This window comes from Adiantum capillus-veneris, chromosome 2, assembly GCF_014529385.1.
Source record: "Adiantum capillus-veneris isolate H3 chromosome 2, ASM1452938v2, whole genome shotgun sequence".
Taxonomy (NCBI): domain Eukaryota; kingdom Viridiplantae; phylum Streptophyta; class Polypodiopsida; order Polypodiales; family Pteridaceae; genus Adiantum; species Adiantum capillus-veneris.
The window spans coordinates 36,981,952-37,270,309 of NC_140932.1; the positions used below are offsets into that span (position 1 = coordinate 36,981,952).

The window sequence follows — 288,358 nt, forward strand, 5'->3', positions numbered from 1 at the left end:
TTAATTTCTTGAATTTTCAACTTTCGACGACCATATATTGCGGTTGCGGGCATAATTAGCTCAGCTAACTACCGACATCTACGGTGCATACTACGACTACAAGTTTGTTTTTGAAATCAAGTTTTCATGTGGGCGCCCTAATCTTGGGTACCCCCAGCTAAGGAGGGCAACCCATGGCTTTCGATGACAAGCACGGTTTTTGACAAGCATCAGTTTCAAACTGCAGCAGACACAAATTTTGCAAGTATGCAGATTGCATGCTGAGAGAGCTCTTTGACGTAGAGGTGTTCTTGAGTGGGACTAGAATCCAAGGCGTCCTGGTATAATCATGGCCAACCTTGTAAGGACAATCCCATTTTCACAGATGCAGAAAGTGATTCATATATAAGTGTGCAAGATGAACAAAGCTCCATGCCACGCAAGGGTTCATCGACACTGAGTCGGCATCAGTCAGTAATGAGGTATGCATTTGTTTTTAAAGTTGTTCGGCCAATTTTTTTGCACATGATGAGTGATTCTTGTCCCGGTGAGGCTGTTGTACAAGTGATCAATCTCCATACATTTCCATAAATTTGCTAGCATGAAGGATCATCACTTGCACATGCAACTGCATTATTGCTACCATGTGCATGCTGCATTGTTACTTTGAAATTTACATAATATTTTCGACAAGCAAGGCTTGCATTGCCTTCTAGCAAGAGTCGCATGCAATAGAGAGGAGTGCACTTTAGGCAATCCCAACACAAGCATTGCTTCGGTTGGCATCGAACCAATGCTTCTCCTACCAACATGACTCAAGCATGGCTTGAGTACATGCAGTCCTGATCTGCTGGCCGGATCAATAGCAGTTCAATTTTGATACCCATGGAATCTCAAGGCGATCGATACACCTTATGGCTTGCCTTTATGAAGGGTGCACAGAGCTCGGTATGGCCTACTTCTCGTCACTGCTTTCAGTAGCATCAAGGCAAAGATACTTGCCACACGGCACTAGCCAATTTCAATTGAAATTGCTTGGCAAGGCCAATTCTCGTTTGCCATTATCTTTGTACGTCAATACCAACATCTGTTCACTACAATTTGGGCATCTTGCCTTGAAGATGCCTGCAGTTGGACTATCCTATGAGCATACAACCTGGGTGGGTGGATTGGCAATATGACTACAGGTTATTTCATTACATACTAGATGGGCGTATATGATATATAAGGGTGTATATGATACACACAATAATTCTCTCTCTCCCACAACGGATAGGGCTATGAGCTGCAACTAAGCGATTTTTCCTTGACATCTGAAGACAACTGGTTACAGGAGGACAGCTAGGTTAGCCAAATTTATGTTTTGTTTTTTTTTTCATGAAAACATATTTACATTGTTGGTTATGCATAGCAATGTGTTTTGCTAGTTTCCCATGAAGCAAGGCTTTTAGATCATGCTATGCTACGGCCCATTGATTTGGCATCAAGAGCATTGGCATGCAAGTTTGGGGAGCTGGTACGATAAAAAATTTGTTCCCATTTAGGACGTAGTGAAATCACGTAATGATGTATCACTACCACTGCCGAATGTGCAAGGCACTTATGGTTTTGGCTCTTGCGTTTGCGACCGTCACAACAACCAACGGCTTACAAAACTTACATGCAAGGCATGCTAGCCACGTGGAATGACCTCCACCACTTTATGCATTATGCTTCCGCTATCACACTTGCACCTCTGTCAAGGACAGACTAAGGATAGATTATTACTATGATTGTTGGTTACTATCAACACACAAGAACACTAAAAATAACATAATATGTCGACTTATTTCACAGGCAAAGTTCCATTTTACGTCATTTTTCTAAAGTCACGATCCATACATGGTAAGAGGGTCAAGCTGTGTTTTTGTTGCCTCTCTCGATGAGAGTGGTATATAGGTAGATTGTTGCATGCTTATAGGATAAGCTGCAAGTCCGGCATAAGATGTGTCAGAGGACACAGATTGGGCACTACATATACAAACTCTTCACTTAAGGAAAGTTCCTCAACCCAGCATGCTAGTCTTCTCTCTCTTTTTCTTATTTCTCTCAAGAATAATGAAACCTTCCTAAGAAGCTTTTCATACATGCTTTATTTGGAAGTTAGCATGAGCCAAGGTGCTCTAACTCTTAGCTAGAAATTGGACAAAACGTCCTCTACATTAGTCTTCATGGTTTTGTCGATTGAACACTAATTGCGATAAGGGCTATGAGCCACACACGACTGGCTAAGAGTCATTGTCAGATCTGGGGTACGACCCAACTGTTGGCATTCCTTGGATGATTGTTCTTAAGATCGAACAAATCTACCCAATGGAGTACACAACGACGTTAATGAACAAGCAAGAATCTTGTCATTATGGATGTTGTGGGTGTCATTTTTGCACGACATGTTTTTAGTGAAACAACTGAGTTGTTTTTTTGATAATCATAAACTCAACTCAGGTGATCTCTAACACGGATTTTAGACGGGTGCTTACTAAATCAACCCAGAGGCATTAAGGATCACAATCTGATCTATTCCAGTTATGCTTTCAAGGAAAGAATTCAGCAATCTACCACACGGTCACAGAAAAATTCAACTTTTCAAGTTGATTCTCATCATTCTGTAAACGGTTAACTATGTTGGTTACCATTACCTACTAGCTGAGCGGTTTCTACAAAGGGTCTTACCAAGGGGTTTGACTATGTAGATTTTACCCAACGGGTTTGGATTGTGAAGGAAACACCCAGGGTTTCCAGTGCACTGTTTCTTGGTTTTTTCATAGGTGGGAGACGAGCTCCTGTGCATTTGAATACGGGTAACTAAAATTTCAGATCAATTTCCAGGGCCATGCCAAGGGCATGTTGGAACAAGTATTTTGGGCCGTAGTGTCCAATGTACATTATGTTGTTATGAATCCACTTGTAGGATTTGATTTGGCCCATGTTGTCGCATGGGATACAACATGGTCTAGGGACTCAAGGAGTTCGGTTTAGCCAGTGTGGAGCAATGAATGAGGGTCGCTCTCACTCTTGTCGTAGAGTATTTAGAGTTACCTCCACACACAAGTACATCATGTACTTGAAGGATGTTCTTTTTAACACATCCTTACATGAGACATATTCCACATGTGGAGAATATGAGTCTCTGGACTGACACTAGCACCATTATTTCAATTATGTGTCACAACAAAGTCCAACTAGGTGCTGGTCAAATCTATTTTCTAGACCATTTTCAGCACGACGTATCAGGAGCACTTTTGTGGCCAGAAATTGTCGGATACTTAGAATGACTTGTTTAGGTACAAGTATTGCTAAAAAAAAATTACAGATGGTTGTTTATACATATAGCAAGGCTATAAGTTGTTGACGAAAAAGTTTCATTGTTTGTACCTAGAAGTGATAACTGTGTCACCTTCTATTATGGTTCAGACGTTTCAACAAAGCTTGCAAAAGATTGCAACTGCAAGTATTTAGTTTCTTTTCAGAAAAACTTACATTCCTTTAAATGTGTACTAGGCGCATCACATTTGCCATACGTATTGGCAAGAGTTACCACGGATATGTAGGTTCGGATCTGTTTTTTGCTAAATGCATGCACACTAGGTGTTATGGGCCCTAGTGTGTTTAGAAAACACTGATTTGGAATGGCATGCACATTCCTCAAGTTGTTGCTTATGAAGAATTTTGCACTCTATGTGCAATATCTCTAGGAGATTACTTTTGGGTCTACTAATCACCAATAGAGGTCATGGCTCGGTTTGAGTGTTTGTGGATTTTTCAAGTTAACCACAATGGTTATTCTGGACATTGTTGATTCCTCAACAATGTTACACGATATTGTGATTCCCATTTACCAGTCATCTGGGATGACTGTCTGTAAACCGTGAGGAAAATGTGTAATCTTGGGTTAAAGGATATGCAAAGTGCATACATTAGCACCAAGCATATCCAATTAATAAGCATTTATTGCTCTATTTGGAGTTTACTTACTATCAGTTAAAGCATGTTTGCGACTAAGTTTAGTCTCTTCATGTACAAGTCAGGTTCTCAAATTTGAACATCAGTTATGGTTGTTTATTGATGGAATTTGAGAACAAGTCAAGGAATTAAACTTGGCCGATGAGTTACGTCAGCAAGTCACTATCAAGGAAACTGAAAAAAGTTACGCACTTTTAGACTGGAACATGTGTTTTCTGTTATGATCTAATGTGTTACCTAAGTAAATGAATGCTATCAACCTATGTTGATTCATGCATTCTTGTATTCTACAGGCTAGGATTTAAAAGGTTTGTTATTGCATGCGCACTAGGTGTTATGGGCCCTAGTGTTTAACACTCTTTTGCCTGAGGCGGCATGAGACTACATCTCCAGTTGTTTCAAGGATGAAACCTCTCTTTCGAATGAAAGGATTAAATCATCAATCATTCCTGTAACTAAAGTTATGAGCATGTTATAAACAAAGGTTTATATTCCGCAACATAAGAAAGGACAATAGACATGCTAAGAGCATAAACTTGCTACGAGCATAAAATATAGGTGGGTACACCATTTAGAGGTGCTAAGAGCATACATTTAGGATATGCTAAATAGCATATGCACATTCCAACTCTTGATATAATTCTTATGGTACGGTTTTAAGATGATTTGACTAGTCTACAGTCAAGTCTATTGCTTTACAAGTTTTGTGAATCCTTATTCTTTTAACTCTAATTTTTGAGGATGAAAACTCTTCTTTAAGGGGGGAGTAATGTCAGGACAAGGGTCCTATGGGGCAAGGCCCAACCTAGGGGGTCAGGGACCTAGGCCAAGGGCCTGGACTGGACCAGTGTGTACTGGGGATCCGCTTAGGGCAAGAGCTAGGAGCTAGGCCTATATAAAGGGCGGTAGGGAGGAGGATCCTACGTCTCAGTCTCCTAGGTCTTACATGAATCAAGGGAGTTCTTTTTGAGATTAGGAATCAAGATTTGCCTTACTACAACTTACAACCCTAAAGGAAATGGAAGGAGTGAATAAGGGAATCCTCCTATCATCAAAGCTTTGGCCAAGGCTCGTGAAGGAAGAGTTGGTGAGTGGCCAAAATTGTTTTCATATGCTTTATGGACTAATTGTACATCACATATCTCAGTAACTAGCTATATTTCCATGGAGCTGATGTATGGTCAAAAGCTAGTGATTTTAATTGAAGCTACAATTCCCACGTGGAATGTAATACCTTGGAAAGTGGGGCTTAGCAACAAGAGCTCCTTGCAATGCGTATAAGGCAACTAGAGAGAAGACCCAAAGGCATTGAGGCTACAAAAGAGCACTAAAAAATGTGAGGTTGAAAAACAAGGACTACTTTGATAAGTGACATCGTCTCAAGAGCAAAGCAATTGACAAAGGTGACAGGGTTTTAATGTAAGATAGTATCCTTGATAACCAACACACAGTAATGCGTAAGTTCTCAAAAATATGGTTAGACCATATCTTGTAAAGCATGTGTAGGAAAATGCTACATATAGCTTGACTAAACTAGATGGCACGTTTCCATTGCAGGGAAAAGGATCAAATTGTTTAAGAGAAGAGAAGACAATGTTCCAAAAGATGTTGAGGAAGAGGAAGAGAAAAACACAGGTGAATATCAAAGTGAAGACGAAGCTTTGGAATCTATCCATGAAGATGAAAGCATGGAAGATCTACAAGAGGATTGAACCTAAAAAAAATCAAATGTGGCACATACTAGAGGATGTGCATGTTTAGAGGGAGTGGATGTTGTGATGTGGCATGTACATATTGGGAACAAATGCTAGGATATTTATTTTGTGACTTTTTAGATACATGATTATATTTACCATAATGTACATATGCATGTACCTCAAAGCCTAGTGGGACACTAGCTTGTATAATTTTCAAAGATGCATCTATTTTAATCCATTATTGTAAGGATGCTTACAAAAACTTGTCAAGGAGAAATTTCATGCTTGCATATTACATGAGTTGTCCATTGGAATCAAATGGAAGTCTAGGCTAAGGGGAACACAAGTAGAAAGGCTATATAAAATAGAGGTTGTAGCGCATGTTGTTTTTTTTCTGTTTTTTTTTTCATCTCTAGCCCAACCTATATCTCTTATTCCAAATCTATTCCCAAACCTAGTAATTATCACTTCTAATTCTACACCCACCTTGACCTCTATATCTACTTTGATTTCTATCTCTATCCCTACCTCCATCTCTCTTGTGTCCTAATTGTTTTTATTGAAGGCATTCAAACAACGACACTCCACCAAAGCAACAAGCAATCTTCTTGGGAAGCTATGCTAGTGCACAAGGTCCATATCTTTGCATACAAACACTCTCACACATCTCTCTCATTCTTAGAAGTTCATTCTCTCTACAAACTCTAGGTTCTCCTTGCTATAGGTACATCTGTCTTTGTACTATCCTTATTGTCTACGAGCAAGAATAGGGCTTGGGAGGGAAATTTCTCTTCTTTTCACCTCTATCACATCTACCTTTTTCACATTCTAGAAATATCCTAAAGACCATATTAGTATTTTGGTAAAAATCCCGCATTATGGGAATCTCCAAATTGACCAAGTTCATGTAATTTGGGAATTTCAAACTTAAAGTGGAAAAAAAGGAGACAAACTTGTTGATTAGATAGAGTGAAAATCTTATTGGATTGTGGTGTTGATAAACACCAAAAGTCAAGAGGATGAACAAAGCATAAGTTTGAAGAGACACTCTTAATTAAATAAAAGAAAGAAAGGTTGATACAGCTAGAGCTCTTGTTTACAAAAGTGACTCTTATAGTCACAATAGAAGCTCCGCATAATCTACTCCAAATTTGATGCCATATCCAAATTTTGATCCAAGCATGGTTGATGTGCATGAGCAAGATTTGCTTTAGCTTTTAGAGCATGCCTTTCTAGAATCTTAATTCTAGAAAACGGTCCTTCTTTGTTGGGTCTCCATGACCAAACAATTGCATCTACCGTTTCCCACACTTGTGGGTCCTTGCAGTTGATAGCCCAAAAACCCTTCCAGCAATTAGTGTAAGCTTGAGTATCCATCATCCCACTTTTTCTTGCACAAAATGCCCAATATTGAATAGATTTTTTTTTTTGTAGTTTGGTGATGTAGGCTCGTTATCAATGTCTAATAAAGTCATTGCGAGCCAAACTGGATAAATTTCCATGTCACTTGGAACTAGCATAACAAAGTCACCTTGGTGCACATCAAACATAGGGTCAAACTCTTCCCTTGGTCTATCTCGTTGAGGACCACAAAAATGATTATTCAACTCTTCATGCCTAGGAACGGATCTGCACAGATAACTGGTGTTGCCTAAATCGGCGAATCTACACCAAGGTGAGCATTTACACACTGCCTAAATTGGCGGATCTGTGCGCATGTGACCAATGTATTAGACAAGACATAAGCATTACAAAAAATTTATCTGGTACCAAATTCTAATAGGTTGGACACGCTGTAGTGTATACCAAATGTTGACGATCGTCCCAAATCAGCTGAGCTCATGTAAGTAGTTGTATAATTTCATGACAAATCCTATGAGTAGAAGCTACAATCGATGTAGGTACAAGTTATGATGTTAGAGATAATTGATTTTATAGCTTATATCACAATGTAAAGAAGGAAAAGGGCTTTGTTTACAACAAATTGGCGATAGTATTCTTGCTTGTTGCAAAATTACGTGAGTATAGCCTCTAGAAGTATCTAGGGATTGTTTGATGTGGGGGAATTGTACTTGGTTTAATCTCCAAAAATGTTCTTCAAAGACAAAACACTAAAAAAAATATAAAAAATCTTGTTAGATTTAAGAATAATTTGACTATACAATAATACATTAATATTTTAAAAGTCGTAAATGATAAAAGTGATGCGAAGGTGGTGTTGTAAATAGGCAGACATGAGCACAAACAAGCAGATAATGGTAATATATTTTGCATCACACATTACAAATATGAAGTAAAACAATAAGTGAATGTTACCAATCATGCATGAGTTAACAACGTTGCCATGATAATACTACCACCGATGTTGGATTTACAAAAAAACAAAAGCCAAAAGTTTGACCTAGCATTGAACTCTCAACCATTTTCACTTTAAACCTCAATCTTTGGCAAAAATTGGACATTTAAATTGCCTATCATCCACTCCAATTGTTCAATATCATGATGCGCATGCCAGTGAGACATTTTAAAAATAAGCAATAATCAAGATGATCATAAAGTAGGTTACCCAAGTGAAGATGATGAGGATTACAACAAGCCCATTATTTTCTCATATGCTTGATAGAGGTAGCATGATTGCACCAAGCTTGACATTAGCAATGACCCATTAACATTGCTCTCATCCATTAGGATCTCATTGAAAGCAATGCAACGGGTGCTAAAATATAACCTAAAGAATTGTCACGGCAACCCTCAAGCCTTGAGCAGACACTCAATCTGTACAATAGTCAATGCATAATTGCAAGAACCATAACCCGGATCTTCTGTGGTGAAATTGGTAGCCCCACCAAAAACACGTAATCGTTAAAAGCATGAGAAATGGTATCTTATAGATTGTTGCATTTGATGCCCAAGGAGATGTTAGTTGCATTATTTATTTATTTCTTTTATTTTATTTTTTTCCACTCAAAGAAAGGATAAACATCTATGAAATTGAAGAAGGATCTTGTATCATCCAAGAATTTTAACATGGGCTTCAATAGAGGCACTATTAAATCAGTGTGAAAAGAAGCTCTCGAGGAAGGAAACAGAGACCCTTTGAATAAATCCCTTGACAGAGGGGTGCTCACCTTTACCTTTCTGATATTGTGCTTTCGAAGAGTGTTGGTGATGACAAAGTTATGAGCTAGTGTCAACTTGTTCATGCCAACATGAATTATCGGGTCGTTTGGTAACATCAAAGAAACCTTGATGTCAGTGTTCACGAGGTCTTCAAGAATTGCACGATTGGCATCATATATCTTCACCTTTCCCACCTTCATACCTTAGAGCAGGAATATAACTGCCTCATGAGGGGAGAGCAGATTGCCGCCAAGTTGGCCATAGTTCACCCCAATGGTATATCGAGCATCAAATTTAGAGGCAAATCTCAAAATTTGTAGGTCGGATTACACGAGCAGGAAAGTCAGTCTTTGCCATTGGAAAGGAAAAATAAAAATAATAACTGTGTTTAGCTGAGGTCGGTCAAGCTTGGGAGACCAGCCAAGAATAACGACACGGCTAAGAAAAATAGATGGCAAACTATACTGGTGCTTGCATGGCAGCCAGAGCACGGGAATGCAAAGCCATCTGGGGCTCGATCAACCGTCTGGCAAAGCATGAGCATCAACGAGGCACTTAGAAAAGGGTTAAATTTGAGTGTTAGTCGGACTGTAGAGAGACGACTGCATGCTAGTGCTTTGCGGGCTCCAAGTTTGGATGGCTGTTGTGGTTGAACGCTACATGCTTCAGTTGATGCGTAGTCATTGATTGATGCCTGTGAATAGCTGATTGAGACGCAACTGGGCAAAAAACTAAAACAATTGCATTGCTTGCGCTGACGTATGTAGACCACTCCCCGCGTTGTGTTGGGGGGGGGGGGGGGGGGTGTTGAGATGTAGAGAGAAAGAGAGAGAGACGAGACAAGAGACACACCATATACGCTCCCAAAGACTGATTCATATTGAGGACAAGATACAAATATATAGGTGAGACCAAGTTCAGTAGAGTGAGCCATATATAGCTCCAACACCCCCACTCAAACAAAGGTCTCTAGCTTTGGATGAAAAAACCCTTGGGGAGTTCAAGGGAAAAACCCAAGCCCCTATAAAATGTGAAAATATGAACCAGCGGTGATGATGTGAAAGTGAATTGTGCATCTATGTAAAAATATTCAAGTGACTTAGATATCACAATGTGCGAATGTGGAGTGTGCATAGTGCATGGTATCTAAAAGATTACAATGTCATATGTACAAAGCTATTACAATAGCAAAGAAGCTAATCTAGAAAGAGTGAGGCCGAAGCAGCTCCGAGCGCAAGAGGATGAAACGTGACTCATTGAGGCCTTTGGTCAAAATGTCTGCAGTCATCTGGTCACTTGGACAGTGTTCAACCATAATGGTTCCTTTGCGTACTTCATACCTGACATAATGATAATGGACAACAATGTGCTTTGACTTATTATGTTGAACATAGTCTTTTGCAAGACTAATAGCACTTTGGTTGTCACACCGCAAGGGTGTGCTAGAAAGAGGAGAGTGACCAATATCAACCAGCATTTGTCAAAGCCAAATCAACTCACGAGATGCAAGTGATGCCGCAACATATTCTGACTCAGTTGTAGAAACTACAACACAACGTTGTTTCTTGCTGGTCCAAGAAACAAGACAACCATTTATAAAGAAGCAATTTCCACTAGTAGATCGCATAGATAAATGTGAGCTTGCCCAGTCTGCATCTGTGTAACCCAAAAGAGAAAGAGATTGCATAGAATCCGATGTAAGTTGTCATCGATAGACTAAACCAAAATCTGTAGTTCCTTTCAAGTATTTCAATACACGCTTTGCAGCAGACCAATGCTTAAGAGAAGGACATGCAAGATGTTTTCCAAGATAATTAGCAGTAAACAAAATATCAGGACGAGTGTTCATGCCAACAAACTGAAGACATCCAATCAAGTTAGCATAAGGTTGATTTGTGACAAGTTGACCGCCATTGTCAGAAGTGTTCTTCGTGGAGCTTGCAAGACAAGGTGTGTTGGCTGAATGTGCAGATTCCATACCAAATTTTTGAATAGTATCTGCAATAAACTTTGACTGTCGAAGGAATAAAATACCTTTTGTACGGTTCCGTTGGATTTGAATGCCAAGACAAGAGTGAATCTCTCCAAGATCCACCATATCAAATGCAGAAGAAAATAACTTTTTCACTTGCTGAAGAAATCCCAAATCATTGGAAACAAGGATGGTATCATCCACATAAAGAGCAAGAATCGCAAAACTGCTACCTTGGCATTTTATGTATAAGTTGGGGTCTGACGAGCAAGAGATGAATCCTTTAGAGGTGAGAAAAAGATCAAATTTTGTATACCAGGCTCGCGAAGCTTGTTTGAGACCATATAGTGCCTTATGGAGTTGAGCAACAAGGTCTTCTTTACCTGGAATAACAAACCCTTCTGGTTGTTCCATATAAATTTCTTCTTCCAAGTCACCATTAAGAAAAGCAGTTCGCACATCCATTTGATGAGCTTCTAAATCAAATTGAACAAAAAATGCCAATAAAACTCAAACACTTGTAATGAGAACAACTGGTGAAAAAGTCTCTTGATAATCAACACCAGCTACTTGGGAGTAACCTTTTTCAACTAAACGCGCCTTGAACTTGTCAAAAGATCCATCTGCTTTTACTTTTGTCCTATACACCCACTTACATTTAAAAGGTGTACGACCAGGAAGTAATTCAGTTAGTATCCATGTACCTTTAGAGATAAGAGAATCGTACTCTGCTTCCATAGCCTCTTGCCATTGATCCTTTTGTGGTGAAGAGATAGCTTCATCATAAGTAACGGGATCTTCAAAAGTAGAAAAAGCATTATCAGCAATATCGTCATCATAAACATGACATGAGCCATGTTCAAAATCAATAGGCAGATCAACAAAAATATCAATATCATCATTGGCAACATTTGGAATGGATGGTTGTGAAGAGGAAAGTTGCTCTATAGGAAGAGTTTCATCTTCTGAAAGAAATGGAAAAGCGTGAAGTAATGATTTAGTATCATCAGAATCATCCATGGACCATGAGCCTCCCATAAGCTGTTCGTTAAAAGTACCATCACGATTCACAATTACTTTCTTGGACGAAGGGTCATAGAATTTGTAGCCTTTGGAAGTGTTAGAATATCCAATAAAAATAACTTTAAGACCAGGAGCATCAAGCTTTGTTCGTGTTTCTTTGGGAACATGAATATAAGCAATACATCCAAAGGTTCGAAAATGAGATACAGAAGGAATGTCACTTGTCCATGTTGTGATGGGTATCTTACCAGAGGGTGCAGTAGTAGGAAGATGATTCTGAATAAATGCTGATGTCAAAGTAGCTTCAGCCCAGAAAACACGAGATAAGCCAGAATGAATCAACATACATCTTACAGCATTGAGAATAGTGCGATTCTTTCATTCAGCAACACCGTTTTGTTGAGGGGAATATGGAATAGTGTGTTCATGATGAATTCCACTGTCAGCACAGTAACTCACAAACTCTCGAGAAACATATTCGCCTCCATTGTCACTACGAAGCTTCTTAAGGCGACGACCAGTTTGAAGTTCCGCAGCCTTGTGGAATTGTTTGAAAACAGATAAGGCTTCAGATTTTTGTCTAAGTAGAAATACAGTCGTATACCTTGAGAAATCATCAATGAAAGTAATGAAGTAGCGATATTGTGATCTCGAAGAAGGTAGAGGTCCACATATATCAGTATGAACAAGATCCAATATGTCATGAGAATGAGTTGTATTTGAAAGAGGAAAGGGTTTACGATTGTGTTTCCCAAGAGCACAAAATTCACAAATTCCCATATGGGGATGGGCTTTAAGATCCATGCCATGAACAAGATCACGACGTTGAAGATCAAGGAGTTTTGAGAAATTAGCATGAACAAAACGGTGATGCCATACTTTGCAATCATGATCACCTCGAGCATTGACGATATTTGCTATAGCATCATTGAGAGAGAGTTCAAACAAATTACCGTTTCAAGGAGCAGTGGCTATAGTCTGTCCATCTTTCTCAATTCGGCATTTGGTATGATCAAATCCAACAAACAGACCAAGATCAACAAGTCTAGCAACTGAAAGAAGATTACGTTGAAGATCTGGTACATGTAATACTCCTCGCATAATTCGAGTGGAAGAAGATAAGGTACCAAGATATAAGTCTCCAATACCCTTTACTTGACAAGTAGTATCATCAGCAAGATAAACAACACGTTGAACTGGAAGTGGATGATAGTTATGGGCCACTTAGACTGATATGTCATATTTCCTGTAGCACCAGAATCGACAATAAAAAGTGATCCATCACGTACATGAAGTATTCTGTCTGGAGAAATTGAACATAGGACGCAGCTTGTTTCTGGTACAATTGTGTTTCTAGATAAACGTGGTTGTTTTGTGGATAAACGTGGTTGTTTTGTGGTAACATTGTGTTCTTCATCATATTGACGTGCCCAACAATCATCTTCAGTATGGCCATTTCTGTTGCAGTAAGAACATTGCTTATTAGGAAATTTGAGACGAGAGAAAATATTAGTGCGACGGCCACCTCTGCGGTCTCCTCGTTGAAATGGACGCCTTCGAGCATAAAAAGCACATTCCATCTATTGTGACTCAGTCTCCTCTTGTGAAATCATAGCTATATCATGACTAGCATTCCGACGTTCTTGACGTTGAGAGTATTCAATTAAAGACATGCAGGCTTGGTTGAAATCAAGACCATCTTTATTAGAGAGAATAGTAACAATGTTATCATAAGAAGAGTCCTTCACCGTATCAAGGAGAAGTGTAATCAATTGCTTTTGTGGATCAGGATCACCGACAGCAGCAAGTTGATTAATAATAGATTTGAAAGATTCAATATGTCCCGTCATGGCAATACCAACTTCATATTGTAACTTGTTAAGCAACCCTCTCAAATAAAGTATTTCTATAACAGATTTCTTCTGAAAGTTTGCAATAAGGTACTTCCATACATCGTGGGAAGTATGCAGTTCATACATATCAAGCAAAAGGGAATCAGTAAGAGTAGAAAGAATATACCGACAAGCTGCTTTATCACGTCGTTGCCTATCTGTATAGGCAACATTCCAATCTTCAAATATAGGTCCTTCAGTGATAATCACGTTATCATTATCCGTATCAACAGGCTGAGGCGGACAAACACGATTTCCAAGAACAACATCGGAGAGTTCATCGCCTTCAAGAATTAAAAACATCTTTGCTTTCCAGCCTGGAAATCCTTGACCTTGGAAAGGAGGAACAGAACGCTGGCCAGAAGGAAAGCCGTTGACGAGAATATTCATAGCCATATCTTGTTGCGAGAAGACGTATAAGATAAGATCGCAGAATCTGCACACCATATATGGTGAAGGCCGCAATTGAGAATGAGAGAGATATGAGTACTGCGTTCTGTCAACGATAAATGCAAGAAGGATGCTCAAGGAACGTCCAAAGATGTGAGAGACGTCACCCAAAAAGGCAGGGTAAAGGAGACGTTAATAATAAATGAGTCCTCAAAATAGAGTGGCGTGAGATGCAAGATTGACGGCCACAATACGAATAGCAAAAAGCTAAATCTTCTCGAAAAAGTTAACTCCAAAATAAGAAAAACAATCGCGGACTCTTCACGAAGAAGTAGGACGAAGAAAGCTGCGTCAAGCTCAATTGCAGTAAAAACAACATAACTTTCTGCTGCGAACACCGATTGACGCAAACCTAGAACTTAAATCGAAGAGCTCGAGGAGACGAATAAGTTTTGGATGAAAAGCGCCATCATGCTATGCTCCATTGCGCTTTTCCTGTTTCTCCAAATTTTGAGCAGAACAGTAAGAAAAATTGAGATGAAGTTCAAGGTGTCATCAACAAGAAAACGTAATCAACGATTACATTGATTAGAAATAAACGCCACATAAAACACTAATCATATTCTTCTTAACACAAAACAACCACAGTTAACAAGAATCAACTCTCAAAAATAAAATTTGTAGCAGTTTTGAATCTTACATGCGAATCGCATACACATACTGTTGTGTCAACATGAATTGAATCGACGCGTGATCGTTACCGCTCTAATACCATGTTGAGATGTAGAGAGAAAGAGAGAGAGAGAGAGACGAGACAAGAGAAACACCATATACGCTCCCAAAGACTGATTCATATTGAGGACAAGATACAAATATATAGGTGAGACCAAGTTCAGTAGAGTGAACCATATATAGCTCCAACAGGGGGGGGGGGGGGGGGGGTTCGACCCACAGAGAGGAGAATCGGATGCATGAAGGAGGGTGGCGGGTCCACTACCAGCTGAAGAGACCAAGCAAGGTTGTTGAGAAGAGCTGGAGAGGACGTACACCATCTGGAGGGGTTTGAAGGGTGGAGGTGATGCATGAGGATAGCCACTTGGAGGATCGCGTGAGCAAAGGTTGGAAGGTAGCGCTCGAGAGAACAAAGCCACCATATCAGGAGGAGGGGCCACCAACTGCAAAGAAGGAAGATGGGTGTGCGAAGTCATAGTGAGCTGGAGAGAGAGATTGTGGGAGCCACGAGGTGGATCGGTTGCACCTCAGAACTACGGGCGCCACTGATTGTTGGCTGGGTGGACGCCATGCAGGCCCAAAGGTTGGTGGCTACTATGAGAGAGAGAGAGAGAGAGAGAGAGAGAGAGAGAGAGAGAGAGAGAGAGAGAGAGAGAGAGAGAGAGAGAGAGAGAGAGAGAAGATTTCAAGGTGATGTCGTTCAAGGGCTGCATAAGTGCATGGGAGTCTACCAAACGTGCGGTAGAGAGAGAGAGAGTTGGTGGACTGCAGAGGGGAACGATTGACGGCCTCTTTTGGGCGGGAGGTGTGTGAGTGAGAGAGAGGAAAAAATGGTGGCTGAAAAGTCTAGTGTGGCTGCTAACGAGGGAGAGAGAGAAAAAAGCTGATTGTCACGGCGTTCTACATGGTGTGGTGGATGTGTGAGGGACTGCCGTAGTTATTTTTCTTTGAATTGGTTGCTGGATGAGACAGAGAGAGAAAAGAAAAGAAAAAAAACAATGAGTGGTTGCCAGCGCAACGGCTGCATGCAGAGGAGAGAGAGAGAGAGAGAGAGAGAGAGAGAGAGAGAGAGAGAGAGAGAGAGAGAGAGAGAGAGAGAGAGAGAGAGAGAGAGAGAGAGAGAGAGAGAGAGAGATGGTCGGGTGAATGGTGGTGGGCGTTGGGCAACTACTGCATGTCGGAGGGAATTGTAGGCGCTACGTTAGTTAGTTCAAGTGAGTGTGGGTGACACTCGTGCATGAAAAATAGCTGCATGGTGTTGACCTTGTTGAATGGAAAACCCTGTTTTTGCTGGTGTGGTCTGTAGGATTGTCGTACAACCCCACCGTTTGTCACATAACACCATAGGTTGCACCACTTAAGTCATGCACCTCAAGCTCATATCCAAAGCAACCTCCCACCCAAGTCATCCAGCCTACCATGCATGTGCTACAGTGCCACAAAAGAGAGCTCCTCTTCAACTACCCTCTCATGTCCGGCATGGCTCTATCTACTCTAGTATGCCCCTACAACTCATTTACTTGTCGTCCTCACCACCTATGCCAAGGTGCACAACTCCTACGGATTAACTTTCCTCATCCTTCCTGGAGTGTTGTCCTTCAACATCGATACCACCTCTATGAACCCGCGCTAACGATCCCCTATTATTTGTTTGTTTTTTTATATATATTATTATTATATCTACGTCTTAAACCTTTGCGATCGATTTGGGGTTTTCGGCACCTTGCTCCTAATTTAAAATTCCCTACTTCTTTTTCTTCTACTCACATATTCGATCTAAGTTAGTGTATGTATGCTACTATTATGTTAACTAGTTTTATTGATATATTTATTTGATGTGCTTATCAAATAAAATATTGTCACTTCTGCTATCTAATCGGATCTCTAATATTAATCACAAATCAATGAAAGATTAATGTTAAAGTCTTCAAAGATTTTGCCAGAATCAAAGAGAGATCAAACAACAAAATTTAATAGAGTAGAAAGAATTTTAAAAAAAATTATCTCTAGTGCAAAATTCACAAGAATCTATGTTCCTGGGAAGCAAATCATCGAACTTTGCTCGGATATCCAGTTGTGGATTCATTTGATTTGTGTGTTACCCAGAGCGTGGCCTTGTGCTCTGATACCACTGCTATAAACGGAAGACGTGGCTACCCTGAATAATACCCAAAATAGCACACTGCAAACCATAAAATAGACTAATCGACATACCTGACAGATCTTGTAGCAGAGAATTGAGGCCATAAGAGAACAGAGAGAGAGAGAGAGAGCAAGAGCAAGACAACGCACATGCAGGCGCACCTCCTAGAGTGGAGTGCTACGCTAGCACGGTGTGAGAGAAGAGGGGAGAGGTGAGAAGAATAACGTAGACACTGGGTGCAATCTCCCCCCTTGCAAGAGTGACCATTTCCCTCTTGCACGTATTTGATTTATAGATTTTTTGAATGGTCAAATTGAGTACAAACTGGCCGGCCGGTCATAAATGGCCAAAGCTCATAAAAGAGTACTTGAATAAATATTCATAAAATGTAAAATCATTTTGCAATAGCCTAGCTTGGTCAAGCCTTTTCCACCTATTAGCTGCAATAAATAGTAAAATATCAATTCCATAACACCTTCTATGTCTATTTTTTCAAAGGCAAATACTCCCACTCCACCTTGATACACCTACATGTGCCTTATACTGCATCGTTGGTGTCTCATTTTCATAAAAAACGTAAATTGAAGTGGTTTGAAACCAACAAGTATGTTTTTTCCATCACAAAGATAACCATCACAATATTGCTTGAAATTAGGGACCTTTTCAAGCAAAAATGGGGTTGGAGATGAAGACGAGCTATTTCGTAACGTATCCATCAAGTGTGGCAAAGTTCATGTATGTGTAACTCTCAATTTTTCTGAAAACTTACTGAACATGGCATTCATGTCCTCATGTGTATGCCCAACCATCAAAAATCCTATTTGGATGGTTTTGAAAACATCCCTTGCAACAAGCATTGACAAATAGCCAAATAAGTATCAATTTTTGTTTTTCCCTCCACAATTATCCAATTGTAGTAACAAATTCTCTGGAAACTTACAAAATGTTGACCCTGATTCTGCTTCTGTAGTTCCGATGGTTGCACGATGGGCTCTTTTCCATCACTCAAGTTGTGGTGGTCTAAAGCATCCCTTGAGTTCAAAATATGTAGTAGACAGATACAACTCCTTCGTAGTCCATTTGTGCTAGATCACCAAGAGGATGGTTATCTATCCTCCCTAAGTTATGTAAACAATTAGCAATTGAGCCAATCGTAAGATTTGGATTAGCTGGCCACAAACCATTCAAGGCAAAGTGACCATAATGACCTTCTCCATGGCCATGAGTGATCATACCTATCAAAGACACCTGCAAATTGTATCTTGAATCCACACCCTTAGGAACAATGCGTAATCTAGGAATGAGAGTCTTATTTTGATGAATGTGTAATCTAGAAATGAGAGTTGCCAAACACCAAATTTCACTCTATTTACCAATCTTAGGGCACACACTATTTGGATGAATGTATGGTCTTCCTTAGTGCCCAACAGCAAAAGGAAAATGGAATCCACACGCAGGACCTTTCGTCTTAGCTTCACCACCCTCTTGTTATGAGGGAGACGCTTTACTACCTGCTCCTGCAACTCAATCGGTAATAGAGCTAGATCTCTAAGGATTGAATTTTCACTGCACACACACTCCTTGTTAGAACAAATGATCGTTTTTTTTTTGTTTTTGTAACAAATGTGGACAAAAAAAAAGCCAACATACACACTATTTTTTTTGGCTGCACTTCATTTTAAAATAAAATGAACACATGTACATCAAAAGAAGTGTGGTAGTTGATGAGAGGTAGAATGACAGGTTGTGGAGATGCAAGAATTTCCCCTGTTCTTTCAGCCCCAAACATAAACACCATACGCTGCTGAAAATGTATCTTTCTACTAAGTGCAATATTTATCCTAATATGTGGTGTGAAGTAAAAAGGGAAAATTTCTGGGCCATTATCCATGCTCTATATATAACCTAATGCCTAAAATAGAACAAAGATATATACATCGAAACTAAGATCGTACCTAATGAGAGGCAAAATAAAAGGATTTACGGAAGCGTTTATTTCGGCTAACCTAAGAGAACCTAAAATTCTACGAATTACTCGTTGAAATTGCAACTTAGTACTAACAATTATGTGTATCTTTTGCCTTGCAATCGGAATGAAAGGATCATACAAATTCTTGTGATTCATGCAAGCTACTTGATTATGCTAAAGGTTGAGCCTTCACAAAACATACATAAGCCGTCCTCAGTGGGGGCCCCAATTTGAGGCGGTCCGGGGCAAGCAACAAGAAGAGTGGCCTCTAAGCACCCTTCTAGGCTCCCGTGCTGCTCAATTGGGTTGGGGTTGAAAAAAACAACAAACACACACACAAACCCGCAACCTAACCCTACACAAATTTGGGGCACCACCTAGTTTTGGATGCGAACTAGGATGCGTAAAGAGAGAGAGAGAGAGAGAGAGAGAGAGAGAGAGAGAGAGAGAGAGAGAGAGAGAGAGAGAGAGCTCGGGCTGCTTTGAAATGTATCGCCAGTGATCAAGCAAACACAATTATATATGTAAGAAAGAGAGAGAAGGGGGAGGGGGTGCTTGTTGCATTAATACCTTCCTACAAATCTGTCATGACCAATCAAAGTGAGATTAGTATTTTTTCAACATAGCTTGAGTAAAATACACCACAACACATCACAAGAAAAGCCACCCCAATCACTGTCTTAAGGCCAGGGGAGTCCTCTCCACCTTGTCGCCCTCTTACAGTATGTGGGATTTATGGCTAAATTGATGACAACATCCAGAGACAAGCTATAAAGAACTTAAGAAAACACCAAGACACTTACACATCATTGTTGTCCATTACTTCACGTTGGAAGAGATACAAAGTATCAAGCTTAGTCCAAATCCACCCTCCTTGATTCAGCAAATGTTGGGCTTACACTAGTAGGAGGGAGAAATGATAGATTTCCTACTCTCAATTTTATGATCACTCTCTCTTACAATGGCATAGAGTTCCCTTGCTAATCACCCCTAATACAACACATGCATATGCATAAGACAATGAGGTTCCACTCAAGAGATCCTTCTAGAGAGGTTGAGCTTGGCTTCTCAAGCTATAGCATAGTGCTCTTGCTTATGGCTCTCCCTTTGTGCTAGCTACACCCTCCTTTTATAGCAATTTTGAAGGCTAGGGTTACTTCTGTAACCATGGTTGGGTTAGATTTTCAGCACTTATCTAATTTCTTTTGCTTGGAATTATCAAGAATTTGGTGTGGATAGATGAAGAAGAGAGAGAGGAGAGAAGTGGAGGTGATAGGACTTTTCATAGTAGGTTAGTGTTAGTAAATTAGTAGAGTTAGTTATTTTATTGATTTACAAATGGAATTGGATATTTACAATGGGAGTATCCAAGTAGGATACAAATGAGGAAGAAAAAACTCTTAATAGGTAAGAAAACATGGATTTCTTACAATGTTGATGCTCCAAGTGTCTTGAGCAGGGTCAATTTTGATGCTTGTTGACGGTCCACTAGCTTTGACGGTACGTTTTTTTCACTCTTGACCTTCCTTTGGGAGCCAAGGTAATTGAATATGAGTAATCAATCACCATGATGCTGTCTTTCAAGAGAAGAGGCTGAATTTTATGGTTTTTTGATAGATATGGGTAATATGGATGAGGAAAAATGAGACTAGGTGGTCAATTTTGGAATGGAAGTGTGTGTAGGAAACATGAGTTCACCATGGTTTCTCTTATTCTTCAAGGTTTAGAAGAAGGTGAGTAAGGTGCAGAGAGGAGTGGTGAGAGAGGTGGGGATGATGAGTGGAGAGGTGTGTGTGAAAGAGGAAAATGATAAAGTCAAAGAGAGAGTGTGGCTGCATAGCATGGGCAAACCGAGGTCCACAAATAAAATCCTAGCTCACAGCTCGTACCTCAAAAAATTATGAAAATATTTGAGGTAAAAGTTCAGCTCACGAGCTACAACGTTTTTTTGTATCACCTTTTCAAATTGGGGGAGCATGTGATCTTTAAAAATTCAGCAAAACCGACTGTTTTTTCCACTGCACAAGGTCCTTGTGAGGTCCTTCTTTGCATGATTCTTTTGAATACCTCCAAGAGTGAGCTCCCCATGGTGCATGCATGCATTCCACATACCCTTGACCTTATTTGGTAGGTCTATAATTGAAGATATTGTTGAGATCATGATATAAGTGAATAATATAACTAAGAAAATCAAATATTGAGGGGTCTAAAACAATATGTTAATGTCATATATAAATAATATAGGTGGAAAAAATATAAAGGGGTCAAAATAAATCTCTCTCATTATAAGTCTACCAGAAAAAGATGAATATTTTTGGTGTTCTAATTTATGAGAGTAAAAGAGAATAGATGTAGGAAGGAAAAATCACAATAGTGAAAAAATATACACATAAATAAAACTAGTTTTTTTGGATTTTTGTTGGGATGGAGTTACACCAAAAATAAGAGAAGCTTGCATGAAACTATTTTTTATATGGAATAAAGAGTATGCAAAATGGTGAGAAAAAATATGGTAATGGTGAGTCAATGTACATAGCATAAATAACACACCATAGGTAGAAATATTTAAATAAATACCAAAATAATTATGAAAAATCCTTTTATTTAGGCCCTATATACAATGAAATATTTTTACACAAATGGGCCATAATATACTTATATTTTTTATATATTTTTATTTTTTTGGCTCAACTAGCCTAGTGACTAGCTAGCGGAGGGTTTTTAAGAAGATATGGGAAAAGTCTCCTAACTCACACACACCTATATACAATGAAATGGTAGGGATAGCCACAGTGTTTGGATGATTTTGGTAGGGTGGGTTAACTCACTATGGCAATTATGAAGAGCCGAAAAACGGCTATCATTAGCCCTCCCCCAGGATGATGGTATATTCATGTACCATCATAGAGCATCTTTTCCAAAGAGAGTGCTTCAGAGTCCTTGACGAGGTCTTCATTGTTTGGCCCCTCAGAATTTTGGTTTGAGTTACACTCATGCTTCACGGAACAATACCTACATGAGATAACTACCTTTTGACAGATCTTTAGTAGATCCTTTGGTAGAAGGCGACTCAAATAAGGCTTCAAGCGATACCCGTTTACCTTCCTGGAGTGCTCTTTCCCATTCAAGTCCATAAGTTGATAGTAACTTGAATTGAAGGCCTTCTTAACTATGTATGGCCCTTGCCATCTATTTCAAATTTGGCATCAAAATGATTGTCGATTCGATTGTCATACCTTAGCACAAGATCTCCTTCATTGATGCCTTTTTCCTTTAGTTTCTTGTCAAGCTTCTCCTTCGCCTGCGTAGCTTTCCTCTTGTAGCACTCGTATGCTGCTTCTCTTTTCCACTCAAGCTCAGCTAAGGTAAGAAGTCGATCCATCCATGCTTCTTGATCATCTTGTGCTACTTTGCCATGAAGTCGCATTGTTGGAATGTTGAGCTCAATTGGTTGTAAAGCCTCTTGACCATAGACCAAGTGAAATGGTGTGAACTCCGTGGCTTCCCTATATGTGGTTCGATACGCCCACAAGGCACCATCCAAGAAGTCATCCCACAACTTTGTCTTGTTTTTCACCATCTTTCTAATGATGCCTGCAATGACACCATTAGCTTTTTCTACCAAACCATATGATTGGGGATAGTAGGGTGTACTATGACGATGTAGAATGTGAAGTTCTTCACAGACTTCTGTGAGGAAGCCCTTTCTAAACCCTGAAACAATCTCCAAAGGTGTGCCAAATCTACAACAAATGTAAGTGTAGACAAATTTGCTCAATGTCCTCTCATTTACCTTTGCCACACTTTGTGCTTCTACCCATCTCGTCATGTAGTCTATGTCCACCAAGATATACAATTTCCCATTTTTAGTCCTAGGCAATGGACCCATAGCATCAATGCCCCATTTTTCAAATGGACCATTTGCAAGGACTAACTGACGTGGACCATGTAACAGACGCTTGTTTCCATTAATCTGACAGTTGTGACAGCTTTTACACCAATGTTGAACATCAATGTGCAAGCTTGGCCAAACATATCCGCAAGCAAAATCTTTTTTGAAGTGAGTTCCTGTGCAAAATGACCACCACATGCTTCCTCATGCAAACCTTTTAGAATGGCTGGAATTTCCTCAATAGTTGGTACTCTTCTGCACACTTGATCCTTCCCTCTTTCATAAAGGGATCCTTCTAGAAAGAGATACGCGCTTGCCTTTTTCATGAGTCTCCTCTTCTGAGCCTTCGTGAAGTCTTGTGGAAACTCACCCTCCAAAATGTAGCTAATAATGGGAGTCAATGACTCCAATCCCTGGTATCTCGGTTGCTTGACAGTTGCTACCACCATGATGACGTGCACTTCTTTCTCAACACATGTAATTGCTTGTTGTGCAAGTAAATCGGCATCTTCATTTTGTTTCCTAGGAATATGATATAGTTGCACGCCTTCAAACTAATGAAACATCCTACGAATGGCATGAACTTTTGTCCTTAGGCTTTCATTCTTGCATGCCCAAATGCCTAAAATTTGCTTCACAATGAGAAATGCATCCCCTTTTACCATGAGACGTTGTATACCTTGGCCAATGCATATCTTTAACACTAGAATGGTAACCTAACAAGACATAAAAGTGTCCTTTCAGGGTTTTGGGAAAAAAATCAAAAACCATAGTAGATCCACTCATTTTGAAAAATCCTTTAATGAGCTTATAGTTCAATAACTACTACAAATGGATAAAATGAGAAACTTGTAATTTTTCTCATCCCTTGGTCACTACAAGCCTCCAAAGTTGATGGGCCAATGCATTTTGCCCAAAACAACAATTTCTTACGGTTGATTGCATATAAATAAGAGTGGGGATTTTTGTAGGACATGAGATAAAATGCCCCGTTAACTTCAATGGGTTGGTGACCAAAACATATGGTTGCTTTTACCTCACTAATTGTTTTTTGGGCAAAAAAATAGGTACAAAAAAGTTGCATTTTTGCCATTCTGCGGACCTATCATCAAAGTTTCTATAGTCACGCTCAATACAAATACTATATACATGTTTTCTTAGTTCCCCTTGGGCCTTTGGATTCAAAAGGATCCATGGAGCATGTCAAAAGGATAATGGATCTCTTACAATTGGAACCTTGCGGGCAATAATAAAGTGCTAAATACAGTAAACATGAAAAAATTGGGTTTAGCATTATGACCTCTAGAAACACATAGAAACTACTCAATATCTAGCCAAGTTTGTAGTCTATGATTAGATATGGTTACTACCTACAAAATACACACAATTGGCCTAAGAAACTAGCAATGTTGAGAAAGTTATACTTGCTACTCTAAAATGTATCGTATTCTTCAGCAATCAAAAAACTCAACCATCATCATATACTATGCTATATAGCATATTAGGTCCCCCAAAACTCAAGGAAGATTAGCTTTATGTTATACATTACACTTACATAATCAAAATTGAATTTGGATATCAAGAAAGCCACCAAAAAAATCATAAAAGTGCTAATTTTCGCCAAAAAACAGGATTATGCAATTATTGTAAATTGGTCATAACTTTCAATTTTAACACTTAGCTCTCCCTACAAGCATCAAAACATGTTGAGAAATATGAAGGCCTAACCTCTAGCCATCTAAACCTCACAAACATGAAGTTTAGAGTGGTATAGTTGCCAAAAATTGAAAAAAAGCCAATAACAGGACCCGTTTTTTCACACAATTTATGTTCAAAAATGTTGTGCAAGAGTAAGGTTAATGGTGAGATCAATACTCCAAAAAAAAATGTTAAGTTTTTTTCAGCTCATAAGGCAACTTTGTGGATATATAGCACCTAGAAATTCATTTTCATACTCTTCAAATAATTCAAGCAAACTGGTCACTTAACAGGACACAAAAGTGTCCTGTTACCATTCTAGTGTTAAACCATGAAGTAGTGTGTCGTATTCTGCTTCATTGTTGCTAGTTGAACCTGGTAGATTGACCTTCTCTTTCATGACCACCTCTCCATTGGGTCGAGCAATACTAGCCCTCCCCCTGCTTTTCCTGTGACTCGTCAAAAAGCTCCATCAAAGAACAAGGTAAAATCATTAGGAATACTTTTAGGTGGTGGCAATGGTAGGGTCTTTACTTCAGGCACCTTAATCTCCTTCTCATGTACCCTATAAGTAAGGATCCCTGCCAATTGTGCACGCACACTATCTTCTACCTTGAAAGAGTATTGGAACTCTTGCAATTCCATAATCCACTTTGAGATCCTAGTGCTAAGATTCATTTGAGATGACACCCAAGGAAACAAATTTTCTGCAGTGAGAATTACAAAAGGTTTTGGTAGCAAGTAGGATCTAAACTTTCTCACCGCAAACATGAGAGAAATCATCATGAGTTCTGCCTCCATGTAGCCTCTCTCCAAAGCATTCATGACCCTACTAGCAAAGTAGATGGGTCGCATCCGGGTACTATGGGGATCTTGTTGTAGCAAAACCTCTCCAATTGTTTCTTTCCCAACACTAGAGCTAACAAAGAATGTGTACTCCCAACAAGGAGGTATGAGTGTTCGTAGCTCTGACAAAATGACTTTAATGTTACAAAAGTGCTATTCAAGCTCATAAGACCATGCAAATTCTACTTGTTGTGTCAACTTTTGCAAAGGATGAAGCAACTCCGAAGCTAAGTGAATAAAGCGTGACATATACTTCACATTTTGAATGAATGAGATGACCTCTTTGAGATTCTTGGGTGATGGGAGCTCAATAAGAGCCTTTGCCTTTGAAGGATCCACCTCAATGCCTTTATAGGAAACCTTGTGACCAAGCAAGATCACTTCATCCTCACCTATGTGGCACTTGTCGGGGTTGAGTTGACCTCCTATGTCATAGAGCTTCTTTAAACCTTCTTCTACCCTTTGTAGATGCAATGATTTTGAGCTATAAATGCAGAAATCATCAATGAACACCCTAATTGACTTTCCAAAGAATGCTTGAAACACCATGTTCATGAAACGTTGGAATGTTGCAGGAGCATTTGTCAGACCAAATGGCATGACTCTAAAAGCATAACAACCCCAAGGAGTGATGAAGGTTGTTTTCAATTGATCTTCCAATGCGATACCTATTTGAAAGTAACCCGAGTAGCCATCACACACAGTGTACTTCTCATGACCAACTACCTCATTTAGTATCTCATCCTGAAATGGGAGTGGAAAGTGATCTCTTTTTGTTGCCTCATTAAGTGGACGGTAATCCACACACACCCTCCACTTGCCGTTTTCCTTAGAAGTGACAACAACGGGAGAGACCCACTCTGAATTCTCCACTGGATAAATGAAACCTGCTGCTAGAAGCTTTCTTACCTCCTTGAGTAAAGCCTGCTCCTTGATGACTCCTAGCCTTCGTAGCTTTTGAGCCTTAGGTGTGGCCTCTGGCTTCAACTCAATTTTGTGTTGAACATCATCTACTCTATGCACATCGGTGTAGTCTTTAGCAAAAAGCCTCAGAAATTTCCCTAGCACACATTTGAACTCCTCTCTTTCGTCCTTTGTAAGTGTTGTAGACAACATACCTTCAAACATTCCTTCATCTTGCACATTTTGGTTCTCTTGAGTACCTACCTCTTCCAAACCTCGAGAAGAGGTCTCCTAGTTGTTTGGCTTAAACCTTACCCCCATGAATTCAATGGAAGACTCCTCTTCAGTAATGCTGCCGCTACTTTCTCCTTCTGAAGTGCTATCGGTCCAGCCTTCCTCCGTCTCACTTTGAGATGATTCTTCGTGGAGCTCCTATTGGCGTTGCTCCTTCATGTCAAAGACAATATTCTTATGATTGTCATTCCTGCAAATTAGCTTTCCAGTCTCCCAATCCTGCAAAGCTCGCATTTTCATTAGCCATGATCTCCCTAGGATAAATGGGTAACCATTTCCTTTGGTAGACATAACATAAAAATCCACCGCCTTCTTAATGCCAAAGGCCTCTACAAAAACATTTTTACAAATGCCTACACACCTAGCTTTACTATTGTTTGCCATCTTGACTTTAATTTCAGGTGTCTCATGGATGTGCATGCCTAGTTTTTGCATGAGTCTCTCTGTCATGATGCAAATTTGTGCACCCCCATCCAGTAGACCTTTCCTAACCAATCTTCCTTTGATGTAACAATCTATCACAGGTGTAATATCCTCATTCATTTCAGCATGTGCAATTTTTACAAAAGGCACACTCTCTTTTACCTTTCTCCTAGTGCTAACTGTCTTTGTTAAATCCCTCCTAACTTGTGGGCATAATGCAAGAAACTGAGGCCATGTGATATCAGGACCCTTATCTCTCATGTCTTCCAACAAGTTGTATGGAGCCATACCATGTCCAAGAGGGAAGTCTTGGAGATTGATACGACGTTGAGTCCTCTTAGCTTCCTTGGTCTCCTTTGCCTTCTTACCTCGTCCATGGTCACTCTGTGATGTGACACCTTCTTTCTCCTTCCCTTTTCCACGGCCACGCTTAATGCCATTTGCTTCCATGTCAACCTCTTTTGAATTTGTTACCTCTACCACATGCACATTTGGGTCTGGAAAAGGTGGAACTCCTTCCACTCCTTGTGGAGGTGGTCTAGCTCCATTTGGCCTTTGTAGAAGCCGTGGTTGCTGACTAGTTTCTTCACCTGCATTCATCACTAGGTAATTCAAGTTAGGTCTCCCTGGCTCCCCACGGGGCCAAGGACAATTATACATCCCATGTCTAGACTCTCCGCAATTCCAACATTGTAAGACTCTCCTAGGTCGTGGATCTCGCTCTTCAGACTTCCTTGCTTGTCCTTTTGGACCAACAGCTTGTGCAAGGTGAATTGACAAGCTGCTTAAAGATTCATTTAACTTCTCAATCACTTCCGCCGTTACCTCAGGAAGCTCCCTAGATGTTGATTCTTGTGACTTACCTTTGGGTCTAAGACCTTCTATTGGAACCTCTCCCCTTAGGCACTTGAGTTTCCTATACTTCTTGGAAGCTCTAATTTCAGCTGCATCATCGGTGGCAGGTGCATCCGCCTCCACCTTTACCTTAAGATCAGGAAAGAGTCCAGCTATGAATCTCTCCTTCTTTAGAAATTTTGCACCATCACCAGGGTTAGCAACATTTCGTATCCATAGAGCCCAAAGATGTAGAAACTCTTGCTTGTACAAGTAGTAGTCATCTAAATCTTTTTGCTTATGAGAAACAATGTCTTGCCATAGTTTTGAGTGTTTTGGGGATCAAAGAAGTATCTCTTGAAATGATTCACAACTTTCGTGTAATTCCCTTTAACTTCCTTAGGCAAAGAGTCAAACCAAGTGCTAGCATCTTTCCTAAGGACCACCTCAAACATCTCTACACGTTCTTGATCAGTTACTATCCTCTTGATAGGACAAGACATCTTGAAATTTGCTAAAAATAATTCTACATCCTCTCCAGGCTCTCCAAAGAAAAGAGGGTATCCGGATATTTGGTGTTGGCTTTCCATTATTATGAAAGATTACAACACGAGTTGTAACAAGGGATACAATAGAAATTTAGAACCACTCGCCTGCAAATGAATTAGTAAGAAAGTACCACTCTAGGTTTTCTTCTTTAGCTATCCAAGCTTCAATGAGGTCTCGATTTGTTTGATCAAAACAAAAGGGTAGACTATTTATGAGCTCTAAGAAGGGTTGAAATTCTTCAAAGCTAAGACGATATACAAAAATATCTAAAACTTCATTTTCTGGATCTAGAAGAGCAACCATGTCCCAAGCAATGAACTGCACTTGCTCTACAATTCCCAATGCACAAGCGGTTTGTATAAAAACTAGATCTTCGTGATCGTCGAAGGCTGTGAGAAAGTAGCAATTGACTTGGAGCTCCTTTCCTTCGAGTTCCACATAGTCGGAATGAGGCAACCTTCTCACAATTTCATAAAGAACATCCTCCTCAAGTCCAGTCAAGCTTGCAAGATTTAAAGGCTCCACTTGTGCTACAAAACTCCTGGACAAAAACTCCTTAGGATTATGGTTAAATCATTCATAAGAATCAAGAGATTTACAATGTCTCTATGAACAAAGTGTCATAGAAAGTAGAGAAGGATGAGAATTTATAAAAATTTTCAATCTTCTCGATGCTCTCTTTATTAAGACAAGCCCTAAATAGCTCCCTATCTCCTTTGTTGAAAGTGAAATGAAGACTATTAATAAGACGCAAATGAGGAAAAAATTCACCAAATGTGAGTCTATGAAGCATGAACTCTGGCCGCAAGTTTCCTGAAGAGTCTTCCTCAATGGTGAAATGCACTCGCCAAACACCAAATTTCACTCTATTTACCAATCTTAGGGCACACACTATTTGGATGAATTTACGGTCTTCCTTAGTGCCCAACAGCAAAAGGAAAATGGAATCCACACGCAGGACCTTTCGTCTTAGCTTCACCACCCTCTTGTTATGAGGGAGACGCTGTACTACCTGCTCCTGCAACTCAATCGGTAATAGAGCTAGATCTCTAAGGATTGAATTTTCACTGCACACACACTCCTTGTTAGAAAAAATGATCGTTTTTTTTTGTTTTTGTAACAAACGTGGACAAACAAAAATCCAACATACACACTATTTTGTTTGGCTTCACTTCATTTTAAAATAAAATGAACACATGTACATCAAAAGAAGTGTGGTAGTTGATGAGAGGTAGAATGACAGGTTGTGGAGATGCAAGAATTTCCCATGTTCTTTCAGCCCCAAACATAAACACCATACGTTGCTGAAAATGTATCTTTCTACTAAGTGCAACATTTATCCTAATATGTGGTGTGGAGTAAAAAGGGAAAATTTCTGGGCCATTATCCATGCTCTATACATAACCTAATGCCTAAAATAGAACAAAGATATATACATTGAAACTAATATCGTACCTAATGAGAGGCAAATTAAAAGGATTTATCGAAGCGTTTATTTTGGCTAACCTAAGAGAACCTAAAATTCTACGAATTACTCGTTGAAATTGCAACTTAGTACTAACAATTATGTGTACCTTTTGCCTTGCAATCGAAATGAAAGGATCATAAAAATTCTCGTGATTCATGCAAGCTTCTTGATTATGCTAAAGGTTGAGCCTTCACAAAACATACACAAGCCGTCCTCAGTGGGGGACCCAATTTCAGGCGGTCCGGGGCGGGCAACAAGAAGAGTGGCCTCTAAGCACCCTTCTAGGATCCCGTGCTGCTTAATTGGGTTGGGGTTGGAAAAAACAACAAACACACACACAAACACGCAACCTAACCCTACACAAATTTGGGGCACCACCTAGTTTTGGATGCGAACTAGGACGCGTAAAGAGAGAGAGAGAGAGAGAGAGAGAGAGAGAGAGAGAGAGAGAGAGAGAGAGAGAGAGAGCTCGGGCTGCTTTGAAATGTATCGCCAGTGATCAAGAAAACACAATTATATATGTAAGAAAGAGAGAGAAGGGGGAGGGGGTACTTGTTGCATTAATACCTTCCTACAAATCTGTCATGACCAATCAAAGTGAGATTAGTATTTTTTCAACATAGCTTGAGTAAAATACACCACAACACATCACAAGAAAAGCCACCCCAATCACTGTCTTAAGGCCAGGGGAGTCCTCTCCACCTTGTCGCCCTCTTACAGTATGTGGGATTTATGGCTAAATTGATGACAACATCCAGAGACAAGCTATAAAGAACTTAAGAAAACACCAAGACACTTACACATCATTGTTGTCCATTACTTCACGTTGGAAGAGAGACAAAGTATCAAGCTTAGTCCAAATCCACCCTCCTTGATTCAGCAAATGTTGGGCTTACACTAGTAGGAGGGAGAAATGATAGATTTCCTACTCTCAATTTTATGATCACTCTCTCTTACAATGGCATAGAGTTCCCTTGCTAATCACCCCTAATACAACACATGCATATGCATAAGACAATGAGCTTCCACTCAAGAGATCCTTCTAGAGAGGTTGAGTTTGGCTTCTCAGGCTATAGCATAGTGCTCTTGCTTATGGCTCTCCCTTTGTGCTAGCTACACCCTCCTTTTATAGCAATTTTGAAGGCTAGGGTTACTTCTGTAACCATGGTTGGGTTAGATTTTCAGCACTTATCTAATTTCTTTTGCTTGGAATTATCAAGAATTTGGTGTGGATAGATGAAGAAGAGAGAGAGGAGAGAAGTGGAGGTGATAGGACTTTTCATAGTAGGTTAGTGTTAGTAAATTAGTAGAGTTAGTTATTTTATTGATTTACAAATGGAATTGGATATTTACAATGGGAGTATCCAAGTAGGATACAAATGAGGAAGAAAAAACTCTTAATAGGTAAGAAAACATGGATTTCTTACAATGTTGATGCTCCAAGTGTCTTGAGCAGGGTCAATTTTGATGCTTGTTGACGGTCCACTAGCTTTGACGGTACGTTTTTTGCACTCTTGACCTTCCTTTGGGAGCCAAGGTAATTGAATATGAGTAATCAATCACCATGATGCTGTCTTTCAAGAGAAGAGGCTGAATTTTATGGTTTTTTGATAGATATGGGTAATATGGATGAGGAAAAATGAGACTAGGTGGTCAATTTTGGAATGGAAGTGTGTGTAGGAAACATGAGTTCACCATGGTTTCTCTTATTCTTCAAGGTTTAGAAGAAGGTGAGTAAGGTGCAGAGAGGAGTGGTGAGAGAGGTGGGGATGATGAGTGGAGAGGTGTGTGTGAAAGAGGAAAATGATAAAGTCGAAGAGAGAGTGTGGCTGCATAGCATGGGCAAACCGGGGTCCACAAATAAAATCCTAGCTCACAGCTCGTAGCTCAAAAAAATATGAAAATATTTGAGGTAAAAGTTCAGCTCACGAGCTACAACGTTTTTTTGTATCACCTTTTCAAATTGGGGGAGCATGCGATCTTTAAAAATTCAGCAAAACCGACTGTTTTTTCCACTGCACAAGGTCCTTGTGAGGTCCTTCTTTGGATGATTCTTTTGAATACCTCCAAGAGTGAGCTTCCTATGGTGTATGCATACATTGCACATACCCTTGACCTTATTTGGTAGGTCTATAATTGAAGATATTGTTGAGATCATGATATAAGTGAATAGTACAACTAAGAAAATCAAATATTGAGGGGTCTAAAAAAATATGTACAAGTCAAATATAAATAATATAGGTGGAAAAAATATAAAGGGGTCAAAATAAATCTCTCTCATTATAAGTCTACCAGAAAAAGATGAATATTTTTGGTGTTCTAATTTATGAGAGTAAAAGAGAATAGATGTAGGAAGGAAAAATCACAATAGTCAAAAAATATACACATAAATAAAACTAGTTTTTTTGGATTTTTGTTGGGATGGAATTACAACAAAAATAAGAGAAGCTTGCATGAAATTATTTTTATTTGGAATAAAGAGTATGCAAAATGGTAAGAAAAAATATGGTAATGGTGAGTCAATGTACGTAGCATATATAACACACCATAGGTAGAAATATTTAAATAAATACCAAAATAATTATGAAAAATCCTTTTATTTAGGCCCTATATACAATGAAATATTTTTACACAAATGGGTCATAATATACTTATATTTTTTATATTTTTTTATTTTTTTGGCTCAACTAGCCCAGTGACTAGCTAGTTGAGGGTTTTTAAGAAGATATGGGAAAAGTCCCCTAACTCACGCACAACTATATACAGTGAAATGGTAGGGATAGCCACAGTGTTTGGATGATTTTGGTAGGGTGGGTTAACTCACTATGGCAATTACGGAGAGCCGAAAAAGGTCTATCAATAGGTCTAGCTCCTAGCTCTTGCCCTAAGCGGATCCCCAGTCCACACTAGTCAGTCGAGGCCCTTGGTCTAGGTCCCTGACCCCCTAGGTTGGGCCTTGCCCCGTAGGACCCTTGTCCTGACAAACATCATATACATAATTTGTGCGTACTTTTGGAGACTCTCCCCAAAATTCTTTCCGTAACCTTGTCACAAATCACAATATGCAAACTGACAACATTTTTCTCCACAACAATCAATGCATGAAACCCTTTGAATTGACTGAGTTGAAAGATAAAAAGTAGAAGTTGGTGTTGCTTGCACTTTTTGAGTCGTGCTGATGAAACTGTATCCTCTCTTCCTTAGCAAAGGGGCATCAACACTACCATCAAGTTTTTTTCTAGCATTGTCATCATTGGATACATCCTCATGTCTAGTATGCATCCCATCAATAGAAACAAAACATTGTAGCGGGCTCCCATCCAACATGGTTGTCTGTTGGATGGGCCACTTTAGCAAAGTGATGCTTCCCACTTTAGGCATATTCTCACTGATTGCATTCTCCCTTTCAATACTTACGCCCACAAAGTCATCACCAAGTACCTAAAAATTGACATAATCATGTGGAGATACATACAAGATGGTCCCTTCATTCACAATGTGCATCATTGTGTCATCCTTTAAAGGATCCTTTGATTTCTCCAAGATTGTTGTATTGACATTTCAAACTCTGGGCTTGTAATAGGTATTGCATCTGTAACCAGAGGATCAAGATGATCCCCTTGTTCATCACCAATGTAGATTTCATTTGTATCAATTATGTTGTCATTCATTATGGAAGATTATGTATCAAATATGTTGTCATTCATTTGTATCAATTATGTTGTCATTCATTATGGAAGATTGCAGAAGAAGCTTAGGCCATCGAACAACACTCCATAATGAGATTTGGAGAGATGTAGTATCCATTGTAGAAAAAGGGAGGATCACATCCTTCAAACATTCCTCCACTAGTATAGATACATTTCCTTGCCCTATCTTTGTACACCACAAGTGGAATTGGGATCTATTCTACACACACAGCCAATACCAACAATTTCATTATCAAGTACCATATGCACTTTCTCCGCAGATTCAAAGTCCATCCTGTAAGTTGAAAAGAAACGCCTTGTTAAGTTCATATTTATAGATAAATTCTCTTTGAATAAAAATGTATAAGCTACATTACACATTACACGAGGGTTATGAATACTATAACTCTATAACCCTTGCTATATTAGAGCATAGCTTAGACAAGTGGTGGACCTAGGTTCTAATGGCTAGTGTCCAAGGTGCTATTTTAAGAACTTTCTTCTCAATGTCCAAGTATCTCTTGCTTCTTCCAATGGAAGTAAGGTTGGACGAGGGGGGGTCTTGAAACCAAAAGCCCCTTTCTATATGAGGTAAAGCTTGGAGAACTGGTGGACATAGTTCTAATGGCTATTGTTCAAGGTGCTATTGTAGGAACTTGCTTCCCAATGTCCAAGTATACCTTGATTCTTTCAATGGAAGTAAGGACAAGTGGTGGATATTGAAACCAAAAGTCCCTTTTTATACATGAGAGTAAAGCTTGGACAAGTGATGGACCTAGTTTTAATGTCTAGTGCCCAAGGTGGTATTGTAGGAACTTGATTCCCAATGTTCAAGTATCTCTTGCTTCTTTCAATGGAAGTAAGGTTGGACAAGCGATGGATCTCAAAACCAAAAGTACCTTTCTATATGAGATTAAAGGTTGGACAAGTGGTGGACCTAGTTAGTGTACTAGGTGAATTATTTTAGGGCCGTTGTTCTCAATGTCCAAGTATCCCTTGATTCTTTTAAGGGAAGTAAGGTTGGACAAGTGGTGGATCTTGAAACCAAAAGGCCCTTTTATATATGAGAGTAAAGCTTGGACAAGTGGTGGACCTAGTTTTAATGGATAGTGTCCAAGGTGGTGTAGGAACTTGGTTCCCAATGTTCAAGTATCTCTTTCTTCTTTCAATGCAAGTAAGGTTGGACAAGTGATGGATCTTGAAACCAAAAGTCCCTTTCTAAATGAGAGTAAAGGTTGGACAAGTGGTGAACCTAGTTTTAATGACCAATGTCCAAGGTGAACTATTGTAGGGCATTGCTTCTCAATGTCTAAGTAGCCCTTGTTTATTTTAATGGAAAAAAAATTGGAGCAATGGTGAATCTTGAAACAAAAACTCCCCTGGTATATTTGAGGGTATCTTGGACAAGTGTGGTGGACCTAGTTTTAATGGCCAATGTTCAAGGTGAACTACAAGCAGATAAATCCAAAGGTTGGAGAAGTGGTGAATATTGGACCAAGACCTACTATAATAGAGTATAGCTTGGACAAGTGGTGGACCTATAAGTTTTAATGGAAAATATAGGACAATTGCAAGGCCTTGCTTCCCAATGTCCAAGTAGTCCTTTGTTGTTTCAATGGAAGCAAGGTTGATAGTAAGTCCTTTCTTCTCAATGTCCAAGCAGCCCTTGCTTTCTTTGATGGAATCTTGGAGAAGTGGTGGACGAAGTTATCAATCTTGAAACCAAAACCTCCTTGCTATATTAGGGCATAGTTTGGACAAGTGGTGGACATAGTTTTAATGGCCAATGCTCAGGGGCACTACTAAATGATCAAGTAGCTTCCTAAAGTCAAATAAGTACTTGATTCAACAAGGACAAGTGGTGAATCTTGAAACCAAAACCCCCTCCCTATGTAAGAGTTTAGCTTTGACAAGTGGTGGACATAGCTTTGATGGGAAATGGAAAAGGTGTACTACAAGAAAACAACATTGCTTTTTAATGTCAAAGTTGAATGAAAATAGGGTTGGAGTAGTGGTGGACCGAGTGGTGGATTTTCAAATAGAAGACACCTTGCTATATTAGAGCATGGCTTGGAAATGTGGTGGACTCAAGATTTGGGGCAAGGTCCAAGGTGAATTATTGCACAACCTAGCACTTTCTTCTCTTGATAAACAAGATTTGACAAGTGGTGAAATTTGAAACAAAAACCCTCAAGCTTGCTATGATGAGAATAGATTTGAGCATACCTTGAGCATGTGGCAGATATGGTCAATGTTCAAGGAAACTTTTGAGTTATGATCTCCAAAATAGAGTCATTTTCCACCACTTATTTATGTTGATTGTCCTTGGTGAGTTGTGAAGCAAGGAAAGAAACTCGGTTTTATATACATAGATTATCTAAAGCTAGATCACAATTGAGATAGTGGAATAGGGTGGTGAAACAAGAGGTAAGAGCATGGTTTGGAGTAGCACCCCAAGAGGGGTCTAGGAACGGCAGCCACCGTGGGGTTTGGGGCAACACCCCGAGAAGGGTCGAGGGGCGGTACCCCCCGCGGGGTTTGGGGCAATGCCCCAAGCGGGGTCAAGGGGTGACAACCACGATTATCGGGTGGGGTCAAGGGGCAGTGTCCCGTGCCTTTAAAAAAAAAAAAAGTTTCTAATGTAGAAAATCATATTGTTTTATCTCTTCCCAACAAAATTTCTTTGCTTTTTGGAGCGAGATCAATACTAATATAAAAGGGGATAATACAACTTACATGGCATTTTAGTAAGCACCCTATCAAACACAAAAAGAAACAAACACACATAGAGTTATGAACACAGAGGTCAAAAAACACAGACAATCCACACACAGAGCACACGCAAGAGACACACATGTATGCGCAGAGAAGTTGCCATCATACTCAACACTGTAGGAGACCATCGGCGCGTACGTGATACAAGGTTTCTGTAGCATAGATGCTACAAGCGACCATCACCATGGCAAAACAGAGGCAAGCTTGTTTGCCTGACAGAGACAAGATTGTTTGATTCGCAAAGGCAAGCTTGAGAACATCATCATGCTCAACAGAGGAGAGCTTTTGAAAGGACCAACCCTCTCTCCCTCTCTCTGTGTCTCTCTTTGTTTTGTTGTTTTCATGTGCAGCTACTGACCCTCTGTCATTCACTTCTGGTTCAAATTTTGATTCAATTTCAGATAATAATTCAGATTTTGACTTAGTTCTTGATACTGGTTAAGGTGCTGATTTGTGCACAAAAATACAAGGTTTAAGGTTTTCAATATTGAATATTGTTTTTGTTTCCCATCTGACTCAATTCCCACTCAATACACATGAACTCTAAGTGTTGTTTCCCTCTCTCTCTTGCACATGCAAAAGAACACTCAGATTTTTCATTCTTGCTCTTTGTCTTTCTTGAAAATCAAAAGAGAACACAATCATGTCCTCTCACTCTTGCTCACTTTGTCCTCTTCCCTTTTGCACAAATTATCAAAATATCACATAAAGAGATTTCATTTTCATGCATAACATAGATAAACAATAACATCACTAATACAACAAACACGCACATAGCATGCATACACATATTCCTAAGTATCAAAGATAGTTAAAACATTAGAGTACTTGTAAACCAAAATGTATGGAGGATTATAACTTTTTCTTCTCAACAAAAGTAATATAGTCTTATGAGATGCCTTATTCACATGAATGGTTATGATAAGTAGACAAAAATATGTGGGCTAGACATATGCTAGATGTTTAATGTTGGCACTTCTCTAAGGGTAAATGATTGGGCAAGTGGGTGACCTTGAGGCTTGGGGAGTGTAAGGACGTGCAAACTCAATACCTTCTTGGTGTGCTTGGTTGGACATGTGGTGGACCTTGCTTAGATTCAGGTGCAAAAATATGATTTGATATGATCCACTTTAAGTTTAGGCGGGAAATCTCATCAAATATGGTTTAGATTTTGTTAACATAACCTGCTAAATACCGAAGACGTTCGAATGCACATCAAAGGTCAACATAAAGAAGCGGTAAAGATTGGAGTTACTCATTTTTCAAGTTTTCCCAAAATGGTCACATATTGTAAGTTCCTGATTTATTTTAGGGCATTGTAATATTTCTAATGTGTTACGGGCTCAATGGGAGTTCCAAGCTGTAAAGAATAGGTCCGTTAGTGTGCCTAGGTTGCAGATTCAGTAAGTGGTGGAGCCCTAAAGGCCTTGGGTGCCCAAACATTGCATATTTTTACCCTAGGTATATAAGGCAGTGCGTAAAACAAATTAGGGTTCTCAAGCTCATTTGTGGAGAGCACTCTTTGGTCAGATCTCTTGAGATGTGTGGCTATGGAGTCCTTGAGCTTCTCCTTGCTCATGTGACTTGGTTAACACTAATCAATGATTAATTCTCTTTCAATATGTCTCTCTCATGATTCTTATAATTGCCTATGATGCTTTGATTAGCTAGATCTTAACTAATTAGTGGTTAATCCCGCTCTAATCTTGTGTGATTACCCTCTTTTGCTTGTGTGTGCATGTAGGTTTGATTGGAGTGTGGTGCTCGATAGATCTATGTGTGTGTGCTTCTGAGTAGCATGTTGCATGATAGGAATAGTGTTGTGTGCGTCTTGCAATCGTTAGTGTGTGTGATTGGGTTGATTGGAGGTGAAGGGAAGTGGATGTGAAGATGGCCAACCATTGTGCCTTAGCTCCTCCATAGGCCGAGAAGCTCACTTCATAGAGTCAACCATTCTTGTTGCCATGATTAGCTCACTAATCGTGTGAGTGTTTCCATGCCCTAGCTGGGTAGCTCATCCCTCTGGATAATTTTGTTGGTCATTGATGCTATAAAATGATGGAAACCCCCAACATTTGGTGCCGTTGCTGGGGACAATGGCCTACGCTAGTGTAATTGTGGCATAATTAGATGTGTTTCCTCACTAATATCAGTACTAATTTCACTTGTGTGTTTATGCAATGTGTTCATTATTCCTTAATTTGTCACTGTATCTTGCCAATTGTGTGTTTAGACACTCCAATTTCACACTAACCCCTTGCTAATTTCACTAATTCTTGCTAAGTTACTAATTTGCTACGAAGGATTGGAGCATTCAACCGTTAATCAATCTTCATTAAAAAGGTAATCAAGGTGGTATTCTCAACCTCCCTAGAATCTAAACATGTGTAGAATTGTGTAGAGATTCCACCATGATGCGCGATGCCAATGCAATGTTGATGCTATGATGCTATGAAATTTTTTGGATTGTTCGTTTTCATGCCGTCGTAATGCCGAAATTTTCCAAATTTGGTGGCGCATGAAATTGACAAGTTTCAATTGTTAATTGGTGAATGTGCATTGCTAATTGTGTACCTAATTGATCTAATTGCATGTTTGAATGGTCAATTGCAAGTGTGTGTGCATTAAAATCAAGTGTGTGTGCATTTTAATTGTGTGTGTGTATGCCTAATTTTAGGTGTGTGTACACTATTTTGCCCTTGATTGTGCATGTATAAATCAATGTGTGCTTAATGATTTTTCAATTGTGATTATTGATTTGTGTTGTGGTCGTACGAGCCCAACTAGAAATTTGTGAAATCACATTGCAATTTCGACAAGATTAACCCTTTTGTGTGCGCACCTAAATATTGGTAAAAACTGCCAATTATTAGTGTGTGTGTGTCTAAAAAGTGCTTAATGTGCATGATTAATTTCATTTTTGATTGCATGTTTGGTGTGTGATGGTTAATTGCTGCGTTTTTGAGCTCAAAACAGGGATTTACACACTCCAAATGCGTAAAATTTTGACCTAATTTTGCTGATTTAATTGCCTAGTTTGGATCTTATTGATGAAATTATTTGGTAATTGAATTGATGTGCTTTTTATGATTTTATTTGGTTGAACTAATCCCCTATGTGTGGAAAGTTGCTTTTTTTAAAAGAGTATTTTTCGGATAATTTTTTGCATTAATTTTTGCTTAATTTCATTAAAAATTGATATCGTGTGATCTTTATGAGCTGTTTTGAATGTGTGTTTACGGCTTGATTTCAAACGCATTTGGGCTTATGTTCATCAAATTTTGAGCGTTTTACTATTTTCAAGGATCGAGTTGATGATTTTGTTGAATTTGGCATTTTTGGTAAAAACTGCTATTTTTGGTGTACTTATGCGTGTCAAAAGTGTTTGATTGTGATTGCCGATGATTTTCTAAGATTTCTAGACTTTTCCATGAATTTTTTGGATTTTTTGGCTAATTTTTGGGATTTTTTGATGATTTTTTGTGTTCTCAGATAATTTTCAGCCAAATTTTGGCATTTTTGGACGTTTGAAAATAAAATAATTTTAAAAAACCGTTTTCGAGCTTTGATGCCCTTGCCTTTCAGTGCATGAATATTTCTTGTTGGCTAGTTCTTTACGGTCTTTTGGGATAGTTTCCTACGACGTTAAAATAATTTTCTTCTTCTTTTTCCTCTACCAGCCGCTCTCTTTGTCTTGCTCTGCGTGAACACAACCCACACACACTCCCACCTTGTCTCTCTTCTCTAACTCTCTCTCAAAAAACTAACGCTTATCAACTCTCTCTCTCTCTAACTTTCTCTCTCCTCCCTCCTCCTAACGCTTATTTACATTCTCTCTCTAACTTTCCCTCTCTCTCCCCCTCTCCCAAACTAATGATTATTAACACTCTCTCACTCCTCCTCCTCCTCCTCCTCCTCCTCCTCTCCTCCCTCTCTCTCTCTCTCTCTCTCTCTCTCTCTCTCTCTCTCTCTCTCTCTCTCTCTCCAACGCGTGCTCTCTATGTCTCTCTTCTCTCAGTCCTCTGCCTTGTCAAGCGCCATCAACGAGCGTACCTACTCTCTCTTTCTCTTCCACGCCTACTCACTCTCTCGTACAGCGTGTCAGCGTGCCATAGGCCCGCCGCGCCAGGCCCGCCATCAAACACTCTCCCATCTTCACTCACGTTGCAGCCCCATACTTCATGCTGTTGTCCAGCTGGTCAGCGCATGCCAGCCCCGCCACAGCAGCTGAGCCTTAGTTTAGATTAGTTTAGCTTTAATGTTAGTTTTATTAAGTTAAAGAAAACACACACACACACACACAAAAATTTAAAAAAATCCCAAAGTCAATAAAAGAAAAATGGTTTTAAAAAAATACAAAAAATAGAGAAACTCATTAAAAATTTAAAGAAAAGCAAAAACCTTACAAAAAAATCATAAAAAACCAGAATTTTTCCAAAAAAATCATAAAAATACAGAAAAAATAAAAATTTCAAAATTTCACAAAAAATAAAAAAAATTTAAAAAAATTTCACACACCACAAGCCGAGCAAACCACAAAAAAGCCAGAACTACAGAAGAATAGCCAAAAAAAGCGAAAAAACTGTAAACTTAAAGCCGTGTGCGGTACAAAAATTTCTTAATTTGTTAAAATCGACAATTCAGGGTGGATTGCAGTTTAGGCTATTTAGAGCCCAGATTTTCATTGTTTCAAAAGATTAATCATAATCGAGCAAGAAAAATTTTGCTAATCAATACCAAAATATGCTAGGAGACAGTTTCTGTAGATTGAGCCAACATGGACTCAAATCGAGCCGAGTTCAAGTACAACAAAGCAAGCTAGTAGCTATAACAACACAGGTACAGGTGTAACATAGCATATTTTACAGCTATATGGCTACAATTGAGATAAAGTCTTATTTGCAGATTTAGAAGGCCATGAATACTTGAATTAAACACTATAGAAAGAAGAAAGTAGCCACTTACATCCCATTCTGCACGAGATGCATGTCCCTCTGCAACTCCAATTGCTGCACTTGGTGGTCGGTTTGAAGAGTCCATTGACTTCACAAATGTCTCAATATCTGACTGTAAGGTTGCTTAATATATAGTGCTTTAGCCTCGTCTTTTGCAATAGCAAATATAGTAGTTGAAACAATTGGAGGATCATTCACAACAATGCATGGATCGATACACATCAATTAATCTTTGAAATACTTCTTTGTTTTTTTGTTGATTATGGAGAAAAACTTTTGCAGCATAGATAGGATGTTTCCCATCAATAATCCAATAGTTGTAATCTTGTAGTTTGTCTTCTTTCACCTCTTCTAGTGTCATAGGATTACTCCCATTTGTCTTTGCATCCCGAACAGGCATCAGATATGCACATGCTACAAGCTTAGTTGTACTCCGCAAAAATCCAAACACCATGCTTTTAGCATGTTTTTTATCCATAATACGTGCATTATAGTGATCAGGAGCAAGCCAGCAATTTTGAATAGGGATATCAAATTCTCTATGTTGAAAAGGAAAATAACTTATATACTTATTCATTCCACCTGTATCTTTTTCTTGTCCTTTCATGGCCTTAGCCTCTAAAACTTTTGGATTTACAATTCTCATCTTTGATGTTGAGCCTTGTGTTGAGGATGCCAAAACTGCATTGTCTACATCCAAAATGGAACCAGTTTTTCTAAGAGCTACTTTTTGCACTTTGGCTTGCTTGTTTGTAAGTGGTCCTAAAGCTTGCACCTTCTTCCCTTTTAGTATGGCAATGATGTAGGTTTGAAGCTCATCAACTATGACACCTTCAGTTGATTCTTTAGTCTTTCATCCTCGAGAAAACATTGTCTCTTCTGTGCTTCTAGACATGCATCCAAATGCATATGCTCTTGGAGATAGTTGAAACTCTTGATTCATTGGAACAAGAATATCAATGCATTCCACCTCTGGATGACCATCAACTGCAGAGATGGATGCTTCCACTACTTGTCTAGCATCTTCAAACATATCTCCATTCTCCTTTTTTGCAATAAATAAATGCACCTTATGGAATTGTGCACCCTCTAAACCATGTTTGTCCAAATACCAACTCCTTAGATCATTGCAAGTATAATCAATTGAGACGGCAACCCTTGTAACATTTTTTTTTGAGCCATCTATTCCTTAAAAAAACAAAGATCAATTGTTACTATAACATAAAGTCCAAAACTTGTTCAAGATAAATAGAAGCAAGTGTAGTGAGTGTTCAAACTAATTAACTATGAGAAGGAAGAACCAAGGTTCATCACTTGTCCAAGATCAGCTATAGAAAACATAGATAGCTAGGAGGTCCAATAGTAGTCTAGCATAAGCATGTGGAAATCATTGAAGTTTGGCCACTCCTCTCACCTATCTTATCCTGTAAAACAAAAGGTTTGGCTTTACAATGAGCCACATTTTCAAAATATATAGAGAGTTTTGTTTCAAGGTCCACCACTTGTCCAATCTAAGCTTATCAAAACATGGAGAGAAGCAAAACTCTATCACTTTTTGAAGCTAGGCTTACCAAAACATGGAGAAAAGCAAAGATCTACCACTTGTCCAAGCTAAGATACATAGATAGTAGGTGGTTTAGTATAAAGCTCCACCAATTTTCCAATCTTTAGTAGCATGATTCACCCTAGAATGCTATATCTTGAATATTTTTTTCCCCTACCTAGATAACCCATGATATATTCTCCCCATAAGGAATCTTTCTTGAAGGTTGACCACTTGTCCAAGCTAGCTCCATTGGAGCATGGATAAAAGAAAAAGTCCACCAACTGTTTCATCTATGTTTCTTTAAAGAATGGCAAGATATTGATAGTTGTTTTTTGGTTCTTCGTAATTGCCATAGTGAGCTACCTCACCCTACCAAAATCACCCAAACATTGTGGCTATCCCTACCTTTTCATTGTACATAAGCGTGTGTGAGTTAGGGGTCTTTTCCCAAGTCTCCTTAAAACCCTCAGTTAGCTAGTCATTGGGCTAATTGAGCCAAAATAAATAAATAAAATCAAATAAATAAAATATATTATGGACCATTTGTGTGTAAATATTTCATTATATATAGGGCCTAAATATAAGGATTTTTCATAATTATTTTGGTATTTATTTAAATATTTCTACCTACGCGTGCTAATTTTGTGTATATATGCTATGTACATTGACTCACCATTATCACAATTTTTCTTACCATTTTGCACACTCTTTATTCCATATAGATATATTTTCATGCAAGATTCTCTTATTTTTGGTGTGAATCCACTCCAAGGAAAAACCTCAAAAATACCTTTCATCATCAAGCATTGCCATTCACTAGATTTCTATTTCCTACAGGTATTTTTTCTTATCTCTTGTAAATAAATATACATCAATAAAAACAAATGAGGGCCCTCTGCATTTGATCCCCTGTATTTCATATATTTCTTATATATATATAGCTCAAACTATTCTAGATTCCATGAATTGTTTATATATACTAGCCTGTTTTTTTTATCATATCCATATATTATATTTATGCATAATCCACAACCATGCATATTTTCAAACCCCTAAGAATCAATTAGGTCATGCTCTAATGCAAGGAGTGAGTACAATTAGTTCATGATCTAATGCAAGGAGGGGCTCACCTTTGGAGTTTTATGCAAATTCAACAAGAAGGGGGCCACTGAAGACTTTTTTTTTTGGTGAGAATTTTTATATCCATCTCCACTCTGAATTTAAAGTGGTGGTTAGAAGACAAAATGTGGACCACAAACTGAATAATCACCTTAATAATTTTAATAATTTTTGGAGCTACCAACGGTGAGGTATGATTTTTTGATTGGACCCGAGTCTGCCCACTTTTCTCACAAGTAGCCCATAGTCTTCTCTCACTTCTTTCCTACTTCCACACACACACACACACACACACACACACACATTTCTCTCCATCCCTCACTCAAACCTGCAACTTTCATGGCGTCTTTCATGTTCTTCACCATTCCCATCTCTCCCTTACTCCATAGCTCAAAATTATCATCTCTACACATATATATACTTCAATCTCTCTCTCTAGAATCAAACTCATAGTACCATAACCTCTTCATTCTTTCACAAAAAGAGAAAAAATAAACAAATAACCAAGCTGAAGCTCTACAAAAAGAGGATTTTGATCATGGAAAATTCAACTTTTCCATGGTCACAAGAACTACACCGACGGATTTCTACAATCGCTTATTCGCTAGAGGAGATAGGTGGAAAATTCCCTTTCCATCTTGTGGTTTCCAGCAAATTGTGTATATTATAATCCTTCTCTTACTTTTTATCATTGTATAAATCATATAATGCACATTGAGTGCATATGCCATGTAGTTTTATCCCATCCTACTAACTACAAACTACTAACACTAACCACTAACATACTAACAAAAAATAGCCATTGATCTAACCATAAAAGACACCTCACCTCAAGCCTACATGTACATAATAACTCTCTCTCCTTACTTCTTTAAAACTCTACTTTCACCTTACCTACCATCCATAATGCTCTCTTTTGAGCCCACATCCATGACTCAAGCAGACAAAGAAGGCCTGCAATGTTTTGATATTAAAAAAAAATCATAATCCTGATTTGTTAGCTTGTAAAGTAGGATTTCTAATAATCTTAATGAGAGATCTCCAACCTATAAATAGGCCCCTCTCGTTCTTGTAAATAATCCCCAATATCTCACATAGCACCCCAACACTCTATGCGTGAGGAGAGACTTAGGTGTACCAACCACTTTGTGAGCTTTACTTTTGGTGTGAGAGAAGCTTTCAAGTTACACATTACAAGTGCGAGAGCGTGAGTTCAAAATCTCAAAACCACTATTGTATTTGTTTCTCCATCATCACCATAAATTGAGGTTTAGTGTATCAAATGTATGAATCGACGTTCAAATCTTCGTTCTTCCACTTGTGCAATACGGTTTGGTGAATTCAAGGCGACTTGTGTATTTTAAGTTTCTATCATACATTTTAGAAAGTGTTTTAGTCTGTTTTCATTGCCAATTTTGTGTCCATTGTAAGAGGGTATTTTGGTGAGAGATCTCCCACACCCTAAGACAGTGTGTGTGTGTTTGGCGGACAAAGCGACAACCGGCCGTTTCCAGAGAAGGGTCATATTTTTATAAGAAACCTTTGTAAAAGTATTTTGTAAGGGAGCATCTCTAAGCCGAGAACTTGTCAAAGGATTTATGATTATTCTTTTGGGAGCAATTGTATATTAGAGAGCCAGTTAGAAGTTTAGGAGCTTTTGGCCAGATAAGCCATTTTTAAAGACCTAAACTATAAAGGTTATTTTTTGTAAGTTTGAACATTATCTTTTTGATGGAACTTAACTGAGAAGACAGCGTACGTTTGAGAGCTCCTTCTCGCTCCAACTTGTAATCTTCGCCATTGTGGCTACGGTAATCCAAATTCATATTTGTTTATTGCATTGTGTTCCTCTTACCTTGCTCTTTCATTCAAGTGTAATCATTCAAAATTCGGTGTAGGTTTTCAACTACGAGTTTGAGACCTTAAATCGTTGTTTTGAGTGTCTATATGCGTGTTTTATGTTGTTTTGACCCTAGGAGGGACTTTAGGGACCCTAAAACGACCCATTAGGATCACCTGTTTGCTGTTTTTGCTGACTTTGGGACGAACAATCGCGATCTTTGTACCTTTCCAGGATGCTGTGATAGTAATAGGATACAATCCTGATAGTCCCGTGTACCTTCCCTTCAAGTTTCGTGCGATTCCGAATAGGCTTGCATGGTAAACGGGAGTGATGACTGTAGAGCTGTGTAGAAGGACATAGTCAGATTACTTGGTGGTAATGCGTTTGATTTACTTGTAGAGTGAGTAGATGCAGCTCATCGAGTTCACTTCATTAGGAGTGACACCCTAGTGAGTTTCCATGCCTCATCCTAGTCGCTTCCCTTGTATTGATAAATATGTTGATGCTTGAGAGCTATGCTATGGACGTCCATCGCGGCGACCCGCAAACATTGGCGCCGCTGTCGGGGATGCACCTTAGGTGATGAGTGACCGAGTGCACAGCTAGATTCTTTACAAAGAAGATCAATACACAAATCCATTTTATACCTCAGTTAGGTTGCTAGACAAGGGTTTAGAGCTTAGTGGAGTCTAGAGCTAGTGGACCGGCTAGATCCTCTCTTCGGAGATTTAGGGAGCTCTGAGTGAGAGTGTTCAAAGCATTTTTGCTCTTCAATTTCTCTAATTCGATTGAGTACTGAAATCTCACCCGAAATCCATCGAGTTTGTTTTGTTTGATTCATTTCCTTATGTTTTTTCATTTCTGTACTTAGGAGTAGGATAAGCAAATCACATTCCAATCACATTTGGGGAAAAAGTTAGAGTCGAGAAACCAGAAAATCATAACTTTGGCAAAAAGGCCAGAAGACTCTGAAATTTTGAAACTCTGACCAAACAGAGCTGAAATTGATTCAAATCACAAAGTGGTAGCACCAAACACTGGGAAATACTTGTCAAAGAGAGCATACCAAATTTCATCAGATTTGGCCCAGGTACTACGATCACGATCAGTGTACCTGTATGCCAGAATTGGACAAGATTTGTTGTGTGCCTTCCTGATAGGATTCTAAACAAGTTTGTCTAAAGCAACCACACCCAAAAACATCAAAAATCAGGGAAATCAATCCACTTGGGTAAAACTATCCTGACAGACCCAGAAAGTGAAAAATCTTGGCTTTTAATGATCCAAATGCAAAAAGACTTGGGGGATAGCTCTGAAACATCAGTGTCTACAAGCATGTCAAATATGGTCTAATTTGGGCTCAGAAGTACGATCGCGATCGGTGTACCTAAGTGCCATATTTTGACCAGATTTCATATGTGGGATCCTCAGTTGTATACAAACATAAAAGTCTAAAGGACCTAGAGCCAGAAGCCTCAAAATACCTCTCAAACCATCTGAATACAGATCCAAGTCAAAAACTACTAAACTAGCATAGAAATTGACTTTCAGAAGACCAAAACACATCAAAACTGGGAAGAGACCATACAAAGGGGTAGCGTGTACACAGGACAACCCCAGATAGTTTCCAAATCCCTAATCAAGCACTAAAATCAGATCAAACTGACAGATTCTGGGAAACAGACACTTCCAACCAAGAACTGGTAAAAGGTTGACTTTTTAGAGTCTGATTGCAAAAGTATCAGAGAGGTAGCCTTAAAATAGCCTAGTGAACAAGCTGAGTAAGTTTGGTCAAATTTAGGCTCAGAAGTACGATCGCGATCGGTGTACCTCTGGCCCAGATCTGACTCATTTTTTACCTGTTCATAGACCTAGACTATTTAAGATATCAGGAGTTGTCAAAACTCAAATTGGACATATTGTCAATAATCTGCAAGCAAAATTGTGTTGAAGTCATTGTGAAAGTGTTGAATCTGCTGACAGTTGGAATGATACAGTGATCTCATAGCCATCAAGTGTATTCATTTGCAGAGACCGATCAAGTAACAATCCATGCAGTCGTAGGAGTTGGAAGATCACTCCATCTCCATGTAAGAGGTTTGGATTCAGTCAGTAAATCCCACTTTCTTCATGTTTTTGAGATCGGAAAAACAAATCAACATCCGACACTGAAATTTAGCGGATCAATCAAGTGTTGTATCAACGGAGGAGAGTGTAAACCAAGGGGTAGTACGACCGTTAGAGCCGATCCTTGAAGAAGGCATCTCAGATACTTATTCAGAGAGATCTTACTAGTATTTCATAGAACACTTGGGACAATCAAAACTAAACGGAAGAGAAAACATGGCAGCAGGACCATCAGACCCCTCGGCCACAATGAAGATATTGTTCATCAAGTATCAATATGACAACAAGCAAGGTGCCAAGATATACAAAGATGGTATGGACTGCTACTGTGTGCAAATAGAAGATAGACCAAGTGAGTTCAGGGACTTAGTGCCTGTGAGCTATAGCGGAGATAGGTACCTAGATGACGAAGGTATCATGTACTTGGTAGTTCTGAATCCTAACATTGTAGACAAGTGGGGATTGATGTGCACGAAAGCCAAAATAGATGAGGAACATGAGGAGAAGGAACCAACAATGAGCTTACCTAATGCGAGGTTAAGACGAGAAAACGAAACGTTGAGAGTCAACACGGATAATGTCTACTTGGGGCTATACAAGTATAATAATGGAGAGCAAGATATCTATTATAGATGCGAGGAACCCTACGGTGGAGAGATGACTAAGCGGAAAAGACTTTATGTCTTCACCTACACAGAGGGAGCAGAAAGAAAATCGCCGCATATGACAAGTATGGAAGACGATACGCAACAATCGATAAAAAGGAGTTGCAAGGATATACGTACTTTGGGGCACCACTTCACCAGTATTATGTCACTCCAAGCCCACTAAGACCAGCACCTACAACTGTAGTGCCAGACCCGATGACAACAGGTGGAGAGAGGACTCATGTAGATGATTCTTTCAGTCGACCTCACTATTCGATGCCAAGCCCCATGGGAACGTTACATTCCAAAGAATCAATGGCTATGAATCGAGGTAGTGAGGTTCCTATCTCTACACATATAGCAGTAGGTCCAACATTTGCAGCCACACCATCACGTTTGCCTTCTAGTAGTAGATTCGGGGTAGGGGAGCCAACGAGAGCAACCCACGACATCCATGATGCCCGAGAACGATTAAGTCAAGACACGGGAGCAATGAGACTGGTCACAAACCATAGACGGATTAGGCCATCCCAAGTAGCGAAGTGAATGCCCAAGAAGTATAGCGGATCAGGGGATCCATATGCCCATGTATCGCTCTTCAAGCAAGTCTTAAGAGCAGAGTAGATCACTCATTTCCATACTCAATATGAGGGATTCGGGCTGACCTTGGAAGGGACAGCCTTAACATGGTTTCAACCTTTGAACCCTGAAACTTGTCCGAATATTGAACATGTATTGCACGAGTTCACGGAAGAATTCTCAAAACGGGGTATAAAGCATAATACTGTATCACAGATATATGCTTTTAAACAAAGGGAGAATGAAAAAGTGAAGGAAGCAACCTTGAGATTCAAGCAATACATTGAGAGGTGCCCGAGGAGGGAATTACCGCAGGATGAGAGATAGTTTGTGCTCTTCGTTGAAGGACTTAGGAACGAAACCTTGAAAAAAGACCTTCACTTGAAGGCTTGTAGCACGTGTCAACAGGTTACAAGGGAATCGTTATATCTTGTTGATAACTGCAAAGCATATGGAGAAGTGTCAGAGGATAGTGATTCAATAACCAATCGCTCTTCATCTATTAAGTGCGAACCCTCTACCAAGAAAGATGCTCAGGCGTCCTTGATATCGACACTGTGACCAAATGATAAAGGAGGTAACAAAGAGAATGCAGCAACATATGAGATCAAATCCGGTGATGAGACGGTCTCAGACAAGGAAATGTCACATATGTGGGGGGGATCACCCAACGCCGTGGTGCACACAACAGCCGAAAGCACCTGTTGTGAATGGACGAGTACTGAAATGGTGCGCCATAGAGAAAAAATGGACAAACATGGCACGGAAGAGTGTTTTTACAACAAAAACTATATGAGGGAAATAACGTATGGACCTCCAGCAGGACCACCCAAGCCACCTCCTCCAAGATATCAAGTTGGACCAAATATGAATATGGTAGCAGAAGCAGACAGACCTCAACCTGTGTTCGATCAACAACCTCCATTATCACATGAAAATAGAGCCATGATTAGGTATGCTCAACCTTGTGAAGCATCACCAGGAACAAATAGTACACTTCAAGTTTCTTATTATGAGGAACCCAATGAGCCTTACGTAACAGAACCTGAATCAAAAATGTACGCAGACGAAGCCTATCAACCGTGGGGAAATAGCGAGGGTATGGCACCACCAACGTATGTAGCACAACCTTCGAGAGATCAACATTTGGTGGACGAAAGAACGCTAATGTTCATTGCGAACCAGGACTACAAACCAAGAGGATATCCTAATAGGGCAGGACAACCTATGGGACCACCTCCTCAAAATCAACCACCAATTGGACAGTGCTATAACTGTGGAAGTACGGATCATTGGGAGCATAGCTACCCTTTCAAAGGTGAAAGAGTGAAAAATTTTGGGTTTTGTGACGGATGTGGTGTGAATCACATATTGCCGGATTGCCCAAGGAATCCGGACAACAAGGGAAAAGCAACTATAAATATTGTGGGGGTGTTACCAAGTGTGAGCAGCGGATCAGAAACCAATCCCATGATCCAAATCAATGCGATAACCAGAGCCCAAGCCAAGGACTTAGAGAAAAACAAGCCATTGGAGGAAAAGGTCGAGTTGCCAATACGCACAAAAAATGAGAGTTTATCTGTGAGAACCCAGCGAAAATCCTGGAAGGCAAAACGAGACAGGATGAAAACAAGAAGGTTGAAAACCCGAAATGCCATGCAAAATGAATTACATGAAACGAAGGAGCAACTGAAACAAGAGAGAGATAGTAAAACTGCTGAGGATAACAACAAGCCGATGAAAGCGTCCTCAGGAGGATCAGTCTTGGTTGAGGAAGTGCTAGAGCCTTTAGATGCTCTATTACAAGCGTACAAAGCAAGGCTAAAAACAAACCAAACCTTAGAGCAGAGATGGTTAACTTATCCTCAACCAGAAGTGGAAACGAAGCGTTTGGAAATGTGTAAACACCTTATTGAAACAGCCCAAGCATTGATGGAACCTAAGGTGGTTAGAACCCTAGAACAAGAAGTGTTGATTCACAAAGAGCAAGAAAAACTAAAAATTGATGAACTAGAACAAGTAAACGGACCCAGGCCTAAAACGATATTGTCATTGGATCACCGAGTGGTGCCGAACACCACTGATGACGCTAAGTCAATGACTATAATGCCAATTCAAGAAGTTGAAGAACAATGGCCACAACACTTATGGAAAACCATTAGAAATAGAAAGAACGGAAGCGCGATGTTACAGTCTACTCCAATTCCTGAGATTAACTTGGACAACGGATTTTATCCAGGAGATATACAATCGCTGTATGGGGATGCTGGAACGGAGGTTTCGATGGAAAGCAAAGCTTGATCCTTGAAAACCCTACCTTCGTTTATAGGTGAACACGAGGCACAATTAGAGATAAGGTTAGTTACATCCCAGATGAGAACTATTCCACAAATGATTGACTCAAAAAGTCTTCAAGAGATGCTGTCCTCACCTATAACATGCATAATCACACTGTCAGAACTCTTGAGAGTCAGACCACACTTATGGGAAGACATGGGGAAACATTTGGAGAACAAAGGAGTAAAGATTCCTCTTCAGACAAACCCTACGGGAGAAGAAAACAAACGGGAAGCTCAACCCAAAGCCTAACCAGTGCCCATAAACAAGGTCAGAGATTACTGTGAAGGCGAGGAAGGTAATACAACCTTACCTGTTGAATATCAGGATATAAAAATGATAGCTATCCTAGACAGTGGAGCGGGAGTGGCGATTGCTACAAAGCAAATCTGGGAGAAATGGAGCCGTCCAGCTCTCAGAAAGACGAGAATGAAACTGCAACTCGCAGATGGGTATGTAGAGAGACCATTGGGGATCCTGGACCAAATAGTTGTAACTTCGTGTGAAATTAACTATGAGCACACCTTTGTTGTGGTGGATTTTGAGAAAACGAACAACTTAGACATTATTTTGGGGCGACCTTTTATGCGTCAAATCAAAATGATACAAGATTGGAGGTACAACCAAATTTACCTAAGGCACGAAGAGCTAATAACGAAAATCAACATGAAGGATCACAGCTATAGAGACGTTGCGAAAACACCAGTGTAAGAATTTAATTCAACCACAGTAAATGAAAAATAAATACCTACATGGATGCAAACGAAAGCACATGTATGGATGTGTGGAGCATCTGATTGTGGAGACATAATCAAAGAGGAATGCGTATTGGAAAGATCCGTAGAAGACGAGGCTTATCTCCGAGAACCTTTCCCTGAACATTTATTTGATCCATTTGGGTGGACTCAAATATTGTCAACCTTGGACGTATGTGTTAACGAATGCATGCCTACAAAATTTTGTGACGATGAAGGATACGACCTAGTAACGTTGCAAATGGCTAGCGTCATCCTTGAGTCAGGATTGGAGAGCAAGGAACACGAAGAGACACCACGTGAGACTGAGTGTAAAAGAATAATTGATGAGATACTTGTAGTAAACGATAGGAATCGAATAGAGGAGGAATTCATGGATTCAATAAGAGATGACCTTCCATCACTGGATGATGAAATCCAAATGATAGAGGCTGATGATGAAAGATCAAGTGGATCAGAGACGAATAGGAAATACAGGTCGACCCAAGACAAGTTTTACGAGTTTTCTAACCAAAAACCTAGTCGACAAGAGCGGTATAAATCCAAGAGAACAAGAAAATCAGGAGCGAATAATCAGTGATAGAACGGGATATCTAAAGCTTGTCAAAGCTGATGATTGTGTCAAAGACGAGGTCCCTGACCGGTTTATCAAAACTAAACCATGGAAAAACAACAAGAAGAATAGGCACTAAAAGCGAACGACTAAGTCGCATAAAGGGGGGGAAACAGGGTCTGGAATGACCAAAACAGAGAGGAAAATGGAGTACAATAAGCTCAAGCGAACCCTCAGAGACATATGGACAACTGAATTGGAAACAAATGAGAACATGAATTTTGACAAGATGGATGCACCATCCCATTATAAGAAGTATACCATACAAGATAGGAAAATCATAGTGCAACAACAGATGAGGGAATTTAAGGAACCTGGTACATCGTACGACGGTCCTGAGAAATCCAAACGAATAGATCTAGTGGAACTGGGAGAAGATCCAAAACCTACATATATTGTCACGGATCTTACTGAAGACGAGGAAAAGCTTTTGGTAGCTACTCTTAAACAGTATAGAGATGTGTTTGCATGGTCACCCAAAGATCTTAAGGGGGTGGATCCAAGTATCTGTCAATACACAATACCCCTTAAGAATGACACCAAACCCAACAGACAACATCCCTATACTTACAATGAGATGTTTGCAAAAAAGATCAAGGAGGAGATAGATAAACTTAAAGAGGTAGAGTTTATTTACGAAATTGAGCACACCGATTGGGTTTCACCGATTGTGGTGGTCCTGAAGAAAAATAAAAAGTTAAGAGTGTGCGTCAATCTCAAGAAAGTAAACGCTTCTACAATTCGGGACAACTATCCCCTCCCCACTACTGATCATGTAATAGAAAGAGTGGAAGGTAAAAAGGCATATAGTTTCTTAGATGGCTTTTCGGGTTACAACCAACTCGCAATAAAGCCAGAGGATCAACACAAAACGGCTTTTGCAACTGAATGGGGTATTTTTGCATTCCGGGTAATGGCTTTTGGCTTAACAAATGCACCAGCCACATTTCAGAGGTTGATGGGTCATGCTTTTAAAGAATATCTAAGACAGTTCCTAGAAATTTACATGGATGACTTGTGCATTCACTCTCTTGTAAGATTGGAGCACATAGAGCATTTGACCAAAGTGTTCGAAAAATGCAGACTGTATCGGATTTGCCTGAATCCAGAGAAATGTGTCTTCATGGTAAGACAGGGAAAAATATTGGGACATATAGTTTCCAAAAACGGTATTTCAACAGACATGGAGAAGATCAGTGTCATTGTTGATCTACCACGACCAGTAAAGATAAAGGAGGTACAGGCATTTATGGGCCATTGTGGATATTATCGTAGTTTTATCTACTCATATGCTATAATTGCAAAACCACTTTATGCACTGATAACTAAATTTGAGTGGACAGATGAGTGCGAGAAATCTTTTCAAACTTTGAAGCAAAGGTTGGTTTCCGTTCCAATTTTGAAGGCTCCGGATTGGGAAAAGATATTCCACATCCACGTAGATGCATCAGCATATGCTATAGGATGCATACTTGCACAACCTAGAGAGAACAACATGGGCTTTGGGTCGCTAAAGAATTAGAATTGACGGGCCATGAATTATCCAATCAAGTAGATGTCCTGGAAAAACTGGATGAAACTAGATTGAGAGCCGTTGCATCAATCTACACGCAAAAACGAAATAGGAAATCATTCTTTGATCAACATGTTATCAACAAGAAATTTTCTACGGGGGATTACGTCTTAATGTATACCCTGAAACAACGTTCCTGGAAACTCAAAAAGTGAGGCAATGGACCCTATGTGATTCATGACATATCATCTAGCGGTGCCATTAAACTTCGACCTTAGAAGGAGAGGAAATGCCTAACTGGATTGCAGACTAAAGAAGTACGACCTACCACTAACCTTAGAAATGCTTGCCAACATACACGCTGCGAAGGAGCGCAAGAACAAAGCAAATGAGACAAAAGCTCAAGCGCAGGAGGAGGCCAAAATCAGGATTTTAAAACAAAAACAAAACTTACAACAACAAAGACTTCCTCAACCAACAGATATGGCTCAGATTCCTCTTTCTATAATTCACACTGATGAGCAATGGGAAACAGGAATCGATGTTCGCATCAATGTCAGACTTCCACATGGCAGATATCAACAAGCATTGATTGACACAGGAGCAAGAGTCAATGTGGTCAACTTCTCAACTTACAAGATGCTTACAGATGAACCCCTAGTGCAATCCACACGTGATTTACAAGCCGCAAACGGAGCAACAATGCCAACATTGGGGATAGTAAACTTACTAATCAATATTGATGGAAATAGTTGTCCTCATCAATTTTTCGTAAGAAAAACGGAGAAATTAGAGAATCACTATGTTTGGGAGTTCCATGGATGAGAACGTACAATGCATCACTAAATGGTCAGAACATGCGTTGATATACACACATGAATCTAACACGTACATGACTCCATTCGCCAAAATAGATCACTCGTGGCCGAGTATCCCCATCGACAAAAAGCAACCAGCTCTTCAGCCAAAAACACCAAAAAAGGCTATTCGAAAACTGTGGACAAAGAAATAATTATGCCGAACAAACCGAGCAAAATATGGCTACCCAAGGACAAACTCTAGACGAACGCAGCACGATATCAAAGACCTTCAAGAGTTACTCCAGAGTGGAAATGGCAACCAATATTGGACAAAAATAAAGATTCGGCGACAAAGCTCGAAAGGAAACCCAAAACTCAAAACAGGAAGCCTGAACCTCCAAAATGGCACTGGAAGCCTATGAAAATTCAGGAAACTCAAGTCGAATCTATAAAGATGCAAAAAACCGCATACAAATGGGTTCCAAAAATAGTTGCCATCACAACACCGACAATCAGGGAAAGAGCAATTCCACTGCAAGCTCTTCTGTTCCATACACAGCTACCCTCGCCATCGAAAGCCACTGAAAACTACATTTAGTCCCCACATCTCGCACAGCACCTTGTTACCCGACGCATTGTCTCAAACATGAGTTTAGGGCCACATTACAAGGCCATGCAGATTTCAAAACCCATGCACATGCACCCAACCTTCGTCCGGGACGACTCAGTCAAGGAAGGGGGGAGTAATTGATGAATCTAGCAGCAATTAGGACCATTAAGGGGTCCAATGTGTATATGTGTACATAATGTGTGTGTTTTTTCATTATTTTAGAGTTCAATTTCGAACATATTTGATCAAAATGTTCATTTTTAGCGCTTTTATCATTCGACCAGCATAATAATGAGCTGTAAGGACAAAATCCGGAGCATTGGGATGCTTCTAGTGAAATTATAAGCTTAGGGGTGAGTATAATTTATTTTGTTTAATTTTCGTTAATAAAACATCAAAAATTAAAAAAATATCGCTCACAAGTGTCGAAATCAAGTTCTGGAAGCAAACGCCGAAGTATCATGATAAGATTATCAAGCATGAAGATATGAAGCTAATCTGAAGATGTCGAATTTCAGCCTTAATGATCATGACTACATTTCGCCAAAATCGCATCAAATGGTCATACGACGCCGGAATGACAAGCAGTTCAACCCATAGGTGGTATGCAGATTATATCGGGATCAAAGGTAAGGAAAATCAGGCCTATGTCATGAAAACCTCGGGAAGATATAGGTCAAGTAGGCCAAATTCTAGCTCATTGTTCATTTTCACATTTTGAGAGAGAAGAAGAGAGCTTCTTGACCTAGAGCGAGTTGCCACATTTCTACCCCATACGGACGGTCGGAGCCAGCAATTCATACCAGATTTCATAGGTATGTTTCTTATCAAGTAAAGATCAAGTCTATTACGCATGCAAGCGCGAATCATTGCACAAACGGGCGAAGGGATCAAATCAAAGTCGGATCGGGTCAAATAGGTCAAGGGCCCTTAGAGGCATCCAAACAAAACTTTTTTCAGGCACAGAACACATCAATGTGCTCCCCACAAGGTCAAGAACAAAGCCATATGATCAAATCTCAGTTTGGTGGTGGTACACCGATCGCGATCGGTGTACCTCACTGACAAAACTTGGGACAGAATCTGCAAAAAACCTCCCCTCAGCCTCTCCTACAATCTGCAGGTTTTAAAATTCATTTTGGCCTCAGAGGTACGATCGTGATCGGTGCCCCTAGATGCAGGTTTTGCAACTTTTGATTTGGCCTAGGCTTGGAACTCAATTAAAGATACACTCTCTTGAATTTTCAAGGAAAATGCACAAATTTTGCTCATGGAATGGGCCTAATTTGTCAAACACAACCGAAACGGGAAAATTTGACCTACAACTACCAAAATCTAGTTAAAAATAATGATGGATAGTTTGAAGGGCATACTTGTCTGACTAAGAGTCAGTACAGTTGTAGAAAACCTTGAATGGATCTCAGAATCTCCTACAAGTACACATATAATCATTTCACTCTCGAATGATCAAACAAAGGAGGAATTGGGGCCGAACCAATGCCAAAGACCAAAAGGTGACTTAGGGATGCTCAAATATCACATGGGTATCCAAGGAATGCCTTAAAAATGCAGAAGTCTGGAAAATCTCCTAAGACGGGGTATAAAGTGCCTGATCAAGTCAAAATCAGACATTGGAGTAGGCTGATGGTAGCAGTACATCATGGAAGCAGTGAAAGCTCTAAAACGAACTTCAACTAACTTCAGTCTCCAACCAAATTTCATTAGGAAAACCCAATACGGTTAGACTTAGTAAAATAAGGTCAAACAGTGAAAAATTGCTCTAATTTGTTCATTTTAAGTCCAAACTTGGAAATAAATCATCAGTGGGCTAGGCAGGCATAGGGGTCCATGACCATCTAGTTTTCACCCAAAAAAGCTCAAGTACTACGATCGCGATCGGTGTACCTCAGCATCAGATTTTGACCAAAACCTAACAGATCCCTTGTATACATCTTGTTCAAGTCACCAACCAAGTCTCAAGTCATTTGGACATCAAAAACTCATGAAAAGTCAAAGTCTAGTCCAAAACTCCCTTGTAACCCAAAATTGGGGCCTATAAACTCAAAAGTGGTTCAAATGAAACACCGACTGGACCAAAATGACCCTCCAACTATCAGCAAACCACTCATGTGATCAAATCTAATTTTGGCATATGTACTACGATCGTGATCGGTGTACCTCAGGCCCATAATTGGTTCAAATTTTAATCAGTCATAGCTCTAGTCTTCCTAGTCCCACTGGTGAAATATGGACAAGAATGGATGAAATTTGTTCAAGTTATGATCAGTTTTAACTTTTGAATTGTTTTTTACTAAAAGTCTAAATGCGATTGATTGCAAAAGGAAAATCCTGACAGCTTGTGATTGTACTGACACAGAATGCCACGCCAAAAGAAAGAAAGGCAGTGGACAGCAACACCATATGAAGTGGAAGAGCTCGCTACAAATGAAAAGGCTCACATCGCATGAAATACTAGCTCAGATCTCTGCTCACATATTCATCTCGAAGTTTAAGGATGCTGATAGTGACATGGTAAAGACAACTATCATGCCACGGGAGATATGGAATCTCCACCAAAGGCCGGAGGTAATAGAGGCAGTGCGAGCCGTGCATTTGGAGCAATTTTTTAGATTACAGCCATGGGGAACAGATTACATGAGGGCCCATGAGCTCATGAGCTCGATACAATATGATGGGTAGGAAATGCTCACGGACAAGGATGGATCGAAGGTGAAAGTAAAGATCACGAAAGAAATCATCAACGAAGCTTTGCATTTCCTTCCAGGGCAACACGACTTGCTAGCGAAGACAAAGTCACTGGATAATGAGAAGGCATTCGTCAAAGCAAAAGGAAACAAATAAAAATATAGTGACATGATATACGGAGAGCTCGAATTGCCGATGAGATTCATCTCTCAGCATTTCAGAGTACAAAAGCCTCCTCGCTACACCAAGCCAATCCTGCACATTTTCGTGGTCATGGCTCTAGTGACAGCCGAAAATAGAACCATTCGCTACGACTATGGTTCTTACATTTTGGAAAACTTGGTCGAAGCAAATTTGAAAATCTCGGCAAAAAACAAAAGCTATATGAACGCAGGGCCAATGCTAACAAGAATAGCATACCAAGCTTTGGGAATGATTGAAGATCTGCCAGCTGCCAGTTCCCAAACGGCCCTGATTAAGAAAGCAAAGCTGGTTGCTCATTCAGTAAGGATGACCCCTGGCGCGACATCATTGCACTCAGCAAAGGCCTCCAACAAAAGCTCGAGTGATGAAGAAAAGACGGACACTGATGAAGAAGGAAAATCTCAAGGGTTGAAAGACAAAGGGCCATTGGAGTTTGAAGAAAGCGAGGAGGAAGACTCCACAAAGCCGCTCGAGAGGAAAAGGAGGGAAAGAAGTGCAGTACCGCAGTCGGACCTTCAAAAAAGCATATGTAGAAGCCCAACAAAGAGTCGAGGAAAGAAGAAACAACTTACGGGCTAACAGACAGGCAAGAGCTGCTGCAACACAACAAACACAAAAGAGAAGATTCGAGAAGGAAAGGCAAGAAAGAATTGAAAATGCAACTCGCATACGGGCTGAAGAGCAAAGGTTAGAAGCAGAACAAAAGACTGCCGAAGTGGACATTTCTTCGCAGTCCACTGAAGGAACGAAGGAAAAGATGCAATTGATGATACAAACCAAGCAGAGCAGCTAAAGAAGATTCAAAGAGAGAGGAATGTGGAAGCGCGACGGGCGGCGGATCTGACCCGCCAAAGAATCATCAAGATTTTAAAGAAAAGAAAAGCGGAAGCATCTGCTTCGCAATGAGGGGAAGATGCTTCCAAAAAGAGGCATGTACATGAAAAAGCAAGCTCGCCTCCTCCCTCGCCTAAATCATCGCCTCCTCCCTCGCGGAAATCACCACCTCCTCCCTCGCCAAAATCTTCTCCTCCTCCTCCTTATCCATCAAACAAAAAACCGCCACCTCCTCCTCCTTCAACCTCGCAAAAGGAGTTTATACCTCCTACTAAATCAATCAGATACCACGAAGCCTGCCTGGCTGTTGCTGATTTTGATTACATGTAAACTTTAAAGGAACTAGAAAGACAGTTCCAGTGCTAGCATGTGGTGCTGAGTGAAAACGAAAAGCAGGTAAAGGAGGCCCAACAAAAGCAAGCATCTTGGCAAGAGGAGTTAGAGAGCCTGAGGGCGCGACTAGAACTCACAACGGAGGAAAGAGACCTTGAGCAAAAGCAGGCTCAGTCTCTGATCAGAGATTTGGTGGACGTCAAGACAGATTTGACCGCCAAAGAAAAAGAATGCCAAGAATTGACAGCAAGTACAGAAAGCAACGGAGTAGCTTGCTTACGAGAGCGCAAGATTTCAGAGAATTAACAGTTCATACAACACTGTCAAAAGCACTCTGACAACCTTGATGGAAAACCAGGAACCTACTGGAGCATTGGTCTCCACATCGGACAATGCCACAGCAGTGAACACTATAGCGGCACTGAAATCGGAGCTAGAGAAAGAAAAGCTTCAAAGACAGCTGCTCTTATCAGGAATGATGGCCCAGACGGCGGCAAATGAGCAAAAGATAAAAGAATTAGAGCAGCAACTAGCACAAGCAAGCGCAAAATTAGAGACTCAGAAGCAGATCAATGACACTCTGCTGAAGGAAAAGGAAGATTTGATTTTTCAACAACAAATCACAGCAGACCAAGCACAGAGTCAACCGCAACTGCTGCCCAAACAACAAGGGCCAGATTTGCTTGGAACATCACACTAAGGGGAACAAGAGCAGGAATTTGCAGAGCCAGATCTGGATATTAGAGATGAGCTCACTGAGAGCATTAAGGACATGCCAGAGGGACCAGCAAAGGAGTACATGCTCTATGAAAAGAAGACAATGGAGTCAGTGGCCCTGGCCTACTTATAGGTAGAAGAGCCGGTGGAAGGGTTTGGCCATCAGTATCTACCATTTCCTCTGTTATGCCATGAAGCAATTCTGTGGAAGGAAAAGATGTGGCCAGCTATGCCACGAAACAAAGATGGGGGTTACGAAGGCATTGCACTGACAGAGGAAGAAGCCCAGATGCTTGTTGATGACCACCCAAAGTGGAGGCAGAAGTGGTTGGACAAATGGCCACAGGATCTAACTAACTACCACAAGGCTCCTCAACATATACAAATAAATCCTACTTTCTGCCTAGTCCCTAGAAAACGCACGTGGAAGGATTTTGCCACATGGAAAGGCTCAAGGCCGCCAAAACTGAACTACCCAGTCTTGACAGCGCAGCAGCCTCCTACAGTAGCCTACATGGTCAACACACTGAATTCGACAGTCACCTTGTTGCGGGATGTCCCCAACGTGGCTTGTCAAATGCTAGTAAAGATAGCCCGGATGATCATCACCTGCATCCAGGTGTTTAAAGACACTGAAGGCGACGATCATCCGTGGAATCTGTTCTTGGAAGGGCGCAGAGGGGTCTGCTGGAATCTCCAGGATTCACCGCCACGACACATTTTGATGGAACTATATTCCAAGCTAATGTACCTGCCTTCACACTACTTGTAGACATTCGAAGAGGCCTTCTTCACAGGATTATTCGAAATTGACTCAAGGATTTTCCATCCTATGGCGAAGGACCTCAAGGCACGGTACGTAGCATACCAACACACGTTAAGTGAAAATCCATTCAGACAGCATCAAGAAGCCCTGGAATCCGTCCTTCAAACAAGAAGCTTTTCAGCAACACTTGCTTCATGATCATTGGAGCCACATCAACGGCCAAAGAAATGAACATGCACAAGGGCGTGCAAGGATAAAGAAGGGGGGAGTGTTTGGCGGACGAAGCGACAAGCGGCCGTTTCCAGAGAAGGGTCATATTTTTATAAGAAACATTTGTAAAATTCTTTTGTATGGGAGCATCTCTAAGCCGAGAACTTGTCAAAGGATTTATGATTATTCTTCTGGGAGCAATTGTATATTAGAGAGCCAGTTATTAGAAGTTTAGGAGCTTTTGGCCGAACAAGCCATTTGTAAAGACCTAAACTATAAAGGTCATTTTTTGTAAGTTTGAACATTATCTTTTTGATGGAAAATTGAGAAGACAGCGTATGTTTGAGAGCTCCTTCTCGCTCCAACTTGTAATCTTCGCCATTGTGGCTACGGTAATCCAAATTCATATTTGTTTATTGCATTGTGTTCCTCTTACCTTGCTCTTCCATTCAAGTGTAATCATTCAAAATTCAGTGTATATTTTCAACTACGAGTTTGAGACCTTAAGTCGTTGTTTTGAGTGTCTATATGTGTGTTTTATGTTGTTTTGACCCTAGAAGGAGCTTTAGGGACCGTAAAATGACCCATTAGGATCACTTGTTCGCTGTTTTTGCTGACTTTGGGACGAATGATCGCGATCTTTGTACCTTTCCAGAATGTTGTGACAGTGATAGGATACAATCCTGATAGTCCCTTGTAGGTTCCCTTCAAGTTTTGTGCGATTCCAAATAGGTTTTCATGGTAAACGGGTGTGACGCCTGTAGAGCTGTGTAGAAGGACATAGTCAGATTACTTGGAAGTAATGCGTTTGATTTGCTTGTAGAGTGAGTGGATACACCTCATCGAGTTCACTTCATTAGGAGTGACACCCTAGTGAGTTTCCATGCCTCATCCTGGTTGCTTCCCTTGTATTGATAAATATGTTGATGCTTGACAGCTATGCTATGGACGTCCGTCGCGGCGACCCGCAAACAGTGTGTGTTGGCAATGTTTAGCATTCAAGCATTGAGTTAGCTTTGTACAAGCTCTACAATATCATCATAACGAACCATCTCCATTTGCACGTCACAAACAAGGTATTACACAAGTTTCAATCCTCTCTCTCTCTCTCTTCCCTTTGCTCTAACTCTCTTTGCTCCATTTGGTGTATGTCTTAGTGTGAGATTTCTTGTGTGTGTTTTGTGGCGCATCTTCTTGGGTGTGACAAAATCTCTCTTCTTGAATCCTAGTTCACATACCATAACTAGGTGGTGCCCCTTCACTTGTTTGGTTGTGTGTTTGTGGTTGCCCCAGTCCCAATTGAACAGCACACGAGCCTTGAGGGGTGTTTAGAGGTTGCCTCTTTTGTTGCCCGCCCAGGATCGCCTCAATTTTGGTGCCCCCGTGGAGGACGGATTGTGTATGTTTTTGTGTACGTTCAACCTCTAGCATAGTCAAGTAGTTTGCATGAATCATGAGAATTTGTATGATCCTTTAATTCCCATTGCAAGGCAAAAGGTACACATAATTGTTAGTACTAAGTTTCAATTTCAATGTGTAATTTGTAGAATATTATGTCCTCTTAGGTTGGCTGAGATAAATGCTTTGGTGAATCCTTTTATTCTACCTCTCATTAGGTACGACCTTAGTTTGGACTTCTATATTTTTGTTTTGCTTTAAGCATTATCTCATGCATAAAACATAGATAATGGCCCATGAGTAGAGGTTTTTCCCTTCCATTTTCCTCCACACATTAGAATAAACATTGTAATTAATAGAAAGATCCATTTTCAACAACGTATGGTGTTCATGTTTGGTGCCCAAAGAGTAGGAGAAATTCTCACATCACCAAACCGTATCATCTTGCCTCTTGTTCACTATCATAGATCATTTGATGTGCATATTTTTACTTTGTTGTAGAATTGATTGCAATTTAGAAAACATTATTGTGTAAATTTTAAAAAAAAGAAAAAACCGTGTTGTCACTTTGAAATCAATTTAATGGAGGACCAATGCCAAATGTCAAGATATCCTCTCTTTCTTGGAGAGCTTGGTGAGGATTCCGAGCCATTTCTAGCAAATTTCAAAATGGCTTGCCGCATAAAGAGAGTGATATGAGACGAGGAACGCTTAGAAATATTTGAGGTAGTTCTGAGCAAGGATGCTAGCACTTGGTTTGACTCTCTATCTCAAGAGGCTAAGGGAAACTATAACGAAGTTGTTGATCATTTCAAGAGATATTTCTTTGACCCCAAAACACTCAAAAACAATGGCAAGGCATCGTTTATCACAAGAAAAAGACTTAGATGACTACTACATGTATAACCAAGAGTTTCCACATCTTTGGGCTGTATGGGTGAGAAATATTGCTAACCCTAGTGATAATGCAGAGTTCCTAAAAAAAGAGAGGTTCATAGCCGGCCTCTTTTCCACACTCAAGATAAACGTTGAGGCGGGTGCACCTGCTACCTTTGATGTAGCTAAAACTAGAGCTATTGAGAAGTATAGGAAAGTCAAGTTTCTAAGAGGAGAGGTTCCAATAGAAGGTCCTAGACCTAAGGGAAAATTGCAAGCATCGATATCTAGGGAGATTCGTGAGGTAGCATTGGAGGTAATTGAAAAGGTACATGAATCTTTAAGCAATTTGTCACCTTGCAAAAATTTCAGGTCCCAAGGGACAAACAAAGAAAGCAAAGGAGCGAGAGCCATGACCTAGACAACTTTTGCAATGTTCAAATTGCGGAGAGTCTAGACATGGGATGTATAATTTTCCTTGGCCCCATGGGGAGCCAGGGAGACCTAACTTGAATTACCCAGTGATGAATGCAGGTGAAGGCACTAGTCAACAACCACGGCTTCCTACAAAGGACAAATGGAGCAAGAGCACCTCCACAAGGAGTGGAAGGAGTTTCACCTTTTTCAGATCCAAATGTGCATGTGGTAGAGGTGATAAATTCCAATGAGGTGGACATGGAAGAAAATGGCATTAAGCATGACCGTGGAAAAGGTAAAGAAAAAGAAGGAGTCATTTTACAAAGTGATCATGGACGAGACAAGAAGGCAAAGGAGACCAATGAAACCAAGAGGACTCGACGTCGTATCAACCTCCAAGATTTCCCTCTTGGACATGGTATGGCTCCATACAACTTGTTAGAAGACATGAGAGGTAAGGGTTCTGATATCTCATGTCCTCGGTTTCTTGCAATATATCCACAAGTTAGGAGGGATTTAACAAAGGCATCTAGCACTAGGAGAAAGGTAAGAGAGAATGTGCCTGTTGTAAAAATTTCACAACCTGAATTGAATGAGGATATTACACTTGTGATATATTTTTACATCAAAGGAAGATCGGTTAGGAAGGTTCTAGTGGATGGGGGTACACAAATTTTCATCATTACAGAGGGACTCATGCAAAGATTAGGCATGCACATCCATGAGACACCTGAAATCAAAGTCAAGATGGCAAACAATATGAATGCTAGTTGTTTAGGCATTTGTAAAAATGTTTTTGTGGAGGCCTTTGGCATTAAGAAGGTAGTAGATTTTTATGTTGTGTCAACCAAGGGAAGTGGATATCCATTTATCTTAGGAAGACCATGGCTAATGAAAATGCAAGCTTTGCAGGATTGGGAAAGTGGAAAGTTGATATGCAGGAATGATAAAAATAAGAAGGTTGTCTTCAACATGAAGGAGCAACATCAAGAGGAGCTCCATGAAGAATCGTCTTAAATTGAGACAGAGGAAGACTAGACTGATAGCACTTTAGAAGAAGAAAGTAGCGGAAGCACTACGGAAGAGGATTCTTCCATTGAAGTCATGGGGGTAAGGTTTAAGCCAACCAACCAAGAGACCTCTTGTCAAGGGTTGGAGGAGGTAGGTTCCCAAGAGAACCAAAATGTGGAAGATGAAGGAATGTTAGAAGGTATGTCGTCTAAAACACTTACAAAGGATGAAAGAGAGGAGTTCAAAGGTGTGTTAAGGAAACTTCCTAGGCTTTTTGCTAAAGATTACACCGGCGTGAGTGGGGTAGATGTTGTTTAACACAAGATTGAGTTAAAGCCTGAGGCGACACCTAAGGCTCAAAAGCTACAAAGGCTAGGAGTCATCAAGGGCAGGAATTACTCAAGGAGGTAAGAAAGTTTCTAGTAGCAAGTTTCATTTATCCAGTGGAGAATTCAGAGTGGTTCTCTCCCGTTGTTGTCACCCCCAAGAAGAATGGCAAGTGGAGGGTGTGTGTGGATTACCTTCCACTAAATGTGGTAACAAAAAGAGATCACTTTCCCCTCCCATTTTAGGAAGAGATACTAAATGAAGTAGCTGGTCACAAGAAGTAAACCGTGTGTGATGGATACTCAGGTTACTTTCAAATAGGGATTGCATTCGAGGATCAATTAAAAACAACCTTCATCACTACTTGGGGTTGTTATGCTTTTAGAGTCATCCCTTTTGGCCTGCCAAATGCTCCTGCAACTTTCCAACGTTTCATGAACATGGTGTTTCAAGTATTCTCTGGAAAGTCAATTAGGTATTCAGTGATGATTTCTGCATTGATAGCTCAAAATCATTACATCTACAAAGGGTAGAAGAAGGTTTGAAGAAACTTTATGACATGGGAGGTCAACTCAACCCTGACAAATGCCACATAGGTGAGGATGAAGTGATCTTGCTTAATCACAAGGTTTCCTATAAATCTATTGAGGTGGATCCTTCAAATGCAAAGTCTCTTATTGAGTTACCATCACCCAAGAGTCTTAAAAAGGTCATCTCATTCATTCAAAAGGTGAAGTATATGTCATGCTTCATTCACTTAGCCTCGGAGTTACTTCACCCCTTGCAAACATTGACACAACAAGTTGAGTTTGTTTGGTTTGAGGAGGTTGAAGAATATTTTTGTACATTCTATCAGAACTACCAACACTTATGCCTCCTTGTTGGGAGTAGACATTCTTTGTTAGCTCTAGTGTTGGGAAAGAAACAATTGGTGATGTTTTGCTACAACAAGATCCCCACACTACTAGGATTCCACCCATCTACTTTGCTAGTAGGGTCATGAATGCTTTGGAGAGAACCTACACGGAGGTAGAACTCATGATTCTTTCTCTCATGTTTGCGGTGAGAAAGTTTAGATCCTACTTGCTACCAAAACCTTTTGTAATTGGCAGGGATTCTCACTTATAGGGTGCATGAAAAGGAGATTAAAGTGCCTGAAGTAAAGACCCTACCATTTCCACCACCAAAAAGTATTCCTAATTATTTTACCTTGTTCTTTGATGGATCTTTTTCACAAGCCACAAGAAAAGCAGGGGGAGGGCTAGTGTTGCTCAACGCAAGTGGTGAGATGATCATGATAGAGAAGGTCAATCTACTAGGTTCAACTAGCAATAATGAAGCAAAATACGACACACTACTCAATGGTTTGAAGATGTGTATCAGCCAGGGTATACAACATCTCATGGTACAAGGGGATGCACTTCTCATTGTGAAGCATATTTTAGGTATTTGGGCATGCAAGAATGAAAGCCTAAGGACAAAAGTTCATGTCATTTGTAGGTTGTTTAATAAGTTTGAAGAAGTGTAACTATATCAAAATTAGTCCTAGGAAACAAAATGAAGATGCCAATTTACTTGCACAACAAGCAGTTACATGTGTTGAGAAAGAAGTGCAGGCCATCATGGTGGAAGCAGCTATCAAGCAACCAAGATACCAGGGATTGGAGTCATTGGCTCCCATTATTGGCTACATTTTGGAGGGCTAGTTTCCACAAGACTTCACAAAAGCTCAAAAGAGGAGACTCATGAAGAAGGTAAGTTTCTATCTCTTCCTAAAGGCTCCCTCTATCAAAGAGGGAAGGATCAAGTGCGCAGAAAAGTACCAACTATCAAGGAATTTCTAGCCATTCTAAAAGGTTTGCATGAAGAGCCATGTGGTGGTCATTTTGCCCAAGAATTAACCGTGAAGAATATTTTTCTTTTAGGGTATGTTTGGCCAAGCTTGCATGTGGATATCCAACATTGGTGTAAAAGTTGTCGCAACTGCTAGGTAAACAAAAATAGAAGGTTGGTGCATAGCTCGAGGAAAATAGTGCTTGCAAATGGAACCTTTGCAAAATGGGGCATTGATGCTATGGGTCCTCTTCCTAAAACAAAAAATGGTAAACTATACATTCTAGTGGCTGTACATTACATGACTAGGTGGGTAGAGGCTCAAAGTGTGACAAGGGTAAATGGAAAAATAATGAGCAGGTTTGTCTACACTAATATTTGTTGTAGATTTGGCACATCTCTGGAGATTTTTTCTGATAATGGTCTAGGTTTCAAGAGGGGTTTACTCATGAAAGTTTGTGAAGAGCTTCACATTCTACATTCTCATAGCACACCCTACTATACATAGTTAAATGTTTTGCTAGAGAAGGCTAATGGTGTCATTGCAGGCATCATTAGAAAGATGGTGCAAAACAAGACAAAGTCTTATGCAAATTCAACAGGAAGGGGGGCACTGAAGACTTTTTTTGTGAAGAAAAATAGGCTTTTTGGTGGGCTTTTTATATCTATTAATCTTAATGAGAGGTCTCTAACCTATAAATAGGCCCCTCTCCTTCTTGTAAATAATCCCCAATATCTCATATAGCACCCCAACACTCTATGCATGAGGAGAGACTTAGGTGTAGCAACCACTTTTTGAGCTTCACTTTTGGTGTCAGAGAAGCTTTCAAGTTGCACATTACAAGTCAGAGAGCGTGAGTTCAAAATCTCAAAACCACTATTGTATTTGTTCCTCCATCATCACAATAAATGGAGGTTTGGTGTATCAAAGGCATGAATCGACGTTCAAATCTTCATCCTTCCACTTTTGCAATACGATTTGGTGTATCAAAGACGTGAATCGACGTTCAAATCTTCGTCCTTCCACTTGTGCAATACGGTTTGGTGAATTCAAGGTGACTTGTGTATTCAAAGTTTCTATCATTTGATCTTGTTCGAGAAAGTGTTTTAGTGTGTTTTCATTCCCAATTTTGTGTCCATTGTAAGAGGATATTGTGGTGAGAGATCTCCCACACCCTAAGAGAGTGTGTGTGTGTTGGAAATGTTTAGCATTCACTAAGGGTTGAGCTAGCTTTGTACAAGCTCTACGATAGCATCATAACAAATCATCTCAATTTGCAAAGTCACAAACAAGTTAATACACAAGTTCCATTCCTCTCTCTCTCTCTTCCCTTTGCTCTAGCTCTCTTTGCTCCATTTGGTGTGTGTCTTGGTGTGAGATTTCTTTTGTGTGTGTTTTGGCACATCTTCTTGGGTGTGACAAAATGTATCTTCTTGCATCCTAGTTTGCATACCATAACTAAGTGGTGCCCCTTCACTTGTTTGGATGTGGGTTTGCTGTTGTTGTTTCTTGCTTGTGTCGCCCCAGTCCCAATTGAACAGCACACGAGCCTTGAGGGGTGTTTAGATGTCGCCTCTCTTGTTGCCACCCCGGACCGCTTCAATTTTGGTGCCCCCATGGAGGACGGCTTGTGTATGTTTTTGTGTAGGTTCAACCTCTAGCATAGTCAAGTACTTTGCATGAATCACGAGAATTTGTATGATCCTTTCATTCCCATTGCAAGGCAAAAGATACACATATTGTTAGTACTAAGTTGCATTTTAACGTGTAATTCGTAGAATATTAGGTCCTCTTTGGTTGGCTGAGATAAACGCTTTGGTAAATCCTTTTATTCTGCCTCTCATTAGGTACGATCTTAGTTTGGACATCTATATTTTTTTTTAAAAAAAACATTAGATCATGCATAAACTATGGATAATGGCATATGAATAGAGTTTTTTCCCTTCCATTCACTCCACACATTAGAATAAACGTTGCAATTAGTAGAAAGATCCATTTTTAACAACGTATGGTGTTCATGTTTGGTGCCCAAAGAGTAGGAAAAATTCTCACATCACCAAACCTTGTCATCTTGCCTCTTGTTGACTATCATAGCTCGTTTGATGTGCATTTTTTTATTTTGTTGTAGAATTGATTGCAATTTAGAAAACATTATTGTGTAAATTTTCTAAGATAGAAAAAAATGTGTTGTCACTTTGAAATCGATTTAATGGAGGCACACCACCAAATGTCAGGATATCCTCTCTTTTTTGGAGAGCCTGGTGAGGGTACCGAGCTATTTCAAACAAATTTCAAAATGGCTTGCCGCATAAAAAGAGTGATAGGAGATGAGGAACACTTAGAAATGTTTGAGGGAGGAAGGATGCTAGCACTTTGTTTGACTCTCTATCGAAGGAGGTTAAGGGAAACTATAACAAATTTGTTGATCATTTCAAGAGATATTTCTTTGATCCCCAAAAAACTCAACAACTATGGCAATACATCGTTTCTCACAAGCATCAAGACTTAGATGACTATTACATGTATAAACAAGAGTTTCTACATCTTTGCACCGCATGGGTGAGAAATGTTGCTACCCTGGTGATGGAGCAGAGTGCCTAAAGAAGGAGAGGTTCATAGCCAGCCTCTTTCCCACACTCAAGATAAAGGTTGAGGTGGGTACACCTGCTACCTTTGATGCAGCTAAAAATAGTGTTGTTGAGAAGTATAGGAAACTCAAGTGTCCAAGAGGAGAGGTTCCAATAGAGGGTCCTAGACCTAAGGGAAAATTGCAAGCATCAATATCTAGAGAGATTTGTGAGGTAGCATCGGAGGTAACTGAAAAGGTAAATGAATATTTAAGCAACTTGTCAATCCACCTTGCATAGATTTTAGGTCACAAGGGACAAACAAAGAAAGTAAAGGAGCGAGAGCCACGACCTAGACGACTTTTTGAATGTTCGAATTGCGGAGAGTCTGGACATGGGATGTATAATTTTCCTTGGCCCCGTGTGGAGCCAAGGAGACCTAACTTGAATTACCCAGTGATGAATGCAGGTGAAAGCACTAGTCAACAACCACGGCTTCTACAAAGGCCAAATGGAGAAAGGCCACCTCCACCAGGAGTGGAAGGAGTTCCATCTTTTTGAGATCAAAATGTGCATGTGGTAGAGGTGACAAATTCCAATGAGGTGGAAATGGAAGAAAATGGCATTAAGCATGACCGTGGAAAAGGTAAAGAAAAAGAAGAAGTCACGTCACAAAGTGATCATGGACGAGAAAAGAAGGCAAAGGAGACCAACGAAACCAAGAGGACTCGACATCGTATCAACCTCCAAGATTTCCCTCTTGGACATGGTATGGCTCCATACAACTTGTTGGAAGACATGAGAGGTAAGGGTCCTGATGTCTCATGTCCTCAGTTTCTTGCAATATGTCCACAAGTTAGGAGGGATTTAACAAAGGCAGTTAACACTAAGAGAAAGGTAAAAAAGAATGTGCCTATTGTAAAAATTGCACAAGCTGAAATGAATGAGGAGATTACACCTTTGTTAGATTGTTATATCAAAGTAAGATTGGTTAGGAATGGTCTTGTGGATGGGGGTGCACAAATTTGCATCATGACATAGGGACTCATGCAAAGACTATGCATGCACATCCATGACACAATTGAAATCAAAGTCAAGATGGCAAATAATAGCAAGGCTAGGTGTTTAAGAATTTGTAAAAATAATTATGTGGAGGCCTTTGACATTAAGAAGGCATTAGATTTTTTATGTTATGTCAACCAAGGGAAGTGGATATCCATTTATCCTAGGAAGACCATGGCTAATCAAAATACGAGATTTGCAGGATTGGGAACGTGGAAATTTGATCTGCCGGAATGAAAATGATAAGAAGGTTGTCTTTGACATGAAGGAGCAATGTCAAGAGGAGCCTGATGAAGAATCATCTCAAAGTGAGACGGAGGAAGACTCGACTGATAGCACTTCAGAAGAAGACAGTAGTGGAAGCACTACGGAAGAGGAGCCTTCCATTGAAGCCATGGGTGTAAGGTTTAAGCCAACCAACCAAGAGACATCTTGTCAAGGTTTAGAGGGAGGTTCCCAAGAGAACCAAAATGTGGAATATGAAGGAATATTAGAAGGTATGTCGTCTAAAACACTTACAAAGGATGAAAGAGAGGAGTTTAAAGGTGTGTTAAGGAAACTTCCTAGGCTTTTTGCTAAAGATTACACCGACGTGCATGGGGTAGATGTTGTTTAACACAAGATTGAGTGAAAGACTGAGGCGACACCTAAGGCTCAAAAGCTACAAAGGCTAGGAGCCATCAAGGATCAGGCTTTACTCAAAGAGGTAAGAAAGCTTCTAGAAGCAGGCTTCATTTATCCAATGGAGAATTCAGAGTGGGTCTCTCCCGTTGTTGTCACCCCAAGAAGAATGGAAAGTGGAGGGTGTGTGTGGATTATCGTCCACTAAATGAGGCAACAAAATTAGATCACTTTCTCCTCCCATTTCAGGATGAGACTCTTAATTAAGTAGATGGTCACAAGAAGTACACCGTGTGTGATGGCTACTCAGGTTACATTCAAATAGGGATTTCATTGGAGGATCAATGGAAAACAACCTTCAGCACTCCTTGGGGTTGTTATGCTTTTAGAGGCAATCCTTTTGGCCTCATAAATGCTCCTGCAAGTTTCCAAAATTTCATGAACATGGTGTTTCAAGCATTCTTTCGAATGTCAATTAGGGCGTTCACTGACAATTTTTGCATTTATAGAACAAAATCATTACATCTACAAAGCATAGAAGAATGTTTGAAGAAACTCTATGACATGGGAGGTCAACTCAACCCTGACAAATGCCACATAGGTGAGGATGAAGTGATCTTGCTTGGTCACAAGGATTCCTGTAAAGGTATTTAGGTGGATCCTTCAAAGGCAAAGGCTCTTATTGAGTTACCATCACCCATGAGTCTTAAAAAGGTCATCTCATTCATTCAAAAGGTGAAGTATGTGTCACACTTCATTCACTTAGCCTCGGAGTTAATTCACCCCTTGCAGAAATTGACACAACAAGTGGAGTTTGTTTGGTGTAATGAGCTTGAAGAATATTTTTGTAACATCCAAAATCATTCTCTCAGAACTACCAACATTATGCCTCCTTGTTGGGAGTACACATTCTTTGTTAGCTCTAGTGTTGGGAAAGAAACAATTGGTGATGTTTTGCTATAATAAGATCCTTACAGTATCAGGATGTGACCCATCTACTTTGCTAGTAGGGTCATGAATGCTTTGGAGAGAGCCTACACAGATGTAGAACTCATGATGCTTTCTCTCATGTTTGCGGTGAGAAAGTTTAGATCCTACTTGCCACCAAAACCTTTTGTAATTCTCATTGCAAAAAATTTGTACCCTTGGGTGTCATCTCAAGTGAATCTTAGTACTAGCATCTCAAAGTGGGTTATGTAGTTGCAAGAGTTTCAATACTTTTTCAAGGTAGAAGATAGTGTGCATGCACAATTGGCAGGGATTCTCACTTATAGGGTGCATGAAAAAGAGAATAAGGTGCCTAAATTAAAGACCCTACCATTGCCACCACCAAAAAGTATTCCTAATTCATTTACCTTGTTCTTTGATGGAGCTTTTTGACGAGCCACAAGAAAAGTAGGGGGGGCCGGGGGGGGGGGGGGGGGGGGGGTGGGTTTAGTGTTGATCAACGCAAGTGGAGAGGTGGTCATGAAAGAGAAGGTCAATCTACCAGGTTCAACTAGCAACAATGAAGCAGAATACGAAACACTACTCAATGGTTTGAAGACGTGCATCAGCCAAGGTATACAATGTCCCATGATAAAAGGGGATGCACTTCTCATTGTGAAGCAGATTGTAGGTATTTGGGCATGCAATAATTAATGCCTAAGGACAAAAGTTCATGTCATTCGTAGGTTGTTTAATCAGTATGAAGAAGTGCAACTATATCAAAATTAGTCCTAGGAAACAAAATGAAGATGCTAATTTACTTGCACAACAAGCAGTTACATGTGTTGAGAAAGAAGTGCAGGTCATCATGGTGGAAGCAGCTATCAAGCAACCAAGATACCAGGGATTGGAGTCACTGGTTTTGGAGGGCTAGTTTCCACAAGACTTCACAAAAGCTCAAAAGAGGAGACTTATGAAGAAGGCAAGTTTCTATCTCTTCCTAGAAGGCTCCCTCTATCAAAGAGGGAAGGATCAAGTGTGCAAAAGAGTACCAATTATCGATGAAATTCAAGCCATTCTAAAAGTTTTGCATGAAGAGGCATGTGGTGGTCATTTTGCCCAAGAATTAATTGTGAAGATTTTTCTTGCAGGGTATGTTTGGCCAAGCTTGCATGTGGATATCCAACATTGGTGTAAAAGATGTCACAACTATCAGGTAATCGGAAATAGAAGGTTGGTGCATGGCCCAAAGAAAATAGTGCTTGCAAATGGACCCTTTGAAAAATGGGGCATTGATGCTATGGGTCCTCTTCCTAGAACAAAAGATGGTAAACTATACATTCTAGTAGTTGTAGATTACATGACTAGGTGGGTAGAGGCTCAAAGTGTAACAAGGGTAAATGGAAAAACAGTGAGCAAGTTTGTCTATACTAATATTTTTTGTAGATTTGGCACATCTCTCGAGATTGTTTATGATAATAGTGTAGGGTTCAAGAAGGTTTTACTCACGGAACTTTGTGAAGAGCTTCACATTCTACATCATCATAGCACACCCTACTATCCACAGTCAAATGGTTTGGTGGAGAAGGCTAATGGTGTCATTGCAGGCATCATAGAAAGATGGTGAAAAACAAGACAAAGTCATGGGATGACTTTTTGGATGGTGCCTTGTAGTCATATCAAACCACATATAGGGAGGCAACAGAGTTCACTCCATTTCATTTGGCGTATGGTCAAGAGGCTTTGCAACCTGTCAAGCTCAACATTCCAACAATGCGACTTTATGGCAAAGCAGCACATGATAATCAAGAAGCATGGATGGATTGACTTCTTTCCTTAGTAGAGCTTAAGTGGAAAAGAGAAGCATCTTACGAGTGCTACAAGAGGAAAGCTATACAAACAAAAGAAAAGCTCGACAAGAAACTAAAGGACAAAGGCATCAAGGAAGGAGATCTTGTGTTAAGGTATGACAATCGACTTGATAATCATTTGATGCCAAGTTTAAAACTAGATGGCAGGGGCCATACATAGTCAAGAAGGCTTTCAATTCAAGTTATTATCAGATTATGGACTTGAATGGTAGAGAGCACTCCAGGAAGGTAAACGTGTATCACCTAAAGCCCTATTTGAGTCGCCTTCTACCAAAGGATGTACCAAAGATCTGTGAAAAGGTAACTATGTCATGTAACTTTTGTTGCATGAAACATGAGTGTAACTTGAGCCAAAATACCAAGGGGCCAAACAATGAAAATATTGTCAAGGACTCAGAAGCACTCTCTTTGGAAAAGATGCGTAATGATGGTACATGAATATACCATCATCCTGGGGGAGGGTTAATGATAGCTGTTTTTTTATTCTCTGTAATTTCCATAGTGAGCTACCTCACCCTATCAAAATCACCCAAACACTGTTGCTATCCCTACCTTTTCATTGTGCATAGGCGTGTGTGAGTTAGGGGACTTTTTCCAAATCTCCTAAAAATCCTCAGCTAGCTAGTCATTGGGTTAGTTGAGCCAAAAAATAAATAAAATAAAAAATATTATGGCCCATTTGCGTGTAAATATTTCATTATATATAAAGCCTAAATATATATAAAAATTTCATAATTATTTTGGTATTTATTTAAATATTTCTACCTAGGTCTACGTTATTGGCCTATGTATGCTATGTATATTGGCTCACCATTATCACAATTTTCTTACCATTTTGCACACTCTTTATTTCATATAGATATATTTTCATGCAAGCTTCTCTTATTTTTGGTGTGAACCCACTCTAGGGAAAAACCTCAAAAAAATACCTTTTATCATCGATCATTGCCTTTCACTAGATATCTATTTCCTATAGTTATTTTTTGTTATCTCTTGTAAATAAGCACATCAAAACAAATGAGAGCCCTCCTCATTTGATTCCCTATACTTTCATATAGTTATTGTTTACATATATAGCTCACACTATTCTAGATTTCATGAATGGTTTATATATACTAGCTTATTTTTTCATCATATCCATATATTATATTTATGCATAATCCACAACCATGCTTAGTTTCAAACCCATAAGAATAAATTAGGTCATTATCTAGTGCAAGGAGGGGCTCACCTTTGGAGTCTTATGCAAATTCAACAAGAAGGGGGCCACTGAAGACTTTTTTTTGTGAAGAAAAATAGGCTTTTTGGTGGGATGTTTGTAGACGGCTGGATAGTTTCACTATGTGCGAACATTCTCTTATGAGACGGGCAACGAATTACTTAGTAGTTACTATGGTAATTACTACACTAAACCTGAAGTGTATAAATAGGGCCCATTACATTGTAATCGGGTTGTCAATTGTTATCATTTGGGTTAGCACTTTGGCTACATTTGTACTTGAGAATCATTGGCAGTTGTTGTCGGCTATACTCTCTCTGTAAATCATATCATATTCATTGTAATCTTTTATCTGTAATCCCAATCATGGCAGATATTCCAGTTACACTTACTTCTTGTCCAGTACTCTGAATCTGAATCTGAACATTATTTCCAGTACATAAGTCTGATTCTTATTCCAATATCCAAATTCCAGTCTAGTTTTTTATTTCTGTCCAGTCTACTGTTTGAAATCTTCTCACACTAGTAGCTGAAATCTTCTAACACTGGAATTAGCTGCCTCAAGAGATCAGCTCCAATTCCATTTTGGCGATCACGGTGGCTCAAGTTGAAGCTCGTTGACTGAAAGACTCTTCTCCCAGTTGGAAGCTTTCAGCAATGGCACCTAAATCCATTTGTGGCCGGAAATCCACCATTCGTGTTGACCCTATTCCTGAGGAGTCAAGAAGAGAGTCTGACCCCAAGCAAGAGAAGATGACTGACATTGAGGCTCAGAAGGAGCATAGTCAGGCTGATAAGGCGTAGGACTCAAAACAGTCGAGTCATTCTCAACGTCGACGGGCAAAACGGGAAGCACGGAAAGCAAAGAGTTCCAAGAGTTCTCAATCCCGGCAGGGGGATGAGGGTACAAAGGGAAGTAAAGGTAGTCACCCTACTTCTAGCAGACAGGTCAAAGAAGACACTGACACTGAGACAGAGACAGAGATTGATTGGGATGCTGACACTTACAATTGCAAGAAGACTTCCAAGCACCATTCTGAATCCAAAAAGAGCGATTACACAGCTTCCCTGAAAATTTCTTTTCCAATATTCAAGGGAGGTAAGAAGGATGATCCAGACGTTCACATACACGCTTTTGAGCAATATGCTGAACTGAAAAATATTGATGAAGATGATTGGGAGGAATATTTTCCGCAAACCTTGAAGGAGGCAGCGAGGAAATGGTATTACCATTACCCCTCCTACCATCTCAGATCATACAACAAATTGCTTAAAGCCTTCAGGTTGGAATATTCCGACAACAGAGGGGATGAAGACATCCTCTGTGAACTAGATAAGATCAAATAGCGGAATCTATCAATCCTAAGTTATGTGGAAAAGATCAAGGAGCTAACCAAGCAGTTACAAGAACCGCCATCTGAGAAGAGATTGAGGGTATGGTTTTTGAATGGTTTCAGAAGCAAAAAGCTTAGGGAGCACGAGATACGAGCTCCTACCAAGAAATTCAATGATCTGGTCCAAAGGGCACTGAAGCTAGAACAGCAGGCCAAGAAGGAAAAGAGTCACAAAAAGAGAAGGTCCAGTAGCAGTAGTTCTGCTACTGAAAGTTCTGATTCCAGTGAGGTGTCCAGTAGCTCCGAAAGCAGCTCTAATGAACGATCCAAGGAGAAGTCAAAGAAGGAATCTTGGGACCAAGAAAATTGAAGAAATGGCTAGCCAGATTGCCGAAATTAGCCACACAAGACAGCCAGTTTGGAAGATGGAGACTTGGTGTTCGAAATGCAAATCCAAGGACCATATCTCCAATGAATGTCCACAATGTACCTACTGTAAGTCTTTTGGTCATCTATGGAACAATTGTGGCATTAGGATTCATCACTTTAAGAAGGGCAAAGACTTGTCAGTGGTTGCCTATACTGAATCAGTGAAGGTAGAACCCGTCAAAGTAGCTCAAGAGGAGAGATCGGGTACCAGTGGTACTGGTCAGGGACGTGGCCGATTCCAAACGGGTATGGACCGAGGTAGAGGAAGTGGCAACTTCCAGAACAGGAGTATGAATTGCTACACTTGTGGGAAGTATGGCCATTTTGCGGCCCAATGCCCAGATGCACCTGCAACTACTACTACTGAGGCTAAGGCACCAGAGCCAGTCCCAGTAAGGGTAGTCACAAGAAGCAAGGGTGTAGTTATTGAAGAAATTCCAGATACTTCAAAAACACCAGTCAATACTACCAGCAGCAAGTGGGCTCACCAAAGAGAAATTTGGAAGGCCAAAGGTAAAGAGAAGGTGGTAGATGAATGGAAAGAGCAGAGGGAACTAGCGGCTAAAATCACGGAGGATTTGTTTTGGCCAAGAAGCTGCCAGAGCAGCCATAAAGTTCTGAAGCTAGAGCCATTCATAGGATACCAGCCCAATCAACTGATAAGGATCAGTCAGTAACAGCCATACCTGAGACCATGTTGGCTGCGGTACAAGGACTAGCTGATGAACTGAGAGTTGATGGAAGGAGTGGAAGCGCTGCAAAAGAGGAATGGCAGTGTGAAGATACCAGTTCTTCGAGCTCTGACAATCAGTCTGACCAAGAGAGAGAAGAAATGCATGTGAAAATTTGTGATAGAATTCAGAAGTTGACTGTAGAGCTGGAGGATATCAGACTAACCTTGCCTGAAGTGGCAAACTTTATCAGACATCGCAGGAAAGCTGAGGCGGAGGCTAGAAAAGTGGACCTGACAGCCGTGCGAGATGATGAAGTTCCACTTATTCTGGTGGACTACAAGGTTAGGAAGTAGTGGAAACCTCTCTCAAGTGTTATCTTGGATGGAGGAGCAGGAGTCAACATAATGGGAGTTCATCTCCAGTAGAGAATGGGTATCACGAATCTGAAGTCAGCGCCATTTAAAGTGCGAATGGCAGATCACAGAGTGGTACAAGCGACGGGTATGATTGAAAATATGCAGATAAGAGTTGGGAGGGAAAAATTTAAAACCAGTTTCTTAGTTCTAGATGTGCAAGGGGCATATGGGATGCTGCTAGGGCGCTCATGGTTGAGAACGGCACATGTTGTTCATGAATATGCAAACCAAACATTAACCATAGAAGGGGCCAATGGAAAAATTCAAATCCAGACAAACAATACTAGGAGCTGAAGAAAAAAACTGAGGCCGAATGAGTTATGTCAGAAGTACAGAGCCAAGAAGATCGAGCGAATGTTAGCGGCCATGAACATATTCCCTTTAGCAAAGATTGACTTGAATATAGTCTTGTTGAATAAAGAGCAGGCTGAAAAGCAGAAAAGGCAATTCCCCGATCAGTTTATTGAAATCAACACAGGGGAAAGAACAGTTCAGCTAGCTGGAAGGGTGGTGGAATCATCTGATACTGGTATGGTAGAGGAACCAGTACGTTCTGAAGAGAACCCGGTGGATCAGAATGCTAATTCAGAAATGAATGGACCATCCTGGGATTATGTTGAAGAGTCGACCAAACGAAAAGGATGCGGGCCTAATTGGTTGCTTCCAGACGACCAAGAAGTGGAAGAGTGGAACCTAGGATCGGAGGATAGTCCTAGGATGATCAAGGTCAACAAGCATCTCGACCCGGCAATGAAGGAGAAGGCATGCAGCATGTTCCAGAACTATAAAGACTTGTTTGCTTGGGAACATACAGACCTGAAGGGAGTGGATTCTGAAGTATGTCAACACCGAATACCACGGAAGCCAGATGCTAGGCCAGTACGACTGCAAAGATACCGGATGAACCCCAACTATGCAAAGAAGGTCAAAGAGGAGATTGATAATCTTCTCAAGGCTGGGTTCATCACAGAGGTGGCCAGTAGCGATTGGCTATTTCCCATAGTGGTCGTTCCCAAGAAGAATGGGAAATTGAGAGTTTGTGTCGACTATAGGAAACTCAACACCCAAACTATCAAAGATCCATTTCCATTTCCTTTTACTGACATGTTGCTTGATGAGATCGCAGGATATGAAATGTATAGCTGCATGGATGGTTACAATGGCTATAACCAGTTACATATCGCTCTTGAAGATAGAGCAAAGACCACTTTCATCACCGAGAGGGGAGCTTTCATGTATCTGGCGATGCCTTTTGGCCTGTGCAATGCATCACCTACCTTTCAGCGGTGTATGATGGAGATGTTTAATGAACTCCTTCATCGATTCCTCGCCGTTTTTATGGATGACTTTACTATCTATTCAGATGAGGAACAACACCTACTATTCCTAGAGATGGTTTTCAAACGCTGTCAGGAGAAGCGGATTTGTTTGAATCCATTCAAATCTGTTTTCCTAGTCTGGAAGGGACAGCTACTGGGACATGTGGTTTCTTGAAATGGAATAGAGATGGCCAACGACAAAATTCAGTGTGTTCAGCAAGCTAAAGCACGCAGAAATGCTTTGGAGTTGAGCTCTTTCTTGGGTTATGTGAATTTCTATAGAAGATTTGTACATAAGTTTGCTTCTCAAGCAGTACCACTATATGAGCTTACAAAGAATACCAGTAAGTTCAATTGGACTGTTGAATGTGAGGAGAGCTTCCAGAATCTGAAAAAGGCCATTATCAGTAAACCAGTCCTTAGGCAGCCAAACTGGGATATTATTTTCTACGTACATGTAGATGCTTTGGGATTGGCAATGGGGGCAATATTAGCTCAGCCAGACGGAAGGACTGATTATCCGGTTTATTTTTCCAGTCTCGCAGATTCAGTCAGGCTGAACAAGGCTATACAACTACTGAGAGAGAAGCCCTTGGAATGGTTTTCAATGCTAGAATGTTCAAGCATTACCTGTTGGGAAAGTTGTTCCATTTTTATGTGGACCATCAAGCTCTTCTATGTTTTATTAATAAATTCATTATTCAAGGCAGGCTGATAAGATGAATGATGTTCCTAATGGAGTTTGAATTCAGAATTTTCCATAAGCCTGGCAAGAATCATTGTGGAGCTGATTTTCTCTCAAGAAGTACGGAAGGTTATTCAGAATCACCCTTGAGAGATGAACCAGTGGACGCTGACTTATTTCAGTTAGAGGCATGAGAATCAGTTGATCCTGAATGGTATGATGTTTATCAATTTCTTTCCCAAGGTGCTTTTCGAGAGGACTGGAAGCAGAACCAGAAGAAAGATCTGATCATAAAAAGCCTGAAATTTACTATCATCGGAGGATTACTCTATCGACTGGGTGTGGATAGTATACTTCTACGTTGTGTCCCTATGGAAGGAAGAATGAAAGTGATTTTAGAAGCACATAATGGTGAGTCTGGTGGACACGTTTCCAACGAAATAACCTACAAGAAGATTTTGCAAGCTGGTCTGTGGTGAAAAACACTGATAGCTGATGTCAGAAGTTTTTGTAAAACTTGTGACATATGCCAAAGAATGGGTCGACCAACAGCTGTAGATATGACTCCTTTGACGCCAGTACAACCACAGGGAGTGTTCATGAAATGAGGACTAGATTTTATGCGACCTTTTAAGAAGGTTACCCCCAGGAAGAACAAGTACATAGTAATGGCTACTTGTTATGTAACTAAGTGGGTTGAAGCTAAGGCTCTTCCTACCAACACAACCAAGTCAACTGCAAGGTTTCTATTTGAGAATATTTTCTGCTGATATGGATGTCTAGTAGAGATTGTGTCAGATCAAGGAACACATTTTATCAATGACACTATGGAAATTCTATTGGATATGCTTTCAGTCAAGCATCGAAAATCTACTCCTTACTATCCCAGATGCAATGGACAGGCTAAAAGTAGCAACAAGACAATCAAGACTATTCTCACTAAGGTGGTGCAAAAGAAACCAGACCAGTGGGATTTGAAACTCCAGACGGCTCTATGGGCGTATAGGACAGCTTATAAGGTCACTACTGGAATGACACCATTCAGAATGGTGTATGGCACTGAAGCTGTGGTTCCTATGGAGTTTGTGATCCCAAGTCTGAGAATGGATGTGAAGTATGGCTTAGACTTCAACCACAATCTGAAAAAGCGCATAGATGAACTGATGCAGTTAGATGAACTCAGGCAACGGGCTATGTTGGAACAAGAAATTGTTCAACAACGAAGGAAGCACTAGCATGATCGCCGAATTAAGGTTCGGGAATTTCAGAAAGGAAATTTGGTGCTTCTCTATCAGTTGAGACTAGGTCCAAAGAAGCCAAACCTGAAGATTGCCTGGGCAAGACCATTTGAGATAAATTGGGTCTTTTCCAATGGTACAGTCAGACTGAAAGATTTATCTGGATTATTGTTGCCAGGAGTATATAATGGTGCAAAGATCAAGATTTATTATTCAGAGGCTAGAGAGAATGGGCAAGAACAAGGTACTAAGGAACTTGGAACTACTGAGCAAGAGATACCAGAATCATATATTTTTGGGCTTTTTCATGTGCAACCAGTTTCAATTTCAGAACCAGTACCAGTAGAACCAAACCATACTGATCTTAGAATCAGTACCAATATGATCAAGCCAGACTGGAAACCAGTCCAGTATTAGTGGGAGCACACTTTTCAATTTTTAAGCGCCCAACGGTTAGATGGCACGCCAGTAGTAATCATTTCAAGGATGGGTCGCAATCTTGTCCAATGCATGTCTGCCATGACAGCAGCGATGCACACAAGTCTAGGAGCGGTGAGTGGTGGAGCTTTTATGGCGCGAACACGTATAGCAGTCAGCAGAGTTGGCATTTTTCCTCACAAATCCCCTGCGCGACGCTTTCCTCCTGTTATTCATTCGCCATCACCGAGCTCTGAGGTTTCTTCGCTACAACCGCAGACCTCAACCTTTGAAGAGACAGTTGACTGTTAGCTAGCCTTGCTAGTGACACCAGGGTATGACTTTGACACTGACGGGAGCAAAGCGAACCCCGAACCCCGACGGCCTCTAGAACACCGGGGACCGAATGGCACGCCTCGAGCCTGTCATGGTAAAGCAAACAGGGGCACCACCTAGCTTCAGCGGCTAGGACGCAAACAGCACACCACCATAACAAAGTTTTCATCCAAGAGAGATGGATGCTTGGGAGTAATGATGAAGACGAAAGGGAATGAGATCAAGTGAGAGAGAGAGAGAAAGAGAGAGAGAGAGAGAGAGAGAGAGAGAGAGAGAGAGAGAGAGTGAGGGAGGGGGTATAGCGCCTTAGTACTTAGGCACCAAAAAAGGATGGCGAATCCGCACATCCTTCACACATACACAACCTCACTCCAAAACACAAGACTAGGTGGCGATTCCGCACACCTCACATGGGCAAAACATTGCAAGAAAACATACTCACAAAACCTCAAGCTTTATTTAGAGAATAAGGTGATGAAATGGGGAGCATAGGGTAGGGGAATGAGAAGGGAGAGAGTGGTAGAGCACATGGCGGATAGGTGGGAGTTGATGGCGAAGACTCACACGAGGGTTATGGCCATCATCCTTCATTTAGTTGCCCTTCATCTTCCATAGCCAAGGGTGTAGAGGTCATGCTCAAGTCAAGCATGGTGATTGCGGTGATGGTGATGGTGTGGGTGTGTGTGTGTGTGCACTGGGCACACACAGTGCATAGTGTGTTCTTTGGTAATGTTGTGTGTGTATTTAGTGTGATGGTGACCCCTCTTTATATAGGGGAGGAGGGGGAGGAATTCTAGAATTTAGAACTGAAGAAATCATTATCTACATAGGCCATGTGACTGTGGGCCCCACTTGTCTGGCTGTGTGTATATGTGCCAGAACAGCAGTCTCATGAGAGAGAGACTAAGAGAGAGAGATGGGTTGATGAAAAAAAGTGAGAGGTGACATGGAGAATAAAGTAATTACAAGAGGGGAGAGAGGGGAGTGTGTTCAGAGGTGAATCTGTTTGCAGATGTGTGTGAACAGAAGAAAAATCAGGTAACCACTGGGTGGGGATGGGTCTGTGGGCACACTTTTCAGTGAAACTAAGTGTGTGTGAGTGTGGGGAAGGTTATTTAGCTACAAGACAAGAGATATGGCGCCCTTTAGAGAGAGAGGGGGGTATTTGGGTCATGGGATATGATAGGAGAGAGAAAGAAGGGGTGGGGTATACTATTTTGGAAGATAGGGTAAGTTGCATCTGAGTTAGGATGCATTATTGGTGAGTTATAATGCATTATTGGTGAGAGGTGGGGTAGCTTGAGGGGAGAGAGAAAGGAGAAAGGACAATGGGAAGAGAGAGGGGGTTGACCTTTTGAGTGGACGAGAGGAAAAGGGACACACGGCGGGGCAACAGTGGAGAAAAAGGAGGCAAGGTGGGGATGGGCTACCCCGCAGGCATGAGGTGGCCTATTTTACCTTTCTTATATATTTACATAATCATACTTTATTTTTTTCTTACTTTTTCCAATGCCTTTTATCACTCCCTCCCTAAGAGGGGGTTTTCATGGGGTGGGGACGAGAGAAGAGGGGTATGGGAGCTTGGTTTGTGAAAAGCCCCCATCATTAGCCCTCCCCTTTTGGCTAGAGGCATTCATGTCTCTAGCTCATTTGTTTGATCATTATCGTCGGAGGTGGCGGCTGATGGTGTGTCCTCATCTGGAATGTCAATTGGTGAAGCCTGGTCAAATCGAAGAAAATAAGGTTTAAGTCGCCAACCATTTACCCTGGTTTTATAAATTTTTCCATCAGCCTCCATAAGCTGGTAGCTTCCATTGGCATACTTTTTCTTGACGATGAAAGGACCTTCCCATCGGAGTAGGAGTTTCTTATCCTTGCACGTGTCGAAGCGATTGTCGTAGCGGAGCACCAACATTCCTTTCTTCAATTCTTTTTTCCGGAGATGCTCGTTAAAGCTAAGCCGTCTATGCTATGCTTGTGCTGCATAATAATTTATTGCTTCTTCTCTGTCCAGCTTTAGTCTTTCCGAGTTGATGATGTGATCTCTCAAATGCATGTTGGGCTGTTGAAGCTGGCTTGCCATTACTCTGAGACTTTGTAGTTGCACTTCAATTGGCAAGATTGCTTCCTTACCAAATACTAGATGATACGGTGTGAATCCCAAGGATGTACGAAATCAAGTTCTGTAGGCCCATAAAGCTGGTAGTAGATACTTATCCCAGTCTCCAAAATGATTGTTTACCTGCTTGGTAATAATTTTAGAAACCATTCCATTTACCTTTTCAACTAGGCCATTACATTGAGGGTAATATGGTGAAGAGTGCCTCCTTGTAATGCCCAGTTTCTGCATTAATTCTCCTACCAAGTCTGCTTTGAAACCTGGCCCTCTATCAGAGATGATCTCTAAAGGTGTGCCAAACCTACAGCATATGTGCTCGTAGATAAATTTAGCTACCTCTACCACTGTGATTCTAGTAGTGGCTGTAGCCTCTGCCCATCTAGTCATGTAGTCGACCCCCATGATAATGTAGAATTTTTCTGAGTTGGCCCTAGGTAATGGCCCAATGGCATCGATACCCCATTTCTCAAATGGGCCATATGAGAGAATAGGTGTCTGCGGTTCAGGCATAAGTGACCTAGTGCCGGCCTTTTGACACAACTTACAGGTTTTGCATCAGTGGTGTACATCACGGTTGAGGCTAGGCCATATGAAGCCTGCCTGCAAGATTTTCCTACTTGTTATGTCTAGGGTAAAGTGACCACCACAAACCCCGTCGTGACAACTAGAAATTACTCCCGTGATTTCCTGAGAGAGAGGGACCTTCCTGAGTATTTGGTCCTTACCCTTACAGTACAAACCGTCATTCATGAGTCGATACCTTGTGGCCTTCCGCGTCAGCCATTGCTTCTGTCCCTTTGTTAAATCTGATGGGCATTCCCCTAGTTCCAAAAAATGCATGATGTCAGGCAAGGCATCACTTCCTTGAAATAGAGGGAGCTTTAGTTTTATTGCTCCAACCACCACTTCCTGTAGTCTTTCACTTGCTAGCGCATTTGCTTCTTGGTTTTGAGCCCTTGGGATATGGTGTATTTGAACTTCTTCAAACTTACCCAACAAGGTTTTTACACCACTTAAGTGAGTCCTTAAACTAGGATTCTTGCATGTCCATGCTCCATTTACTTGCCTTACCAGAAGTAGAGCATCCCCAAATACATTAAGGCGTTGTACACCTTGTGAGATGCACCATTGTAGACCCTTGGTTAGTGCTGCATATTCAGCTTCATTGTTAGAATGTGAATCTAACAATTGGCCCAACGAAAATACCTTTGTCCCTTTGTCATCAAAGACCACTATGCCTGCAGCTGCTTTGTCGGACGCTCGCTTGTAGGCTCCATCAAATTAGAGACAGTATGCTCCTTCTATCATCGGTGGTACTGGAGGTAATCGGACTTCTCCTTCCTTAGATTGCTTCTCCTTCCCTTCAAAGACTTGGTAGGTCATGAGTCCCCCCAAACTTGCCCTTGTCGTGATTTCTACATGTACCGTGTAGTCAAACTCTTGCAGACGAACTAGCCATTTAGTAATTCTAGCAGACACATCTATGTGTTTTACAACATAGGGAAATATTTCATCCGTGGTTAGAATCACAAATTGCTTAGGCAGCAAATATGACCTAAACTTTGTAGTTGCAAATATAAGAGCTAGGACTAAGTGTTCCACATGGGGGAAACCTTTCTCTCCTGCTGTCATCATTCGACTAGAGAAGTAGATTGGCCTCATGAAAGATGTCGTCGTATCCTTTTGAAGTAGCACATCCCCCAATGAGTCACCACCAACACTTGAGGTGACATAGAATTTTTCATCCCACTTAGGTGGTGAGATAGTTGGCAGAGTGGCTAAGACCTCCTTTACCTTGTTGTAGTGATGTTCGCTTTCCTCGTCCCAAGTGAAAGTTGATCTTTGAGTGAGTTGTTGCAGTGGTAGAACAAGTTGTGATAGTAGATGTATGAATCTACTTAAGTACCTCACCTTCTGTAGAAAAGAGACCAGTTGACGTGCGGTCGTTGGTGAAGGTAGGTCTAGGAGTGCAGACACCTTACTTGGGTCGGCGTTGATACCTCTTGCTGAAATTTCATGGCCTAGTAGAATGACTTTACTCTCCCCAATGTGACATTTATCCACATTTAATTGCCCACCTAGGATGTGCAACCTAGCCAAACCTTGAGTTACCTTTTCTAAATGTGAAATACGAGAGCTATATATACAAAAATCATCAATGAACACTCTTATGGATGTTCCAAAGAACGGTTAAAAACATATGTGACATATCTTTGGAATGTGGCAAGTGCATTTGTGAGACCAAATGGCATAACCCTGTATGCAAAACAACCCCATGGTGTGATAAAAGTGGTTTTTAGTTGATCTTCCAAGACTATACGTATTTGAAAGTATCCTGAATAACAATCACAGACGGTATAGCATTCAAAACCCGCTACTTCATTCAGAATTTCATCCAAGAAAGGGAGAGGAAAGTGGTCTCTCTTTGTAGCTGCATTTAGTGGTTTGTAGTCAACACAGACCCTCCACTTACCATTCTTTTTAGGCGTCACCACTACGGGTGACACCCATTCTGAGTTTTCTACAGGATAGATGAATCCCGCCTCCAACAGTTTCCTTACCTCGGCCAAGAGTGCCTTTTCTTGTATGACCCCCAGTCGTCGTAGCTTTTGCACAACTGGTTTTACCCCATCCTTCAGCTTAATATGATGTTCCACCCCTATAATGCCTGTGATTCTTTCATAGTTGTCAATGAACAAGTTAGGAAATCCCATCAACATTTGCAAAAAACTATCTTTCTCCTCAAGTGTTAATTCCGTAGACAACATACCCTTCAACCTACTTCCTCCTAGGCCAGGTGATTTTCTCTCCTCTTCATTGGGTTTCCCTTTTTGTGATGGATCACCAGTTGTGCTTAGCCTTTGTGGATCCTTCATAATGATACCCATCACATCAATGGAACTGTCACTTTCGTTGGTGGATGTGGTCTCCTCCTCAAAACTGGAAGATTCGCTAGTGGTTTCATCTGCCGATGTTTCCAGATTCATTTGCTTCTGCTTGCCAATCCTCATGTCGTAGTAGATTGTCTCCCCTTTCTTACCGGTCATGCGTAGAAGGCCAGTACCCTAGTCTTGTTTTGCCTTCATGGCCTTCCCAAAATTAGTGGATAGCCCTCCCCCTTAGTAGGCATTACAAAAACATCTACCTCTATCACAGTAATGAAAGCTTTTATTTTCACGGCACTTACCACAACCACACACTTTACTTTTGTATTGTTTGCCATCTTTGCCTTGCATGGAGAAGGCATGTCAACCTCGAGCCCTAATCGAAGCATCATAGCTTTCCTCATTACACAGAATTGTGCACCCTCATCAATGTAGGTGTTTCCAACCCTCTTTCCTTTTATGTTTACATCGACAATTGGAAGGATGTCATCCATCTTGCATCCCGAAATTGCTCTGGCTACCTTTGTTTTGGAGCGTCTTGTACTTACCATTTTAGACCATTATCGCCTTACTTTTGGTGCAAGATGTAGCAGTTGTGGCCATGTAATCTTCGGTCCTTGCTCTGCCACATCCACTGTTAGATCATAGCGCTTAGAACTTTCCCCTAGCTGGAAGTCGATGATGCCCAAATTCCGTCGTGGCCTGGATCGCCTCTTGCTAGTTTCTCCTCTCATGCTTCTCTCATCATCTGATTGTGTAGCTTTCTCCCATCTAGCTCTTTTCACAGTCATGGCTTCAAGTGGTTCTAAAAAGGTTACCTTATCCTTACCCTTGTCCCTCTTCTTTGCTCTCAGTGGATCCACTACTAAGGCTTTTCCTTTCATTTCTAGCCTTATAATGTTTACAGGGCGATCAGGTGGTGGGGCTGGTGGAAGAGATGGGATGGATGATTGTAGTGACGTCTAGGGTGGCCATAGAATTTGTGTTGGTGGGGGTGGTGCTCGGGGTGGGGGTGTTCTTTCTCTAGGGGGTGACAATTGGTTCCTCCTACCTCCTCTATTATAGTTTTGTCGTGGTTTGGGACAGTAGTACATACCGTGACCGTCTTCTCCGCAGTTGTAGCAATGATACTCCCTGTTTTGTCGTCGTGCTCTTCCAGGGTCTTGATATCTTTCTTGACTCCTCCCTTGCTGTATTAAGTGGACAGACAAATTCTGCAGTTGGTCAATAATATGGGCCAACATATCTTGCTGGTCATCTCTTACCCCAAGAGCCGGTGGTGGTGGTATGGTGGTTGTCGTAGTTGCTGGTTAACGTGATGTTCCTGCTTCTGTTGACTCGATTTCTTTGGCTTTCATTCGCAGCTTATTGTCCTTAAGGCGAGCAATCTCAATGGCTAACTCGTACGTAGCTAGGAATCTACCTTTCACCTTCTGCTTGAGAAGCAGCCATAAGCCATGCGTGAACCGATCTTTTTTTAGGAAATCGGGTGCGGCTTCCCCCCTTGCCAGTGACTCAACCCACCGTTCCCACAAATCCACAAATTTAGACTCATAGGTGGCATATTCTAAAAGACCCTCCTGCTTCAAGTCTCTCAACTTGTCCCACAATTTTTCTGAAGTGGTACCTCCCCCAAACGCCTCTTAAAAGCGGTTTTTAAGGGTTCCCAGTCATCCTTGGTTCCTTGTGGAAGTGCATTGTACCATTATCTAGCTTCTAGCTTCATGAGATGCTTAAAGATTCTAACCCGGGATTCATCCGTATCTTTGTTGCGCACTACACATGCTACTTCAAAGTCATCTAGGAAGTCTGTTACCAAATCCTCCCCCTTCTTTCCTTTAAATGTTGGAAATGCTACACTTGCCATGATTACTGAGAGAGAGCTAGAAAGACACACTGCTTAACTTGCAAAAGTTTTTTCTTCTTTACAAGGAGACGTGTATACCCTCTTATACTAGGACATAGATTAAAACTTCAAACGGTACATTGCCTTGTACCAAAGGTAAGACAAATGGTTCATCTGATTCCACAACCTCAAAAAATCGCTCCCCACCCAGCATGGTGTCAATGACGTGCTGGTAGTGAGCCTTCAAATCCAGTATTACCTCGATTGAGCGTACACGTGTTGGTATGTGTGATCTGTCTTAAGGTAGGTTGTACTGATTCATGTGAAGCTTAGAGGTGCTTAGTCACTGTCCAAGCTTGTGGGAGAGGGTGGTGTTCTTTCCTGAAATAAACTCAGTCGATCTCTAGTTTCTCTAGTGAGAGTGTGAGCCAATGATTCCGTTATCTGTGCTGCAGCATCAGGTGCGACTTGAAAACTGACTTTGATAATTACCTCGGTGACTTGAGCTACCCGATTCTCAAAGTAGAATAGTGTTGATTCTCTATTGTGTAGAGCTCCTTCCATTTTGTTGTTGTGGGTTGGTTGTAGGTTGCGGACATGGTTTCGACCTTCTCCTTCTTCTTCTTGGCACTTGGCCTATGTATATCCACTGGGTTTGGCGTGTTGGTTGACTCTCCCACTGCAAATCGATTACCGTCATGCCTGGCAGTCGAGCTTCGATGGAGATGCGGAGTTCGTCTAGTTGTGCTTGGAGCTCTTCTTCTTCTGTCGTCCAATTAGCAAATCCTGCTAGCCATTCATCCATTCACAATAGTTTAGGGGTTTCAGTCTTGTAAACTGAAGGGTTTCATAAAAAGATCCTCAGTGGGGGCACCAAATGACAGGAGCAAAGCAAACCCCGAACCCCGACGGCCTCTAAAACACCGGGGACCGAATGGCACACCTCAAGCCTGTCATGGTAAACCAAGCAGGGGCACCACCTAGCTTCAACGGCTAAGACGCAAACAACAAACCACCATAACAAAGTTTTCATCCAAGAGAGATGGATGCTTGGGAGTAATGATGAAGAGGAAAGGGAATGAGATCAAGTGAGAGAGAGAGAGAGAGAGAGAGAGAGAGAGAGAGAGAGAGAGAGAGAGGGGGTATAGCGCCTTAGTACTTAGGCACCACAAAAGGATGGCGAATCCGCACACCCTTCACACATACACAAGCTCACTCCAAAACACAAGACTAGGTGGCAATTCCGCACACCTCACATGGGAAAAACATTGCAAGAAAACATACTCACAAAACCTCAAGCTTTATTTAGAGAATAAGGCGATGAAATGGGGAGCATAGGGTAGGGGAATGAGAAGGGAGAGAGTGGTAGAGCACATGGCGGATATGTGGGAGTTGATGGCGAAGACTCGCACGAGGGTTATGGCATCATCCTTCATTTAGTTGCCCTTCATCTTCCATAGCCAAGGGTGTAGAGGTCATGCTCAAGACAAGCATGGTGATTGCGGTGATGGTGATGGTGATGGTGATGGTGTGGGTGTGTGTGTGTGCACTAGGCACACACAGTGCATAGTGTGTTCTTTGGTGATGTTGTGTGTGTATTTAGTGTGATGGTGACCCCTCTTTATATAGGGGAGGAGGGGGAGGAATTCTAGAATTTAGAAATGAAGAAATCATTATCTACATAGGCCATGTGATTGTGGGCCCCACTTGTCTGGCTGTGTGTATATAGGCCAGAATAGCAGTCTCATGAGAGAGAGACTAAGAGAGAGAGATGGGTTGATGAAAAAAAGTGAGAGGTGACATGGAGAATAAAGTAATTACAAGAGGGTAGAGAGGGGAGTGTGTTCAGAGGTGAATCTGTGTGCAGATGTGTGTGAACACAAGAAAAATCAGGTAACCACTGGGTGGGGATGGGTCTGTGGGCACATTTTTCAGTGAAACTGAGTGTGTGTGAGTGTGGAGAAGATTATTTAGCTACAAGAAAAGAGATATGGCGCCCTTTAGAGAGAGAGGGGGGTATTTCGGTCATGGGATATGATAGGAGAGAGAAAGAGGGGGTGGGGTATACTATTTTGGAAGATAGGGTAAGTTAAATGTGAGTTAGGATGCATTATTGGTGAATTATAATGCATTATTGGTGAGAGGTGGGGTAGCTTGAGGGGAGAGAGAAAGGAGAAAGGACAAGGGGAAGAGAGAGGGGGTTGACCTTTTGAGTGGACGAGAGGAAAAGGGACACACGGCGGGGCAACAGTGAAGAAAAACGATGGGATACCCCGCAGGCATGAGGTGGCCTATTTTACCTTTCTTATATATTTACATAATCATACTTTATTTTTTTCTTACTTTTTCCAATGCCTTTTATCACTCCCTCCCTAAGAGGGGGTTTTCATGGGGTGGGGACGAGAGAAGAGGGGTATGGGAGCTTGGCTTGTGAAAAGCCCCCATCATTAGCCCTCCCCTTTTGGCTAGAGGCATTCATGTCTCTAGCTCATTTGTTTGATCATTATCGTCGGAGGTGGCGGCTAATGGTGTATTCTCATCTGGAATGTCAATTGGTGAAGCCTGGTCAAATCGAAGAAAATAAGGTTTAAGTCGCCAACCATTTACCCTGGTTTTATAAATTTTTCCATCAGCCTCCATAAGCTGGTAGCTTCCATTGGCATACTTTTTCTTGACGATGAAAGGACCTTCCCATCGGAGTAGGAGTTTCTTATCCTTGCACGTGTCGAAGCGATTGTCGTAGCGGAGCACCAACATTCCTTTCTTCAATTCTTTTTTCCGGAGATGCTCGTTAAAGCTAAGCCGTCTATGTTATGCTTGTGCTGCATAATAATTTATTGCTTCTTCTCTGTCCAGCTTTAGTCTTTCCGAGTTGATGATGTGATCTCTCAAATGCATGTTGGGCTGTTGAAGCTGGCTTGCCATTACTCTGAGACTTTGTAGTTGCACTTCAATTGGCAAGATTGCTTCCTTACCAAATACTAGATGATACGGTGTGAATCCCAAGGATGTACGAAATGAAGTTCTGTAGGCCCATAAAGCTGGTAGTAGATACTTATCCCAGTCTCCAGAATGATTGTTTACCTGCTTGGTAATAATTTTAGAAACCATTCCATTTACCTTTTCAACTAGGCCATTACATTGAGGGTAATATGGTGAAGAGTGCCTCCTTGTAATGCCCAGTTTCTGCATTAATTCTCCTACCAAGTCTGCTTTGAAACCTGGCCCTCTATCAGAGATGATCTCTAAACGTGTGCCAAACCTACAGCATATGTGCTCGTAGATAAATTTAGCTACCTCTACCACTGTGATTCTAGTAGTGGCTGTAGCCTCTGCCCATCTAGTCATGTAGTCGACCCCCATGATAATGTAGAATTTTTCTGCCCAATGGCATCGATACCCCATTTTTCAAATGGGCCATATGAGAGAATAGGTGTCTGTGGTTCAGGCATAAGTGACCTAGTGCCGGCCTTTTGACACAACTTACAGGTTTTGCATCAGTGGTGTACATCACGGTTGAGGCTAGGCCATATGAAGCCTGCCTGCAAGATTTTCCTACTTGTTATGTCTAGGGTAAAGTGACCACCACAAACCCCGTCGTGACAACTAGAAATTACTCCCGTGATTTCCTGAGAGAGAGGGACCTTCCTGAGTATTTGGTCCTTACCCTTACAGTACAAACCGTCATTCATGAGTCGATACCTTGTGGCCTTCCGCGTCAGCCATTGCTTCTGTCCCTTTGTTAAATCTGATGGGCATTCCCCTAGTTCCAAAAAATGCATGATGTCAGGCAAGGCATCACTTCCTTGAAATAGAGGGAGCTTTAGTTTTATTGCTCCAACCACCACTTCCTGTAGTCTTTCACTTGCTAGCGCATTTGCTTCTTGGTTTTGAGCCCTTGGGATATGGTGTATTTGAACTTCTTCAAACTTACCCAACAAGGTTTTTACACCACTTAAGTGAGTCCTTAAACTAGGATTCTTGCATGTCCATGCTCCATTTACTTGCCTTACCAGAAGTAGAGCATCCCCAAATACATTAAGGCATTGTACACCTTGTGAGACGCACCATTGTAGACCCTTGGTTAGTGCTGCATACTCAGCTTCATTGTTAGAATGCGAATCTAACAATTGGCCCAACGAAAATACCTTTGTCCCTTTGTCATCAAAGACCACTATGCCTGCAGCTGCTTTGTCGGACGCTTGCTTGTAGGCTCCATCAAATTAGAGAGAGTATGCTCCTTCTACCATCGGTGGTACTGGAGGTAATCGGACTTCTCCTTCCTTAGATTGCTTCTCCTTCCCTTCAAAGACTTGGTAGGTCATGAGTCCCCCCAAACTTGCCCTTGTCGTGCTTTCTACCTATACCGTGTAGTCAAACTCTTGCAGACGAACTAGCCATTTAGTAATTCTAGCAGACACATCTATGTGTTTTACAACATAGGGAAATATTTCATCCGTGGTTAGAATCACAAATTGCTTAGGCAGCAAATATGACCTAAACTTTGTAGTTGCAAATCTAAGAGCTAGGACTAAGTGTTCCACATGGGTGAAACCTTTCTCTCCTGCTGTCATCATTCGACTAGAGAAGTAGATTGGCCTCATGAAAGATGTCGTCGTATCCTTTTGAAGTAGCACATCCCCCAATGAGTCACCACCAACACTTGAGGTGACATAGAATTTTTCATCCCACTTAGGTGGTGAGATAGTTGGCAGAGTGGCTAAGACCTCCTTTACCTTGTTGTAGTGATGTTCGCTTTCCTCGTCCCAAGTGAAAGTTGATCTTTGAGTGAGTTGTTGCAGTGGTAGAACAAGTTGTGATAGTAGATGTATGAATCTACTTAAGTACCTCACCTTCTGTAGAAAAGAGACCAGTTGACGTGCGGTCATTGGTGAAGGTAGGGCTATGAGTGCGGACACCTTACTTGGGTCGGCGTTGATACCTCTTGCTGAAATTTCATGGCCTAGTAGAATGACTTTACTCTCCCCAATGTGACATTTATCCACATTTAATTGCCCACCTAGGCTCTGCAACCTGGCCAAACCTTCAGTGTCCTTTTCTAAATGTGAAATACGGGAGCTATATATACTCTTATGGATGTTCCAAAGAACGGTTGAAAAACATATGTGACATATCTTTGGAATGTGGCAAGTGCATTTGTGAGACAAAATGGCATAACCCTGTATGCAAAACAACCCCATGGTGTGATAAAAGTGGTTTTTAGCTGATCTTCTAAGGCTATGCGTATTTGAAAGTATCCTGAATAACCATCACAGACGGTATAGCATTCAAAACCCGCTACTTCATTCAGAATTTCATCCAAGAAAAGGAGAGGAAAGTGGTCTCTCTTTGTAGCTGCATTTAGTGGTTTGTAGTCAACACAGACCCTCCACTTACCATTCTTTTTAGGCGTCACCACTACGGGTGACACCCATTTTGAGTTTTCTACAGGATAGATGAATCCCGCCTCCAGCAGTTTCCTTACCTCGACCAAGAGTGCCTTTTCTTGTATGACCCCCAATCGTCGTAGCTTTTGCACAACTGGTTTTACCCCTTCCTTCAGCTTAATATGATGTTTCACCACTGTAATGCTTGTGATTCTTTCATAGTTGTCAATGATTAGGTTAGGAAATCCCATCAACATTTGCAAAAAACTATCTTTCTCCTCAAGTGTTAATTCCGTAGACAACATACCCTTCAACCTACTTCCTCCTAGGCCAGGTGATTTTCTCTCCTCTTCATTGGGTCTCGCTTTTGGTGATGGATCACCAGTTGTGCTTACCCTTTGTGGATCCTTCATAATGATACCCATCACATCAATGGAATTGTCACTTTCGTCGGTGGATGTGGTCTCCTCCTCAGAACTGGAAGATTCTCTAGTGGTTTCATCTACCGATGTTTCCAGATTCATTTGCTTCTGCTTGCCAGTCCTCATGTCGTAGTAGATTGTCTCCCCTTTCTTACCGGTCATGCGTAGAAGGCCAGTACCCCAGTCGTGTTTTGCCTTCATGGCCATCAACCATGGCCTTCCCAAAATTAGTGGATAGCCCTCCCCCTTAGTAGGCATTACAAAAACATCTACCTCTACCTCAGTGTTGAAAGCCTTTATTTTCACGGCACTTACCACACCCAGACACTTTACTTTTGTGTTGTTTGCCATCTTTGCCTTGCATGGAGAAGGCCTGTCAACCTCGAGCCCTAATCGAAGCATCATAGCTTCGCTCATTACACAGATTTTTGCACCTCCATCAATGTAGGTGTTTCCAACCCTCTTTCCTTTTATGTTTACGTCGACAATTGGAAGGATGTCATCCATGTTGCATCCCGAAATTGCTCCGGCTACCTTTGTTTTGGAGCATCTCGTACTTACCATTTTAGACCATTGTCGCTTTACTTTTGGTGCAAGATGTAGCAGTTGTGGCCATGTAATCTTCGGTCCTTGCTCTGCCACATCCAATGTTAGATCATAGGGCTTAGAACTTTCCCCTAGCTGGAAGTCGGTGATGCCCAATTTCCGTCGTGGCCTGGATGGCCTCTTGCTAGTTTCTCCTCTCATGCTTCTCTCATCATTTGTTTGTGTAGCTTTCTCCCTCTTAGATCTTTTCACAGTCATGGCTTCAAGTGGTTCTAAAAAGGTTACCTTCTCCTTACCCTTGTCCCTCTTCTTTGCTCTGGGTGGATCCACTACTACGGCTTTTGTTAGGAAATAAGACATAGCTAAATAGATAATTGAGTAGATTACTTAATGGAAAGAGACAGATTTATATACACGAGATTATAGAGTAGAGAGAGAGAGAGAGAGAGAGAGTACACACAATATACGTGGTTCACCCAATGTGGGCTACGTCCACGGGAAAGCAGCCACCCAATGGCTTTAGTACTTCAAAACAAGAAATAGTTTACAAAGGGATTATACCCTTAATGGAGATCCCGACTTGCTTCACTCTCAACACCTCACACTCACCTTGTTGCATCAACTTCACACTATGAAATGTGTGTAGAAATGGCCTCCTTTTATAGGTCAAAAGGGCTGCCCTCTCTTATGAGAGACAGCCATGTGTAGCCGCCCTTGTGCGAATAAGTCCAAATTGGACCCTCCAATCCGCGAATGTGTGGCCGCCCTTGAGACGACAAGTCCGCTTTTGAATTCGGTCACCGGCCATTGACTTTCGACCACCGGCCATCAGCCATTGACTACCGGCCACAGGCCAACCGACCAGTTGTTTTCCGACCACTTTCCAGCCGCCGTCCGGCCTTTAAAGTTGCCCCTGATTCTTGTCCGTGAAAATTTTGGTTTCCGGTGAGTGATTTTCCTTCACGCACGATGGCTTCTCCTGATAATGGGGGCCTTACAAATGTGCGCTTTTACCACAGAAAATTACAAGGGTAAATCAGGCTCCATACTTAACATCTTTTCCTTTCTCTTCTAGCCTTATGATGTTTACAGGAGGGCGATCAGGTGGTGGGGCTGGTGGAAGAGGTGGGATGGATGCTTGTAGTGATGTCTGAGTGGACGTAGAATTTGTGTTGGTGGGGGTGGTGCTCGGGGTGGGGGTGTTCTTTCTCTAGGGGGTGACAATTGGTTCCTCCTACCTCCTCTATTATAGTTTTGTCGTGGTTTGGGACAGTAGTACATACCGTGACCGTCTTCTCCGCAGTTGTAGCAATGATACTCCATGTTTTGTCGTCGTGCTCTTCCAGGGTCTTGATCTCTTTCTTGACTCCTCCCTTGTTGTATTAAGTGGACAGAAAAATTCTGCAGTTGGTCAGTAATATGGGCCAACATATCTTGTTGGTCATCTCTTACCCCAAGAGCCGGTGGTGGTGGTATGGTGGTTGTCGTAGTTGCTGGTCGACGCGATGTCCCTGCTTCTGTTGACTCCGTTTCTTTGGCTTTCATTCGCAGCTTCTTGTCTTTAAGGCGAGCAATCTCAACGGCTAACTCGTACGTAGCCGAGAATCTACCTTTCACCTTCTCCTTGAGAAGCGGCCATAAGCCATGCGTGAACCGATCTTTTTTTAGGAAATCGGGTGCAGCTTCCCCCTTGCCAGTGACTCAACCCACCGTTCCCACAAATCCACAAATTTGGACTCATAGATGGCATATTCTAAAAGACCCTCCTGCTTCAAGTCTCTCAACTTGTCCCACAACTTTTCTGAAGTGGTACCTCCCCCAAAGCACCTCTTAAAAGCGGTTTTTAAGGGTTCCCAATCATCCTTGGTTGCTTGTGGAAGTGCATTGTACCATGATCTAGCTTCTAGCTTCATGAGATGCTTAAAGATTCTAACCCGGGATTCATCCGTATCTTTGTTGCTCACTACACATGCTACTTCAAAGTCATCTAGGAAGTCTGTTACCAAATCCTCCCCCTTCTTTCCTTTAAATGTTGGAAATGCTACACTTGCCATGATTACTGAGAGAGAGCTAAAAAGACACACTGCTTAACTTGCAAAAGTTTTTTCTTCTTTACAAGGAGGCGTGTATACCCTCTTATACTAGGACATAGATTAAAACTTCAAACGGTACATTGCCTTGTACCAAAGGTAAGACAAATGGTTCATCTGATTCCATAACCTCAAAAAATCGCTCCCCACCCAGCATGGTGTTAATGACATGCTGGTAGTGAACCTTCAAATCCAGTATTACCTTGATTGAGCGTACACGTGTTGGTATGTGTGATCTGTCTTAAGGTAGGTTGTACTGATTCATGTGAAGATTAGAGGTGCTTAGTCATTGTCCAAGCTTGTGGGAGAAGGTGGTGTTCTTTCCTAAAACAAACTCAATAGATCTCTAGTTTCTCTAGTGAGAGTGTGAGCCAATGATTCCGTTATCTGTGCTGCAGCATCAGGTGCGACTTGAAAACTGACTGTGATAATTACCTCGGTGACTTGAGTTACCCGATTCTCAAAGTAGAATAGTGTTGATTCTCTATTGTGTAGAGCTCCTTCCATTTTGTTGTTGTGGGTTGGTTGTAGGTTGCGGACATGGTTTTGACCTTCTCCTTCTTCTTCTTGGCACTTGGCCTATGTATATCCACTGGGTTTGGCGTGTTGGTTGACTCTCCCACTGCAAATCGATTACCGTTACGCCTGGAACTCGAGCTTCGATGGAGATGCGGAGTTCGTCTAGTTGTGCTTGGAGCTCTTCTTCTTCTGTCTTCCAATTAGAAAATCCTGCTAGCCATTCATCCATTCACAATAGTTTAGGGGTTTCAGTCTTGTAAACTGAAGGGTTTCATGAAAAGATCCTCAGTTGGGGCACCAAATGATGGGAGCAAAGCGAACCCCGAATCTCGACAGCCTCTAAAACACCGCGGACCGAATGGCACGCCTCGAGCCTATCATGGTAAAGCAAACAGGGGCACCACCTAGCTTCAGCGGCTAAGACGCAAACAACAAACCACCATAACAAAGTTTTCATCCAAGAGAGATGGATGCTTGGGAGTAATGATGAAGAGGAAATGGAATGAGATCAAGTGAGAGAGAGAGAGAGAGAGTGAGGGAGGGGGTATAGCGCCTTAGTACTTAGGCACCACAAAAGGATGGCGAATCCGCACACCCTTCACACATACACAAGCTCACTCCAAAACACAAGACTAGGTGGCGATTCCGCACACCTCACATGGGCAAAACATTTCAAGAAAACATACTCACGAAACCTCAAGCTTTATTTAGAGAATAAGGCGATGAAATGGGGAGCATAGGGTAGGGGAATAAGAAGGGAGAGAGTGGTAGAGCACATGGCGGATATGTGGGAGTTGATGGCGAAGACTCGCACGAGGGTTATGGCCATCATCCTTCAATTAGTTGCCCTTCATCTTCCATACCCAAGGGTGTAGAGGTCATGCTCAAGACAAGCATGGTGATTGCGGTGATGGTGATGGTGTGGGTGTGTGTGTGTGCACTAGTCACACACAGTGCATAGTGTGTTCTTTGGTAATGTTGTGTGTGTATTTAGTGTGATGGTGACCCCTCTTTATATAGGGGAGGAGGGAGAGGAGTTCTAGAATTTAGAAATGAAGAAATCATTATCTACATAGGCCATGTGACTGTGGGCCCCACTTGTCTGGCTGTGTGTATATGTGCCAGAACAGCAGTCTCATGAGAGAGAGAGATGGGTTGATGAAAAAAAGTGAGAGGTGACATGGAGAATAAAGTAATTACAAGAGGGGAGAGAGGGGAGTGTGTTCAGAGGTGAATCTGTGTGCAGATGTGTGTGAACACAAGAAAAATCAGGTAACGATTGGGTGGGGATGGGTCTGTCGGCACATTTTTCAGTGAAACTGAGTGTGTGTGAGTGTGGGGAAGGTTATTTAGCTACAAGACAAGAGATATGGCGCCCTTTAGAGAGAGAGGAGAGTATTTGGGTCATGGGATATGATAGGAAAGAGAAAGAGGGGGTGGGGTATACTATTTTGGAAGATAGGGTAAGTTGCATGTGAGTTAGGATGCATTATTGGTGAGTTATAATGCATTATTGGTGAGAGGTGGGGTAGCTTGAGGGGAGAGAGAAAGGAGAAAGGACAAGGGGAAGAGAGAGGGGGTTGACCTTTTGAGTGGACGAGAGGAAAAGGGACACACGGCGGGGCAACAGTGAAGAAAAACGATGGGATACCCCGCAGGCATGAGGTGGCCTTTTTTACCTTTCTTATATATTTACATAATCATACATTTTTTTTCTTACTTTTTCCAATGCCTTTTATCACTCCCTCCCTAAGAGGGGGTTTTCATGGGGTGGGGACGAGAGAAGAGGGGTATGGGAGCTTGGCTTGTGAAAAGCCCCCATCAGCAGGTTCTTGATTCTTTCGACGCTAAAGATGGTAGTGGCATGGTGAATGGTACAAAGGTGTTGGTTACATCAGAGGCCATAGCTTTTGCATTGCGGATGCCCAATGAGCCCAAACCATCTGTGGCAACTCCACAGCATATAAGTATAGCCCTCAAAGAGGATGAAGCGCCTAAGCGTAAGCGCAAGGCAAGTGGTCAAGGTGTTCTAGTAGGCAGGACTGGAAGCTTCCACTACTTACAAGTTTGTGGCTGAAGCAGTAAGCCTTAAGAACAATCCAATGTATGTATCTAAGAAACTCTTTGCTATGCTGTTGGCCAAGACATTGGATCCAAATGTTTCTATTAACCTTTGTCAAATCCTGTCACACAATGTTCTCCAAAAAACTGCTAAGTTAAAATCCCAGAATGTTTTTAAAGTTTGGTATGTTTGGCAATTTTTGTATTGGGCCACTACTGTAGATGCTCATGAGCAGGTAAAAAAGGCTTGGAGTGAGAAGCCTATTTCTAAGCCCAAGAACATTGAGCTGTCCTCAGAAGACAAAGCAATGAACAGTCAGACTACTTCAACAGATCTGAAAAGGAAAGCCATTGAGGAATAGGCTAGCAGTTCGAAGAAGCCAAAGACTACACTGACGAAGAGCAGTGCGTTTTTGAGGTAGATAGAAAGACAAGTCAAGACTGTGAATACTGAAAAAGCTATAGTCAGCCAAACTGAGAAGCAACCTGCTCCAAATACTGTGCCTAGCCAGTCAGTAGGACAAAGTGCAGTCGCTATTGGTTCTGGAAAAGATCAGGCAAAGGCAGCAACTTCTGAGAAGGTACCAGACCAGTCGGTGGGCAAAGGCAAGGGCCAAGTGGACAAAGGCAAAGGACCAGCTTCTTCAACTTTTCCAAGTGGAGTCTCTATTCCAAATATTTAACAAATTTTGCACCTGGTAAAACAGGACAAGTTGCAGCAAATGCATACCCATCCACTGAAAGGGCATCTTTTGCTACGAAAAGCTGATTATGCAACTTTACCTTACATGGCTCGAGTAACAATATATGAGCCTACTAATTCTGATCCAGCTACAGTAAAGGACAAATGTTCAGTCCTCATACAGTCTTCTTGGAATATTATTGTCAATTGTATGGGACAAATGTTAGAGGCTGCTGGGTCAAAAGATGAAGTGAAAAAGCTTAAAGATGACTTGAAGGACAAATGTTCAGTCCTCATACAGTCTTCTTGGAATACTATTGTCAATTGTATGGGACAAATGTTAGAGGCTTCTGGGTCAAAAGATGAAGTGAAAAAGCTTAAAGATGACTTGAAGGAAGCTGAAGATCAGATTCAGAAGCTCCAGAAAGCACGAGATGAGCAGAACATACAACACAAGGTACTTGAAGCTCGTTCAAAGAGGGTTATTGAGCTATTAAACAAGAAGCTAGCTGAGGCTACATCTGAGATAATGATCATCAAGAATCAAAGGAATGAAGCACTGAGAGCTACAGAACGGGCTGAAACAATTCTCAAAATGAAGTGGGTTGAATTCAACTCCTTGATCATTCGCCATACAGCTCTGAAGGCTTCTCTTACTGACAAATACATTTATAACAACTTGGCTGAAATTCTAAATCCAGCAGGCAATGTTGTTTTTTATTTAGAAAATTTGAAGTCTTTGATGGAAAGTATGCAGAGTGATTTGCAGGACAAAGTGACTGAGTATAATAATGCTCTGATGAATCTAGCAATATTGGATTATATTGAGCAGCAGACTTCCCCAGATGAAGAAGAAGAAGACAAGGATGACGGAGCTAATAAGGAGGAGGATGACCCAAGAAGAAGGGCATACAAATGATGATGATGATGCCCCACCGCCATCTCCATCTTAGACAAGTGGTATACATTGTTTTCCTAAGGCTACACACATTGTGGAATACTATACTAAATTATCAACTATTTATTAAGTGTATAGCTTGGATGCGTGGTGGACCTTCAGACCAAAAACTCAATGTTGTCCATGTTTTAATAGAGCCCACTTTGGGCAGATGGTAAAGCTTTATTTGTCTTAGTCTCAATGGATTGAAGCTTGGCCAAGTGGTGAGGCTTGCTTCTCTCCATGTTTTGAAGAAGCATAGATGGAGTACATGGTGGAGTTTATCTTCTATGATAGCTCGAATAGAGCTAGCTTGGACAAGTGGTAAACCTTCAAACAAAACCCCTTATTGACAACATATCATACGATATCCAAATGGTGAAAAAAACCATTCAAGCTAAAGCCTTAGAAAATGGGTGTGGACGTTGCACCTAGGATGGACAAGTGGTGAACTTGTTACTATTTCTCCAAGTTCATCTTAGAGAAGTGGTATACATTGTATTTCTAAGGATAGGCACATTGTGGAATACTAGATTAAATTGTCTACTATCTCAGTTAAGTGTAGCTTGGACAAGTGCTAGACCTTCATACCAAAAACTCAATGTACAGCATAACATGGGTTCCATATGTTCTAATGAAGCCAAGTCTAGACATATGGTAAAGATTTCATTTATCCTAGATTCAATGGATCTTAGCTTGGCCAAGTGGTGGAGCTTGTATCTCTCCACGCTTGAAAAAAGCATAGCTGAGATAGGTGGTGGAGCTTTTATTCTATCCATGCTTCAATGGAGCTAGCTTGGCCAAGTGGTCGACCTTCAAGAATTACAAGGTGGACCATGCTATTAAATGTTGGACAACTGGTGGAGCTTTATATTAAACCATCTGCTATCTATGTATATAAGCTTAGACAAGTGGTAGAGCTTTGATTCTCTCCATGTTTTGATCAGTCTACCTTGGACAAGTTGTAGATCATTTCTTCTCTCTATGTTTTGATGAGCTTAGATTGGACAAGTGGTGGTCCTTGAAATAAAAACCTCTATATAGGTTGAGAAAGAAAAACATTCAAGATTTAGCTTTAGAAGATAGAAAAGTGGTGGACCGTGCGCTTAGATCCTAAGAATGAATAAGCCATGCACCTTCTATCATTTCTCCATGCCCATCTTAGACAAGCGGTATACCTTGTATTTCAAAGGCTAAGCATGTTGACAATGTGGACTACTAGAGTAAGTTGTCTACTATCTATGAAGTGTATTTTGGACAAGTGTTGGACCTTCAAGCAAAAAACTCAATGTACATCATAGCTTAGATTCTCCGTGTTTTAATGGAGCCCAATTTGGACATATGGTAAAGCGCACTTTTTTCCTCAATTGGTTTGAGCTTGGCCAAGTGGTGGATCTTGCTTCTTTTCATGTTTCAAAGAAGCATAGATAGAATAGGTGATAGAGTTTTTCTTCTATGCTAGGTCCAATAGAGCTAGCTTGGACAAGTGGTAAAGCTTTGCTTCTATTCATGTTCCAATAGAGCTAGCTTGGAAAAGTGGTGGACCTTCAAACAAATCCCCTTATTGACAACATATCATGGGTTATCCAAATGGTGAGAAAACAACATTCAAGATATAGCCTTAGAGGTTGGATGTGGAACTGGCACCTAGGATGGACAAGTAGTGGACCTATTACCATTTCCCCACGCCCATCTTAGACAAGTGGTATACATTGTTTTCCTAAGGCTACGCACATTGTGGACTACTAGACTAAATTGTCTACTATTTATTAAGTGTATAAATTAGATGAATTGTGGACCTTCATACCAAAAACTCAATGTTCTCCATGTTTTAATAGAGCCCACTTTATCTTAGACTCAATGGATTTAAGCTTGGCCAAGTGGTGAAGCTTGCTTCTATCCATGTTTCAAAGAAGCATAGATGGAGTTTATCTTCTATGCTAGCTTTAATAGAGCTAGGTTGGACAAGTGGTAGATCTTTCCTTCTATTCATTTTTCAATAGATATAGCTTGGACAAGTGGTGAACCTTTAGAGAAACCCCTCATTGACAACATATCATAGGCTATCCAAATGGTGAAAAAAAACCTTTCAAGATAAAGCCTTAGAAAATGGGTGTGGACGTTGCACCTAGGATGGATAAATTGTGAACCTATTACTATTTCTCCAAGTTCATCTTAGACAAGCGATATACCTTGTATTTTTAAGGATAGGCACATTGTGGACAACTACGCTAAACCATCTACTATCTATGAAGTGTAACTTGGACAAGTGGTGGACCTTCAGACAAAAAACTCAATGTATAGCATAGCATGGGTTCCATATGTTCTAATGGAGCCGAGTTTGAACATATGGTAAATCTTGCAATTGTCCTAGATTCAATGGATCCTAGTTTGGCCAAGTGGTGGAGCTTGTATCTCTTCATGCTTCAAAGAAGCATAGCTTAGATAGGTGGTAGAGCTTTTTTTCTATCCATTGATTCAATGGAGCTAGCTTGGACAAGTGGTGGACCTTCAAGAATTACAAGGTGGACCATGCTACTAAAGGTTGGATAACTCGTGGAGCTTTATAATAAACCATCTACTATCTTCATATCTAAGCTTAGACAAGTGGTAGAGCTTTGCTTCTCTCCATGTTTTGATCAGTCTAGCTTGGACAAGTGGTAGAGATCTGCTTCTCTCCATGTTCTCATGAGCTTAGATTGGAAAATTGGTGGACCTTGAAATAAAAGCCTCTGTATCGGTTGAGAAAGAAAAACCATTCAAAATTTAGCTTTACAAGATAGAAAATTTGTGGATTGTGCGCTTAGATCCTAAGAATGAATTAGTCATGCACCTTTTATCATTTGCCCATGCCAATCCTAGACAAGTGTTACACCTTGTATTTTAATGGCTAAGCATGTTGACATCGTGGACTACTAGAGTTAATTTTCTACTATCTCTATGAAGTGTAGCTTGGACAAGTGGTGGACCTTCAGGAAAAAAACTCAATGTAGAGTATATATTAGATTCTCCATGTTTTAATGGAGCCCAATTTGGACATATGGTAAAGATTACTTTTGTCCCAATCTCAATTGATTTGAGCTTGAACAAGTGGTGGAGCTTGCTTCTTTCCATGTTTCAAAAGAGCACAAAAAGAATAGATGACGGAGCTTTTCTTCTATGCTAGGTCCATTAGAGCTAGCTAGGATGGGTGGTGGATCTTTTCTGTTCTAATAGAGCTAGCTTGAACAAGTGGTAAACCTTCAGACAAAACCCCTTATTGACAACATATCATGGGTTATCCAATTGGTGAGAAAACACCATTCAAGATATATCCTTAGAGGTTGGGTGTGGACCTGGCACCTAGGATGGGCAGATGGTGGACCTATTATCATTTCCCCATGCCCATCTTAGAAAAGTGGTATACATTGTTTTTTTAAGGCTACACACATTGTGGACTACTTGACTAAATTGTCTATTATTTATTAAGTGTATAGCTTGGACAAGTGGTGGACCTTCAGACCAAAAACTCAATGTTCTCCATGTTTTAATATATCCCACTTTGGGCAAATGGTAAATCTTTCTTTTGTCTTAGTCTCAATTGATTGAAGCTTGGCCAAGTGGTGAATCTTGCTTCTCTCCATGTTTCAATGAAGCATAGATGGAGTACATGGTGGAGTTTATCTTCTATGCTAGCTCCAATAGAGCTAGCTTGGACAAGTGGTGGAGTGTTGCTTCTTCTATTCATGTTCCAATAGTGCTAGCTTGGACAAGTGGTGAACCCCCAAGCAAAATCCCTCATTGACAACATATCATAGGCTATCCAAATCGTTAAAAAAAAACCATTCAAGATAAACCCTTAGAAAATGGGCGTGGATGTTGCACCTTGGATGCACAAGTGGTGAACCTCTTTCTATTTCTCCAATTTCATCTTAGACAAGTGGTATACCTTATATTTCTAAGGATAGCAACATTGTGGACTACTAGGCTAAACCGTCTATTAGCTATGAAGTGTAGCTTGGACAAGTGGTGGACCTTCAAACAAAAAACTCAATGTACAACATAGCATGGGTTCCACATGTTCCAATGGAGCCAAGTTGTCCTAGTTTGAATGGAACCTAGCTTGGCCAAGTGGCGGAGCTTGTTTTGAGGCAGTCTTGGGCGGGCAACAAGAGGGACGATCTCTAAACACCCCTCAAGGCTCCCGTGCTGCTCAATTGGGGCTTGGGCAAACACAAGTAAGAAACAACAACAACAAACATACAACCAGAAAAGTGAAGGGGCACCACCTAGTTATGGTATGCAAACTTGGATGCAAGAAGATATATTTTGTCACACGCAAGAAGATGCGCCACAAAAAACACACAAGCAATCTCACACCAAGACGACACACACCAAATGGAGCACACCCAAAAGTGAAAATAGGTCCACTAGTTGTCCATCCTAAGTACCAGGTCCACACCCAACCTCCAAGGCTATATCTTGAATGGTGTTTTCTCACCAATTGGATAACCCATGATATGTTGTCAATAAGGGGTTTTGTTTGAAGGTCCACCAGTCATCCAAGATATCTCTATTGGACCTAGCATAGAAGAAAAGCTCCATCACCTATTCTATTTGTGCTTCTTTGAAACATGGAAAGAAGCAAGCTCCATCACTAATTGTCCAAGCTCAAATCAATTGATATTGGGACAAAAGTACGATTTACTGTATGTCTAAATTGGCCTCCATTAAAACATGGAGAATCTAAGATATGCTCTACATTGAGTTTTTTGGCTGAAGGTCCACCACTTGTCCAAGCTACACTTTATAGATAGTAGACGGTTTACTCTAGTAGTCCTCAATTTCAACATGCTTAGCCTTAGAAATACAAGGTATACCACTTGTCTAAGATGGGCATGGAGAAATGATAAAAGGTGCATGACTTATTCATTCTTAGGATCTAAGCGCACGGTCCACCACTTATCTATCTTGTAAAGCTAAATCTTGAGTGGTTTTTATTTCTCAACCTATGCAGAGGGTTTTATTTCAAGGTCCACCACTTGTCCAATCTAAGCTCATCAGAACATGGAGAGAAGAAAATATCTACAACTTATCCAAGCTAGACTAATCAAAACATGGAGAGAAACAAAGCTCTAACACTTGTTTAAGCTTAGAAGCATAGATAATATATGGTTTAGTATAAAGCTCCACCAGTTGTTCAACCTTTAGTAGCATGGTCCCATCTTGTAATTCTTGAAGGTCCACCACTTGTCCAAGCTAGCTCCATTGAAGCAATGGATAGAAGAAAATCTCTACCACCTATCTAAGATATGCTTCTTTAAAGCATGGAGAGATACAAGATCCACCACTTGGCCAAGCTAGGATCCATTGAATCTAGGAAAAATGCAAGATTTGCCATATGTCCACACTTGGGTCCATTAGAGCATATGGAACCCATGCTATGTTGTACATTGAGTTTTTTGTCTGAAGGTCCACCACTTGTCCAAGCTACACTTCATAGAGATGATAGTAGACGGTTTAGTCTAGTAGTCCACAATGTTCCTATCCTTATAAATACAAGGTGTACCACTTGTTCAAGATGAACTTGGAGAAATAGTAATAGGTTCACCACTTGTCCATCCTAAGTGCAACATCCACACCCATTTTCTAAGGCTTTATCTTAAATGGTTTTTTTTCACCATTTGGATAGCCTATGATATGTTGTCGATGAGGGATTTTTTTTGAAGTTTCACCAGTTGTCCAAGCTTGCTCTATTGGAACATGAATAGAAGCAAAGCTCCACCACTTGTCCAATCTAGCTCTATTGGACCTAGAATAGAAGAAAATATCCATCACCTATTCTATTTGTGCTTCTTTGAAATATGGAAAGAAGCAAGCTTCACCACTTGGCAAAGATAAGATCCATTGAGATTGGGACAAAAGTAAGATTTATCATATGTCCAAAGTAGGATCCATTAAAACATGAAGAACCCAAGCTATGCTATACTTTGAGTTTTTTGTGTGAAGTTCCACCACATGTCCAAGCTAAAATTCTTAGGATAGTAGACGGTGTAGTCTAATAGTCCACAATACTAGCATAGCCTAAGATGGGCATGGAGAAATGATAAAAGGTGCATGACTTTCTCATCCTAGTATCTAGGTACAAGGTCCACCACTTGTCTAGTCTGTAAAGCTAAATCTTGAATGGTTTTTCTTTCTCAACCTATATAGAGGGTGTTTTGTTTCAAGGTCCACAACTCGTCAAATCTAGGCTCATCAAAACATGGCGAGAAGCAAAGCTCTATCACTTGTCCAAGCTAGGCTCATCAAAACATGGAGAGAAGCAAATATCTACCACTTGTCAAAGCTAAGATACACAGATAATAGGTGGTTTAGTATATAGCTCCACCATTTGTCCAACCTTTAGTAGCATGGTCCACCTTGTAATGCTATATCTTACCTTGTTTTTTTTCACTATGTGGATAACCCATGACATGTTGACCCCATAAGTAAATTTTCTTCAAGGTCTACCACTTGTGCAAGATAGCTCCATTGGAGCATGGATAGAAGTAAAGCTCCATCACCTATCCATCTTGTATGATTCTTTGAAGCATGGAGAGATACAAGGTCCACCACTTGGCCAAGCTAGAATCCATTGAAACTAGGACAAAAGCAAGCTTTACCATATGCCCAAACTAGGCTTCATTAGAACATGGAGAACCCATGCTATAATGTACATTAAGTTTTTTGTATGAAGGTCCACCACTTGTCCGAGCTACTCTTCATAGATAGTAGATGGTTTAGTCTAGTAGTCCACAATGTGCCTATCCTTTGAAATACAAGTTTTGTCACTTGTCTAAGATGGACGTGGAGAAATAATAATAGGTCCACCACCTATCCATCCTAGGTACAAGGTCCACACCCAGCCTCTAAGGCTATAGCTTGAATGGTGTTTTCCATGATTTAGATAACCCTTGATATGTTTTCAAACAATGAGGGGTTTTGTTTGAAGGTTCACCACTTGTCTAAGCTAACTCTATTGGAACATGAATAGAAGCAAAGCTCCACCACTTGTCTAAGCCAACTCTGTTGGAGCTAGCATAGAAGAAAAGCTCCACCTCCATGTTTTTGTGAAACATGGCAAGAAGCAAGCTACACCACTTGGAGAAGCTAGGATCCATTGAGACTAGCAAAAAAGTAAGATTTACCATATATCCAAATTAGGCTCCATTAAAACATGGAGAACCCAAGCTATGTTATACATTGAGTTTTTTTTCTGAAGGTCCACCACATGTCCAAGATGCACTTCATAGATAGTAGACGGTTTGGTCTAGTAGTGCACAACATGACTAGACATAGAAATATAAGGTATGTTGCTTGTCTAAGATGGGCGTGGAGAAATGATAAAAGGTATATGACTTATTCATCCTAGTATCTAGGTGCAAGGTCCACCTAGCCTATAATATGAGTCTACACCCAACCGCTAAGGCTATAACTTGAATGGTTTTTCTTCACTGTCTAGATAACCCATGATATGTTGTCCATGAGAGGTGTTTTATGAAGGTCCACCAACTGGCCAAGGTAGCTTTATTGGAGCATCTCAAGACTGCAAAGCTCTAGCACTTGTCCAAGCTAAGATCCATTGAAACATAAACAGAAGCAAAGCTCCACCACTTGTCCAAGCTAAGTTCATTGAAACATAGAGAGAAAAAGATCCACCACTTGTCCAAGGTAAGCTCCATGAGAACATGAAGAGAAGAAATCTCCACCATTTGTCCAAGCTAAGGTCCATTGAAACATGTAGAGAAATAATCTCTATCATCAAGCTGCATGTTTCAATGGAGCATAGCTACTATGTTTGGTATCATGGATGGTTTGGCTTAGAGATCCACCACTTGTCCAACCTACACTCCATTGTATTATGGAGATTTTAGTTCAAGATTCAAAATTTGTCCGCCTAAATTTTAATTATCTCATCCAAATTCAAATTTAAAGTCAAGTTTATTATCCCGCCTAGATTCAAATTTTCCCACCCAAATTCAAATTCAAATTAAAATTTACCAAAAATGATGTGAGAGAACCACCTAAATTTGAAATATCCCACCTAAATCTGTTGGGGGCTTCCATTGTTGCATAGCTCCAATCACCAACAAAATTATCAATCCGGAGGGATGAGCTACTCGGCTAGGGCATGGAAACACTCACACAATTAGTGAGCTAATCATGGCAACACGAATGGTTGACTCTACAAGGTGAGATTCTTGGCCTATGGAGGAGCTAAGCCACAATGGTTGGCCATCTCCACATCTACTTCCCTTCACCTCCAATAAACCCAATCACACACACTAATGATTGCAAGACGCACACAACACTAATCCTATTATGCAATACACCACAATCCAATCAAACCTACATGCACACACAAGCAAAAGAGGGCAATCACACAAGGTTAGAGCGGGATTAACCACTAATTAGTTAAGATCTAGCTAATCAAAGCATCATAGGCAATCATAAGAAGCATGAGAGAGGCATAGTGAAAGAGAATCAAGCATTGATTAGTGTTAACCAAGTCACATGAGGAAGGAGAAGCTCAAGGAATCCATAGCCACACACCTCAAGAGCTCTCACCAAAGAGTGCTCTCCACAAATGAGTTTGAGCCCTAATTTCTTTTACACACTTCCTTATACACCTAGGGTAAAAATATGCAATGTTTGAGCGCCCAAGGCCTTTAGGGCTCTACCACTTACTAAATCTGCAACCTAGACACACTAACTGACCTATTCTTTACAGCTTGGAACTCCCATTGAGCCCGTAACACATTAGAAATATTACAATGGTCTGAAATAAATTGAGACTTTACAATATGTGACCATTTTGGGAAAACATGAAAAATGTGTAACTCCAATTTTTACTGCTTGTTTCTGTTGATGTTTGATGTGCATTTGTATGTCTTCAGTCTTTAGTAGGTTCTATTAACTGGCGTTGACTCAGTTACAATTCCCCCCTTCCGATTATAGTGCCCGTCCTCGGGCACTATTGAAAAGTGTCCGTGGAGGCAAGGAATGTTTTTGATTGATTTTTCATGGGCTGATTGTCTTTATTTGCCGTTGAATTTTTTGATGAGGTTCAATTTGTTGCAGCAGTTTCATTGGTCCGAATATGTCTGATGTGAGAGATGATGTTGCATTTACCCATTGTAATAGCATAATGATGAGGCTGCTATTTATTTATGAAAAGTATGTACAAAGGAAGTAGAATGATGAGGTTTTAAATTAGGGTCTAATACCTGGATGACCAAAGAAAAAAAAACCAAGTGGGGAAAAAGTGCCTTTGTGATACATGCATTATTGGGGTACTTATTGGCATGGGAAATATTAATAAAGTACTCAAGAAATTATTTATTGATAGATATAGAATTAAAGAATGTGATACCCGTGGAAGTTTATTGGGCTGACACCAATTTTCCAAGGTCAGCACCAAGCAATGGGGAGTGTTGGGCAATCACCAAAACTCCTATTCGCTTGGTGCAGACTCCACTATCGCATGGAATGATTTTAACCCCAAGGTCAACACCAAGCGATGGGGGGTGTTGTGCAGTCCCTAAGATTCCTATTCGCCCAGTATTGACTCAACTGCATTTTTGTAATCAGATCACCATGGTCTCCATCATCGGTTACACCAAGGTCAACACCAAGTGATAGGGAGTGTTGGGAAATCATATTTGCCCTATTCGCCCAGTATTGACTCAACTGCATATTTGTAATCACATCACCATGGTCTCCATCATTGGTTACACCAAGGTCAACACCAAGCGATAGGGAGCGTTGGGCAATCCCCAAGATTCCTATTCTCTCCGTATTGACTTCACTGTATGACATGTCTTGTTGTTGTCGATTATCATGCTCCAAGGTCTTTGTTGTTGCTTGTAACAACTTTAAAACCAAGGTCAACACCAAGCGATAGGGATCATTGGGCAGTCACCAAGATTCCTATTTGCCCAGTATTGGCTCCACTGCATGACTTGTCTGTTAGCATGACATTGGTTTGCTTGTTGTAGTCTACTCAAGGTGAATAGGTAATAGCAAAAAGAGTGTCTAATGCATATGTCCAATAATGGGACATCCTATTTAGCATACGCATAAATGCATGGAAAACAATATGATGTGCAAAAAGGATTTGGAGGGGTTCTTTAGAAAGATGGTGTAGCTATAAAAGCATATGACATGGCTTTGCAAGCTGGCACCCCTTTAAGAGTGGTTTTCATTGATGAGGATAAGTGCTCTCATCTTACTGTGCATTGTGCATGAGTGTTGGACTCTACGACACTCCACCAATTGTAAGTTAATAGACTTTGACTCTTATGCTCATTTCATCCAGCATGAGCGTCATAACTTAGATATGCTCAACTCTTCCAGCTTGAGCATAAGCCTAATAACTATGACTCTTAGCACAAAGTTTATTAAGACTTGAAGCTTTGGGACTAATGATTTGCTCATTTTATGGCCCAATAGCCCAACTCTGACTATGCCAAAGATTGTTTTTTGCACCCTGGCGACTTGAGGTGAAAGTAAGCTTGAATTTTTAAAAGAGTATTAGTGAAGGACCAAGTTGGCATTGAAGGTTTCTTTTGTCATACTTGTTTTATCATCTTTGAATCTGCATTCATGTTGGTTGGGTGGTCCTTCTTTGACTGTGAAAACTCATTATTTGTTTGATTCTCCAATTGGGCCTGTTGATAGGAATCTTTGATGTTGTTGTGGGCCTCTTTTTATTGTCGACATCTGGCTTTTGACTCGGTTTATTGGAATACTTAGTAGTCCAAATCTTTTAGGGACCTTTGTAAGTCCTTTGTTGACTTTGCCTTGCTCTAGGTCTTGTTGAGTTTTTTAGATCGTCATGCAGGTCTGGTGTAGTTGTAGTTGGCTTATGGTTGACTGGTAGCCAAATCTTTGTATACCCTGTGTAAAATCCTTGTCCAAGAGGAAGATTCTTTGAGATCTATCTTTGTTTTGTATCCACTTGAGAGTTATGGTAGAATTTAGCATCTTTCAATGTTGCTCTATTGTATACCTGCTTCTTCTGTATCGTGGGATATTGTTGAGGTTGATACCTTGTGGGTCTTGTTTCTTGGGAGGGACTTGATTTCACTTCATATGCTCTAACATCCGGGTTTGATACCCAAATTTGTCTGTTAGATCCATAGTACTCATGTTCCTTTAAGCTCCACTGTGATGTTATCCATCCCATGTGTTTGTCTTTCTGTGTTGATTTCCTGTCTTTAATCCAAACCGGATCATTGACTTTGACTAAACTACTCGGAACAAACACTTGCTTGACTTTCCTTTGCTTTCTTAAGTACTTTGGTTGATATACCTTTGATTTTTTGGGTGGCTCCTTAGAGGTTTTAGTTGAGTCATCCATTGACTTGAAATTTTGAAAGCCTCACTTACTTGAAGAAGCTGATCCATGAGGGTTCTTTGATGTAAAGGAATATGATGTCACATCTTCTTTGCTAGTCGATGAAATGTCCACTTTGGCTTTACCTTTGTTTGCAAGATTTTTCTTTGATTCTTGTGACTTCTGCAACTCTGAATCTAGCATTAACGATACCTGTAAATGATGTTGGCTACCTCTTGGAAAAGAGAGTATCATCATTGTATCTTCTTTGTAGGCCATGTGTTTTTCTAACCACTGATGTCCAAGGATGACATCTGCATGCATGTCTTTTGAAGGCTTCACCTGAAACTTTAATTGCTCTTCATGATTTTGGATGCTAATGGTAGCAACCATTTCTTTTTGTCTTGTAGCCTTACCCATGTATTCTCTATTATCTAGCTTGCCCTAAGTAATTTCTAGAATGCTCTAGATGTTTTTTGCAACCATATTGCACTTTGCTTCTTTATCTAGTAGAGCATTGCATCTGACACTTGCTCCTTTTGTACTGCTGAGAACTATAGCTATTCTCATTGTTGGTTCTATTGGAGATCTTTGTCCAGCTTTTTCCATAGCCTCATCTTGATCTAACTATGTCTCTATGGAGGGTGGCTTGAGACTTTGTTTTCCAATCCGACTTTCATCAGCTGATTTAGCTGGTAATGTCTGGATATTTGGACTTCCTATTTTTTACAACCTCATTTTTCTTTACTTCTGGCTTTGGTAGCATTCTTTGCTCACTAGCTTTTGTGGTTGTTCTTTGTTCTGTTTGCTATACACTTGCTATTATCTAATTTGATTTAAGCTCTTCTGTAGTTCTGTTCAATGGAGATGAATCATCTTCAATAAGATATGTTTTAATATTAGTCTCCATTTTAACTGTGCTTGAGGACTTTGTGCTGTCGTCCAGGAGTGACCAGTCTTGATTTCCATTCCTTGTTGTCTCTGAAAACTGCATCTTGTTTGCATTATGTATCTCTAAAGTCTTCTGGGCCATTGGAATTCCCATTATGATGTCGTTTGGCATATCTTTTGCTGTGATCACGTGGAATTGAGTTATGATGATCTGTGAACTTACTTCAATGGTGGTGGAGATGATTCCCCAGCATTTTGCTCATTTGTCCCCTGATATGCTCACAAATTCAGGAGCATCTTCTAGGTGTGGTTGGCCAAATCTTTCCAAGTGCAAAAGGACATGAGGTTCTTATCTAGCTGAAAATCTAGCTTTACTTTGCTTTTGACTGTTTTTCTTTGTTTTCACTAACAATGTTGCACTTGATCGTCTTAGGATTCATGTCTGATTTGACTAATTTTGTTTTGGTAGTGTCCTTTGGTTCAGCTTTATTTGCATTTTCTTTGCTTTGACCACCTGCTTCAATTGATGTTGACTCCATTAGATGTAATATTACACTCTTTGTCTGCAATTGATGAGCATTGTTTGCTTGCATTTAACCTTTGACCTTAAAAAATCCATTGTACTTTCTGGCAAAATCTGTCTCTTTGGAAGAGATTTTGGTAGTGACCTTGGTGTAGCTTTCTGGACTTTAACTTTCATTGACTTTGACTTTTTTGTCACCTGTGCTAGCAGCTTGACGTTTTGCATCATCTTCAGATAGTCCTTGACTTCAGTTGGGCCATTTGTAGGGGTTTGTACAAGGTCTTGATCTTGCTGATATTCGTTACCTTGTGCATCTTCATATGCATATGTGAGCTTGGTCACATGTAACTATTGGAGCACTATTGGATTTGTCGGTTTTTTACTTTGACTTGTGAAGATCAGCTGAAAATTTTGTCCTTGATAATCTTCATATAAGCATTTGTCTGTAGATTTTGAGGAAATCAGGATCACTTGGAAACTTCCAACCACCATATGATCTTTCAATGGTTTTTGCTTTGAAGGGGTCTGTTGGCTAGAGACTCTAGGGCTTCTAACTGGTGTAGTATTTCCTAGTACATAAGCTGAGCTTGATGGATTTATAGCTCCCCCCTTCCTAGGGTGATCACTATAGCCAACTTCATTGTAAGAGTTCAAAATTTCTTGGTTCTGGTTTAGTCTCACCTTTTGGGACTGTGAAGGCACACTTTGGATAGCACTGTTGATGTTTGGCATCTGTACACCTTCTGCATAGTTTCCTATGTATCTCCATGAAACATGACAAATTATTCCCCAAGTCAAGGTGTAGATAGCATTATCTTTGCCCTAATATTGTCTATCCCATGGGTCTCCTATGATATGAGCTTCTGTAGTTTTAGGACCCAAGGCATCATAAATGCTAGACTCTTGTCTATATCTACAACTGTTTTCGTCAAAGTATATGCTCCTTGGGTTACAACATCAAAGCTTGATTTTGAATGGAGGAGAGTTTGACTCTGGACAAATTTATGGGTTCACTCGGGTAATATCCTTTAGCTCTAGAGAGGATGGGCTATAATAGATTCTTTCCTCTGAAGTGAACCATCATTTTTTATCTATCACTGGACGCACTTCTATGAGATGGTATGTGGGCCGTTCAAACACTAGTTGATCCTTTTTGTACAGTTTCCCTTTTTGGTCTACATAGTGTGCATATGAATTATGTGTACCATACAAAGCAAATATCATTCTGTTTGATGTGTCCCTTAGACTCGTGAATGATTGCACACTTGTGGCAGTGGATGCAAAATCATTTGCAAACTTAACACTAGGTTGGTAACCTAACAGGACATAAAAGTGTCCTTTCAGGGTTTTGAAAAAAACCTCCAAAACCATAGTAGATCCACTCATTTTGTAAAATCCTTTCATGAGGTTATAGGTCAAGGCCTACTACACATGGAAAAAATAAGAAACTTGTAAAATTTCTCATATTTTGGTCACACCAAGCCTCCAAAGTTGATGGACCTGTGCATTTTCATCAAAACAGTAATTTCTTACGTTTTGTTGCATAAAAATAAGATTAGGGGATTTTGTAGGACTTGAGATAAATTCCCTAGTTAACTTCAATGGGTTGGTGATCAGAACATATGATTTCTTCTCACTCACTATTTTTTGTTTTTCCAAAATAAATAGGTACAAACAAGTTGAATTTTTACCATTCTGCAAACCTATCATCAAAGTTTCTATAGCCACGCTCAATACAAATAATATATGCATGTTTTCTTAGTTCCCTATTGTCCTTTATGTTCATAAGGAGCCATGGAGCATGTCAAAAGAATAATACATCTCTTACCAAGGGGAATCTTGGGGACAAAGATGAAGTGCTAAATACAGCAAACATGAAAAAACTGGGTTCAACATTATGAGTTGTAGAATCCCATAGAAACTATTCAATATCTAGCGAAATTTGATCCTTATGACTAGATATGGTTACTACCTACAAAATGCATGTAGTTGTCACAAGAAACTAACAATATTGAAAAAGCTATACTTGATATACTAGAATGTTTAGTTTTCTTCTATAATTGAAAAAATCAACCATCGTTGTATACTATGCAAAATAGGGTATTAGGTGCCCCAAAACTCAAGGAATATTAGCTTTATGTTACAATATGCGACATAGAAAATAAAAAATGCATTTGGATATCATGAAATCCACCAAAAAAATCATAGAAGGGCTAAAATTGGCTAAAAAATAGGATTTGACAATTTTTGTAATTTGGTCATAACTTACAACTTTAATATTTATTTCTCCCTAGAAGCATCAGTACATGTTGAGGACTACTAAAGATAGTTCTCTAGCATTATAGACCTCACAAAAATGAATTCTATAGTGGTATAGTTGCAAAAAGTTGAAAAAAGCCAAAAACAGGACCCATTTTTTCACACAGTTTAGGTTGTGAAATGTTGTGCAAGGACAAGGTTAAAGATGGAATTGATATTCCAAAAAAATGTCGAGTTTTTTTCAGCTCATGAGACAAATTTCTAGATAGATAGCACCTCCAAATCCATTTTGAAACTCTTGACATAATTCAAGGAAAATGGTCACTTAACAGGACATAAAAGTGTCCCATGACATAAAAGTGTCCCATTACCAAGCTAGTGTTAAGGGTTTTTTCAACATTCGGTGATATCTGGACACCTTGACCATATTCATGCAAGAATTTGTTGTTCAGAGAATTTTTTTAAAGCTTTTTACGTGTCTATGCATCTTTAAGCTGATTTTGAACTTGCATTGTTTTTATCGATGCTTCTGAAGGTATGCAAAATCATCCGATTGCATTAAAAGTGATGAGTTAGATTCACTTACATCAAGATTCGCATACAATTAGTATTCAATCTTCTTATTATTGCTATATTTCTTTTCAAGCTTTTCTTTGATTGGCCAAAATGAGGACATGAGCAAGCTAGATTTCTAAACAAACACACATGGTGACATATTTCGATCCAATATATGACTGCTAGTTAGAAATCATTGAAAGGCTAGAAGAGGAGGATAAGAAACCCCCAACAACTATGTTTAGACTCCTTTGTGGTCTTAAGGAATTAGAGGTACAAGTTATTCAAGAGGAAATAGAAAGTGAGAAGATGTTATTGTCAAAGACTACAAAAGACGGTGATGTAATTGACATGTATGATCGAATCAAGCAACTCAAGAAAGACAAATTGATTCAAGATGCACTTCTTGAGGGCTTCAATGAGTTGAATGAGTCATCACCATGTAGAGATTGGAAAGAAGTAGTCAACGTGTATAGCATCAATGATGCAATCTATAAAACAATTCTAACGCTATGCGAGCAATGGATAAAATCTAGTTTGAAGCGTGGAACAAAGAAAATGGCTTTTCCCAATGAAGCAATGAAATATATGCTATGGGTAATTCATCTTGAAAAGGAGAAAGAAGAGTCTTCAGATTTTCCATGGTCCATCTATGTGGTGAGCCTACAATGGAAGGAAATCTCTACTTGAAGCACCACTTTGACAACAAAATTCCTATAGGCTTATATGTTTTAGATTTGGGAATACATCATAGAGGCAGTTTGGAGTGGAGTGAGGAGACATTCAACAATGCTTTGGATGGGATGTTGGCTATTGCTGGAGGATCAATAGATCCTAGATTTGTCTTTCTTGAATTTGTAGATTTCTCTAAACTCACAAAATTGCAATGTGCATTTCAAAGTATGGGAGATAATGTGAGCTATTATTTTTGTGGTGTCTTGGATCACTTTCCATTAGCACCTTGTAAATGAGCAATTCGGTTCCTTGTAGTTATTGCCTTCTTGGGACAAGGATGCAGTTGAAGACCTTAGAAGAAGATGAGAGGAACATCCCATGCCAATTGATTGCTCTTTGCTTCAAGTAGCAAATGAAAACATGTTAGATTTGCAATATTTGGAAGCCAAAACTGAGAGTTTTGGTCAAGCACTACATTGATACATATTGTTTTGTAGACTGCAAGCTTGTTGATCTCTTTGGTGGTGGATCTTTAATTGCATAAGAAGGACTACAAAAAAAAGGAGTTTATGTGCTTAGTTGAAAGTGTGCAGGAGCAAAGAACCTTAGCAATGAGGCTTCTAGATTTTGCTAAGTCCGTTACTCCAGCACCACCTTGGAGTCCTTAAGAAAAAATTTTATCATGCTTCACGTATTTTGATTCCAAAAAGTCTTTGCCCAAGTGTTTTCTATGGCTAGTCAAAACATCTCCCTTCAAAGAAAAATCTCTAAAAAGTAGTCTAAAGCTATGAAAATACCTTTAATAAGAGGATGAAAAAAATTGAGTCCCTTCAAAAGCGATACCGAAACTTTGGATAAGACATGATAGTTTTATCTTCAAATAGCATCATATATCAATATTTTCTACCCCATGGAAAGCATTGCTTAACTTTAGTACACACTTATATATCAAACTTGTCAACCCACAAACTAATATGAAGCAAAAATACTAAGCTTGGAGTCTACAAAAATAGATTTTTGAGCCTCACCATATCTAGAAACACAAGTATTTCAACTTTTAGATAAGACATGTTCATATGGTATTATAGATGTCTACACAATTGAAAAGCTCTTGAAGTATATGACCATGAAGCAAAACAATCTAAATAGTTAGAGTTTTTAATCCATGAAACTTAGTTTAAGCCATATGGTTATCCAAATCATATGTCAAGATACTTTCAAGATTTTGATCAAACTAAAGATGAAATATAACAACGAAAGACACACTCTATAAAGATTTAGAGTCTATGGGGTTCAAACCTAAGATTCATGCATGGTCTTGCAATATGCAATATGGATACAAATTTCTGAGTTAAGCTATCCAAATAGCTCAAAAAATAACTAGGCAAAGGGTTGAATCTTGAGTTCCATTAGAGACTATTAAGGAATATTGTTTCTAGTAAAAAAGAGTTCTATTTGAGTCTTTGGCTCATGAGTGTTAACCCTCACGGCTCACGGACACCCATCACCTACGATGGACGCGTATTATGTATTTGGTAGAGTCAGGTACCGGGCTTGTCGGACCAATAGGAAAAGGGTAAGAGTGATCGTCGATGAGAGGCGCACTCTAACTGGGACATTCAAGGGATTAGTTGGCTAAGCATGGGCGCCCAAGTGTGAATGGGGTGAGCTCCTATAAAAGCCAACTAAACCTAATTTTTACTCATTCTCTCATTTGTGCAATAGAAGAGTGCTCTTGCTCCATCTCCATCTTCTTCTTCACCTCCTCGTGTGTGTGTGTGTGTGTGTGTGTGTGAGAGAGAGAGAGAGAGAGAGAGAGAGAGAGAGGGAGAGTGTGTGTGCGATCGAGCATTACGAAGGCACGACGGCGGCGAGGCGGTTGAGCGCGGCACGACTGCAGCTTCTTCTTCATCGCGGCGAGGAATCCACCACGAAGGCGAGCGTAGATCGGTGAGTGACACACCCTTTGTTTTCTTGAGCTTGCTAGTTTAGGCTTGTTGTGTGCTTGGAGCCGTTTGTGGCTCGTACACGGTGTATTGGCAAGTCTCTTGCTTCGACAGTGCGGCAAGGAGCGCACATTTTTGGCGCCGCTGCCAGGGATATGCCCTACACTAAGCTCGGTTAGCACTTTACGCTTTCTTGTGGTGCAATTTCTATCATAAGAAAGGCAGGGAATGAGTGTGTGTAGTTGTGTGGAGATTTCTGTTTTTTGCGTTTTCTACGTTTTCTGGTTTGCACTGCACAGTTAGCATTTCTTGCGTTTTTACATTTTCTGGTTCTGTCAAGTTTCAATTTCTGCAGTTTTTGCGTTTAATTTTCTGTCAAGTTCCAATTTTCTGCAATTTCTTGCGTTTTTTCAATTTCTGTAATTCTTGCGTTTTTCTGTGCTTTTTCAAATTTCTGCAATTCTTGCGTTTTTTCAATTTCTGCGTTTTCTGCAGTTCTGCATTTAAAAAAAACTACATTTCTGCATTATAAAAAAAAATATTTTTTTTGAAAAAAAAAATTTTGAAAAAAAAATATTATTAAAAAAAATAATAATTAAAAAAAACGGAAAATAAAAACGCGAGCGAGCGGGCGGTTAAATTTTTCGAAAATAAAAAACGTGACTCTTAAAACGGACGGACGGGTTGGTTTGTATAAAATTTCGAAAATAAAAAACGTGACTCTTAAAACGGACAGACGGGTTGGTTTGTATAAAAGATAGATCGGGATCAGGATCATTTCCCCAAGCCCAAGCCCAAGCCCAAGCCCAAGCCTCAGTCCTATGATATATACTAGACTCACTCTTATATATATACCCTACTCCCTCAAGAGAGAATGAGAGCATGTGGGACAAGTCCTCCACTCTCCTCCTTTCTCTTCCCACTTGCACCCTTAGACTTTCTGGTTTGGGCCTAGTTCCCTACTAGAAATTGACAGTTTTAGGGATTCCGAGGGCATAGAGTGACCAAACGGAGGACTGTAAAGCACGACACGACCCTCTGACCGATACGCTCGTTTTGAGCTATCACACGGCCCATTCCACGACACGCTCTAAAAAATCTAGCAAAAAAACAAACAAAAAACACGCTAAAAACTAGTCACAAGGCCTCCTAGAGCAGCTTTTTGACACCTTAGGGTATCAAAAGCACATGCACTTACGCTCTGGGCGGGTGCTAGAACACGAGCATATTGAGGGTGCCTCTGTTCAAACGGACACCCATTACCCATCCACGATAAGCTCTAGACCCTCAGCGGGGACACAAGGTAGCACCACCCAAGACCCTAAAATAGCCGCTAGTGATTCCTCCTCCGAATCAGAAATCATGGAAGCATACCCTACCCAAAACACTGAGAGAGAAGGCCATGCACCTCCCGAAGCTCCACAGCCTAGTACTAGTATGTTTAGCCGTTTCATGGAAACATTAGGTAGAGCTACTCGCTCGGAACCTGATGCAAATGAAGCACACGAAGGGGGTGGGGAAGTGGACTCTCCTTTCACATCGTACGTGGACCCCACACCCCCAAAGAGTGTCCATGTGGATATCCTACCAACTTCTTACCAAGAAGGCCCTGTTGAGCTGCCTCCTTCAGAAGTTCCCTCTAGAGTACCGTTGGTGACAAGTAAAACCACGGGGAGCAACATTGCTTCTACCTCACAAGAAACCGTTAACACGTCGACTCTAGAAGGATTGTTCATTAATGATCATTGGACATACGACCTCCACACTGAGGTGTTGACGGATCTACACTCTGGCCACGCCTACCATGTAGGATGGATAGAGATTGTACAATCCACCTCTAGTGCCACGAGCATCGAAGATCAACAGAAAATGATCTGTAATGTTATCCATGGCATTATTCAATCAGAAAGGCAAAACCGAGGGGTAAATATACTCTCAACTGGCCCCATGAGATTTCTGGATACGAGCAAGGCTCAACAGCCTACTCTATCACAAATGGAGACTCCTCTAATGAGCCCCATGGACCCATCTTACGTCATTTCACCTGGGGTCTCTATGCAATCTGAGCTTCCGAGCGAAAACTTTAGCTTCCCTAACTTGGCTCAACCCTCTATCAAGGAAAACACAGTGCTCACTCCAGGGATAAGCCTGATAGAGAATGTACCGATGACATCTACGGTTAGCGCACTGCCACTACCTAGTGTCGTAGTACCTAATATGGGGCCTCGACCATATGTGCCTCTAGCCCCTTATGCACACATGGCCCCCACACCTCCAATTGTACCACTTGCTTATGCTCCTCAAGTGCCGCTCCCTAGCTCTTATCCGAGTGCCGCTCCCTAGCTCTTATCCGAGTGGACCTATGCCCGGTTATGTTCCATATCCTGCATCATCCACACATATGCCAAGACCGGCACCCATCCCTCTCCCACATATGATTCCAAGAGTACCTCCACCGGCCCTGCCTCCTCACATAGGTGACTTGGCAGCGTTTGCTCAAACCATAGGTCGATCTATCGCGGAAAATATGCGTCACGCATCTGATAGAGAGCCTAGAAGTAAGGCAGTACAAATTGCCAAACTCACGCAAAAATTCAATGGGGACGAAGATGCTAGAAAACACATTGAAGTGTTTGAACAAGTATGTGATTCCTTAGGGGAACGCAACGAACTACATAAGTGCAATGCCTTAAGCTTGACATTAAGTGGGAAGGCTGGAGATTGGTATAGGACCCTAAGGGTGGACGAGAAAACAATCTACCCTACCCTTCGAAGGTTGTTTCTAAAGGAGTACATACGAGAAGGTGTGCTTTGGGGTGTAGCATCTCAGCTACAGAAGGCCGAACGTAAGGAAGGAGAGTCAGTAAGGGACTTCATTAGTCGTCTAAAGCACTTAAACTCTCGTTGCCCTGTAAATGAGCGCTTCAATAATAACCAATTGCTTGATCGATTCATTCGAGGGTTGAGGAATGAAGGAATCTATAATGGACTAGTGATTAGAGGTATCACAACCTGGGAAGATGTCACTGCCAATGCAATCCAATTAGAGGACAACTTGATGATAGCAGGCATGAGGGTGTCTACCGACACGAGATCCACTAGCTCACAAGCCATTGAGTATGAACCCATGACTGCAAAGCCCATTGCCAATGAGCCAAAGGTATTTGAGACATTCTTGACAGACCTCACCAAGGCAATCCAAGAGTCTCTTAAGGATAATCGACCCCCTCAAAATAGTCACATGTATCCAAGAAGGGAGCAACAATGGTGTTCCATTTGCTTAGGTCCACATAGCACTAGTGAGTGCCCTACCTTTAGAGTAAAATTTAATGGAACTTGCAACGCATGTGGTAGGTATGGTCACCAAGCTAAGGATTGTTTAATGATCAAACGTATGATGGCAAATAGACCACCTGTAGCCTGGACGGATGCACCTCGAGCTCCTGTATTGATGCCTACTCCACCTGTTGAGCAACTACCGCAACACATGGTCCCTAGATCTCAAAATGTTGTACAAGCTACACCGCTACCACCTCCTGTGCTAGGACCGCAGCCCCCGCATCCAAGAGTCGCCCCTATGAACCAAGTGGGTTGCGAGCCATCTAATGCTTATGCAGATGGCTGTGAGGAGGAAATAGACACTAGTATTGCCTACGGACTTGATACATTGGAAGAGTGTCCTATATACTACATGGAAGATTGTTGGGGGCAAGTCAAGCCGGTTTATCAAGCTGCTGCTCTCGCATCCAGAGGTCAAAATATCAACACCCAGGCTAGGAGGCCACCTCTTCAATGCTACGAGTGTGGTGGACCACATCGAGCAGCGCAGTGCCCTATTAGGCTGCAAAAGAATGCTGCACAGATGCAAATGAATCAAGGGAGCACGTCTGCAATGCCAATACTCACATGTAATCGTTGTGGCATAGATCACTTGATTGCCCAATGCCCCTATAACCCAAATGCGCCTAAAATCACACCCCTAAATTTGGTCGAAATTGCTAGTGTGACATCGCCAATACCACCCGTCGCACCCGCTTATGCGATTACACGGTCCATGCTTCAAGGGCCAGGCCATATCCTCGAAGAGAGAGATACCGCGTCAGTTATCCAAGCAAAGAAAAAGAAGACACGAAGGAAGAAGTCGCAGAATACGGAAAATTCAAAGCCAAGTTCCAAAACAAACATAGGAACAGGAGATGACCCCGTGTATATGAATGACCTCGAGGATGATTCAGATTCAGTCGAGACAATGGAGACTAGAACCAATACCACAAAGAGAAAGACCGACAAAGAAAACCGTAACATGGAACCAAATGAAAACCGAATAAGAGAAAATCATAAAGAGCCTCTGAAAACACCACAAGTGTTTCCAAATCCAATCCAAGACCCCAAGATAAACCGCAGGGGCAAAAAGGGAAGAATCGTAAAAAGAAGATTGGGACGTACCCAAACCCAGTAGACGAGATTGAGCAGGTGAAACATCTAAGAGGTTTAGTGGAGGAGACTCAAAGGAAACTAGAACCAGAACCCATGCAGGTCAAAATTCATGACACAGTGTTTCCCACGCAAGTTCATCCACCCCACATGAACCATAGACCGTTAGCCATATCTAGTATCATCCAAGAAGGGAGTGAGGACGGGACATCAGAAAGTGAGCATACACCCTTCTTGTTGGAAAGGATGTTTAACGAAGGAATACCTGATCCCATTGAGGAATATGAGATTCCATCCTCACCAGTTCCTAGTCAAGGACCTACACCCTGCAAAACGCCAATGAATGTTGCCAAACTAGTGGACTTCATGTCTTCTGAGGTCCGAACCACGATCATAGCAAAGCTGTATGGAGATCCTGAGTTATTCCTTGCACTTCGAGCATTCCTTAACGGAGAGCTACGAACGGGATTACCGCAGTTTGCGCAACCAAATAGGCCTGACTCGATTATGATTGATGAGGAAAATCATGTGCAATCACTTGACTTAGATGGACACGAGTCTGTGATCGAGGTACCCATTAACGAATTAGGGCAGTATTTTGAAGGCGACGAGTCTAATGCGACCCTACCCATCACTACCAAGGGATTAACTATAAAGGGAATTCTTGATGGTGGTGCGGGAGTTAGCATCGTTACAAAAGATTGTTGGGAATCCATGGGAAAACCCGCCTCAGTGTTACTAACATTGTGGTAAAGATGGCAAATGGTACCATAGCCAAACCTATGGGGATGCTCAAGGATCTTAAGATCAAAGTTCTAGGACACAAGGTACGACATACGTTCATTGTAATGGATTTCTCTAAACACCTTATGTCATATGAAATGATTTTAGGACGACCATTCATGAGGGAAGCACAAATGGTTCATGATTGGTCTAAAAATCATGTCTATTTGCAATTCCAAGACTCTGTCCTTAGAGTGGATTTGGTGACTGGTAAGGTACACCCCTTAGGGAGTAAAACCATTATTGATCATCGCTCTGACACCACAGTTCACTCGGCCCCACTACAATATTGTTACACTTGTAAGAAGGATACAGACATTGGCCAAGATTCTCCTTATATGGATATCCTACCTGGGATGACTGAGTCGGACAATGTGGATTGGGTCCACCTAGCATCAACCATAGACACTTGGGGAAATAGGGGGACGACCTGGGTAACACCTGAGGGGGATGAAATTCCTGTACCCTTAAATATGCTACAAGCAATGCATATCGCTTCCGACAAGACTCATCCTAATGTAACGAAGAAAACATACAAGTGGGTCCCTAAAGCTTCTTTAGTGACCATGTCTAGTGCTAAAAAACAGAAGCCTTGTAAAAAACGTACCACTCGCTCCAAGAAAAGTAAGAAAATGTTGCGATGGATCCCTAAACGACTATTGGAAGCCCAAGGCTACTATCAAGGGAATGATCAAATCTGGGTGCCAAAACGTAGATTGTGCTCTTACCTATCACCTGACCCAAGTGAGCCCAATCCCGTAGCTCCAAAACGAATCAATGATCGTGGAAAGAAAAAAATCACAGAATTCTACACACCCGCTCCCGAGCTAGTTTGGGTACCAAAGAAAGAACGATTTGTTCCACCTAGCTCAGGAAGGGGGGAGTCCCATGAAGCTTCTAGCTCCTCATGTAATACATCCATAGAGGTAAAATCTTCTACACAGCCTCCATCTATAGTAGTGGACCTCCATGAAGCTACAAAAGAATCCACACCTCCCAGTGTTCAAGAATCACCTGATGAACCACTTCAAGTTCGATCCTGGGAGAGTACCTTACCACCCTTGCAACTTGACGAGGCACCTAGGGTAATAGAAAACTACTGGCAAAAATCCTCACCTATTATCAACTGGAACAATTGGTTTCAAAGGGTGACAAGCTCATTTCAAACGGTATGATCTACCCAAGGAAGGGGGGAGTGTTTGTGGACATCCATCATTCATTTGTTTCCCTCTCAACCTTTCTCCCTGACCTCTTAATCTCCGATCTTAGGGAATGTATATATAAAGCTTTATACTCACAAAAAATAAAAATAAAAATAAAGAGCAAGAGCAAGAGCAATTAGCAAACGAGTATGCACATTAAAAGTCAAAACATTGACTCAGACCTACACATGTCACATCTGGTACAGTGAAACAGAAACCTATGCCATAAAACACCTTTGATCCTCATCACTTGAGTGATGGAGAGTAGGTAAGATTAGTACGATAGGAGTGTTTCTGTAGAGTTGAGAGATTAGCGAAGTTCTCTTTTCCCACTAATGTGCCTCCTGGAGGTAGTCCTTTTGTTTTCTAGTGTGTACAGGAGCGTGTTGCTATTGATAGGATTTGGACCTTCATGGAACCTTTCTCTCGTTCACCCTTCAAATCAAGCGCGACCATCAACACAAACATGTGTTTCTTGTCCATTAGCATTGCCCTTATCTTTTTGCATCCATGTTTGTCTGCTTTGATTGTTATTGGTAGCATAATATTCAGCGCATTGGCTTAGTATCAAACATTTAATTCAATGTAATGTTTTGTCATAATCACTTGTCTAGGTTTAAAAATCAAGTAGTCCGACTAAGCTAGTTTGACCAAGCTAGGTATTATAAATCTTCTCTTAATACCATGGGGAATGCCTTCCTAATAAGCAATGGTTACTTAGGTTCTTAATCCGATTTAGGCAGCATTGTATGAAATGTACTAGGGCTTTCTAGTGGGCTTAACCCTATTGACCTTTAGCTTAAGTATTATAAAGGGAGTTTACTAATGTGATGAGCCTGGGGAGGGTAACAGTGTTATATGACCCCCCAAAGTTACCAAATTTAAATGCTGAAAATGAACAAACAAAAAATCAAAGTGCCACACTATAAAATCTTAAGTTGGAAGAGAAATCTCAGCTTGATTTGGTACTTCACTCACATGTATTGCCTATGGTACTAGAGCCCTAGAGGTTCCCAGTGTGGGCGCTTTTCCTTGAAAAGCAAAAAACCCAAGGCATACAAAATAAGCACCCACTTCAAAATTGAATCAGTGTGAAAAGACTTTGGGGGGTCAAAGAAAAAGTAATCAGTCAGGCGATGATTTCATGAGAAATTCCTTTTATGGTAGCTTAACTACAAAGTCTTCTAGATATAGCCTCTAGTCAGCCCTCGACCGTCAAATTAGCGACCCCAGACTTGTTTAATTTTTTGCCTTTACATCTGTTTATGCATTTGATTACATTGCAATTTAATGTTCATTGCTAACAAATTGTTTGAAATTCTTTTACCAATCAATTTTTCTACCTAAAACTGCATATGCTTTTTAAGAGAATGCAATTACTGTGCCAATGTTGTTTGATTTTGCAGTGACTGAAGAAGGCTAAGGACATTCATCTCAAATGCTCTTCCACCTCGACGAACCAGCTTCAACTCAATAGCTTCCGAGGACGGAATGTACATCAAGAAGGGGGGCATGTTAACCCTCACGGCTCACGGACACCCATAACCTACGATGGACGCGTATTATGTATTTGGTAGAGTCAGGTACCGGTCTTGTCGGACCAATAGGAAAAGGGTAAGAGTGATCGTCGATGAGAGGCACACTCTAACTGGGACATTCAAGGGATTAGTTGGCTAAGCATGGGCGCCCAAGTGTGAATGGGGTGAGCTCCTATAAAATCCAACTAAACCTAATTTTTACTCATTCTCTCATTTGTGCAATAGAAGAGTGCTCTTGCTCCATCTCCATCTTCTTCTTCTTCACCTCCTCGTGTGTGTGTGTGTGTGTGTGTGTGTGTGTGTGTGTGTGTGTGTGTGTGTGTGTGTGTGTGAGAGAGAGAGAGAGAGAGAGAGAGAGAGGGAGAGTGTGTGAGCGATCGAGCATTACGAAGGCACGACGGCGGCGAGGCGGTTGAGCGTGGCACGACTGCAACTTCTTCTTCATCGCGGCGAGGAATCCACCACGAAGGCGAGCGTAGAGCGGTGAGTGACACACCCTTTGTTTTCTTGAGCTTGCTAGTTTAGGCTTGTTGTGTGCTTGGAGCCGTTTGTGGCTCGTACACGGTGTATTGGCAAGTCCCTTGCTTCGACAGTGCGGCAAGGAGCGCACAATGAGCTAGAAAATTTGTGTGTCTACATGACGAGGATTGAGCTAAGTTTGATTGTAATGAATTAGAGCCTCGTGTAGAATGATTTAATTCAGCCACATGAGCTATAGAATCTTGGAAAACACTGTCTAGTTTATCAGTCTTCATGAGTCTCTAGCTCATGAGGCTCAACTCATGGGTCTCTAGGTTATAAGGCTCACATAAATTCAAACCTTGTTAGATAGAGTTTTTTAAAAATGGGTTTTGGCTAGAAAGAGTCCTATCAAATTGCTCATGAGGCTTGAAAACTAAGTTTGCAATTCACAAGGCTAAAACGTGTCCTACTAGAATGATCATGAGGCTTCAATATTGAGTCTACAGATCATGAGGCTCAAGATCCTCCAAATAGTTAAAAAAATAACAAGGCAAAGGGTTGAATCTTGGGTTACATTACAAACTATTTGGGATGGTTATGCAAAGGGTTGAATCGTGGGTTGTTGGAACTAGGATTGCAAGAAAACACACAGAGCTTGGAGAAGACAAAGGAAGCTTCAAGGCACACAATAGAGAGTGTATTACTTAGAGTGAAATGAAAAGATAGATAGCCCTAGAGTGATGGACATGTATACAATGCACGGGGGGAAAAACCTCCTAAAGAGGGAAAAAATGCCCCACCAGTCCTAGTGTGTTCACACACATCACTACCACATGTATATGGTAACAAATCCCCCCTAGAGTGATGCGGTGAACGAGATCTGGCACATGAGTAAAGAGAAGTTCCATGCCCTGAGGACATGATTAGTCTACAAAGGGGAGTAAGCCTAAAGCTTTGCAGAAAGCTTCAAGCTTCTCACGAGACAATGCCTTTGTGAAAAGACTTGCAAGGTTGTCCTTTATTGGCACATAAGCCAAGCGGATCTCTCCTGCTGAGAGCCTCTCCCTGACATAGTGGTAGTGCACCTCAATGTGCTTTGAGTGTCCTATTCAACACCCAAATCAGCCATAAGGCGTCTAAGCCATACACACTCAATCGTAGCTGTGAAGACTGCCTTGTACTCAGCCTCACAACTAGTAGTGGCCACAGTAGGTTTCTTCTTACTCAACCATGATATACATGAACTACCAAGCATGAAAAAAAAACCACTTGTGGACACTCTCGTGTCAAAACAACCAGCCCAATTTGAGTCCAAAAACGCATGTAAGTCTAGCAACAATGATCCCCCCTTGGGATATTAAAACAAGCCAAGATGTAAAGCACCACTAAGGTAGTGGAAAATCCTCTTAACAGCCTGCCAATGCTTAGACCCTGGGCTATGCATAAATCTGCTGACCTGTGAGACTGCAAAGTGAATATCTGGCCTCATGTTGCATACATAAATGAGGCATCCAGCATCAGTTTGGTAAAGTGTGACATTTGCACGATCACCAGCATCGTAAAGACTCAATTTCAAACTTGTTCCATGGGGATGGCAATAGGTTTGCAATCCTCAAGTCCAAACTTACATAGTAATGTCTCTATGTAACTTTTTTGACACAAGGCAATACCACCATCACACTGCTTAATCTGTATACCCAAGTAATGATGCAACATCCCCAAATCTTTCATCTTGAAAGTAGCATTCAAATCAGCCTTAAATTCAGCAATATGTCTCTCATTTGGTCTAGTGATCAGCAAATCATCTACATAAAGAACCACAATGAGAAGTACATCACCCTCACGCTTTACATACAATGTGCTTTCTATTGGACTGTTACAAAAGCCTTGTTTGACCAAATGAGTGTCAGCTTTCTCATACCTAGCACGAGGAGATTGCTTCAACCCATACTAAGCCTTCTTACATCTGCATACTTTGTCCTCTTGTCCTTTCTTGACAAAACCGTGAGGCTGCATTACATAAACCACCTCAAATATGTTACCATTCAAGAAAGCAGTAACAATGTCTGATTGATGTACATCCCAACCAAAATGAGCTGCCAATGCACATAGAAAATGCACAGTAGTCATACGACAAGTGGGAGCAAAATTCTCTACATAATCTATGCTTTTTTGTTGTGCATAACCCTTTGCAACAATTCAAGCCTTATGGCGATCGATCTCACCATCTGGCTTGCATTTCAACTTGTAAACCCACTTTGTACCAATGGCCTTTTTGCTACGAGGCAAATCACAAAAAGTCCATGTGTCATTTTCTATAAGTGCATCATATTGATTGCATGGAAACCATCCAATTTTTTGAATTTTGTGCTTCATCAAAAGACAGAGGTTCCTCAACATCATATAAGCTAGACACAATCTAATGCATAAGATGCATGGCAAGAGCCTAAATGAGTACGACTAGACAAAGGTGCATCCAATTTACTATCATGCAATGTATGGCACCATCCATTTTGGCATACCTCTAGCATGCTCATTTTCAGCCCTTTCCTCATCAAGTACATCATATACATTTGCATCAATATTAGGTTGATCTGTCACATTTTTGGAAACCCCCATAGGCTATACATTTTCCTCATTGGAACTTACATTCGAACTTACACCACTAAAAAGAGGCAACAAAGTGTCATAAATGCCTTGTGAGCTTACATTACTGTCTCTAGTACATGACACCAAGGGTTGAACAAAATATTCCATAAACACTACATCTCGTGAAACCAGAATACAATTTTTTTGCGGATGATACAACCTGTAACCTTTGGTTTCAGCACTATAACCAGCAAAAATATATTTGACAGCCTTATCATCCAATTTTTTGCATTGTGTTTGTGGCACCAAAGCATATGCCAGACACCCCAAAACATGCATGTGCTCAATAGAAGGCTTTCTATCATGCCATGATTCATATGGAGTACTAGACTGCAAATAGATTGTAGGACACCGGTTTACTACATAAGTGGCACATATGATGGACTCAAGCCAAAAAGAATGCGGCAAAGCTTGACTTTTGACCATACATTGTGCCATTTCCGTAAGTGACCTATTTTTCCTCTCAGCAACACCATTTTGTTGAGGTGTATAAGGCACTGTACATTGGTGTTTTATCCCACGACTAGCCAAAAATGCATTAAATTCATGAGACATATACTCCCCCCCATGATCGGAACGGTGGGTGCCCATAGTATATTTCGAGACATTTTTAGCCATAGCCAAAAAAAATTTGAAGCACATAAAAACTTTGGACGTTTCTTTAAGAGAAAATACCCATACATGCCTGGAGTAATCATCAATGAAAGTCACGAAGTAGGTAATTGCCCAAGGACGAGGTTTGCATGGGCCCACAAACATCACTATGCACAAGCTGCAACCTGCATGTGGCCCTAACTGACCCATCCTTTGGAAACTTAGAACGCTGCATTTTACCCAAAATAGAGCCTTCACAAACATGTTTGACAGGTGCTTCAAGAGGCGGCAAAGAAGCAACCATATCAATTTTTTGCAAATGCAGCAAACTAGCAAAATTCAGATGGCCAAAATAGGCATGCCAAAGTTTTGCATCTGAAATAGCCCTTGAATCTGCAACTGCATTTGCAAGATTTTGTCCACATTTTTCATACAAAGTGAGCTTATACAACCCACGGTACAAAAGGCCAAATGCAACAATTTCATCACCAAAACTGAGATCATGAACTTTACATCTGTCATCCACAAATTTGACCACAAGTCCAAGTCTAGCAAGTGCAGATACAGATATAAGATTCTTCTTGATCCTATGTACATAAATTGCATCAACAAGTGTGAAAGAACTACCATTTGCAGCAGTAAGCACAATCTTTACTACTCCCTGAACCAGATAAGAGGCATTGTTGGCACAAGTGACTGATTTCCCATGAGGGACACACTCGAGAGATGTGAACAATTCACGATGTGAGGTAATGTGCTTTTTAGCACCATAGTCAAAGTACCACACATGTGAATCTATAGCAATTGACATGCATGCATCATGGACAACAGGATTGTAAGTGCACTCTGCATTAAAAGCCCATTCTACATCAACATCAACATCCCAGTCTCCTTTCACATAAGACTCAACAATGGCTGCATTTGTAGTGGAACCAGCATTTGCAGTGGAACCAGCATTTGCAGTGGAACCATCCTCTTTCTTCTTAGCCTCTTTGGCCTTGAACTTAGGACACTACTTGATCAAGTGATCATCAGCTTTACAATAATGGCAACGCATCTTCTTTTTGCCCTTCTCACCAAAATTTTCAAAAGAATTGCTGCCAGCAGAAGCATTAGGAACAGGTGGTTTTCCACTCACAGAAGAACCATAAGAAGTGGCTGCATTGCCGTTACCACCCTTGCTTTGAGAAGTAATAAAAGCATGTTCAATTGCATGCTACCTAGTCTTGTAATAGAAATGTGCATAATGCATCAAACTTGACAACTTCAGGATTTCCTTGGGTCATAAGTCTCCAAGTACTAGTAAAAGTCTGGTAAGAATCTGGTAAGGCATCAAGAACAGTCTGCACAAGGGAACTGTCTGAAATGACTTCACCTGCAGAAATAAGTTGCTCATTGATATCCTTGACACCAACAAGGAAAGTGTTCATATCATATTCCTCAACTTCGATTCCAGATCTTTACGCAGCAATGCAATTTTTGTCTCATTGCGGCTTGCATAACGACTAGCTAGAATATCCCAAGCCTATTTTGCAGATTTCACTGAACAAATGTGAGGTGTAATGGTGTGCTTCATAGCTTCCGACACAATCAATGCATGAGCTACGCATCCTTTACATCCCAACGAGCTTGTTCTATTGTAGGCAAAACAAATTTAATAGCAGCAATCCTTGTAGCAAGACCTGCCACATCCTTAACATTGCCTACATCCTTAGAACTAGGATGTACATCAATGCCCTGCACAATATTCCAGACGCCATTTCACACAAGAAAAAAGTTTTAGCCTCATGATATAGACGTTTGGAGTAGATATTGTCGCTTATGAGGCTTCAAGTTTATGAGTTTTTCAAGAGGCTCTCAATATTAAGCTTGAGCCTCATGAGCTAGAGACATTTGCACATTGTTTCTAGGTAGAAAGGATCTTGCTACAATTTTTAGCTCATGAGGATTGAAATTTGAGCCTCTAGGTCATGAGGCTTGAACATAAGCTCGATCCACATAAACTAGAGACTCTAGGAGCAGAGGTTCTAGGTAATGAGGCTTCAAGCCTCTCATGAGCTAGAGACACATGCATGCACACACACACACACACACACACACAAAGAGATCTTAAAGTGATATGAAGAGTCCTTATTATGGAGGGATCATGCAACAAGATGGTCACATAAAACTTAGCAGCAACTTAGTTTGTGCTCACCCCGAACCTTCAGCTAACCATGATATACAATTGGGAATTGGACTAGCATACCTTGAAATTTGAGTCTCTAGATCATGAGGCTCAAACTTAAGTTCAAGCCTCATATGCTAGAGACTCTAGGAGTAGAGATTCTAGCTAATGAGGCTTCAAGCCTCTCATGAGCTAGAGACAAATGCAAAGAGCAACTTTCTTTCAACTTTGATGGAAATAGTTAATGAATAATTTGAATGTTTGGTGAAGGCAATTCCTGTAGGCTCTAGATGGATCCCCAAGGCTTGAACTAGAGCTTGAGCTTTGTAGGCTCTAGGTGATTCCTCAAGGCTCAAACCTCATTTCCTGTGAGAACTTGTTGCAACTTGTTGCTTGGGAGAATTGATAAAATAAACTTTTAGCTCAACATGAATTCAAAAAAAAATTATTTCTAGTTGTAAAAGAATTCTCAAGTCCTAGTTATGTATCACTAGATGGTTTATGCTAATTCTCATCGTACATCCTAGACTATGATGTAAAAAAACCTCATGAGGTTCAATGAATGGGGCACCCAAATACCTAAGTAGGTGTTGTTGGGGTTGGGGATCTCCGTGTTAATAGGAGAGGGCATGTGGCCCCTTGCCCTACACTTGCACATGATATAGTGCCTCCCAAGTGGAAGCTCATGAGTCACATTTTCTTACATCAAGATGTCTAAAATTTCTTGCAAGTTTCTTCTTGTTTTCAGCTCTAATTTTATCGCTTTTGTAGTTTGCTATTTCAAATGTTAAAGCTAAAAGTCAAGTATTAAGTGGAATCTTTCAATTGTGAGTGGTTCTTGAAGCCTCAATCTCTAGTATGAGAATTTACAAGTTTCTAGTACACTTTCGCAAGATGTTCTAACAATGTCATCCCATGCAAACCATCAAACTAAGAGATTATATCTAGATAATTGCGTTGTGCACTTGCTGGCTATCAAAATCAGAAGTGGAGTAGAATAGATTTCACAATATGATATACCAAAACACCACAATGTTATCCAATGGAGGCACTACATATCTTGCTAAGTACTATTGGCCCTTGCCTTTCAACTGTACATGGCTAGATAAGTGGAAGAGCAAAATCTCTTGATGGTATGCCATATATGCAAAATGGTGAGAAAGAATCCACTGAGATCCTACATTTCCCGTAAATTTATACACAAATTTTCATTTTGGGGTTTTTGATTGTTTGATTTCATTATCTTATATACCAATATTTAATTTAAAACCCCAAGTTCTAGTGTGGATTTTATATGGTGGGTGTCTCCTTGAGCATCAAACTAGACTAGACACAACTTGTCTTCACAAAAAGTCACATAAATATTATTTTTGCACATCATCAACTAAGATTCATTCCTTTTTAATGCGTGAGAGTTTGAAAGTTTCTAGTGGAGCTAGTAGTATTTTTTTAACAAATTTCTATATTACTTCCTGCTTTGTGACATACCTCAACATCGAGGAATCCCAAACTCCGAGCAAGTGTTTCCGAGCTAATACAAAATCGAGCGACATCTAGCAAAGCACCTTGAACATATCCATGTTGTAAAATTGATGCAACTTAGGATCAAGCAAGAAAGCATATTCAAAAGTACATTTTTACAATTTTTAACTTCACATATGAATATTCTCCATCATCTATGTTACGGCCTCCAAACATCACTTGTGCTTCCAAAATGTCAATGGACGGAAATATACCCATAGGCCATCTATGGTCAACTTTCCAAAAACCAAAAGTCACGTAATGGTTTTGAAGAGTCAACTATCCAAAAACCAGATAACTCTTTTGGTGTGTCAATTGATTAATATCCATCTCTCTCTCTCTCTCTCTCTCTCTCTCTCTCTCTCTCTCTCTCTCTCTCTCTCTCTCTCCTCGCCCCCCCCCATAGTCAAAGACTCAAATGTCATTTGCATTGATGATAGACACATGCGAGTATGAATGTAAAATCCCTACAAAATTCAAGCCCTAAAAAATATCTCTTAGTTCTTGGATATTTTTGTGGTCTTGCTAAACGCGACTATAACTAGAACAGCTTCAACACCAATAGCTCTTCCCTTCTTGCACCCTTCCTCTAACAAATAGCCTTTCCTTGGACTCTTTGATATTAAAATTGATTTGAAAATGTATTCTTGTGTGCCTTTTTAGCCTTTGACGTGTGGATACTCTCCACAAAGAAGTCAACGTAGAACACGCATGCATCTCAACCACAAGACCTTGGATGGAACCACACTTCATCCTTGGCTTATAGTAAATATTGGCTAGATTCCAAATTACAAAACCATCTTTGATGATCTTGGTGATGTCCTGCCATACTGAAAGTGAATTGGCCAAGGAAATCTCATTGACCTCATTGGGATTGGGCCATTACACATTTGAGAATGCTGGCTACCAGGTACTTCTGCAGCTGGAGAGAAACCATGGACTTCATGTGAGGTGACACTCACTATTCGCCTCTCTCTCTCTCTCTCTCTCTCTCTCTCTCTCTCTCTCTCTCTCTCTCTCTCTCTCTCTCTCTCTCTCTCTCTCTCTCTCTCTCTCTCTCTCTCTCTCTCTCTCTAAATGGACACATACTTAGGCCCTGGCCCTAATTCTATCGATAGAGAGTACGTGGAATGCAGCTTGACAATGGGGACCACTAGAATGGTATAACCTCTCTATCACACAAGTGTGGTAGATTCGTTATGCCATTTACCTCTTGAATAACAGGTCTTGAGTTCAACTCTCCTCGTCAGATAGATCTTTAAGGTCACTCGGGATAGTTTCCTACGACGTTAAAATTCTTGTGTGTGTGGGTGTGCTAATAAAGAGGAAAATGGTATAATCTTTTTATCACCAAAGTGTGGTAGATTGGTTATGCCATTTCCCTCTTGAATAAGAGGTCTTGAGTTCAACTCTCCTCGCCGGATAGATCTTTAAGGTCTCTTGGGATAGTTTCCTACAAAGTTAAAATTCTCTCCTTCTTCTTCTTCTTCTTCTTCTTCTCCCACTCTGTGTGTGTGTGTGTGTGTGTGTGTGTGTGTGTGTGTGTGTGTGTGTGTGTGTGTGTGTGTGTGTGTGTGTGTGTGTGTGTGTGTGTGTGTGTGTGTGTGTGTGTGTGTGTGTGTGTGAGAGAGAGAGAGAGAGAGAGAGAGAGAGAGAAAATACTATACCGACTATAGTATCTTTTGAATGAGCAAGGAGAGGATCCCCGCTACAGGTTGCAAGCCTGCAGGCAAGCTGCATAAGCTCTTGCTCACCTACTGGCTCTCTCTTTAAATAAATACCGCTAATACTTTAAAGATGTCAGACTCCTCATGCAGGTTGCACCATCCTCCTCAGCCTTCGCATGCACCTCTTGCTCCTTCTCCTTACCATCCTCCTCAGCCTTGTAAGCAGGCTACACCTCCCCCAAGCCCAAGGGCTTCCTCCTCATCGCGACGCACACAGAGAGCCGTAAAACATCTTGCAAAATATTGGCTAGGCAAGTGATGAATGAGTTTGGCAATTTCCTCAGGAATCACATAACTTGGAAGAAACACCCCAGCTCAAGTTTCGCCATTCTCGTTGTCCTGATTGTCATCATCCAAACCTAAAAAGTTGATGGGATCCCTATAAGAGAGCAGCTGCTCCGCATGAACCTTCATTGTGTGCAGCTATGCTAGATTTTGCAACTTCTTCATCACGAGGAAAAAATAGAGAGAGAGAGAGAGAGAGAGAGAGAGAGAGAGAGAGAAAGAGAGAGAGATCAATTAGCATGCAAGCGGATGAGTAGCTGAGAGAAAGAGAGAGAGAGATTCTCTTTAAACCTCATCCACTCACTGCTGGAGACACGGGGAAACGTCTCTTTGTGTTATTTGAGTGCAGAGGCTTCCACTCTGCATCCATCGCTACAATATAGGCTTGATCCAAAGCTCGCAGAAAGAGCTAATCTGATGAGTCAACCGAAAGTGTTGAAGTGCACGCTATCGCTTGATAATGGCCACGGCTCCATATGCTCTAACCTCTCACATTATGCACGGGAGAGAGACAGAGAGAGAGAGGAGAAGAAGAAGGAAGAGAGAGAGAGCTGAGAGAGAGATAGATAGATAGATAGATAGATTGAATTATCATCCACGGAGGTCAGATATGACCCATGGGACCGAAAACAAAACATTACAACTACTTTTCCTAAGTGAGGGCGATCGATACATATCAGTTAGGGACTGAGGGTCCATCAAAAGAAAAAGTAAAACCTAAGGGGGGTCTTGTGTGGCAGGGGCCGGTTTAGGAGTTCGAAACTCCTGGATGATGGCCTTCCCTCCGCGGTAAACTTCCCACTTACCTTTGGCTCATGCTTCACGCACTTTCTTCAGCTCTTCACCTTTGTGACTTGTGTAGGAGTGAGTTCTTAGGCTATCCAAAATCCGATGTCTCTAAGGAGATGTGATTGCTGGAGTAGTCGAAGCCATTCCTCTTTGTCTTTGAACTCAAGAATGGCATGTCCACTAGGTGTGCGCTTGATGTTGAATTTGTTGACGATACATTCTACCGCATCATAGTCGACATGGACCGGTTTAAGAGTTTCGTTGAGGAGGTCGATTAGTTTGCAGAAGTCTTGTTTGCACTCATTCCATTCTTGGGGCAACCCTCCAATGCGAAGCTTAAGGGCATTCTCTTCTTGAAGCTGACGTTCCTGCAGTTCTGTTTTCACATAGGTTTCCACTTTGGCGAGTGCGATCGTGTGAGCTTGAGTGACTTTTTCTTCGACTTCCTTCACCTTGTCTGTTGTGAGGCCCGCCATGGAGGCAAATCGTGCCTCGAGCATGCTAAGGCGTGCTTTGAGGTGGCGGTTTTCTTCCATGACCATGTCGAGGGCAGCTTGCAATTGTCCAATACGATCGGTTTTGCTCGGAGCTACTCGGGGACCGCGGCAAAGCTGGCCCGTGCTCTCCCCGGTGTTTTTGGGTTGTTAGTCGCCATCTTTTCACTCGTTGGAGGGGGCTTTGGTGAGAACATTAGTTTACTTACTGTCGGAAACCAGAGAAAAAATGCTCACTGACGCAAAACAGAGCAATCAATGCGCGAATCGGGGCTCTATTTGCTTGCTTAATATTGCTCAATATTGCACAGAATCAACCTTCTTACTGTTGTTTGTGAGGTCGACAAACCAGAACAATTTGCTTACTGTTGTTTTCAATCAATGTGGGAACAAAGGCTATTGCTCACAAAATCAAGCTGCTTACTGTCGTGTGTGAGGTCGCAAACCAGAACTCAGCGCGGCAGGAAACCAAGTTCTGCTTGACTTCCTTTTTGTGGTCTACAGAGCACTCGGAGAGCGTTTCTTGAGGGGCAGCAGAAAACTCAAAAATTGTTGGGTCGGCTTGGTTGTCGCAGCAGGTCAAACCAGTAAAACGAGTCTTAACTCACCAGCTGTGAATCGATAAGAGGAGTAGGGCGAAGCTTGGCTACCCCCCCCCCCCCCACACACACACACACACACACACACAGGGCTGCCCCTCACCCAGGGGGGACTGTGGAAAACACGAGAGAGAAGGGTAAAACTAGGGCATGAGCTTTGAGAGAGAGAGAGAGAGACAGAGAGAGAGAGAGAGAGAGAGAGAGAGAGAAGCAGCCTTTCATCTTTGCGTTGTAGCATGGATTTGTAGCATGGCAGAAAAAGTAGTGACGTGAAACTACCTGTAGCCATCCACGCTGGCGTGGATGGCTACAGGCAGTTCATTTTTGGGATAACTACCAAAATACCCCTTTAGTTTGTGGAAATTCCTAATACATAGCTACTATTATTTGCTCGTCTTTTAAAAAATTCAATAGATAGGTATATTCCGCGTTTTACTCCCCCTCGCCCCGTCCCCCTCCTCTGCTCGATCTGAGCCCGCCTCCCTTCTTCCTCCGCTTTCTCCCTCCTCTCCTCTTGGTGCACAATTTCTTCCCCACTCTGCTTCCCAAACTTCTTGCCTATAGAGAGTGCTTTCTCTATGCACACACATACAGAATTGAGAGAGAGAGAGTACGGCCTTCACTACCACGACAGTGTTGAGGGAAGGAAAGAGAGAATGGCCTTCGCAGGCTTCTGTGCATGCGACAAAGAGGGAAAAATGCGGTTTGCAAAAACTGTGTTGCGCATGCGACAAAGAGAGAAAGAGAGAATTCACACCACACATGTCTGCAACGAGTCGCCTCCCGAAATAGAAAGAGAGAGAGAGAGAGAGAGAGAGAGTAGCTACTAACGGGAGCAAAGCGAACCCCGAACCCCGACGGCCTCTAAAACACCGGGGACCGAATGGCGCGCCTCGAGCCTATCATGGTAAAGCAAACAGGGGCACCACCTAGCTTCAGCGGCTAGGACACAAACAACACACCACCATAAAAAAGTTTTCATCCAAGACAGATGGATGCTTGCGAGTAATGATGAAGAGGAAAGGGAATGAGATCAAGTGAGAGAGAGAGAGAGAGAGAGAGAGAGAGAGAGAGAGGGGGGGTATAGCGGCTTAGTACTTAGGCACCACAAAAGGATGGCAAATCCGCACACCCTTCATACATACACAAGCTCACTCCAAAACACAAGACTAGGTGGCGATTCCGCACACCTCACATGGGCAAAACATTGCAAGAAAACATACTCACAAAACCTCAAGCTTTATTTAGAGAATAAGGCGATGAAATGGGGAGCATAGGGTAGGGGAATGAGAAGGGAGAGAGTGGTAGAGCACATGGCGGATAGGTGGGAGTTGATGGCGAAGACTCGCACGAGGGTTATGGCCATCATCCTTCATTTAGTTGCCCTTCATCTTCCATAGCCAAGGGTGTAGAGGTCATGCTCAAGACAAGCATGGTGATTGCGGTGATGGTGATGGTGTGGGTGTGTGTGTGTGCACTAGGCACACACAGTGCATAGTGTGTTCTTTGGTGATGTTGTGTGTGTCTTTAGTGTGATGGTGACCCCTCTTTATATAGGGGAGGAGGGGGAGGAATTCTAGAATTTAGAAATGAAGAAATCATTATCTACATAGGCCATGTGACTGTGGGCCCCACTTGTCTTGCTGTGTGTATATGTGCCAGAACAGCAGTCTCATGAGAGAGAGACTAAGAGAGAGAGATGGGTTGATGGAAAAAAGTGAGAGGTGACATGGAGAATAAAGTAATTACAAGAGGGGAGAGAGGGGAGTGTGTTCAGAGGTGAATCTGTGTGCAGATGTGTGTGAACACAAGAAAAATCAGGTAACCACTGGGTGGGGATGGGTCTGTGGGTACATTTTTCAAAAAAACCTGAGTGTGTGTGAGTGTGGGGAAGGTTATTTAGCTACAATACAAGAGATATGGTGCCCTTTAGAGAGAGAGGGGGGTATTTGGGTCATGGGATATGATAGGAGAGAGAAAGAGGGGGTGGGGTATAGTATTTTGGAAGATAGGGTAAGTTGCATGTGAGTTAGGATGCATTATTGGTGAGTTATAATGCATTATTGGTGAGAGGTGGGGTAGCTTGAGGGGAGAGAGAAAGGAGAAAGGAAAAGGGGAAGAGAGAGGGGGTTGACCTTTTGAGTGGACGAGAGGAAAAGGGACACACGGCGGGGCAACAGTGAAGAAAAAAGAGGCAAGGTGGGGATGGGCTACCCCGCAGGCATGAGGTGGCCTATTTTACCTTTGTTATATATTTAAATATTCATACTTTATTTTTCTTACTTTTTCCAATGCCTTTTATCACTCCCTCCCTAAGAGGGGGTTTTCATGGGGTGGGGACGAGAGAAGAGGGGTATGGGAGCTTGGCCTGTGAAAAGCCCCCATCATTAGCCCTCCCCTTTTGGCTAGAGGCATTCATGTCTCTAGCTCATCTGTTTGATCATTATGGTCGGAGGTGGCGGTTGATGGTGTGTCCTCATCTGGAATGTCAATTGGTGAAGCCTGGTCAAATCGAAGAAAATAAGGTTTAAGTCACCAACCATTTACCCTGGTTTTATGAAGTTTTCCATCAGCCTCCATAAGCTGGTAGCTTCCATTGGCATACTTTTTCCTGACGATGAAAGGACCTTCCCATCGGAGTAGGAGTTTCTTATCCTTGCGCGTGTCAAAGCGATTGTCGTAGCGGAGCACCAACATTCCTTTCTTCAATTATTTTTTCCGGACATGCTCGTTAAAGCTAAGCCGTCTATGCTATGCTTGTGCTGCATAATAATTTATTGCTTCTTCTCTGTCCAGTTGTAGTCTTTCCAAGTTGATGATGTGATCTCTCAAATGCATGTTGGGCTGTTGAAGCTGGCTTGCCATTACTCTAAGACTTTGTAGTTGCACTTCAATGGGCAAGATTGCTTCCTTACCAAATACTAGATGATACGGTGTGAATCCCAAGGATGTACGAAATGAAGTTCTGTAGGCCCATAAAGCTGGTAGTAGATACTTATCCTAGTCTCCAGGATGATTGTTTACCTGCTTGGTAATAATTTTAGAAACCATTCCATTTACCTTTTCAACTAGGCCATTACATTGAGGGTAATATGGTGAAGAGTGCCTCCTTGTAATTCCCAGTTTCTGCATTAATTCTCCTACCAAGTCTGCTCTGAAACCTGGCCCTCTATCAGAGATGATCTCTAAAGGTGTGCCAAACCTACAACATATATGTTCTTTGGTGATGTTGTGTGTGTTTTTAGTGTGATGGTGACCCCTCTTTATATAGGGGAGGAGAGGGAGGAATTCTAGAATTTGGAAATGAAGAAATCATTATCTACATAGGCCATGTGACTGTGGGCCCCACTTGTCTGGCTGTGTGTATATGTTCCAGAACAGCAGTCTCGTGAGAGAGAGACTAAGAGAGAGAGATGGGTTGATGAAAAAAAGTGAGAGGTGACATGGAGAATAAAGTAATTACAAGAGGGGAGAGAGGGGAGTGTGTTCAGAGGTGAATCTGTGTGCAAATGTGTGTGAACACAAGAAAAATCAGGTAACCACTGGGTGGGGATGGGTCTGTGGGTACATTTTTCAAAAAAACCTGAGTGTGTGTGAGTGTGGGGAAGGTTATTTAGCTACAATACAAGAGATATGGTGCCCTTTAGAGAGAGAGGGGGGTATTTGGGTCATGGGATATGATAGGAGAGAGAAAGAGGGGGTGGGGTATACTATTTTGGAAGATAGGGTAAGTTGCATGTGAGTTAGGATGCATTACTGGTGAGTTATAATGCATTATTGGTGAGAGGTGGGGTAGCTTTAGGGGAGAGAGAAAGGAGAAAGGACAAGGGGAAGAGAGAGGGGGTTGACCTTTTGAGTGGACGAGAGGAAAAGGGACACACGGCGGGGCAACAGTGAAGAAAAAGGAGGCAAGGTGGGGATGGGCTACCCCGCATGCATGATGTGGCCTATTTTACCTTTCTTATATATTTACATAATGATACTTTATTTTTTTCTTACTTTTTCCAATGCCTTTTATCACTCTCTCCCTAAGAGGGGGTTTTCATGGGGTGGGGACGAGAGAAGAGGGGTATGGGAGCTTGGCTTGTGAAAAGCCCCCATCATTAGCCCTCCCCTTTTGGCTAAAGGCATTCATGTGTCTAGCTCATCTATTTGATCATTATTGTCGGAGGTGGCGGCTGATGGTGTGTCCTCATCTGGAATGTCAATTGGTGAAGACTAGTCAAATCGAAGAAAATAAGGTTTAAGTCGCCAACCATTTACCCTTGTTTTATGAAGTTTTCCATCAGCCTCCATAAGCTGGTAGCTTCCATTGGCATACTTTTTCCTGACGATGAAAGGACCTTCCCATCGAAGTAGGAGTTTCTTATCCTTGCGCGTGTCAAAGCGATTGTCGTAGATGAGCACCAACATTCCTTTCTTCAATTCTTTTTTTCGGAGATGCTCGTTAAAGCTAAGCCATCTATGCTATGCTTGTGCTGCATAATAATTTATTGTCTCTTCTCTGTCCAGCTGTAGTCTTTCCAAGTTGATGATGTGATCTCTCAAATGCATGTTGGGATGTTGAAGCTGGCTTGCCATTACTCTCAGACTTTGTAGTTGCACTTCAATGGGCAAGATTGCTTCCTTACCAAATACTAGATGATACGGTGTGAATCCCAAGGATGTACGAAATGAAGTTCTGTAGGCCCATAAAGCTGGTATTAGATACTTATCCCAGTCTCCAGGATGATTGTTTACCTGCTTGGTAATAATTTTAGAAACCATTCCATTTACCTTTTCAACTAGGCCATTACATTGAGGGTAATATGGTGAAGAGTGCCTCCTTGTAATACCCAGTTTCTGCATTAATTCTCCTACCAAGTCTGCTCTGAAACCTGGCCCTCTATCAGAGATGATCTCTAAAGGTGTGCGAAACCTACAGCATATGTGCTCGTAGGTGGGAGTTGATGGCGAAGACTCGCACGAGGGTTATGGCCATCATCCTTCATTTAGTTGCCCTTCATCTTCCATAGCCAAGGGTATAGAGGTCATGCTCAAGACAAGCATGGTGATTGCGGTGATGGTGATGGTGATGGTGTGGGTGTGTGTGTGTGCACTAGGCACACACAGTGCATAGTGTGTTCTTTGGTGATGTTGTGTGTGTATTTAGTGTGATGGTGACCCCTCTTTATATAGGGAAGGAGGGGGAGGAATTCTAGAATTTAGAAATGAACAAATCATTATCTACATAGGCCATGTGACTGTGGGCCCCACTTGTCTGGCTGTGTGTATATGTGCCAGAACAGCAGTCTCATGAGAGAGAAACTAAGAGAGAGAGATGGTTGATGAAAAAAAGTGATAGGTGACATGGAGAATAAAGAAATTACAAGAGGGGAGAGAGGGGAGTGTGTTCAGAGGTGAATCTGTGCAGATGTGTGTGAACACAAGAAAAATCAGGTAACCACTGGGTGGGGATGGGTCTGTGGGCACATTTTTCAGTGAAACTGAGTGTGTGTGAGTGTGGGGAAGGTTATTTAGCTACAAGACAAGAGATATGGCGCCCTTTAGAGAGAGGGGGGGGTATTTGGGTCCTGGGATATGATAGGAGAGAGAAAGAGGGGGTGGGGTATACTATTTTGGAAGATAGGGTAAGTTGCATGTGAGTTAGGATGCATTATTGGTGAGTTATAATGCATTATTGGTGAGAGGTGGGGTAGCTTGAGGGGGGAGAGAAAGGAGAAAGGACAAGGGGAAGAGAGAGGGGGTTGACCTTTTGAGTGGACGAGAGGAAAAGGGACACACGGCGGGGCAACAGTGAAGAAAAAGGAGGCAAGGTGGGGATGGGCTACCCCACAGGCATGAGGTGGCCTATTTTACCTTTCTTATATATTTACATAATGATACTTTATTTTTTTCTTACTTTTTCCAATGCCTTTTATCACTCCCTCCCTAAGAGGGGGTTTTCATGGGGTGGGGACGAGAGAAGAGGGGTATGGGAGCTTGGCTTGTGAAAAGCCCCCATCATTAGCCCTCCCCTTTTGGCTACAGGCATTCATGTCTCTAGCTCATCTGTTTGATCATTATGGTTGGAGGTGGCGGTTGATGGTGTGTCCTCATCTGGAATGTCAATTGGTGGAGCCTGGTCACTACGACTACAAAGAGGAAATCTGTAAAAGATTATGCATATTTTTTTTTTTTTAAATGAACCACCTACTACCTTTCAAATTAAAAAAACTCCCAATGCCACAATGGTACATAGTGGCTCCGCTGATATTATATTCATCGGATACTCATCAAATTCCATTTCTGAGTTGAGATCTCTCTTAAGAGATTAAAAGGCGGATGACGAATTCGAACGCGCGACATAATTATGGTACGACCTCACAATGTTCTCGTAGCCAACATAGCATGCAATAGGTGTGGCGATGTTGAGCACAATTCCCTGCATATAAAAAATAGCTTGAACCTCCTACGCTCCCATAGCTGCCAGTTCCCTGCGCAACAGAATGCAAAGCAGCTGCAGCATGTGGCTGGAGCATGAGCAGTCAAATTCGCCTCGCATCTCCCCCCTCGCTCAGACATTTGTCTGCAAACTTCGACACCTCTCATTCAGCTTCAAAATGGATCTCACGTGATTCTATCGTTTTTCCGATTTTCCCCAGCTGGGTATCCCCTACTTTGTGATAAATTCCCAAAATGCCTTTCAAATTTTCCAAAATTCCCAAAATACCCCTAGTTGTGAGAGTAAATTTTTCCGAAGATTAAAAAATTTGTAGCTTTTCATAAGAAGATTGATTGTCTATCAATACAAGATACTTAAACTAGAATTTGAGCTAGTTATGTAGGTTTTGGAGATGAATTGCTTCATTATTTTTAGACATAAGTGTCTTTTTTTGGGAGGTAATTTGTGACAAATTACATGCTAAGCACTAAAAACGGATCTCCATTGTCAAAAAAGAATAAAGATTAGGAAAACATCAATATAAATAGTTACTGATCGCTATATTCTTTTTAAAAAACCATCAAAGTTTAATGCGACATATCAACTCAAAAGTTCATGCATTGCAAAACAAAAGAATTGCAATTTTGGGCACTTTTTTGGGTCAATTATAATGATAGAAATCACCCAAATATAGCGTTATCGTCGCAAATAGGCCTGTTTTCCTTTTGGGTCAATTATAATGATAGAAATCACCCAAATATATTCTATGTTTTCTGATCGCTTTTTCCACTCATCCAACTAGAGGCATCTCTCTCTCTCTCTCTCTCTCTCTCTCTCTCTCTCTCTCTCTCTCTCTCTCTCTCTCACACACACACACACACACACACATTGCTCGCTCGATTTTCTCCTTGCTTGAAAATATTCGCTCGCCATACGGTAGGACTCCTCAACATCATGATCTTTTGTGTAGGGACACCACATACCTAGCTAGGTGCTATTCAAATGTGTTGGTGTAATCTTCACAAAAAGTACTATAAAAGCATTTTTAGCTTAACATCAACTTTGATTATGCCATTTATATTTGTGAGAGTATTTTCTATAGTCGTAGTGATGTTCATGAAAAGTTTTTAACACAGTCTTATATTATTTAGATACCATTGTAGCATACCACAACATCATGAGCTTTTGTGTGGAAAGAGCCACATAACTAAGTAGGTGCTATTGGGGTAAGTAACCTTGTAGTGGATGGGGGGTTAATAGTCAATATGTGGCCTCTCCTAAGAAACTTGTGATCTTGAGCACTATATGGAAAAGGGTAAGAGAGAGTACTCTCTTTCGTACATACAAGTGTCTATAATCTCTTGCCAATTTGTACGTGGAACCTTCCTTTGGCTCTTGGGTTGTTTGTTGTTGTAGTGAGGATTCTAGCTGACTAAAATTCAAAATTTTAGCTTGAGTAAAATCAAGTTTTGGCATTTGCGCTTGTATAAAAATTGTTCAAAATAGAATAGAAATGCTTTCTCTATCACAAAATAGCACATTACAAAATTGATTTTTGTAGGAAAACTAACCCAAGATTCTAGATAAACATACAAGGCCCTCAAAGTTTCTTCAAGATTTACACTTCTAGAGAAAGGAAAAGCTACTTTCACTTTATAATTTAGACATCATATTTGTGTCCCAATCTCCTTGTATACTTTTGATCCCAATTTAAACATCAATGTTTACAAAAGTTCTCTATACACTCTTCATTTTTGTTCACTTTACAATTTAGACATCATGGTTGAGTCCCGATCTCTTTGTACACTTTTGATCCCAAATTTAAACATTAATGTTTACAAAAGTTCTCTATACACTCTTCATTTCTACCGCAATGCAATTATGTGAGTCGTAGTAGAACTTAACATCCAATCATTGATAACAATACAACATTTACTCTAGAAGTTGACTCCAATGTTTGACAATAATGAAACCCAACACAATGCAAACTGAACTCTACAACTGGACACCAATATGTTGATAACATTGCAACCTAATACACTATAACCATCACTCAAGAGCTTGGTCAACAAATAGTTGTCTCAAAATTGTGCATTTTTTGCAAATTTCCTAAATATGAGTTTACCCCTTGTGTTTTCACAGCATCACCTTCAGCTTGTGGGCGAATAGCCTCACCAAGTGTTTGCCTCTTTCTCTTGATGATGTTGATAATTTGTTCATGGAATTCACGCTTGGCTGTGCCAAGTACCTCTCCCAAAGTAAACTCAACTTTGCTATTCAAAATTCTCTCCTCTAGCACTTTCTTCAAGTCTGTAGCAAGCTCAATATCAAATCGTGGTTTGTAAGAAAAGCCTAATTAATTGGTCTATCAGTGCAATAAATTGGGAGAAAATATCTTTGTTCATCTCTTGCTGTAGTCCATTTTTTGCAAGCTTAAGGATCTTTGCAGCAGTCGAGCACCTCTATAATAACATTGGCTGATATGAAGGCTCTTATGCTGCAAACTTTTACTGCATCTTCAAGGTGCTTAGCTCTAAAGCATGAAGCTTTACAATATTTGGATTGCCTATCAAAGGCCCTCATGGACTTTTTAGAATTCTCAAAAAAGTTTTTAAACACATAATCAGCCACACAATCATGCTGTTAACATTTCAACATTTCCATTTTCAAGAGCATCTACCCACGCTTGTAGCTCTTTTGGGTGAAGTGATATGCCCTCCTCAACCTAGGGAGAAAGGCACCGTAGAACACTGGTGAACCAGTGAAACCTAGGCATGATCTGTAATGCTATGTAGCAAATAAGCATTGGCATTGGCAGATGTAAGTATGAATTAGTTTGGGCACATTTACTCGGGCATGTTTTATATGTAAACAATTGCCAATGGTAGCCAACTCATCCATAGTAATTGAAAACCCATCATTAGTTGTCATAAAATCTAATGTTGAACTAACCCAAATGATTTTTTCATATTGAAGGTGATGATTTAATGTCAAAAAATAAACGGGAACAAGAGTTAGAATATAGACATGTGTTACCATATACATGTGGTAGTGATGTGTGTGAACACACTAGGACCGCCGGGGCATTTTTTCCCTCTTTAGGAGGTTTTTTCCCCCGTGCATTGTATATACGCCCATCACTCTAGGGCTATCTATCTTTCCATTGCACACTAAGTAACACACTCTCTATTGTGTGCCTTGAGCTTCCTTCGTCTTCTCCAAGCTGTGTGTGTTTCTCTGCAACCCTAATTCCAACAATTGGTATCAGAGCAGGTCACGTCCTCCCGGGCTTAGTCGCCAGCTGCTCCAGCACTCGGTCTGCTCAGAATTTTGATTTGGGCTCATTTCGGCCTCCGTTTCCACTACGGGCAGTACTGCACAGGTTATTTCGTCATTTTGTGCAGATTTTCTGTCAGTGCCGTTTTCTGCATAACAGGTGCCTTATAGTCTTCTACGGTTTGTGCTATATAGCACAAGTTGTTCCCGCTCCATTTCTCCTATTTTCGGGCAGTTTTCACATCAGGTGCAACATTTACCATGGCTGACAACAACAACACAGATGTGTTCAAGATGTTTGCTGCTGAGGACAGGTTGGATGGGGACAACTACCCTATGTGGGCTTATATGATGCAACACGTTCTTGTGTCAAAAGGTGTCTGGAACATTGTGCAGGGCATTGATGTACGTCCTGGTTCTGAAGATGTAGGCAATATTGAGGATGTTGCAGGTCTTGCTGCAAGGATTGCAGCTGTTAGAGTTGTTTTGCCTACAGCAGAACAAGCTCGTTGGGATGTTAAGGATGCGCAGGCTCATGCATTGATTGCGTTGTCTGTGAAGCGCACCATTATTCCTCACATCCGTTCAGCAAAATCTGCAAAACAGGCTTGGGATATTCTAGCAGGTCTTTATGCAAGCCGCAATGAGGCTAAAATTGCTTTGCTGCGTAAAGAGCTAGAGTCGAAGATTATGCATGAGGAAGATGATATGGACACTTTCCTTGCTAGTGTCAAGGATATCAATGAGCAACTCATTTCTGCAGGTGAAGTCATTTCTGACAGTTCCCTTGTGCAGACTGTTCTTGATGCCTTACCAGATTCCTACCAGACTTTTGCTAGTACTTGGAGACTGATGACCCAAGGAAATCCTGAAGTTGTCAAGTTTGATGCATTATGCACATTGCTGTTGCAAGAGTCACTTTCTAGAAAAAACAGGACTAGGCAGCGTGCAGTTGAACAGGCTTTTATTGCTTCTCAAAGAAAGGGTGGTAACAGTAATGCAGCCACTTCTTATGGTTCTGCTGCGAGTGGCAAAAATTCTGTTCCTAATGCTTCTGCTGGCAGCACTTCGTCTGGCAATTCTGGTGATAAGGGCAAAAAGAAGATGCGTTGCCATTATTGTAAAGCCAATGATCACTTGATCAAGTCGTGTCCTAAGTTGAAGGCCAAAGAGGCTAAGAAGAAAGAGGGTGGTTCCACTGCAAATGCTGGTTCCACTACAAATGCAGCCATTGTTGAGTCTTCTGTGAAAGGAGATTGTGATGCTGATGTTGATGCAGAATGGGCTTTTAGCGCAGAGTGCACTTTGTCCATGATGCATGCTTGTCAGTTGCTGCAGATTCACATGTGTGGTATTTCGACAGTGGTGCTACAAAGCACATTACCTCACATCGTGAATTGTTTACCTCTCTCGAGTCTGTCCCTCATGGGAATTCAGTCACTTGTGCCAACAACGCCTCTTATCCAGTTCAGGGAGTTGGAAAGATTGTGCTCACTGCTGCTAATGGCAGTTCCTTCACACTTGTTGATGCACTTTATGTACCTGGGATCAAGAAGAATCTATTGTCTGTATCCGCACTTGCTAGACTTGGACTTGTAGTCAAATTTGTGGATGACAGATGTACAGTTCATGATCTCAGTTTTGGTGATGAAATTGTTGCATCTGGGCTTTTGTGCCGTGGGCTGTATAAGCTCACTTTGTATGACAAGTGTGGACAAAATTTTGCAAATGCTGTTGCAGATTCAAGGGCTATTTCAGATGCAAAACTTTGGCATGCACGTTTTGGTCATCTGAATTTTACCAGTTTGCTGCGTTTGCAGAAATCTGATATGGTTGCTTCTTTGCCGCCTCTTGAAGCACCTATCAAACATGTTTGTGAAGGCTGTATTCTGGGTAAAATGCAGCGTTCTAAGTTTCCAAAGGATGGTTCAGTTAGGGCCACATGCAGGTTGCAGCTTGTGCATAGTGATGTTTGTGGGCCCATGCAAACTCCGTCCTTGGGCAATTACCTGTACTTCGTGACTTTCATTGATGATTACTCCAGGCATGCATGGGTATTTCCGCTTAAAGCAAAGTCCGAAGTTTTTATGTGCTTCAAACAATTTTTGGCTATGGCTGAAAATGTCTCAAAATGTACTATGGGCACCCTCCGTTCCGATCGAGGGGGGGAGTATATGTCTCATGAATTTAATGCATTTCTGGCTAGTCGTGGGATAAAACACCAATGTACACTGCCTTATACACCTCAGCAAAATGGTGTTGCTGAGAGGAAAAACAGGTCACTAACGGAAATGGCACGATGTATGGTCAAAAGTCAAGCTTTGCCGCATTCTTTTTGGCTTGAGGCCATCATGTGTGCCACTTATGTACTTAACAGGTGTCCTACAAAAGCTTTGCAGTCTATTACTCCATATGAAGCATGGCATGATAGAAAACCTTCTATTGAGCACATGCGTGTTTTTGGCTGTTTGGCATATGCTTTGGTGCCACAAGTGCAGCGCAGAAAATTGGATGATAAGGCTGTCAAATGTATTTTTGTTGGTTATAGTGCTGAAAGCAAAGGTTACAGGTTGTATCATCCGCAAACAAAACGTATTTTGGTTTCACGGGATGTAGTGTTTGTGGAAGATTCTGTTCAACCCTTGCTGTCATGTACTAGAGACAGTAATGTAAGCTCACAGGACATTTATGACACTTTGTTGCCTCTTTTCAGTGGTGGAAATACGAATGTAAGTTCCAATGAGGCAAATGTACAGCCTATGGGGGTTTCTGAAAATGTTTTAGAACAGCCTATTACTGATGCAGATGTACATGATATACTTGATGAGGAAAGGGCTGAAAATGAGCAGGCTAGAGGTATGCCAAAATGGCTGGTGCACACTTTGCGTGACAGTAAATTGGATGCACCTTTATCTAGTCGTACTCGTTCAGGCTCTCGCCATGCATCTTATGCATCAGATTGTTATGCTTTGGCTGTGTCTAGTTTACATGATGTTGAGGAGCCTCTGTCTTTTGATGAAGCACAGAATTCAGAAAATTGGATTGCTGCCATGAAATCAGAATATGATGCACTTATAGAGAATGACACATGGACTTTATGTGATTTGCCTCGTAGCAAAAAGGCCATTGGTACGAAGTGGGTTTACAAGTTGAAACGCAAGCCGGATGGTGAGATCGATCGCCATAAGGCTCGACTTGTTGCAAAGGGTTATGCACAACAAAAAGGCATAGATTATGAAGAGACTTTTGCTCCCACTTGTCGTATGACTACTGTGCGTTTTCTATGTGCATTGGCAGCTCATTTTGGTTGGGATGTACATCAATCAGACATTGTTACTGCTTTCTTGAATGGTGACATATTTGAGGAAGTTTATGTAACGCAGCCTCGCGGTTTTGTCATAAAAGGACAAGAGGACAAAGTGTGCAAATGTAAGAAGGCTTTGTATGGGTTGAAGCAATCTCCTCGTGCTTGGTATGAGAAAGCTGACACTCATTTGGTTAAACGAGGCTTTCGTAACAGTCCAACAGAAAGCACATTGTATGTAAAGCGTGAGGATGATGTATTTCTCATTGTGGTTCTTTATGTTGATGATTTGCTGATCACTGGACCAAATGAGAGACATATTGCTGAATTTAAGGCTGATTTGAATGCTACTTTCAAGATGAAAGATTTGGGGCTGTTGCATCATTACTTGGGTATACAGTTTAAGCAGTGTGATGGTGGTATTGCCTTGTGTTAGAAAAGTTACATAGAGACATTGCTATGTAAGTTTGGACTTGAGGATTGCAAACCTATTGCCACTCCCATGGAAACAGGTTTGAAGTTGAGTCTACATGATGCTGGCGATCCTGCTGATGTCACTCTTTACCAAACTGCTGTTGGCTGCCTCATTTATGTATGCAACACGAGGCCAGATATTCAGTTTGCAGTCTCGCAGGTCAGCAGATTTATGCATAGCCCAGGGTCTAAGCATTGGCAGGCTGTCAAGAGGATTTTCCGCTACCTTAGTGGCACTTTACATCTTGGCTTGTTTTATCCCAAGGGGGGATCATTGCCGCCAGACTTACATGCTTTTTCGGACTCAGATTGGGCTGGTTGTTTTGACACGCGAGTGTCCACAGGTGGTTTTTGTTTCATGCTTGACAGTTCATGTATATCATGGTTGAGCAAGAAGCAACCTACTGTGGCCACTTCGAGTTGTGAGGCTGAGTACAGGGCAGTCTTCACAGCTACGGTTGAGTGTGTATGGCTCAGACGCCTTATGGCTGACTTGGGTGTTGGACAGGACACTGCCAACACTATCTACACTGACAGTCAGAGCGCATTGGCAGTTGCGAGGAACCCAGTTTTTCATGCTCGCACAAAGCACATTGAGGTGCATTACCACTATGTCAGGGAGAGGCTCTCAGCAGGAGAGATCAGCTTGGCTTATGTGCCAACACAGGACAACCTTGCAGATCTTTTCACAAAGGCATTGTCTCGTGAGAAGCTTGAAGCTTTCCGCAAAGCTTTGGGCTTACTCCCCTTTGTGGACTGATCCTGTCCTCAGGGCATGGCACTTCCCTTTACTCATGTGCCAGCTCTCGTTCACCGCATCACTCCAGGGGGGATTTGTTACCATATACATGTGGTAGTGATGTGTGTGAACACACTAGGACCGCCGGGGCATTTTTTCCCTCTTTAGGAGGTTTTTTCCCCCGTGCATTGTATATACGCCCATCACTCTAGGGCTATCTATCTTTCCATTGCACACTAAGTAACACACTCTCTATTGTGTGCCTTGAGCTTCCTTCGTCTTCTCCAAGCTGTGTGTGTTTCTCTGCAACCCTAATTCCAACAACATGTGCTTTTAGATCTATCTGAGCACAGGATCAAGAGGAAGAGAAGGCTACTTCTCACTAAAGGTACAAAAACCAAGATGGTCTATCAAAGAGCAATGAGCAAGTAATGCGGATTAGAAGACCTTAGGGTTAGCTTCATTAAAGAACTCTAAGGATTAATGTTAAAATTCCTTAGACCTAGGAACTTAGGCAAGCTAGGGCTGAGCTTTACGTGGAAACCCGAACCAAGCTTGAGGTGCTTGTCGTGCTTGCTGACTAAGGTGCTTGAGGTGTTTGTCATGCTTGATGACTAAGGTGCTTGAGGTACTTTCCATGCTTATGGGACTAGGGGCTTGAGGAGTTTTAAGTCAACGAGGTACTACAAAGAGGGGGGCGAGCCTACAAGCTAGGGACATGAGAGAGCACACACACACACACTCACTCAAGTCAAGCCCAAGCCACAAGAGGAAACAAGGCCACATGTCAATTTCCTGCCCATGTTTCCCTCATGGAGTGTTTGAATCCTATTGGCTAAACTTAAAAGGAGTCCAATGAGCATTTAGTTAATAAAACAATTATCTAGGTATTATCAATTCCTCTCTCTCAAAGGGGTAATGAGGACACTTGTCCAAAGACTACCCATGTTGCTTGAAAATGAATTGTGCATGTGATTGGCTAGGCTTAGAGGGTTCCAATGAGCTTCAAGCTTGAGCTACAAGGAGGGGTCGACCAAAGCAAGCAAGGGGGGTGCTTGGGGGGGCGGGGGGGGGGGGGGGGGGGGGGGGGGGGGGGGGTATACTCCCTCTCACACACAATCACTTTCTCTCATTCTCACTTTGTGAAAGTGCAAGAGTTCATCTCCTTCTCCAAGCTTGATAAGCTGAGAGCCTACAACAACAATCTTGTTTATGGAATGGAAATCCAACCAAGATCCATGCTTCAATGCTATGCTAGCCATCTTCTTCATCTTCATTACTATGCTATGCTAATCTCTATGAGTAATGGTATGAGAGGACATTACTTCTTTCTTGTATGTTACTTCTCCTTCCTCTTCCCTACCCTCATTCCCTGGTAGCTCTCTCTACCTTCAAAGGTGTTTGAGGTCTTGGGACCGAGGCCGGGGACAAGTTAATGCTTTGGTAGGATAGTTAAGGGAATAATATTGGTGCATGAAGCTTACTATCTTCTTTGCACCAATGAGGTCACAACGAACATAAATCTTGTATTGTATCAAGTGTCTCTTCATGGGAGAACCTATAATACAAAGGCCTTTTGGAGGGGGAACCGGCTCCAAGTAAATCCGATCCTCAACAGTTGTCAATTTCTCTAATCCTTTCTCTCACTCTTTTACAGGTATTGTTCATACCAAGCTAGTAAGGTTGTTCATTTTGCTACTTGTAATCAAGTATTCTTCTTATGATCTTTAAGAATTGTTTTAAAGGAAATGCTCACTATTGTTATTTCAATTCTGCTACAATCTAAGTTATAGCAATATTCCATTACATTGGTATCAGAGCTATTGGTTTCTCTTTTCTTGCTTAAGAAGAGAGGTCCTTAAGTTGTCCATGAAAGGTTGGACATGTTCATTACAAGAGGGTAAGTGGAACAGGGATCTATTATGTTGGTTGAGAAGGACTTAGTGTGACGTACACCGTTGGGAACTATAGACCTAATAATGGGGTCTTTCGGGGCTTACCTTTGGCTTAACCTTTATTGAGCTACCAACAAGATCAATAGGAACCATAATCAATTGAGCAATGTTAGACCCTCTCCACTACTCTTTGCAATCAACAGACTTTAAACCACGGGTATGGCTACTTGAGAGCTAATTTTTAAAGGTAAAGAAGAGTAGAACCTAAGGTTTGAGGGTACCAGAGCACAAAGTAGCATATACATAAGTTTAGCTAGCATGGATGACAATAATAAAGAGAGTAGAATGAATAATGAAAACTTTGATTTTGCACATGAAGATGCTATTGATGCTTGGGGGGGTCACTACATTAAAAAATGCATATCACGTGGGTTCAACATTAGGGATTATTTTTATATATTTTTTCTCATATTCTCACATACATAAGGGTGTTGAAAAAATGACCTTGAAAACATTTTTACAGATTGAATAGGAAAAGTGTTCCTTTTATTGATGAAATCCTAGGCTAAGAGGTTTTATAATTAGTCCTTGAATGCACGTGATATATAGGTTTTACATGTAATGACCCCCCCCCCCGGAGTACTGATGATGCCCCAATGTTTGTGAACTATCTTGTTTTACTTGGTTGCAACAAGCTATGGGCAACCCTGCCTTGCAAGCCGAAGTTACCCACCAACTTTGTGCTTATGGGATCTCCCTACCTCTCCAAGAAGAGAGAAAGCTTAGAAAACCTCTTGTTGAGACTTCCAAAAGAAGAATTTCTCTAATTAGAGAAGAGGAGGAATCCAATGAGCAAGACAGAAGTGAATCTCCGAATTTCTCTGAAGATGTGGCTCCACAAAGACGAAAGTCTCAATAATCCCCAACTCCTCCCAAGAGTAAAAGATCATCCTATAGTCCTTCTCCTCATCACTTTGAAAGGGGAGAGAGGAAGCAAAAGAAGAAAAAGGCAAGAAAGACGTCACCCTCTTCTCCTTCTTCATCATCTTCCTCATCTTCCGAAAAAAGCAGCGGCTATTCTCCTAGGGAATACAAGAGGAGAGGAAATCACAAATCTTATGGTGCTTGGAAAAGTTCCTACAAGCTTAAGAAGTTCAAAGAGGGAGGAAAGAGTGTCTCTTTTCTCACCTATGATGGCACCTTTGGTGCTAGTCATAAAGTGTTGGCCTTCATCCGGCAATTTGATGCAGGCTTTTGAGATAAGGGCTTCACTGAGTCCTCCAAGCTACATCATGTAGTCATGCACTTTCAAAAATCTTCTCGTCAATGGTGGGCTAGCCTTTGTGGCAACAACGAATTTCCAAAGACATGGAAAACTCTACGAGTTTCCATCATGAAGCAATTTCTTGCAAGCAATGCCAAAGATAAAGTGCTCACCGAATGGTGGAGTTTGAAGTTACTCTCCAATGAGTCTATCCACAAATATGTAGACAAGTTTTGGGATACATCTCAAAGCTACAGTCTTTCAAAAGATAGCCTTTGTCAAGAAAAAGCAACAATTTTGTGCGAGATTACCTGAAGAAATGACCGAGTATGTCAATTCACAACGGCCTAGTTCTATCATTGAAGTCATCCATCACACTATGGTTTCTTCTCGTATTAATTTCCAACAAGGGGCTAAAAGGAATATCAAGCCCATGGAAAAAAAAAGATTGGAATGATTCAAGAGGGAAGAATAATACTCAAAGTTCTTCCCAAGGCAATTCCAACAACAACAACAAAAAAACCAAGGAGAAATGAGTTTTCAAAGGTAAAAATAAACTCTCTCTTGAAGAGCTAGAGGCTTTTCGCAAAGATCATGTGCTTTAAGTGTGGGGAGCAAGGACATGGCTATCATTCTTGCCCCAAAAGAAATGTTACAATGAGACTCCTAGAGCTTCTATGGTCAAAGCTCCAAAAGAGCATGCACATTGCAAAGGATCATCCCTTTCCAATACTTGGGGGAAGGTGAGGGACCATGATTCCTTCATCCATTTTTATCTTGTCTCTACTCACAACTTCATATCAATGGAGTTGGCCACAAAGCTGGGCATACAAGCTTTTGAGATGGGAGATATTACAACTGTTGATGGAGCTTTCAAGGGACAGCATGATTTTTGTCAAAGAATCCCTAAATAACCCTAATGTTTTAAGTAAAAATGAAAGGAACCAACAGGAATTAGAGGTGTCTAATTTCCTCAACTGATTCCAAGATGTGTTTATCGATGATATCCCTCAAGATCTACCTCCAAAATGAGGGGAGAATGACCATAAAATAGAGCTTCTACCTAGGATCTCACTGCCTAATAAGCCTCCTTATAGAATTTCTCAAGCTCAACAAGAGGAGATTATGAGGCAAGTGCACAAACTGGTAGATAAGGGGATGGTGTTGTGTAGCTCCTCTCCCTTTTATTCACCATTCCTTTTAGTGCAAAAGAAAGATGGCACGTACCGCATGGTGTGGACTATAGAGCACTAAATTGTATCATTATTGAAAACAGATTTCTTGTACCGCGAATAGAATATTTGTTTGATAAGCTACAAGGTTTGACCTACTTCAATAGGATTGACATTAAAAGTGGCTATCATCAAATAAGGATAGTGAATGAAGATATCGTAAAGACTATGTTCTGTACAACGTTTGGTCTTTATGAATATCTTATCATGCCTTTTGGTTTGACAAATGCTCCAGCAACGCTCAACCGCCTAATGGAGAAAATCTTTAGACCCTACGGTAAGTTTATTGGAGTGTTATTTGACGACATTATCATCTAGTCCAAATCTTTGAAGGAGCATAAGCAACATCTCCAAGTAGTTTTTCAAGCTATGAGGGAGAATAAACTTCTCATTAACCAAAAGAAGAGTGAACTTTTCCTCCAAGAAGAGATTTAATACTTTGGTCATATTATCTCTCAAGATGGTATCCGTATGGATCCAACCAAGCTTGAGGTAATAAAAGGATGGCCTAACCCAAGGAATCTAAATGAGCTATGAAGCTTTATTGGTATGTGTGCATACTATAGACACTTCATAGCTAAATTCTCCGAAATAGCAGGACCGCTACATGATTGACCAAGAAAAATGTTAAGTACATAAGGACTACTAAAGAGAAAAGTTCTTTTGAGAAGCTTAAAGAAAATCTTACCTCTGAACCCGTGCTTACACTATTGGATCTCTCAAAACCATTTAAGGTCCAATGTGATGCTTGTGGAGATTGCCTTGGAGCAGTCTTGCTTCAAGAAGGGCATGCCATAGCATATGAGAGTCGGAGACTCAATTCGGGTGAGCGATTATTGGGCATCTACAAAAAGGAGCTACTAGTTGTCCTACATGCCCTCGACACATGGAAGCACTGTCTATTGGAGACTCCATTCATCCTACAAACGGACCACCAAAGTCTTCAGTACTTCATGATGCAAACCAGCTCTTTGACAAACAAATGAGGTGGGCAAATTTTCTTTTGCAATTCAATTTTCATATTTCTCACATTGTTGTGGCAAGCACAATCAAATAGCTGATGCACTATCATGACGACCAAGGGAAAATGCGGTGTCCATAGCAAGTCACAATGATCTATCTTTCATGATAGATGAGTATGATACTAACCTCAATTTTAAGGATGTAATTTCAACCCTAACCTTAGGGAATAAAGAAGAACCATTCACTTATAGGATGGTTATCTTCTCCATGGAAATCGGCTTTGTGTTACTCACTCTCTTTCTGAGAAAGTAATGTATGAATCCCATGTTCCTCCCTATGCGGGGTGTAGAGGGACTCAACCTACTCTCTGAGGAGTAGAAACATATTTCTATTGGCCTACCATCAAAATGGACATACAAGACTATGTGTCAAAATGTGTGGTATGCGGAGAGACAATATGATAGGGCAAAGAAACCTGGATTGCTTTGGCCTTTGTCAATTCCTAATTCACAATGGGAGATCATATCCATGGATTTTATCTTTGGATTGCCCAAGTCCATCCATGGGAATACGAGAATATGGATAATAGTAGATAGGTTTAGCAAACAAGCACATTTTATACATGTCAAAATGACTATTTAGACACACCAAATGGCACCCCTCTTTTTATCCCAAATTTTTAAACACCATGGCTTGATAACATCAATACTATTGGATAGATATCCTCAAATGACCAATAATTTTTGGAAGTGTCTCTTTAAGAATCTAGGTACTATGCTTAATTTCTCTTTGGCCTATCACCCACAAACGGATGGCCAAAGTGACATAGCCAACCTTACAATTCTAGATCTACTTAAGACCTATATTACCGAAGTAGATCAACGTTCACAATCGAAAAAATACCTACCTCTTGTAGAGTATGCATATAATAACACTATCCATACTACTATGGGGAAGGCACCTTTCAAAATCATTGAAGGAAGACCTAAAAGTCCCTTTTTACTTAAGGTACATGGGAAGATCTTCGTTATATCCGAGACCTACAAGAATATTTCCAAAAGATTAATGAGGCTATATCCATATCACAACAAAGACAAAAGGTTGTTGCTAACAAGCACAGAAGGGCCTTAGCTTTCAAGGAAAATGATTGGGTCTTACTCAAATTTCCCAAGGCTCGATTGAGGCAAACTAAGTGCAAAATTTTACATGTCACCAAAAGTAGTATGCTAAACTAGCAAAAAGATACTATGGTCCTTTTCAAATCCTAAAACCAATCAATGAGATGGCATATCGACTCAAGCTTCCCAACCGTTGGCTCATTCACAATGATTTTCATGTTAGCCTACTTAAGCCTTACAAAGGAGAGCCACCACAAGAACCAATCTTTGAGGACCCGCTCGAGATCGAAGATCAAGAAGAGGTGCTTCAGCCCGAATCGATTCTTTGACATGAAGACAAGGTACTAAAACGTGGTAAGATTATCTGATCGTATCTTATTAAGTTTAGAATTTATCCTTTTGAAGATGCTAGATGGATGCAAGGAACACAGCTTAAGGATAGTATGAACCTTGTCAATGCTTACAATGCGACATGAGAGTAAGCAAATGTAAATACTTTTTAAATGAAAAATATTTTTGTCTTATAAGACTAGTTCTCTTTTTATTGTGCACAAACTTAAGTACTATGCATGCTTAGAATCATGTTTGTGATGACGACGTCTCCCAAACACCAAGTAGAATCTGTCCCTCTACTTTGGAAAGTATGATATGAACTAAAGAGCATACATGATTGTGGCAGCTAAGTCTCCCAAGCACCAAATGGATTAGTCATCCATTCTGGAATGATGTCGTAGGGTAAAAAGTATCCTCTACCCGCTAAGAAAAGTAGACTAATGACTAAGGCTTTACCTTCTCTACCTCATAGTCAAGGGCGACTATGATTTCAAGAGAGAGGTAATGTCATAAAATCTAATATCTAACTAGCCCAAATGATTTTCTCATATTGAACTGATCATTTAATGTGGGAAAATGGACAGGAACAAGAGTTAGAATTTAGACATGTGCTTTTAGATCTATCTCAGCACGGGATCAAGAGGGAGAGAAGGCTACTTCTCACTAAAGGTACAAAAAGGGAGATGGTCTATCAAAGAGCAATGAGCAAGTAATGCGGTTTAGAAGTCCTTAGGGTTAGATTCATTAAATACCTCTAAAGGTTAATGTTAAATGTCCTTAGACCAGGACCTTAGGCAAGCTAAGGTTGAGCTTGAGGTGGGAACCCTGCCCCGGCTTGAGGTGCTTGTTGTTCTTGCTGACTAAGGTGCTTGAGGTACTTTCCATGCTTATGGGACTAGGGGCTTGATGAGTTTGAAGTCAACAAGGTCCTATAAAGAGGGGGTCGAGCCTACAAGCTAGGGGCATGAGAGAACACACACACACACTCACTCACTCAAGGCAAGCCCAAGCCACAAGAGGAAACAAGGACACATGTCAAGTTCCTCCCCATGTTTCCCTCATGGAGTGTTTGAATCCTATTGGCTAGGCTTAAAAGGGGTCCAATGAGCATTAGTTAATTAAACAATTATCTAGGTATTATCAAGCCCTCTCTCTCAAAGGGGTAAGGAGGACACTTGTCCAAAGAATACCCATGTTGCTTGAAATGAATTGTGTATGTGATTGGCTAGGCTTAGAGGGATCCAATGAGCTTCAAGCTTGAGCTACAAGGAGGGATCGACTAAAGCAAGCAAGGGGGGTTTAGGGCCAGCTTCTTCTCATTGCAGCCCCTTCAAATGGCCAGCTTCTTCTCGCTCTCTCGTTCAATTCACTACATAGAGATACATTCTATCTCTTGTTCAACTAACAAGGCGAAGCCCCTCAGTTTTCAAGGCAACCCCTCTTTCAAGAGGGCCGAGCCCTCTCTCGCGAGCCCTCTCTCGTTCTCCCAATCTCACTCACAGCAGTCCGCTTGGGCACACACTCTCATTCTCTCTCATTCAACTAGCGGTGCCCTCTCTCGTTCTCCGCATAGACCTGCATATGGCTTTCTAAACCCCCCATCCAATGCACTACCTCATGGCTATGGCTTTCTCGCATGGCTCCCTCGTGATCTCCCCTGGAGGCTCCCCTTTTCTACCAATAGCTATGCTCCTTTTTCTCGCCTCTAACTACCCTTGGCTTGCAAAACGACCCACCTCTCAACCAACAGACACCCTCTCTCAGGCCAACCCTTGTCAGATCATTTAAAAACCATATTAAAACACTCATTTTGTTTATTTAATCAAAGCTCCTTCAAGCTCCTGTTCACACTCGACCCCTTCACAACATGCACTTGCTCTCAGCTTATTGCTCTCTCTCGTTTGGAGCCCTCGGCTATGTGTCAGTTCTCAACCCGCTTTACAGCAACCCCCCCATGATCTCACTTCTCTTTGGCATCTATTAAAATAGTGCATTTCTCCCTCTCTCTCACTCTCAAGAGCCCCTTTCTATCTCTCAATATGGTTCTTACTCTCAGCTCTCACTTGACCTCTCTCTGTATGCTTGCACGCCTCAACATTGGCATGGCAACCCATGGTAGTACATTATTTAAACATATATTCATCTTTATAGAAGCCCCAAGCGCTTCAAAACAATCGATCTCCAATTTTGATATTTCACTTTCCTTCATGGTCTTGAACCGTATCAAGTCCATTGCCATCTTGGGGTCTAGCTATTGGTCCTCACCTTTCCCTTTGTTTACCTGTAAAACATCTCCAATTGGCCGATCAAGTGCAAATAATACTAACAAATAGTAGACAAAAGATCTCTTTTCAGGTGGAATGCTCATGCGGTCATGCTCTTGCTCAGTCCAAAACAAACTCCAACAGTGGCGTCTTGTGGCGAAAACTAGCTTGCTAGTGTGAACCCAAAATTTTCGGTTAGATTGGTGCCTTATCCATTGGGCATAGCTAAAAGATATCAAGGAAAAATAGGTGAAAACCATTCAATCACAAGATGATAAAAGCAAATAGAACAACCCCCCCTTGTAGCATGATAATGATGACCTGATTTCAGACTTCTAATGATCCTTGATGACTCTCCAATGACCTCAAGTGGGGCCCTCACAATGACTTTAAACACTCAGGTTTATGGGCCTTTACAAAGGTATTTGTAGGTGCTTGGTTCCAAGTTTACATGCACATGCTAGGGTGGTGGCAATGAGTGGTGGTCAACCAAAATAAGTTTCTCACATAAAAGCATATCCCAAAAAACATAGGCAAAATGCGATATAATGCAAATTTTCTTTCAAAGTGGAAAAGGAAAAAAAACTCCATTTAGGATGCAGGATCTTCACTAGAACACCTAGATGTTGCAAGTTGGTCCCACCGGACGTGCCACTGATAGATATTCTTCTATGGCCAGGCCATGGAGCAGACCAAGACCAAGAAAAACCTAGCAAACAAAAGAGCTCAAGCAATATGCTACAATCACTCCCAAAACAAGGAGCCTAGACAGTGTAAGTGCGGCTAAATCATATACCAAAACATGTATCAAATTCTCTTTGTCTCTAACCCACGCAATGTTTGTGCTGCATATACTCGCTCAGACTCGAGAACAAAATCATGAAGACATTTATGTGTTTATTATGAAAATGGAGAGAGAGACAAAGAGAGAGACACTGCAAGCGTTTGTATTTTATGTGTTTTTCTATCAATCAACATAAATTTACATCCAATGTTATGAGAAAAAGAAGAAACTTATCCATGGCTCAGTTTTGTTGTCGCATCTCTCCAAGGGCTTCTTCACGCCAGCTTCAGGATGGTATTTTTTTTGTTATCTAAATTTTGTAGACATGCTCATAGCGGCCCCTTCAAATGGCCAGCTTCTTCTCGCTCTCTCTCGTTCAATTCACTACAAAGAGATACTTTCTCTCCCTCTTTCAACTAACAAGGAGAAGGCCCTCGGTTTTCAAGGAAGCCCCTCTCTCCTCGCTTGTCAACATGGACAATACCTCTCTTGTTCTCCCAATCTCACACACGGCAGTCCGCTCGGGCACACACTCTCATTCTCTCTCATTCAACTAGCAGTGCCCTCTCTCATTCTTGGCACAGGCCTGCATATGGCTTGCTAAACCCCCCATCCAATGCACTGCCTTGTGGCTATGGCCTGCTTGCATGGCTCCCTCGTGATCTCCCATGGGGGCTCCCCTTTTTTGTCAATGGCCATGCTCCTTTTTCTTGCCTCTAACTCCCCTTGACTTGCAAAACGACCCGCCTTTAAACCAATTGACACCCTCTCTCAGGCCACTCCTCGTCAGATCATTAAAAAACCATATTAAAACCCTCATTTTGTTTATTTAATCAAAGCTCCTTCAAGCTCCCGTTCACACTCGACCCCTTCACAACATGCACTTGCTCTCAGCTTGATCTCTCTCGTCTGGAGCCCTTGGCTATCTACCAGTTCTCAACCCGCTTTACGGTGACCCCCCCATGATCTCACTTCTCTTTGGCATCTATGCAGATAGTGAATTTCTCCCTCTCTCTCTCTCACTCTCAAGAGCCCCTTCATATCTCTCAATATGGTGCTCACTCTCAGCTCTCACTCGACCTCTCTCTGTATGCTTTGCACGCCTCAACATCGGCATGGCAACCCATGGTAATACATTATTTAAACATATATTCATCTTTATAGCAGTCCCAAGCACTTTAGAACAATTGATCTCCAATTTTGATATTTCATTTTCCTTCATGGTCTTGAACCGCATCAAGTCCATTTCCATCTTGGTCTCTAGCTATTGGTCCTCAACTTTTTCCTTTGTTTACCTTAAAAAAATCTCAAACTGGCTGATCAAGTGCAAATACTACTAACAAATAGCAGACAAAAGAACTCTTTTCAATTGCAATGCTCATGCGGTCATTATAATAGAGAGAGGTTTAATCTTTCTCAATTAAATAGATATTAAGAAAATTCAACTTAGATTAATATATTTCTACTAATCAATTGGGATTAACAACAATCACCTTGATTAATCTACTAGAGTTTTACTCTCTAATGATTTTTGAACAGAGTCTCTGTATGCTAGAGAGTTTTGGCTAGGTCTTCAAGTCTTAGAGCAATTGTGAAAATTAAGGTCCTATTTATAGTTTTTTCTACCACACAGGGAATGAATTTGGCAGTTACTTGCAGCTCAAGAAACCCTCAAGCTCTCCCTAGCGCCACCTACTGCTAAAAGGTCAATGATGGCTTTCCCAACACCTGCTCACTGTAAATTTCAACATTGCTAATTTTCAAGCCTATTTTTTGCTTTATTGGTAAAAATCTAAAAAAATATCTAGGAGACTATGATCAAAGTCTTATGCTTTAATGATTACAAAAACCTTTCAGTTATTTTAGGAAATTAATATAATTGTGAAAACTTCTAGGGATAATAGCGGGGTCTATTTTTACCCGAATTCAATTCTGAAAATTCCTAACTATAGTATTGTCATGCTTAAAATTCCAAAAATACTAACCTTTGCTATATTTAGGCAAGTTATCATTGATTTTTCATAATCAAACCTTTTTTAATAGGCCTTGTACATTTTTCCTTTATTATAGCAGCTGGAAATCTTACAATGAGAGAGACATGTGAGAGTGTCTGTATACAAAGATATGGCTACTCACCTCGTGCACTAGCATAGCTTCGCAAGAAGGTTGCTTGTTGCTTTGGCGGAGTGTAGTTTCTTGAATGCCTTCAATAAAAACAATTAATTAGGACACAAGAGAGATGGAGGTAGGGATAGAGATAGAAGTTTAAATTAGATATAGAGGTAAGGGTGGATGTAGAATTAGAAGTGGTTATAAGCTAGGTTTGGGAATAGATTTGAAGATAGAGATAGAGATATGGGTTAGGATAGAGATGAACAACAAATAGTAAAAAACAACAAACTCACAAAGCCAATTTGATGGAGAGAGAAGGAGAGATAGGGCTTTCAGCCTTGAATAATACACCAAATCCAAGTCCTTATATATTTGATTAGAATTGATGTTACAAGGAATGCTTACAAAATTGACTAGCCTTCTTCAAGGAGCAAGTGTAGGGCTTAGGGTTATGTTTATGGCTAAGTACAATTAGGAATTAATCCTCTCACCCTCCATTGAATGGTTTTCATGGAAGAAGAGGTCCCTTTTTATAAGTGAAGGGAGCCCCCAAGGGTTATACAAGAAAGCAAGGAGCTAGCGTAAACATGAGCTTACAAAGTTTGAAATGGCCTATCCCAGCATGATGTGGGCAGACTTGGGTCCACCATTTTGAGCATATCTCCTCAATTGTGACTCCAAAAATAAAAATAAAATAGGTGCAAAAACTGCAACTCATGGGCTACGACCTCTATTTTTATATAGTTTTTCAATTTGTATGGGAACTATGTATTAAAAAATCATCAAAACAAGGTATCTTTATGGCAACAAAAGTCTGCTTGTGGTCCCCTTTAGACATCCATTTGATTTCAATTTACCTTTCATGAAATATGGAAGCATGGCATTGCTCCTTCATAAAGTTTTCTAAGCAACCTTTCAATAATGGATTAAAATAGGTTCATCTTTGAATATTATGCAAGCTAGTGTTCCACTAGGATTTGATACCTTCCTAGTAGCTATCCAAAACAAAACAAAAAAAACATAGAATATCTATATATTTGAAGTTGCACTAGCTATAGGATCTAGTTAGAGTGTGAGGTGATAATCGATAGTAGAAAGAAAGCACCAATTCTTCTTTCCCATGTTAAAGAGGTAGAGTTATTGGTGCCTTTATCCACAATACTTTACTATGGTAAAGTAAAAGTAGATTATTCTTGAGATAGATACTAGGATGAGATAGGAAGCTTATTATTATACTTATACATGCATATGTACATTATGGTAAATATAATAATACATATAAAAGTCACAAAATAAATCTCCTAGCATTTGTTCCCACTATAAGTGACCCCCCTTGAGCCAAGTGGAAAGGAAAAATTAACAAATTTTCCAAGATAGGGACGTAAGACACTATCCATGAGTGACATAAATGTAGTTGGAGCATTGGTTAGACCAAAAGGCATAACCAAAAATTCAAAATGACCGAACCATGTCCTAAAGGCAATTTTGGAGATATCTTGCAATAGAATACGTACGTGGTGGTATCCTGAACGAAGATCTATCTTTGTATAGTATCTTGCCCCGTGGAGTTGATCAAACAACTCATCCACTCGAGGTAGAGGATACTTGTTCTTGATGGTTATCGCATTTAATCTGCAATAATCTACGCACATGCACATAGTACCATCTTTCTTTTTTACCAATAGAATTGGTGATGCCCAAGCAGGAGAAGTGCTAGGTCTAATGAAACCACGAGCGAGGTAGCCAGCCAACTGACTCTCAACCTCCTTGGCTTCTTTAGCACTCATATGATAAGGTGGTTTACTCACCGGTTTAGTGCCTGGCAAGATACCTATGACATGTTGCACATCATGTGTAGGGGGTGAACCCGGTGGTAAATCACTTGAGAACACATCACTATACTCCGTGAGTAAGTGAGTCAGCTTTTGCCGTGCAAAAGGAGAAAGTAAGCTAGAGTTATGCTGGGGTGGAGAATCTTGTAATTCCTGTAATGTTTGTTTTACAACAGTTGCACGTTGCTCTATAGAATAAAAGTTGAGAGCACTTTGCTCGTTAGATTTTTTAACACTTTGTTTATCAGTAGAATTCATTGCACTTTGCATACCATCACTAGAATTCACCGCACTTTGCTCTTGAGAATTCACAAGACTTGGAGACAAGCAGTAACACAAAAAGACTTCATCTATTAGATCTGCTTTCTACAAAATAGAAACCTCGGTTGTACATATAAGAGGTGCAGATGGTATATTTTTCTCACCAAGCAAAAGCACATGTTTACCATTGGCCACAAAGGATAAGGAGTTGTGTTCATAACTAGTGTGCAATGTGTTTCCTAAACCATGCAGCCACTCCCGTCCTAAAACTACATCAGCACGGTCCATGTTCATAACTTGGAAGTCAAGGGTCATCATATGATCTTGAACAATAAGCTCAACTATAAGACCTAGGGTAACTGAACATAGGATCCTCCTCCCTACCACCCCTTATATAGGCCTAGCTCCTAGCACTTGCCCTAAGCAGATCTCCAATCCGCACTGGTCCAATCCAGGCCCTTGGCCTAGGTCCCTGACCCCCTAGGTTGGGCCTTGCCCCGTTGGACCCTTGTCCTAACATTACTCTCCCCTTAAGAAAGAGTTTTCCTCCTCGAAAACAAAAGTGGGAAGGTTCTTCGTAAGAACACTAATGTTTTCTCAAGTGGCATCCTTCGTGGATCTAGCTGTTTGGTTGACCGGAGCACGGTTCCATAGGAGGTTCAATGAAACCAAGAATAACATCTTGGTTTTCCACATTGTTTTCCATTTTCAACCATCTAGTGTGTAGACTCCATTTAGAACGCACATGAGCATGCTAAACGAGTTATCACGACATAGATATACCGAAAAGAGTACCAGTTTTCACTTTCTGTGAAAGTAACGTGCTGACCTAAATCATCAGTCAAGTGTAAGTCCTTGACTTGTTCTCAACTTTCATCAGTAAGCAACCCCACCCTAACGAGTGTCAAGGTTGAGAACCTGACTTATACATGAAGAAACTACCGAGTCGCAACATGCATTAATTGATAATAAGTAAACTCCAAGAAGAGCAATAAATGCTTACTAATTGGATCGCTTGGTGCTAACGTACGCATTTTTCTTATCATTCAGCACAAGATTACTCTTTGTAATCTGCATATCCCCTTGGATAACTGACAGTACTGAGGTGTGTTTTCCTCACGGTTTATAGACAGTCGTCCCAGATGACTGGTAAATGGGGAATCACAATAGTGTATAACATTGGTGAGGAATCAACAATGTCCAAACTAACCATCGTGGCTAGCTTGAAAAAATCCACAAACACCCAAAGCGAGCCATGACCTCTATTGGTGATTAGTAGACCCAAAAGTAATCTCATAGAGATAGTGCACATAGAGTGCAAAATGCTTCGTAAGCAACAACCTGAGGAATATGCATGCCGTTCCAAATCAGCCTTTGCTAAACACTAGGGCCCATAACACCTAGTGTGCATGCATTTAGCAAAAACTAACCCAAAGCTGTATATCCATAATGATCCTTGCCAATACTTGTGGCAAATGTGATGCGCCTAGCACGCATTAAAAGGAATGTAAATAGTTCTGAAAAGGAACTAAATACTTTTAGTTGCAATCTTTTGCAAGCCTTGCTGAAATGTCTGAATCACAACAGAAGGTGAAACATTGATTACTTCTAGGTACAGACAATGAAACTTTTTCATTAACAACTTATAGCCTGCTATATGTATGAACAACCATCTGTAATGTTGTTTAGCAGTACTTGTACCTTATCAAGTCATTCTAAGTATCCGACAATTTCTGGCCACGAAATTGCTCCTGATACGTTGTGCTAAAAATGGTCTAGAAAACAGATGTGACCAACACCTAGGGACTTTGTCGTGACACATAATTGAAATAATGATGCCAGTGTCAGTCCAGAGACTCATATTCTCCACATGTGGAATATGTCTCATGTAAGGATGTGTAAAAACCTTCAAATACAAGATGTACTTATGTGTGGAGGAACTGCAGAACACTCCGCGAGACAAGAGTGAGAGGGACCCTCATTATCTTGCTCCACCCTAGCTAAACCGAACTCCTTGAGTTCCTAGACCATGTTGTATCCCATGTGACACCATGTGCCAAATGTTGTATCCCATGTGACACCATGTTGTATCCCATGTGACACCATGTGCCAAATCGAATCCTACAAGTGGATTCATAACAATATAATGTACATTGGACACTACGGCCCAAAATACTTGTTTCTACATGCCCTTGGCATGGCTCTGAATATTCAAGCGTATTTAAACGACTTGAAAAAAAATCCAAGCAATGCATACTAAAAACTGGAATAACATCAAATCAATAGATGTGTACCTAGAGATTGAACTAAATGTTCACCTACCCGTATTCAGAGACAGAGGAGCATGTCGTCACTTGTGGAAAAACTAGCAGCGTTGCACTGGAAACCCTGGGTGTTCCCTTTGCAATCCAAACCCTTTGATTAGAATCTACGTAGGCAAACCCATTGGTAACACCTTTTGTAGGAACTTCTCAACTAGCAGGTAATGGTAATCAACATAGTCAGCCGTGGACATAATGATTGGAATCAACTTGAAAAGTTGCATTTGCCCGCCACCTCATGGTGGAGTACTGGCTTCTTTCCTTGAAAGTAAAACTAGGATAGATCAAACTATGATCCTCAATGCCTATGGGAGGATTTAGCAATCACCCGTCAGGTCTTACCACAAAACAATATGTCTATAGTCAATCCGTAGTGCTATAGAAGGAGCGGGAAATCAACAAAAGCGAAATACCTAGCTCTTATGGACAGGCATGCTGTCTCAACTGATTGCTGCATCAATACTTCCTTGTAGAGATCAGCAGATGTGAGTTTAAGATTATCAAAAAACACGACTTGAACGCCGCACTAAAAACATGTAGTGCAAAAATCCACCAACGCCCAAAACATCCGTAATGACCAGACGCTTGCCTTTCCATAAAAGTCGATGTATTCGATGTGTACTCTACTGGGCAGATCTATTCGATCTTAAGAACAATCACCCAAGGAATGCCAATCGTTGGGTCTTACCCAAGATCTGACAACGGCTCATAGCCAGCCTATGTGTGGCTCATAGTCCTTATGGAAAAACTGATGAAGACTAATGGCATCGTGGCCAAGTTCTAGCTAAGCATTAGAGCACCTTGGCTCAAACTGACTCACCAGCAAAACATGTATCAAAAACTGTGTAGAAAGTTGTCATTATTCATGGAGGGAAAGAATTAAGAGAGAGAGAAAATCCTGGGCTGAGGAACTTTCCTTATGTGATGACTTTGTATATGTTGTGTCCAATCTATGTGCTCTGACACATCGTATGCCGGACTTGCAGCTTATCATATAAGCATGCAACATTCTCGCTGTATAACTCTCTCGTCGAGAGAGGTAACAAAAAACACAAGTCACATCTTGACCCATCGATCTTGTAGCGGTCATGACAAGAAGAGGATGACTTAAATAGCACACTTTGACATGCTAAACAATCCATCACTTATCGTGTCCTTGACAGAGTTTCGAGTGTGATAGCGGAAACATAATTCATGAGGCGGTAGAATTGAATCCACCGAACTAGCATGACTGGCATGCAAAATTGTAAGCCCTTGCGGAGAGTGATGGCCTCAAACGTGAGAGCCAAAAAGTGCCTTGTTGGCGTCACGTAAAACTTTCAAAGCACTTTGCTTTGCATAACATACAATATTGTCCATAATAAATATAAAAACATGAAAAACAAGTAAAACTTAAAAATGGCTAACCTGGTCACCCCCTTGGAACCAGCTGTCTTGAAATTCTGAAGGAAAAAACTTGCTGGAAGATGGTTCATAGCCATAGCTACTGCGCGAGAGAGAGTTGTCATGTATATCATATACACCCTCTTGGCATGTAATGAAAGAACACGCTAACAAACTGACAAATTCCTCCAAGGTTTTATGCTCATAGCATAAGCTAGACGAGAAAATGTCAATGCAAGATGTTGAATTGGAAGCCTTGCTTCCGTTAACAATGTATGGAGTTCAGGTTTCTGGTAGTTTGTTTGATTCTGGCGCATAGCCAGATGAACTATGCACGGGAGTTAGCATATGTATCATATACACATGCATGGAATTTAAAATTATGGCAATTGTTTCCTAGTTCGTATGCTAAAACCATATTCCAAACTGTGGAAAACGTGATGCCAAATACCAACTATGAAGCCTTGTTTCACATAAGTTCTCACGTAGTTCTGATGCGGATAGCATACAGATATGCTTGCCAGGTTACACTTGCCAGTTGACAAGGGAATTCACAGCTTACTCGACCATGTCGAATTGTATTATGTAGTGAAAAAGCAAAAGAAAAAATTCATGCAAAGTATGTACCTTGTACTTGATTGGCGGGATTATTGTAATCCTGAGGATTTGTAGATGGAGCGCTGCTCCCAGGATGGCGTAGAAAACTTGTCTAAGCACGCTTGTTGAGAATGGGTAGATCCCGTTGTTGCCTGATTGCAACAATGACAAACAACTGGCCGAGGAGCCATGTCCTAGAAAACTTGGTTTACAACGTCGTGAAAGTGTAATCAGTGGTTGGCCTTGCCAAATATTGGCACCTTAAATGCCACAGGCCTTGCCTGTACCATTATGGCATAAGCCTTGCTTGGACCTAAGGAACAAACATTGCCTAGGACCAAAACATTCCAAGCCAAAATTGGGAATTCGACATCCATAACGGTAGATTCTTGATTGTGACTGTGCTCATAGCTATTTAAGATATCATATGGTATGCCAAAAAAAATGCTCAAGACATACGCATCTTATGCTCAAATTGCCCCATGCGGAGGACCAATATCACCAAATAATAAGTTGGCATCCATGCCTTCGATTGTCGTGCTTATAATGCGGAGAGATCTGCAAAATTCAATGAATTGAGAATTGAAAATGTGAAAATCGACTTGCTTACCAATGCTGACAAGCCCTCTTCAAGCGATGAAATCATGTCGTCATTTTCCGGTTGTCCCTATTAGCAATATCTGACTCGCTGCATGATTATGTATAGTGGAACTTCTTGGGATACCTCTGCAAGATGTTGTCCTCGCAAATGGAGCCAAGACCACGGCCATGCCCTCACATGGTCTCGAAGTTATGTAGAACACGTTGGATCTTTGCCTTGAGTGCGTGGAGAGTTTGCCTTTGGAAAACTTGTTATTCCGCCTACCTACCCGATATTGTTTAGGTCATCAAAGTCCGTGCTGCACTTGGCCATGCAACCTTGAGCTTGTTGTGGATACCCTTGCATGCCCCCCCTTTGTAGAGGCCATTGCATGTTTTGCACCACTGTGGGAAAGGCCCCTAGGGTGGCCTTAGGGCACTCTTAGGGTGCCTAACCATCGAAAAAAAAGAAAATGCCTGCACATGGCGATGGCGATGGCCGCTGCAACGAGAACGAGCGTCGTCTGCATGCGCTGCAGGCCCGGACCCGAACCAGGGGTGGGTGCTGTGTCGAGAAAGGTGAAGCAGGGCAGGGCGAATCCTCTGCATGTTTTATTTTTTTACTTGCCTTCCTAGCGGCGGTTCCCGCCCGTCTCCTACCTCGCCTTCATCCTGTGACCCCCGTGTGTCCAAGGGGCCATGCCCACGCTGCACCGCCTTAGGGAAGGGGCCATGCCCTCGACTTCAAGCTTTCCCTGAACATCTTGACTAGAGATAGACCAAGATCATGCACTCCCTTCTGTTGAAAACGAGGGAGAGAGAGCGTTTCGAAAGAGAGGGAGAAAGAGAAAGATCCACGCTTGAGAGAGAGAGAACTCCATGCCTTCTCCTTCGCCATGGCTCCACCTTCCCCCTTTTTCTCTACCTTGCTCTGATACCAATATAAGTCCTAGGGTAGCTGAACATAGGATCCTCCGATCTGATACCAATATAAGACCTAGGGTAACTGAACAAGGATCCTCTTCCCTACCCCCCCTTGTATAGGCCTAGCTCCTAGCACTTTCCCTAAGCGGATCCCCAGTCTGCACTAGTCCAGTCTAGACCCTTGGCCTAGGTCCCCGACCGCCTAGGTTGGGCCTTGCCCTGTAGGACCCTTGTCCTGACATCAACCCCTTGAACTACAGTGTCCCATACTTCTATATCATTCCCAGACATCTGCTCCACCACATACTTGTGAGAGCAGGGTGTGTGTGTAAGCTTCAATTCCTTGACTAGCTTATAGTTCAAGAAGTTATGAGTTGCACCATCCTCCACTAAAATACGAACACGTTGTCCATTAATAGTGCCATGCATGCAAATCAAATCATGGGGGCCAAAGGTGGGTTGCCACATTGAAGCAGGCACACAACACTTGTGCTTTTCTTCCATATGAAGAACCTCTACATCACAATATTTAGGAGATGAATCTAATGTGAGGCATTGCACCGTGTGCATGGCCTTTTCTTTGCTTTGCAAAAGAGGACAATCTTTCTTGTTATGTTGGACCGAAAGACATCTAAAACACAAACTGTGTTTCTTTGCACGCTCAAATTAGCAGTGTTGAGAGACCCACACGGAGTATCTCGTGATTGCTTAGGCTTCTTAGCCTCTTGTTGACGTGGAGAGGTAGATTGTTTCTTATTCCTCTTGGAACGTGTGGGAGATCTACCTAGCCATTGGCTCTTAGCCACATTGCTCTTAGCTAAAGTATTCTTAGAGTAGGGAACATTTCCTTTCCTCTCTTGGTCATCATCACATCTTTGGGCATGACTGATGGCTTCTTTCAAAGTTTTTGGATGTTGGGTCTTGACATGAAGACGATAGTCTTTGTCAAGACCCCTATTAAAACCCAGTATCTTTTGGAATTTATCTAGACCTTCCAGTTTTAATATGATTTCCCGATACTTCGAAAGGTACTGTGTGAGAGAGAGGCCAGACATGCGGCATGCGTCCCATGCTAACCAATTCTTATCTTCTTCATTGGAGTCCAAAAACTCTTTGGAGAAAGAAGCTTGAAACGCAGCCCAAGATGGAGGACGGGCATCTATTGGAAATGTCATCCACCACTTATAGGCCTTGCCTTTAAGAGATAGACTTGTTTCCACAGCCGTCTTTATATCCGGCGTGTGTCTCAATCTATGAATATCACTCCATTTGCGTAAGAACGTATTGACCGCATCCTTGTTGCGATCACGCTCTTCCCCGTGAAACACAGGAATGGTGATATTCTTAAGTGAAGTCGCGGAGCGGAGCTTAGATCGACTCACACACACACACAGATACACAAACAGAGAGCTTACACAATACGCAATACGCAGTACGCAGAGAATTCATTGAAGGGTTATCTCTCAAATCTTCTTCTTCACAAAAGCATAAGTGAGTATATACAAAGAGTTAGTGATAAGCGAGTTAGGCGGGCGGCCGGCCATATCCATATAAGAGGCCACTTGGGCTTTAATCCCAACAACCTCCCACTTAAAGTCCAATGTGGCACTTTAAGTGGTCACATGGCTGCCATCTATCCAATGCCCAATAACTCACGACAATGCACAAAGCCCCCTCCTGGAAGTCCCTTTGTGAGTAGATCAGCAGGATTGTCCTTGGTGTGGATCGTCATCAGTTGTATCTGCTTGTCTTCAAGTACTTCCCTAATGAAGTGATATTTCACATCAATATGCTTAGTCTTTGAATGGAACACTGGATTCTTTTCCAATTGTATAGCACTTTGACTATCACAATATAACTTTGGCATATCTACTTTGATTCCCAAGTCTGCTACCAATCTACCCAGCCAAATAGCTTCTTTGCATGCCTCATTTGCTGCAACATACTCAGCTTCTGTAGTAGACTGCGTAATACAATCTTGTAATCGATATCACCATGATATGGCACCTCCAGCCAATGTAAAGACATAGCCTGATGTAGATCTCCTCTTATCCAAGTCTCCTGCATAATCTGAGTCAATGTATCCTCTGACACTCAAATCCTGACTACCATAGCATATGCGCATACTCTTTGTATGTTTTAAGTATCTCATGATACCTTTCACTGCCTCCCAATGTTTCTTGCCGGGATTTCACATATATCTGCTAACCACTCCCACTGCAAATGTGATATCCGGACGTGTAGCAATCATTGCATACATCAAACTCCCACATGTAGATGCATACGGCACCGTATCCATTTCAACCTTTTCCACCTCAGACTGTGGGCAATCTTGGTTACTTAGTTTCACATATGACGGCAATGGTGTCATCAATGCCTTTCCTCTGTCCACATGGAAACGTTGCAACACCTTGTCAATATACTCTTCCTAAGATAAGTAAAGCATCTTCTTTGACCTATCTCGCTAGATACGCATACCCAGTATATGACTTGCCTCACCCATGTCTTTCATGTCAAAAACCTTTGCCATTTTTGACTTCAGAGATGAAATTTCTACCATTTTTCTACCAGCAAGTAACATGTCATCCACATACAAGATGAGGATTATCAAGCTACCATCCTTAGCTTATCGAGTATACAGGAAATGATTTGTCTCACTTCTCTTGTATCCTTGAGAAAGCATAAATTGGTGAAACTTCTTGTACCATTCTCTTGGTGCCTGTTTCAAGCCATAGAGACTCTTTCTGAAACGACATACCAATTTCTCTTTGCCTTTCTCAACATACCCTTCTGGCTGCTACATCTAAACCTCCTCATGCAAATCTCCATGAAGAAATGTCGTTTTCACATCCATCTGATGTAAATTCAGATCATGTTTGGCGACCAAAGCAAGTACACTTCTCAATGTTGTCATCTTGACAACTGGTGAAAAGACTTCATCAAAATCTATTCCGTGTTCTTGCTTAAAACCCTTAGCAACCAACCGTGCTTTGTATTTTGGCTGTCCGTCATGAGGAGTAAGCTTATACTTGTAAACCCACTTACAAGGTAGAGCTTTCTTGCCCTCTGGCAATTGAACCAAATCCCACGTTTGATTCTTATGCAGAGCCGTCATCTCTGATTGCATGGCCAACTGCCATTTTTTCGAGTCAACCACTTGTAATTCCTCCTTGTAACAAGATGGTTCTCCGCAATCCGTGAGCATGACATAATTTAGAGGTGGCACATAACGATCTGGTGGTTTGGAGACACGCTCAGAACGTCTCACCACAATTGATTCTGCCTCTCTAGCCACTATAGGCTGTTCCTGAGCCTGACCATGTTGTCTTGATGTGCTAGCACTAGGTCCCTCTTCCCTGAAGACAACTCTTCTGATCTCCTCTGTCTTCTCTGGCTTAGCGTGAAACTTGGTTTCATTGAAATGTAAATCATTGCTACGAATAACTTTTCTGGACTCAAGATCCCAAAGCCGGTGACCCATCTCGCCCAATTCTCCGTAGCCAAGAAATATACACTTCTTGCTCTTTGGTTCTAACTTATTCCTGAACTCCTTAGGAATATGGCTATAAGCTTCACAAACAAAGACTCTTATATTCTTATACGAAGGTGCCTTGCCTGTCCATAGCATCTCGGCCACTTCACTCTTATCCAGAACCCTACTAGGAGACCTGTTGATCAAACGGACTGTCGTAGCCACTGCTTCCGCCCAAAATCCATCAGGCAACTCAGCATTTGATAGCATGCTTCTGACCTTCGCTCGTATGGTTCTATTTATACGTTCTGCAACTCCATTTTCTAAAGGATTGTATGGTGCAGTAAGTTCCCGCTTTATCCATTTTGCTTCACAAAAGTCTTGGAAAGCCTTGCAAACGTACTCTCCACCATTGTCTGTCCTTAAGCATCTCAGCTTCTGACCACTCTGATTCTCCACAAGTTGCAAGAATGTCTTAAAGACCTTGAGCACCTCATCCTTGTGCTTCAAGAAGTAAACCCATACTCTACTAGAATAGTCGTCTATAAAGGTACAAAAGTACGTTGCTCCCCCTAGTGACAAACTAGGCATTGGTCCGCATAGATCATTGTGCATAAGAGCTAACCGTTCGTCCCTACGATTCCTCTTTGATCTGTGCAGTTCCTGTGTTTGCTTACCATAAACACAATGCTCACAAAACTCGAAATCTTGAAATGAAAAGCCAGGCAAATAACCATAATGAGAAAGTATTTCCATTCCTCTTTTTGAAATATGTCCCAGCCTATGATGCCACAATGACACACTTGGCTGCTCAATCACATTAATTACATGGTTTTTAACCTCTGAAACATGTAAACTGTACAAAGTTCCTAACTTGTTCCCATGTGCTACAGTCATCGAACCTTTGGAGATCTTCCAAGCACTGTTTCCAAAAACTGTCACATAACCCGTATCATCCAACTTCCCTGTACTGATCAAGCTCTTTCGGATTGCTGGAACATGTCTAACATTATTGAGCCATAAAGAAGAGCCATTCTGAAACTTCAACTGCACATCTCCCACTTCAAGCATGTCACAAACCTGCTCATTGCCAAGTCTTACATAATCTTTAGTAGCCACATATGATGTAAACCACTTTTTGTACGAAGAAACATGTAAAGATGCCCTTGAGTCGATAATCCAATCACTCATAGCATGTCCATCCTCTGCAGTCAAGAAAACAGAATAAAAATTGCTTGTGAGGAAGATGTCACCAGTTGCTATACCAGAATCACTGTCTCAACCAGATCCTGTGACATTCACCTCTTCAATCTTCACTGAACTCTTCTTTTCATCTTGCTCAGGACTCTTTGTTTTGCCTTTTTCTTGTTTCCACTTTATACAGTCTCTCTTCATGTGACCCTTCTTGCCACACTGGTAGCATTCTATGTCATCCTTTGACTTCGAGTCACAAGACTTACTTCGGTTTTGTGCCTTCTTACCCTCCTTCTCTTTAGACTTTTGTCTGCCTCGAACGACCAAAGCACTATTGCCTTTGCCTTTGTCAATGTTCTTCCTGTCCACTTCCTTTGTAAGCAAGTTGCCTTCTACATTGGCACTCGTAAGACCCTCTAGCGCGACATAATTACTTAATGCCATGCGAAAAAGTCTGGCAAAGTGATTAAGAGAAACATAGCCTTCACTGAATTTGGAAAGACTATCTCCTGCTGTTAACTGGCTGAAAATTGTGTGAAATTCATTGAGATGATTTGACATGGCTGTCCCTTCCTTCATCTTCAAATCCACCAATTTCTTGAGCCAGTAAATCTGAGAAGCAACACTTTGTTTCTCATACATACCACATAGCTATTGCCATATGCCATACGCTGTAGTCTCTTCTGCTACGTTGAAGTAAACATTTTCTGACAGTGTCAACATGATTGTGGAACAAGCTAACCCGTCAAGCTCTTCCCACTCATCTTCAGCCATACCTTCTGGTCTCTCCCCTTTGAGCTTTAGTGGCTTCACTTATTTTTTCTGCACCAAAACCTGCCAAATCTGCTTCTTCCAGAATGGAAAGTTTGTGCCATCTAGCTTCTTTATATTGTAAAGAGTCTCACTTTGAGAAGATGCCATGTCTGCCAAACTGTTTACTCCTGGGAAAAATCCACGAGAGTTTCCCCTGTAAACTGGCCTCTGTACACAATAAACAAGCTGTAAACAACAAGCTGAACACCTCTCCTCAAGAACTGTCAGTATTTTGACAAATTTTGACAGTCTCCCATGTAAACTGAGCTCTGGAAACCAAAAGATAGCTAAAAAACAACCAAAAATAGCTGACCAGTGACAAATCTAAAAAGAATCTCTGTAATATGCTATCATGAAAGCATACACTGTCTCTTGTCTGGGTGATCACAGAACATGTATCTGTCTCAAGACTGAACCCTGAACAATGCCTCAACGGCTTGACGCATAAGATGCAATCCAGTGTCTACACAAAGTCATACATCCTATGGGATAAAAAACACCGCGAAGAGGATGCGTGTAGAGGGGAACTCCAACAACCTAATCCACCTCACACTGGGTAACCGAGGCCCCAGTGCTTGGCTTCAAAAAACCTCACACACGACCCTCTCAGATGGCTCAGCAAACTGCCCATAACTAGCATACATCCTACAATAGACCAATCACTATCCTATGACTGCTGCGGCGGTCTGTCTGCTAGCGTGACTCACAACTAGTAGACCCACAACCACAGTACATCAATCTGCAATACATGCCAGTGGTGTCAAGCCGTCGTATGGCCACACCTCCCCTGGAACCTGGCAAGCACAAGAAGTAGCAATGTAGACTGCAATGTATATATCTAATGATATATATGTGTACCTGGTCTATAAATGATGCTTTGAAGACTAATGAGTGATGTATGTCGATGCCGATATTGATGACGACCACCTCCTGCTTGCCAATCTACACAAGACGGGTTTCTTTGCGGTTGAAACCTATCTTTTGATGTAGTGCTCAGAACGAAATTCTAAGGGCATAAACAACTTCAAAAGGGGAGTAAGCCTCCAGGTCACCTTATGGAAATACTCATAGAACGCCGAGTGTGAATCAAAGATTCGGATCCAGAATCTGCCTGAAAAGTGCGCGCGCTCGATTATGCGAAAATGCACTGAACCTTGCTCTGATACCAATTGAAGTCGCGGAGCGGAGCTTAGATCGACTCACACACACACACACATAGAGATACACAGACAAAGAGCTTACACAGTACGCAGTACGAAGAGAATTCGTTGAAGGGTTATCTCGCAAATCTTATTCTTCACAAAAGTATAAGTGAGTATATACAAAGAGTTAGTGATAAGCGAGTTAGGCTGGCCATACCGTATAAGAGGCCACTTGGGCTTTAATCCCAACATTAAGTAATGCAGCTACCTTCTGCATCTTCTGCATCACTTGTCTCTTGGACTCCTTGAGTCGTTCGAGCTTGGTTCCCTTGAACCGTGCCACTTGTGGCTCCTTGAGTCGTCTGTGAATTCATAAATTTCACAAGTAACTTCGTAAAATTGGTAACATTCGCATTGAGTGCAGAGAGGTTGCTTTCAAGTACGCTTTGGCGATGTTCCAAAGTTTTGATAGAAGCCATATCTACAAGCCCATGATCTCCTAGATCATCATCATCATGCATATTAGTGTCAGCGTGCCCTGATTTTGATCTACGTGCTCAAAATCAAACGTGTGTGTAGGTGGGATATCCTCACTGGCCATGGTAAACACACACTAATGCAAAAAGAGAAAAAACAACGACAACTTGTACCTTGAGAAATTGAAGTATTTGTGTTTTGTATGCTCCGCGATTTGCATTGCATGCGAACCTCGCCTTGCAAAAATTTGAGCGCTTCACTTGTCGTTCGTTGTAAGAACACCTTTGATGATTCTTCGCAAAAAACTGTCGTTTTTTTAAAGGCTTTTGTTCACTTTGAAGCTACCTCCTTGAGGAAAAAAGAATTTTTGGAGGAAAACTTGACTTCCTCCGGGAAGTGAAAAGGAAGGATGAAGCTACTTTCTTGAAGTTTGAAGCTTTCCCTTTACTTCTAGTTTTCCTTTAAACACAAGTATGATATCTTTTCTTGTTATACACAACAAGGGTCAATAGCTTGATGGTAAAGTGTTGGCCTCTTACCCTCATGGGGTGGGTTCAACCCTCCTTCATGCAAGGGTTAAGTTGGCCTTCCTACGCATGCAACCAACGAAAGCCTTCGAAGCCTCGATGTCGTCGAGTTGTCGATCGAGTTTGCCTTGGTTGCCCGCCTTGGTCGTGCGTTGCGGAGGACGTAGGTGGGGCGGTCGTGGTTGGTTGTCGCTGTCAGCCCGCACGTTGTTCGCACAAAAAAATTGTGCATGTCTTCTTTTTGCTGCACAGCGAAGACGTCGCTGTCTGCGGAACATGGGGGAGAAGCAGCACGTCGTGTGCACATGCAACCCGCTTTTCCTCTTCTCCAAAAATAGCTCGATTACCAGTGAAAGGGCGGTGGTAATGCGTGTGCTAGTCTCCACCCAACTATGCTATCTTATAGCCTCCCCCTAGCGTACACATTGTCCTGCCGTGCCGGTGGCCTTGCCCATAGGACCCATGTCCTTACAGCTAAATTGGAAGAACCTTTTGCATCCTCAATGCAAAGGTTATGACCAAGTTGGGTGAACTTGTGGACAATGGCAAAGGCATAGCATTTGCAAGAGAGGGAAGCATGGAAGCAGACTCATGGAGGCAAGAGGGAACCCCCAACTCCTCGAGACCTTTCATGTTTCCCAAATCTCATTATTGTCGAGCGGATCCATGAGAGAATGGCCAAAGAAAAGGCACGCAGAGAGGACATCACCGACAAAGAATGGGAGTATGCACGAGGTTGTGGACCAAAGATAAATACAATGCTCATATCTATATAGAACTAATATGTAGTACTCATTTTCTTTGATTTTATCTTTGTAATTGATTATATATTGTTTTCTCTTGTATAGTGCCTTTCCTTTAAGTCTTTGTGGTCAAAGGGGTGATACTTTTGTACATGCCACATTGACGAGCTTTGAATCACCATGGATTGTGATGTCATGGAAAACTTTAACACAAATGGTGATGAAGCCAGGTACTGATGGACTATTGAAAGGGTACTAAAGGTCGATTTTAGAACCTTTCATACCTTTATCTCCGAGTGCAAGTGTTTTGGAAATGTGTCTAGATGACATGAGAATGGACTCTACATGGTGGACTCTAGTGCGTATCATACGGGGAGGTATGACAACTTAGTTTTGCCATGCAATTGTGAGCAGGTGAATGTAGACCTTCTATATCCTTATTTGCTTGTAACATAATATCAATGTCACTCGTTTCTCCTTTTTGTTCTATAGGTCACCTATATCCCATCAATCCATCAACCAAAACATTGGTTTGTAGTTCCGTAACACCTCAGGGAAGAACCACTTTTGCCACTAATGAAGTGGATACCGTCTTCGACCCTTTTCCATCTACTACTTTGAATAAAGGTGAGACAAGGGGCAAAGAGATCAATGATTGAATTCCGAGCGATGTCAATCTCAAGGAGGATGATTGCCATGATGATGATGATGAGATGGAAGATGACGAGTTCAAGGATGTTGAAGCTAGTGGATCCACAAATGACAATTAAATTTCTCTCTTTATTGATTTAGGAGCCATGGATTTAGATTTAGATCAAGCTACTTGTAGAGATCTTTTGAAAGACGATTTAAAAACATTTTTTATATTTTCTTCTATGAAAAGTTTTTTTTGTTGTGTCACCCATTCATCGATTTCTCTAATTCTCTTTCTCTCTCTCACTTATTCTCTCCTTCTCTCTCTAATGTTTTCAAGTATGCCTCCTCCCATTTCAAGAGAATGAGGAAGGTTCTTGCAAAAGTGCAGGCCACTTGCTCATTGTTGCAAGATAGAGCTTCAAAAAACTAACATAGATACTACCATCTAGTAAAATATGGGCACACTTCACTCTATCATGATGAAAATTGAAAAATGTGGTCTCGAAAAGGGCACAGAGAAAACAAATCCAAGAATACCCTCAAGCTAAGTATGCTTTGTTGAACGAGGGGCTTTTTGGTTCATCACAAAAGCAGACCATCCTCAAGCTTGGAGGGTGTAGGTAGAAGATGAGGGGTTTCACTTGTAAAACAGGCTTGTCTGTGTTGTGCTATAACAGGATGAATCGGATGCCTCAGTTTGTGAGAGACAATCCAAAACATGCTGGATGGATGTCACGGAGGTTGCTCCTGTGGGCATATGCGAAGTCCAAGGAATTAGTAACCATGCCTTGATAGAAGATGTCATCCATGTTTGGCCTCTCATCTCTGACGGACCACGATGCTTGCGTTACATGGAGGCGCATGCATAACTCTAGGATGGAGCTTCCTCTTCGTAAATTCATGTTTATTCACATAGCCATTGTTTCATGTTTTAATATCATTTTTTTTCATTTTTCTAAAATTTTATATAATGTCCTTTAAATTTCATTCACAAGAAAAATAGAGCGTAATACCAAAATTAGAATGTTTATGTACCTCTAGCCCAGAATTGACATGAACTAATTTTTCATGGTGCATATAGTTGTTCAAACACACTGGTGAAGTTTGGTCAAACTTGGAACTCATTTGCTTAAGTTATGCTCATTTTTTAGTTTATGGCCAAGTTTACGCTAAAACGGATTTTTTGATAGCTGTTTTGACCAAACTCTTGGTACTAAAATGATAAATTCTACTAGCAGATGCCTCACAAATGTGCACAACAGGAATGGAGATCTGCTCCATACAAAATTGTGGACATCTCATCCTCTACATATGAAAAATTGGAGCAAATCCCAACAAACATATTCATTAGAAAGTTCCAAGCAGTACATGGAACTAAAGTGAAAGCAACCATATTCCCCAAAGAGATGTGGACATTACACTAGAAGCCAGAGGTGATGGATAGTGCTAGATGCTTATAGTAGCTAGAGATATTTTTTCGCCTATTGCCATGGGGCACTAACTTCCAAAGAACTCATGAGCATTTAATACCAATGGAGAAGCGCTCTCATTGACAAGGATGGGGAAACTGTGCAAGTCAAGGTCATGAGTGACATCATCTACCAGGCAACTCCACTTGCCGATGGGCCACCACAACAGTCTACTCAAGACAAAATCAATTGATAAGGACAAGGCCTTCATCAAGTAGCAGGGCCATAAACTGATATATAAAGACGATCTACTCAAAGACAGAGCTCCCACTACGACTCATATCACAGCACCTCAAAGTGCAAAAGCCGTCTAGATACACTGACCCACTATTACATTTGGCTGTGGTAATGGTAGTCGGCTTGTCAGAGAGTTGATTCATCAAGTGTGAGCTCATCGACACCTTCATTTTACAGACTTGATTGAAGAAAACTTGAAGAGCACTGAAAAGAGAAAAAGCTACATCAATGTTGGACCCATGCTTACATGTATAGCTTGCTAGGCTTTGGGCATGATTGAAGACCTTCCAGAGACAAAGTACCAATTGGAACTTCTCCACAAATCAAAGCATAGTGTCAGAACAATGGGGAGTGCTTCAAAAACACCAACAAAGAGAGAAGACACGTGGATCTAGCTCTAGAGTACCAACCACAGATAGAAGCAACAGTCTAATATAGATCTCTACAAAGAGACCAAGAGGAAAGAGGGCATCCCATATGAATACCAGACAACAAAAAAGATGAAGAAATAGAGATCCCTCTTATTAGAAAAAAACCACAGTAGGAGGAGCACATTCCACAAGCACAACTGCAATGATCAATGGAAGAAGCTCAAAGGTTGAGAGAGGAATGGCTAGAAGAGAAATATAAATAGGAAAAGAAAGTAGAAAAAGTACAACAAGTTTCCTCCTTCGACTTTGATGATGTGGAATTAGATGCAAAACTCAAGGGGGTCAAAGAAGAAAGAAGATAGGGTGCTAAATCCGGCCTCAAGTTAACTGATGCTGCAAGACACGGGATTCCAAAAGAGCTACAGCATAAAGCAGATCAAAGAGAGAAGGAATCTAGGTGCCAACAAACTACAAATCTTGACTCAATTTTGGATTCCCCTCATAGTCTACAAACACAACACGAGGAGATAGTGCTAGAAACAACAACTACAACAAATGAAGTAGAGGGAACCAGGGAGGCTACCTCTCCCAAAGCACCTTCTCCACCAACTACAAATGTGCCTAAAGACAGACAAGCATCTACACAACCCCTCTCTCAAGTTGAAGTCATAACTAAACAAAAAAATTGGGAGTCTCTGAATGAATAAGAGGCGCAAGATCAACTTGACGCAGAATCGCTAAATGTAGAACAGCAACACACTGCACATGACAAAACTGCAAAAATACATAGATCTCCTCCAATTATTGAAGGGCGTGATGATGCATCAAAGAAAAATAAAGAGTTGATGACAAGAGATGTCCCCTCACTGTAGTCCACAAATGAGACAGTGTCTATGTAGATAGTAAAAAGGTTTGATTGCAGAAAAACGCTAGGCACGATAGAGCTTCAGTTCAATTGTCGCAAGATGGTGACTAGCATTAGAATTAAAGAAGTGGAAGAGGCTAAAGTTGTTCAAAAGAGAAAATAAAGAGATATCACATCCTAACCAGCTAGTGGATAGCTTGCAAAAGGAAAAACAAAAGCTGCAAGCAGATCTCGAGAAGTCCAAGAAGGATGTAGAAAACACTTATAGGGATCTAGAGAAGGAAATCAAGGCAAACAGCCAATTACAAGTGGAGTAGCAAGCTTTAGAAGAGGGTCTAGAAAGGGAGAAGAAAAAGTACTCAAATATCTGTGATTCATATGATGTAGTGAAACACAATCTCTCTATCCTCCTTGCCAATCAAGATGTTGCACTGCCAACATCTACTTCTCAACCCTCAACAACAAGTTCAAATGAAGTTAAAGCACTTAGGGATAAATTAAGTAAGAAAAGCTACAAAGGAAACTATTGGTGGTTGGCATGCTCACAACCAATGCACAGAAGGAGCATTAGATCAAAGAGCTACAGGAGAAAATTGCCAAAGCCAAAGATGATTTGAGTGCCCAAGATAAAATGTACGCTAGAGAGATAAAGGCCAAGACTGCGGATTTGCACGGCACCTCACAAGCACCTGAATATCTACCGGCCACCCAAACCACATACATGGAGTTCGAAAGTGTTGAATAATTGCCCTTAATAGACCTACCCAATATCTCAATCGTGGGAGGCATTCATGATCTAGAAGAAGACCAACAAGAAGTGGATGCTCGAGACGAGCTCAAATAGTGGATAGCAGACATGCCGAAGGGGGTAGCAAAAGAATACATGATATATAAAAAAGTTTTTAAATCTGCAGCACTATTGATACTACAACCTAATGAGCAGACAAAAAACTTCGGCCATGATATGCTAGCACAGGAAACTGCCCTTCATGAAGCAAGAAGCCATCCTATGGAAAAGAAGCTACTTCCAACCTTAGAGCTCAATGCACACGAAGACTATGAAGGGGTAGTTACTACCAAAGAACAGAAGAACATTAGGCAAAATTTGGACTCACAAAGGGGCCCTTTAAGGAGTTTGACTTTACCTCTCTGTACCAAAACGGACGCATGGATAAATTTTTGCAAACAAACTCCAAAGTTTGCGGAGGTTTGACAGTTAGAATGTCCTCTTCAAGCTCTATCTACTGATATATAGCACGCCATGAGATTCCTCATATTTTAGAAGATTCTTTTTTTGATTCACCTATGATGTGACAACTCTGTCGGAATCAAAAAAAGGTGAATCAAAATATGATTCACCTTTTTTTGATAGGTGATTCCGACAGAGTTGTTCATCAAAATATGATTCACCTTTTTTTGATAGGTGATTCCGACAGAGTTGTTCACCTTTTTTTGATTCCGACAGAGTTGTCACATCATAGGTGAATCAAAAAAAGAATCTTCGAAAATATGAGGAATCTCATGGCGTGCTATATATCAGTAGATAGAGCTTGAAGAGGACATTCTAACTGTCAAACCTCCGCCAACTTTGGAGTTTGTTTGCAAAAATTTATCCATGCGCCCGTTTTGGTAGAGAGAGGTAAAGTCAAACTCCTTAAAGGGCCCCTTTGTGAGTCCAAATTTTGCCTAATGGAACATGTAATATTCATCCTAGAGAGCCAGTCTTTATGGTGAAATAAATGGTTTGACAAGTAGTCTGGCAAGAGGAGACTGTCTACAAAAATGCTCCCCAATACCTTTGGATCGGCCGCGCTTACTGTCCTATCCCGAGAAGGTGGTCCTGGGATACATTTGCATTGTGGAAGAGTAGGAGAAAATTGAAATTGGACTACCCTGTTCTCATGATTGGGTAATCATCTTTTGATTTTAAAACTTGCATTGTTTCCTTGTCTCTTACTCTTTCATCCAAATGTAGGCATTTCAAGTTCTATCGTAGATTGTGACTTCGCATTTGCGCGAGTCTTCTCTTTGGTTTTGAGTGCTTAAACATTGTTTTTTGACATTTTGACCATAGGAGAGTGACATTAGAATTGTTCAAACATATATGTTGCAGTTTTTATGACCTCGTAAATGATGGCTTGTGATTTTGATACCTTGTTAGAATGTTGTCAAATTTTGTAGGTTTGTCTCTTTATGTCCATCATAGCTTCCCTTAAAGATTTGTGGCTATCCGAATCCGTTTAGTCATTGACATGGCGTGATGTCCTAGAGCGGTGAGAAAGGAGATATGCAGATCTTCTGATTAGCGAGTTTGTGATTTTCTTATTGAGTTGATACAATTGTTTGTTAGGTTCACTTCTTGAGGATTGATAACCTCAAAGAGTCTTTCTACCCCATCTGAGTCACTTCTCTCACTATTGACATGAGTATGTTAAATCTAGATAGCTACGTTATAAGTGTCCATCGTGGCGACCTGCTAACAATTTTGTATTGTGAGGTATACTATGGAATCCTAGTTCATGTCTTCCATGGCATGTTTTGATGTGATACTAAGTGAGTCTTAAATGTGGTTATATTTTTTTATTTTTTTGGAGAGAGAGAGAGAGAGAGAGAGAGAGAGAGAGAGAGAGAGAGAGAGAGAGACCTACTAACATCTTTTAACGGCCAAAGTTGGCTAACAAGAAAGATTAACATACACCATTATTTAAGAAAATCAATGAAAAAAGATATAAATTAAGTGCATTTTAGAAGCTGTGAGATGAGGGTGGTGTAAACATAAGTGAAGAGGGAGGGCATTGATGAAAGATGTAACTCTATATGTAGGGGTACAAAAACTATATGATCACACAGTATAATCAACAAGTTCTAAGAAGGGCTGCTCGATTTGTTCCTATTTATCTCTTTATTATCGTGCGCAAATCTCTTAGAGACCCCTTTGATCTACTCTTTGGACTCAAAACCTGTTATGGTCATCAACGAGCTCAAAGAATCATTGCATAATGTAAGAAGACTCCTCTCTAGGTAGAAGCAAAGGGTGCTATAGTAGCTATGTGGAAGAAGTTGGTGAATTATATTTGAAATTCACTAAAGGTAGTAGATGGTTGGAGGAGTGTCTCTCTATCTCTACAATCCTGTGTATCAAGCACCTAGCTATTTGTATCTCTCAACTACCCCATATCTTTGAATATCTATAGGTTGTCATGTGAATAGAGCAATGTATCGAGAGTGTATCAACTTCATATGCTCTCATAAGCTGGGCATTTGCATACAAATTGCTCCTCATCGCTACACCCAGCTATTTGTGTCTTTCAACTACTATATACCTTCGAATGTTTGCAGGTTGTCTTGTGAATAGAGCAATGTATTAGCTTTATTTTCTCTCATAAGCTAGACATCTACATACAAATTGCTCCTAATCTCTCCTCACCCTGCAAGACTACTACTCTGTGTGTGTGTGTGTGTGTGTACACACACACACACACACACACACACACACACACACACACACACACACACACAGAGAGAGAGAGAGAGAGAGAGAGAGAGAGAGAGAGAGAGAGAGAGAGAGAGAGAGAGTTATCAATGTGCAACTGGTGCAATACCTATGAATGTTAAGATCTTGACAAATGTTTACCTTTTGCAAGGCCTCTATATAAATAACTAGACTTTCCAACATACGTTTGTTTGTATGACTACCTTGCATAGTGTATGTTCTACTACAAGCTTTGGGTAGATGTGTGTGTAGGTGGTGTTGTGTATGCACATTCATTGTTTTTCTTTGTTCACTCATTTGCATGATTGAGAAGGCTTGGTGATATGCATTGTCTCATCTATGTGTTCTATATATCCCATATACATATATAATGGTGAAGACAATTTCGATAAGGGGACATGCTTACATGTAATTAAATCCACCTTTTTAAGCTTGGTTTTACTCTCCTTTTTTTTTCGAGAATTGTCATGTAAGTGGTGTACATTACTTTCTTGAGGGATCCCCATCATCCCCTTTCCACCTATGTATTGTGGCCTACCCACTCTTGGGTCAACAAGGGAAGGTGAGGAGATTCTTAACATCTACACCTCTCCTAGCCCCCCACAATCACGCTAGATGATATTCGCAAAATCATGATGACTTAGAAAATATCTACCTTTGTGTGAGACCATTGTAAATAAAAACATGTTTTCAAACATGCCAAGATCAAGCATTGTGTTGTCATCAAGAGCATATTGATCGCTGCCTAAGTCAAGGATTGGAAGATGGTCAAAGCTTGAGATAGAACGCTTTGGTTCCAAATTGGTTTAAAGATACATTCATGGCTTTGTACATAAGTTCTTTGTTTCTACTATCCTAAGCAGCATCATCGCCGCCGTTCGCCAGCCGCGGTGGGACGGTCCTACTCGTCTAGTGCTAAGAGGTAATGGATTGTTTTTTTGACCAACCCCGAATGCGAATGGTCAAAAAATAGGAAGACCCCAACATCTAAAAAACTATCCAATTCTCATTCATCAAATCTATTACCTTCCCCCGGCTCGAGACGTTTGTTTTGCGGCTTCTGGGTTTGAGAGAAAGGCAGAAGCTGTGAGCATTACATGCGAGCTGATTCGGAGAAGTAGCTAAGTGGAGAGTCAAGCTCAGGTTTTGAAGAGTACTCAGAGAAGGACAACGACTTAGCAGCTACATCGTCTTGCATCGACCCTGGGGACAAGGAGCCCTTCCGCATCACCATCATCGTCATCGTGCGCTCTGCCTCTGTTGCACTCCTCCTTGCACCTCCGAGCTCTATCGGTAGAAGTGGCATGAGTGAGCTCACCACATCTTTCATCAGCGGTCTATAGCTTGGTTCAGACTGTATACATAGTGCGGCTATGGCAGCTACCTGCGACAGCAAAACATACAAGGTGCCCAATGACTAGTCATATTCTTCAGTTATGTTGGATGTAAGGCACATGCACATGCCCGAATGGATGTCAAAGTTAGTCTGATTTCGCACATTGGCCTTGTGCTTGGTGTTGCTCTTATGGGAGAATGTATGTGAACCAAGCATGTTACTTGACAAAATAGAGCATACTACTTGAAACAGCTATCTTGTCAAGTGAATGTGTGGGTCCACCGCGTTTTTCTTACCAGATTGATGGATCCTTGAAGTTGAATTGACGACCTAGTCAGGGAAACTGCTTTGCTGGGGTGCCTTACTTAAACAATTTTCACGTATGTTGTTGTGGAGTGCCCAAAACATAGGCATGCGAAGTTTGGGGGAATGTATAGGTGCATATGTATATAGATACCTGATGTAAATGTTTCAAGTCCAGGGGCTCTTTCTCTAGTTTCAAATCCAGCATGTCCATAAGCTTGGCCCTCTCTTTTAACATGGGGCTAGCCTGAAAATTGCAGCAGGTGTCATTTAATCCAGAAGCATTTCAGCTTAATAGAACACAGAAGGCAGACTTTCTGTTTGCTTACCCATGTGACCAGGGACTGAGATCCTACTGGCATACTTTCATCTATGGGCTTTCGGCCACTAATAAGCTCCAATAGCACAACTCCAAATGCGTAGACATCGCTTTTTTCTGAAAGAATTCCTGGGTGATGAAGCAATTGGGTGGATTAGATCTGACAGTGTGGGTGGAGAGAGAGAGAGAGAGAGAGAGAGAGAGAGAGAGAGAGAGAGAGAGAGAGAGTACCATCTAGCAAATATTCTGGAGCAACATAACCAAAAGTTCCTTGGAGCTCCAGGCTCTTGTCATCTGAAATATCAGAGGTGGGGATTGCCAAGCCAAAATCAGAGACCTGCATCGTTGACAAAGAAACATTATGCCACGTTATTCCTTCAGCACTTACATAATGGTGCAATTCCAGACCTTGGCATTGAAGCTTGCATCGATAAGTATATTGGATGACTTAAAATCCCTGTGAATGATTGGAGGGTTGCACCTTTCATGCAGATGCTCAAGGCCTCTGGTCAAATAAATCTCTTAGAACAAGGGTAAGAGAGCTCTCAATGTCAGATAAATATTTGAAAGGAATAAGCTTGTTGTACCTTGCAGCATCAAGTGCGATTTTCATTCGTAAATCCCAATTCAATCCTGCACCTTGAGATGGGCCTGGAAAACGTAACAATCACATGACTAGTAATGTCTGACAGATTTACATGGTGACAAATCCTTATCTCATAAGCATCACTCCGTATTCGCACCTATAAGATGAGCCATTCTAGAAAAATTCCTTCAATTTGGCTTACTGGATGGACATAATAAGTCTCATGTAACTTTTTTTATGGGTCTTGCAAGAGCTGATGTTGCAGGTCTACAACAGATGGACTACCCCATCCTGCTTGCAGTGCAGAAAGAAACCATGGACGCTAGTAGGTTACATGGTTTACCTTGCTCACTCACGTTTTGACTGAGCTGGCAGCTTAGGCAGTAGATGCCCACAGATTATGGTAACATCAAGTTACCTCGTGTGTGAAGCGGGGTCTGTGTTAACAAACAGACAGTGCATGTGCGCCAGGCATCATGTGCGTGGGACAGGGAGTAGACATGTAAACATATAGTCATCAAAAGTATGCATCTCAGGACAAGTTAGATTGTAGTCGAGGTCGTAAACCCATGTGTTAAAATCCTTGAGCTACCTAGCATCACTCTTTCAAAGAATTCAGCAATTCATGATCTAGGAAAAGCTTCCTTGGCAGAAGACCCCTTTGTTGTCTGTTTTTGCCCCAGGAAGAGGGGGATGTCATGTGTATTTATATGTAAAATGATCAGGGATCAATGAAAATTTTACTGACCGTGGAGTTGATCTTCAAGGGAACCATTGAGCATCAGTTCATACACTAATAAATGATTATTGTGCTGCTCATTCTGAATGCTGTACCCAAGAAGGGCCACAAGATTTGGGTGTCTGATTTTGCTCATCAATTCAATCTCTCTCTGACAGAGCCGACAAATGAAAGTGAGTACTCCTTAGTGAGCCATCAGCAATAAATGAGTTTTGCAATGCTACCTGGAATCCATGTTGAACCCGTGGGCCTACTGCTGGGTAATTCTTGAGCAGCTTCACAGCTGCAAAGAGGTTCTCATCAAAGCGAGCCTTATAGATGCATCCTGATCCTCCTCTGCCCAGCAAGTTGTTGGTGCTGAAGTTATTTGTAGCAGCCTTCAGGAGTGCATATTCCAGAGCATTTGCTGAAGTGTCCGATCTGCTTGCTCTCCTGATCACAAGACGTAGTGAGCTGAATGCTCTTGACCAGCTTTGCTGATCTGTGCTGCCATCCACAATTCAAACAAGATATTAGCTTATGAATATGTAACCAGGTTTCAATTGCTTCATGATTCTACTTGGACCTTCAGTTGGATTGGACTTTGGGTGAGCTTTTTTGGCTTCCACAAGGGGATTGGCAGCCGGTTTTTGCATAAGCCGGTAGAGCAGCAAACAGAGAAGGATGGAGCCCAGTGCCAAGGTTGCGACGACAATGCCCACAACGGCCTGCTTCTGGAGATGTTTACCGGTTTCGCCACCATCAGCTCCACCTTTGTAGTTGCCATAGTTTCAAACAAAAAAGGAATTCAGGAAATTGAAGAGAGAACATGGATGGGTTTAGGTATTCATAATTGAGAGCACGTCTACCTTGTTGAGAAGGGGAGGCGGCGAGGAGCTGGTGAGTGTCGATTGTCTGCAGTAGTCGACCTTGGCTTCGAGAGGAGGCGAAGGCCAACACGTTTTGGATGAGGAATAGAGTGAGGAACATCAACCATACAGTTGAAATGGTGGGATTGTCCCTCATGGTGGGAGACGCGTAGGTATAGCCAGAGCTATGTGCTACAGCATGGTAATAGGAGCATCATTTATGGTTGCAATATTCCTCTCTCTAAAAGGGGGTGCAATGATTGTCCAAGAGCAGAGTGCGATTTCATACGAGGAAAGGCATTCGTGGGTTTCATCCATGTGCTCTCAATTGAGGATGTGCAGCTCATTGATGGGCTTGAACCAAAAGTGGCATGAGTGATTGGTAGCAGGTAAGCTCTCACTACTTCTCAGCGTCCCGTATTCGGCTTGAACGTGTGCGTGCCTGAGAGAGAGAGAGAGAGAATCCTGTCGCATTGTGGGCTTGCTCTGCTTTGATCGCCCATCAAATCAGATGTTTTTAGCGCACAAAGGGGGGGTGCTCGTGCGATGGAGCCATTGTCGGAAGAAGACCCCCCATCGGATATAATGGGCGACCCATCAGCGGCATGGCCAAGTTCTTTTGAGAGAGAGAGAGAGAGAGAGTAAAACTGTTGCTCCTTTTTCCTTTGTTTTTGGGGTTAAGGCCTGGATGGATCATGGGCTCAAATTCCGCTCAACCAAGCTGTTGAATTGAGATTCACATTTTTAAATGCAACTTCATTGAAACGGGCATGCACATGGTGTGATTCACTTGTGTGCATTTCCAATTTGCATTGTAACCTTTTAGAGATGCAGCTGCCCCAAAGTGCTTGCAAATGGGCTTGTCAACAGCGGGAGGCTTCACCTTGTAACTATGTAGACTAGTACTTAGGCACCATTGGTGGCACCTTTCTCTCTATCACTCAAGTGTGGTAGATTGGTTATGCCGTTTCCCTCTTGAATAACAGGTCTGGAGTTCAACTCGGTTAGATCTTTAAGGTCTCTTGGGATAGTTTCCTACGACATTAAAACTCTCTTATTCTTCTTCTTGTCTTTCTTTGGGCTTCCCATTGGCTCAGTGTACGTTGGTCGGATGAAGGAGAGGTTGCCATGTGGATTAGGATTGCCGAAGTCCCTCCCCCCTTTATATATGGTATAGATGTACCATGTAAGACATTAAAACTCTCTTATTCTTCTTCTTGTCTTTCTTTGGGCTTCCCATTGGCTCAGTGTACGTTGGTCGGATGAAGGAGAGGTTGCCATGTGGATTAGGATTGCCGAAGTCCCTCCCCCCTTTATATATGGTATAGATGTACCATGTAAGTTCATCGGAAGGGGTTTTCAAAATTCTAAGAAGTTCCAAAGGGCTTTAAAAATCCAAATTCTCGGTTGAATGCACACTATCAAAATTGTGGATCCGTCTGGTTTTGTTCTAACTAGAGAGAAAAGGGGCATGCTTGGAACTCTCTCGGTTTAGTTTAAAATTTCAAGGATTGAAACTTGCACAATTTTACCGATTTCCTCCTTGGACAGCTTGAAATCTAGTCGGAATTTTACAATTTAGCCGCTCAAAAATTCACTAAACCTTGGGGTTTTGGCCTTTAAAGGCCTTAGTATTCATATGGATCAAGGTCGTTCAAGTTTTGTTGTTTGACATGTGTCCCTTTTGAGCCTTAAGAGTCTTTAAGAGAATTGAAATGAAAGAAATTATGTCCTTTCAAATGATTCTTTCACAAAAGTTGAATGGAAAGTTGCATTCAACTCTTGTTTGGAGGGGATGTTACAAATGATTTGAAGTTTGAAAATAATAATCTTTTAGAAACTTTTGAAATTCTTTTTCTACCACAATTTATTTCAAACTTAATAAGTAAACTAAATTTCACAAAAGTCTGGGACATTGCATATAAACCGCTCCTCTAGTTTGTGGAAATTCCCAAAATACCCCTCGAATTTCAAAAATTTCCAAATTACTCTTGTATCTATTTTGCGTCGATTGTTTGAGATTTTCTAATCTTTATTCCTTTTTGACAATTGAGATCCGTTTTTGAGTGCTTAGTATGTAATTCGTCACAAATAAAAATAAGCAATTTTGTCTAGAAATAATGAAGCATTTCATCTCCAAAGCCTACATAACCAACTCAAATTCTAGTTTTAGCATTTTGTATTGATAGACAATCAATTTTCTTAAGAAAAACTACAAAACAAAAAAATAATCTTTAGAGAAATTTAGTCTCACAAATAGGGGAATTTTGGAAAATTTAGAAGATTTGAAGAGCATTTTGGGAATTTATGACAAAATATTGGAGGTATCGTGATAATTTTTTAAATTTGAGGGATATTTTGGGAATTTTCACAAACTAGAGAGCTATTTTGGTAATTTCTCTAAAATAAAAGTCTTCGAATTTTCCATTGCAAAAAGCTTTTCATTTTCTACACCCTTCACTTTTGCATTTTAAACGTTTTGAAAAGATCTTTTTATTTTTTCCAATTGTGGAGACCTAATCACTTTGAAATTAAGACATTTGGTGAAGTGTTTTGATTTTTTATTGTATCCAATTTGAACCGAAAATTGCAAAGTTCTTTTTAGTCAAGGCAAAAAGAGTGCGCCAAGTTAATGCAATGTGTTTTGTGCAAGTCAAAATGTCAAATTTTCATCTCATATCGTAAATGTTAAACCAAACATCCTTTTAAAGTAGATATTTAAATCTCTCTCTCTCTCTCTCTCTCTCTCTCTCTCTCTCTCTCTCTCTCTCTATATATATATATATATATATATATATATATATATATATATATATATATATATATATATATATACTCAAATAGATTAACTACTTATGAAAAAATCTCTTCAATATGTTTATATAGTGATATGCATGATTCTATAAGGCTCCAATCTTCCTCCATGGCAATAAGATAGAGCAAGATGTATTGTAAAGAGACATGCTTTTAAAGATTTTTTAATGAGGTTCTTTACGAATACATATACAAACAATTAATAACTCAAAGTTTTTTTAATTGTTAATTTTTAAGCTTTGTAAGTAACTTATAATTAAAAATGATAATTACTTATTTTTATTTTTATACCTTAATTGTTATGGTTGAAATTTGTGTACTTTTAATCATAAATAGCTTAAATTTTGTAAATCTACCCTTTATATCAAGGGTTAGGTAAAAGGTTTCTTTTAAATGCTACCCTCTCTCTATGTGTCAGAGATCATTATGAGCTTTTATCTTTTTAAAATAAATTTTTGACTCTCATGATCCCTCACTGTTTTGCCTTTGGAAGGCCCTTGGGAAGACTTCACCTTGTTTTTTCAAAAAATGGCTTGCATACACTCTTTGACAAAATCAACAACATATTATAGCTTGCACACACTCTTTGACAAAATCAACAACATATTATATATTTGGTATGAGATGGACCATGTAACAAAACTTTTTTTCTTTGTAGGTCTCTTTCCAAGGGTCTAGAGGATATATATTATTAGAAAGAGGGGTAAGACAATTTTGTCATGTACATACCATTATTCAACTTCTAAAGGTGGGTGCCCAAAGTAGTCCAAGTTCAAACACTTTTTGGCTTTCTAAAAGAAACCCTTAGTGTTGTGTTTGGTTAGGGAAAATTTCATTGTTTTCGGTGCATGATGGAGACTTACCTTTCATTTCACATCTTGACATATTTCAACATTCTATTGTTTTAGAATGCTAAAGTGAAGCTTCACTTTGCATAATTTTAGTAAATTTTATAAACACACACATATATGTGTTTTTTTTTTGGCATTCTATTGTTTTAGAATGCTAAAGTGAAGCTTCACCTTCCATAATTCTAATAAATTCTATACACACACATAAGTTTTTTTTATTTCACCTTTCATTCATAACTTCATCTGGCTTTACATTTCTTGCATTTTATAGCTTGATTCAAGTCAGTGTTAACGTTCGAAAAAGTCTCTTTTATTAAGCGACTGTTGGTCGAGTTTTCTCTTCACAAAGAAGAAAATCGGAAATACTAGCAAAAAATTTGAGATTTGCAAAATTTTGAATGACTTTTTCACATATTTCATCGGTTTCTTTTCCGTTTACCACGGTTTGCATCTAGCTAGTCTCAATTTTCAATCGACTCAAGACTAAGCCAAGGCAATCCTTTCCCAAACATTGATACCAGTTTAATTTAACCTAACAATTTTATCACTTTCTTGTTGTTTTTGAAAGCCGTCATGACCCTTTCACTTGTTTGGCCTACATAAGGTCTTCGTAAAGGGTTGTACTCACCCTTTAAGAAAAATCATTTTGGCAACTAAATACAATTATTTTAATGGATTTTCCAAGAGAAAAATTGGAGCCAAAATTTACTAATTTTACACTACTTTCCTCAAAATCGAGGTGGGTCTTTTTATCTTTCTCTCAATTGAGATTTTTCAATTTCAAAAGCGGCAGGATTGTGAGCTAAGATATACTTTCCCTAAACATTGGTTGCACTTCAGAGAGCAATTGTGGATTGTTGGGTAGAGCTTGTTAATTAGTGTCGCATGGCAAAGTTTATGATGTCAAATTTATTGGCCTACATAAATCCCTAGTAAAACATTGAACTCTTGGGAGCAATTGTGGATCGTTGGATAAATCTTGTCGATTAGCGTCACATGGCAAGTTAAGATGACAAACTTTTTTTCTTCCTATTTCTTCCAGGAGGGACTAGCCATCTTCAGCGAGAGACAACCCACATTTGTTTTCCTCTTTTCTACAAAGAGCGGCAATAAGAATTAGGTCAGTGACTTGCACACTCTTTTCTCACCCTCTTATGTAGGGGGTTAACTTTTCACCTTGTTTTCTTTCTTTCCTTTTAAGAGGGGCATTAACTAGCGAAGCCCTAAGCGCAAAAATATGCCTAACACGAAGCCCCAAACGCCATCGGGTAGGGTGCAGGCAGCCAAGAGCCCCATCACAGAAGCAATCCCTGTCTGCGAACAACAATCGACCCCCATCCGACCGCCCCAAAGCTTGCAGTTCGCTCTGAGCCCAACGAATGCCCACCTTGAAACCCACAGAAGACCCGCCGAAAGGGCCCCCCAACCCGGTGCGAGATCCTTGGAGTGTCCCCTGGCGAGCGCAAGCTAGGGTTTGAGGCCCGCTTCGCACAGGCTTCACAAAGCCAGTCCTAAAGTGGTAGTTAAATAGTAGGCCATTGTGACTAGGTAGTGGACACTTATTTCTCGTAAAGGAGGAGGAGAGATTTTTTAATTTTTTAACTAGGAGCGATATGCGCAAGTGAAGGGATCGATGCTTTTCTGTTGATCCACGTGGCATAGATGGATTGAAAACAAAAAGTAAATCCAACGCAGCAGTAGGTGATGCACGTTGAGCCTGAGACCAACTCAATTTTCCTAACCAACTCGCCAATCCCAATTTTCTGGTCTGCAAGTGTTGGATAAATGAGACAATTAATAACATGGGCATGATATGAGGCCACATTCAATTATGTGAAGAGGAGAAATGTGACTAGCAAAGGTGGTCATGCTCTATGATAGTCTCCAAGCTTTTGAAACTGTCTTCTATGGTTTTTTTCTCTGGACATTGCGTATGGATTCAACAAGTGGGCAAATTTCTTAGAAGTATATTACAAAGAAAAAATGGGAATATATTATTCTTGGTAAACCTTTACAATTGCTTAATTTATCCATTGCATACCGTCCCAAAACGTGGGTACATTTTCTCAGTATTCTACCACAATGTGAATGGAAAATTATTTTCAACCGCCTTGCTTTCCTTGCTTAATATGGCTTACAAGTCATACAGTTCTAGGCTTATTCATGGGAGGAATTTGTTTAAGGAAATAAACTACCATTCGAAGTTCACCTCGTGACAATTCTTAGCAAGTAAGGGGGGCCCAATCAGATTAAATCGGAAATTACAAAGAATCAATGTAGATACGAGGGACGCAATGAAAGTCGAAGGACAATGCCGGTTGTCGGGCGACGCAGCAGACAGGAGGGCGTGTGGGGCTGGGCAAAGCGGAGGGTAGAAGAGCAGAGGACTGAGGTTGGAGGGTGAGAAGGAGGTGCCGAGAGCTTCAGCCGTGTTAAGTGTTTTTTTTCATGAATTGAGGCCTTAAGGCAACTCAACTTGGCTGCTTGAGTGGCTACGATATACTTCGATAAGGCAGATGAAGGAATGGTTATGGTTTCTAACGCGCCATCTACCTTTTACAGAGGTACTAAAGCAATGCCCTGAGAGGTAAGGTAAGAAAGGGAATCGGAGGAATCTCGAGCTAATTTGAATAAAACATACTACGTGCCAGTATAATGTGCCAGTGTAAGTGGAGGGTGTCTCTTCTCTCGACATTGTGAATGGATCAATCGGCCTAGGTTCGATACCCAGGGGCATCCTTCAACCTTGAGTTATCCCTACAATAATGCTACTCATTTGTTGAGGAGTTCTTTTTAAGGAGCATAAACACTAATGCGAAGTTGCTAATTGAAATGTAAGTGTGGTGTAAGGGAGCTCTCTCGCAAAGGAGCACGGCATAGACTCACATCCCAACTCTAGGGTGACATTTTATGGACTTGGCTGTCCACACTTGGCCAAGCACTAATCAACTGCCATCCAAGCTTCTGGTGTCGTGTCACTCATCCGTATGCCCATCCAAGGCTCCTAGCTAGAGCTAGAAAAATAATTTTTTCGTAACCGAAGAAAATAAGGGCAAACTTGAACTTCCAATGATTTTTTTGAAGCTTTTGTCGATATTTACATTAAAACTTGTGTAAATTTGCCGGTTTTTTTCAAGGCAAGCTCAAAATCTAACCGGGATTTTATGATTTTAGCTGGTTAAAATACATTCTACCGCAATATTTTTCTAACACTGCGAGTCCTAACATCTTGTATGGTCATTTGGGTCCTGACAATTGATCCTACCCTTGAATTATTGTGCTTTGCACACTCTATCAGCACATGCTACGTGTGTTGCATACTATAGATGACCTAAATTGTCTCCATCGCAAGTGAACTTCACGTCTTCGAAAACATTATGGAACCAAGAGTGAAAGACAACCGTAAGGTAAGAACTAGTTCTTGGTTGGGGTACCATTGACCTTCTACCCATTAAGTTACTTATTTCCAAGCTGATAGAAGGCTTTTTCTTTTAAGTGCGATATCATTTTTTAATAGAAAATTACCTTATTTCCCTTTCAAAAAATATGAGCAAATAGGTTTTGCATGCCTCTCACCTTATGGTATGTCACTCGGTAGCATGGCCTTTCATTCTTTAGACTTGCTAGCATAATTCGTTGCCATTTATTAGCCATGAGTTTCTCCGCTGAAGGTATTATAAGTGTAAGTCAGTACTATTTCTTCTTTTTCTTTTTGCATTAGGAAGAGAACGGAGTTTAAAATGGCTTCTTTATTTGCCATGGGATCATGGAATGTGCGAATAGGTGGTTGGCATGTGGACTAAAATGGTGCATGTGGTAGGACTTAAAAGTGACTAGTCGAACTCATAGCAGCTAAGGTACGGGACGGGACGTTTTATACGGGGCGTTTAATACACGTATTAGACGTATTTTTCAAGGATCAAAATAAAATACGTCGATTTTTTTCAAATATTCTTTTTTACAAGTATTATATTATATGGGTCCACACAAAGGTATATAATTTATTGAAGTCCAATGTTGCACATAATTAAATGGAAAGTTGACATGTATAAACCTTAAACACATTGCTCAGTCAATAAGAATTTCAATTCTTTACAGTGTACACAAATGCCCACGTTTTTTACCAAAGCAACGTACTGAACGTTTTAAAACGTCCCGTTCTGTAGTCTATTTAAAAAACACGTTTTTTAGCTGCTATGGTTGAACTTGTAGGCTTTGAAGTGGAGATAAGTAAATATTTGGTAATACAATGAGAAAATTTATTATAAATTAGAAAATTTGAACCTAATCCTAAAAGTTGGAAAAAAAACCAATTTTCTCTTTTTCTATAATTTGCCAATTTCTCCTCCTCTCTCTCATAAAAGGTAGTCCCTCCAAAACTGTGCTAATCATTTCCCCCCTCCTCTCTCTATCCTACCATCTCTATCATCTCTTCACTTCAACTTGCAACTTGTATATCTTTTTTCAAATCACCTTCTCTCCTTAATGTCTCTTGCACTAGAGGTTTGAAATCCTTCCTTTCCACCGCCTATTTAAGCTCTCCATTGCTTTGTGAACCTCACCTTCACAACTCTCCTTGACGATGTAGATCTAAAGCATTAACTACTTCTAGAGGTTCTCTCTTGATAGGATTTACTTTTCTCAACAACTTTCCTACTCCTTCTTTCCCATTTATCTATGAAATGGTATTCCCTCACACTACAACTTCTTTTGAAAAAAATATCTTCTCATGCACCGTAGCATTGTTTGGTAAGGCCATTAAGCTTCTTTGGGTGCATTGTTATGTAAGAATAGTGAGATTCATTCTTATTTTCAATATGTTCATAGCTATGCTTACCATATTGTTAATGATTTTCTACTTGCAAGTGGAGCCTCGTAGCAGTGTCATTAACCATTTATGTATACAACTTAACTTTGCTCTTATGCAACTAAGAATAGAAATGTACATGAACTAATTGTCGGAATTAGGGTTGCACAGAAACACACACATCTTGGAGAAGACAAAGGAAGCTCAAGGCACACAATAGAGAGTGTGTTACTTAGTGTGCAATGGAAAGATAGATAGCCCTAGAGTGATGGACGTATATACAATGCACGGGGGAAAAAACCTCCTAAAGAGGGAAAAAATGCCCCGGAGGTCCTAGTGTGTTCACACACATCACTACCACATGTATATGGTAACAAATCCCCCCTGGAGTGATGCGATGAACGAGAGCTGGCACATGAGTAAAGGGAAGTGCCATGCCCTGAGGACAAGATCAGTCCACAAAGGGGAGTAAGCCAAAAGCTTTGCGGAAAGCTTCAAGCTTCTCACAAGACAATGCCTTTGTGAAAATATCTGCAAGGTTGTCCTGTGTTGGCACATAAGCCAAGCTGATCTCTCCTACTGAGAGCCTCTCCCTGACATAGTGGTAATGCACCTCAATGTGCTTTGTGCGAGCATGAAAAACTGGGTTCCTCGCAACTGCCAATGCGCTTTGACTTGCCAAGCATGAAACAAAAACCACTTGTGGACACTCGCGTGTCAGAACAACCAGCCCAATCTGAGTCCGAAAAAGAATGTAAGTCTGGCGGCAATGATTTCCCCTTGGGATAAAACAAGCCAAGATGTAAAGTGCCACTAAGGTAGCGGAAAATCCTCTTGACAGCCTGCCAATGCTTAGACCCTGGGCTATGCATAAATCTGCTGACCTATGAGATTGCAAACTGAATATCCGGCCTCGTGTTGCATACATAAATGAGGCAGTCAACAGCAGTTTGGTAAAGAGTGACATCAGCAGGATCGCCAGCATCATGTAGACTCAACTTCAAACCTGTTTCCATGGGAGTGGCAATAGGTTTGCAATCCTCAAGTCCAAACTTACATAGCAATGTCTCTATGTATCTTTTTTGACACAAGGCAATACCACCATCACACTGCTTAAACTGTATATCCAAGTAATGATGCAAGAGCCCCAAATCTTTCATCTTGAAAGTAGCATTCAAATCAGCCTTAAATTCAGGAATGTGTCTCTCATTTGGTCCAGTGATCAGCAAATCATCAACATAAAGAACCACAATGAGAAGTACATCACCCTCACGCTTTACATACAATGTGCTTTCTGTTGGACTGTTACGAAAGCCTTGTTTGACCAAATGAGTGTCAGCTTTCTCATACCAAGCACGAGAAGATTGCTTCAACCCCTACAAAGCGTTGTTACATTTGCACACTTTGTCCTCTTGTCCTTATGACAAAACCGCGAGGCTGCATTACATAAACTTCCTCAAATATGTCACCATTCAAGAAAGCAGTAACAATGTCTGATTGATGTATATCCCAACCAAAATGAGCTGCCAATGCACATAGAAAACGCACAGTAGTCATACGACAAGTGGGAGCAAAAGTCTTTTCATAATCTATGCCTTTTTGCTGTGCATAACCCTTTGCAACAAGTCGAGCCTTATGGCGATCGATCTCACCATCCAGCTTGCGTTTCAACTTGTAAACCCACTTCGTACCAATGGCCTTTTTGCAAGGAGATAAATCACATAAAGTCCATGTGTCATTTTCTATAAGTGCATCATATTCTGATTGCATGGTAGCCATCCAATTTTTTGAATTTTGTGCTTCATCAAAAGTCAGAGGCTCCTCAACATCATGTAAGCTAGACACAGCCAAAGCATAACAATTTGATGCATAAGATGCATAGCGAGAGCCTGAACGAGTACGACTAGACAAAGGTGCATCCAATTTACTATCACGCAAAGTGTGCACCAGCCATTTTGGCATACCTCTAGTCTGCTCATTTTCAACCCTTTCCTCATCAAGTACATCATGTACATCTGCATCAGTAATAGGCTGATCTAAAACATTTTCAGAAACTCCCATAGGCTGTACATTTGCCTCATTGGAACTTACATTCGTATTTCCACCACTGAAAAGAGGCAACAAAGTGTCATAAATGTCCTGTGAGCTTACATTACTGTCTCTAGTACATGACAGCAAGGGCTGAACAGAATCTTACACAAACACTACATCCCGTGAAACTAGAATACGTTTTGTTTGCGGATGATACAACCTGTAACCTTTGCTTTCAGCACTATAACCAACAAAAATACATTTGACAGCCTTATCATCCAATTTTCTACGCTGCACTTGTGGCACCAAAGTATATGCCAAACAACCAAAAACACGCATGTGCTCAATAGAAGGCTTTCTATCATGCCATGCTTCATATGGAGTAATAGACTGCAAAGCTTTCGTAGGTCACCTGCTAAGTACATAAGTGGCACACATGATGGCCTCAAGCCAAAAAGAATGCGGTAAAGCTTGACTTTTGACCATACATCGTGCCATTTCCGTCAGTGAGCTGTTTTTCCTCTCAGCAACACCATTTTGCTGAGGTGTATAAGACACTGTATATTGGTGTTTTATCCCACGACTAGCCAGAAATGCATTAAATTCATGAGACATATACTCCCCCCCTCGATCGGAATGGAGGGTGCCCATAGTACATTTCGAGACATTTTCAGCCATAGCCAAAAAAATTTGAAGCACATAAAAACAACGGACTTCGCTTTAAGCGGAAATACCCATGCATGCCTGGAGTAATCATCAATGAAAGTCACGAAGTACAGGTAATTGCCCAAGGACGGAGTTTGCATGGGCCCACAAACATCACTATGCACAAGCTGCAACCTGCATGTGGCCCGAACTGAACCATCCTTTGGAAACTTAGAACGCTGCATCTTACCCAAAATACAGCCTTCACAAACATGTTTGACAGGTGCTTCAAGAGGCGCAAAGAAGCAACCATATCAGATTTCTGCAAACGCAGCAAACTAGCAAAATTCAGATAACTAAAACGTGCATGCCAAAGTTTTGCATCTGAAATAGCCCTTGAATCTGCAACAACATTTGCAAAATTTTGTCCACACTTGTCATACAAAGTGAGCTTATACATCCCACGGCACAAAAGCCCAGATGCAACAATTTCATCACCAAAACTGAGATCATGAACTGTACATCTGTCATCTACAAATTTGACTACAAGTCCAAGTCTAGCAAGTGCGGATACAGAGAAGAGATTCTTCTTGATCCCAGGTACATAAAGTGCATCAACAAGTGTGAAAGAACTGCCATTAGCAGCAGCAAGCAAAATCTTTCCAACTCCTTGAACTGGATAAGAGGCATTGTTGGCACAAGTGACTGAATTCCCATGAGGGACAGACTCGAGAGAGGTAAACAATTCACGATGTGAGGTAATATGCTTTGTAGCACCACTGTTGAGATACCACACATGTGAATCTGCAACAACTGACAAGCATGCATCATGGACAGCAGGATTGTAAGTGCACTCTGCGCTAAACGCCCATTCTGCATCAACATCCGCATTACAATCTCCTTTCACAGAAGACTCAACAATGGCTGCATTTGTAGTGGAACCAGCATTTGCAGTGGAACCACCCTCTTTCTTCTTAGCCTCTTTGGCCTTCAACTTAGGACACGACTTGATCAAGTGATCATTGGCTTTACAATAATGGCAATGCATCTTCTTTTTGCCCTTATCACCAGAATTTCCAGACGAATTGCTGCCAGCAGAAGCATTAGGAACATAATTTTTGCCACTCACAGTAGAACCATAAGAAGTGGCTGCATTGCTATTACCACCCTTTCTTTGAGAAGCAATAAAAGCCTATTCAACTGCACGCTGTCTAGTCCTCTTTTTTCTGGACAGTGACTCTTGCAATAGCAATGTGCATAATGCATCAAACTTGACAACTTCTAGATTTCCTTGGGTCATAAGTCTCCAAGTACTAGCAAAAGTCTGGTAAGAATCTGGTAAGGCATCAAGAACAGTCTGCACAAGGGAATTGTCTGAAATAACTTCACCTGCAGAAATAAGTTTCTCATTGATATCCTTGACACTAGCAAGGAAAGTGTCCATATCATCTTCCTCATGCATAATCTTCGACTCTAGCTCTTTACGCAACAAAGAAATTTTAGCCTCATTGCAGCTTGCATAAAGACCTGCTAGAATATCCAAAGCCTGTTTTGCAGATTTTGCTGAACGAATGTGAGGAACAATGGTGCGCTTCACAGACAATGCAATCAATACATGAGCCTGCGCATCCTTAACATCCCAACGAGCTTGTTCTGCCGTAGGCAAAACAACTCTAACAGCTGCAATCCTTGCAGCAAGACCTGTAACATCTCAACATCGCCTACATCCTCAGAACTAGGACGTACATCAATGCCCTGCACAATGTTCTAGAAACCCTTTGACACAAGAACATGTTGCATCATATAAGCCCACATAGGGTAGTTGTCCCCATCCAACCTGTCCTCAACAGCAAACATCTTGAACACATCTGTGGTGTTGTTGTCAGCCATGAAAAATGCTACACCTGATGTGAAAACTGCCTGAAAATAGGAAAAATGGAGCGGGAACAACCTGTGCTATATAGCACAAACCGTAGAAGACTATAAGGCACCTGTTATGCAGAAAACGGCACTGACATAAATTCTGCACAAAATGACGAAATAGCATGTGCACTACTGCCTGTAGTGAAAACGGAGGCCGAAATGATCCCAAATCAAACATATGAGCATACCAAGCTCTTTGAGCTTTCCCAAAATTTTTGTCGACCTGCGAACGCTCGCCAAAGCTCACTGAAATCGGAGAAAGTGAGCAAGCGTGTGCTGGAGTAGCTGGCGACTAAGCCCGGGAGGACGTGACCTGCTCTAATACCAATTGTTGGAATTAGGGTTGCAGAGAAACACACACAGCTTGGAGAAGACGAAGGAAGCTCAAGGCACACAATAGAGAGTGTGTTACTTAGTGTGCAATGGAAAGATAGATAGCCTTAGAGTGATGGGCGTATATACAATGCACGGGGAAAAAACCTCCTAAAGAGGGAAAAAATGCCCCGGCGGTCCTAGTGTGTTCACACACATCACTACCACATGTATATGGTAACACTAATCTTTAATTTCTTTGTATAGGTGGTGTTACATTCCTTTCATGGATTCCCCAAGTGCACAAGACCTTGGAGTGTTATTGAATCAATATCTTGCAACAACAATGTGTAAGACGATAGTGCTTGTGAGATTGTTGTTGACTACAAGTGATTTCTGTGGTAACAATGCAACCTTGCAAGTTCAAAAGGAGCACACAAGGTCTATGTGAGATACATGGATTCTTGGACACACCACTCACTCACGAAGAATCAAGGAAAATCAATATGGTAAGTGGCTAGCAAAGGTACAACATGTGCATATAGCTTCTCAATGAAGCTCAAGAGAACTTTATCTCAACCAAGGTTTCTTGCAAAATGTACATGTCCTTCTAGTTGAATACTTAGGATTGCCTCATATATTATTTGATCTCATAGGATGCTTCAAATGTGCACATGATATATATTTTTTGTTCATTCTTGTAGATATATTCTCATCCGATTGTGTAGAGTGGGAGCCAGTAGAATCGTGGACCTTGATAAGGTGTTATTGTCTGGTTATGTATCTCCAGACATCTTTTTAAAGCGAAAAGTATGTCATACCCATGGGTATGATAATCTATCTGCCATTCACTCACCAAGCTTAGAGAGTTTGGAATGGTTTACACTAGACAATACATTGAAACAACAACCACAAGGATAATGGAAGCAAATGTGCATATGGAAAATGAGTATAAATTCAAGCAAGACCACCAAGATACCCCTAGCACAGTTAGAAACCTGTTTGATGAGCAAGATGGTGCTTCAGAGCAACACAATTGAGATTGCCAAACTATGTATAATCGCCAATATGAAGCATTGATATGATCAAAACACATTGAATACAAGGTCTTTTACAATGGTTTTTGACACGATCTTCATTCTACTCTCAAGACATATTGAATATGTGAAGTTGTTATCTGGTTCTAAATCTGAGTGTTGTGGATCTCCTAGTAATTCAATCTCCACATCTATTATCAGATTCTCTTCTATTTTGTCTATAGTGCATTGAGATACACCAACATTGAATTGTTCTTCATCTTCGTTTTGACAATCATATTACTAGGTTGGAATTTCCTCCTTGTAGCTAGCACTTTTGATGTGATTCAATATCTTTGCGTTGCAAAACATATACACTAATTTTTTCGCTCTGTCTGCTAATAGTCTGTAGTAAATAGTGCTGTGAACATACTTGTACATACTTTAGTTTCTCTCTGAACTTGAGTTTGCTGCACATTGTGCTAGTATTTGTATTGTAAGGGGACGTAAGGTAGAGTAATGCTCTCCACCATTCATCATCCACCACTTCCATGCAGGTTGCTCTTTTGCCATTACCTGTACAAAATCATTCACAAAAGTACCTTCTTTTAATTTAAATGCACTCATTTCTTTAATTCAATCAATTTGGTCCTGAACATTGGAGTAGAACGTGTTGACCACGTGATAGAAATTGTTGACCACCTCTGTATTGGATGTTAGATCTAAATTCCAAAACTTACGGATCGAGCATGTAAGCAACGCTATGGAGTGGAATATGAGCACTCTTCAACCTTGCATGAAATTACTTGGCCAAATTAATCACTGTTTGCCAGAGAATGGTAATCACCACTCCTTCCTTCTCTACTACAGACTATTTCAGCTCTTCGGGATTTTCAAGACTCTGTTGGACTGACCACCATGTCATCCACACTTTGCCCAAATTAGGCGCCCTTTGATCAAGGTTGCGAATCAGGAACATAATGGGCATCATTACATGGTATGCATCCATTAAACTCCTCCACCAAGCAGCCTTGCTTACATCGCCAGGTAGACATGTAATTTTATCTTTCACTTTTTCTTTATGCTCAAGCTACCATTCATCAAAGACCGTGCAATTGAATGTGCCAATCATAGCGCACTTATTGTGGCGAAGTGATTCCAATGTATAAAAGTGCGTGCAAAACCGAGTTTCAGTAGGAAGTTTCAACATCACTGACATGTGCATTCTATGCAAATCGAGCACTCTTTGTTGTTTCAAGATAAATTTCACAACCTGACGTGCTGTGTCATTTATTTTGGCGAACCACGTGGTTTCTTCGCTAGTGTACCAATCATTTAGCACCAAGTTTAAGCTGTGCGTATTACAACCATTGGCAAAAATGTGTGGAAAGCACTTCTTTATTAATTTACTGGTGTTTTTACAATTCTTTGCGTTGTCCATGACTACTTGAACGACATGTTCAACACCAATTTCTTTAATTATAGTAATCAAGACCTCAAAAAAGTATTTGCCACTTTTAATTGCACTAGAACTATCAACCGCCTTTATAAACGTTTCTTTCCTTGGACAAACCAACATTACATTGATGACCAGCTATCACTCACAATTGTGCATCTTGAAAGAGAAATATTCCCAAGTATTATTTTGCCAACACACTCTTTGACTTCGATGTAACATTTATCCAAGATAACATTTCGTATCGTGTGATAAGAAGGAGCTGAAAATCCTGGGCCAAACTCACCGATTTTCTTCCAAGCAACCTTTCAATGATTGTTGTCTACCATAATCAAAGCACTCCCAGTGAAGAATATTGCTTTGGCGAGTGCAGTTTGTGCTTCCTCTAGAGACTGCACTCAAAATCTTTGATGTAATGATTTTTGACGCATTTGACCAAGTCCACCTTCATTGTGATGCTTAAGACAAACGCTGCTTGAAATTTCCTCCCCCTGCGCAGGCTGTTCTCCAAGGTTAGTTGGCATCACCAAAGGATCTATGGAGTTAATATTTGGCTCTGACAACTCTTGACTTGCAGTCACAGAGCTATATATCTGTTGTCTCTTGCCACCCTTTTTAGCGAGCTCTTCTCTCAAACACTTTGCAATTGCACGTGCCTGAGGATGTTTACAATTCTTACAACTCTTTTTAACGCTACCCAAAAAATGGTCCCTAATACGTGGTGCACCGCCTGATTTTGTTTTGAGACAAAATTTACATTGCCACTCCATATATTGGCCGCATATGTTGTGAGCTTTTCCAGGAGCTTTTTTATTCTTTGGCTTCTTCGTACCACTTGTGCCCACATTTTTCTCCATTGATTTGAAAATAAAACTGAAGACATATGAACCAAATGTTTAGTTTTTAAAACATTTTTCTTATTTTCATTATATATTAAAAAACCATTCTCTATGAAAGTAACCGAAAAGCACAATATGAGATTTTCAATGCACACTAGTCAATCCATATATTGATCACCTATGTTGTGAGCAAACATACACATTACAATACACTCTATGCACGGCATAATAACTACAACAATGCTATGACTTTCTCAATTCAATTATTATTATGATGATTATTTGTATGTCCACTTTGATTTGCAAACAATAAGACACATATACTTCAAATGCTACAAAGAATAATCAACTTCTACACTGAACAATGTCAGTTGTTTGAAAAAAATAAAAAAAAGCAATAAAATATATGATTGATCATTTCACACACTAATAATCTATCATAATATATAATGCACTCTCTGTATAAACCAATGCATGAACTAACGCAAATAAATCTTCAATAATATAATCACATAATTGAGGACTACTTGTACCCAGTATCCTTATTGCCTACGAGCAAGAATAGAGATTGGGAGGAAAAATTATATTCTCTTAACTTCTTTCATATCTACATTTTTCACATAGTAGAATTATCATAGACAAATAATCCACATGATTTGAATTTCTATCACTTTCACTTTGTGCCATGTATTACGATTAACGTATGAATTAGCCATAAAATACACTTTTAGCAACATATAGTGTTTTTCTTTGGCCTAGAAAGGCTCAATGAAATACTTCTTTCACCGGATCCCATCATTAGACCCCTTCTAGACTATAAATTTTCTTTTGATATAGATGTATTTATTTTGCTATGAACCAAGAGGATTTGTACACACAATTAATTCCAATCACTAGACAGAAGATAAATATCATAGTAAGCACAAAACTACAGTTCCAAAGAACAATTTGTAGCTTGATTGGTCGGTAGACGCAAGAGAGAGAGAACGGGGATTCTTGAATTGCACTCCATACCAAACTCTAGACTTCATGTCATCTATGGCATAGCTCCCTCATGTAGTTTTTGGTGCTACCTCACAAATTCTCAAGCAAGAAGCCCGATGATTTACTGACAAGATTGCAAACTTCTCGATAGAAACTTTGGTGAACCCAATTCAAACCTGCTAGGGTGAGAGTTTGTGGGAGTAATGGATGATCACAAAGGTCAACATGGTGTGCAATTTGATGGGGACGGTTATGGAGCGAGCTCAACGGAGTGAGATTTTTTTTTTTGAGGGCCACCACCACTACCTCCCATTGCCACCCCTTAGCACCCATCGCTACCACCACCTAAGTCCACCACTGGTGGTTAGTGGTGCTAGCTTACTGCCACCATGAGCCGCCTCTAATCCTACCACCACCACCCATTGTTGCCCCTCCCCATCATTGGAGTAGACAAGGACCTCCTCCTCCTCCTCTCTCTCTCTCTCTCTCTCTCTCTCTCTCTCTCTCAAATGCCAAGGCACTAGCAATTTTGCTAGTACCTTGGGTCTCTTTGTATCAAACCAACTCTCCCTCTCATGATCCCTCCAACCCATTCCCTCTCATGTCCCCTCCTCTCTCTCTCTCTCTCTCTCTCTCTCTCTCTCTGGCTCCCCCTTGGTTGGCCCCTCTCCCCCTCTCTCTCCCTCTCCCCCCCTCTCTCTCTCTCTCTCTCTCTCTCTCTCTCTCTCACACACACACACACACACACACACACATCCCCCACCTCTCCCTCTCTATGCTCACACCTCTCTCCAGCCCTTTCCCTTCCCTTTCTCCCCCCCTCCCCCCCCCCCTCTCTCTCTCTCTCTCTCTCTCTCTCTCACACACACACACACACACACACACATCCCCCACCTCTCTCTCTATGATCGCACCTCTCTCTAGCCCTTTCCCTTCCCTTTGTCCCCCCCCCCCCTCTCTCTCTCTCTCTCCTCTCTCTCTCTTTACATCGCCCTCTCCAACCCCCTATCTTTCTCTTCGTGCGACTCTCTCTCTCTCTCTCTCTCTCTCTCTCTCTCTCTCTCTCTCTGTCACACACACACACACACACACACACACTTATTTAGTTGACTAGTCAATGGATAATTCTTGGCTGATAGCGTCCCTTTTTGGTGTGCTAATCTAGAACTGCTACTCTCTAGAAAAGTTTCACCGAGTCTCTAGACAAGACCACATGTAATGGCTCATGGTACCAAATCTCTACCAGATGTATACCACACACACACACACACACACTCTTGCTTAGTAAATATAGATACTATTCTCTATTTCGCCCCTTCTCCCATCAGGACCTTTGTCTGCCTCTACGAGCTGACAGTGTCGATTCTTACATCTACACTATGACGACATTCTGGAAGTCCTTGTGGGATCTCTTGGCTTGGTGATACATTCTGGGTTGCCCGCCCTTCTCAATAGTGTGCAGTACACACACAAAGTCAGTAAATTTTCGAGCACCCACTGTTAGAAAATAAGACATAGCTAAATAGATTTTTGAGTAGATTACTTAATGGAGAGAGATAGATTTCACACACAAGAGATTATAGAGTAGAGAGAGAGAGAGAGAGAGTACACACGATATACGTGGTTCACCCAATGTGGGCTACGTCCACGGGAAAGCATCCACTCAATGGCTTTAGCACTTCAAAAGAAGAAGTAGTTTACAAAGGGATTAAACCCTTGATAGAGCTCCCGCCTTGCTTCACTCTCACCACCTCACACTTACCTTGTTGCATCAACTTCACACTATGAATTGTGTGTAGAAATGGCCTCCTTTTATAGGCCAAAAGGGATGCCCTCTCTTATGAGAGACAGCCATGTGTAGCCGCCCTTGTGCGAATAAGTCCAAATCGGACCCTCCAATCCGCCCATGTGTGGCCGCCCTTGAGATAACAAGTCCGCTTTTGAATTCGGCCACCGGCCACTGGCCATTGACTTCCGACCACCGGCCACTGGCCATTGACTTTCGACCACCGGCCATCGGCCATTGACTACCGGCCACCGGCCAACCGACCGGTTGTTTTTCGACCACTTTCCGGCCGCCGTCCGGCCATAATATTCCGGTGAAAAAAAAAAACTCTCGGGGGCGGAGCTCTAAAGTTGCCCCTGATTCTTGTCCGTGAAAATTTTGGTTTCCGGTGAGTGATTTTCCTTCACGCACGATGGCTTCTCCTCATAATGGGAGCCTCACAAATGTGCGCTTTTACCACAGAAAGTTACAAGGGTAAATCAGGCTCCATACTTAACAATCTCCCACTTGGAGACTGATCTCCAAACCAAACCTGTGACTGCTTTCCATTCTGGCTTCTTATCCTTGAATGCTGATTGAAGATGAGCAAAAGCTCAACTTCTCTTTGTTGACCACCTTTGTAAACATGTCTGCAGGATTTTCACTTGTATGCACCTTTCCTAGCTTTAGCTTTCCCTCTTCCAGAAGAGTGCGTATGAAGTGATATCTCACCTCAATGTGCTTTGTCTTTGAATGAAAGACTGAGTTCTTCGCAAGATGGATAGCGCTTTGGCTATCACTGTACAAGACACAATTGTCTTGTTTGAATCCAAGCTCTTCTAAGAATCTGTGAAGCCACATAATTTCTTTGCTTGCCTCCGTCATTGCTACATACTCTGCTTCCGTGGTAGAAAGTGAAACCACTTTCTGCAGCTTTGAAGCCCAGCTTACTGTTGTGCGTCCAACCGTGAACACATAGCCAGTAGTGCTCCTTCGAGTATCTTTGTCACCTGCCATATCTGCATCAGCATACCCTTCTAGAAAAATATCAGTTCCTCCAAAATACAAAGCATTTGTTGTTGTCCCTTTTAGATACCTAAGTATCCACTTCACAGCTTGCCAATGCTCTTTACCTGGGTTGTCCATGAACCTACTCACAACTCCCACTGCATGTGCAATGTCTGGCCTTGTCCAGACCATAGCATACATTAGAGAACCTACCACTGCAGCATATGGAACTTTAGACATATAGGCTATCTCCTCTTGTGTCTTTGGACACATATCCTTCATTAGTTTAAAATGACCAGCCAAAGGTGTAGAAACTGGTTTTGCATTTTGCATTGCAAACCTTTCTAGTACCTTCTTGATGTAATCTTCTTGAGATAGATTTATTGTCTTCTTCGTCCTGTCCCTTGATATTTTCATACCAAGTATCCTCTTTGCAGCACCTAAATCTTTCATTGAAAAATATTTGGACAGCTCCTCTTTTAGGTCTTTGATGTCCTGCATGTTAGCACTTGCAATCAACATGTCATCAACATACAACATTAGGATGATGAATTTCCCATCTCCCAAATTCTTCGTGTAGACGCAGTGATCCGAGTTGCATCTTGTGAATCCATGATCCAACATCCATCGATCAAACTTCAAGTACCATTGTCTTGATGCTTGCTTTAAACCATACAAGCTCTTCTTTAATCTGCAAACCATTTTCTCCTTACCTTTTACTTCATACCCCTTTGGTTGAAGCATGTAGATTTCCTCCTCTAAGTCACCGTGAGGGAATGCCGTATTTACATCCATTTGCTCGAGATTTAGATCATGAGCATCCAAAAGGCTTAAGACAAGCCTAATTGAGTTCATTTTTACAACAAGAGAAAATATTTCATTGAAGTCAATACCTTTCTTTTGAGAAAAACCTTTTACCACAAGCCTAGACTTGTACCTTTTCTTCCCACCTTCTTCTTCCTTCAGCTTGTACACCCATTTGTTTTGAAGTGCCTGCTTACCTTTAGGCAACTCAACCAACTCCCATGTTTGGTTGCGATGTAGTGAGTCCATCTCCACTTGCATGCTCTTCGTCCATTCTTCTTTGGATTCATGTTGCATAGCTTCTTCGTATGATTCCGGCTCTCCAGAATCTGAGATCAAGAGATGGTTGAAGGAAGGAGCAAACCTTTCTGGAGGTCTACTTGCTCTTGTAGATCTTCGGGGAATAGGTTGATGCTCCTCATTTGGTTGACGTTGTTGCACATTGTCACCGTTTGCAGTCCTTGAGTCTTCACCGTCCTCAAGCTCCATGTACTCATCACCTGTTTCTTTTGTTTGTTTTCTTTCCAAGTAATCTTTGTACATATTTTGTTCTTAAAAAATTACATCCCTACTCCTTAAGATTTTACCATCTTCAGGATTCCATAGGCGATACCCAAAGTCTCCTTCTCCATAGCCAATGAAGAAACAATTTTTGGACTTTGCATCTAGCTTTGATCTTAGGCTTCTATCTATGTGCATGAAAGCCTCACACCCAAACACTTTGAGAAATGCATAATTCACCGGTTTACCTGTCCATGCCTCTTCTGGAACTCCCCCATCCAATGCCGTTGAGGGTGACCGATTGATTAAGTACACAGACGTACTTATAGCTTCCGCCCAAAGCTCAAGCGGTAGGCCTGCATGTAGCCGCATGCTTCGTGCTCGTTCCATGATTGTCCTGTTCATCCTTTCCGAAATCCCATTTTGTTGAGGTGTCCTTGGGGTTGTCCTTTGCCTCCGAATGCCATTGCTAGCACAAAAGCTTTCAAAAGCTTGGCTGCAATATTCGCCTCCATTATCGGATCTGAGGCATTTAACCTTGGTACCTGTTTCATTCTCCACAAAGGCTTTCCACCTTTGAAATATGGAAAATACATCGGATTTATTCTTCATGACATAAACCCATGTTTTTCTAGTCGCATCGTCTATGAATGTTACATAGTACAATGAGCCACCAAGTGATGGTGTACTTGCAAGACCCCAAACATCAGAATGAACCAACTCAAGTTTTTTTTTTTCTTTCATTTCCTAATTTTTGAAATTTTACCCTCTTTTGTTTACCATAAACACAATCTTCACAGAACTCTAAGTCCACTTCTTTCAAACGTGGTAGAAGCTTCTTTGTTTGAAGGATTTGCATTCCTTTGGCACTCATATGCCCAAGTCGGTAGTGCCACACCACACTGTCAACTTCTGTAGTTGCTGCACAAGCTGAAGGTTGCGTGCTAACAGTACACAAGTAAAGTGTACCGACTTTTTCTCCCTTGGCAACCACCAAAGATCCCTTTGAGATCTTCCACCGTTTGTTTCCGAATGCAATGTTGTGACCTTCATCGTCCAATTGTCCTGTAGAGATCAAATTTTTGTGAAGAGAAGGAACATGCCTAACATCTTTAACACTAGGTTGGTAATGGGACACTTTTATGTCCTGGGACACTTTTATGTCCTGTGAAGTGACCATTTTCCTTGAATTATGTAAAGAGTTTCAAAATGGATTTTGAGGTTCTATCTATCTAGAAAGTTGTCTCATGAGCTGAAAAAAACTCAACATTTTTTTGGAATATCAATTCCATCTTTAACATTGTCCTTGCACAACATTTCACAACCTAAACTGTGTGAAAAAACGGGTCCTGTTTTTGGCTTTTTTCAACTTTTTGCAACTATACCACTCTAGAATTCATATTTGTGAGGTCTATAATGCTAGAGAGCTATCTTTAGTAGTCCTCAACATCTCCTGATTCTTCTAGGGAGAAATAAATATTAAAGTTGTAAGTTATGACCAAATTACAAAAATTGTCAGATCCTATTTTTTAGCCAATTTTAGCTCTTCTATGATTTTTCTGGTGGATTTCATGATATCCAAATTCATTTTTGATTTTCTATGTCACATATTGTAACATAAAGCTAACATTCCTTGAGTTTTGGGGCACCTAATACCCTATTTTGCATAGTACACAACGATGGTTGATTTTTTCAATTATGGAAGAAAACGAAACAATTCTAGTATATCAAGTATAGCTTTTTCAATATTGTTAGTTTCTTGTGACAACTACATGCATTTTGTAGGTAGTAACCATATCTAGTCATAAGGATCAAATTTGGCTAGATATTGAATAGTTTCTATGGGATTCTACAACTCATAATGCTCAACCCAGTTTTTTCATGTTTGCTGTATTTAACACTTCATCTTTGTCCCCAAGATTCCCCTTGGTAAGAGATGTATTATTCTTTTGACATGCTCCATGGCTCCTTATGAACATAAAGGACTATAGGGAACTAAGAAAACATGCATATATTATTTGTATTGAGCGTGGCTATAGAAACTTTGATGATAGGTTTGCAGAATGGTAAAAATTCAACTTTTTTGTACCTATTTATTTTGGCAAAACAAAAAATAGTGAGTGAGAAGCAATCATATGTTCTGATCACCAACCCATTGAAGTTATCTAGGGAATTTATCTCAAGTCCTACAAAAATCCCTAATCTTCTTTTTATGCAACAAAACGTAAGAAATGACTGTTTTGATGAAAATTCACTGGTCCATCAACTTTGGAGGCTTGGTGTGACCAAAAGATGAGAAATTTTACAAATTTCTTATTTTTTCCATGTTTAGTAGGCCTTGAACTATAACCTCATGAAAGGATTTTACAAAATGAGTGGATCTACTATGGTTTTGGAGGTTTTTTTCAAAACCCTGAAAGGACACTTTTATGTCCTGTTAGGTTACCAACCTAGTGTTAAGCTTCCATTCATTTCCATTAGCAGTTTTGACAGAAACTGTACCTTTGCCGACAATCTCACAAGCTTCATCATCTCCCAAGTATACATACCCAAAATTACCTTTGGTGTAGTTTTGGAAATGTTGCTTGTGTGGTGTCGCATGGAATGAAGCCCCGGAATCTACTATCCAGGAATTAGACACATCGTCTAATGAGAGAATTAGAGCATCTTGCTCTACTTTACCTGCCACATTGGCCTCCGATGTTGGCTTGTTGTCTTGAGACTCTGTCTCCTTCTTCTTCTTGGACCAGCAATCCTTCTTGACGTGGCCCTTCTTGCCACAGTTCCAACATTCAAGAACTGACTTTGTGCGTGACTTGCTCCGCCTTGAGCGATCACGACCCTTTTGGTTTTTGAACCTCTCCTTAGGCCTTCCTCTTGTTTCCACTGATAGTGCAGCACTTGATGATTCTCCTGTGCTTCTCCTTCGCATTTCCTCGCTTAGGAGAACACCCACAACATCATCAAAATTAAGAGTATTTGTGCCAGAGATAGAATTACTTACAGCCATCACAAGGCTGTCCCAACTATCCGGTAGAGATGATAGTATAAGGAGAGCTCGCACTTCGTCATCGAAATTGATTTTCACTGATCGAAGTTGACTTATGTTTGTGTTAAAGTCATTTAGGTGTTCTGCAACTGAACCATTCTCTGCCATCTTTAGATTGAACAAGCGCTTCATAAGAAATACCTTATTGGATGCCGATGGTTTCTCGTAGAAGTCGTCAAGTGACTTCATCAAGTCCTCCGTGGTCTTCATCTCCAAAACATTGAAGGCCACCGTTGACGCCAAGCTTAACCCGATTGTTCCCAGTGCCTTTTGATCAAGGACAATCCATGCTTCATCTGCCATTGTTGCGGGCTTCTTCGCAAGACCGCCTAGTGGCAAATAGAGGTCCTTCTGGTAGAGATAGTCTTCAATCTGTATCTTCCAATGTTGGTAGTTTTTGCCATTGAACTTCTCAATCTTGAGCTTCCCTTCCTCCGCCATAACTCCCACTCAATTCAAGGAATCCTTTCCTTGAGGTAATTTAGCTACGAGCAAACCTTGCTCTGATACCAGTTGATAAAAACTAAGACGTAGCTAAATAGATTTTTGAGTAGATTACTTAATGGAGAGAGATAGATTTCACACACAAGAGATTATAGAGTAGAGAGAGAGAGAGAGAGAGAGTACACATGATATACGTGGTTCACCCAATGTGGGCTACGTCCACGGGAAAGCAGCCACTCAATGGCTTTAGCACTTCAAAAGAAGAAGTAGTTTACAAAGGGATTAAACCCTTGATAGAGCTCCCGCCTTGCTTCACTCTCACCACCTCACACTCACCTTGTTGCATCAACTTCACACTATGAAATGTGTGTAGAAATGGCCTCCTTTTATAGGCCAAAAGGGCTACCCTCTCTTATGAGAGACACCCATGTGTAGCCGCCCTTGTGGGAATAAGTCCAAATCGGACCCTCCAATCCGCCCATGTGTGGCCGCCCTTGAGAAGACAAGTCCGCTTTTGAATTCGGCCACCGGCCACTGGCCATTGACTTCCGACCACCGGCCACCGGCCATTGACTTTCGACCACCGGCCATCGGCCATTGACTACCGGCCACCGGCCAACCGACCCGGTTGTTTTCTGACCACTTTCCGGCCGCCGTCCGGCCATAATATTCCGGTGAAAAAAAAAAGTCTCGGGGGCCTTCGCCCTTGAGGCCTCTAAAGTTGCCCCTGATTCTTGTCCGTGAAAATTTTGGTTTCCGGTGAGTGATTTTCCTTCACGCATGATGGCTTCTCCTCATAATGGGGGCCTTACAAATGTGCGCTTTTACCACAGAAAGTTACAAGGGTAAATCAGGCTCCATACTTAACACCCACTCACTCGAGGAAAGGTGGTAGACTTTAAGTTATTTTCTTTACCATAAACTGAGGGTCGTGATCATACTTGGCTGGCTTGAGTAGTTGGTTTCTGACTTAAATATGGTGTAATGTGTTTAAGGTTACCCATTTGTTTAAGGCTACCCATTATCTTATCTGCACCTAGCTCACCTACCTTCCTTTTGATCCCAGTAGGCAAAGGTTTATTGGCAAAAAAACAAGGGCTCGTCTGCAGTTTATAGTGCATATAGTTAAACACACGTGTCCCACACATGGCTTGCAATAAGAAGCTTACAAAGGGATTGAACTTGCACACATGGCGACCTTTCATTTGAATAAGCTTATCCGATGAATAGTTCATATGCCTTTAAAAAAGTGCCATATCGTGTGAACTGCCCAGCCTCGCAAAAACGAAGCATTGTTCTCATTGCGTGCACCTCCGAAAACCGTATCCCTCCCGCTCTGTGCTCGTTTCCTGCACCTCCGAACACCGGATCCCTCAGTGTGCTCCTTGCGACAGTCGGTATACATGTTCCTTCCCCCCCCCCCCCCCCCCCCCCCCCCCCCCCCCCCCCCCCCCCCACAAACACACACACATGCACACAGGTGCTTGAATATGCGCAACTTAGGATCACTTCCTTGGTGACTCTATCTACAGAGTTATGTACTCTCTCTCTCTCTCTCTCTCTCTCTCTCACACACACACACACACACACACACACACACACACACACACACACACACACACACACACACACACACACACACACACACACACACACACACACACACACAGAGGAGATCGAACGATGGCATGTTGTGTTTAGCCATCCTCCTGAGAAACGTTGTCCATAGAGCTATTTGGTGTTACAAACCCCTTCATGATTTTCATTTTTGGGTTCACCCTCTTTTTGCATACTGGCGAGATGAAGCAGACCACATGAGTTTACATTCTACCTCCTCCATTGGTCTCCCATCCTTAAGCCTCCTCCAATAATCGAAGCACCTTCTGCAATCAGATATCGAGCAGGGAAACAGTGGCTGGAAACAGCCTTCTCAACTTCTTCTGTGTCTCAGTACATACATCAAATTGGCAAGCAAGATGGTCTCCCTTGCAGTAGATAATGTGGAATATCTTTGAGCTACTACTGCATAGGCTCTGACACACAACACTTTCTTCAACAAAGAGGAAAGCAACATCGTCCAGGTAGGTGCATTGCACCTACTCAGTCCGGTAGAAAGTATATATTTGTTTTGTACATTCATTATGACTTCTATATGTCTTTTGATAATGGTCTTCTGGTTTCTTTTGGGAATTGTCACAAGCAATGGCAAAATACTGGCAAAATCTTAACACTAACTTGTGCTTATGTCGAGAATCGGCATTAAGGACACGATATTCATTCTTTCTTTATGATAAAGCATATAAATTTCCCAATTGACAGCAAAAAAGTACTTTAATCCATGAACGACACTTATTCAATACTTTGTTTGATATGTAGGTTGCTTAGTTTTTGACTGGTTCTGGTTGTTTTGGCGTACTATAGCTTTACACATAGACATATACATGATGGATTTCATAGTTTTTTCACTATCAAAAATAGAATTTAGACATTTGGTTTGCAGGTTTTTTTTGGCAAGAAAAAGTACAATATGTACTCAGATGAGTGGTAAATTGGTAATGGAAACAAATGCAGGGTTATTGATTTTGGAAGAATAGAACTACAAGGACATTATAGATTTTGAACTTGTTTTCCTTTATGTGACGGCCGTTAACCTCCTGTGAGGGTCTCCATAGAGATGGATTTGACTGGAAATTTGAAAATCTATCCGCTGTACAAAGGAGATGCTGTCCAAATTTTTCCTTTAGAGATGGGTAATCTAGATGATGGAATGGTACATACTGGTTTTTAAATACGATTATTTCTTATGTCCTTTTCGTTAATATAGTCATATGGAGCTGCTTTTTATCCAAGGTTTGTACTTGGAGGTGAGTATCATCTCTTGGTGGTTATGACACATGATTTACTGGTAAAACTCATATCTGGTTATGGTTATTGCATTTGGATTTTACAAGGTTTTGTACTGACTTCAAGTTGAATAAAAACCTGACTAGCATCATACTGTTACTTTGGTATACACGGATAGAGACCCTGAACCTTAAAGAAAACTATGAAATTGGGGTTGATTGTCTACCATACATAATATACATTAGACTCTCTGATGGGGTAGTTTTATATAGGCTTGTTGCATATTGCTGGATTATGGGTTGAAACTTTTTTCAAAGTATCATATTTAGATGAATATTGGAACTAGCATGGGTGGTGGCCTATGGTATCTTTTGGTTGATTGCGGAATACAAATAAATGGCTGCTTAATTGTTTTCGAATCTTTGAGAGACATACACTAGAGGATGTTTGTCATTACTTGTCTTGTCAGTACTAGCTTTGGACATTGACTGGCATTTTTAACAACTAATTACTACATGGTAATCTTGGACACAAATATGTATGTTCACTACCTCGACTGTCGTGCCTTAGGATTGGGGTTCCCTCTCACTTACATAACACCACTAGGCTGCAATTTGCTGAGTCGAGTCGTAGTACTATGCGGTGATGCTTGACATGGTATAACTCTCTTACGTTTTCAACTCAGAATACCATCATCTGGGTGCCTGTATGCTCCTCGCACACATGCGTACATAAAGCTTCACAAGCCCTGTACGTACATGTACATACGGTCCTTCTTGAGTTACAAATGAAATGTATCAAGAATAGGTCACTGCAAAAAGATACATAAGGACACATAAACACGCGATTCATAGCACACATAGACATGCTTACTGTTAATACTTTGGTAGTATGCTCATAAGCTGCTAGGTATTTCTCATATGGATTATTTGATAACCAGGCTGTAACGACAAAGTTTGCGTATTTGTACTTTTTGATGCACTTTCTGGGTCCTATAATGCTAATACTTACAGGATGACTGAACAGAATTTAAACATCCGTCTCACAAATGTATATAAATAACATACGGTTCAACTTAAACATTTGCCTAGTTGCAGGAAACCACTTCTGATGAAGGTAATTATATAGTGGTGAATTCACAATTATAAAAATACTCTTTGATGCTATCGAATAAATGCATAATGTTTAACACAAATGTTTACTTGAAATTAGTCCAAAGAATGGTAAAAGAGCCTTAATCCCCAAGTGGGGGTCTCGGATGAGATGGCTGTAGACTGAAATTTTTGAGAATTGATCCATTTTACAAAGGAGATGCTGTCCAATTTTTTTTTTTTTGGAATTAAATGATGTAAACATTAGCATAAATAAATGGCTCAAACTTAATATTAGAGCTTTGTTATGATGTTAGTTTTGTTGTAATTTTTGACACCAATAAGAAGGGGAGGGAGTCGTTGACACCTGTCTTTCCAAGTAATGCCAGTTCTGACAGGCTTGTGTTTCTTGGATGGTGACAGGTAAGAGATTCTTAATGATGCTTTTAATGCTTTTAAGGGATTGTGAAATTTTTAATGATGCTTTAAGAAAATATTTTGTGTTCTTTATATAAAGGTGGTAAGATCCACTCAACAGAGACAGGTCTACTGTTGAGAACTAACTTTGGGAAGGGAGGAATGCAAAATTTAGTGGAGGATATGGCTTCTAACCATGTTGTATCTGCAGTTGAGGCTATTACTTATGGAGCAAAGATCAAGTACTCCAAGGGTTTTATGAGTAATGATGATTGTAAGTTGTGGCCCAATGTTGTTGAGCTTTATAGGAAAGAAAATCTTACAAAGGAGATCCTACATGAGGCAGGGGATTACATATGCTTAGAAACAGGATGGAATGATCTAGTGGACTCATTTTGTCAAATCATGCTTACATTACAAAATGCCAACAAAATGACGCTATTGTAGAAGAGAAGCAAAGACGTGAAAATGATGATGAAGGACCATCAAAAAGAGCTTCTAGAAGTGGGTTAAGAAGAGACTCAATGCCTTCTCAAACATCCCCTACACAAGGAGCATCTCCACTCAAAGTACTCATGGAGGAGTCTACAACACGAAAGAAGAAAGAGCCAACAAAAGGTAAGTCAAAAGGTCCAGCTTATAAACTTCAATCTAAGATTGAGATTGCTACAAATTTAAATAAAGTCTTGGAGGATAGGATTTTGAATAGTAAGATTGAGTTTACTCTGGGAGAAGTCCTTGGCATTGCAAAGAGTTAATTCCATGAGAAGACCATTGACATCATCAAGGGAATGAGGCAAACTCTTGTTGAGGTTGCTCATCCACAGGCTGAAGGTGAGACCTTGAAGACACAACGGATACAGTTATGAGATAAGGAGGATGATGAAGGTATCGTAGGATGCTACCAATCCATGGGATTGTGAAGCAAGAGCATTTTTCAAATGATGATGAGTAAGTTGAAGCCATTCCTAGGAGCCACTATTCACGAAGTCATGAGGAAAGGGCTACTGCAAAACCTTTGGTCAAGGTAGGTGATCTTGAAGAGCCATTTGTTGCCTTGACTGACCATTGACCATGGTCCAAAAATAAACATAATGCCAAAGAGTCTCTACAACAAGTGCAAATGGCCGATGGACACATATCATGGTTGGATGGTGAAAGCGGCAAACAATTCATCCGGGGAATTGTATGCAGCATGTCGAGGTGTGAATGTGACAATAGGTGATGTGAAAATTGACCAAACTTCTTTGTACAGGATACATCTTCATATCATCTCATTTTGGGGCAGTCCTACATTGTATGAGTTTGAATGGAAACAAAGATAATGGTGATGGTTCAACATATGCTAGAGTAAAAAGCAAAGATGGAAAGTGTGATGTTCAATTTCTTACTATTTGTGTGAATCATGAAAGAAACATAGACAATCTTTGAGAGCACCCTTTGCCAAAGGTAAGTATAGAGTTTCATGACCACAAAGAGATGATGAGTTTTGGGAGAGTACCATTGTGAAGCAGGACTGCAAATGGTACAAAACAAGGAGGGTTCCCACTTGATCCACAAATAGAAAAGGTCTTTTCTACAAATTCACAGTAAGTAACAAAACATGGATCAATATGTTTTACAAAATTTGAGGACTTAAAGAGATATGAGAGGAAATATGTACAAAATGTGCAAAAAGAATTGACAAAGAATGGTTTTCTTGAGCACAATGAAAATGTTTTTGGTGTGTTCGAACAAGTTTATTTTGTGGATACTATGGGTGGGCTTAATAAAATAATTGGATCTAGTTTGCATTGTGGGAGTGAGATTGTGGAAGTATGCTCTATGGAGATGTATCAAGATATAGAAGCTTTTGAAGAAGAAAAATGCCTGGAGATAGTGATTGGACCCAAGGTGCATGTGGAGACTAAATACAAAAGTGTTGCAAAGATGATGAAACAAGTAGATTCACCTTTACGATCCAACAACATGGAAAATATTGAACAGGTTTCTTTGCAACCATGTTTGAGGAATCCTAAAAACATTGGACACACCTTCACAAAGGAGTCTTTTCAGGAGTTGCAGATTGGTTGAGTTTCTAACGCACAAGGAGACAAAGTGCTTTAAAGAAATTATTTCAATGCATGGTAAATCTTTTTCATTTGAGCCACATGAGAAGGATGTGTTGATCCTTTTATTATAGCTTCTATATATGGTAATTTTTACAATACCTCATGTGCCTTGGAATCTGTGGTCTATTCTGGTTACAAAGGCTCATATGCTAAAGTTAGTAGATCTCTTGAATGAAAATATCAAAATGGAGATTTTGGAGCCTTCTTATGATCCATACTCAAAATAGGTGGTTCACAATTTGAAAGAAGAATGGTGCTCTACGCTTCATCAAAGATATGCAACTAGTGAACAAGGTGACAATTAGAAATATAAGTATAGGTCCGATTGTGGATGAGTTTGTAGAGGCATTTCTAGGGAGAATCTACTCAATGGGGGACCTCTACTCAGGGTATGATCAATTTCAACTTGCAACTGAAAGAAGAGACTTGACAACCACGATGACACCTTTAGGTTTGGTAAGAATGTGTACCTTTCCGCAGGGAGAAACCAACTCGGTTGCACATACGATGAATGGGATGAATAAGGTCTTATGTGACTTTAATACTCAAATCACAATGCCTTTCATTGATGATCTTCCTATCAAAGGATGTGAAGAAAGTGAGAAAGATGAAGCTTTGGATCTCAAGGGATGTCGTAAGTTTGTGGCAAATCACATAAATGAATGAATGAAATTTTGTCTAGGTTGGAGGAAGTAAATTCTACTTTGTGAGAGAAAACATCTATATTTGGTGTCAATGAAGTGCTAATTGTGGGAAACATGTGCGGGCCATATGATAGGAAACCTTGTTCAACAAAGGTATATGCCATCCAAAGAATGAAAGAAACATTCACTAACATCACTTAGGTAGAAGGTTTCTGGGAGCATGTGTCTTTTATGTTATTTGGATTCCACATCATGCACATGTAGGTGATCCTCTTTATCAATTTCTTAGAAAGAATCAAAAGTTTAAATGGACAGAAGCACATGTAAAAGCCATAAAAAATCTAAAGGATTTGCTCCAATGAGCACCAACTTTGAGAAAGACTATGAGTATAAAAGGCCAGTAATTGTGACAATAGATACCAGTACTAAAGGAATTGGATGGGAAATAGGACAATATGATGAAGAAGGACACATGCATGAGTGTAAAAGGTAGATTATGAGTGTAAAAGGCTAGGAAGTGTGACAATAGATACCAGTCCTACAGGAATATGATGGAGAAGGACACATGTATGTGATGATATTTGGAGCAAAGGTACTAAGTTCTCGCCAAAGAAACTATCCATAGATAAAGAGAGAGTTATAGGGTATGGTTACAACCTTGAAAAATGGAAAAAAGTACACAATTGGTGCATGTGTGGTTGTAGAAACAGATTGTCTACCACTTCTTGGGATGATTACAAGCTACTCAACATCAGACATTGCTATGTTGCGGTGGATTGCCTACATTAAGTCCTTAAATCCCAAGTTTAAGCATATTGTAGGTAAAGAAAATAAAGTGGCAGATATGCTATCAAGGACAAGGTATGAAGATGAGTCACAGATGACTTATGAGGGACATGATGTCGGCACAAAGTTCTATTCTATCTCTTATGTCAAAAGTAACAATGTTTGCATGTCTAATCCACTTGAATTGTTCCTGAAAGAGATTTATGAAGGTGGTTGGATTCTTATTGGAAGCTACTTGAGTACTCTCACAAAAACGAATGATTGGTTTGAGCAAAAATTCAAGAGGATATGTAGGAAAGCATATGGGTGCTTTTTGAGCGATGGTTGCTTGTGGAAGCATCCTAAACAAAAGGGTGTTACACCACAAAGGGTTATATGTAAAATAGATACTCAAGTAGAGCTCATGTAAGAGTTTCATGAGAGTCTATGGCTGGACACAGGGGTGTGTGGGAAATCTTCTCCAAGTTAAAAGAAAAATAATGGTAGAAGGGTATGTATAAACATGTATCTCAATTCCTAGAGTCGTGTTTAACTTGTCAAATGTATTCAAATGTCCAACATTGTGATGGGTTGCATCTTACATGTCCACTAGCCATGCACTATAAATGGGTTTTGGATCTAGTCACAACGCCTTTAGAACTCTGGGAGATGAGATACCTACTTCTTGCACGAGAGGACCTAGCTAACTAGGTTGAAGGGTGAGCATTAAGAGAAAAAACCACAAAAGCTGTATCCAAAATCCTTCTTGATGAGGTGATTTGTTGTTATGGTTGTGTGGGAAAGATGTTACCATATACATGTGGTAGTGATGTGTGTGAACACACTAGGACCGCCGGGGCATTTTTTCCCTCTTTATGAGGTCTTTTCCCTCGAGCATTGTATATACGCCCATCACTCTAGGGATATCTATCTTTCCATTGCATACTAAGTAACACACTCTCTATTGTGTGCCTTGAGATTCCTTCGTATTCTCCAAGCTGTGAGCGTTTCTCTGCAATCCTAATTCCAAAAATTGGTATTAGAGCAGGTTGCGTCCTCGCGGGCTTAGCCACCAGCTGCTCCAGCACACGCCTGTCCACTTTCTCCGATTTCAATGAGCTTTGGCAAGCCTTCGCAGGTCGACAAAAATTTTGGAGGAGCTCGAAGAGCCTAGTCTGCTCAGAGTTTTGATCCGGTGTAACATTTAATGGCCTAAAATCTTATGTGTAGCGGAAATTAGCATGAACATAGTGAGCATTTCATTAGAGTTGATTCCTAATGAGAATTACAAGAGTGCTTGGGTGGAGAGAGAAACAAAAAGCATAACACCTAGTTAGATAGCATCGACAATACTTTCAAAAGAGAGAGCAATTAAGCTATTGACAACAGTTGAGGACCGGATTTGCATGGAGCCGGTCCCCCCTCCAAAAGGCTTTGTATTATGGTTTCTCCCATCAAGAGAGACATTGTACAATACAATTCTTTGTGTTCCTTCAAGACGAGCTAGTGCAATGAAGATGGAAGCTTCATACACCAAGCAAAACACTTAATCAAACACAACTTGAATTATCCCCGTTCTCAGACCCAAGACCTCACACACCTTCGAAGATGGTGAGAGCTAGCAGGGTATGAGAGTAGATTGAGAGGAAAAAGAAGTATCTTACGAGAAAGAAGTACATCTCCTCACATAATCACTCATATTAGCTTAGCTTAGCTTAGTAATTAGCTTGGTAGAGAAGATGAGCATGCATTGAAGCTTGGCTCTTGGTTGGATTTGCATCCACATGCCAAGAGAGTGTTGATGTAGGCTTCTATCTCACAAGCTTGGAGTAGGTGATGAGCTCTCCATTAAAGCTTGGTAGAAGATAGAGTATTTTCCCTTCACACATGGTCAAGTGTGAGAGTGTGTGTGTCAATGCCAAGAGAAAATCAGCCCCCTCTCTCTCTTGGGCGAGCCCTAGCTGCTAAGTTAGTCTGGCTTTTGCCTCATTGGACCTCCCCCGGTCAAGCCAATAGGGATTAAGCAGCATAAGTGATAGCCTTCTGACATGTGTCCCCCTTTCCCCTTTTGTGAGAGCTTTAGATAATTAAATAATTAAACTAAACTCTCATTGGACCCCTTTGCCTCCTGGCCAATAGGAATCAGGCAAGCCATGGGGCTCCTGAATGCTCATTGGACCCCTTGGGAGACTGCCCAATAGTCTTCTAGGACACTTAATTCTTATTGGTTTCTTTTATTAAATGTTTTTAAATTAATTAAACTAGATTTACTCTAGCCTAATTCTCATTGGTCCACTTCAAGGGTCTTCCAATAGGAATTGGGCATACCTTGTGGGCATCTGGCCTAGGGAGCTGACATGTGTCCCTCATTCCCTTTGTGTAAAGGGAGCCTGTGTGTGTGTGTGTGTGGCTTTCTCTCTCATCCCCTAGCTTTGGGGCTCGCCCCCTCCCATGTAGGGATGTAGAAAGACTTTTTGGGCACACACTAAGCATCCAATTTTCCCTAAGGTTGACCTTTGGACACAACCTTTGAATTTTGGAACCTTAGCATTTTGGAAGTCTTAATGGGCTGAACCTTAGGGTCTTTTTAGCCCGTTGTTTCACATGGCTCTTTTGCAGATGGCCCCCCCTTTGGATCCCTATTTTCCCTCCTTTGGATCCCTACTGTGGCCGGTCTGCTTAACTTAACCAATATTCTAGCTTTTTCTCCCTTGGCACTTCCCCACATTAAATGATCAGTTTAATATGAGAAAATCATTTAGGAGAATTAGATATTGATTATTATGACATTACCTCTCTCTTGAAATCATAGTCGTCCTCGACTATGGTGTAGAGAAGATAAAGCATATGCATGAGTCCTTTTCTTAGCGGGTAGAGGATCCCTATGTTACCCTACGACATCATTCCATAATGGATGACTAGTCCATTTGGCGCTTGAGAGCCTGAGGCTGCCGCAAGCATGTCTGCACATTAGTCCTATCAGTCTTCCATAGTAGAGTGACAAGCTCTACTTGGTGTTCGGGAGACGTCGTCTCCGCAAACTTGATCTAAGCATGCATACTACTTCATTTTTGTGCACAAATAAAGAAAAAGAGAGTCTTATAAGACAAAAATTTTTGTTCATTTTTAACATTTTGTACATTTGCTTACTCTTGGGAAGCATTGTAAGCATTGACAAGGTTTAGGTTATCCTTTAATTGTATGCCTTGCATCCATCTAGCATCTTCAAAAGGATAATTCTTAAACTTAATAAGATATCGTCGGATAGTCTTACCGCCTCTTAATACCTTGTCTTCATGTCGGAGAATGGACTCGGGCTGCAGCACCTCCTCGTGGTCCTCGATCTCCGGTGGGTCTTCAATAGTTGGTTCTTGAGGTGGCTCTCCTTTGTAAGGCTTTAAGAGGCTCACATGAAAAGCATTGTGTATGAGCCAATGATTGGGCAACTTAAGTTGATAGGCCATCTCATTGATTGGCCTAAGAATCTGGAAGGGACCATAGTACCTTTTTGCTAGTTTAGCATAGTACTTTTGGTGGCCCGTAGGATTCTTGCCCGTCGTGTGCCTTAATCGAGCCTTGGGAAACTTTAACAAGACCCAATCGTTTTCTTTAAAGGCTTGGGCTCTTCTGTGCTTGTCAGCAGCAGCCTTTTGCCTTTGCTGTGAGATAGAGATAGCATCCTTAATCTTTTGGAAAGATTCTTGTAGGTCTCGGCTATACTCATCTGCAGCGAAGATCTTCCCATGTACCTTAAGTAGCAAGGGACTTTTTGATCTTCCCTCAATTACCTCGAAAGGTGCTTTTCCTGTAGAAGTATGTACAGTGTTATTGTAAGCATACTCTACTAAGGGTAAGTACTTCTCCCATTGGGATCTTTGATCTACTTCCGTTACATAGGCTTTTAGTAGATCGAGAATAGTTAGGTTAGCTATTTCACTTTGGCCATCAGTTTGTGGATGATAGGCCGAAGAGAAGTTTAGCCTTGTTCCTAAATTCTCAAAGAGACCCTTCCAGAAATTACTGGTCATTCTAGGATCTCTATCCGACACTATGGACATTGGCAAGCCATGGTACTTGAAAATTTGTGAAATGAAGAGGGTTGCCATTTGATGGGCTTTGATAGTCTTTTTGACAGGTATAAAATGAGCTTGTTTACTGAACCTGTCTACTATCGTCCATATTCCCGTATTCCCATGGATAGACTTAGGCAATCCAAAGATAAAATCCATGGATATGCTCTCCCATGGTGAATTAGGGATTGGCAAGGGTTGAAGCAATCCAAGTTGCTTCCCTCTATCAAATTTTGTCTTTTGACATACCACACATTTGGAAACATACTCATGTATGTTCACTTTCATGGTAGGCCAATAGAAATATGTTTCAATTCCCTTTAGGGTAGACTGAATCCCTCTATGCCCCGCATATGGGGGAGCATGAGATTCATACATTAATTTCTCACGTAGTGAGTTAGTAACGCATAGTCTATTGCCATAGAGAAGATAACCATCTTGTAAAGTAAATGGTTCTTCTTTCTTCCCTAAGGCAAGGGCTGAAATCACATCTCTAAAATCGGGATCAATAGCATACTCATCTATCATTAAAGATAGATCATTGTGAGTTGCTATGGAAACCGCATTCACTCTCGGTCGTCTTGAGAGTGCATCGGCTACTTGATTATGCTTGCCAGCAATGTGAGCAATATGAAAATGAAATTGCGAAAGGAAATTTGCCCACCTCATTTGTTTGTCGGAGAGCTTGGTCTGCGTCATGAAGTACTTAAGACTTTGGTGATCCGTTCGCAGAATGAAAGGAGTCCCCAATAAATAGTGCTTCCATGAGTCTAAGGCATGTAGAACTGCAAGGAGTTCTTTTTCGTATATGCCTAGAGCTTGCTCAACAGGGTCGAGCCTTCGACTCTCATAGCCTATGGCGTGCCCTTCTTGGAGCAAAACAGCCCCAAGGCAATCACCACAAGCATCACATTGGACCTCAAATGGTTTTGAGAGATCCGGTAGTGTAAGCACAGGTTGAGAGATAAGCTTTTCTTTAAGCTTTTCGAAAGCATTGTTCTCCTTAGCAGACCACGTCTACCTAACATTTTTCTTTGTTAGGTCATGTAATGGTCCCGCAATTTGTGAGAACTTTTCTATGAAGCGTCTATAGTATGCACACATACCTATAAAGCTTCTTAGTTCATGAAGATTCCTGGGTTTAGGCCATCCTTTTATTACCTCTAACTTGGATGGATCCATTTGGATTCCATCTTGAGAGATAATGTGACCTAAATATTGAATCTCTTGCAAGAAAAATTCACTTTTCTTTCGATTAACATAAAGTTTATTCTCTCTTAAAACTTGAAATATTACCTGGAGGTGTTGCTTATGTTCCTCTAATGAATTAGAGTAGATGATAATATCATCAAAGAACACTCCAGTGAAGGTTCGATGAGGTCTGAACAGCTTCTCCATCAAGCGATTAAATGTGGCTGGTGCATTAGTCAAGCCAAAAGGCATGACAATGTATTCGTAAAGACCAAATGTAGTACGAAATGCGGTCTTTACAATGTCTTGATCAACTATCCTTATTTGATGATAGCCACTTTTTAGGTCAATCCTACTGAAGTAGGTCGATCCTTGTAGCTTATCAAATAGGTCTTCTACCCGTGGAACGGGAAACCTATTCTTGATAGTGATCCTATTTAGTGCTCTATAGTCGACACACATACGATATGTGCCGTCTTTCTTTTGCACTAATAGCACAGGTGAGCAAAATGGAGATGAGCTAGGCCTAACCATGCCCTTCTCAATTAACTCATGCACTTGCCGCATAATCTCCTCTTGTTGAGCTTGAGAAACTCTATAAGGAGGTTTGTTAGGCGGTGAACTTCCTGGAAGAAGTTCAATTGCATGGTCGTCATTACCTCGTTTAGGAGGTAGCTCAGAAGGGATGTCGTCAATAAAGACATCTTGAAACCCCTTGAGAAAATTGGATAACTCTAATTCCTTTTGGTTGCTTTTATTTTCTTTTGCTAAAGCATTAGGTTCATTTTGAGAATCTTTAACAAAAATCATGTACACGGAAATAGAGCTCTTTATTGACTTGTTGAAAGCTGGTGTATGTACAATGGGGATGGTGTTACCCATCTCCCTAGCATCTATATACATGTCCTTTTCCCTGAACTTAAAGGAGATTCTCCTTTCAGGAAATTTAACATGGGCAGCCAGACGGTCAAACCATGGTGCCCCTAGGATTACATCCTCATGCTTGAGAGGAGAGATAAAGAAATCCTCTTTGTCCACATAGCCTTGGACATGAAGCCTCAATTTCCCGATTAAGGGAGTGACTGAAGCTTCTTGCCCCTTGAAGGCACTGTCTGCGGGTAGGATATCTCCCATCTCGTAGGATTGTATGCCTAGCTTGGTGGCTAACTCCATAGATATGAAATTGTGAGTAGAACCAGGGTCAAAGAGAATAAAAGCATCATGTTCTCTTACCTTTCCCCAAGCATGGCATAGAGGATATCCTTTGTGGTGAGTTTGGTGAATCTCCTCCTCTTGGATTTCAACCAAAGAAGCTCTAGGAGGATCTTGGCGGTTGTTCTTTTGGGGACAAGCGCGGTACGCATGCCCTTGTTCGCCGCACTTGAAACACCGGTTATCTTTACGATAACGCTCAAGCTCTTCAGGAGAGAGTTTATTCTTTCCTTTGTAAACTCCCTTCTCTTTAGCTTTGTTGGAATTGCCCTTAGGAGACTTTTGGACATTGTCCTTCCCCTTAGGCTCATTGGAACCTTTGTTTTCCGGGGGCTTATTATTTCTTTTACCCCCCGTTTGGAAATTGATTCGCGAGGCCACCATAGTATGGTGTATTACCGCCGATATGGTACGTGGCCTTTGGGAGTTGACATACTCCGCCATTTCTTCGGTTAAGCCCGCACAAAATTGTTGCTTTTGCTCTCCAAAATCCAACTTTTTGAAGACAGTGGCTTTGAGTTGTAGGTCCCAAAACTTGTCTACATATTTGTGGATGGATTCATTGGGAGAGAGCTTTAAGCTTCGCCATTCGGTGAGTACTTTGTCTTTGGCATCGGTGGCCAAAAACTGCTTCATAATGGAAGCTCTTAAAGCCTTCCATGTTTGTGGAGCTTCACCGTTGGCTCGTAGGCTAGACCACCATTGTCTGGCGGACTTTTGAAAGTGCATAGCTACATGGCGTAGCTTAGAGGACTCCGTGAAGCCCTCATCTCCAAACGCCGCATCGAATTGCTGGATAAAGGCCAAAACTTTGTCTGTAGCACCGAAGGTGCCATCATAGGTAAGGAAAGAGATGCTCTTCCCTCCCTCTTTGAATTTCTTCAGCTTGGACGACCTCTTCCATGCGGCATAGGATTTCCTATGGCCTCTTCTTTTTGATGGTTCAAAAGTTGCACCATCACTTTCTTCAGAAGATGAAGAATTTGAAGAAGGTGGAGAAGAGGGTGACCTCTTTCTCGCCTTTTTCTTGTCTTGATCTTTGTCGTCTTCACCATAGCTTTCATAAGAGGAAGAGGAAGCTATTGACAACAGTTGAGGACCGGATTTGCATGGAGCCGGTCCCCCCTCCAAAAGGCTTTGTATTATGGTTTCTCCCATCAAGAGAGACATTGTACAATACAATTCTTTGTGTTCCTTCAAGACGAGCTAGTGCAATGAAGATGGAAGCTTCATACACCAAGCAAAACACTTAATCAAACACAACTTGAATTATCCCCGTTCTCAGACCCAAGACCTCACACACCTTCGAAGATGGTGAGAGCTAGCAGGGTATGAGAGTAGATTGAGAGGAAAAAGAAGTATCTTACGAGAAAGAAGTACATCTCCTCACATAATCACTCATATTAGCTTAGCTTAGCTTAGTAATTAGCTTGGTAGAGAAGATGAGCATGCATTGAAGCTTGGCTCTTGGTTGGATTTGCATCCACATGCCAAGAGAGTGTTGATGTAGGCTTCTATCTCACAAGCTTGGAGTAGGTGATGAGCTCTCCATTAAAGCTTGGTAGAAGATAGAGTATTTTCCCTTCACACATGGTCAAGTGTGAGAGTGTGTGTGTCAATGCCAAGAGAAAATCAGCCCCCTCTCTCTCTTGGGCGAGCCCTAGCTGCTAAGTTAGTCTGGCTTTTGCCTCATTGGACCTCCCCCGGTCAAGCCAATAGGGATTAAGCAGCATAAGTGATAGCCTTCTGACATGTGTCCCCCTTTCCCCTTTTGTGAGAGCTTTAGATAATTAAATAATTAAACTAAACTCTCATTGGACCCCTTTGCCTCCTGGCCAATAGGAATCAGGCAAGCCATGGGGCTCCTGAATGCTCATTGGACCCCTTGGGAGACTGCCCAATAGTCTTCTAGGACACTAAATTCTTATTGGTTTCTTTTATTAAATGTTTTTAAATTAATTAAACTAGATTTACTCTAGCCTAATTCTCATTGGTCCACTTCAAGGGTCTTCCAATAGGAATTGGGCATACCTTGTGGGCATCTGGCCTAGGGAGCTGACATGTGTCCCTCATTCCCTTTGTGTAAAGGGAGCCTGTGTGTGTGTGTGTGTGGCTTTCTCTCTCATCCCCTAGCTTTGGGGCTCGCCCCCTCCCATGTAGGGATGTAGAAAGACTTTTTGGGCACACACTAAGCATCCAATTTTCCCTAAGGTTGACCTTTGGACACAACCTTTGAATTTTGGAACCTTAGCATTTTGGAAGTCTTAATGGGCTGAACCTTAGGGTCTTTTTAGCCCGTTGTTTCACATGGCTCTTTTGCAGATGGCCCCCCCTTTGGATCCCTATTTTCCCTCCTTTGGATCCCTACTGTGGCCGGTCTGCTTAACTTAACCAATATTCTAGCTTTTTTTCCCTTGGCACTTCCCCACATTAAATGATCAGTTTAATATGAGAAAATCATTTAGGAGAATTAGATATTGATTATTATGACATCCGGCCTCATTTCGGCCTCCGTTTCCACTACAAGCAGTATTGCATAGGCTATTTTGTCATTTTGTGCAGAATTTTTCTCAGTGCCGTTTTTTGCATAACAGGTGCCTCATAGTCTTCTACGGTTTGTGCTATCTAGCAAGTGTTGTTCCCACTCCATTTCTCCTATTTTTGGGCAGTTTTCACATCAGGTGCAGCATTTACCATGGCTGACAACAACACAGATTTGTTCAAGATGTTTGCTACTGAGGACAGGTTCGATGGGGACAACTACCCTATGTGGGCATATATGATGCAACATGATCTTGTGTTAAAGGGCGTCTGGAACATTGTGCAGGGCATTGATGTACGTCCTGGTTATGAGGATGTAGGCGATGTTGAGGATGTTGCAGGTCTTGCTGCAAGGATTGCTGCTATTAGAGTTGTTTTGCCTACGGCAGAACAAGCTTGTTGGGATGTAAAGGATGCGCAAGCTCATGCATTGATTGCGTTTTCTGTGAAGCGCACCATTGTTCCTCACATTCGTTTAGCAAAATCTGCAAAACAGGCTTGGGATATTCTAGCAGGTCTTTATGCAAGCCGCAATGAGGCTAAAATTTATTTGCTGCGTAAAGAGCTGGAGTCGAAGATTATGCATGAGGAAGATGATATGGACATTTTCCTTGCTGGTGTCAAGGATATTAATGAGCAACTTATTTCTGCAGGTGAAGTCATTTCAGACAGTTCCCTTGTGCAGATTGTTCTTGATGCCTTACCAGATTCCTACCAGACTTTTGCTAGTACTTGGAGGCTGACCCAAGGAAATCCTGAAGTTGTCAAGTTTGATGCATTATGCACATTGCTGTTGCAAGAGTCACTTTCCAAAAGAAATAGAACTAGGCAGCGTGCAGTTGAACAGGCTTTTATTGCTTCTCAAAGAAAGGGTGGTAATAACAATGCGGCCACTTCTTATGGTTCTGCTGCGAGTGGAAAAACTTATGTTCCTAATTCTTCTGCTGGTAGCAAATCATCTAGAAATTCTGGTGATAAGGGCAAAAAGAATATGTGTTGCCATTATTGTAAAGCTAATGATCACTTGATCAAGTGGTGTCCTAAGTTGAAGGCCAAAGAGGCTAAGAAGAAAGAGGGTGGTTCCACTACAAATGTAGACATTGCTGAGTCTTCTGTGAAAGGAGACTGTATTGCTGATGTTCATGCAGAATGGGCTTTTAGCGCAGAGTACACTTACAATCGTGCTGTCCATGATGCATGCTTGTCAGTTGCTGCAGATTCACATGTGTGGTATTTCGACAGTGGTGCTACAAAACACATTACCTCACATCGTGAATTGTTTACCTCTCTCGAGTCTGTCCCTCATGGGAATTCAGTCACTTGTGCCAACAATGCCTCTTATCCGGTTCAGGGAGTTGGAAATATTGTGCTTACTGCTGCAAATGGCAGTTCCTTTACACTTGTTGATGCACTTTATGTACCTGGGATCAAGAAGAATCTCTTGTCTGTATCCGCACTTGCTAGACTTGGACTTGTAGTCAAATTTGTGGATGACAGATGTACAGTTCATGATCTTAGTTTTGGTGATGAAGTTCTTGCATCTGGGCTTTTGTGCCGTGGGCTGTATAAGCTCACTTTGTATGACAAGTGTGGACAAAATTTTGCAAATGTTGTTGCAGATTCAAGGGCTATTTCAGATGCAAAACTTTGGCATGCACATTTTGGTCATCTGAATTTTGACAGTTTGCTGCGTCTGTAGAAATCTGATATGGTTGCTTCTTTGCCACCTCTTGAAGCACTTGTTAAACATGTTTGTGAAGGCTATATTTTGGGTAAGATGCGACGTTCGAAGTTTCCAAAGGATGGTTTAGTTCGGGCCACATGCAGCTTGCAGCTTGTGCATAGTGATGTTTGTGGGCCCATGCAAACTCCGTTCTTGGGCAATTACCTTTACTTCGTGACTTTCATTGATGATTACTCCAGGCATGCATGGGTATTTCCTCTTAAAGCGAAGTCCGAATTTTATGTGCTTCAAACAATTTCTGGCTATGGCTGAAAATGTCTTGAAATGTACTATGGGCACCCTCCATTCCGATCGAGGCGGAGAGTATATGTCTCATGAATTTAATGCATTTTTGGCTAGTCGTGTACAATGCCTTATACACCTCAGCAAAATGGTGTTGCTGAGAGCAAAAACAGGTCACTGACGGAAATGGCATGATGTATGGTCAAAAGTCAAGCTTTGCCGCATTCTTTTTGGCTTCAGGCCATCATGTGTGCCACTTATGTACTTAATAGGTGTCCTACGAAAGATTTGCAGTCTATTACTCCATATGAAGCATGACATGATAGAAAGCCTTCTATTGAGCACATGCGTGTTTTTGGCTGTTTGGCATATGCTTTGGTGCCACAAACACAGCGCAAAAAATTGGATGATAAGGTTGTTAAATGTATTTTTGTGGGTTATAGTGCTGAAAGCAAAGGTTACAGGTTATATCATCCACAAAAAAAGCGTATTTTGATTTCACGAGATGTAGTGTTTGTGGAAGATTCTGTTTAGCCCTTGTTGTCATGTACTAGAGACAATAATGTAAGCTCACAGGACATTTATGACACTTTGTTGCCTCTTTTTAGTGGTGGAAATACGAATGTAATTTCCAATGAGTCAAATGTACAGCCTATGGGGGTTTCTAAAAATGTTACAGATCAGCCTATTACTAATGCAAATGTACATGATGTACTTGATGAGGAAAAAGCTGAAAATGAGCAGGCTAGAGGTATGCCAAAATGGCTGGTGTACACTTTACGTGACAGTAAATTGGATGCACCTTTGTCTAGTCATACTCGTTCAGGCTCTCGCCATGCATCTTATGCATCAGATTGTTATGCTTTGGCTGTGTCTAGCTTACATGGTGTTGAGGAGCCTCTGTCTTTTGATGAAGCACAGAATTCAGAAAATTGGATGGCTGCCATGCAATCAAAATATGATGCACTTATAGAAAATGACACATGGAATTTATATGATTTTCCTCCTAGAAAAAAGGCCATTGGTACGAAGTGGGTTTACAAGTTGAAACGCAAGCAGGATGGTGAGATCAATCGCCATAAGGCTGGACTTGTTGCAAAGGGTTATGCACAACAGAAAGGCATAGATTATGAAGAGACTTTTGCTCCCACTTGTCGTATGAATACTGTGCGTTTTCTATGTGCATTGGTAGCTCATTTTGGTTGGGATGTACATCAATCAGACATTGTTACTGCTTTCTTGAATGGTGACATATTTGAGGAAGTTTATGTAACGCAGCCTCGCGGTTTTTTCATAAAATGACAAGAGGAAAAAGTGTGCAGATGTAAGAAGGCTTTGTATGGGTTGAAGCAATCTCCTCGTGCTTGGTATAAGAAAGCTGACACTCACTTGGTTAAACGAGGCTTTCGTAACAATCCAACAGAAAGCACATTGTATGTAACGCGTGAGGGGGATGTGCTTCTCATTGTGGTTCTTTATGTCGATGATTTGCTGATCACTGGACCAAATGAGAGACATATTACTGAATTTAAGGCTGATTTGAATGCTACTTTCAAGATGAAATATTTGGCTCTGTTGCATCATTACTTGGGTATACAGTTTAAACAGTGTGATGGTGGTATTGCCTTGTGTCAGAAAAGTTACATAGAGACATTGCTATGTAAGTTTGGACTTGAGGATTGCAAACCTATTGCCACTCCCATGGAAACAGGTTTGAAGTTGAGTCTACATGATGCTGGCGATCCTGCTGATGTCAATCTTTACCAAATTGTTGTTGGCTGCCTCATTTATGTATGCAACACAAGGCCAGATATTCAGTTTGCAGTCTCATAGGTCAGCAGATTTATGCATAGCCGAGGGTCTAAGAATTGGCAGGCTATTAAGAGGATTTTCTGCTACCTTAGTGGCACTTTACATCTTGGCTTGTTTTATCCCAAGGGGGGATCATTGCCGCCAGACTTACATGATTTTTCGGACTCAGATTGGGTGTTAGGATTTGGATCGTGCTAGCTATGGTGGATGAAAGAGAAACATGGTGCAAGTGTGTGAGTGTGTGTAAGCAAGGTTATCACTCAAGTGAATTAGGTTCCAAGATAGAATTAGCTTGGACTCATAAACACAATCTTGAGTATTGACTTAGCTTAGCACAAGCTCACCATAGACAAGCATGTAGTGCAAAATGAAGTTGTTGTTTATTGATTCAAGAAATGAGCTTTAAGTAGCTCTACAGCTTTGCTCCACAGTATGTGGGATAAATCCACTCTCCTCTCCTTGACTCACACCTTAGGACAAAGCTCACACTTTACAATCCTCCCCTTGAGGTTAAGACTAAGACAAGATACTGAAGATGCATGATCCACACAGGCTAACAAAATCCACATAGGATGGTGATATCCACACAGGAAAATAAAGTCCACAAAGGATGGTGATATCCACACAGGATGGTAAAAATCCACACAAGAAAGATCCACAAAGGATGGTGATGTCCACACAGGATGGTAAGTTGGTATCCACACAGGAAAAAGTCCTCCCCTACAAGTAGAGAGTCTCCATCTTCAAAATGGGTCTTCCCAAACACTACCTTTGTCTTCGTCCTTTTTGTCTTCTACTATGTGAGATGATCCTCTGTCAGGTCTCTTGCCTTCATTGCTTCTGTTGTTGCTTCTACTGCTGCTTTCTCCACTGCTACTGCCTCCACTTGAGTAGCACCGAGGAGGGTGTCCCTTCCTACCACATTTGTTGCAAGGTTTGTTTGTGTAGCAATCTTTCGCTACGTGTCCCATTCTTCCACATTCATAACACTTTCTTCCGTTTGTTGATGTTGATGGGTGGTGAATATCTTCCCCTTGAAAATATTGCGATGAAAACTCCTCCTGATGGGGTGACCTCTTTTCTTTCTTTCTTCTGTTTGGACTGAGTTGATGACATCTTGAAATGGTGGTGCTGGTTCTTTCTCTTCAAGAATTGTGACTAAGTGGTCATAAGAAGGTGTAAGTGCACTTAAAAGTATAGCCACGTTGTCATCTTCTGGTACTTCAACTTGGATGTAAGTGAGCTGCGTGACAATGCTCTTAAGCCTGCTTACTAGGCTAGCAATGTCCTCCCCTTGAAGCATAGTAACTTTTTAAAGCTGTCTTTCAAGACTAACTTTTCTTCTTTTGGCCCTAGCTCCAAAGTTACTTTCTAGGACATGCCAGGCTTCATGTGCATGTTTACATTCATCTATGAAATGCACGTAGTTGTCATGCAAGGAAGTGATGATGATTCCCAATGCTTGTTCGTCTTTGGCCAAATTTTGTGCACTTGCTATGAGTGTATATGCCCTAGTGTGCACTCCATTGGGTTCGGCTTGTTGCTCTAATGCAGTGCTTATGACAGACCACAAACATTTTTTCATAAGATAGCCTCTTAACTTCGTTTGCCAAGTGTGAAATCCCTCCCCATTGAATTTCTCTATTCCCTTGTCTCCCATTTGTGTCAATAGAGGGGTCTTAGCTTAGGAGACTCTCCTAGCCAGTGTCTGCCTCTTTACACTGTGCACAATTGATGATAGAAATTTTTAATTTGCAAAATTGTGCTTGGTTGCAAGATTCCAATTTTAATGTCACTTTAATAAAAAATTCTCTCAATGTGAAGTACCTCTTCACTCGAGGTGAAGTCACCCTTCACATACACCTTTGAGTTCTTCTTTGATGGCTGAAATGAACCTTCGAAGTTGGCTTTGGATGTCTTTCACTACAAGAGGTTGTGTGCTCTTGTGATGCTGTTAGCGACGGAAATACATTGGATTTTTATAACCCCCGGCGTCGCTAAAACCGTCGCTATATGCGTCGCTATAAGTGTCGCTATATAGAGATGCTCATAGCGACACTCATAGCGACGCTTATAGCGACGTTTACATAGAAGTCTATAGCGACGCTCATAGCGACGCTACAAAGCCATAAATAGCGACGCCCGAGAGAATTTTTTTTTGGTGACAGGGCATTGAATGCCCTGCCACCCATCAACCATACTGTACTTGATTCACTTTTTTTAAAAAGTGCAAGGGTAGATAATAGACCCAAAATAGTCACCCACAAGACGCATTGTTTGCAAAATTGACAAGCGTAAAATTGACAATTGTACACATCATAGGCAAAATGAATTGATTGGCAAATGTAATAATGGCAATTGTACAACATCATAGGCATAAAGAATTGATTGGCAAAATGAACTGCGGTGACAAATGTAATAATATACATGGTTCAAAAAGACGTATAAAATCCGTCTCATGATACATAAGCTATGAGAAACCCTAAACTAATGCTATCTAGCTACGGCTAAACTGACGTCGTTTAGTCAGACGTCTCATCGCGTCCAAGCGGCGTATCTATCGGATTCTGCAAAAAAAGACAATAAGACAGCTTTCAGTAAGTATAAACATATAACGACATTTATAAAACAATACAAAAAATAGAAAAGAGTAAACCCTAATACTAACCATGCCGCCGCGAGAACTGAGAATGTCCATCAGGGCGTTTAAGCCCTTCCTGCCTGTGTACTCGCGCTCGTACGGTGTGGGATCACGTCCTGTCATCGACCACTGTCAAAACATACAAAGATTTAATTATGTTAGAATTAAAAAACTCATAAACCCTAAACTATCGAACATAAAGAGCAATGCGAAAACACTTACAAAATCGGCCTCAAATGATGCCCATCCACCGCTCCCCAAGTGGTGCGAGCTCCCTGCCTCTACTCGCGCTCTGGCTGCATCCTTTTGTTGCTTCCACTTGTCGGGATTCTCGCGCGCGTCTTTCTTCCCATTCTTCCAATCTTCTTTGGCCAGCAAATCTGGCCTGTTCCACCCATGCTTGATTGCTTTTTGCACTTCGGAACGCTTGTGTTTGCAGTATTCGCGCATTTGAATCTTCATCGGGTCTTCATTGAAGCGCTGATACCGTGTTGGAATGGGAAACTCATCATGAAGTATGCTGATGACTCTGGCTTTTAAATCACTTGGTACTTCACTCCATTTGTTTAGTATGTAGTGTCTAAACAGCTGAGAGCAAAGACCACGCATGCGCGAGATCACCTTCATGCCCGTCATCATCCATGATGATGCTGCCGCTGAAGTCGACGGAGTAAGGCAAGCCCTCTGGCCGGTGACGCGTGAACCTGGGTGTCCCGACAGGGGTCTCTAGCGGCGTGTCCCGGCAGGGGTCTCCGTTTAAACACATATCCTCTGTTTCATTTTGTAGCTCCTCTGCATGCACCCCATATAGAGTAGTAGCATCTTGATGCTCGTCTGGCACCACCGCAGCGGCTTCTGATTGAGCATCTTCTCTGATCTCCTCCATTGATGCCGTTGTGATTGGCACATGGTAGCCTTCATACGTCCTTGCACTACGAGGGGCTACCTCTATGACGTACCACCAGTTTGATGTAGACTTTGTAGGATGAAATATTACCTGCCAGAGCCACATAACTTACATGAGAGCTTTCAAGCACATAACTTGTAAAAGGGGGATGTTAACTATTTACATACTTACTTGTTCACAATGCTCGGGTAGTACGAAAGTGTCTCTTAGGTCAGTCCATTTCTTAGTAGAATCCACCTCAAGAAAACCAGACTCTCCTCTACGCACAGTAGCATTGCGACCCTCCATGATTATCTTGAACCATTGCACGTCGAACAAGTTGACAAAAAATCCTCTGTAATCGATCCTCAACATCTCTTGTAGCATGCCGAAGTAAGTGAGTTCCGCCACCACAGGATCTGCATCAGAGGAACGTCGTCGACTAGACTGTTCAAATTTTGCCATGATTCCACAATCATGAGTAAAACGCTTTTTGTCGATCCGTTCCACCCTAAAATGTCGACCTTTACACCATGCTGCTGTGTATGACTTATACTACAACGAACAAAGATTATGAGTGGCCGTTCAAACGTTTAGAAATAAAGCCACTAGCTAGTCGTACATTGCAAACTTACCTTGGTCGCGCAACCCCGAGAGTACTCCCACTCTTCCTCAGTCACTTCGTCACCGCATTGTTGTGCGCTTTTCAATTGGTTGTGCAACCATCTTAAGCTCATGAATGTTGGTAGGCTCTCCAGACCCGTCGGATAGTGCATCGGTGGTCGTCTTCCCCGTCTCCACTCGATTCGTGCCCTTTGTCGCTCTTGCTTTGCATCCTCATATTGTGAAATCCACTTTTGCATCACTGGATTGTGAAGCATGCAAAATCGGTTGATTTTAGCCTCTAGATATTTCGTCATCTTCTTCTCAACACCGAGATTGCACATGACAATCCCAGATATACGCTCATCATCTATGGTTCGCCATAGCGTGTCCCGGGCTTTATCAAATCCGTCTAGCCACTCTCCAATGTACACTAGGGACTGTGATACCAACCAACCTTCTGCCATGCTACCCTCTGGACGTGCCTTTTGACGCACATATCCCTTAAGCGTTTTCATGAAACGTTCTAAGAAGAACATCCATCTGGAATGAACTCTGCCAGCTATTTCCACCTCATCAACTATGTGAACAAGAAGATGCACCTGAATGGTTAGCATGGTAGTAGGAAAATGTTTCTCAAACATGCACACAAGCTCCGCAGCATTTAGTTTGGCGAATGGTATGGAGTCTACGTTGATCTCCTTTTGTGAGATCCATTGCACCAGCTTTGCAAGTTTGTAGATTGTGTTACGGATGTCGAGAGACAAACATCCCTCAATGGCAACTGGTAAAATAAACTGTAAAGTATGTGCAGCAATGATATTAAAGTCCACATTTTATGCAATGATATTAAAGTCCACTATGAACGTACCTGACACATTTTATGCCAATCGTGTGACTTCAAACCGGTAAGCTTTTCTTCTTTAGTAAAACACGTTCGGAGCGAGTGCATTACGCCAGTGGGGGTCCGCAAAGATCGAATGGTCTCTTTTACTTTGCGTTCTTGGGCTCCTATGAAAATCCATGGTGCTTTAGGAAGTTTTATCGATCCATCAGACGCTGTTTGTGGCCAATATTGCTCCATATGATCCACATTTCTAAGGTCAACTCTGGCTCCCAAAGTATCTTTCTTGCCAGTCAGATGGTCCCATAGTAGATTACCCACATTCTTGAATATGTGCATTGGATCGAGCAAGTGATTGATCATGAGTCGGGGCCAGTATGGTAACTCGTACCATAGAGATAGTCTCTTCATCCCTGGAGGCAATCCGTCATCGCACATCTCCTTCTGCTCTAACCGTGCTTGTGCAGACATCCTTGGTGGCTCTCTTCCCAAAAAGCCGTCGCGTAACACATGATTCTCTGGAAGATACGCTTGATGACCTTCGTAGATTTGCTTCTTCAGTGAGGGCACCCTACGTGCATTCAGTCTAGGTCGACATGTGACACATGCTCTGTATCCGCTTGTTTGAAGCCCTGCATGTATACACATGATAATAGATCAACTATGGGAAAAAACAAGATTTACAGTGTCTGAGTGAGGAGTGTCAATAGATCACCTGAGCATTCTGTTAGCCCGGGATAGTCATGCATGGTCCACATTAGAATGCCTCTGATCAAAACATTCCGTCGTCCTGTGTGTCGGATCATATCCACCACCTCTATGCCAATCCACAATTGTTGTAGCTCTTCCAATAGTGGACGAAGATACACATCCACTACAAGAGGCTCTTCATATTAGCGACGCTCACACACCGACGCTCAAAAAAAAATTTCCCGACGTCGCTATGAGCGTCGCAAATTTACAAATAAATTTGCGACGCTCATAGCGACGCTTATAGCGACGCTCATAGCGACGCCGGCTGGGGTAAAAAAAATAACCGAGCGCGCCCAAAAACTCAGATCTCAGATCTGAGTTTTTCGGCGCCCTCAAGCAAGGAGCAGGTAACGCTCTCCCTCACTCTCTCTCTCTCTCTCTCTCTCTCTTTTTCTTCTCCACACACACACACACACACACACACACACACACACACACACACACACACACACACACACACACACACACACACACACGAGGAGAGGAAGGAGAGCCAGGTATGCTCCTTCCCTCTCCTCATTCTCATGTTCCCTTCCCCTCTTTCTCTCTCCCTCTCTCTCTCTCACACACACACACATACACACACACACATAGTGTTTTTGAGAGAGAGAGAGAGAGAGAGAGAGAGAGAGAGAGAGAGAGAGAGAGAGAGAGAGAGAGTACAAACAAAAACAAAAACGCACACACACATACATAAACAAAGAATGCACACACACATTGAGAGAGAAAAAGAGAGAGAGAGCATGCATAAACAAAAAACGCACGCATTGAGAGAGGAAAAGAGAGAGAGAACATGCATAAACAAAAAACGCACACATTGAGAGAGGAAAAGAGAGAGAAAACATGCATACGATCCAAAAAAACGCACACACATTGAGAGAGAAAGAGAGAGAAACTAATTTAACGTCGTAGGAAACTAATTAAAATTAAAAGACCTAAAGATCTAGCCGACGAGGAGTTGAACTGAAGACCTATTATTCAAGAGGGAAATGGCATAATCAATCTATCATACTAGGCATGGGTGATAGAAAGGTTATACCATTTATCTCTTTTTATTGGCACACACATCCACACATGCGCACACACACAAGAAGAAGAGAGTTATAACGTCGTAGGAAACTATCTTAAAAGACGTTAAAGATTAGGTTATATGTAGACTTACATTAAATTAGATTTAGGTTTATTTTTAACTAGATTTACGTTTATTTAAGCTAGATTTAGATTTCCGTTATATTAGATTAGATTTAGGTCTCCATAGACTGCGATGCCTGCATGAAGCGGGTGAAGAAAGCCCTCAATGGAATATAGGGTATTGCTGCCTTCACTCATGGTGGGCTCCGTCGATCCAAAAGTACTGGTGAAATGTCTTCAGAAGATAGGGAAGAAGGTGGATCTTCAGGGCGGCAAGAGTCACTACATCCCCGACACAATGACCATCTAGACAACCTCTAGTCATTAGACTTACGTTAAATTAGATTTAGCTTTATTTTTAGTTAGATTTACGTTTATTTAGATTTACGCTTATTTACGTTAGATCGAGTCCACGCAAGAATTACTTACGGTTTAGGGTTTAGAGGTAGACGAACAATGAAAAGATCTACTGTGAAAAGATGTTAAGATGAAGTGAAGTGCTACAGCTAGAGAAGAGGCAAAGGGATTTTGTCCACTACATGCAGTATCATGTAGACGTGGGTCTGTAGATTTCTTGTACCCACAAATATAGGTATTGACCAATAAAGACGAGATTATAACCCGGTGGTTCTGATCTCCGTGCACCTCTAGACCGAGGTGTGCGGGGATTGGACATGACTAGAGAATGTGAGGTAAAGAGAGAGAGAGAGAGAGAGAGAGAGAGAGAGAGAGAGAGAGAGAGAGAGAGAGAGAGAGAGAGAGAGAGAGAGAGAGAGAGAGATAAGACGAAGAATGCCAATAGAATATTAAATTTGTTGTCCAGGTTATAAGTTTTTTATCCTCATTATGAGTAGCGACGAGGATGTGGGACCGTCCAACCGAAACACCTATCTCTCAACGAGGGTCTTATGTCCTTGTAATCAATGCAAGCATGCTGTGCGACGGACAAGACGTGTTTCTTTGCAGCACGTTCGCGAATTTGGCGAGTTCGATCCATCTATTATAGATCGAGTTGTTGCCAATTATAACTCGTCGGACTCTGACGCTGGCCAACAAGCAGCAATCTTGCAACCCAATAGACGTGTTCGCAGGCGCTTTGGTCAAGCAGCATATGTGAGGCCACAAGATGTAGCCTCTGACAGCTCGGGGGATGATCATGCAGAGCACATTCCCAACGAGGCAATGTTTGAGCCCGAGATTGATGAAATGATCGAGACGATCATGGATTCAAAAAGGCTTATCTATGATGATATGAAAAGTGAAGCCGATACGTCATTGTATAATGGAGCACGTATGTCTAGATTGAAAGCACTCCTGGTTCTTCTCAACATGCAGGCAAAGTTTGGATGGAGTGACACTAGCGTCACAGCGCTTTTCAGGTGATCTATTACAATTAGTTTACTTTAATAGAACTCTAAATGTATAATGATCTGATAGATTTTTACACGACTGTATCATATTTTTATGTTGTGTAGATTGCTGAAAGAGCACATACTACCAGCTGACAATGTGATGCCAGATTCCCGAGATGAAGCAAGAAAGATTTTGCGAAACTTGGGGATGGATTACAATTCTATCCACGCTTGTCCTAATGACTGCATTCTTTTCAGAGGGGAATACACAGACATGGAGAAGTGTCCGAAATGTGATTCCGAAAGATATCGAGTAGATCTCCACGGGACAAAAATTCCACAAAAGGTTTTGCGACATTTTCCTTTGCTTCCTCGCATCAAGCATTTCTTCGAATGTAAGTCCATGGCCGCCCTAGCATCATGGCATGAGGAGAATAAATCTTCGGATGGTGTGCTACGAATTCCTGCAGATTGCGCAGCCTGGAAACATATAGATGGAACATGGTCGGATTTTGCCAGGGAAGCTCGAAATTTGCGCTTAGGCCTGGCTATGGATGGCGTAAATCCATTTGGTCAAAGATCAACATCTTACAGTGTATGGCCCGTTGTCATCGTCAACTACAACATTCCCCCGTGGTTGACTACGAAGAAGGGGCACCTATGGCTAAGCTTGATTGTGCCAGGGCAATATAAAGTGGGGAATATGGATGTGTATCTTCTTCCACTATTGGAAGAGCTACAACAGTTGTGGATTGGCATAGAGGTGGTGGATATGAGCCGACACACAGGACGACAGAATGCTTTGATCAGAGGTATTCTAATGTGGACCATGCATGACTATCCCGGGCTAACAGAATGCTCAGGTGATCTATTGACACTCCTCACTCAGACACTGTAAATCTTGTTTTTTCCCATAGTTGATCTATTATCATGTGTATACATGCAGGGCTTCAAACAAGCGGATACAGAGCATGTGTCACATGTGGACCTAGACTGAATGCACGTAGGGCACCCTCACTGAAGAAGCAAATCTACGAAGGTCATCAAGCGAATCTTCCAGAGAATCATGTGTTACGCGACGGCTTTTTGGGAAGAGAGCCACCAAGGATGTCTGCACAAGCATGGTTAGAGCAGAAGGAGATGTGCGATGACGGATTGCCTCCAGGGATGAAGAGACTATCTCTATGGTACGAGTTACCATACTGGCCCCGACTCGTGATCAATCACTTGCTCGATCCAATGCACATATTCAAGAATGTGGGTAATCTACTATGGGACCATTTGACCGGCAAGAAAGATACTTTGGGAGCCAGAGTTGACCTTAGAAATGTGGATCGTATGGAGCAATATTGGCCGCAAACAGCGTCTGATGGATCGATAAAACTCCCTAAAGCACCATGGATTTTCATAGGAGCCCAAGAACGCAAAGTAAAAGAGGCCATTCGATCTTTGCGGACCCCCACTGGCGTAATGCACTCGCTCCGAACGTGTTTTACTAAAGAAGGAAAGCTTACCGGTTTGAAGTCACACGATTGGCATAAAATGTGTCAGGTACGTTCATAGTGGACTTTAATATCATTGCATAAAATGTGGACTTTAATATCATTGCTACACATACTTTACAGTTTATTTTACCGGTTGCCATTGAGGGATGTTTGTCTCTCGACATCCGTAACACAATCTACAAACTTGCAAAGTTGGTGCAATGGATCTCACAAAAGGAGATCGACGTAGACTCCATACCATTCGCCAAACTAAATGCTGCGGAGCTTGTGTGCATGTTTGAGAAACATTTTCCTACTACAATGCTAACCATTCAGGTGCATCTTCTTGTTCACATAGTTGATGAGGTGGAAATAGCTGGCACAGTTCATTCCAGATGGATGTTCTTCTTAGAGCGTTTCATGAAAACGCTTAAGGGATATGTGCATCAAAAGGCACGTCCGGAGGGTAGCATGGCAGAAGGTTGGTTGGTATCAGAGTCCCTAGTGTACATTGGAGAGTGGCTAGACGGATTTGATAAATCCCGGGACACGCTATGGTGAACCATAGATGATGAGCGCATATTTGGGATTGTCATGTGCAATCTCGGTGTTGAGAAGAAGATGACGGAAGATCTAGAGGCTAAAATCAACCGATTTTGCATGCTTCACAATCCAGTGATGCAAAAGTGGATTTCACAATATGAGGATGCAAAGCAAGAGCGACAAAGGGCACGAATCGAGTGGAGACGGGGAAGACGACCACCGATGCACTATCCAGCGGTTCTGGAGAGCCTACCAACCTTCATGAGCTTAAGATGGTTGCACAACCAATTGAAAAGCGCACAACAATGCGGTGACGAAGTGACTGAAGAAGAGTGGGAGTACTCTCGGGGTTGCGCGACCAAGGTAAGTTTGCAATGTACGACTAGCAAGTGACTTTATTTATAAACGTTTGAACGGCCACTCATAATCTTTGTTCGTTGTAGTATAAGTCATACACGGCAGCATGGTGTAAAGGTCGACATTTTAGGGTGGAACGAATCGACAAAAAGCGTTTTACTCAAGATTGTGGAATCATGGCAAAATTTGAACAGTCTAGTCGACGACGTTCCTCTGATGCAGATCCTGTGGTGGCGGAACTCACTTACTTCGGCACGCTGCAAGAGATTTTGAGGATCGATTACAGAGGATTTTTTGTCGACTTGTTCGACGTGCAATGGTTCAAGATAATCATGGAGGGTCGCAACGCTACTGTGCGTAGAGGAGAGTCTGGTTTTCTTGAGGTGGATTCTACTAAGAAATGGACTGACCTAAGAGACACTTTCGTACTACCCGAGCATTGTGAACAAGTAAGTATGTAAATAGTTAACATCCCCCTTTTACAAGTTATGTGCTTGAAAGCTCTCATGTAAGTTATGTGGCTCTGGCAGGTAATATTTCATCCTACAAAGTCTACATCAAACTGGTGGTACGTCATAGAGGTAGCCCCTCGTAGTGCAAGGACGTATGAAGGCTACCATGTGCCAATCACAACGGCATCAATGGAGGAGATCAGAGAAGATGCTCAATCAGAAGCCGCTGCGGTGGTGCCAGACGAGCATCAAGATGCTACTACTCTATATGGGGTGCATGCAGAGGAGCTACAAAATGAAACAGAGGATATGTGTTTAAACGGAGAGCTCTATATAGATATAGGAAGTTATGCTGAGTTATGCGAGGATGAGAGAGAGATCTCTTAAAGCCACAAATATTGTATTTGAACAATTTTGCTCCGTGTTGTAAAAGCTCTGGCTCTCTAAGTACCTTCCATGGTGTATAACGCTCTTTTCTACTCGCGCTCACATCTTTTGATTGAAAATTCTGAGTTTTCGACTTGCCTCTTCTATCACTCGATTCATTGCGTCATTGTATTTATATGCGTCATTACGTCATTGTATTTAATGGTCTTTGCGTCATTGTCTACTCTATTCATTCAATATTAAGTTTAATTATTCGTGTGTTTAATGCAGGTATGGATGATGAGGAGTTTCTTTCTTCTTTGTCACCGCAGCAGAGACAGTGGTACGTGGAGCGTCATCGCTCTGGCGCATCATCGCACGTTCCTACACCATCCGCATCTCCCTCTCTTTCGGAGCATTCGGCGCGCTCCGAAGCTTCGGCGTCGACGAGACGAGCGTCACACTCGTCTAGACACCGGCGCTCTAGTGGTGGCGGTGGTGGTTGTTGTGGGGATTCCTCCACCGATGCCTCCACACCGCCTCGTGTTCGACGAGGCTCTTTACCCTCCCCTTCTTTGCCCGCCCCCACACCAGCCACAGCATCGCCATCTACGCCAGGTTTTGCACGGCTGACTGTTCCTAGAAGCTACACACCTCTACCTACTCCGCCAGGAGCCACCCCACTCGACACTCCTCGCTTCGGGGCCCAGACGCCGGTGGAGACACCTGACGTCCGTACCCCCATCGACACGCCGCTAGAGACCCCTGCCGGGACACCCAGGTTCACGCGTCACTGGCTAGAGGGCTTGCCTTACTCCGTCGACATCAGCGGCGGCATCATCATGGATGATGACGGCAAGAAGGTGATCTCGCGCATGCGTGGTCTTTGCTCTCAGCTGTTTAGACACTATATACTAAACAAATGGAGTGAAGTACCAAGTGATTTAAAAAACAGAGTCATCAGCATACTTCATGATGAGTTTCCCGTTCCAACACGGGATCAGCGCTTCAATGAAGACCTGATGAAGATTCGAATGCGTGAATACTGCAAACACAAGCATTCCGAAGTGCAAAAAGCAATCAAGAATGGGTGGAATAGGCCAGATTGGCTGGCCAAAGAAGATTGGAAGAATGCGAAGAAAGCAGCGCGCGAGAATCCCGACAAGTGGAAGCAACAAAAGGATGCAGCCAGAGCGCGAGTAGAGGCAGGGAGCTCGCACCACTTGGGGAGCGGTGGATGGGCATCATTTGAGGCCGATTTTGTAAGTCTTTTCACATTGCTCTTTATGCATGTTCGATAGTTTAGGGTTTATGAGTTTTTTAGTTCTAACATAATGAAATCTTTGTATGTTTTGACAGTGGTCGATGACAGGACGTGATCCCACACCGTACGAGCGCGAGTACGCAGGCAGGAAGGGCTTAAACGCCCTGATGGACATTCTCAGTTCTCGCGGCGGCATGGTTAGTATTAGGGTTTACTCTTTTTTATTTTTTGTATTGTTTTATAAATGTCGTTATATGTTTATATTTACTGAAAACTGTCTTATTGTCTTTTTTTGCAGAATCCGACAGATACGCCGCTTGGACGCGATGAGACGTCTGACTAGACAACGTCAGTTTAGCCGTAGCTAGATAGCATTAGTTTAGGGTTTCTCATAGCTTATGTATCATGAGACGGATTTTATACGTCTTTTTGAACCATGTATATTATTACATTTGTCACCGCACTTCCTTTTGCCAATCAATTCTTTATGCCTATGATGTTGTACAATTGTCATTATTACATTTGCCAATCAATTCATTTTGCCTATGATGTGTACAATTGTCAATTTTACGCTTGTCAATTTTGCAAACAATGCGTCTTGTGGGTGACTATTTTGGGTCTATTATCTACCTTTGCACTTTTTCTAAAAAGTGAATCAAGTACAATATGGTTGATGGGTGGCAAGGCATTCAATGCCCTACCACCAAAAAAATATTCTCTCGGGCGTCGCTATAAGCGTCGCTATTTATGGCTCTGTAGCGTCGCTATGAGCGTCGCTATAGTCTTCTGTGAGAGCGTCGCTATAGGCGTCGCTATATGCGTCGCTATATAGCGACGCTGATAGCGACGCATATAGCGACGCCTATAGCGACGGTCTCGTAGCGACGCTCGTAGCGACGGTTTTAGCGACGCCGGGGGTTATAAAAACCCAATGTATTTCCGTCGCTAACAGCGTCACAAGAGCACACAACCTCTTGTAGTGATCCATATTCTTCACTTTATATCACCCTGGCACAATCAAGCTTAGCCATAGGTGCCCCTTCTTCGTAGTAAACCACGGGGGAATGTTGTAGTTGACGATGACAACGGGCCATACACTGTAAGATGTTGATCTTTGACCAAATGGATTTACGCCATCCATAGCCAGGCCGAAGCGCAAATTTCGAGCTTCCCTGGCAAAATCCGACCATGTTTCATCTATATGTTTCCAGGCTACGCAGTCTGCAGGAATTCGTAGCACACCATCCGAAGATTTATTCTCCTCATGCCATGATGCTTGGGCGGCCATGGACTTACATTTGAAGAAATGCTTGATGTGAGGAAGCAGAGGAAAATGTCGCAAAACCTTTTGTGGAATTTTTGTCCCGTGGAGATCTACTCGATATCTTTTGGAATCACATTTCGGACACTTCTCCATGTCTATGTATTCCCCTCTAAAAAGAATGCAGTCATTAGGACAAGCGTGGATAGAATTGTAATCCATTCCCAAGTTTCGCAAAATCTTTCTTGCTTCATCTCGGGAATCTGGCATCACATTGTCAGCTGGTAGTATGTGCTCTTTAAGCAATCTACACAACATAAAAATACGATACAGTCGTGTAAAAATCTATCAGATCATTATACATTTAGAGTTTTATTAAAGTAAACTAATTGTAATAGATCAACTGAAAAGCGTTGTGACGCTAGTGTCACTCCATCCAAACTTTGCCTGCATGTTGAGAAGAACCAGGAGTGCTTTCAATCTAGACATACGTGCTCCATTATACAATGGCGTATCGGCTTAACTTTTCATATCATCATAGATAAGCCTTTCTGAATCCATGATCGTCTCGATCATTTCATCAATCTCGGGCTCAAACATTGCCTCGTTGGGAATGTGCTATGCATGATCATCCCCCGAGCTGTCAGAGGCTACATCTTGTGGCCTCACATATGCTGCTTGACCAAAGAGCCTGCGAACACGTCTATTGGGTTGCAAGATTGCTGCTTGTTGGCTAGCGTCAGATTCCGACGAGTTATAATTGGCAACAACTCGATCTATAATAGATGGATCGAACTCGCCAAATTCGCGAACGTGCTACAAAGAAACACGTCTTGTTCGTCGCATAGCATGCTTGCATTGATTACAAGGACATAAGACCCTCGTTGAGAGATAGGTGTTTCGGTTGGACGGTCCCACATCCTCGTCACTCCTCATAATGAGGATAAAAATCTTATAACCTGGACAACAAATTTAATATTCTATTGGCATTCTTCGTCTTATCTCTCGCTCTCTCTCTCTCTCTCTCTCTCTCTCTCTCTCTCTCTCTCTCTCTCTCTCTCTCTCTCTCTCTCTCTCTCTCTACCTCACATTCTCTAGTCATGTCCAATCCCCGCACACCTCGGTCTAGAGGTGCACGGAGATCAGAACCACCGGGTTATAATCTCGTCTTTATTGGTCAATACCTATATTTGTGGGTACAAGAAATCTACAGACCCACGTCTACATGATACTGCATGTAGTGGACAAAACCCCTTTGCCTCTTCTCTAGCTGTAGCACTTCACAGCATCTTAACATCTTTTCACAGTAGACCTTTTCACTGTTCGTCTACCTCTAAACCCTAAACCGTAAGTAATTCTTGCGTGGACTCGATCTAACGTAAATAAGCGTAAATCTAAATAAACGTAAATCTAACAAAAAATAAACCTAAATCTAATTTAACGTAAGTCTACATCTAACCTGATCTTTAACGTCTTTTGGGATAGTTTCCTACGACGTTAAAACTCTCTTCTTCTTTTGTGTGTGTGTGTGTGTGTGTGTGTGGGTAAACCTAAATAAACCGAAGTCTAATCTAATATAACATAAATCTAAATCTAACATAAATTATGTTATATTAAAAACAAAGAACTAAACTAACAGGGATTATAAGAACCTTAAAACTGATTTAACACATAATTTTTCACATAACTCGGCAAGAGTTGGCATTCTCATCACTAAAGATGTGAGAGTTAACTTCCGGCGGTGACGCTGCCTCATCTCCATCCACATCTGACGACAGCAATTGGCCCTTTGGACCGTTCTTGCTCTTGTTACTAACTTTGAAGTTGCTGTTGAATGACTAGAGGTTGTCTAGATGGTCATTGTCGGGGATGTAGTGACTCTTGCCGCCCTGAAGATCCACCTTCTTCCCTATCTTCTGAAGACATTTCACTAGTACTTTTGGATCGACGGAGCCCACCATGAGTGAAGGCAGCAATACCCTATATTCCATGGAGGGCTTTCTTCACCCGCTTCATGCAGGCATCGCAGTCTATGGAGACCTAAATCTAATCTAATATAACGTAAATCTAAATCTAGCGTAAATAAACGTAAATCTAACTAAAAATAAACCTAAATCTAATCTAATTTAACTTAAATAAACCTAAATCTAATTTAACGTAAGTCTACATCTAACCTAATCTTTAACGTCTTTTAAGATAGTTTCCTACTACGTTATAACTCTCTTCTTCTTGTGTGTGTGAACGTGTGTGGATGTGTGTGCCAATAAAAAGAGATAAATGGTATAACCTTTCTATCACCTATGCCAAGTATGATAGATTGGTTATGCCATTTCCCTCTTGAATAATAGGTCTTGAGTTCAACTCCTCGTCGGCTAGATCTTTAGGTCTTTTAATTTTAATTAGTTTCCTACGACGTTAAATTAGTTTCTCTCTCTTTCTCTCTCAATGTGTGTGCGTTTTTTTGTTTATGCATGTTTTCTCTCTCTTTTCCTCTCTCAATGTGTGCGTTTTTTGTTTATGCATGTTCTCTCTCTCTTTTCCTCTCTCAATGTGTGCGTTTTTTGTTTATGCATGCTCTTTCTCTTTTCCTCTCTCAATGTGTGTGTGCATTCTTTGCTTATGTATGTGTGTGCGTTTTTGTTTATGTTTGTACTCTTTCTCTCTCTCTCTCTCTCTCTCTCTCTCAAAAACACTATGTGTGTGTGTGTGTGTGAGAGAGAGAGAGAGAGAGAGAGAGAGAGAGAGGGAGAGAAAAAGAGGGAAAGGGAACATGAGAGTGAGGAGAGGGAAGGAGCATACCTAGCTCTCCTTCCTCTCCTCGTGTGTGTGTGTGTGTGTGTGTGTGTGTGGAGAAGAAAGAGAGAGAGAGAGAGAGAGAGGCAGAGAGGGAGAGCGTTACCTGCTCCTTACTTGAGGGCGCCGAAAAACTCAGATCTGAGATCTGAGTTTTTGGGCGCTCTCTGTTATTGTTTTTAGCCCAGCCGGCGTCGCTATGAGCGTCGCAAATTTACAAGTAAATTTGCGACGCTCATAGCGACGCCGGGATTTTTTTTTTTGAGCGTCGCTGTGTGAGCGTCGCTAATATGAATAGCCTCTTGTAGTGTTTCAATTAGCTTCCTTTTTAAAAGCTTTGTATGCTCTAAGCCGCCTTTGAATGCCGGTGTAGAAGCTTTGCAAAACTTTGAGTGCTCAAGACCAGGGAGTAATTGGAGCTTTTGAGGCCGTGAGAATGGTTGTGAATACTCTTTTGAGGGGCTCGGAAGTTGTCCTCAGAGTTTTAAATAGTCTGCTCGTAGGAATAAGCCCTAAAAAAAAAACTCTTGGAGGCTTTGAAGGCACTTGCCTTGAAGTCGAGAGCAGCGCGAGAAAGGGGTTTAGAGCGCAGACAGCTGGCATCCAGGGCGCGTTGCTTTTGGGCAGTCAGTCAATCGGGTAGGCACGGGTAGTCGGGCAGAAGCGCGGGCAGACGGACAGCACGCTGGGCAGTGAGTAGCGTCGAGAAAAAATAACTTTGCACGTGAATGTGCTCCAGCGGACTCGCCAACCCTTAAAAAGGCGCAATTGACTGGTTTTAAATCCGCCCAATGGGCGCCTTTGCTTAAAATAGGTCACATTGAACACACGACTAGCGCCCTTGTTCCAAGGGTCAAACACCCCTAACCAAGTGGCCTTGCCACTTTGCTTGTGGTAGGGCCTCACAAAAATCAAACTTATTCTCGGCGTTGCAGAGAGGTGCACCCACAAAATTCAACACACACACACCCTTTTTTAGTAAAAAATTGGGGATGGAGTTTAAGGCGTTTCCGAGCTCATATTGCAGAGTTGAAAGGTTCTATGGAAAGCTAATGAGAAGCACTTCGATAGGATGTGAGTGATGCTTTGCGAGCATGAGGTCAAGGAGATTAATTGAGGATTAACAATTCTAAAAAATTGAAACAAAAAACCGGCACGAACGTGGTCTAAAATGCCATTCAATGAAACTACCAATGCGAAGTTGTCTATTAGTGACTTCTAATGACAGATAATCCTCCTTTGTTAACTTAATGAACGTGGGTAGTGGCACGTCCTTTCAAGGGTGCATATCCCATCGTTTATTAGCATTAAAAGGGTGATTAGGAATTGGATTAAATAACAATTATGCAATTCAAAGCAATACTAATCCTACTAACACGCAAGTGCATAGCAATAATGCTAGCTAGCATATCCAAGCTCTGATACCAAATGTTAGGATTTGGATCGTGCTAGCTATGGTGGATGAAAGAGAAACATGGTGCAAGTGTGTGTAAGCAAGGTTATCACTCAAGTGAATTAGGTTCCAAGATAGAATTAGCTTGGACTCATAAACACAATCTTGAGTATTGACTTAGCTTAGCACAAGCTCACCATAGACAAGCATGTAGTGCAAAATGAAGTTGTTGTTTATTGATTCAAGAAATGAGATTTAAGTAGCTCTACAGCTTTGCTCCACAGTATGTGGGATAAATCCACTCTCCTCTCCTTGACTCACACCTTAGGACAAAGCTCACACTTTACATATATTGGGCTAGTTGTTTTGACATGCGAGTGTCCACAAGTGGTTTTTGTTTCATGCTTCGCAGTTCATGTATATCATGGTTGAGCAAGAAGCAACCTATTGTGGCCACTTCGAGTTGTAAGGCTGAGTACAGGGCAGTCTTCACAGCTACGATTGAGTGTGTATGGCTCAGACGCCTTATGGCTGATTTGGGTGTTGGACAAGACACTGCCAACATTATCTACACTGACAGTCAGAGCGCATTGGCAGTTGCGAGGAGCCCAATTTTTCATGCTCGCACAAAGCACATTCAGGTGCATTACCACTATGTCAGGGAGAGGCTCTGAGCAGGAGAGGTCAGCTTGGCTTATGTGCCAACATAGGACAACCTTGCAGATCTTTTCACAAAGGCATTGTCTCGTGAGAAGCTTGAAGCTTTCCGCAAAGCTTTGAGCTTACTCCCCTTTGTGGACTGATCATGTCCTTAGGGCATGGCGCTTCCCTTTACTCATGTGCCAGCTCTCATTCACCGCATCACTCCAGGGGGGATTTGTTACCATATACATGTGATAGTGATGTATGTGAACACACTAGGACCGCCGGGGCAGTTTTTCCCTCTTTAGGAGGTTTTTTCCCCCGAGCATTGTATATACGCCCATCACTCTAGGGCTATCTATCTTTCCATTGCATACTAAGTAACACACTCTCTATTGTGTTCCTTGAGCTTCCTTTGTCTTCTCCAAGCTATGAGCGTTTCTCTGCAACCCTAATTCCAACAAAAGAATACTACAGATAGAGGTGATCTGGATGCCAATGAAGCAATGGAGTTCTTTTCCAAATTAGGAATCAAGATTTCTCTTACTACAGCTTACAACCCTGAAGGCAATGAAAAGAGAGAAAGAGGGCATCCTCCTATCATCAAAGCTTTGGCCAAGGCTTGCGAAGGAAGCATTGTTGAGTGGCCAAAATTGCTTCCGTATGATTTATGGATTAACTGTATAACACATAATAATTGGCTATATTATTGCAGAGCTAATGTATGGTCAAAAGCTAGTGATGTCAATTTAAGATAGAATTCTCACATGGAATTACGACCTTGGCAAGAGGGGCTTAATAGGGAAGAGCTATTTGCATTGCGTATAAGGCAACTATAGATAAGACCTGGAGACATAGAGGCTGCAAAAGAGAGACTAAAAAATGAAAGGTTGAAAAATAAGGACTACTCTGATAAGCGACATTGGATTAGGAGCAAAGAAATTGACAAAGGTGACTAGGTATTAGTGTATGATAGTAGCGTTGATAACTAGCACACAATCATGCGTAAGTTCTCAAAAAGATGGTTTGGACCGTTGTTGTGCTGTGGTACGTACATAATCTGAAATAAAAACATTACCTCAATTTTGAAACTTCTTAATGCATGGGAATAAAAAAATTAATGTACATATTGTGATATATGCTGAAGCATCTACCATGGTGGATGTCATGTACATACCTATTTGGGGAGTCGTGGCCCTACATGTGGCACATCGTGTGTGTTTACACTTGATAATCTGCCTATTTTATTTGTATGATGTACATATTCCAAGTGTTTCATGGTGGCACACTCATTTCGCCTACAAAGACCAATGAGGAAAAAAACTGTCAAAAATAGCAACTAACTGACGATGTTGCAGAATTGCATGTAAAGTGATCCAAAATGGTATATTGATGAAATGATCCATATCTATGTTTTTTTATGATTACACAAGTGATCCCACAAAGTTAGGGATGTTTTGACTCCGTTTAGGAGTTTTCGCATAAAAAATGGCATTTTTGGGTCAAAAAGAGCTGAAAGTGACCTAGTTTTGGTCCAAAGTGGCAAAATGGCCCAAAAATTGACACATCAGCTCGTATTTCGTGGGAAAGAGAGAGGGATTCTTTTTATAGAAAAAAACTCCACTTTATCACTATTGTGCAATAGCTTCCATGGCTACCCAATCTATGTGTGTTGCAATCTTGCCTTTTCGTAATCTTGTATTTGAGATTGTGAGGGAGTGAGTTAGGGTTTCCCCTTATCAAAATGGTGTGTGGAATTCAACTCAGAAGCTCTTAAATTTTTGAAAAATAAAAAAATCATTGCCGTGAAGGTGGAAGTTCAAGCATTCCTTTCAATTGTTTGATGTTACGACTATGTAATTGGGAGCGAGGTTACATGATACCATGAAAGAGGTTTGGGTTTTGATTGAGAATTGAGGTTTCATGGCTATCAGAGACACTAATTTTGTGCAAAGTTTGCAAAACCTCAAGATAATGATTAATCAGTAGATAATGGCATGGCTTGGTAAATCTTGTAATCTCTACATTGATGATTCACTTGAAAACCATCACACATGTTAGTATACGATCCCATAAAACGCTCATTAAGTTACGTGAAGTATTTATGAAAAATTGCAATGAGATCAATAGCAACAAATTACAAGAACTGATCTCCAAACATACAATCTCAATATTGCAAGGTCGAGGTGGCTACAGGACAGTCTCTAGCGACGAGGAAGGCCGAAAATATTTGTGCCTCCGTTCGGGTAGAAACAAATTACAAGAACTAATTTAATTTGAACACGCATAGAACTTGAAGGCTCATAGGAACAATCAACATGTATAACCATTTAGTACTTACGAGAAAAGTTATTCAGAAAGACAACATGATGGTGCTACTCTGATCGAAGCCAGAAGAAACCTTCACGTTGGTCATTAAAACAGTTCACAGAAACCGCAACAATCAAATAAGAGGTTTTTGAAGGTTGCTCTTGCGGGCAATAATAGCAACAATCATATTTCTCCTTGGTGCAGCACAATAAAAACAAGGTCATTGAAGGTTGGGGCATGCTCGGATAAAGCCACTTGCTTGTTCTGATCACACGCGCATCCAACAACTGAATTGAGGCCATGAAAACCCAGTCTAAGTACATTAGATTAATGAATTCATTGATTAGCAACTATTCTGTTCTGCTCACTATTCACGTCGCTCATTAATTAAGGATAGAGAAGGTAAAAATAGCGTCGTCAACAGACTGCAAGGTAAAAGTAGAATCATTCCTATGTTATTTTTAACAAGTGCATCCTCGCACTCGGGGTTTTATAGCATCCTCGTAACCCTCAGATAGAAAAACATGCTCATCTCAAGTAATAATGTTAGCAGCTTCTGCAACATTCCAATATGCACTGCTACGTTGCATTCTCAACAGCAGCGCTGCCCAAGGCGGAGGCTCCCCGCTGGCCTGGCCGCTTGTGTCCACGCAAAATTCATTATGGGCTTCTAAGACTTGCAATCCTGGTCTTTTGAGCATGCCCACAATAGCCGAGAAGTCAGTCAAAGCAGCTGAGAAGGGCAGCGCTGCCTGATTTGGCACTACTTGCATTAATTATAGGCGTTTATACTGATGGAAAACCAACTAAATATACCAAAAGCAGCCGCTTGCGTGCAGATTTGAGATGCCAAAAATAGCCACTTACGTGCGGAGAGGCTTCTGATCTCTATCATGCTCGGCCTCGGGTAAAAAGCTCACCATCCGCGCTACATCAGGCTGCTACATCCGCGCTACATCAGATTGCGCTTATACATCAAGCTGCACCGTGGTGGCCTAGAAGCAAAATATTATAAGCCTGTGCTAGAGCAAGTTCCTTGCAATCTCATACCCACAATTAACGTAGAATTAGACCATAAACAAAACAAAAGACAAACTTTGGTTGACAGATAATTTGACTTATCTTCGGTCGTGTGTTGCGTGATCATTCTTGTACTTTGTGAGATCGACTGCCGATGAACTTCTAATTGTTTTGTCATGAAGCTTCGTCAGTACTCACCGTGCCTTAAAGCCTTGGATTGTACCTGATGAGTGCTAGCGCGCAAGGGAGTGCTGCAAAGCTCCACGATAATTCATCTACTACAAATTAAAAGAAAAAACGTCATCAACAAGTTTGCACATTATTTATCTAGAAGCTTGATAATCGTGAACTGATGCGATTTACTGTTGAGCACAAAACTCTATTTACGTTTGAGCATCAAAATCGCTCTGATACCATGTTGAACTAGAGGGAGAGAGTGCAAGTAGACGAGAAGAGAAAGAGACGACACCATCATATGCAAACCCCAAAGTGTATGTAGAGCATACACTGAGTACACATTATATATATGGGGACTCCTTGCTATATATAGCATAAGTGTGGGCTCTCTATACAACTACAACAAGTAGAAGCTAGTTACTTTTATTGTGATGTGTATCCACTTGGCTCACTGCAGAGAATAGGATCCTTGATACTAACTCCCCACTTTCTCCAGTTGATTCAATGCCTATAAGAAACAACGAGTTTAATTGCCGTAGTTGTTTACACAGAAGCTCCCTCTCTCCCTCAAAACAAATGCAGTTGCTCATTTAACATAGTCTCCGATAGATGGGTGCAGAGTACATACTACCTCGATAGTGAGACATGCAAGTACACACTCATGTATGAAGCCGTGAGGTCCTGCATAGCTTGAGATTGAGGGACAAAAGTCAACTCCTATCCGACCGCCCCCTTGAAGCTTTCCACCTTGCAACACTCTCTCCTTTTTTCTGCACTCAGCCGTGCTGCGCTTTGCCTTCTCAATTTAGGTCTCCTCAAACCGCATGTCTTTTTTCCTCCTTGTAAACTCCTCCAAATCCTATCTCTAGCACCCCTACACACCAATGCTCCCTCTGGTCAGAGGTCGTAGTGAGGGAAACAATGCAAGGCTTGCTCATGTGAGGTTGAATACATTCGGGTTGATGATCCCGGCCTTTGCAACCTTTCCCTTCTCCTGCCCTTGCTCACGACCCTTCTCTTCCTCGACTGGCGACATTTGTCCTGTAGCACCTCGTTCCTCTTATATAGTAGCACCCCCAAATCCTTCTTCTTATGAACCCTCTCTACAACGCTTTTCATCAGCTATAGGTTGCCCTTTTCTTGCTCCTAGGCTCACTAAGCCCTCTTCTAATCGTGTAGCACCCTCGAAATTATAATCCTCTTGCAGACCTCACCACAATCTTCAGAAACTCCTCTTCTTGCTCGTTTCTCCTACTGCCGATCCTTCCTCTTTTTTTTGCCCGCGGGCTCCCTCCTTGTGCTGCACTTGGAGCTCATCAGGATGTAGCTCACCCTTCCCCTCTTCTGTACTTGCTCTCTCGGCCTCATTCTCCTCCTCACGCCATACTGGATCCCCCTTCAAGCTTCTGCAGTGCGCCCCTCATTTCTCTGGTTCCAGGCGAGCTCCCTCCCTTCCTTGAGCATGGCCACCTGCTCTTGGTTACCTCTCTGGGATTCTAGCACCCTCGAGCTGCCTCGGTGCCCATCCTCCGTGTGATCCAGCTTCACCTTCCCCCCTTGCACTCTCTCCATGGCGGAGCCATGTGCAGCCCATGCTCTCTAATGATTGCAGACAGCATCCAACTTTTTAATCCTTAATCGCCTTATAAAAACTTTAGGCAAGGGTGGTTTCCCACTAACCTCCCCCTTTCAAGTCTTGAGCTTCAAAGCCTTTCCCTCTTCACCACTACAGAGCATCTGTCTTTAGCCATGGCAACTCCAACCTCATGGCATAACAATAGTTTCAATTTGCAGGTGCACCATCATTGGTGGAACTCGTTGATGCGACAAGCCAAAACCAAAGATACCCAAAGTCATATGGTGTACCAGAAGAGACGTCATTATAATTGGCTATCCTTGCAAGTTGTGCACACAGGAAGAAACTTACATGAAGCTAGTTCGTTTGATCACAAATATTCACAAAATACTAGGATTGGACCATAGCCAAGAGCATACATTTGATATTGGCATTGCTTAGCACTGCAGAAGCAACCATAGCACACTCAAAAGTGGAAAAAACAAGCACACCCTATACACACGGACTGGTAAACTTCAAAGTAAAAAACTTCTACCGACATGAAGCGTGTAGGTGTCACACATCCTACATTTAAAGAGCCACTGTATGCGGCAAAGATATTCAAATTCAACTTGCATGGACCCATAGTGGATCAGCAGGTTAAAGACGGATCCATAGTTTTAGACATCGCTCATCGTGGCATTATTTATCTACTTGCCATGGTCCGCCACATTTCACGTTTTTGGAATGGCGGCCATGTAGAGTAGTGGATAAAAGAGTGCACTACAGATGGCAGTCAACCTGTCATTCGTGATTATGTAACCACTGAAGCAACAATAGAGCTGTTCCAAAATAACATTTTTCAAATAATAAACACTTTTCTTCAGACCCTAAAGTATTTACAAGCGTACGACTATCTCCACAATGACCTTCACTCTCGTAACATGATGCGTCACTTTGGACAGAAGGGGGTCTATGCATGCATTGTGGATTGGGGGACATGTACAAGGACCAAAACAACAACACGCTTTCCTCCTCTCTGCAACCAAACCGAGAGAGAGTTTCCATGGGCTACCCCAGAATGCGTATCTGCTAATCCCCCTCCCTGGAATAAAGCCATGGATATCTTCTCTATGTGTCATACTTGTAAACGACTCTTGGGAATAAAGCCATGGATATCTTCTCTATGTGTCATACTTGTAAACGACTCTTGAAGTGCATGTCAGTGCCACAAGAGAAAAAAAAAGGGGATTTTTTAAGCAATGTACTTACCCACCTTGAGATTGGTAGGCAAAACAATGCCTCAACCCGACCTAACGCTTTTGATCTTTCTCTCTGTCTAAACAGTGCCTATAGAGTGGGCCACTTACAACATAAATGAACTAGTGAACGAGCTGACTCAATCTTTGGCTTGAGCACTTCACTCACTTCACCCCTGACTATTTTGATTTGAAGAAAATGTGAAGGGCGATAGTTTTTGTAATCGCAGCTCGTCATTTATCCCCTCAACTATCCGCAACACGTTGGAAAGGGGGAAGTGGGAACAAACCTAGCACACAAGTAATCTACCTCTCTATAGACCAGGAAATATCTGGCACCCCTAACCACACAGAAACTCATATGCACACACACTTTTTTGTAAAACTCTACTACCAGGCTCTCCTTTGAGCATCATCGACCACACACACTCACGCATAAACACCTCAGCACCACAAGCCCATAAAAAAGACCATCATATCCCAACATCAATCGATGCATACAACTCCCCAATCGGTAAACGCACTCACACAGGGAGGTGACACACGCCTCGACCACACTTACAAGTTGCCCGCACAATCTCTCTACCTCCCTCTCTGCTCACATACACACAATCTCGGAGCCATTGCTACCATGGGTATACGACAAAAGACACGAGGCAGATAATATTGACGGCAAACTCGACAAAAAACCACAACCCAACTATGTATCACATAAACCGAATCAAATACAATGATGGCGAATTCGATAGTTGCCGACTTCATAGCATAATGCTTCATGCAATTTGATCCTCTCCGCACTGGCGATCTCTTTCCAAGATTTCTCAAAGCAGTTCTACTAGGGGTACTTCTCTTCCTCTCACGATTGAACTCCCCCACTCGTCATGCTTACCCCAACTTGTAGCTACACAGATCTCGGCCTTTCTCTTCACCTTGGCCTTCTTTTTCGGCTACTGCACCTTCTGTATTATGCTGCCTTGCAGTCCTCGCAGCTCATGGCATCTGCAACTCCCCAAGCTCAAGCCCCGAGCTCTCCAAATGGCTACTTCCCCTCTCCAGCTCTATCATGCCCTTCTCATCCCCTTGAGCTCCTGATCCAGCCCTCCTTCCAGCGCTCTCAGACTGCCACCCCTTGGTGGCCTTCCTCTTGGTCCCCAGCATCTCGGCCTTCTCTACCGAAAGCTCTTGACTCCCTACAGGGCCGTCATCCCTTGCTTGCAGCCCTTGACCTTGCTGTTCATGACCTTCCTCAACCTCATGGGGCTCTCGGCCTATCCCTTGGCTTGCAGATAGCGTCTGCTATCCTCACACTGGCCAACCCTCCCATTTGGCAATCCTGGCTTCTCCTAGCCACCTGCCCGTCCTTCATGCTCACATGCATTTGTCGGCCACCCTGCCCTTGCCATGCATCCATACAGATGGCGCTCCACGTCCCCTCTCTCTGCCATGCCATGCCCCATTTTATCAACTTGTGCCACCTCCAATGCAACTGGCAGGCTTTCCAAGCAACTATAGTGCGCTCCCAATTCTCTGTCGACCACCCATCTTCTCATGCTTGTAGCCCACACCAGCAGCACCTCCCTTATTGCAACATTGGTCACGCATCTTCATTTTGTAGTTTTCAGTGGTTAGCTGATCTAAGCCACCTTCTTTTACAAGACTTGTGTCTGGTCTGCATTCCCACCTCCACCACCACTTTCGGTTGGTCAGTGAGAAAAACTTCTTTATGGCATGCTTTGTAAAGCACTCTAAGCTTTGGCGTGGATGACCCCGGGGCTGCCATGATTTGGCAATAATGTTTCCCGGATGATGAAATATCCATCGAGAGATATGACGACTGCTATGACTATCAAAACTCTTGTGCCGCCACAACATTCCGAGCAAGGAGCTGTTGAGTATCAATCTTCAAGGACATAAAATGCTTTAAACTTGGCAAACTAGAGCAGCCAGTCTATACATATTGCATGATATCATTGGATGCAATGAAGTCCACCAATCTCTAGCACTTCTAGACATCCTGACCATTTGAGCGTGAAAAACACCTTTGGTCTACTAAAATCCATATTTGACATACATACCCTGGCAAGTAGAGTCTCCTGTAGACACCTCGCTCCAAATCCCATATCATAAACTCTATGGAATTTGCATCCAGCATCCCTTGCCTCGTTTCCAACCTTGTGATATAAGCATTTGATCCTGACCTGTGATAGCAAGAAACACTTGCACTTTCGACTAGAGAGTGCTCCATCTGGGTATACCTGTCTCCTGACTGCATCATATACCTGTTCAATGCCCCCGTGATTTGCCTGCAAATTGTCATGCCTGGATTTCTTGCACTTCCATAGGTCGACCATCTTCAGCTGTACCAACGTGTAGGGTGAAGCCGGTTTCATTTCTTGGTATGCATAAAGTCAAAAGTTGACCAATTTCTCTCATAGCTTCCACTTGATGCTGCAACAAATAGAACCCCAAGTGTAATGTGTTGCAGCTCCACTTTCTCCCCACTATACTCCTTCCACCATAGAGGTGTACTTGTGTGTGCAATGGCATGCATATGCCATGGATCCTGGAACGTGCTAGTTCTATTAGCATAATCAACTCGCTAATGAAAATTAGTGTTCCCATCCTCCTATCCCAATAGTTGAGAGAACATTGTTTTTAAGCCACTCATGAATTCTGTATTGGCCTATTGTTGGTGCTTTTGAAATTTGGGATCCAATAAAAATGCAGCACCATGCAACGGCGTATGCAATTGCACCCATTGTTATGAGCGCGTATAGAGCTAGAAGAGAGAAAGAGGAGACGCTCTCAATGTACAAGAACGTGGACTTGATGATAAACTTACTATTGATTACAAGACTTAATACTTTATTAAGAGAGCTCGATACAAGAAATGGATTACATGACGAGTACAAGACAAGGCTCGATTGCAAGGACAAGACTTGAACATAAGAACTAGAAGAGGGATTTCCTCATAGGAGCCTCACAATTGGTGTTGGCAAGACTGAGGGGCTTGTGGCCCAAGACCCCTATTTATACTAGTGCTTGATAAGGTTACTTGAGGAAGTTAGAACTTTCTAGGTTCTTCTTGAGGAAGGCTAGAATCTCCTAGAACCTTCTTGATCCTTCTAGTCCTTCTAGAACCTTTTAGATCCTTATCAACTTTCTAGAGCTTTCCAGAAACTTCTAGATTCTTTCAAAATCTTCTCCAAGCTTCTAGAAACTTCTAGATTCTTTTAAAAACTTCTAGAATCTCCTTGATACTTTTAGAACCTTCTAGAACCTTCTAGATCCTTCTAGATTCTTCCAACACCTTCTAGTGATGATGTAGGCGATGATGCAGGCAGCGAGACTGACTCTCAAGAATCCATGACATTACCCCCTCCTCTAGCGACGACTTCCATGAGGAGTGCTGGTGTCCTTGTTTGGGGCTTCCATGGATGCTGTTAATGGAACTCTTGGACTTTGAGAGATGCATGTTGAAGATTGTGTGCTGGTTCCCAGGTTCATTCATTGACATCATAGCCTTTCCAATGCGCCAAGTACTGTAACCTGCCACGCAAAACTCGAGAATCTAGGACTTTCTTCACCTCATATTTGTCATTTCCTTGAATCTCGACCGGAGGAGGTGGTTGTAGGGCTCTTCCTGGGATCTTAGATGTGTGACAAGGTTCTAGGACCGAGACATGAAAGACCGGATGGATTTTCATGGATGAGGGCAACTAGAGGCGATAGGTGACTCGATTGACTTTATGGATAATTTTAAACAGGCCAAGCCTTCGATAATTGAGCTTTTGACAAGGACGAGATGAATGCAGATCACGTCGGAGGATCCACACTTTATCCCCTTCTTTGTATTTTGGATGATGCATGCGATGGATATCTGCACTTTTCTTATACTTTGATTGAGCTTCTTTGATATGAATTGTAAGTTCTTTGTGAATTGGAGATAACTGTTGTGTAAGATGAATAGCAACTGGATTCTTGACTTGATGGTGCCTGTGGATATTTTGTTTGGGATGTGACCATAATCAGCAAAGAATGGAGTGTGACGGGTGGAGGCATGAAAAATGTTATTATAGGAGAATTCTGCTAGCGATAGGAGCTTCACCCAATTATCTTGGTGATAATTTATAGCAATGGAGATACTGTTACAAAACTTGATTTACTCTCTCTGTTTGTCCATCACTTTGTGGGTGATTGGCTGAGGAGAGGTTGATTTGTACTCCAAGTAGCTTGAATAAGCTTTTCCAAAAGCTAGAGATGAATTGTGGGCCTCGATCAGAAACTATGTCATTCGGTAATCTGAGATAATGAATGGAGTAGCCCATGAGGACGATGACAAGGGGCCTTTGATCTATTGCAAGTGTCACAAGTGCCTGCATAATCCTTGATCAAGCTCCTTATAATTTGAGGTCACCAAAAGTCACAGGAGAGAAGCTCAATTGTCTTATTAACCCCAAAATGCCCTGCTGATGGAAGATCATGTCGTTGCTGAAGTATCTCCAAGCGTGTTGGTCCTGGTGGAATGTAGAGAGGACCCTTATAGTAAATTATTCCATCAATTTCTTGAAAGTCCTCATTAACCCCTTGTCCTTGTAGTGGTTATCTAATATTCTGAGCAAGTGGGTCTTTGGCCATTTGTGTCTTTACCTTAGAAAGAAAAGTAGAATCTTCAAGGGCTTGGCTCATGGTGGCGTTTAGCTTAAGCTACTCAGGTTTCAAAACCACTGACTCTTGTTGATCAAATGATGTGTTGCCTTCTCTAGGTGCAAGGTAGGATATTCTTGATAAGGCATTTGGCTTACCTTGTTGATGGCCAAGCCTATAAGAGATGAGAAAATCAAACCTTGATAGGATACCACTCCACCTGGCTTGGCGACGATTCAAGACGTGGGATGCCATGAAGTATTCAAAATTCTTGTGATCTGCATAGACAGTGATCTTATGAGGAGCTCCTTCAAGTAGGTGAGTCCAAGTGTCGAAGGAGTCGATGTTTGCTAAGATCTCTTTGTCATGGATTTCATAATTGATTTTCGCAGCTGAGAACTTGTAGGAATGAAAAGCCACTGAATGTACACGACCATCCTCTCCTACTTGGGATAGAATAGCGCCAAGGGCAAAATCTAAAGCGTCTCTTTCTAGGATAAAAGGATTTGTAGGATCTGCGTGAATTAGAATGGGTACGGTTGTGAAAGCTTGCTTGAGAGTCTGAAAAGCTTTCACGGCCTTTGAGTCCCAGAAAAACTTATTATGGGTTGTCAACCTTGTGAGTGTTGCAGCCACCTTGGAGTATCCCTATATAAAGATACGATAGAAATTTGCAAATCTGAGGAAACATTGAACATCTCTTATTGAGGTGGGTGTCTCCCAATCAAGGATGGTTTGAACCTTCTTTGGATCCATGGAGATTCCCTTTTCAGAGATAACATAACCAAGAAATTCCACCTTAGATTGATGAAAAGAGCACTTCTCCCACTTTGCATATAACCCTGATGCACGAAGCTTTTCAAGCACTAATCGTACATGGTGCTCATGCTCTTCTTGATCCTTGGAAAATATCAAGATATAATCCAAGTACATTACCATAAAATAATCAAAATACTCCCGAAAGATCTTGTTCATTAAATATTGAAAAGCTGCTGCCCGGCATTTGTGAGACCAAATGGCATGACTGTATATTCAAAGTGGCCATACCTTGTGCGAAAGACTGTCTTCCATTCATCACGTTCTTTGATTCTAACTAGGTTGTAAGCACCGCGAAGGTCTATTTTTGTAAATATTCTTGCCTTGCCAAGGTGCTCAAGAAGCTCTGGGATCAAGGGAAGGGGATAGCGATTCTTGACGGTGATCTTGTTCAGGCCCCTATAATCCGCGCACGTCCGAAGAGTTCCGTTCTTCTTTTTTACAAAGAGTATTGGAGCTCTTGCTTGGGACTTTTAATGCCATATGAACCCCTTAGCAAGGTTCTCATCAATATTTTTTCGTAATTCTACTAATTCATCTTGAGATAGCTTGTATATTGGGCCAAAAGGGGGCTGGGTTCCCTCCTGAAGCTCTATAGCACAATCATAGGGTCGATGCTCCGATAAGAGGTTTTCATTTTCTTCTCAAAAAAATCATTGTAATCTTGATATTGACGTGGCAATGCCTCCATGATTTTTGTTGTTGATGTGTTGGTTGGTGTTGCAAATATCAAGAAAGCTGGATACTTTTTGGCTGTACGCATGAAGACCTTGGCTCCAAGATATGTAGGCCTATTATGCCTTCCCTTCTTCTTTTGGGCATTTCGTGGTTCAATTCTTTGAGCCCTCCAATCGATGTTAGGATTATGTAATTCAACCACGGTAGCCCAATAACAATTGGACTGCTTGGGCTTTGTATAATATTGAATGCTATTCTTGAAACATGCTCCTTCAATGTTACCTCTATGGGGCGAGTTTCATACCTGACATCCCCTGAAGCAAGGGGATGACCATCAATGACTTCTCCAGTTGCTGGATTAGACTTATCCACAAGTGATATGCCTTGTTCTTTCGCAAATTCTTTGTCCATGAAGCACGTCGTTGCCCCTGAATTTAGTAATGCTTCACAATCCATGTGCCTACCACTCGGCATATGGATCTTGAATGGTAGCATAAAACTTGAACTAAAATCAACAAGAAGAAAGAGACCTTCTTTTGCTTGTCTTTTGTCCAACCAGTTGGTCTCTATTGGGGTTGGACGTCCATGTTTTCCGAACACGTTGAGGCCATTGCACCATGAACCTTCATCCTTCTCTTCCTTGGACACTATTGAACAATGTGCCCCTGCTCTCCGCAATACATACATAAGCCATTAATGTGTCGCCTTTGCTTCTCATGGGCTGAGAGCGGTTGAAACCGTGCTGAATCAACTTGCATGGGCTCAATGCTTGATTCATGGCCCTATTGAGGTGTGTAGCTATTATGTGTCACTTCTATTTGGGATCCAAAATGGTGTTCCAAGACACCTCTCTTGTCTTCTTCAACAACAAAGTTGTAGGCATTGAGCCAATCTTCCTGCTCCTATTTGTTTTATAATTTTTGCAGCTACGGCTTGGCAGATATGTCCAAAATGGTGGAGACTATCTATCCACATGGGAATAACTCATGATTATCCAACTCCACAAACACAATTTCTTATAGGTTTCTCTCCATTATTGTTATATTTTCTCTTATTTTATCAAGATTCTCTCAAATATTATAAGGAAGCTCTTGGACTCAAGCTATGGAAGGTGGCATGGACAAAGCTCGCCATGATGAAGGCGATTAGGAGGAAATTGGTCAATAAGCAGGGCCAGGGATTTCATTAACGTAATCAAGATCGGGTGATTACGTAAATAACTGTAGTATTTACACAAAAAAATCACGTGATCACGTTAATTGTTAATGTGACTTTGATTTTGACCTGCAAAAACCTATAGAGACGATTAGCCCTCCGGGCTTTTAAATTTCCCCTGCGGGCCCCGTCGGGTATCTTCATATTCCCGGCGGGCGCGCCAGGAATATAAAAAAGCCTGGCGGGAGTAATTATATATAGTAAATAGTGTGCTAACCCCGGTCTTTTAGCTAGGCAAATCCTTGGGGAGTGTATCCGAGTGCCGGGTATTGTCATCTCCTTGTGAATTGACCTAAGGTTATAGAGTCATAGGTCCTTTTTCGGGCCGGACGTGATTCTTAAATCGGTAACCACTTCTAAAAAATTTTAATTCGTTTACGGACATAAAGGTACAAAACCAAAACAACTGAAAGCTTGGGGAATCATGCTCATTGCGAAGAAGCCATTCGTCCAAATGAGGGCTGTAATTGGTTTTTGAAGATGAGCATGTGTAAAGGACGAGTCTTTAGTCAAGGGTCGGATGTCCTCTACTAGCGTACCGAGCATATGTAGATCCTTGAAGTCTTATATTTGAGTTGATTGACAATATAAGAGCTATAATCCTTAATTGGGTTAAAATAGATTTTATATATTGAATTGGTTGCATGGGTGGGCTACAATCCTTCACTGGGTACAAGTAGTCCCCAATTGGGTGATTATATCGAAGATTTATTTGCGTTAGTTCATGCATTGGCTTATACAGAGATTGCATTATTTATTACGATAGATTATTATTAGTGAATGAAATGACCAATTATATATTTTATTGCTTTCGTTTGTTTTTTGTAGAAAATGAAATTAGATGTGTCTTATTGTTTGCAAATCAAAGTGGACATATAAATAATCATTATAATAATAATTTCATAGAGAGATTCATAGCATTGTTATGGTTATTACGCCATGTATAGATTACATTGCAATGTGTATGGTTGCTTACAATATAGGTGATCGATATGTGGATTGACTAGCGTGCATTGAAAATCTCATATTGTGCATCATGGTTACTTTCATATTGATTGGTTTTTAAATTATAATATATATTGAAAATAAAAAAATTATTTTCAGTTTGTAACATCTTGTTCTTTTCTCTTCAGTTTTAATTTAAAAGCAATGGAGCAAAATGTGGGCACACGTGGTACGAAGAAGCCAAAGAATAAAAAAGCTCCTGGCAAAGAGTGGGATTATGCTCACAACATATGCGGCCGATATATAGAGTGGCAATGTAAATTTTGTCACACAACAAAACTTGGCGGTGCACCACGTATTAGGGATCATTTTCTGGGTAGTGCTAAAAACAATTGTAGAAAATGTGAACATTCTCAGGCACTTGCAGTTGCAAAGCGTTTGAGAGAAGAGCTCGCCAAAAAAGGTGGCAAGAGACGACAGATATATAGCTCTATGCCTTCGAATCAAGAGTTCCCAGAGTCAAATACTAACTCCGCAGATCCTGTAGTGATGCCAACTAACCTTGGAGAGCAACCTGCGCACGGAGAGGAAGTTCCAGGCAGTATTCCTTTTAAACGTCACAATGAAGGTGGACTTTGTCAAATGCGTCAAAAATCATTACATCAAAGCTTTCGAGTGCAGTCTCTAGAAGAAGCACAAACATCACTCGCCAAAGCAATATTCTTTACTAGAAGTGCTTTGGTCATGGTAGACAGCAATCATTGGAAGGCTGCTTGGAAGAAACGATGAGTTTGGTCCAAGATTTTCAGCTCCTTCTTATCACACGATAAGAAATGTTTTCTTGGACAAATGTTACATCGAAGTCAAAGAGCGTGTTGGCAAAATAATACTTGGGAATATTTTGCTTTCAGGATGTACGATTGTAAGTGATGGCTGGTCAAATGTTCAGAGAAGACCGTTGATCAATGTAATGCTGGTTTGTCCAAGGGGAGAAACTTTTATAAAGGCAATTGATAGTTTGGTGCAATTAAAAGTGGAAAATACATTTCTGAGGTCTTGATTGATGTAATTAAAGAAATTGGTGTTGAACATGTTGTTCAAGTTGTGATGGACAACGCAAAGAATTGTGAAAACGCCAGTAAGTTAAGAAAGAAGTTCTTTCCATACATTTTTGCCAATGGTTGTAATACGCACAACTTGAACTTGGTGCTGAAAGATTGGTACACTAGCGAAGAAACCACATGGTTCGCCAAAACAATTGATACAGCACGTCAGGTTGTGAAATTTATCTTGAAACGATAGAGAGTGCTCGATTTGTATAGGATGCGCATGTCAGTGATGCTGAAACTTCCTCCTGAAACTCGGTTCTGCACACACTTTTATACCTTGGAATCACTTCTCCGTAATAAATGTGCTGTGATTGACACATTCAATTGCGCGGCCTTTGATGAATAGCAGCTTGAGCAGAAAGAAATAGTGAAAGATAAAATTACATGTCTACGTGGTAATGTAAACAGGTTGCTTGGTGGAGGAGTGTAATGGATGCATACCATGTAATGATGCCCGTTATGTTCGCGATCCGCAATCTTGATCAAAGGGCGCCAAACTTGAGCAAAGTGTGGATGACATGGTGGTCAGTCCAACAGAGTCTTGAAAATCTTGAAGAGCTGAAAGAGTCTGTAGTAGATAAGGAGTGGCGATTACCATTCTCTGGCAAAGAGCAGAAAATTTTGGCTAAGTATTTTCATGCAAGGTGGAAGAGCGCTCATAGTCCACTCCATAGCATGGCTTACATGCTCGATCCAGAGTATTGAAATTTAGATCTGATGTCTAATACAGAGGTGGTAGGCGATTTCTATCACGTGGTCAACACGTTCTACTCCAACGTTCAGGACCTAATTGATTGCATCAAAGAAATGAGTGCATTTAGATTAAAAGAAGGACCTTTTGCGAATGATTTTGTAAAGGTAATGGCAAAAGAGCAACCTGCATGGAAGTGGTGGATGATGAATGGTGGAGAGCATTACTCTACCTTACGTCCTCTTGCAATGAAAGTACTCACCCAATGTGCAACAAATTCAAGTTCAGAGAGAAACTGGAGTATTTATAAGTATGTTCACAACACTATTCACAACAAACTATTAGCAGACAAAGCAGAAAAATTAGTGTATATGTATTGCAACGAAAAGATACTGAATCACATCGAAAAGTGTTGGCTACGAAGAGGAAATGCCAACCTGGCTGTATGACTGTCAAAACGAAAATGAAGAAGATTTCAATGTTGGCGTATCTCAATGCATTGTAGACGAAATAGAAGAGAATTTGATAATAGATGTGGAGGTTAAATTACAAGGAGAACCACAATACTCAGACTTAGAACCAGATAACAACTCAAATGATTCAATATAGCTTGAGAGTAGAATGAGTAAATGTCAAAAACCATTGTAAAGACTTTGTATTCAAATGTGTTTAGAGTAATTAAAATGCAAAATGTTCTCGATAGTACATTTGTCACGATATTACATAGTTTGTCGATCTTAATTGTGTTGCCCTGAAGCAACATGTTTCTCATCAAACGGATCTCTAATTGTGCTAGGCGTATCTGGGCGTGCTTGCTTGAATTTATATTTGTTTGCCATGCCAAACATAATATATATTCCTTGTGGAATATCTTGTGAACATATTGCGTATCGTCTATTGTTTTGCATCAAACCAATAAGACAAACTAAATGATAATAGTGACCACATGTCAATGTATAGTACCCACTCCATCCATCAAAATTCTTGTAGCACACTGGACATTGGGAAGATGAGGATGCATCTGAAGTAGACGAGGGGACCAACTCCGGATGCAAGACAAGGTGGCTGATGTGCGTCCCTTGTACATGTGTTGGATTCACTCGCTGTGTTAGGGTTGGAATGTCCTGACTTAAGCGGTGAATGCTTTTCTCCATCCGGACTTGTGAGGGTTACGGTGTCTAGGTGGCTATAGAAAGACGTGTTATTTTTGCATCTTTCTTTGCCAACTGTGTCGTGTAAATATCCTTCTCTCTCTTTAATTGTAGGTCGACGCCTTCCACTATCAATGCCAGCTCATCTCGAGTGAAAGTGACACAACTCTCCCTTAAATCATGAGTGGCAACAGTTGTCTCCTTTGACGAGAAGTCTACTGGTCGCTGTTGCACAAAGTGAACATATAACATTTTGGCAAAATATAGCGCACAATATGCATTGTGCAGGGGATGGACATAAACCTCCAAATAAATCCTCTCAGCGTTATCTTTGATACCATCATGGGTGCACTTCGAAACCTTCCACCTTCCTTTCTTGATCTCTGCGTCCTCACATGGCCATATTGTCTTGATCATGTTCTTTGTCACTTCTTTATTGATCTCTTTCCACTACATATGGTTTGGATTTGCCCACTTTGAGAGTCGGCGAGCAGTACGCGTTGCTTGTTGTGCTGACATGCCGTGTGCTAGAGACTTCATGCCCTGAAATGCATTAGCAGCTGCTTGTTGTTGATCATCAAGCAATGATTGGGTGCCAATATCTTGTTCTTGATCGGCCATTTTCTCTTAGAGCTGCAGTCAATACAGTGGCAAATATTTAATATCATTGGAAAATATATATTCTCACTCATTGGGACACTGCGCGGAATCCACTAAAAACCACCACTTCAAATGCGACTAATTGAACCACAAGGCAAATTTGAAATATTGACAGTTAAATGACAAATTTGAAATGATTAAAGATAATTGACTCAATTAGGTGAACCACTTCAAACCAGAGAATACACTTCAATAAAAAAGAAATACACTTGACAAGACATGTATATCATAGAAATGTTTAAATCGGATAAAATGATGGTACAAGTTCAACAAGTGGACGTTGCACAGGGTTAGGGTATGTCTTTAAATGTTCTTTGAAAAATATCAACACGTCAGAAGCATTCCTTCTTTGGTCCCACTCTTTTAACTTCATCCAACAATCTACTTTAATTCAAATAGCCCTTCTAACATCTTCGTCTGGGTGGTGAAAAACTTCGTGTGGAAAATAAAATTTTCTGGCTGCACTCCCAAAATCTGTCAGCATGTTGAACAAGTAGCCCAATGCATAAATGTCACTAGCTTTTGTGTATTTATCTGAGCACCGTGGATCGTATAGTTCGGGAGCAATCCACGGTAGCTTAGCCATCTCGGCGTTCCCTGCTCTCTGTGCATTCAAAATTGCTTCGTCCGACTGTGCGCTTGGAGACGAATAATTATTTGCTACGTGCTTACTAGTAGGTGTTCTCAGCATCACACCCAAATCAATGATACCGACGCGGGGTTTATTGGTGCGAGTAAAGTCCAACATTACGTTGAACGGATGCAGGTCACTGTGCACTATACTGATCGAGTGGGCAGCTGCAACGCCGTCGATTAAGGCATGACAAATTGCCGACATCTGCTCGACCACTGCTTTGATCCGCACCTTGTCTATCTTGCTTACAGGGTTGTTTGCTACAGGCAATGACCTCCAGCCGTGTTGTAGCCTGTGCATGTGGCATCTGAACAGTCCATGAGCGAACGGTAAGCGGCACATCATGTCACCCACGGTACCCCCATTGTAGTATGGGAATATCGTGATCCAAGGAGCTTCTATAGTAAACCCAATGCACCTTACAATGGAGGCATGAAGCTTTTGCATTCCTTGCTCTATTTGAAAGCTGTCAAATTTTGCCTCACTCCCTCCCTTGTAACATTTTCCCACATATGAAATGTGGTCTGGAAAAAATGAGATGCCTTTGATAGTGTACAATGTGCACACATCGAAGGAGCCTACTCCAATCCTCATACCTTCTACCAAGGCTTCGTGAGGGATGCGGAAGGGATGAGCACACTTTGCATTCAAAGCAGTGCGCATGATTGTGCCGGTGCCGCTGGCATCGGATCGACCTTCCAAAGCTGCTTGCGCATCTTGGGCCATCTTCAATCTCTTGGGTAAAGTTGCTTAAGCGGTCTTGTGCTTTCACACACTTCATCTTTACCTTCTGTTCTTCCCACAATTTATCCCATAGCTCTAATTTTGACATGTCGCAAGCAGGTGGGATATCTTCCTTTAAGTCTCTGCAACATACTTTCATATTGCCCAATACTGTCCTGACCTTGTGGTGGGGGTCAAATTCTCGTATCCCAGCTGGACTCAACAACTCGTATTGGCCTTCAAGTCGTAGCTTGCACTCTGTGTTCTCCCATATAGCGCTAGTGATGTCTTTAATGTAGACATCGCTTTCACTAATTTGCTGTATGCGATCAGCTGCACATGATGAGATTGCCAAAATACATTCTTTACAAATGGCACGCATGATACATTTCTTTTGATCTGGCGTCATATTTGCACTGGACAATACAAAAACAGCATATCAAACACAAATTCATGGTTGCGAATGACACTAACACTCTCACACTATCTCATGTAAACTCTTAACCACCACTTGAAGACTTTAACAAATGTTATGGAAATATTGATAAACATTGAATATAATCTTCACTTAAAATTACAATCTGTGTAAAATGCAGTTCAAAGAAATGGTTTATAAGAACTTAATTTAGACCAAACAATACATTTTTCTCCGTGCGCACATACTAATTCAAACAAAGCACACACCGACTTAAAATCTTCAAAAACATCTAAAACATTGGAAGTATACAAATTGGACTAGCAAATTGTATTCACACACTTTTTTACATAGAATTTATGTAAATGTAGCAATCAAAAAGCGATGATAATTGATGCTCTTTAAAAGATACAAAAGAATATTTAACATGCAAATTGTATGTATTTAGATTTTTTGCAGAGAATTTATGTAAATGAAGCATTAAAACTAGCGATAATGCTTGAGAGTCCTTTATGTTGAGCTTATATGTGAAGCTACTCAATATATGGCTTCTCTATATATGGCACTACAACACTACATGGAGATATCGACGCGCGTATATCGACGAAATTAGCGGGCGTCGATATACGCGTCGCAATGTGCGTCGATATACATGTGAAAAGATGCGTATATCGACGCGTATAGCGACGCAAAAAAATTTGGGGAAAAAAAGCGAAACCCGCGAGCAGCAGGGGCCATTTTCGCCTGCGCTCTGCTCAAATCTTGGCCTCCACCTGCTGCGCAGGTATTATGCCCCCCCCCAACCCCTCTCTCTCTCTCTACGTCATGTGTGTGTGTGTGTAGGAAAGAGAGAGAGAGAGAGAGAGAGAGAGAGAGAGGTGTGTGTGTAGGAAGTAGAGAGAGAGAGAGAGAGAGAGAGGTAAGTAGAGAGAGAGAGATAGGAAATAGCTAGAGAGATAGAGAAAGAGAGTTATATATATATATATATATATATAGATAGATAGAGAGAGAGAGAGAGAGAGAGAGAGAGGAAATAGAGAGATAGAGAAAGAGAGTTTTATATATATATATATATATAGAGAGAGAGAGAGAGAGAGAGAGAGGTAGGGAAGTGAAGAGCGAGACAGAGAGAGAGAGATAGGAAAATAAGAAAATAGAGAGAGAAAGAGAGATAGCGAGAGCGAGATCGAGAGAGAGAGAGAGAGAGAGAGAGAGAGAGAGAGAGAGAGAGAGAGAGAGAGAGAGAGAGAGAGAGAGAGAGAAAGAGAGATAGCGAGAGTGAGATCGAGAGAGAAAGAGAGATCGAAATCGCTTTTTTGAGCAAGAACCATGCAAGGCTTCTGAATCTTTCTTAAGTTGCTCATCCATCTCCACATTATCTTCTGGCTTGGACATGGAGGCCCCGTCCGGTTTACAATCAGGTAGAAAACTTTCATTGGGCTAAGAACTTCCATGGCTTGTGCATGTGGTGAAAAAAACACCAGGATGGGCATAATATCCTTGGAAAAACCTGTGCAAAAATTTGCAAACAGACGGAACATTACAAAAATGACAAAAATGGTCATGCTTTAATATATGATTCATCAAGTGCGGCATTGAAAAGCTTTCTCTGATAGGCTACCTCGGAATGGAGGTAGGTGGGTTCGTAGACAGAGAAGAAACTATGGAACTAAAAGAGGCAAAGGGGTTTTGCCTGCTACATGCATTGCCATGTACACCTAGGAGTCCACGTATGTGTCTACCCATATAGGATATATTTGACCAATAAAGACGATATTTTGACCCGGTGGTCCTGATCTCCGTACACCTCTGGACCGAGGTGTATGGAGATTGCGCAAGACTAGAGAATGCGAGGTAGTTTACATTGTGAGGAGTATATATATATATATATTAAAACAACATTCATAATCATTGTAGATGGCAACGTCATCAACTAACATGGAGGAAAAGATTGCATGCTCGTGCACACTCTGCAAGTATCAAATCCTGCGCAAGCGTAGGATATGTAATGAGCATGTGCACAAGTACGGAGAGTTTGCTAGAGAAACCGTACAGAATCTGCGATACGACTCCTACGAAACGGGCATTGATTTCCGCAACATAGCACCTACATCTGAGAGAGAGAGAAAAAAGATTATGCGTGAAGGTCCGACCAATATAGAGCCATGAATGGAAGCAGAAAAGGGCTTACAGACAGAAGACGACGGCATGGAGGAGATGCTGGATGCCTTCTTCCAGACAAGCGAGGAGAACGCGAACGAAGCAGCACTAGAAGCCGTGCGCCTATCTCCTGAAGACATGTTGAGGAACTTGGCACGTCAACCAATCTATGAAGGCGCCAAAATATTTGTGCTTCGTACTTGTCTGGCGTTTTTGAATCTTCAGTCAGTGTACGGGTGGTCAGATGCAAGCGTCACTGCTTTGTTTAGGTACGTAATTTACAAAAGAGATTTTCCGATTGCAACGGTGATGTGCTCGGAGAGCTTTTTAATTTAATGTGGCTTAAACAGGTTATTGCGGGAGCAACCTTCTCCCGGCTGGCAATGAAATGCCCCCCTCCAGGCCAGACGCAAAGCAACTTCTGACCTCAGTTGGCTTGGACTACAACAAGATTCATGCATGTCCAAATGATTGCATTCTTTTTTGCAATGAATTCGCAGATTGTCTGTTGTGTCCTAAGTGCGGAGCAATGTGCTACAAACAAGATGTAGTTGGCGAGTGCGGTGGATCTCTTCCAAGGAGATACGGGAGGAATCTATTGCAGTCGTAAGGGCTAACTCCATTGAGGCAGTTTGCATGATTGAGAAGTATCTACCCACGAGATGCCTAGCTATCCAAATGCACTTGCTCGTCCATGTAGTAGATGAGGTTGTAGTGGCAGGTATAGTCCACAGCCGTTGGATGTTCTTTCTAGAGCGGTTCATGAAAACACTTAAGGGTTTTGTTCGCCGCGTCTAGAGGGGAGCATGGCAGAAGGATGGCTGGTGCAAGAGTCTCTTGTATTGACGACCGAATTTCTATCCGTTTCTGACCCAGAAATGCCTCAACTGTGGAGCGATGAGGAGGATGCAAGACTGGTGGAAGAGGAGCCGCAAGGGCAAGGGGTGCTGAAGAAAATGAACCTGGCCATGTGAGAAAAGATCATGAAGTTCTGTATATTAAATTCAGCGCCGATGCAAAAATGGCTTGAAAGGTACGAAGAAGAGAAAGAGAGACGCAATCTCGAGCGACAGGATTTCAAGCAAAGTCGAACGACTAGAGGCTTACCCTTGCCAGACTATCTCGCTCCTCTACCTGAATTCCCTACAATGGCATGGTTGGACAAGACAGTGAGAGCAGCTCGATAGATCAGAGAATCCATATCTCTAGAAGAGGAAGAGCTGGCTATTGGATGTGACTGGAAGTATCATACATACATGGCATTGTGGTTGCATGGAAAGCATTTTAGAACACAACAAATTGACAGTAGAAGAAACACGTTTGACAGTGGGGTAATGGTTAGTTTCATGCAAAAGAGCAGGGCCAGTGCTAGAGACACGAATGAGAGCACTAGCAACCTGGATTACTGTGGTCTGGTGTCAGATATCTTGAAAGTAAGCTTCAGGCGGTTTGAGATGTTTTTGTTGGATATGAAGTGGTTCAAGGTGATTACTTCTGGTTGCAATGCAACAGTACGTAGAGATGGAAACAAACTTGTGCAAATAGATTCTACAAAGACTTGGACAGATGCGAGCGACACATTTGCTCTCCCCGAACATTGCGAGCAAGTGGTCTTTGTACCGGATCCTCGAGAGTGACAATGGTGGTTTGTGGTTCAGGTTGCTCCAAGAAATAAACAAGTATTTGAAGGGCAAGATCTCCTGGAGGAAAGTCAGTCAGACGACGTCCATACTACTGTGACATTAGATGAGATGGACGAAGGTATGGCAGAGGAAGCTGACAGATATACAAGGGATGACAAAGACGAGCCAGAATTGACACTTGTAGATGAAGATGCAATGGATGAAGACAATCTTCCAGAACGAGTTGGGGCAGAGTTATGTTTGCAATTAGAGATAGAAGATGATACGGTGCAAGATCTTATCGATGATGCCTCACTCGTCAAGGCCTAGGCCTGTAAGTGTTTGTGTGAAGACTTTGATTTAAAATTAAGCTTAACGTTAATTTAAACAATTGTGTTCTGACGCTTTATTTTACTTTCTTTGTGCAGGACTTTAGTATGGCAGACGAGATTCCAGATCCCGCTTCCATGAGTGCAGATGCATTCATGGGCTTTGTTACACGGATGACGCCTGCTCAGATAGCAGAGGCTTCTCAGTACTGGGTAGCCAGAGGCACGGGTGCTACGCCTTCGGGCTTCACACTCGAGGGACCGACGCCTAGGGAGGGGACGCCTACGGGGTTCACGACGCCTATGGGTACGACGCCTTCTTCTCCCATCACGGCCACTTCGACACCTAGGGGTGGGGCAGAGGCGGGTACGTCCTCATCTCCGCAACACAGGCGCACTCGCCGATCTCGATGATCGTCAGGTGGAGGTGGTGGTTGCTTTGGAGGAGGGTCCACAGATGCTTCGACCCCTCCTCGCTCACGACCCCCGTCTTACCCAGGCACACCTCTCGACACACCTCTTGGCACACCATGGACACCTTGGGGGGCACACGATCCTAGTGCCTCCAAGCTCTATACTGTACGGGGAGATGGTTCTGTTGACATGGATAGAGTCGGGACTGAGATGCAACAGCGGATTCGCCAGCTCGTGGAGCTACAGTTTACAACCAGCATTCTGACATCTTGGGATCAACAAGAAAAGGAAGAAGTCACTTACATAGTGGAGACCATCCTAAGAGAGTACCAGCCTGCTCCGGGTTCTTCCATTGTTTCGGCGCGGTGGATCAAGGGTGTTGCACGGGACACCATCAAACATCGACGAGATGTAGCTCGGAAGGCTTTTAGGACCGGCTCGCCGAAGCCTTCGGGCATCCCACACGAGACGTGGCTACAGATCAGGCTAGGGAGGATGAGCGGACAGCGGCCACGTGGTTCAGACAGTAGCGTGAGGCCGCGCAGGTACGACACATGACTAGGGGGACATCTCATCTTGGCAGCGGAGGCTTCGACACCTTTTGCTATGAGTTTGTGAGTTTCTAATCCAATCTTAACTATGGCGTTTTTTAAAACGCGATGAATCATGTATTCTTATTACTTTGATTTTTGGATAAATGCAGAATCTTGCGATGCATCGAGCTCCATTACACGAGGAGGAGTCAGATGGATATCGCAGAGGTATCTATGAAGTACTAAATGATCTTGAATCTTCAGGAGAGCCTGTAGACTGGGAGGCCTTACAGTCTCCCTGATCGCTTGAGGTGAGACGTTAATATGTATAAGTTGATTTAATTAAGTCAGTATATGTGAGGTAATATCAATACTAATTTTGTGAGTTGTCCTATGTGCAGGTTGCGACGCCTAGTCATTAGTGGACAAGATTTCATCTATATGCTTTGTGAGACACGGACACGCTTCTGTGTCTCTTTTTTGTACAAACAGTTAGTGTTCAGACAGTTATTGTTTCCCTTATGGTTATGATTATTGTCATTGTCATTGTATAGACAGTTATTGTTTCTCTTTCTGGTTATGCTTATGGTTATTGTTAATTTTGTTTATGGTTATGGTTATCTGCATTATGGTTTTGATCAAAGTGATTATAGCCGGTTATGGTTTTAAGTTATGGTTATGGTTCGTTATGGTTATGCTTTTAAGTTATGGTTATGCTTTTCAGTTGGTACGGTTGTCTTTCATTGGCCTTAAATCTCATGTGAGATCCTACATGGATAGCATGTAGGAGGCATATACATGATATGGTTTTTTTTGAAAAGTTTATGTAAAAACAAAGGAAACTCTGCCGAAATTTCTGCGGCACTGGAGCATGGTTGATATTTTGGTGCTGCTCGCTTTCTTGGGCAGAGGGCAGGAATTCTGGCTGTGACTGTGTCCATCTTTTAAATGGGCACAGGCCAGGCTACCTGCCCTCTGCCCAAGAAAAAAATTTTCTGCTATGGTCGTCGCTATGCGCGTGGCTATGGTCATGTAATTTATATAAATGGAACATTTAAAATAGTGATGATTGATAAATAAAGTATTCTATATAAATGAAACATTTAAAATAGTGATGATTGATAAATAAAGTATTCTATATAAATGGAACATTTAAAATAGTGATGATTGATGAATAAAGTATTTTATATAGATGAAACATTTAAAATAGCAACAATTGATGAATAAAGTATTCTTTTGAATATGATTAGCTAGTATATAATTTCAAATGGACAGTTAAAAACTACAAAATCAAACAATTCATACATTTTGTATATGAAATACTCTTCACAGCCGCGTTACCGACCAAGTATTTCATATACTTAATACTTAAAAAATTAATTGCACATGCACATACAAATTATATGACGTTCGTATGGCTGGGTTAACGACCTGAACTCCACATTTATGCAAAAACATATGCTTCTAACAAACGACACTCTATTAGCCGCGTTATTGACTGAGTGTCGCCTGACAATGGCCTACATACGAACATCATATAGCCGCGTTATCGACCGATGCCCATATGTTTATTGGAAAAGGGAAAGAAAAGTTGACTTACCATAAGGATACTAGATTCTCCGCGTTACCGACGTAGTATCCAGATAGTAAGCCAATACTTACCACAAGGACACCATCTTTCGTGCGTCACCGAGATGATGCCCCCGTGCTAAGCACTGTTCCGTAGAAAAACGTACTCACACACTCCCATTGTGTGGTGAGGTACCTTATTTATTGCCGCGCACTACGACAAAAGGCACGCTACCACACAACGCATACACACACACACACACACACAACACATACCCGGATCGTGTGGTCAGGTACTCTGCTAGGCTGCTGCCGTGCAGTGCGACGCAGAGCACGCTCCCACACGACCCCCTCTCTACTGTCTCCTCTCGACGTACCTGCAAAGGTGGCGCAGGTTCTCTCTCTCTCTCTCTCTCTCTCTCTCTCTCTCTCTCTCTCTCTCTCTCTCTCTCTCTCTCTCTCTCTGTGAGGTCTCTCTCTCACAGAAGACGAAAGCGCTAATACACCAGCGGGCCTAATCGAGCACGCGTATATGTAACACTAATAGCCCGCCGGGATTTCCCGTTTCCCCGGCGGGCCCGCAGGGAAAATTATAATACCCGGCGGGCCCGCCGGGGAAACAAAAAAGCCTGGCGGGATTTTTGTGGGTTTGCAGGTCACCCTAAACCGGTTTATGTGTGATCATGTTTACTGTGGTCATGTAAATGTGTAAACAAGACCTTGTGATCACACAAAATTTGACGTAATTACGTAAATATTAAATCCCTGAGTAGGGCACACATATCTCTCTCATTGGGGGAGTGCCTCTAACTGAGGTTACTTTGTAATAACTCCTTTTGCTCATAATATTTTCCCTAATCACTCTCTTGGCCTATGAAAGGAGGCCTCCTCTTTTGTAAATAGACACACACACACACACACACACACACACACACACACACACACACACACACACACACACACATACACTATCTCATATGCACACTACCCCATACCCACATACTCACACACCTACATATACACACCCTTGTGCTACATGCTAGTAGCATGAACCTTAATCACGTAATCACAACACCATCACCATCACCATCACCATCACCATCACCATCACCATGCACAAAATTAGAACCATGTCTACACACACTTGTAATAATGAAGGATTAAGACACGATTTCAAGAAGAAGAAAGATGGCTACACTCATGATATTCCTCTCCATCAACTCTTGTCCGTCCATTATGCATCCTACGATCTTGTCCCCTTCTCATCTTCTTGCCACATGCTACCTTTTGTATTCATCTTTTGCAAGCAACCAACACACTCCATCTTGGTGCCATACCTTTTGTGCAAATTTTCCACCATACACACTCTCTCTCTCACCCTCTCATATTCCTATCATCTTGCTACTTGCATCTTAACACTAGTTTGGTACCAAAACAGGACACTTAAGTGTCTTTTTTTTAAATATTTAGATTAAATGCGACTTGCATCATATGGTGTATTGAAGAAAACCCTCTTGATATGATTAAAATGTTAGCTAGAGGGTCTTTGAAAAATATAACCTTGCATTTTAGAAGCTATCATGATCAATAAAGATACTCATCAAGTGGACCCCCATGGGATACCTAAAACCTTGGTTTCAATGTTATTGTGGAGGACTTAAATTTTTAAAGATTTTTTGCAGAATCGAAATTTCATGATAGGGTGTAAGTGACAAGATTTAAGTAAGTTAGGGAGCCAAAAAAATACGTAGTTTCTTGGCTTTAACATAAAAAGTCATTTGATATTGTCAAATTGCACTAGAATAGCCCCAATTCCATGAGAGGACCTTTGAAAGGCCAAAATTATGCTCTTAGTTAGCACGTGCTCAAGTATGAAATTATGTTTATAACTTGTAATTAAATTTGAAACTATTTCTTGAAGGTCATTCCATTGTTTTGTAACACTAAGTACTAGCACTTGGATTTTAAAAACATAAAAAAGTTCACCTCTACAAAAAGATATAAGAATTTTATGAATTTTTTGGCAAAAAAACTTGAAATTTTACAAGAAAATAGGACTTAGAAATTAACACAATTCTCTCCATATAGGGCTTGTATTTTGACATGGAGAAAAATCCAATGTTTTCTTTTCCTCATAACCAATCTATGGTAGAAGCAAGGTATAAAAAACTTCTTTCTAGCTTACAAATAAATTGCCAAAACTTTGTAGGAAAACAAGACACTTTAGTGTCCAATTACAGAACTAGTGTTAAGGTGTGCATATTTGTCACCTCTGGTATGAGGAGTGAGCATACTTGCATATTTCCCTTATCTCATTATCTTCCTTACTACATGCATGAGTAGCAAGCCCATTCTCACTTACTCACCATTCCTCTCATCTTGTTTTTCGACCACCCCATCCCACACTTGGACGTGGATCTTGAAATTGTTTTCCATGGCATGTTTAATTGTGTATATGTACGCGTCCTAACTGCATATCTTGCTAGGTAGTGCCCCCATTGTGTACCTCCCATGATGAGGTCATCGTGCATAGTCTTGGTGTAGATGCCACCCGGTCTGTTTTGCACCTCTGCCTCTCATTTGGTCTCGAGGGGTGCACTATGTAATCATGTTAATATATATCGTGAGTTCAAAAGGAGGGGTTTTAAATGCAAAAATTTTAGGCAATTTAACAATGATACATTAAAATAAGGGGTTTGTATATTCAGTTTTTTTAATAAAATTCCTAAAATAAGGGGTCATTTTACTCATTTAGACATGTTAAAAGAGGGGTTTTTTAATACCCCACAAACACACGTTAGATTGAGAGGTACTGAATGGTGAGCCCCCCGAGCATTTGGTGTCCCCATGGGGGAGGGCTTTGCAAAGAACCTCAATCTCAACAAAGACTAGTGATGCATTCCATCAATCACGGATGAGTGGCTACAAGATTTTTCAAATTGGAGGACTCAAGAAGAGGAGACTGTAGAAGCACTCAAGGCCTTTGTCAAAGTGCTACTGCGAGGTTGTAGCATCATCGATATCCAAGAGGTAAGCCCCCCATCTCCCATTGCTCGTGCACATTGCAAATCAAGAGCATTAAGAGGGAGGTCTACAAAATGTCATCACTGTTGTCAACCAAAGGATTCTGTCAATGAGTGCCAACAGAGGAAGTGAAGAAAGAACGGTGAGTTTTTCTTTTGAGAACCTCATCAGCACTCTCATATGAGTCAAATTTTGTGTAGCACCAAGTGTTTTCTTTCCAATGAGAAGAGTCATCAAATACATCAACCACAAAGTCCAAGACACAAAGCCTAAAGCACTTGGTGGAAGAAAGTGGGCTTACACTCTCTCTAGGCCTAAAGAGTTCAAGTGAAGTACGACCATCAAAGCGTCACCGCCGAATGCAAAATGGAAAGCCGATTGAGGTAGACTCTTCTCGCCCAAACTATTTTGAACCCAATATGGAGGATTATGTGGAATTCAAAAAGAGGTAGAGGAATGTGGTGAAGGTGTCACATTGTCAACACTTAAGGTATGAAACTCTAGTGGTTAAATCCTTGCCCTACACCCAACATTGATAATAACAATAGGCCAGAAGTCTTTCCTTTTTGTTTCTTGCAACACATGCATGTAAACATGTACATTGATAGGAAGATATTCTACCATCAAAAAAAAAATTTCCTATTTGAAGCAGAGATGCTTGATGAAATCCTTAGATCTCCACGCCCCATCATCTTGCCCATTCTTGATTACTACCACTCTTTTGATGTAAGCATCTTTATTCTATTCTAGCCTTGTGCTCTTCTTAGCTCCAGTAAAGTTTTCCACCCATGTATAACCTTTATGAATCACTAAGTCATTCCAGATAAAAAATAAAAAAATAAAAAAATGTGATTGTCTACTCATTGATTTACTACCATGGCAAGTGTCTCTTTTCCCACATTCAGTGGGCAAGAAGGGAGAAGACATCACCACTGATTTTTTGGATA

General features: G+C 41.3%; 2 protein-coding genes across 2 annotated transcripts; one reads left to right on the plus strand and one right to left on the minus strand.

The window, feature by feature from the left end:
- Positions 1-189,721: 189,721 nt before the first annotated feature.
- On the minus strand, positions 189,722-193,358 carry LOC147462635 (putative receptor-like protein kinase At1g80640). The gene is made up of 10 exons (XM_086484678.1): positions 193,078-193,358; positions 192,795-192,980; positions 192,454-192,710; positions 192,239-192,380; positions 191,492-191,555; positions 191,313-191,409; positions 191,136-191,241; positions 190,915-191,033; positions 190,740-190,832; positions 189,722-190,330 (listed from the first exon to the last, which is right to left on the minus strand). The coding sequence occupies exons 1-10, from the start codon at positions 193,232-193,234 to the stop codon at positions 190,040-190,042; spliced, it is 1,512 nt and encodes a 503-aa protein (XP_086340804.1). The 5' UTR covers positions 193,235-193,358; the 3' UTR covers positions 189,722-190,039.
- A 71,234-nt stretch (positions 193,359-264,592) lies between these two features.
- Positions 264,593-265,815, plus strand: LOC147462636 (uncharacterized). Its single transcript, XM_086494209.1, has one exon. The coding sequence runs from the start codon at positions 264,958-264,960 to the stop codon at positions 265,813-265,815; it is 858 nt and encodes a 285-aa protein (XP_086350335.1). The 5' UTR covers positions 264,593-264,957.
- The last annotated feature ends 22,543 nt before the right edge of the window (positions 265,816-288,358 follow it).

What these genes read in the sequence shown, in the direction of transcription:
- LOC147462635 (XM_086484678.1), bottom strand. Translation starts at nt 193,234, where the DNA reads ATGAGGGACAATCCCACCATTTCAACTGTATGGTTGATGTTCCTCACT. An exon ending in AAAGTCCAATCCAACTGAAG is followed by an intron (nt 192,711 to 192,794) that starts GTCCAAGTAGAA and finishes ATGGCAGCACAG; the next exon opens with ATCAGCAAAGCTGGTCAAGA. An exon ending in GGGTTCAACATGGATTCCAG is followed by an intron (nt 192,381 to 192,453) that starts GTAGCATTGCAA and finishes CGGCTCTGTCAG; the next exon opens with AGAGAGATTGAATTGATGAG.
- LOC147462636 (XM_086494209.1), top strand. Translation starts at nt 264,958, where the DNA reads ATGCTTACCCCAACTTGTAGCTACACAGATCTCGGCCTTTCTCTTCAC.